The sequence below is a fragment of the Lynx rufus genome, unplaced genomic scaffold, assembly GCF_022079265.1.
Source record: "Lynx rufus isolate CCGP_SWC_20201006 ecotype Redwood Valley unplaced genomic scaffold, mLynRuf1.p SCAF_33, whole genome shotgun sequence".
Classification (NCBI taxonomy): domain Eukaryota; kingdom Metazoa; phylum Chordata; class Mammalia; order Carnivora; family Felidae; genus Lynx; species Lynx rufus.
The window spans coordinates 3,595,695-3,877,465 of NW_025814849.1; the positions used below are offsets into that span (position 1 = coordinate 3,595,695).

Consider the following 281,771-nt stretch of genomic DNA (forward strand, 5'->3'; position numbering starts at 1 on the left):
GAGCACGGGGGCAGGAGGACCCCCCCCTCCCCCGTTACTCAAGGAGATTCTGTCTGGTGGACATGACCACCGAAGCCACTGACTCTGAAATGTAACCCAAGTTCCCTGAATCAGCGTTTGCCATCAACAGCAAGGACCCGGATGGGCTCCTGCATAAGACACCAGGCACCGAGCCTCGTAATCGCAACGAAGACGCCCAACATCGTTAAGTCACATTATTATACACAATAACGGCCACAGGAAAGAGTGATTTTCTTAGTAGAACAATTTATTAATGGATATGCAATAAAACATCTCCCCCCAAAATCTTTCCAGAAATGACGAGACAGAAAGTCAGTTTGGTTTTGGTTCTCTGGCAGTTTTTTCTCTATGTAAACATAAAATATTTGAAGGAATGATAAAAAGTAACAAGGGAACCCGTAAGCATAGCTTTTGTAATCTGATCTCAAACGGGTGCTTGGGGTCCATGCGTACAGCAGCGCTACCCGATGACTGACTTCGATGTTCTCCTAAACAGAAATCAAAAGGCTTTTCCTGAACTCCAACTACAGAAGCACAAGTTTGGTGAATCTCGGAAGAATGACCTGAACAAGGACAGTCGGAACCGTTGCCGGAGGCGAGGCTCACGAGCCAGAGCTGGAGAACGCGCCCAGCCGCACACAGGCCGCCACCAGCAGAGAGCGCTGCTCTGCACGCGGACGCGATGACACAAACGAGTGCACAAGAGTTGTGCTAATACAGGCAAGATCGCGAAATATTTAAATGTCCTTCAAGGCGCGTCTCCGACTTGTGCACACATAGCGAGCGGACCCCGTTGACGGGCCACGTAAAGACTTTTTAAAAACACGCGTTGCAGCCAGAGTGCTCCTCTCCTAACTCTGAGCACTCAGCGGTGATCACGCAAATGAAGGGCGTCCATTCCGATCCGAGTCTAAGCTAAGCCATTGCGTGCATAAATGAGGAACGAGTGGAAGTCATAATCGTATTACATAAAGAGCACAGTTTCCGGACTGCTCGACTCACTCACGCTTACCGTGTGGAAGCAAGCGTGGCTCTATCAGTTTTCAAGCCACTGTCAGGATGCAGGCACGCGCTTACACGGTCGATCGCATCCGCAAGTAATGAGAGCTTGGCGACATTTTGAACATCCTTCACACGTTCACCCACAGTCCTGACCAGCTGCCGTCTCACAGAGGTCCGCTCCCTAGTAAGAGCCCACGCGTGATACACGTCAAAAAATAAACCGTATTATACTAAGAAACATCACCGCGCGATACAGATGTTTAATTATCATGGATTCCTACGAACTTTGGGAATCTACTTTTGCAGTTCAGCAGAACAGTAAGCACTTACCAAGAGCATTTACAAGTAATCTGTACAGCAGTTTACATTTAGAGGAATTAATGTCTGGGAGTAAGTTCCTTGAGTTTAGAAAGTACTCAATCTCGGTCTTCTCACCGTCTTAAGTTCAGACCTTATTGACGTAGACAGGGACACACAAACCTTATTTCTAACGAACAAAGAAGAGGCGGTGGTCTCTCACGGGCAGTAACTAATTTATTATCTCAGGCAGCGGAACAGGTAGGAGTGGGCCCAGTGCAATAATGGAGACTTTCCCGGAGGCCGTCAGGTGCATTTTTTAACCTTGTGAATCAGCATTAACAGAAGGCACTTGAAAGGCTTTTCGGGGGCTTTGCCGCCGATGTGTGCTGTGCCAATGGCAAACTTGGTAAACAACTGTGCAAAGAAGGCTCTAGTCATATCATGACGCTTCCTATTTACTTCAAAAGGCAATATTCGATATATAAAAACGGAGTAAATTAAGATGTTAATATATTAAACAATTTATAAACATTTAAAATTATCGATATCTTACAAAACAGTTCTGTGACGATACAAATTTTTGTTACGAACAAAACACGAATGAAACGGAGTACAAAGACGACTCTTAGTTAGCGTGTTAGCTGGGGGGCGGGGAGGGAGGAAGGCTCAGACCTGAAATCTCATAGCTTCATGACATAAAATATTCCTAATTAAACTTCACATGTACTTTTAACACTGAAATACAAAAAAAAAAAAAAATGAAATTTTCAATCATTCCTTATTTTAAGGCCACTGAAACAAGTTTCACATTGTTAGTTTTCGGTGATGTGCTCTTCAGAGTCCAAGGACGTCTGGGTTAGCTCGTCACACCCATCCCGCTCACGGACTTTCGCTAGACGGTGCATCCTGTGGCGCCTCCCCCTGGCCCTCAGCAACGAGACCGGCGCCCAGCACCACACGTCACGGTGTCTGGGGCTCAGCCACGGGACGGGAGGGCGCGGGCTCGCCGGCTCGCTGCGCCTGCGGTCTGACTCCAAGGACGGTGGCTCTCGGGATACGGTCGCTACGACAAGGTTGTTGCTAGGACAATTCCAAGGATCACAAGCAAAACAATTACACAAATGATAATGCACATCATTTTCTGCAAGATAAAGAAAAAAACATTAATTAATTCACATAATTTGCCAGGTATCAAAGGAAAGAAATCGCTAATGTCATTTCTTCACAGAATTCTCCTGGAATTTGAGTTTAAAATGCCCAGGCCCCAGGTCACAGGACAGGGAGGGGCGGGGAAGCCAAGTTCCAGAGGCAAAGCACCGGGTGCACATACCGAGTTAACGGAACTTAATAAATCACAGCAGGTGTTGCTGGACAACAACTGTGGGCCCCTGGGGGGAAGGCAGCGTCTACCTGGCACCACGTGGGGTCCTCAGCGGACACTTTCTACCGATCACACGAACACTGCGAGCCGCTATTCCTCGGACGCGCCGCATGTCTTTCTAGAACTTTAAACGAATCTACTTCCCGTTTGCCGAAGACGGTGTCGCTTACACGCGTCTTTGCGCTGAGGCCCGATGCGCGGACGCACGAAGGCAGCAAGCTCACTCAGCCCTCCGCTGCGCCTGTGGCCCAAAGCGGGCGGCACGGCACTTCTGTGGTTCCTCTGTCACGAACACGTGTCCTGCACACCTAGAAGCTACGCTACCTTCGGCTTGAGAGCCGGTCTCCTCCGGGGGACCGTCCGCGGGAGAAGGGAAGGAAGGCACAGAGATGACAGGCGGGCCCTCTGGGCGACCCTGCCTGAGCGCACGGCTCCAAGCTGGCGCACCAGCACCTCCATCAGCCACCGCGCGCTCTGACGGTCTGCGTGGCAGGCCCCTCGGGAAACTTCCGCTCGGTTACCCAGGGACCGGGGAGCTGCCGTCGGGACACCCCCTCTCCGTCAGACCCGCACACGCGCCCGGCGTGAGGACCGCGGCCCGCCACGCGCTCCCACGGACCGCGCTCGGCACCTTGATCTGAGACGGCCTCTTCCTCGGGCTTCCCAGCAGCGGCCACCCCTCAGCTCCGGAACCTGCTCACCGCACCCGGGTACCCCGTGGAAATGCCACCCTGGACGCGAGCTCTGACTTCCGGGGCCCGGGGTGCTGGCCCTGAGGGCGTCTGGGCCCCCTCGCGGGTGCACGTCCTCCCCACCGGCCCCCGGTGCCGCTCCCCGGAAGCCCACGCCGGCCGAGCTCCTGCACCCAGATCTCCAGCTTTAACAACCATTCTGTCCAGCGCCCTGCTGCCAGCTGCACCCACACGCGTGCCCCTCTCCTCGGCGGGCGGGGCGCCCTGGGGCGCAGTCCTGTCCGAGTGCAGGTCGCAGCGCCACCACCTCCACCTCGTAGACAAACGCAGTAGGGTGCGGGCTCCGCCTGCCTCCTTGGGTGGGAACGGAGAGCCCCGCCCACGCCGCTGGGCGGTGGGCATTCAGTTACCCACCAAGTGCCTCCGGCCCAGGGCCTGGCCCACCGGGAGGCCCCCCTGCACCACCTGCTGAAAGAATAAATTACGTTTTCTAACGTGTAATCATGGACAGCAACCACTCGTGTATAAAAGAAATAACCGTTGGTGTAAGCTTTGGCGCGTCTTACCGAGGATTGTTTTGCGTTCGTATTTAAAGACACTAGGGTAAAAACCAGCCATCCGGGCCCACGGCCCAGAAGCCCACTGCCCCCTGAGGGGTCACCCTGAAAAGGGGCGCCCGGGGAGGCTCAGTCGGCTGAACGACTGACTCGTGATTTCGGCTCAGGTCATGATCCCACAGTTTCGCAGACGTGAGCCCTGCGTCAGGCTCTGTGCTGACAGCATGAAGCCTGCTTGAGATTCTCTCTCTCCCCGCCTCTCTCTCTGCACCTCCCCGGCTTGCGCTCTCTCTCTCTCGAGATAAATAAATAAACTTTAAAACCTGTGTTCATTTAACAGCATTACCTAACAACATCGCTGGGTTCAACCTAAGAACGAATTTTAATCTTTAGTGTAACCAACATATTATGACCACTAGGAAAAATTAAGAAACCACGTATTTTTAAAATTATATAAAAATAGCTCTTAAGTGCTATTACCCTGACAAAGAAAATCATACACATCATTTTTCCCAGCACCAGGAAAGCCACACAAACGGGCTGTCCCAGGCCGAAAAGCAGTGGCGGGACCTGGCCGCACGCGGGGTCCCTGTCTCCCGTGCTATCTCCCTTTGCAGAAATAAAGGGCCGGCCTGGTGCCGCAGTCGCTTTCGAGAGGAGACAAGGAATTCCTCAAGGACTGCCTGTCACCGTCCTGGCACCCGGCACTGCAAAACGACAGTCGAATGACCACGGCAAGACACCCTTCTCAAGGGACACGCGTGGGACAGCGTTCCTCGGTCACGCGAGGAGGGCGCTCCCACATGGGGAGAAAACCAGAGGAAAACACAAATGTACCGGAGTCTGGAGAAAGGGGACAGTCACACAGTGAACAAAATAAAGTCGCTTTTGTCAACGACAGAGACCTTCTCTCCCCAGAACGTTGTAAACTGACCGGCAGGCTGACAGCACAGGCTCGCACGACAGTCAGGAGGTACCGGAAAACGGACGGGACGCCGGCTCGTGGAACCCAGGGAGATGGGAGGATTTTCACCCCCGGGCTTTTCCAGAAAACTCCGGTTCCCTTCCCTCCAAGCCAGTCACACCACAAGTGGGGAGGTCTCACAAAGCAACTGTTGCAAAAGCGAAAACGTCAAAGGTGCGTTAACCCGCGAAGTGCCGGCCAACGGAGAAGGCACCACCATACTGTGGCCGCTACACGCAGGGTGACCAGCGGGCCGGGGGCGCGCCTGCCACGCCAGGCGGTGCGAGCGCCCCGGAAGCTGCATCGGGCCGCAGGAGGAGAAGGGCCCGTGTAAAGATGCCCCCCACCCGCCCGTTCACCCTCCGTGCGTGCAGCGGCGGGACCGGGCCCCGCTCCACTGGCGGCTGGTATTACTTTTAGGTCAATGAGGACTGGGCAAGCATCACTGTTAGCTAATTGGCAAAGTTAATAAGTACATTAGTTGATTAGTTACTTACTGCCTCGCTGGCAGGGGGGCACGCACACTCACGTCGTCCACACCATCATTTGCCAACCGATAAGCCAATAATTAGAGCAATTACGGCAACCACAGCCACTGACACAGCCACAATTATCCACTTTTTCTGTCAAAGGAAAGCAAGCTGATTACATCACGCTAATTTCATATCGCCACATCAGAAGACCTCATTCAGTGAAAACAAAACGATCCACGGGAATCTCTTAACGTGCAAGTTACAGGACAGCTAATTAATCATTCAGCAGCTCGTAGTTCTTAAAAAGGGTGGTTTTTCCTTGAATAAGGTCAGACTGTTTGGAGACGGTTCTAGAAGCCTTAGGACCAGCAGGGAGCGAGCCGCAGGGTCATGGCGTGCGGGTAAGTTCCGAGGGGCTGAGACGCACGCGTGCTGTTCTCTCACCTCCCACGCGCACAGCCACGGGCCCAGCTCAGGAAGGAAGGTAAGAAGGCAGCGGCCCACGTGATCAGCCCCCGCCCTCCTTGGTCCCGTTTGCTCGAGGTGGCGGTGGACTCCTCCACGGCTCCCGCCAGGCCCCAGAAGATAGGTGGCCCGCCCAGGGAAGGGGACGGTCACCGTGTGAGTGGCCGCGGCCGCGGGGCGTCTGAGAGCAGGGTGACAAGTTCAAACAGGCAGTGTGGGTTCACAGGTCAGGTGTTCACGGACAGAGGGGTAAGTTCGTTTCTGAGCGGCTGACACTCGCCAAGGACGGTGAGGCCTCGCCAGCAGTCAGGGTGGAGACGGGTCACGGCACCGGCTGTTCACAGCGGTCATCTCTTCACTCAAGTTCTCGCTGGCCGGCCCGCTGGTTGGGTCACGGAGAAGCGGAGAGAACCGCCCTCTGCCAACGACTCTGTCACCGAGTCCCCCGCGCCCGGAAGGAGACTGAGAACTTGCCGCGTGCGCCTCATCACCTCACGTCCTCTGGGAGCGTTTGGAAAAGCGGGAACACGGTGACGTCGGCAGCCCTGCCTCCCATCTCAGAGGGAATGACCACGTGCAGAGGTGCCCCAGGAGAAGCAGGGCCCGGGCTTGGCCGGCTGAGCCGAGCCCACGCGTGCCTCCCGTCCTGTGTCCGCGTTCAGCCCGCACGCTGACTCCTCGCACAAACTGTCGCCCTTCCTCTCTCCCCAGCACCCCGGAACCGCCTCTTGGTAGGGCCTTTGTGGGCGACGGGCAGCGGGCAAGCAGGCTCCCAGGAAGGCAGGTGAGCCCGCACGGCCGGCCCGCAGGACGGGGCAGCACGGCGGGGGGCTTTGTGTCCAACTTCTACACTTGGGGGGGTGGGGGGTGGAGGAAACCCAGGAACTGCGGGGAGAGTTGTCTTGTCCTGGAGTCAGGACTTAACTTCGTCTCTCTGTTGTGTCCTCACAAGAGCTCTGCCCACGCACAGCACACTCAGGATTCACACACTCCGACTCCCAGGGCCGAGCGGGGCCGCTACAGGAGCCTCAGGCCCGGTCTCGGGAACTCTCTGTCTCCGGACCAGACACGTAGACAGCAACCCAAGGAAAGAATCGAGTGGTCGCTGCACAAAGTGCGCACCCGACGGCTTTGAGAGCCTCCAGTCCCGTTAGCTCTGCGTTACCCGCCAGCTGATGGCCCACGACACAGAGGACTCGAGAATGGGAGGCGGCCAGGCTGTGGGTCTCGTGGCTCAGAACACAGTCACGGCACGTTCACCGGAACAAACTCTAAAACCTCTTAGCAAAAGAAGCGCTTCAGTTGTAAAATGAAGTAAGAATTTAAGCAATCGTTTACTTCTTGGAATAGCTATTAAGTCGGGCTACATCAATTAAGAGAAATGAAGAGAAAAATGCACTTTAAGTCTTAAAAACCAAACTCACCCTTCTAGCTTTGCTGTGATATTTAATCGCCTTTTTCGTTTCTTCTTTAGCGTGTTCTACATAGTCTGTGGCGTTCATAACGTTTTTTTCTATGTTGTTGATCATTTCGCCCTAGAAACAAAAAGTTTCAAGCTTAGAGGACATTCTCCCACGACTTGAGCACGTACCCCCAAGGCCGCCACAGCACCAACGACATCTTCACGTGAACGCAACGTGCACATGACGGACACCGAATGTTTTTCACGTTTACGAGAACATGAGAACATTACAAATGTGCCGACGTGATGATCAAAATGTAACTTACACTCTAAAAAGCGTGAACAGGGATGAGAGGGATGGGCCACAACGGAGCACATTCTGAGACATGCTTTTCCACGTGCGCTCCTTGTGACGGCGGGCGCAGCCAAGGAGAGGCAGCTAACTCGAGGCGAGACCAATCTCTTACTGTCACCACACACACACAAGGGACAATGACGTCCTTTCTAGCGCACAGGAACTTGTGGTGATTTCTTTAAAACATCGGTCTGTTTGACACTAAGTTCGCCAAGTGAAGGGAACCGTGGCGCGAGGTGGGCGCAGGGAGGTGGCGGGGAGGGGAGACCGTACCTGGCTCTCTGTCCACAGCAGACACAATCTGCAGCAGTGACGGCGCAGCGTTAGGAGAACGACGCATAATTAAGTCACGTGCTCACCAGCTCAAGCTTACTAGCGTTTTGACTACACACAGAGTTTGAATTAGGCGAGTCAATATAACGCATCCCTAACCGACTTCTAAAAGCAAACAACGAAACAGAGCTGAGAATATGGCCATTTTTCTACCGGAGCTTCACGCGACATACTTGGTGTGGAGCCATAATAATTAACGCCTGCAGCACACTAAAATCTTCCACGATTACAAAAGCAACGCGGTGCCCTTACGGCCTAGCCGCTCCCTTCGGAACACTTCCGGAGAAGCAGCTGGCAGAAATGACACACTGCTTGTGTGGCCTCGGCGAGGGCTCCCCACCGACCAGAAAGGGGGGGCCTGCCCGTGGTTGCTCATTTCCCCCGGCAATCGCACGGTATCTGAGGTTTTCACGTACTTGATGATAAACGTCTTCCAAAACAGTGGTCTTCGAAAGGTCGGTGACCCACGTGGAGAGTGAGTCCCGCACGCGGATGGGTTTCCTGTCGTCCTCGTACAACCCAGAAAACAAGCCGGCCAGGGCTTAAGCTTCTCCCGGAACACTCCTGCCAGAGTGCACCCGAAACCAGCCTGCCGGCGAGTGAGGACAGATCTAGCTAAGAGGTCCGACGTGGACGCTCCCAGGGCACAGGCGTCAGCTGAACCTGACCCCTGAATCCGCAAGTGGCCGCGTGCAGGCCTCACTCGCTAGTGCGACTGCCACGGAAGGCCTGATGGAGACTCACGGGAGCCAGAACAAACGTATCCACACACCTAACGGGAACACGTCGGCTCGTGGTTTACACCAGATTTCAGGTTTGTTAAGAACTGCCTACACTGCTTCCATTGTCTTGCGGGGGAACCGCCCTCCCGGCCTGCGAACGGGACAAAGAACACCACGCAGAGAGTGCAGGCTTCTATCTGTGGCATGGACTAGGCCCCTCGGGGCCTACTCCTCTAAAGACTTCTTTTGGGGCGCCTGGGTGGCGCAGTCGGTTGAGCGTCCGACTTCAGCCAGGTCACGATCTCGCGGTCCGTGAGTTCGAGCCCCGCGTCGGGCTCTGGGCTGATGGCTCAGAGCCTGGAGCCTGTTTCCGATTCTGTGTCTCCCTGTCTCTCTGCCCCTCCCGCGTTCATGCTCTGTCTCTCTCTGTCCCAAAAATAAATAAACGTTGAAAAAAAAAAATTAAAAAAAAAAAGACTTCTAAAACCTCTCTCCCAATTATTGTTCTAATACACGTTCCTCGTAAAAACGTGAAAGTACACGTGTTTTAGAGAAGAAAACTAAAATCCCCACAGGTGCACTGTTATTGTCCGAGTTGGTACATCTCTTTCCTTCTGTGCACACTGTCCTATGGAGCCGAGTTCATGCACGTACACACGCGTGCGTGTGTTACACACGACCGTATCTATACAGATGTGTATAAACACACATAAGATTGTATAGCTCCCTCTTCACTCAAAACTCCAGCACGATACCTGCACATCTCACTAAAAATCTCCCTGACGAAAGTCTGCCGCCCGTGGCCACCTGGTAGGTAGGCTGTCGTGTGGACACACATAATGCGAGTGAGTGAGCCACGGCCTCAGACAGATGTTTCCAGCATCTGTCTCACGAGAACACCGCACTCAGTTTCCAAATGTGGAGAGCGGATCCGGAACAATGGCTTTCTCGGGTACCTGGACCCGACACTTCACCAACACCAGGCGTCCGTCCCAGACAAGGGAAAACGTGTGCGTTACCTGGGTCTCAACGAACATGGCCATGTCCGTGAACATCTCGTGTAGCTCCCGGATGCTGGTCTCCAGCTTCATGATGTCTTTGTGACGAGACTCAATTTCATTGAGAGCTTGTCTAGTGATCTGTGAATCTGATATAATCTTGGGGAAACAAAGGCAAGAGAGAAATACCGATGAACTCAGGGCGGCTCGGAAGAGAAAGCACAGGCACGGGAATGCGGCCGCAGCCCCCCAGGCACTCACGTCTGCGGTGAAGACCGAAGGGCTCCCGCTTTCCAGCATTTCTTCCAGCTCCTCGTCGGTCGTGGTTCTTCCAGCTGTGAGATGAACACAGGCCCCACTCAGAACGAGCCGACACTTACAGTGACCGTTCGGGGGTGCCTGGGTGCCCCAGTCAGTTAGGCACTCGACTTGGGCTCAGGTCATGATCTCACGGCTGGTGAGTTCGAGCCCCACATCGGGCTCTGTGCTGACAGCTGGGAGCCTGGAGCCTGCTTCCGATTCTGTGTCTCCCTCTCTCTCTGCCCCTCCCCTGCTCATGCTCTGTCTCTCTCTCTCTCAAAGATAGACATTAAAAAAAATTCAAAATGACTTTTTCAACCAGAAGTTAGCAACTAAACCTGAGTTAACCTTTTTTTAAGTTTATTTATTTGAGGGGGGAGGGGCAGAGAGAGAGAGAGAGAGAGAGAGAGAGAGAGAGAGAGAAAATCCCAAGCAGGCTCCAAGCTGCTAGCATAGAGTTGGACGCGGGGCTTGATCCCACAAACTGTGAGATCATGACCTGAGCCAAAATTAAGAGTGGGGACGCTTAACCGACTGAGCCACCCAAGTGCCCCAGTTAACATTTTCAAGCAACATTGTTCTAACCTTTCAAATATGCTTTCTTGGGTGAGTGTTAATGATGAGAGAAATTAACATAAGACTAACAAGCAGGAAAAACTGGAAAACTCTCATAAAAAAACCTTATAATTGGAATGAATACAAAAATCTAATTTTAGTAGGAACGAGAACTCTAAAAAGGGCGTTGACACGTAATTTTTTGGCACGCTGGCTTTTGTAAAAGTCTAATTCTGGCTTATGGAAAGAGAATACCAACGTATGTTATCAGCATTTATTAGAAGATCGTAAATAAAGACTGAACATTAGAATCAGACGCTTTAATACTTGCTATGTTTTGGTTGTTATGTATGTTTCCTTGAGTTGAACGTATTCGTATTCTCTATGAAATACAGTCACAGGTTTTTGGAAAAACTCAGTTGACAATCGTTACGTTTTACAATTTGTGTCACACATAAAAAAAGTTAAATGAGGAAACGTCATGATTACAGTGTTCACGGCAGCATTATTCACACGGCCACCGCCTGAGCCACAGACACACGGGGTCTATGCACACAGCACAACACAAGTCATCCGGGAAAGAGGGGGCATGCCAGCCGCGTCAGTATGGCCGAACCCTGAAAAATCTACGTTAGGTGAGGGAGGCCGGTCCCAAAAGCCCCGTATATTGTACGATTCCGTTTACACGAAGCGTACGGAATGGGCAGATCTGTGGAGGCTGGTGGCGCTCGAGGGCTCCGGGGAAGAGGCACGGGGAGGACTGATGACAGGGGCAGTTTCTTCCAGGGAACGAAGATGTTCCCAACTGGACTGTGTGGACGTGACGACCACGGACCTGCCCACTCTGGAAATCGCTCGTGCGGCACGTTAACTGGATCTCAAGAAGGCTGTGGAGATGCCATTTAATGAGGTTCAAGTTCACAGCTGGTCTGGGCTCCCCGACCCCGGGGGACACTGCACCCGTCGTGAGGCCGTGTCGCGGCCGAGGAGCCCCGGTCTTCTCCAACAGGGAGCGGACAGCGAGCACACCGGACTGACCTTCCTGCGGTCAGCAAACTGCCTTCTGCCCGGCGGCAGCCAAGCTCCATCGTCCAAGGGGGACGGCCGCACAGACGTCCTTGAAAGACCGTCTGGAGCAAAGGGCAGTCAGTGTGAGGCCCACAGAGAACTGTCTCCCAAGGTGGGGCAGGGGGGCTGGGGGCAACGGAGAGACACCTGAGCAATTGATGGCGGGACGTTTCCCAAGTCTGATTAATACCCTAGGAGCAATGCCAGTTAGAACGCAGTGCGAGGCCGCCCGGGGGGCTCCGTTTTTAAGCATCCGACTCTCGATTTCGGCTCAAGTCATGATCTCACGGTTCGTGAGTTCGAGCCCCGCGTCGGGCTCTGTGCTCACAGCGCGGAGTCTGCTTGGGATCCTCTCCCTCCCTCTCCGGCCCCTCCCTCTCCCTTGCCCGCATGTGCACACACGCTCTCTCTCAAAAATAAAATAAACAAACATTTTTAAAACCAGAAAGTAATTTAAAGTCCACTCACCAAGGATTTTCTGAGGGACGTAAAGAAAACGTTTCGGTGACTCAATGAACAGGAAGCTCTGGAAAAGCTTTAGGCTTTGCAATATTGGCAAAAACAGAGATGAACTACTGATTTGGAGCCACAGAACTTTCACGTCAGACCTTAAGAAGAGGACCTTTTGTATCAAAACAGCATTTTCGTTCACTCACTGATCTCCAGCTGGCGCTGTATGCGTCCTTTGCTCCGCTCCCGAAACAGAGTCTGGGCCTCGTTGTACTCCGTCATGACCTCCACAAACTTCCGAGACAGTACTGAATGCTATTAACACGGAAACACGAAATTAATACACGACATTCACTTCTTCCGTAGCAAGTGAGGCACAGAAACCACAACGGTCACACCTGCCCTTCAACTGGACCCGAACGGGTGGCAGCCAGCTCTAGACGGAGTCCATCCCGGGACGTCACGCGCGTCACCCGGCTTGACTCTCACAACAGCCCCCGGCTCACAGACGGGACACCTCCCGCTGAGCGGACGTGGCCTGGCACCCACACGGTCAGGCAGAAGCGAGCAGCCTGGACCCCGGTGCGGGCACCACAGACCCCTCACCCCCCAAGCCCGCAGGGTTCGGGGAATTCGGACAACGCGGGCCCGCAGCGTGGAATCTTTTCTTCATGATACGGAGGTCACCCAAAGATACCACGACCTTTTACACAGAGATGCTGTACGGATTCATGTGACGTAAAGACAAACTATTCTGAATCTGAAAGGGAGACAAGAGGCCTGTGCTCACTAGGCCGACGACCAAACCTGAGTTCGTCGTATCCGGAGATCCACTGAGGTGCGGTCCCCACTCTCATCCTGATCAAAACTCTGCTCGATAGCTGGAAATGAACAGGAAAAGAGTCACCTTTTAAACTAAACAATGGATGTTTCTCAAGCCAAACCTCAAACTACTTTTCTTTCTTATCTTTTCGATTCCTCATAAATGTATGCATCTTGGCAACAAGCATCCATTGTTGATAATTTCACAAAACAAAACCAGGTGTTATATCTTAACATTTCAAAGAAAAACAAAAGACAAAACAAAACGCCCGACTCTCACTGGGTTTGGAGAAGTCAACTATCAACCGACAGGAAAGAGAGAGGAACCTGGGTGACATCGGCTTTAAAACCCTGAAGCGTAGCAAATTCTGATGCACAAATGCCCTGGTTTCTCCAACCAAAAGAAAACTTCCAGGGGAAGATGCAAAGACAATCTGAGTTTTAAAAACTTGGGGCGCCTTGAGTGTCTGACTTCAGCTCAGGTCATGATCTCGTGGCTCGTGGGTTTGGGTCCCGTGTCGGGCCTTGTGCTGACAGCTCAGAGCCTGGAGCCTGCTTCGCATCGTGTCTCCCTCTCTCTCTGTCCCTCCCTTGCTTGTCTCTGTCTCTCTCTCTGTCTCTCAAAAATGAATAAATGTAAAAAAAAAAATTTTTAAACTTGAAGTGACACGTCACCAATCACAGGGTAGGGTCCTTATTGAGAACCCAATTCAAACACACTGTGAAAAGAAATTCAAAGATCACTGGGGACGCGTGCATTCCCATGGGGTATTTCGTGACCAATAACCACAATGATCTGACCTAGATATAATCACGGCACTGTGGTTGTACTTTTGGGCCAAAATCCTTCTGTTTTCGAGTACCCTGGAATCCACACTGATGAAACCACCGTCTGGACGGGCTTTGAGCCACCTGGTAGGTGGGAGCCCCTGAGCCCCTGCATGGCGCACAGATGAAGGGTGTGAACGGTGGCAGCTGGCGGTCACCCCCCCCCCCCCAGCTCCCACCTGTCTGAAATGTCCCCAAAACAGTTCTTTCCCATCTGCAGAGATTTCCTGGATGTGAACGCTCTTTTGTAACAATTAAATACAATGTGTCTTTCCAGCAGGCCCCTCCCAAAAACCACCTGTTAGAGCTGAACCTCCAGCTCCACAGAGGCTAAACCCCGCGCACTTAGCGTTCAACAGAACCTACACGTAAAGGATTGAAGAAGAACCCGTGATTCGTGATTCGTGGGAAGGACTGTTCGCCTTCTCACGTGTCTGCAATTTGGCCACAAGCGTCCTACAGACACGCCTCTTTAAGAGGTCAACCCTTTATCGGCAAGTGCTTGACCTTGTTGAATATTCGTGCTTCGGTCCTCAATATGCCAATTAACAACCATTAGCTTGAGCCCCTGGTCCTCGGTCCTCCCAGCCTCCTCCCAGCCGGCAGTAAAAGAATTCTCGACTCATGAATCATTTACAGACTTGCTGTTCCAAATACACACAAATAATTTAAAGTGCCCATCGTGTGGACATTTAGAAATGTGGAAGAACAGAAAGTGATAAAGGAAATAAAGACGAGCCACGTGCCGCCATGAAGGATCAAACGCAGCCAAAGCCTTAAACTCACACTTCAACTTGGCTCGGATTTTACTGGCAGTTTTCTTGATTTCTTTGTTCAGATCCTCAAGGTCTTCCTTTGTTTCTTAAAAAAAAAAAAAAAAAAAAAAGGTATCTGAGCTATAACATCCAACAGCAATAACGCCCAATAAACTTACAAATGGAACAACATCCTTGGCAAATACTCAAGTGTTTTTATTTCTTAAGAAAAAGTATCGATCCTGCCAGTGGTTCACCAAGACCAAGGGACCTCAGTGGCAGGGGGAGCTTGGTAGAAATGCTCATTCCTGGGCCCCGCCCCAGACCTCTGGGTGCCACTCTGCCACCAGCAATGGGACCTGACAAGCCCCCAGGTGACTGTGATGTGCACCTATACTTGGCTGGTTTGCAGCCATTAATTTGGTGGAATAGGTCACCGGATCCGTCGCTAACACCTAGACCTAAGAAAGAAAAGCAGAAATTAACCAAATCCTGGAAAAAAAATTCTCCCGTGCGTCTGATTTCTCTTGTGCTCTCCTCTACCCAAGCAAGGCGAGCCCCTCAGGGGAGTGCTGGTGGCCACACTGTGTCCGGGCTGGCAGAGCGAGGGCCCAAGTCTACAGGCAAACGCACACGGGGCAGGATGTATGCAGGGGTGTGGCCCCGCTGAGGACGGGGCACAGCTATGAGCTGGGGGGGGGGGGGACGGAGCTGCGGTGGATCAGTGCAGACAGAGCCCCGCTGGCACTCCCCGGGAGCCCTCCCCTCGCTGGATAAGAAAGCCCCTGGGCTGTTCCAGGAGGGGGAGACCCCGGGCTCCCTGCTCACAGGCAGGCGGGGGCCCAGGCGTAAGTGAGAGACGAGAAAGGGGCACTGCCAGCCACAGCAGTGGGCCGCGAGGCTGTCCTTGGCAAAGGTGCCATTTCAAACCACTGAGAAATGACGTGGTGCTCTCAACACTCCTGCTGGGAACTGTCCGGAAAGCTGGACGAAACGTGCGTTTAATCTGCTTAAAGACACCATAAAGCTACACGGGCAGGGAAGAAGACGCAGGAGAAGGACACCCAGGGAGGAAGCCAGCTGCTCCCCCAGCCCCTGCCACCTGTCAGCAACGTTTACAAATCATCTTTTAAAAAAGAAAATACTGAGGCGCCTGGGTGGCTCAGTCGGTTGAGTGTCCGATCTTGGTTTCAGCTCAGGTCATGATCTCACGGCTTCCTTGTGGGTTCGAGCCCCACCTTGGGCTCTGTGCTGACAGCATGGAGCCTGCTTGGGATTCTGTCTCTCCCTCTCTCTTTGCCCCTCCCCCACTTGCTCTGTCCCTGTCTCTCTCGCAATAAGTAAATAGACTTGTTTTTGTTTTGTTTTTAAAGATGAAGGGTGGTAATTTTTTTAATGTTTAATTTTGAAAGAGAGAGAGAGAGAGAGACAGAGCACCAGCAGGGGAGGGGAAGAGAGAGAAGGAGACACAGAATCCAAAGCAGTCTCCAGGCTCCGAGCTGTCAGCAAAGAGCCCAACACGGGACTGGAACTGATGAACCGCGAGATCATGACCCAAGCCCGAGTCAGACATCTAACTGACTGAGCCACCCAGGTGCCCCAGTAAATGAACCTTAAAAAATGAGAAGAAAATACTCTCCTAGGATTGGAATTACTGCTACTAGCTTTTACGTACAAAGCCCAGGACTCCACCAAAAATAACCAGGCCAACAAAGAACAGCAGACGAGCTGCACAGACCCACAGGGCGCCTGTTAGTGGATCACCAGACACAGACTTTTGACATCATTATCCTCGAAGGGGTAAAACACAAAATTAAGAACTTTGTCAGAAAACCGGACGGTGCACAAAGGAACCAGGTGACGTTGCGGGACCAAAACTTCTCTCACCCAGAAATAACTCAACGGGCAAAGAGAGGTCCGCAGATGACTCAGAAACACAACTTCCAAGTAAAACGAGGAGACGGTGTCTCTGGGAAACAGAGAGCGGAGGGCAGGAGACGCTGCGAGTACAGTGAAAAGGTTTAACTACACAGACTTCAAGTCTCCCAAAGAGAGAGGACAGGAAATCGGGCAGAGACGGTTCGCGGAGAGAAAGTGGCTGAAGTGGTCAGAGGCGTGGGCTGAAAGATCCAAGAGGCCTTGGGGAAAGCAGGCAAACAGAAAGAAAACCACATCCAGAAACGTCAGCACAAAATTGCTAAAGCAAAGACCAAAACCCAAGTATCTTAAAAGCTACAATTCGACAGGTGACTTTGAAAAACACAAAAACAAAAAACAAAAAACAAACAAAAAGGCACTGGAAAGATAACTTCAAGATCTTCAAGATGGCCAAAGAAAATTACTTCCCAACAGACTCCTACACTCAGCGAAAACATCCTCCAAGAACAAGATTACAGATGGAAAATTTCAGACAAATACCTATTCCCAACTAAAAGCAATGATAGTGTTTTGATTTTTTTTTTTTTTAATTTGAGAGAGAGAGAAGGAGAGAGGGAGAGAGGGAGAGAGGGAGAGAGGGAGTGCACAAGCAGGGAAGAGGAGCGGGGTGGGTGGGAGTGGGGAGAGGGGAGAGGGAATCTCAAGCAGGCTCCACACTCAGTGCAAAGCCCGAAGCAGGACTCGGTCCCAAAACCCTGGGATCACGACCTGAGCCAAAATCAAAAGTCAGACGCGTAACACACTGGGCCACCCAGGCACCCCAACAGTGTTTCATAGAAAGAAACAGTCTCAGATGGAAGGTGTGAGGCCCAGGGATAAAGAAGGAGCAGCGGTGTGGGTGGATCAAAACCCAAACCGTAGGTTAGTTGTACAAAACAAGGTAAGATACAAATAGTTATATTACTTGTATCTATTATATACACACGTCAATATGTGCATCTAAGGAAAGATGGGGTTAAAGTTTCCTAAGGCCCATGTGTTACCGGAAGAAACAAAAGTACAGATTTACATTAGATCTTAAATCAAGAATATACACTGTGGGGGCACCCGGGTGGCTCAGTCGGTTAAGCGTCCGACCTAATTTCGGCTCAGGTCGTGATCTCAGGGTCCCTGAGACTGAGCCCCGCATCGGGCTCTGTGCTGACAGTTTGGAGCCTGATTGCATTCTCTGACTCTCTGTGTCTCTCTCTCTGTCCCTACCCCAGTCAGACATGCTCTCTGACTCTCAAAATAAATAAACGGTAAAAAAAAAAAAAAAAAAAGAATACACACTGTCATCTAGGGGACGACCACAAAGTGACAGGACGTAGTTCATATAAACAGGCTCACGGTGGAGGGGATAAAATTCTTAAAAACCAATCCAAGAGAAAGCATGAAAAGAGAGAAAAGGTACCAAAGAAGCAAGAATGTCCGCCCCAATGTCACATCACGAATTCTGGCAAACAGACTAAAAGCACTTAGAGACAAAAAACGATCAAACTGGAAAAAAGGCAAAGCCCGGCCACGTTTTATTTTACGGATAAGAGCCCAGAGAGAGCTGTCGGCTACTAGGGCGTAGGAGACCGACGGGAAAGCGGTGTGATAGGTCCACCACGCACACCGATCAGGGACACCCGGCGGGGGGATGCTATGAGCTCAGGCAGGGTGGACGGGAGCGCAGAGCCTGTCCGTGGGGACGAAGGCCCAACGCGCCTCAACGCTTCGCAGTTCTGACGGCACCCGTGCCCGTGTCCTCTGCGCGTGAGTCTGGACTGGGCCCTGGAAGGAGGGGACAGGGGGCTATAAAGGGTGTCCCCGGACAGTCCCTGAGATGGGAAGCAGGGACTGCACGTCGGATCCCGGTGCGTTATCAACGTCGACTTTTCTGCCTTAGATGGTTACGGTGTCGGCGCACAGAGCATATCCCGCGGAGACACACACACAGGAGCACAGCTCTGACACGAGTCGGCAGAACTGACGACAACACACACACCACACGTGTCACACGTGTCGGTAAACACCGCGTGTGCTCATCCAGGCACGGAAAGCACACGCATGGCCACATGCCCGGAGATGCGGACGACGGGCGAACCTAGGCGAAGGGATTGGGGGTGTTCTCTGTACTGTCCTGGCAACTTTCCCACGGACTTGAAGATCTTCTCGCTAAAAAACCCAAAAAGCATGTTGAACAGCACCCGTCCTCCATCCAGCAGCTGCAGGCCCAGGAACCGGGCGCCCGTCTGCAGTGTGGCGCCACCTGGTGGTCACCGTGCCCAGGCACCGCTCGGCCCAGAGGCTGGGGGGCTGGGCCGCAGCGGCTCTGGGGGGCCCCCCCCCGGCCCCCCCCCGGGCCCCCCCCGGCCCCCCCCCCCCCCCCCCCGCCCAGGACAAAGGGCTGGGAGGCCGGCAGCCCCCTGCCACCTGCCTCACCCTGGGCTCCTCACCGCAGGGCCCTGTCGTTCAGGAGAAGGGTGACTACGTTTCTCTGTTCAAAGTTCGACCACGAAAGCACTGGCACGTGGTTTCCCACGTCTCGGTTCACACGTTGTCACGAAACGTACAAAAGAAAGAAGCAATCGTTTTACTTAGGGCCCAAAAGGGACTACTTTGAGCACTGAGAGTTCCGCATTTACTGCAGCGGCAGCTTGATCTGCTACTTCTTGGCAGCAAAAGTTTTTCAGAGGTAAATCACTCAAGAGGAAAAAAATATGCGAACATTTATCCAAATTCAGTTCTCCCAAAAATTAAACAAGAGGTTAACAGGCGTCACATAAAAATTTCTGTGGGCCTCACGCCGGTCAGAGTGGCTAAAATGAACAACTCAGGAAACAACAGATGCTGGTGAGGATGTGGAGAAACGGGAAACTTCTTGCACTGCTGGTGGGAATGCAAACTGGTGCAGCCGCTCTGGAAAACAGTGTGGAGGTTCCTCAAAAAATTAAAAATAGACCGACCCTATGACCCACGATAGCACTGCTAGAAATTTACCCAAGGGATACGGGAGTACTGATGCATGGGGGCACTTGTACCCCAATGTTTATAGCAGCACTTTCAACAGTAGCCAAACTATAGAAAGAGCCTAAATGTCCATCAACTGAGGAATGGGTAAAGAAGTTGTGGTTTATATACACAACGGAATACTACACGGCAATAAGAATGAAATACGGGGGCGCCTGGGTGGCGCAGTTGGTTAAGCGTCCGACTTCAGCCAGGTCACGATCTCGCGGTCTGTGAGTTCGAGCCCCGCATCAGGCTCTGGGCTGATGGCTCGGAGCCTGGAGCCTGTTTCCGATTCTGTGTCTCCCTCTCTCTCTGCCCCTCCCCCGTTCATGCTCTGTCTCTCTCTGTCCCAAAAATAAATAAAAACATTGAAAAAAAAAAAATTAAAAAAAAAAAAAAAAGAATGAAATACGGTCTTTTGTAGCGACGTGGATGGAACTGGAGGGTATTATGCTGAGTGAAATAAGTCAGCCAGAGAAAGACAGATGCCATATGTTTTCACGCATGTGTGGATCTTGAGAAACTGAACAGAAGACCATGGGGGAGGGGAAGGGGAAAAAAAACAGACACAGAGAGGAAAGGAGGCAAACCATAAGAGACTCTTGGATGCTGAGAACAAACTGAGAGTGGATGGGGGGATGGGGGAGAGGGGAAAGCGGGTGATGGGCACTGAGGAGAGCACCTGTTGGGATGAGCACTGGGTGTTGTATGTAAGTCAATTTGACAATAAATTATATTCATTCAACAAAAGAATAAAATACAGTAATTACACAAAAAATTGCTGTGGGCAAACAGACTAAGCAAAGCTGACACAGGTTTCCTTATTGCAGGACTGCTCAGGGCCTTTATTGCTCGGAGTACACTGTAACTTCTCTAGAGGGATTATGGCACAATGAGGCTCCCAAAGCACTTAGTGACATAGGCCAGCCGATGAGATTCGTGCCCCACAACACACTTTGGGAAACATTCTTCTAAATCGTAAGATAAGGCATCTACAGAGGGTCAGAGCATCGTTTTATAAGACATGCAAAATCTTAAAATTAAAAACGTGGGTTTTTTTTTTTCAATTTAAGATTTTTACTTTTTCAACGTAAGGCTACATCAAGTAATCTAACAAAAAGCTGCTCTCAACTCTCCTCTTTACTTGAGAGTAAGAGCGCCCCCTTACCACTTACACTCAAGCCCACACCGGAGGTCACCGAAAGAAGTCAACAATAGGAAGCACAAGGGGGGGGGAACATGTCATTATTCACAGAGGACACGACTGGGTGCGGAGACAGTCCAACGCAATCTACACGGAAATTAACAGCATTAGTAAGTAATCGGGCAGGACAATGGGTACCAGGTCAACGCGTGGAAACGAACAGAAAATAAAATTTGCAGCAGACGCTACTTACGTGAACACCGATATCCAAAGCACCTGGTAATAAACACAGTGCAGGATGCGCGAGGCGTCTGCAGCAAGCCCTGCAGACCACGACCCAGAGAAACTGAGGAAGATCTAAATGGTGGAGGGACCGACCGTTTTCATGGCTTGAAGGGTTCCTACTGTAAAGACACCATTTCTGAAATCCCCACGTGACGGGTAGACTCCAATCTGCAGTCTCTGGCTTGTCCAGAGCCATCTCACCCCTAAAGTTTCCAAAACTTATCTCTCCAGGTCGAGGCAACACTCCCTTACGACTACCAAGGCCCCGACTTTGGGCTAATCTAAAACCGTTTCTCACATGCTGTCCTCAGCAGACACCCAGGACGGCATATGGCGTGCAAAAGCCTTTCCTCTTCAAGCCACCTGTAAACCTGCCCTAACAAATGTTGTTTTCCTAATCAATCTCTTTTTTTTTTTTTAAATGTTTTATTTAGTTTTGAGACAGAGACAGACAGAGCATGAGCAGGGGAGGGGCACAGAGAGAAGGAGACACAGAATCCGAAGCAGGCTCCAGGCTCCGAGCTGTCAGCACAGAGCCCGACGCGGGGCTCGAACTCACGAACTGCGAGATCGTGACCTGAGCCGAAGTCGGACGCTGAACCGACTGAGCCACCCAGGAGCCCCCTAATCAATCTCTTGTTAACTTTCGTCTCAACACAAAATCCCGTCGCTCCTGTTTAACTAGGGATGCAGAAAGTCCGCATCTGAGGTCCCATCACTGATACGGCCCCGCAGCTCGGCAAAGCCCCCCCTGCGTATTCTTCTGGACGGGACACGGCGGTGGTCGTACGAAGCCACCACTGCGTCAGGACGGGGCGTGGCCTGCTCGGTTCCAGGGTGTTTATGAGCCCCCGGCCTGACCTCCGGCAGGTGCCGCCAGGGCCCAGGCCCGTTTCGAAGGCAGCAAGAAAGAGGCACAGACACACAACAGATGCACTTCTTTTCAAAGCCAGCAACTTACTTCCTTCTGGGTTTGGTGCAGAAAGAATGATGCTGTGGTTTTTCTTTACCTCTTCAACATATTGAGCTATTTTAGCTATGCTGGTCCTGATCTCCTCAACCTAGGACAGACAGAAAGTCATCATTATTGCGCACATCCGAATCTGCTGCCACCTGCCGTTCCCGAAAAGGGAAGGACAAAGGAGGGAAGTGAATGAGTAATCACCACATAAAGAAATGACAGCCTTTTACCATTCTCACACCGGGAATTACTCACTTTGAAGACAAAGAAACACGTACCGTGTGAAGGTCCATACCGCCGTGCCTAAGGCGGTGTCAATCAACCCTCAGCAACAAAACCCATCAGGTTGTACAAACCTTTACCGTCAAGACCCACGTGTTGCCGCAGATGACGTCACCGGGAAGCACGCGGCCACCTGCAGCTCTCTGTGCAGTCAGCCGGGAACAGGGCAGGGCGCCTGGGGGCTCAGGCGGTTCAGAGACCGACTTCAGCTCAGGTCACGGTCTCGCGGTTCATGAGTTTCAGCCCCGCGTCGGGCTCTGTGCTGAGGGCTCAGAGCCTGGAGCCTGCTTCGGAGTCTGTGTCTCCCTCTGTCTCTGCCCCTCCCCTGCTCACGCTCTCTCTCTCAAAAATAAACATTAAAAATCTTCAAAAAAAAAAAAAAAAGGGTATGCCAGCAGTCATACCCACGTGGGGAGGTGTTTACCGTAGACGAGGCCAAGCCTTCGTAGTCATTGTTTTTACCCAATGATCTACACTATTGAACACTTGTTTCAAACTGTAATGTACTCGTCAGCAAGGTTCATCCAAACAGATCCCTGTATCTGAATTACCAGACTGGGCACACAGCTTAAGTGCTGACTGACCCTTCCTAAAACAGTCATTACAAAATCCTTCCACGTCGTGGTAGATGTCCACATCCTAGTCCGGTGAGTGCTCCCGTATAGGGCAAGAGGACTTCGCAGATGGGGCTGAGTCCTGACATGGGAAAACTACCCTGGTTACCTGAGTTGCTCTGAAGTAATCACAAGTGTCCTTACAGAAAGGGGACGAGAGGGTTAGATTTAGAAGCCGGGGGTGAGAAAACAGAAGCAGAGGCCAGAGCCACGTGCCTTCAGCGCCAGTCGCTGGAAAGGCCAGGGAATGGCTGCTTCCGTGGCGCGTCCACAAGGAGCCAGCCGTGCCAGCACGCGGGTGTGAGCGCTGCACACTCACTTCAGACTCCTGACGTCTGGACCGGGAGAGAGCGCAAGCGTGTCGGTCAAGCCGCTGGGGCGGTGGCGATTTGTGAGAGCGGCGGTCGGAGACTAACTCCACGCACGTACTCGCGAGGGGAGGAGGGGAAAAGACAAATATCTTAGGATCACCATGAACATGGTCTTGACCGCCTGGACTCCTTGAAAGGGTCTTGGCCCCCGGGACCCCGGTCCGAACTCTGAAGCACACTTTGAAAATGCACGTGCCAGGGGCGCCTGGGTGGCGCAGTCGGTTAAGCGTCCGACTTCAGCCAGGTCACGATCTCGCGGTCCGTGAGTTCGAGCCCCACGTCGGGCTCTGGGCTGATGGCTCGGAGCCTGGAGCCCATTTCCGATTCTGTGTCTCCCTCTCTCTCTGCCCCTCGCCCGTTCATGCTCTGTCTCTCTCTGTCCCAAAAATAAATAAAAAACGTTGAAAAAAAAAATTTAAAAAAAAAAAAAGAAAATGCACGTGCCAGAGGGGCGTGGAACACAGAATCCCGCCTTCCCCGAAGGGCGAAGTGCTACTCCGTCGGGCCGGGGGCCACCCCCACCGACGTAAGTCCTGTAGGACTGTGTATACTTCTCACGCTCACAGCTTAAGTTCACTGACCGTGTGAAAATGACACACCAACTAAAAACCGATTCCTTTACACGTTTGCTATTTCAACACCAGCAGGGACACTCTGGCCTCGGTGCACGGGCTCCTGTCTCAGCCGAAGCCAACGCACCAGGGCACAACCGTCACCCAAGGCCAAGGCACCGCCTGCAGACCCGCGGAGTCTGCGTTCACACCCCTGGTGCCGCGTGGCCTCGGGGCCGACGCGACGCGGGGACTGTCACCCCCACACGGTGCAGGTGCCGGCGGGCAGGGTGGTGCTGACAGCTGCCACTGACACCACACGGGGTCTCTTTCTGTCCCTTACAAGTCATCTTTGCCAGGGGGGCCTTTCCTGGCCACCCGAAGAGCACTCTCCAAAGTCCTTTACTAAACACTGGCCACGTGCAAAATTCTATCTTTTACAGCATTCTACGTGATATTTAAGATACAAAGGCCATTTTCAAAAAACCAGTTTGTATTAACAACATCACCTGTTGTCTAACCAAGAAATCCTCCACGAGACTTAACTATAAATACGACGACTCTCTAACCAGTGAAAACTTGAACTTCGGTTGAACCCCAATGCTGCCAAGCCTCCCAGCGGGAGTCCCGTTCCCACGCCTCTGGGGCACCTACAGCCGACACGGACCCGTGTAGTGACCAGAAACATGGGGAGTGGCATTCAATGACCTGCTGTACACAATTCTTCCACCGGAGGTGACAACATCATTTAATGCCAGGTGGGTCTTTACAATAAATACATTTTTACAAAGAATGGAATTCTGGAAGAGTTAAGCATCCAAAGAGGGTAAAAATAGAAAAATAATTTCACAAAGTGGGTAGGTAAGCTCCAGACAATTAAAAACAGTCTCATTTCCAAAGTGAAACAAGGAAATTCAGTATCTTAACTTCTTTGGGCCTTAAAGTAAGTCCCTGTATCAAATAACTTAATTTCATGGTTTTCCACTAGATAAAATTAGGAACTAACATAATAAATACGTAAACCCAGTGACTAGGCTGATACTAGATATTCAGTGAATTCTGAAAACTGATAACTTTTAATACGTTTTCATTAACATACTACTTTTTTTTCAAATCTGCACACTGAATAGGCCAGTTTAGACTGTCCCTGGATTTAAGAGTCCATTGAAACCTGGGGCGCCCGGGTGGCTCCGTCGGTTGACCATCTGACTTCGGCTTTGGTCATGATCTCACAGTTCGTGAGTTCGAGCCCCCCGTCGGGCTCTGTACTGACACCTCAGAGCCTGGGTCCTGCTTCGGATTCTGTGTCTCCCTCTCTCTCTGCCCCTCCGCTGCTCACGCCCTCTGTCTCTCAAAAATAAACATAAACAATTTTAAGAGTCCACTGAAACTATCAGACTAGATTCAGTGTAACCAAAATAAACCCTGCAAATGAAGTTTTCATCACTCAAAAAAGATAACGCACACGTTTCTTCGTGTTTAACGAAGTCAAATTATTTGTTCTGTGACTCAGTTTCAAAAATTTGAATTCACGCAAAATTTGGTCAACTATCACTTAGGTTTAAGCCTTTACGCACGGGATACCCCAACAGCAGCCCTGGGGTGCTAAGAGGGAGGGGGAAGGCCTTGCGGCCAGCCCGGGACAGGGGACGCGGTACAAGGTCAGATCCAAGGGACGCGGCTCCAGGGTGGGCACCTCAGGGAAACGCCAGGCTGATGGGTGACAGAGTGGATTTCCCACAGTGATCTACCTGCTTACGTCTAAGACTTTCCAGCAGGGGAATTTAAGATTCGTTCAGTGGTTTTAGAAAAGACACAGTATGAGCTCTTTGATGCCCGAGGTCACCGTGTGGGGACCCTGTGGAGGAAAAGGACGAGGAGTGTCGTCGCGTGCGTGCTGGGCACTCCTGACCCGGCGCCATCGGCAGAGGGCACCACCGCCACCACGACTCCCTCTGGAAAGGATCGGGTGGCCCTTCGCTTGGAGACCACTGCTCCCAGGGTGAGAACCTGAGGGTGGCAGGGTCTGGGAGGAGCCTGTCCCGGGAGGGGCGCTCTCTACCCATCACATCAGCATCACGTCAGGAGAGGAAGCCCCGGCCAGGCGCCACCCAGCCCTGGGACGCCAAGCTCCTCCTGGGAGGGGACCGGGGTCAAACCAGCACTGCCCCGTCCCCTCCCCAAGTGCACTTCCCGGAACAATGGCTCCACGCCACCAAGTATTTTAAGGGCACCAAAAATTCTAGAGAACTTGAATGTAATTCACACGGCAACTCTTCGTAATATTACTTTTAGTATTATTCCAAATAGCACAAACACTCGGGTATGTTAACTGTGTTTGGAGACAGTCCGGCTGGGCTTCCTTCCGTGGCTCTTACCTGATGGAAGAAATCATCCATGAAATGGTCCTTTTCAACGACAACACTTGTGTCCCCATCATCGTTCTTTCTGCACTAAAACGGAAGACATAAAAAGGAGAATTCAGATCTCAGACACGTCCACGTGGGCACAAACGGTGAACTGAGAGAGAGGAGCATGAACCGTAACAGGCCGGCACTGTCCGCGACAACCGTCCACGACGACGTCGCTTGTCCACGGAAGAGACCGCGGCAGGGGGAGGGGCGGGGGCCCCGGAGGTGGCGCGGCTGCTTCCTGGAAACAATGGCCGGACTTCTCAGAACTCAGCAACGCGGACCCGTTCGTTGGCCCACGTAAGCCAACATGACACAGCAAGTTTTATCTCCGAGCAGCAAAGCCCTTACGCTGCATATTTTCTACGAAGATTAAGAACACGGACACTGCCGGTTAACTTTTCTAAAGCACGTACCTTTCAAGCACCTCGCACTCGTCTTAGCTGGCGTCCCCCGTGTTCCTCTGAGCCACTCCCAGTGGCGCCCACGAATAATAATCGCTTTTAATGAGGAAACCCTTAGCACAGAAGACCCGGGAAGTGACACGGAGGAGAGAGGCGGCTGTCCCAACCGCGGGGAGGAGCCACAGCGGTGCTGTACCGGCAGTCAGGTTCTGGACGTTTAAATCCCATCAAAGAACATTCCAGGGCACTTCTCACACTCGAGTTGCATCAGAATCTCCAGAAGCCTGGGTCTCTGACTCAGGTCAGAGTGGGGCATTCTAGAACATGCTAGAACACTCCAGAACGCTGAACGCTGTTACGTTCTGACACATTCCAGTGCGTGAAGAACCATTTTCCAGGGAGGGAGGCAAGACACGTGGTGCCAGTAGGAGCCCGAGCCACAGCAGGACTGTGGGAAGCATTGGGGGGGGGTGGGGAGGGCGCTCACCGGGCGGCGCCCTGCAGACAGGCGTGGGCTCACTCAACCCTGACTCCCAGCTGGGGCCCCCAGCCGTGTCCCGCGTGGGACACAGCCACCACCCTGCTCTCACACGACACCAGTTGTTGAGAAAGACGCCCGGGGTGACCGCGCTGAGAGTGTTGTGTTTGTGCCGCGTTAACAGGACAAGAACTACGGATTGAACTGTGTCCCCAGAAGCACAGGCGTTGAAGGCCCGGCCCCAGGGCCTCAGCACGTGGACCATATTGGGAACAGGGGTCCGCGTGGGGTAATTGGTTGCCACGAGGTCATGCTGCAACAGGGGGGGCCCTTCACCCCACGTGACTCGTGTCCGTGTGAGGAAAAACGACAGCCACCCGGGGGAGACGGCCGTGTGACGAGGGTGTGCCCGAGGACGAGCAGCCCCACCAGCAGCTGCGAGGGCAAGGGGGAGCCCCCGGGTGCCCGGGGAGCACGGCCGCCACGCCTCCACCTACCTCCTGTGGCCCCCAGAGCTGGGACCAGCCAGCTCTAACCAACCGTGCTCAGCGATCAACTCGACTCCCCGTTACTGTCAGCAGGACTATTCCGGCCTGCTCACCGGCAGGCCCTGAGCCTGTGACCCGTGTGACCCGAGGGCCTTGGTGTCACAGGGGCGCGTGAACCCACAAAGGCTTCAGAATCCCAGCCGGTCTCGGTTGTGAGCAAAGCTGCACTTCCGGCGGCCATCAGCCGGCAAGCCGCCGAAAGAACGTTCGGGGAGCCACCGACAGCTCTCACTCCTCCGGGCCCCTCCCCTCCTGAGGGAGAGGCAGGCTGCCAGCGGGACGGAGGGCAGGTGCACCGGGGGCTGCGGGAGGCACCCACGGCCCACGTCAGCACGTCACGTCACACACCGGAGCACAGACCGCGTGGCTCAGGGACTCGGGCCCGAGTCCTCAGAAGCCACAGGGCCGCTCTGCGGATCCGGGTCTGTCTGACTCCACAGAGCTGGCCACCGACAATCCCACCGTGCTGACCCTTTACCTCCAGCTTGCAGCACCCGGGCAAACGGGCCCGTCCCGCCAGGAAGGGGTCAAGGCACTGAGGGCAGAGGGACTGCCCCGTCGATTTGATTCCAGACACCCTTGCTCTTAGAAATTCACCATCCAGGGGGCCTGGGGGGCTCGTTCGGTTCAGCGTCTGACTCTGGGTCTCAGCTCAGGTCACGATCTCACGGTTCGTGGGATGCAGCCCACGTCGGGCTCTGCACCGAGTGTGGAGCCTGCTTGGGGTTCTCTCTCTCTCCCTCTGCCCCTCCCCCGCTCTCAAAATAAAATGAGTAAGTTAAAAACCAATCTCACCATCCACCCCTCAGAGGAGGGGGGCTTCCCTCCCGGCCGCCACGCCAGACAAAGCCCGGCCACCAGGCTCTCTTCCCGACTCCCTGCGACAGCCTCACCCCTTGCCTTTGAGAAAGTGTATTCCATACCCCACTCTTCTGGACTTGGCCCTGTGTCTCTCTACTCCCTGGTGACTATTTGTCTCATTGTCTTGCCTTCTCAGCTGTGGGGTCTCAAAAGGGCTGTCTTGTCCGGCTGTCTTGTCCGGCTCGAGGCCAGGAACATCAGCGCGAAATAGCATCACCTAAGTAGCTGGCCTGCGAGGACCGTCACGAACTCGATTTAGGAGTTGCAGCTGGCTGTTCCACCTGTGGCGCCAAGTACAGGGGGATGCGAAACACCTCTACCTGCCCCCACGTCACTCTCACAGGGCCGCTCACATCTCACTGCTCTGAGAGTAATTCTAGACGCACAGATGCCCGGATTCTGCTTTGCTTTTTGTTATGGAAAACCGCAAACACACACAAAAGCAGAAGGAAACCTACCGTGAGCCCTCGATGTACCCGTCACACGGTTCGGCGGCCATCCACCCGCAGCCCGTCTTGCTTCACCTGTGCGCCTCCCCCCTCCCCACCCGAGGTACTTGGTCATCCTGAGGCGAATCCCTCGCAGAAGATGCCGCCGTGTGTTCCATTCTGCAGAAAACTCGAGGGAACTTTCACCTCCCACGGGGGAGAGACACCGCTATGCACCTCGGCGCTCAGGGAGAGGCTTCCAGCCTGACGCCCGAGGAACGCGCATCTCACTGCCGCCTGTCCAGGCTGAGAGCTGAGCACACCCCACGCGGCAGTGCGCGGGCCACCGTGAGGCACCCCGCGCACCTGCGTGCTCTTCATTCCCGGCCACCCCTGTGGGCGGGGGACCCCTGTCTCCACCTGCAGCCCTCGAGGGAGCCAGAGGACCAGGAACGCGTTCTCCGTCCTCTTCCTTTAGCCTCGTTTTTAACCCTTTACTTCTATTTCTAACTTCTAACCAGAGTTCTCAAAACGCGCGGTAAGAGTTAACAGGCTCCCTAATGCCGTCTTAGCGTTTCCATTCGTAAAAAAGAACAAAGAAAGTGACAACCGAAACACTGCTGTTTCATTTAAGCAGCATCACGGCCCCGTCTGCACGCGCCCGTGTTCATCCCTCCAGGTGGGTGGTGAACGGACCGCGTACGAGCCGCCGTGTGACGGTCGCTACAATTTGTGGCAAAGCCTTTACCGGAGGCAGTAGGAGTCTTCTCCGATATGACGGGCTCGACTTCCAAAGTGTCAAATTGCAAGACAAACATTCAAATACCAACATTTCCGTTCCCGTTACATTTCAAAAGAAGTCTCCTTAAATGCAGGGTTACATTAAAAATAAAATTCTCCCTCTGTGACAACTATCGTCAGGAGCAGAGAGCAAGGAGCTTCCACGTTTAATAGCCGTTTAACAGCCGTGAATAACTCGTCACGGGAACGCTCACTGTTGAGACTTCGACGGAAGCTGGGTTATCACAAATCGGGAGAATCCAAACTGATGAAACGCTGGCTTCTTTCTCCACACACACAGATCGAAAGTGAGGGCAGACAAATTACATTTTCTTGAAATATCTACAGCACTTGTCCCTTGGCTGCTAGAATACATTAACTTCTTTCTCAAACTTAAATCCCTTGAGTCAAAGAAAAGAACCTGTGATTACGGGTAAAAGCCGTCTGTTGGCCGGTTTGTAATTCTGGAGCTGAGCGTAACAGGCCTTTCTCACACTCATACTATCAGACTTCAACGCCCTGTGGTAGGACATCACATTGCTTCATGGTTTTCCCTTTTTGCTACATACTTGTCTCCACTATTAACATCATACAAATACCTCTGACAGGTACTTAGACTTCACATAGACAGAACTGTACCGTGCAGATGCTTCTGCTATCTGACCCTTTTCCTCGCGTGCCATGTTCAAGGGTCTCCCCTTATCTGGGACGCTGCCTCACCACCAACCAAACCAGCCCCCCATCCGCCCTTCGCACCAGCCCTTCCCCACCCGGGAGGTCGCCCGCCCGTGCGACCCCACTGGTGGCTCCGGCTCATTCCAGTCTCAGCTCACACACCCTCCCCTGGTCGCCCATCCTCAGGGGCCCACCCACGGGCCTCTCACCCTGCTTGATTTCCTTCAGAGCAGGGGTGTCCTCGGCTGACCCCTGTCCACCCTCCACCTGAGTTTCCGGGGCACGAGGACACTGTCTGTCCGCTCAGGGCTCGCACGCCAGGCTGTGACAATGGGGTCAGCTGAGCAACTGAAGAGAAGGGGCAGGAGCCCGAGGGGGAGGGCGGAGGGAGCACACACGGAAGGACAGAGAGGACACCAGAAGCACAAGGGCACATGACAAAGCAGGCGTGACCCGGGTGCAGCCGTGAGCTGCCTGCCGATCCCTGGCTCCGCTCCTCAGGGGGTCCCGAGGCACATTCTGCCCTCTGGTTCTGAGGCACCGCCCTTCTTTATAATAACCGTCCCTCTCTCCGGGCGCCTGAGTGGCTCAGTCTGTTACATTCCGACTTCGGCTCAGGTCATGATCTCCCGGGTCGTGGGTTCGAGCCCTGCCTCGGGCTCTGTGCTGACAGCTCGGAGCCCGGAGCCTGCTTCAGAGTCTGAGTCTCCCTCTCTCTCTGCCCCTCCCCTGCTCACTCCATCTCTCTCTCAAAATAAACATTTAAAAAAATAGATAGCTGTCCTTCTCTTCTCTGCTGTAGCTAATGGATTTGTGTCCCCGGCAACAGAAAGAGCCTCAGGACCACAGGTTCCACGGTCACCTACATATTCCTCACCCTGGGATCTTCCCAACACCCAGCAGGTGCCCGGAGGGAACTACTGAGGCACCAGAGTGCACAAGCCCTGCCCCGGAAAGGGTGACGCCCGCGAGGAAACAGGACCCACCGGTGCTCAGAGACGGAAGACGGCCACCTCTGGGGACACAAGAGGGGAGAGGACAGGAAGACTTCCCAGGGGTGATGCCTGCACTGAGACCAAATGAAGGTGTGAGGCAGGCCAAGAAGGGGGATCCGGGCGGGCAGCAGGTGCAAAGGCCACCATGGGAACCACAGGCGGCCCCTGATGACGGGACTAAGGCGGCCTGTGGGATGTGCACACTGAAGAGGAAACCCATTTTTATGTACTGGTTTTTCAGGAACTGGTTCTCTTAGGTTTTCTCTTCCCTAAATTCACAACAGACTGGAAGTTACAAACAAGAAGTATTAATCTGGGGGGCACCTGTGTGGCTCAGTGGGTTAAGTGTTCCACTTTGGCTCAGGTCACGATCTCATGGTTCCTGGGTTCGAACCCATGTCAGGCTCTGTGCTGACAGCTCAGAGCCTGCTTGGGGTTCTCTGTCTCTCTCTCTCTGCCCCTCCCAGTTCACGTGACCTCTCTCTTTCTCAAAAATAAACATTTTTTTTTTTTAAAAACTGACAGGATTGGGAACGCTGGGTGGCTCGGTTGAGCATCCAACTCTTGATCTTGGCTCAAGTCACAATCTCGTGAACCGTGAAATCGAGCCCCCGTGGGACCCTATGCCGGTGGCATGGAGCCTGCTTGGAACTCTCTCCCCCTCACTCTGTCCCTCCCCCACTCTCATGCGTGCTCTCTCGCTCTCTCTCAAAATAAACATTTGAAAAAAAGGCAGCAAGACTGAAAAAAACATAAAAGTTTAAACTATAAACATACACATCTAGGAAATTATGCCATAAAATTCTTATCATTTTAAGTGAAGTATTTAGGGAAAAAAATGCCTTATATTATAAATGGGAATTTGAACCTTTACTATACAATGCTTTGGACATGTGCAGTCTGAGCTGTCACAAAATAACTTTTAGGGGCGCCCAGGGGGCTCCGTCGGTTGAGCATCTGACTTCAGCTCAGGTCATGATCTCGCAGTTTGTGAGTTTGAGCCTCGTGTCGGGCTCCGTGCTGACAGCTCAGAGCCTGGGGCCTGCTTGGGATTCTGTGTCTCCTGTCTCTGCCCTCTCCTGCTCATGCTTTGTCAATCTCTCTCTCTCAAAAATAAACAAACATTAAAAATAAATAAAGGACTTTTAAAATATCTAGGTTGTTTTTCCTGCCTTTTAAAAACCTGTATTTGCCTCTCTCTCCCTCTGTCTCCAAAAAATAAAATAAAATAAAATAAAATAAAATAAAATAAAATAAAATAAAATAAAATAAAATAAAATAAAATAAAATAAAATAAAAAATTAAATTAAATTAAATTAAATTTAAGAAAGGAGCACCTGGGTGGCTCAGTTGGTTGGGCACCTGACTCCTGATCTCAGCTCAGGTCATGATCCCAGGGTCACAGGATCAAGCCCCACAGTGGGCTCCACACTGGAGCCTACTTAAGACTCTCTCTCTCTCTCTCTCTCTCTCTGCCCCTCTCCCACTCACATGTGCACTTGCTCTCAAAGTAAAAATAAAGTAAAAATTGCACCTGCAGTTCATCTCTCTGAATCCAGGGATTAAAAATACTAATTTTCTCATCTCTCAGGTCTACTAATGAATGCACACAACTGCCATGTGTTTATTTTCCTTTAAACAATGCCCACAGTTGAAATCGTAGTTTCTCTATTCTTAACTATAATACACCCATTTGCATACACAAACTTTTTTTTTAATTTTTTTTTTAACATTTATTTATTTTTGAGACAGAGAGAGACAGAGCATGAACAGGGGAGGGGCAGAGAGAAGGAGACACAGAATCTGAAGCAGGATCCAGGCTCTGAGCCATCAGCCCAGAGCCCGATGCGGGGCTCGAACTCACAGACCGCGAGATCGTGACCTGAGCTGAAGTCGGACGCCAAACCGACTCAGGCGCCCCACACACAAACTTTTTTTTTTTTTTTTTTCAACGTTTATTTATTTTTGGGACAGAGAGAGACAGAGCATGAACGGGGGAGGGGCAGAGAGAGAGGGAGACACAGAATCGGAAACAGGCTCCAGGCTCTGAGCCATCAGCCCAGAGCCCGACGCGGGGCTCGAACTCACGGACCGCGAGATCGTGACCTGGCTGAAGTCGGACGCTTAACCGACTGCGCCACCCAGGCGCCCCCAAACTTTTTTTAAAAAGGCAATCAAAACGCATTTGGAGTTACCGTCCCCTAGAACAGAAACTCCATTTTCATTTACTTACATCCTAAAATGTGTTTCACCCTGCTCCCTCCCCTCCCCCCCCTCCCCTCCCCTCCCCTCCCCCTGGCTATTTGCTCCACACAGGCACCCAAGTCATTTTTGTGCCTCTAATGCATGTAGCACACCTCCTCCTCGGGACCTCGCAGGGGCGTGTCTGTTGGATTGGTGGTTCTGCTTTTGGTAAATCAGCAACTCTTTCCGGATTTAGAGTCCAGGAGGTCTTGGGTAAGTCACTTCAACTTCCTGCACCCAAATGAACTGGCTGCTCAAAAAGCGAATCACTAGCGAGAAGGAGCTACATCTGTATTTGGCGAATTGAACTGGACACACTCCTGTTTAGGTCTCTTCCAAATGGTTACCAGTGGTAACCTTCTTCTTGGGAAGAAGCACCAACAGCTAAAAAGGGAAACTTTTTGGAGGTATAACAACTATTTTGCCAGGTTGGACACTGTTGATGAGATATTTTAACTACCCAATTAAAGCTCACCTAGGAAAAGAACACCAGCTGGTTAGAAACATGCTTATGAACATTCAACTACTCCAAGAACCACTTGGAAAGCATACATTTCCTTAAGGAAAGAAAAAGTTTAACTTTTATTTCTGACAATTTCCAGCGGAGTTTTTTAAATATTAAAAGTTACACGCGTGTCAAATTCAGTTTCAAATTAATATTTTTTACTCCACATAGTAGTTTGTTTTTTATAACTATCTGAAAACATTTAAAAAAACTAATAAGGGCGTCTGGGTGGCGCAGTCGGTTAAGCGTCCGACTTCAGCCAGGTCACGATCTCGCGGTCCGTGAGTTTGAGCCCCGCGTCGGGCTCTGGGCTGATGGCTCGGAGCCTGGAGCCTGTTTCCGATTCTGCGTCTCCCTCTCTCTCTGCCCCTCCCCCGTTCATGCTCTGTCTCTCTCTGTCCCAAAAATAAATAAAAAAAAAAAGTTGAAAAAAAAAACTAATAAATATGAACAGCACTCACAATTACATGGCAGTCGTCCCACCTTCTGCCAGTGTCACACACGGGAGATAATTTTATGTTTCACAACCATGTCTATGAGTAAGCAAGAGAGAGATTATCATCCCCATCTTAAGAATGAGAAAATTGAGGTTTTGAGAGTTTCAAAAATAATTTGCCCAAGATCAGACAACTCCAGAAGTAGAAACTTCCAGTAATGTGTTCTACAATTGCTCAGTGTCTTTATCTAGAGCAGGACGGTGTTGGACTAGAGAAGGCCACTTCTAGCTCTGAAATTCTAGATCCGGACAGGTCACGTGCTGCAGGAGAAGGCCCTGCAGGATACATAAGGCTAGAGTGGTAAATAACCGCCTGATTTATTTTTTGCTAATCAGGCCCAGAAAAGCTACATATATATTCTAGGGACAGACCTTTCTTAGCTACCCCCCAGTATTAGATACAATTGGAGACCTTCCGCCAACAGTTACAGTTCTCCTGTCGGATACACTCAACAATTCTTTACAAATACCTGAGCTCCTCCTGGCACAGAAAGGCATTCTGCAGGGCGAGAGAGCGGGAACTTGCTACGTTTAACAGCTGTTCATCTGCAAACTGCAGAGGTCAAAACATCTGACCGTTAAGAAGAAAAAAATCACTACGAAGAACCATTCTTGCAAGGAGAGTAAAACATAAGGTGATGGTTCCAAGGGAGGGTAATTCATTGCCTTTTTGAACCCGGCTTCCCCATGTGATCCACGGAACACAGATAACCATTTCCGTGACGATTCCTTCCATTTTCCTAAGCATGCCATAGAACCAGCTGCATTCTAGGAGCAAAGAAGCTAATTCACTACATGCAATGGAGGCCTTAGGACAGAGGACCCAGCACCTTGTTCTGAGGCTGCCCAGCTGCAGAGGGCAGAGGCTTTATCTGTGTCCTGGAAACACTCGGCACTAATTAACAGTCCTGTTTTTAAAGGGAAAAAAAGTAGTAATTACCTGTTGGCCTAAAATGTCTCAACTCCGCCACATTCTATAAACATCCACTCGACTGTCACCGCAGCCATGTCATTCATGGTGCTGTCCTCTCCCGCACTCGGCACCGCGCATCAAAGATCCGTCCCATGCCTAAGGGGACGCCCCTCCCTCCCTCAAGTGAAGGGTCATTTGCTGGGTTCCTCCCCGAGCACCACACACTCCACCGGCCAGGTGTGCTGGGTGGGAAGGAAGGCAAACACAGGCACGGCTCAGCGCAAGCACCCGGGGCTGTGAGGCGCCCACAGGCAGGGGGCACCGTGTGCATCTCCCCCACCACGTGCGGGGTCCCGAGCAAGACCCCAGCGACCGGACAGCGGGCAAGGCGACAGGCCCCTGCTCTCCGGGAGCTGACATCCACACCCTAGGGCCGGACCGACCAGAGCCGAGTAGTTTCTGGTTGTCGTAAGTGCTGTGCAAAGGATCAGGATCAGACAGGGCGATGTGACGGGGCGACTTCAGCCCGGGGAAGCAGCAGAGAGGGGCTCAGAAAAGGGGGTTCAAGGCCCGGCCACTGCCCCGTGCCCCCCCACCCCACCCCCGGGCAAACTGTACTCTCAAAAACTCCGCTTCCCTGCCTGTCAGCGACGGCAACAAGCGTTCCTGTCTCTCGGCCGTGGGGGCGTCGTGGACACGGCGGAGACAGCGACCCACGAGGCGGCGGCGGGGTGGGCCAGCGCCGCGACCCCGGGCGCCCCCCTGCCCTGCTCTTCCCCCTCACCTCCGCCCATCCCGAACAGCCCCATCCTTCCCCGCGAGTCCTGCCCAGCCCGGCGCCCCCCGCCCGCTACTCTCCCCTCCGTCCCCACCTCCGGCCGCCCCGAGCCCCCCGCGCCCCGCCCCGCCCCGCCCCGCCGCGCCCAGCCCGAACCGCTATCTGCCGCCCGCCCGCCGCTCACCGCCGTCAGGTCCGGCAGCCGGTCCCGCATCCCCACGGGCCCGGGCGCCGCGCCCCGCCGCTCAGGCCTGCCCGGCGCCGCCTCCGGCCGCCGCGGGCTCTCGGTGGACGCGCCGCCGCCTCAGCCTGCCGGTCGCCGGCTCCGCACCGCGCCCTCCCGCCGCCCTCCCCTCGGGCCGGCGCTGCCACGGCAACCGCGCCCGTGCGCTCTGCGCATGCCCGGCCGCGCCGCGCCCGGGCCCACGCAGCCTGCGGGAGCCTTCCTGCGGGAATGCCGCGGCCGGAGGGGAGGGGCGGGGCCGGGCGGGGCCTGGTGGGGCGGGGAACCGACGAGGCCGGGCGGGGAGAAGGCGGGGCCTGGGGGGAGAGAAGGCGGGGCCTGGGGGAAGGGCGGGGCCTGCGGGGCGGGGGACACACGGCGCCGGAAGAGGGAGAGGGCGGGGCCTGTGGGGGGCGGGGCCTGGTGGGGCGGGAACAGACCTAGCCGGAAGGGAAGGGGGCGGGCCCTGTGGAGGGGCGGGGCCTGTGGGGCGGGAGATAGAAGGGGTGGGGGAGGGACGGTGGGGCGGGGCCTGAGTGAGGAAGCCGAGGGATCTGGGGTGGAGGGGGGCCAGGGGTCGGGGTTGGCCAAGTTGTGCTCTGGGTTCGTCTTGCCTGTTCAAGCAGATGTGCCATTCGTCCCTTCTTGCTAATGTTTTTCTGCTTTTGTGCTTTCATACTCATTTATGTTTTTAAAATTTTTTTTAATGTTTATTTTTGAGAGTCTGACAGAGCTCCAGCGGGGGAGGGGCAGAGACGGAAAGAGAGACACACAGAATCCGAAGCGGGCTCCAGGCTCGGAGCCGTCAGCACAGAGCCCGACGCGGGGCTCGAACCCATGAACCAACCCTGAGATCATGACCTGAGCCGAAGTCGGAGACCCAATTGAGCCACCCAGGCGCTCCTCCTTTTATGTATTTTTTTTTCAACGTTTATTTATTTTTGGGACAGAGAGAGACAGAGCATGAACGAGGGAGGGGCAGAGAGAGAGGGAGACACAGAATCGGAAACAGGCTCCAGGCTCTGAGCCTTCAGCCCAGAGCCCGACGCGGGGCTCGAACTCAAGGACCGCGAGATCGTGACCTGGCTGAAGTCGGACGCTTAACCGACTGCGCCACCCAGGCGCCCCTCCTTTTATGTATTTTTAAAAATCGTGAACATTTTGGTGAGTAGTTCAGCCCGGCCGCAGAGAGGAACTGGGTGGAGCTTTAGGTACTGACACCTTGGACAGGCTTTCTCCCGAAACCGCACCACCTGCACCGCCTTGGTGGAAGATCCCGCACCGGCTAACCATTCCTCGTACCTCCAGAGTCTCATTTTCCAGGACCCTTTCCTCCACTCACTCCCAGCCTCATTCTACCTCAGGGCCTTTGCACTGGTTGTGCCTGTCTCAACACTCTATCCCCAGACAACTAGGTAGCTTGGTCTCTTGCTTCCTTCAGGATTTTGATCCAGGGGCACCTGGGTGGCTCAGTCGGTTGAGCGTCCGACTTCGGCTCAAGTCATGATCTCACGGTCTGTGAGTTTGAGCCCCGCATCAGGGTCTGTGCTGACATCTCAGAGCCTGGAGACTGCTTCAGATTCTGTGTCTCCCTCTCTCTCTGCCCCTCCCCTGCTCATGCTCTGTGTCTCTCTGTCTCAAAAATAAATAAAAACATTAAAAAATATATTTTTAATAAAAAAATAAAATAAGATAAAAAGATTTTGATCCAATGACGCCTTTTCTGTGAGGCCTGTCCTGCCCCACCCTGTTAAAAATTGCACTCCTTGGACACCTGGGTGGCTTATTGGTTAGGCGTCCGACTTTGGCTCTGGTCAAGATCTCATGGCTCATGGGTTTAAGCCCCGCATCCGGATCTGTGCTGACGGCTCAGAGTCTCGAGCCTGCTTCGGATTCTCTCTCTCTTTCTCTCTCTCAAAAATAAATAAATATTTAAACTAAAAAAAAAAATTGCACTCCCTCCTTCATACTCCAAACCCCTTATTCTGCCCTTTTCCCCTCATAGTGCCTACAGCCCTCTGATGACCCACATCATATACACATGTATTTTGTTTGCTGTTTATTATTTGTCCTTTTCCTCTGGAATACTCACTCCATTGAAGGCAGGGATTTGTGTCCGCTACTCCCTAATTATCCTCAACACTGAGAAGGGGGCCTAGCACATATGAAGTGTTAAATAAATATTTGTTAAGTAAATGAAAAAGTTATGCCATAAAACTTGCTTTTGTACGTGTACCCATTCCGAAGTAGATTTCATTACTGTGGTGGGCGAGTTATGGCAAGGTACAGGATACTGAACTTGGGGCCAGAGTCTGGATTTGAACCCAGCAAGGTCCCTGCCTATTTTAAAATTCAGTGAATCTAAATTAACTTATTTTTATTGGACTTAAAGAAACAGTAAGGGAAATTTTATTTATTTATTTTTTTACCTTTTTAATGTTTATTTCTTGGAAAGAGAGAGACAGAGTGTGAGTGGGGGAGGGGCAGAGAGAGAGAAAGACACAGAATCCAAAGCAGTCTCCAGGCTCAGCTGTCAGCACAGAGCCTGACACAGGGCTTGAACCCATGAACTGCGAGATCATGACCTGAGCCAAAGTTGGATGCTTAGCTAACTGAGCCACCCAGGCGCCCATTAAAAATCCATTCAAGGGGCGCCTGGGTGGCTCGGTTGGTTGAGTGACTGGAGGCAGGCCTGGAGCCTGCTTCGGATTCTGTGTCTCCTGCCTCTCTCTGCCCCTCCCCTGCTCGTGCTCTGTCTCTCTCTCTCTCTCTCAATAATAAATAAAAACATTAAAAAAAAATCCATTCAAAGTCAGAATCCTGAAGAAGGATTGTCAGTTGACCGTAGTGTTTGTTCTGATCATAACTGGAAGAATTCCCCGGGCCCTGATCCTAAATGTGAATGAGGATAAGCTTTCCAAGGAATTTGGAAATGCAGTTGCCTTGTTTAACTTACCGTAATGCTAAGCTTAGAACAGACTACCTTTTTAAAGATGGGGCTGTAAATATATTTATTTACTCTGGAAAGAACTTTATGATGGTCCCTGTTGGGGAAGGCTACACAGTCAGGGGCTCCTGGGACCGGAGCACGGACATCTCCGGAGGGCAGTATTCTGCCCACTACACATACGCGTGGCTTATTTTTCAGAGAATTATCTTATGTATCCCTGGATGTAAACGGGAAGGACACAGGATTAAAAACATCACAGACCGTGACTCGTGGCTTTTGTTTGAGACCAATAAAGATACATGAAGTGCTATGATCGGTCATTCCCGAGGAGCCACCCTCTGGCCTGTGGGCTGACGTGGGAGCCCAAGGGGATGAAAAGATACACATATCCCTGATAATCAGGAAATGCTGAGTAAAACTGCAGAGGGACGAGGCTACGCGGGCTCGGTTGGAGGAGTGTGCGACTCTTGATCTCAGGGTTGTGAGTTTGAGCCCCACATGGGGTGTAGAGATCGCTTACAAGTAAAATCTTAAAAAGCAACAACACAGTAAAACTACAGTGTGGCACTATTTTCCCAATTTCTAGGGCAAAAAAGAAATAGAGACACACATCCCTTTGACCTGCCAATTCCTGTTGAGAAATCTAAAGTGTCGTAGCTATAAAAGCCCCAGGTTACACATCTGTACGTTTAAGGACACTAACCGCCGCATTGTTTTACTGGGAAAAAGGCTAAAACACACCCCAATATCTGTTGATGGTGGAAAGCTTGATTAACATCTGACTTATCACGTAAGTCAGACGGTAACATCAAACGACACACAGCGCTGCCGTTTCCCCAGCCTCCAGGCAGGCGAGCGGATGTTACATGCGGGCAGTTCTGAGACACCTTCCAAGGAAGGAAACACTCATCGCACCACCCGAAGCTGGTGCCCCGGTTCTGAGCTGTTCTGCCAAAGGTCACTCTGATTTTATACAATTTTTGATAAGCCCTGTGTTATGGTTGAATTGTGTCCCCCAGAAAGATATGCTGAAGTCCTAACCGCCCCCCATACCTGTGTGTGTGACCTCATTTGGAAATAGGGTGAGCGAGTTAAGAGGTGTGGCCGTTAGGGTGGGCCCTGATCCCTTACACCCGGTGCCCTCATCAGAAGAGATTAGGACACAGACACACAGAGGGAAGACCACACGACGTGGCAGGAAGGCTGCTCCCGGATAACCCAGGAGATGGCAGGGCACCATCGATGAGCCAGGGATGGCCAGGGATGGCACTTTCAGAAGCTAAGAGAAAAGCCTGGGACGGACTCTCCCTGGAGCCTTCCGAGAGAGCATGGCCCTCCCAGCACCTTGATTTCAGACTTCCAGGAGAGTGTGGGAAAAAGTTTCCGTTATTTTAAGGCATCTAGTTTGCGGTATTTTTTACGGCACCCGGGGAAACGAAGACACCCTGTAATTATCTTCTAAATAGCACAGTCATGCTGCATCAGTGATCACCCTGTCTTATAAGAACTAGTTTGTTAAAAGTAGGCATTTAAGATGTACCACACTTTGTGAAACCCTGAAAAAAAACACGTACTGAAAATTTAAATCCATAGACATTTAAAGATACACTAGAAAAATACATACGCTGGAAGTTTTCATAGAAGTTGTGCATCTATGTGTCCACATATAAACATCTATATATCCTTCCATATATGGGTGCTGTAAGTGCATACATACAGATGCTGTACGGATACTATGCTGTGTGCTGTACAGACACTAGGTCTATGTCTCTCTATCCAAAGGTGAATATAACCATCTGGGTAGTAGCTGGACTATCTAAATACACAGATACATAGGTATCTAGATCCGTCTGAAGTGCCCCCAGCCTGTCACAACCCCTGACTAGAACTGTTTTGTTCCAGGGACGCCTGGGTGGTTCAGTCAGTTAAATGTCCGACTTCAGCTCAGGTCATGACTTTATGGTTCGCGGGTTCGAGCCCCACGTCAGGCTCTGTGCGGACAGCTCAGAGCCTGGAGCCTGCTTTGGATTCTGTGTCTCCCCCTGTCTCTCTGGCCCTCCCCTGCTTATGAGCACACACTCTCTCTCTCTCTCTCTCTCTCTCTCTCTCTCTCTCTCTCTGTCTCTCTCTCAAAAATAAATAGACATTAAAAAAATTTTTTTAAACAATAGGTGTAAATAACCTTATTTTTTTAGGAAAAAAACCTGTTTTGGGGGTGCCTGGGTGGCTTAGTAGGTTAAGCGTCCGACTTGGGCTCAGGTCATGATCTCACGGTTCAGGGGTTCGAGCCCCGCATCGGGCTCTGTGCTGACAGCTCGGAGCCTGGAGCCTGCTTCAGATTCTGTGTCTCCCTCTCTCTCTGCCCCTCCCATGCTCATGCTCTGTCTCTCTCTCTCTCAATAATAAATAAACGTTAAAAAAAAAAAAAAACAAGGGGCGTCTGGGTGGCTCAGTCGGTTAAGTGTCCGACTTCAGCTCAGGTCATGATCTCGCGGTCTGTGAGTTCGAGCCCCATGTCGGGCTCTGTGCTGACAGCTCAGAGACTGGAGGCTGTTTCCGATTCTGTGTCTCCCTCTCTCTCTGACCCTCCCCCGTTCATGCTCTGTCTCTCTCTGTCTCAAAAATAAAAAATAAATGTTAAAAAAAAATTACAAAAACAAACAAACAAACCTGTTTTGTTCTATTACATACCTGTGTTCTCTTATGGCATTTTCTATCCTCTTTCTTGGACCAGACTCCCCTAAAGTCACACAGGACACAGAGTGAAAACTTCTTTCACAGAGAGCATTCTGTCCCACTGTGGACTGCCAGTAGTCAGCTTTGAAGGTTCCTCTTGGTATAAAGAAACAACCATTGTTCTTAATACAAGAGGCTCCTTGCACTCATTCTAAGACACTGAGTTTACACAGAAACATGCTCTGAACGGGGGTCCCTCATAACATCTGCTGATCTGCTCCAGCCACATGCCTCCTCGCTGTCCCTGACAACTCCAGGCAGGGTTCTACCTCAGGGCCTTTGCACGTGCCATACCCCGTCTCTGGAATTATCCTTCCTCAGATATCTATGTGTTGTGTTTTGTTTTTTTTTTTCCCCTCACCTTCTACAGGCCTTTGCTCAAATGTCTCTACCTAGGTCTCTCTCCCCTTCCTCTGACATTCCATACCTTCTGTACCTGCTTTATTTTCACTTAGCAATCATCACTATCCTATATATTTGACTCCCTTAACCAAGTCTACTTCCTGTTTCTTCCTTCTAGGATGAAAGCTCCCGGAGGCCAACACCTTTTGGATCTGTTTTGTTCCCTGCCCTAGACCTTGGGGAATGCCTGGTACATAGTAGGTGCTAACTAGATATTAGCTGAGTGAATGAACGAATCTGTGTCTTTTTTCATCTGTCTTAGACTCACTAAACTAGAGGTTGTGAACCCCGGCCCTTCAGGACTCAGGCAGGTAAGTGAGTAGAGCAGGCTCGGTGTCAGAGGACGAGGCCTCCTGTCTGAGACATAAATAGGGAGTGGCAGACCTGAGGCAAAGGGGGCGCGCAGGGGGTATTGACCTCCAGATGCTTGCGGCCACGCAGGAAAGCAGGCCCAGGGGCTCCCAACCTTGACTTTCAAAAGAAACCAGCTATCTGGATTTTTATGCAAACTATCTTTCCTTTTTGTGTCCTAGACCCATCATCCCTCGAGGGGCAAATTGCATCAGAAGTTACCGTTGGAAACAACAATAAACAATAAATCTCACATGGCTTCCCAGAGTCAGGATTTCAGGAGTGGCTTCACTGGGTGGTTGTGACTCCGCCTCGTGAAACTGCAGGAAAGATGCGGGCCGGAAGGTCACGTTCAAGACGCCCTCACCACGTGCGGGCAAGGCCCCGCGGGGTCTTTGCAGGGGCTCAACTCTTCCTCACCAACCTGTCCACAGGGCTGTGCTTGTCCCCACAGTGTCCTCCTTGGAGTGAGTGACCCAAGAGAGCAAGGCCGAAGTCACAGAGCCTCTATGACTTAAGTCTCAAACGTCACTCACGGTCCCTTCAGCCATCCTCCCTTTGCTAGGGGTCGCTAAGTCCCGCCCACACTCAGGGAGAGGAGAATTAGGCTCAGCCTTTTGGAGAGAGAAGCACCAAAGAATTTGTGGACTCACGTTAAAAACCATCACATGTTGCTGGCAACTAGTTTAGATACACGGCATGTCGTGAGCCGCCCCGAGATAGCACAAACCGCACCTGAAGGCTGGATTTCGTTCCTGGGCCACCAACACGTACCCTCTGCCCTGCCCTGGTTGTTGGATAGAAGAAGCTGGATGGATGTTTGGCATGAGTATACGACCGGTCTCTCCAGTTTGGCTTCAGGGGAACGTGACGGCTGTGCAAATGCCAAGAAGTAGCATCAATGTGCTCCCTCCGTAAAAAAAATTTTTGTGTCCAGTGAAGAAATGATCTCGTTTGACAAATTATCGCTACTATCGATGAATGAGTTAGAAAATGGAGTCTTTCAGAATACCTTCCTTACTGGTTCGCCAAGTCAAGGGAGGTGATGGAAACTGCACAGATAGAAAAGGGTGGCCCTGTATTTGGTAAATGTTTGTTACTTGCTTAATTAGTCTTCGATGTGAAGTAGCATGTTAGAACTCTAATAAGCTTATATGTAAACTGCCTTTATTTTATTATCATATCATGCTGCTGCTTCTGCTTACTCCTTCTGTATTCCGATGGGCTCAAGAGTGATTCACCCACCAACTCAACAGATATTTACTGAGCACCCATTACATGCCAGGCCCTGTGCTAGATATGTTGAACATCATGCCAGGCAAGGTGCTTTGTTTATTCTAGGGAGGGAAAGAAAGGTAAAAAAAAAAAGTGAGCATGTGAATCATTAAGCAAGCTATTTCCAGCTAGTGGTTAGTGCTTTGGAGAAAATCTAGTCGGGGTTGACATGGGAAATGTCTGCTGTGGTGACGCCATTTTAGAAACGGTGGTCAGGGTGGGCTTTCCTTAGGAAGTGACATTTGATCTGTGACCTGAAGGGTGAGAGGGAGCCAGTCAGGCAATGATATGAAGAGCATTTGAGGCAGAGGGAGCACCAAGGCAGTAGCAAACTTGGCTGAGGTAAGATTCAGGAAGGGTTGTGTGGCTGCCGCAGGGTTACAGGGAACGGAGCCGGAGATGGGGTGGCAAAGTAGGGCCTGGGCGGCCACAGATGCCATGTATCAGTGTGATCCAGAAAACCACCACAGTGTCAAAGAGAAGGATGGTCTGAAATGTTCTACAAGGATCACTCTGCGCCTCCTGAAAAGATGCACTGAGAAGGACATAACGTCATTTCTGAGGGGTCCCAACCCAAACTGCATAACCTGAGTCCAATCCAGAGGAAATGCCAGAAAATCCAATCGGAGGGCATCCTACAAAAGACTTGGCCTACAAAATAGTCTGCAGAAGTGTCAAGGTCACAAAACACGAAGACGGAGTTAATGCTTTGGATGCAAAGAAACAGAACAGACCTCACAGCTAAAGGTAACGCCTAATCCCGAACGGATCCCCCACCAGATATAGGATAGAAGTGAGACGAGTAAGTGGCCATTCAGGTCTGCAGAGGAGATAACAGGATTGCAGCAGAGTTAATTTCCTGATTTGGGTAATTCGGCAGTGGTGATGTAGCAGAATGTCCTTGGTTTTAAGAAATGCACACTGAGGGGCATCCTGTGTGCTGTTTGCTCTCAAACATCCCAGAGAACAAAAATCCTACACGTATTTTAAAAATCATATGTATGGTGAGACAAGTACTGAGAGAAGGAAGGAGAGAATGACCAGGGCAAAGAACTCATGTTAACATTTGGGGAACTAAGAGGTAATACTCCGGTAAAATTCCTTGTACTCTTTCTGCATTTTTTTTTTTTTTTTTTTTTTTTTTTGTAATTCTGCTACTTCTTTGTGCATTTGCCTGCAATATTGGAAACTACAGGTTAAGCAGGTGTGTGCAATCCCTGTCGGGTGGCAGACATGAGGAAGTACGTCTGTAAACTGCAAAGCCACAGCGATTGTTAGAGCTGGGGGGTTCGACATATTTCCCCTTGGCGCTCTTTATGGGAAGAAATTTTTTCAAAAATGCCAAAAGGTAGAAACATGGGTGCTCTCACCACCTAGAGTTACACAACGGTTAATATGTTGTCATATTTGCCTCAATTACCTTCTTTTAACAAAAGAAATTGAACCCTGTAAGTAGTCTTCTTTGACTGCCCACCTCCATCACACCCTAGCTGTCTGTCTACTCTCTTTCGAAACAGCAGCATCAGATTTCAGGCTACACACCCTTGCAGTCAATTTTTAGAAATTTACCTACACACGTCCAAGAATATGGTTTTGTGTCTATGAAAGTTTACGTAAGGGGCGCCTGGGTGGCGCAGTCGGTTAAGCGTCCGACTTCAGCCAGGTCACGATCTCGCGGTCCGCGAGTTCGAGCCCCGCGTCGGGCTCTGGGCTGATGGCTCAGAGCCTGGAGCCTGTTTCCGATTCTGTGTCTCCCTCTCTCTCTGCCCCTCCCCCGTTCATGCTCTGTCTCTCTCTGTCCCAAAAATAAATAAACGTTGAAAAAAAAAATTTAAAAAAAAAAAAAAAAAGGGGGGGGGCGCCTGGGTGGCGCAGTGGGTTAAGCGTCCGACTTCAGCCAGGTCACGATCTCGCGGTCCGTGAGTTCGAGCCCCGCGTCGGGCTCTGGGCTGATGGCTCAGAGCCTGGAGCCTGTTTCCGATTCTGTGTCTCCCTCTCTCTCTGCCCCTCCCCCGTTCATGCTCTGTCTCTCTCTGTCCCAAAAATAAATAAACGTTGAAGAAAAAAAAAAGTTTATCTAAATGGTGTTCTATACGATCCCTATATACAACTATAGACTGTATGAAGGTATGATCACATCTTTCTTGAACTTGCTTCTCTTCTCATTATCCTTTGAGATCTAACCCTTTTGATACAGATGAACTGGCTTCCTTTTAGATGCTGTACAGTAGTCCAGTTAAATATTTGTATGTTTCCCTATCAATGGATATGTATGGAAGTTCTGTTTTTGTCATTACTGTGTTACAGTAAGTGCGGTGATACTGTCTCTCTGTGCATATGGGTGAGCTTAGCTCCAGGGAACCTCTCCAGAAATGAAAGTAGAGGGTCACCAGCTTTCAGCATTGATGTTTTACCAGTGCCACCAGTAGCGTGGAGGGTCTGCTAGTTTTCCTGAGGGTCCTTGGGGGCACTGGGACTCGAGTGCCCAGCAGGCAGATTCTCAGAAGTGTTGTGCCCAATTCACGTCACTTGTGCTCCCAACAGGCTCGCTTGCGAAGTGTACTCAGGACTGGGCGGCTAACTCCTCAGTCACTTGGGTTCTCTTCGCTCCGGGAAGAGTCCCCGCGGTGGAACCCTCTCTGAGCAACTTGACAATTCTGACGGGGCCATCGGCTGCCTGCTCTTGCTGCGGGTGTGGATGCTTGGCTTCCAGAGAGGACCAAGGAGAGGTGGGTTGAGGAGAATCTGTGGCTGTCTACACAAACGCCAAACACCGGCCTTTGATTTAGGATAAGGGGTCGGAGGACTCCCTCCGGCCCACACCCTTGCTAAACGCCAACGGATGGGAATAACCGTCAACACTAGTTGGGCCCGTGGCTCATCTCATTTTCTACCTATATTGACCCTCTGAGGTGGGTGTCCCCCCGCAGCATGTGAGTGCTGATTGCACAGATGGAACCCGTCTGCACTCTTTGACAGCTTAATCCCCTCCAGAGTCGGGAACCTAAACACTCCTCGATTGGATCCACGTTTGTAACTAGGATAAGAGCTGCCAAAGTTGAAATTTCATCATCCTGTTTGCAGGATACTGTCACCAAAGCCGCTGGCCGATTACAAGCTTTAAGGAAAGGGTGGCTGGCTTTTCGAGGAGGGAAAATGCAAGTCTTTGCGCCCTTTACCCCCAAGGAGGTCCTGGTTGAGGCCAGGGACACGGAGGTGGGGGTGGGGGGGAACTGGAAACACCGGGGAGGGACAGGGGGTCGAGGGGAGAAAAAGGGAGTGAATGAAAGGGGCGGGGGATGGGGAAGGGGGTGTGTGGGAGTAAGGGGCCGAGAGGCGTGGGAGGGAAGGGCTGGGGTGGGACACGATAGAAAAGGGGCTGGGGGACACAGAGAAGGCGCCGTGGGTCTAGGGGACGAAGCGCAGGGGCGTAGGCGTGGCGCGCACCCCAATGTGCGGACCGCTGTGCCGCGTGGGCAGGGCGAGCCCCCCGGCTGGGGAGCCCTGGGGGCTTTGTGTGGGCCGCTCCCCGCGAGTTTCCCGCCCAAGGGGCCTGCCCTCCGCTCCCGGTTCCTTAGCGCGGCCGCAGCAGGGCGCGCCGCGACGCCGTCGGCGCATGCGCGCGCGCGGGAACCCGCCCTCCGGGCCGGCGCATGTGGCCCCCGCGGGCGGGCGGGCGTGCGCGCGCCCGCCCTGCGTCCCGCGCCCGCCCGCGCCCGCCCTGCGTCCCGCGCCCGCCCGCGCCCGCCGCCCCGCGTGTCTTTCCCTCCGCGCCAGGCCGACGGGTGTGGCCGCCCGAGCCCGCGGCGTGCGTGCGCGCGCGCGCCGGGCCACGTGGGAGCGGCGCGGCGCCGTTGCCCCGCCCTCCCTCGGCGCGCGCCGGCGTCGGCTGCGTCTCCGGGCATTTGAATTGCGCTTCCGCCATCTTTCCAGCCCTCAGTCAGACGGGCCGGAGACGCTTCTGGAAGGTAGTGCGCTGGGGCCGGGCGGGGGGCCGCAGGGCCGCAGGGTCGAAAGCAAGGGCCTCGCGGGGGCCTGGGAGGGCGGCGGCCTGGGCCGGGGCGCCGGCGGCCGCGTGGGGCCAGGGCCAGGGCGGCGGCGGCGAAGGGGCTCTCCCCTTCCCCCCGCGGTGGAGGCCGCAGGCCGGCGCTGGGACGCGACCGCGGTGGGGCCTGGGCGGCGGGTCGGGGGACGGGCGGCGGGCCCGGGAGCGGCGGGCGGCCCAGGCGGCGGCAGAGGGCCGGGCGGCGGGCCGAGCGCGCGATCGGGCGGGCACTGTGCGGTCCCGGCCTCCGCCCGCCTGGCCTCCCGGCCTCCCGCCCCGCGCGGCCTCCCCCGCGGGCTCGGCGCCAGGCCCCGCGGACGGCCGGCCGGGCGGGAGGAGCGCAGCCCGCCGCCGCCGCCTGGAGCGCGCGCGGCCCCCGCCCCGGCCGGGGTGTGCGCGCGTGGGGCCCGGCCGCCGGCGCCCCTTTGTGGGCCCGGGCACGTGGGGCGGGCCGGGCCATGTGGCTCCCCGGCCGCGCCGCCGCGCCGCCCGCCCCATTTCTTTCTCTTTGCTCCGCAGCACCAGCGCGATGGCTGCCCAGGGAGAGCCCCAAGTCCAGTTCAAAGTAGGTCGTCCTCGGGGGTGGGTGCTGCCCGCGGGGACACGCGGGGTCCGCGGGCGGGGCGGCCCCGAACGCCTGCTGGCCGCCTCCGTGCCGCTGCGGCCGTTCGTCCTGGGCCCCGGCGGCGGGTGGGGGTGCGGGCTCCCCGGAACGCGCGGGGACGCTGCGGTGCCCAAGTTTGATTTGTCCGAGTCATCATCGCTCGGCCGGCGCGGCCGCCGTGGTGGGGGGGGGGGAGGCCTTTGTTTTCGGAGCGCCCCCGGGACCCGCAAAGTTAGCGTGTCCGCAGAGGGCTTGCCGGCCCCGGGGTTCCGGGGTCCCGAGCCGAGACGTCGTCGGGGTTATTTCAAGAATCTGCCTGCCCGCAGCTCGTGTTGGTTGGCGATGGGGGTACCGGGAAGACTACGTTCGTGAAACGTCATCTGACCGGTGAATTTGAGAAGAAGTATGTAGGTACGTGGGGGCGACGCGGGTGCGGGATGCGCGTGGGGCGGCGTTCGTGGGCTAACGTGACGTGTTGTGTTGCAGCCACCTTGGGTGTGGAGGTCCATCCCCTCGTGTTCCACACAAACAGAGGGCCCATCAAGTTCAACGTGTGGGACACGGCCGGGCAGGAGAAGTTCGGGGGGCTCAGAGACGGCTATTACATCCAAGGTAGGGCCTCGCTGCGCGGGGGCTGTTGTCCAGGCGACTTCGGGGCGTTGGGGGGGGGAGGGTCTGATCAGCCCGACCACCCTGGGCTTTGACTCAGGGAGGGGAGGACCTCGAAAGTTCTGCCCCAGTCCTGTGCTGCGTCATGACGGGCACCGTTCAGGACAGGCTGTTTTCTACGGAGTTTCATAAAACAACAGCTTCGGACGAGCTGTTGCCGTAGTTTCAGGAATAGCTGGTTGTTCTTTCAATTGTACTAAGTTTTGCGAGGTGGTTTTTTTTTTTTTTTTTCCTTAAAATGTTTGACTGCAGTTACGTTGTTGTATCAAACAAAGATGGATACAGAAACTGCCTCCTGAAATCTCACTCCTGTGATGAAAAATTTGTTGGGAATCCTTTCATACCTTTAGCCTGTTTTGAATATGTACAAATACGTGGATTTTTTTTGCCGCCCTCCCCCCCCTCCCCCATCTTGAGCTAAAAAGCTACTAGACTACATACTTGTGGCTGTTGTCTTACTGTGAATTTCCTTTTAGGTCAACATGGAGATTTGAGGGTTTTGGTGGGTCCCCCCCCCCCCCCCCAATTTTTTAAATGTTTATTTTTGAGAGACAGAGTACAAGCAGGGGAGGGGCAGAGAGAGAGGGAGACATAGAATCCAAAGCAGCTCCGGGCTCTGAGCTGTCAGCACAGAGCCCGATGCGGGGCTCGAACCCACAAACCGTGAGATCATGACCTGAGCAAAGTCAGAGTGAACCGACTGATTTCACCCAGGTGCCCTGAGACTTGAGTGTTTTTAACCAAAGGAATAACCTGTTTTGCTATGTTTAGTCATTTCAGGACCTTTAAAAAGTGGGTTCTTAGACCTTTCGAATAAAGGAGATGAGTTGTCTGGAATGCTGACTTACTGTTAATCTACTTCAGATTTGGGGACGAGGTGGAATTAATGAAGTATTACAGGGACAGATTGGATATGGCAAGCTGGTCGTTCACACTTGAGTAGGAAGTGGGATTTTAACTCTTGTGTGTTACAGTGATACGAGAGTTTTAGACTTGGAAGAGGCCTTGAGAACGAATGGAGCAGTGTAGATGACCTGGTTTGGGCCTGAAGTGAAGCCCGTGGTCCTTAGCAGTGTCATCTGTGTGGGGACGTTCTACGCGGGTAACAGTCACTGTCAATCTTTCTTTCAGCCCAGTGTGCCATTATAATGTTTGATGTCACATCACGGGTTACTTACAAGAATGTGCCTAACTGGCATCGAGATCTGGTACGAGTGTGTGAAAACATCCCCATTGTGCTGTGTGGCAACAAAGTGGACATTAAGGATAGAAAAGTTAAGGCAAAATCTATTGTCTTCCACCGAAAGAAGAACCTTCAGGTATGTTTCTTGAAACTTCTCCTTTACTGCATTATGACTTAGTCTAAGATAAAATTCAAAGTAATAGGGTGCGTTAAAGTGATGCGTAAACACGTGTTGTATGGATCAAAGGAATTTTATTTAGTTCGGAGCATACCCTAGGATGATCCCTGAGGAGTAGATATTTTGTAACTAGTTTTTGCTTTTTTTTTAACTTATTTTTTTATTTATTTTTGAGAGAGAACACTAGTGGGGGAGGGGCAGAGAGAGAGGGGGAGACACAATCCGAAGCAGGCTCCGGGCTCCGAGCTGTCAGCACAGAGCCCGATGTGGGGCTCGAACCCACGAACCGCGAGATTATGACCTGAGCCAAAGTCTGATGCTTAACCGACTGAGCCACCCAGGCGCCCCTAACTTTGCTTCCTTCTTAAACAGTACTATGACATTTCTGCCAAAAGTAACTACAACTTTGAAAAGCCCTTCCTGTGGCTTGCGAGAAAACTAATCGGAGACCCGAACTTGGAGTTTGTCGCCATGCCCGCTCTCGCCCCGCCAGAGGTGGTCATGGACCCGGCGTTGGCAGCGCAGTACGAGCACGATCTGGAGGTGAGACGCCTGTGCGCCCGGCGCGGCTCTTGTCGTGCCTCGGTGGACGCCTGGTGGCTCGAGCCTCACTGCGTGTGTCTGTCCCTAGGTTGCTCAGACGACTGCTCTCCCGGACGAGGACGACGACCTGTGAGAGCGGCTGGAGCCGGCGTCAGAAGTCTAGTTTTATAGGCAGCTGTCTGTGATGGCAGTGGTGCGGCGTGTTTGCCACTTTATTACATAGCTGAGCAGAACGTGTGCTTCGTCTTGGGGATGCTGAATGAAGGAGACGGATGGGCTTTGGAGTGAATGTGGCAGTTGAAAAAGTACCTTCATTTTTTGGACCTGCGTATTTAGCTGTTTCGGAGCGCAGTTGTTTCCTTCCTGAGTTTCAAATATAAGACTGCTATGGTCACAGTATCCAGTGGTGAAATTCATTGTCACTGTCCTTCCCATTCCTTTTCGTTTAGAATCAGAATAAAGTTGTATTTCAAATATCTAAGCAAGTGAGCGCATCCCTTGATTGGTAAGCATTTTGAAAACCACTAACGGGGAAAATTGTGCCATGTTACTGTGTAAATTGCTATGTTGTTAGTGTCACTTAGTTTGAAGTTTTCCAGGTTCCATTCTTCTGTTTTTTTCGTACGTTTGAATCATTTCACACAAATGATAGGACAGATGTCCCTAGTGTTCTGTTTGGTAAGTTGTCATGGGGTGTGAATACTGTTAGTGCGGTTAAGCTACAGTAATGTTCATCCCCCCTGCCTCGTGACTAAGTAGCGTCACTTAGGGAAGAGCTTGAGACGTACGTGATCTCTCAGTAAAAGTGGTCCGTGTTTTATTAAAGGACGTTTCGAATAGGTATTTTAAGAATTACAGTTGCTGTTACTTTGTGGCACAAGTAACCACGTTCTAATGTAGAGCTTCTCAAAGTCCACTGAAACCGTACAAATGATGGCAGGAACTTGAGAGGTCTCGTTTGTTAAAAATGAGTATAAGCTGTGCATTTATTTGCTTTTTGTCTCGATGTTCCATGTTTGATGTAAAGTTGGTCTCTAGGAAGGTGGTCTGTGTTTACCCGCTGCTTTCAAGTATTCCCAAGCTTTAACGATGCCCAAGATGAAGGATTCCCGTTGGACACCCCACAGCCTTCCCGGTTTTTCCAAAAGGATTTCTGTGGCCGGTTCAGGGGCACAAATACAGCAGGAAAGTAGATCTTAGAATGGCTTCTCAGTGACCGTGAAAGCATTGCAGAATTCTATTGGCTTAAGCCATTTATTTTTGTAGGATTTCCACATTTAGAAACGAGTGTTATCTTGTTTGAGTTTGGCCCCATCCTCACCTATACTGTAGCAATTAAGTCTTGAGTAAGCCCTTTTGCTCACGTGAGGACTGCCGTAGTTCAGTTTACCAAAGTTGTCTAGGTGTCCGCTTACCCTTAGACAATTACTTTCCTACCTGAAAAGATAGGGATCACTTAAATACATGGAAAGACGAGATCCAAAGGGTAGAATCGAAGACAAGTCAATATTGAGTAAATGTTATCAATAGATTGAATTGCTGTATGTGCTACACTACTTAGTTCAAAACCAGGTTTTAAGTCTGAAATGTGATCAGATTCTTCATCATCGGGTTGAAACTTCATTCAGATCCTTAACACAAGGCACATGTGTTTGTGACCCACGTGGAATGCCAGCGTGATGTGAATATTCAGAATCTGAACTGTAACCGTTAAATTTGGAAGCTGCTTCACTTACCTGTTTAATATGGGGTGGGAGAGAATTTACAAGTCTTAAAGAAAAATTTGCTGCAAAATACATTGCTTCTTTTTGTCTGGATTTGCTGAATTATCTATAGTGTTCTCTGTGGGAAGGACCGAGCAGTTAGCACGATCGCCGTCGTGTGAGGGGTACGTTTCTCCCTCCATTGAAATCTGCGGCCTAACGGGGGAGCCTTGCATTGAAAGCCTCCTGTGCCCTTATTGAGTTAATGCAGACCCGGGATGGTCTATCGGGAAAATCCGTGAGGCAGAGTTTGGGTTCACACAGTGTGGAGCGTTGGTGCCTTTGGGTAGCGTTTGTCCTTTCTGGTGACCTGTCACGAGCAGAATAAGTAACGGAGCACGGGTAGGGTGTAGGAAAGGCAAGATGTGTGAAAAGCAGTTTGAGGATGTGCTGTGTCCTATCAGCACGTCCGGGAAAGGCAGAGGGTTGCAAAAATCTATTAAACCTCTAAAGGAAACCCCTCGGCTGAGAAGTGTGTGTGTACCTGAAGCAAGTCACCTGAGGATTTCTGGCGTTTTCTGTGAGAGCGTCACTATCTTGGGAAGTTCAGGGTTGAGCACCTGCTTCAGATCGGTTGGACTTGCTAGCCGTGCACGTGGGACACACTTAACCTGCTGTGAGGACCCCCCCCCCCCAAGTTGGGCTGCAGGTTCCTGCTGGACTACGGAATCAGGCAGGCGCTGGCCTGAGGTTCACTGCCACCCTTCCTGCACCCTTGACCCTTGAATAGAAGCCTGAAGCCCTGTTGGGGACTGGAAGGTGGGCCTCCCCGCCGCACCCCGCGCTCTGAGTCCCGCTCAGGAACGGGTGCCCCGTCTGCAGCTGCACGGCCCCCGGGACGCCCCTCTCTGCCGAAGCCGCCCGTGGGTGCCGCGCTCTAGCTGCCCTGGTCTCCCGCAGCCGCCTGCAGATGGCCAGCTGTCCCCTCCACCCTGGGTGAAGGGGTAAGTGGTGTCCCTCCCTGGTCTCGCTGCTCTCGTTGCTGGGAGGGCAAGGGTCACCTTCTCCCTCCTCTGTCCCTGTCGACTGGCTTTCTGAGGGACCCCTGAGGAGGAGCACTTGGGGGTTGGGGATGGGGTGGGACCACGGGGGGTGGGGATCTCCCTCCCGGAGTTGGCAGTTTGCAGCCTCTCCCACCCACTTATTCTAGAGGAGGCAGAGTGTCATGGGAACCTTGCCAGGCGGGTCTAGGGAGTTAGAACCACAGCTGAGCCATGGAAAGGGGACGGAAGCTCAGATTGCGTTGGTTTTCAGTCCCTGCCTTTAACGAGCAAAGGAGAAACCACTCCGGGTGAGGGATCCTTCTGCGACGTGGACAGAGGCTTTCCTGCGCCCTGAGCTACGCGCTCTGCCTGTGCTTGAGCGGGCACGGGGGCCGCAGGACGCTGATCTGGAAACCACGGCTCAGAAAGCGGGGACTGAGCCCACTTGGGAAGGAACTGGAGGAGAGAAGGCTTTGGGGTACAGGGGGTGGGGCCCCGAGGCGAGCCGGGCTGGGGGCCTTGGGGGGGGGGTGGGCATTAGCCCCCTACCTGGGACGCAATGTTCAGAGCACTACGGGAAGGCCCCTGAAGGGTCGAAGCAGCATTTCGGAGACCGTTGTGGCAGGTGTGGGGGCAGGTGCCCCGCCGAGGTCCCCTCCGCGCCACAGCGTTCCCAGAAAGGGGCCGTGACCAAACCCTTACCTGTCCAACACCCGTGTGGCAGACACGTGAACGGACGCACAGTGTGGGCCCCAGGTGCCAGCTTTTCGTCAAGTACGCCTTTCCCTCCCATCTGAGGTGTAATTGGCAACTAGACTTGTACACGTCTACGGCGTGTCTGGCGTGCGGTGTGGTATTTGATGTAGGTGAGGCGGTCGCCACGACCCAGCTGTTCGACGTGTCCGCCACCACCGTTGTTTGTGTGTGGCGACGGCATTTGTGACCTGTGCCGCGGTCTCCATGCCGTGCCTCCTTGTGCGGAAGGGCTCTGTGCCCACCACCACCTCCTCCCCGGCCCCGACCCCAGGCCGTGTCCATCCGCCCTCAGCCGGGCTGCTTTAGGTGGCCCTCCCGACTCTGCCTGGCGTATTTCGCCCAGCAGGTGTCCCCAGGGTTCACGCACGTGGACGGCAGGGTTTCCATTCTTAAGGCTGAATGGTGCCCCGTTGTCCGCATGCGCCCCATTCCCCCGACGGGGTGCCGCGGCTGACGCCGCATCTCGTCCACTGTAACGAAGGTTGCCTCTGGGGCGGAGGGGGAAGGAACCAAGCTCCCCCCAGGCCGACACTCGAGTGTAGTGCGCGCACAGCTAGTGATACGCTCGGTGAGAAGAGCTCACGCGGCACGTATCCAGAAGTTCGGGGATTCGGACGGTTGAAACGTGCAGCCGCCACCCTTCCCTACCCCGCAGAGGTGACTGTCGCGGATACTTGGTCGCGTGGCTTTTCAGACGTTTGTTTTCCCGAAGGGCAGGTTGTGCTAAGATACCGTTTCGTGACCGTTTTTTACTTTTTTTATGGGCATTTCTGTGCCAGGTGGTTTTACACCACTTCGGACGTTTGCTAGGGACCTGTAGGGTGTGGGCATGGGCCACCTTGGCGGATCGTGTCTCCGTGTCCTCCTCTCGCGTCTTTCAGAGTGGGTTGAGCGCTAAAAGCGGAGTTTACTGCCACTGCTTAGAACTGCCGTGCACTACTCAAACAGCCGTGTCTAATTGTAACCTTCGAAGACGTGCTCTGCCCTACCAAATCCCGGCAGTTGGAAAACCAAAATTGGTCTTTATTTTTCTTTAAAAAAATTTTTTTTTTAAATGTCTATTTATTTTTGAGAGAGAGGGAGAGACAGAGCGTGAGCAGGGGAGGGGCAGAGAGACAGGGAGACGCAGAATCCGAAGCAGGCTCCAGGCTCCGAGCCGTCAGCACAGAGTCCGATGCGGGGCTCGAACTCACGAACCGCGAGATCCTGACCTGAGCCAAAATCAAGAGTCGGATGCTCAACCGACTGAGCCACCCGGGTGCCCCCAAAATTATTTTTTAGAAAGTTCTATCGGGGTGTCCGGTCAGTCAGTTGAGCATCCGACTCGATTTTGTCTCAGGTCGTGATCTCGCGGTTCATGAGTTTGAGCCCCGTGCCGGGCTCTTCCACAGTCAGTGAGGAGCCTGCCTGGGGTTCTCTGTCTCTCCCTCGGTCTCTGCCCCTCCCCAGCTTGTGCACATGCACGTCCCCGGCCTCTGACACGGTGCAAGACGCGCAGACGCCGGTGTGTGCTGAATCAATCCTTTTATCAAATGCCTCCCTTGCTGCCACTGACCGTGAGCTCCTGTTTTGTGTTTTGAGAGGTCTACTAAGCGAGGGGCACACTCTCGCCCCATCTTCAAGTATTCGCCTCGTGCTGTGCTCCCGTTTGGAGCCTTGGAGACGCGTACTGGTGACGTTGGGGTTGGATTTGAAGGGAGAAGATCTGGGTGGAAAGTAGGGCTACCCACAGAGCTGGCAGGGAAACACAGAAATCGAGAGCTTAAGTTGCAAAATCACCCCCCACGTAACGGCCCAGATCCCTCGAAACACCGCACCGAGTCGGAGGCGCGACGGGTCCTTTGGTCAGCATGGTTACCACGTGCGTGTGCTTACCCTGCGCTCTGTTAGCAGCTGCTGGCCGGTCACCGTGTGAGGAGCCGAGGCCACCCGCTGCCCGGTGCTGTCCCAGCAGCACAGACCGAGGGCAGGGCAGCAGTGGGCCTGGGGGGCTTTGTAACCCAAGTGCCGTGAGCCGCGTCCCCGGAAGGAGCCTTTGTCATAACAGACAGTGAGCGGTGATTACCTGAAACTGGTCCCCAGCCATTGCTCTCCCTCCACTTGGGGCTCGTGTTCCCCTAGACCCTCTTCCGCGGGGGCCTCGATGCCAGAGGCTGCGTCCTGTCCCCACGCTTGCCGGGGTCAGGAATGCTGTCCCTTCTGGTAACTCCTGCCTCAAGACCTGGGGTGGCTGGCTGGGAAGCAGTCTCCGGTCCACCTCCCCATTGGCAGGCAGAGGCGGGAGTCTGGGAGTCCGGGTGGGGAGCCCAGAGGCGGAGTCCCAGCCAAGCCCCCCATGTGGCTGTCAGAAGGCGGAGCCCAGAGGCGGAGTTCCAGCCAAGCCCCCCATGTGACAGTCAGAAGGCGGAGCCCAGAGGCGGAGTCTCAGCACCCCCCCCCCCCATGTGGCTGTCAGAAGGCAGAGTCTAGAGGTGGAGTCTCAGCCAAGCCCCCCATGTGACAGAAGGCAGAGTCCAGAGGCAGAGGCTCAACGCCCCCTCCCCCATGTGGCAGTCAGAAGGGGGAGTCCAGAGGCAGAGGCTCTGCCCCCTCCCCCATGTGGCAGTCAGAAGGCGGAGTCCAGAGGCAGAGGCTCTGCCCCCTCCCCCATGTGGCAGTCAGAAGGCGGAGTCCAGAGGCAGAGGCTCAACGCCCCCTCCCCCATGTGGCAGTCAGAAGGGGGAGTCCAGAGGTGGTCTCGGCCAAGCCCCCCCGTGTGACAGTCAGAAGGGGGAGCCCAGATGCAGAGTCTCAGTCCCCCTTGATGTGGCAGTCAGAAGCGGGAGCCCAGAGGCAGTCTCAGCGCCCCCCACGGATGTGCATGTGGCAGTCCGAAGCGGGAGCCGCAGACCTCAGGACACACAGCTGCCTGTACAGATCGGGGCCTCCACCCACAGGGCAGCAGGGAGGAGGCGGTGAGCACCGAGCTGTCACATTGTAATGAAAATGGTTATGTATTCTTCAAATAATTGTTAATAACCAGCTGAACTGTTTACACTATTTTTGCAGAAATGAACATTTTTGTGTGTATGGCTTGAACAGTGTTTCCTTTCCAAGAAGTTGGAACGGAATTATTTGGTCAGAGTTTATTAAAGTCTCTGAGTTTTAAAAGGCCTCGTCCCACTGCTCTTCTGGGACCTGATTTATTTTTTTAATACCTTGGATTATGTTAATAATTTCTTCTGGCTCATCTTGAAACATTAAGGCTACTGTTGTAATCATTTCAAGAGGACGCATCTCTCTGGCCTGTGTTCACTTCTGTCCCCTCACCCTCCCTCCCGGATGTCCCCTCCATGCATCCTAACACCTTGGTGCTGTTTTGGGGAACTCCGACTCCCTGAACTTCCAGAAAGGGGGCGAGGGGTGGATTCGGGCAGCCTCGCTTTTCTGTAGCATTCCTCATCTTTTTGTTTTAGAAGATTTGTTTTTATTTTATTTATTTATTTATATTTTATTTTTTAAAATTTACATCCAAATTAGTTAGCATATAGTGTGACAATGATTTCAGGAGTAGATTCCTTAATGCTCCGTATCCATTTAGCCCATCCCCCCTCCCACCACCCCTCCCGTAACCCTCAGTTTGTTCTCCATATTTAAGAGTCTCTTCTGTTTTGTCCCCCTCCCTGTTTTCATATTATTTTTGCTTTCCTTCCCTTATGTTCATCTGTTTTGTCTCTTAAAGTTCTCATATGAGTGAAATCGTATGGTTTTTGTCTTTCTCTAATTTCACTTAGCATAATACTCTTCATTTCCATCCACGTAGTTGCAAATGGCAAGATTTCATTCTTTTTGATTGCCGAGTACTACTCCATTGTATATATATACCACATCGTCTTTATCCATTCATCCCTCAATGGACATTTGGGCTCTTTCCATACTTTGGCTATTGTCGATTGTGCTGCTATAAACATTGGGGGGCACGTGTCCCTTCAAAACAGCACCCCTGTATCCTGTGGATAAATGCCTAGTAGTGTAATTGCTGGGTCGTAGGGTAGTTCTACTTTTAATTTTTTGAGGAACCCCTGTACTGTTTCCCAGAGTGGCTGCACCAGCTGGCATCCCACCAACGATGCAAAAGAGATCCTCTCTCTGTGCATCCTCGCCAACATCTGTTGCTGCCTGAGTTGTTGATGTGAGCCATTCTGACAGGTGTCAGGTGGTGTCTCATTGTGATTTTGGTTTGTATTTCCCTGATGATGAGTGATGTTGAGCATTTTTTCATGTGTCGGCCATCTGGATGTCTTCCTTGGAGAAGTGTCTGTTCACGTCTTTTGCCCATTTCTTCACTGGATTATTTGTTTTTTGGGTGTTGAGTTTGATAAGTTCTTTATAGATTTTGGATACTAGCCCCCCCCCTTTTTTAAATCTTTTTTAATGTTTATTCTTGAGAGAGAGACAGATCGTGAGTGGGGGAGGGGCAGAGAGAGAGGGAGACACAGAATCCAAAGCGGACTCCAGGCTCCGAGCTGTCAGCACAGAGCCGGTTGCGGGGCTTGAACCCACGGACCGCAAGATCATGACCTGAGCCAAAGTTGGACACCCAACTGACTGAGCCACTCAGGTGCCCCTGGATGCTAACCCTTTATCTGATATGTCGTTTGCAAATATCTTCTCCCATTCTGTCGGTTGCCTTTTAGTTTTGCTGATTATTTCCTTTGCTGTGCAGATGCTTTTTATTTTGATGAGGTCCCAGTAGTTCATTTTTGCTTTTGTTTCCCTTGCCTCCGGAGAGGTGTTGAGTAAAAAGTTGCTGCGGCCAAGATCAAAGAGGTTTTTGCCTGCTTTCTCCTTGAAGATCTTGATGGCTTCCTGTCTTACATTGAGGTCTTTCATCCATTTTGAGTTTATTTTTGTGTCTGGTGTAAGAAAGTGGTCTAGGTTCATTCTTCCAGATGTCGCTGTCCAGTTTTCCCAGCACCACTTGCTGAAGAGACTGTCTTTATTCCATTGGATATTCTTTCCTGCTTTGTCAGATTCGTTGGCCCTACATTTGTGGGTTAGCATTCCTCATCTTTAAGAAACATCTCCAGGGGCGTAGTACAAGGAACCAGTACAAGGTCAGGGTTCCGCAGGGATTGGATTCTGCTGAGGCTCTGTCTCAGACCATCAGTAGTCCTACCCCGTTAGAGCTCCGCCCCCATGACTTCCGTGCATCCCGGCCCCCAGTTCCCAAACCAGCCACCCTGGGGGTTAGGGCTTCGGAATGGGATTTGGAGGCGTACAGACATCCGTCCCTATGGCTTGTCAGTTTTGAGAGTTCATGAGGTGCAGATGGTCCTTTAGCCCTGCTGACAACTGCTTCCTGATGTGCGGAGGGCAACCCGCCCTCAGTGCTGCCCTCGACCGGCCAGCCCTCCGCTCCCCAGGGCAGAGCTCGGCTGCCCTGCGGCATTCAGTCCCCCGTCCTGTTGCCTCTCCCCCGCTTCCCCCTGCAGAGATGCCAGTACCTTGGTGGGGGGGGGGGGGCTCCTGGTATCAGGATTTATCCCTGCGGTTGCTTTGCTTTGGTTTGAAGAGATGGATTGGTTTCGCTGCCCCAGCCAAGTGAAAATATGCCCCCACCGCCAACCCCACCCTCCAAAGTCCCGCCTGTGAAATATTACTGCCCAACAATTGAACCTGAATTGGATGCGGCTCATCACCACCAAGTTATAGAAATATGGTAAATTACGCTGCGCAGCTGAGTCCACAATATGGGAAACTCAACAGAAGAATCAACTTCCCCCTCAAGGGGGGAAGTTGTGGCTTACAAGGAGCCCTGAAATGAACATGAATGGAAGCAATCTGCGTGCCTTGTCTGATCTCGATTTTGCTGAAGTCTAAACACAACTGCTGGATGGTTCAAGAAACTCCGTGTGGCTCCCATGAGTGATAACACTGTCGGTGTGATACATGTTCTTCAAGCTGGCTTTTGTCCGTGTAGGACATTTCTGTGGTGAGAGACAGACAGTCCGGTCGGTCCTTGATCCCTAGCCTCAGCGCTCACACCAGTGCCGGCGCCATCGTCCCGCGAGGGACTGCAGGGTGGCAGTTTCCTAACCCGTCACCCCTCCTGTGACTCTTTTAAGAAGAGTGACTGTTTTTCATCACCCGTTTGGTTGCCCTAAGCAGCGGTCTATAGGGACGGGCAGAATAAATACTTGATTCTTGTCCTTTATCGGTCTTCTGGATAGCGATTTGATGTCCTAGCAACCTCCAGAGCTGACCCCCAAGATTGTTTTGTGTGTGGGATCATTATGCACTCGTATGGTTCCGTGTGTTTTGTGTCCTTCAAGACTGCAGTGATTAGTTTCCAATTTGGTGGTCAGTTGTGCTCTCTCTGGCCAGTGGGGAACTCCTCAGGAGAATTCCATATCACTTGGATAGGACCCTTTTCTCTTTTAATAACATTTTTGCTTGCAGGCATGACAACGTCCTGGGGTCAGCCTGACCCTTCTTGCTTTAGACCCAGCAGCAAGGATTTCCCCAGGAAGCCCTGGAGGAATGCTGTTTGGAGACCAGGATCTGGGTGTCTGGGCACCTGTCCTTACTAATTGGTCCTTGTGTCTGGCCTTGTGGTTGGTAAAGACAGGAAATACATATTTTCTGAAAGGAAAAAATGAAATCAGTTCATAATGTTATATTCAATTAAAATTAAGATTATGCTTTTTACTTCTTTGACTTTATGTTTACATATTTTTAAACTGTAAAAAGATTACTGCTGTAATCTTGGTTTTTAATAATGTCAATATAATTACATAATTGCTTTATCCTACAGCACATCATAGATCTAGGATAACGATACCAATACTCCCACTTAAGAGAATAACATGATGTAGTTTAAGATTTCTCTCTTTCTCTGTGTTTTCTTTCTGACTAACCACATGCAGTCAAAATGTGGGGTTTTAAAATCACTTGAGGGGCGCCTGGGTGGCTCAGTCGGTTAAGGGTTTGACTTCAGCTCAGGTCATGATCTCATCTGTGAGTTCGAGCCTCTCGTCAGGCTCTGTGCTGACAGCTCGGAGCCTGGAGCCTGTTTCAGATTCTGTGTCTCCCTCCCTCTCTGTTCCTTTCCCGCTCGCTCTCTTTCTCAAAAATAAATAAACATTAAAAAAAAAAAAAAGAAAATCACTTGAAATAATTCCATCAACTTGATACAGAGTTAGGTTCATTTATTTTGGCTTTTCTAAAGGTTTTTTTCTAAGTTACTTTTTGTTTAAAGGGGAAGAAATATTTATGGTTCTAACGCCAAAACCAGAGAAGGAATTAGAGAGGTCAAGATTTTATTTCCAGTGTTTCCCCTTCCTCATGGGAAACTGGCTTATTAGTTTTTGCTTGTCCTTCCACTGTGTCTTTTGGAAAACAAAAATGCACATTTTTATTTTATTTAATTTTTTTAATGTTTATTTTTTTTTGAGAGAGAGAGAGAGAGAGAGACAGAGTGCAAGCGAGGGAGGGACAGAGAGACAGAGACACAGAATCCAAAGCACGCTCCAGGCTCCGAGCTGTCAGCACAGGGCCCGACGTGGGGCTCGAACTCATGACCCCGAGATCAAGAGTCACACGCTCTTCCCACTGAGCCTGGTGCCCCAGGTATATTGTGTTATGTAACACTCTGGATAGACAGTCTTCTGAAAGAACCCTTCTGAAAGGGTAAAGGTCCAAGGGTCGGTTTTGCTAGATATTGCCAAATTCCTTTCCAAAGGGTCACAGACGTTTTTGTTTCCACCAGCAGCGTGTCCTGTTTGGGCCACAGTAATTTTTGTCTGACAGTTCCACATCTTAAAACACATCACATAAAACTTAGATTTCCATTTTCTCCTGGGAAATGGGAAGATCTGGGGACACGCCAGTCCTTACAGGGATGGGACGGGTTCTCCAGGTTGTCACGACTTTGGCTTCTGAGAAACTTGAGACTGTTTGCTGATATGTGGCCCACGCCTTGGTGTGTAAGCATTTGGATCTGTGAATTCTTTTTTTTTTTTTAAGTTTATTTATTTATTTTGAGAGAGAGAGAAAGAGAGAGGGAGAGAGACAGCATGAGCAGAGGAGGTGCAGAGAGAGGGAGAAAGAGAATCCCAAGCAGGTTCAAGCTGTCCGCACAGAGCCCAACTCAGGCTCAACTCACGAAACTGCGAGATGGTGACCTGAGCCGAAACCAAGCCCCTGGATGTGTGAATTCTTGTTACCCGTTGTACCTTCATGGTTTACATTTTCGTTACCCATGAATGAGCCAGAAAATGTAAATCCACTTGGGAATGTGTGTGCGTGCGTGCACACACGCAGAGAAGGCTTAGCACGGTTGACACGGTTTTTATGTATTGTAGGAATCAACCTTTTGTTACATCTGTGCATCTTTCTCTGGGGTTTTCACTGTATTTCTGTACCCTTGAACAGGGTTTGAAATAGTGGAACTATCACTTTTGTTTTAGGACTTTTACCTTAATTTTAGTAAGAAGCCAGCACCGAGGAAAAGGTATTTGCGTGGATTAAAGCAGGTGTGTGTGGGGCCTGGGCCTGACCTTGAAATCCAAATTAAGAGCAAGGATTTTATGTCGAACACCTGAGAATCGCCCCAGGCATCTGGAGGGCAGGCTTCGAGTAGTGTTTTTGGTAGAAATAGTGTCACTGAGAGGCTGAGAGAGATATAGATTTTGCTGGTGAGCCATTCTTTTAAAATGAAATCACCAAATATTTAGCAGTATTCAGTCCTTAACAATACTCTAGATTAGTAAAGCTCTTTAATATGCCTCCTTGGTATCCGAGCATAATTGGTATTAAAAGTAGTCACTTGAAATAAATCCATTTAAAACAAGCATCAGAATTTCAGAGTGAAGAATGAAAAATGATTGGGACTTTGTTTTGAAAAATGAAACTAAAAATTATGACAAGTTTAGTATTTATTGCCATTGAGCTTGTCATTGTTATTATACGCCGATTCCTGGAACAGAACAGAAACGATTTGTGTGACTTTAAGAAGAACACGGTTCTTACAGAAGAAATATGGTATATTCTTGAGCGCAACTTGATTTTCACAGCATAATCATATATATATATATATATGTATGTATACACACACACAGACACACACACACACACACACATATATATCTATTTTATCTAAAAATGTCTGAGGCCTCTGTTAGTGTTTTAGCATTCAGATTATTCCCTCTGGAGCGCTGACCAGCCTTCTGATTTCTCTGCTTCAGTTTTAGCCAGGCTGCTCCTGCCACTCTTATTTCTTGGTGACTTTGCATGAACTTTTGTACGGTTTACCAAATCTTGCTTGCGTCCTTTGTAGTACTTAGAATCTCTTGACTGATTTTTGCTGCCCTTCCGTTCATCACGGACCCCGACGCCGGTGTGGCTCACCGACTGGGGCAGTGGCAGACGCAGGGGGTCTTACATGTGGTCTTCAGGGAATAATCCTGCGTTTGGGCGATTTTTGCCTCTAATCGCAAACTCAGGAGTGTTGGATGCTGGGCGCCTGGGTGGCTTAGTTGGTTGAGCCTCTAACTCTTGGTTTTGGCTCAGGTGGTGGTCCCGCGGTTTGTGAGTTCAAGCCCCACGTCGGGCTCTGTGCCGCCTGTGGTCCCCAGAGCGGTCCCGAGAGCCAGCCGAGGCCTCGAAGGTTTGCACTGTGGGGCACCGAGGGCCTTCGTCACGCCCCTGGGCCCCACCTTGGGACAGGTACTCTGGAAAGACCAGTATGTTGGATTACCAACTACGTTAACAAATGCACAGCTTTAAAAAGTCTTAAATGTGAGGGGCGCCTGGGTGGCGGTCAGTTAAGCATCTGACTTCAGCTCAGGTCATGATCTCACCGTTTGGTGCGAGTCCTGCATCAGCCTCTGTGCTGACAGCTGGGAGTCCGGAGCCTGCTTCAGATCCTGTCTCCCTCCCTCCCTCCCTCCCTCTCTCTCTCTCTCTCTCTGCCCCTCCCCCACCCATGCTCACTCGCTCTCTCTCAAAAATAAAACATTTAAAACTTTCAAACTTTGTATTGAGGAAAATGATAAGGGACTAGTAAAGTTAGTCTGATGGTTACTATAGTTAAGAGGATGTAGAAAGAACCCCGTCTAGCGCCATCTAGCGTCCTCAAGTAACAAATATGCTTATAAACGCTCACAGTACACACTGTTTGAGATCATATAATTATCCAAATAATGCTTCATAAGCCCTGAAACTGTATCTCTGGAATTTCCTTATCTCTCTAAAACAGGAGGGTTCTATTTCTCTCTCCTTGAGGATCAAGAGGTTTTTAAGAGAGTAAAAAAAGTATGGGATAAGTAAAAGATACAACGGAATTGAAACTTGTTATTTCCACCTAAAAACATATTAAACTGTTTTCAATAAGAAAAAAAAATTGCTTTTAAAAAGAGGGTACCCATGTTTCTGATTTCCTGATCTATTTTTTCCAATGAAGGGGTTGTTTTCTTTTTAAATGTAAAATCTGTTTGGTTTCTCCTCTTGAGAAATAAATGGTATTTTTGACTTAGAGTTTTCTTAAAAATGAAAATAACCATGTTCTGATTACACAGTAGTAGATATTAGTTTTTTTTTTAATTTTTTTAACGTTTATTTATTTTTGAGACAGAGAGAGACAGAGCATGAACAGGGGAGGGGCAGAGAGAGAGGGAGACACAGAATCTGAAACAGGCTCCAGGCTCTGAGCTGTCAGCACAGAGCCCGACACGGGGCTCGAACTCGCAGACCATGAGATCATGACCTGAGCCCAAGTCGGACGCTTAACCGACCGAGCCACCCAGGCGCCCCAGTAGTAGATATTAGTTTAAAAAAAAATCCATACAGGGACGCCTGGGTGGCTCGGTCGGTTAAGCATCCGACTTCGGCTCAGGTCATGATCTCGTGGTTCACGGGTTCAAGCCCCATGTAGGGCTCTGTGCTGACAGCTCAGAGCCTGGAGCCTGCTTTGTGGGTTCTGTCTGCTGCTTTCTCTGCCTCTCCCCTGCTCGTACTCTGTCTCTCTCTCAAAAATAAATTTAAAAAATTTTAAAAAATTAAAAAAAATCCATCCAATGTATATAAATATGAAGGCCAAGTACAATCAGTCACATGTTGTGAGAGAAGCGCCTTGCGTGGCCTCGCGGCTCCTGCCCTCTTCTGTGTCCTTTTTCTCGGGCACTTTTATTTTTTTAAATTAATTAATTAATTAATTTTAAAAATTTTTTTTTAATGTTTATTTATTTTTGAGACAGAGAGAGACAGAGCATGAACGGGGGAGGGTCAGAGAGAGGGAGACACAGAACCCGAAACAGGCTCCAGGCTCTGAGCCGTCAGCCCAGAGCCCGACGCGGGGCTCGAGCTCACAGACTGCGAGATCATGACCTGAGCCGAAGCCGGATGCCCAACCGACTGAGCCACCCAGGCGCCCCGAGATTTCTCTTTAAAATAAGCACATAGCATCGTGGCTGCAGGGTGCGTTGGAGGTTATGTAAACCAGTCCCCTATCGGGGATCTTTGGGTTGTTTACAGTCTTTTACTATTACAGACACGGCTTCAGATATAGCCTTGCACATCTGTCATTTTGTGGACGTGCGGGTATATCTGCGGGTGTTCCTAGCCTGGAGAGTTGGGTCACAGACCTGCTGCTGGCTGTAGAGCTGGTGCTCCCGCTGGCGGGGCGTGAGGGTTCCTGTTGTCCCATGGCGTCAATAACAACATGTGCTATTAAACTCGTAATTCTGCCATCACGATAAGTGAAAAGAGGTGATTCAGTGTGGTTTTAATTCGCGTTTTTCTTACTACCGGTGAGAGCGGACCACTTCTCGTGGTTTCATGTGACGCTCAACCGACTGAGCCACCCAGGTGCCCCATTTTCTCATATTTTTGGATCAGCGGAACCGCTAACCAATTTGAATAACAGTGGCAGTTATAGGCATCAATGTCTTGTTCCTGATTTCGTTTATTTATTATTAATTTATTTATTGTTCCTGATTTTAATGGAAAAAGTATTAGTATTTACTTTTTTTTAAAGTTTATTTATTTTGAGAGACAGAGAGAGCACAGGCGCAAGCAGGGGAGAGGCAGGGAGAGAATCCCAAGCAGTCTTCACATTGTCAGCACAGAGCCCGATGCAGGGTTCGAACTCACGAACCATGAGATCATGACCTGAGCCGAAATCAAGAGTCAGACGCTTAACCGACTGAGCCACCCAGGCACCCTGAGTGTTTACTGTTTTAAGTGATTTTTCCTTCTTGGTCTTTGCCAAGTAATCTTGAGCATAATTAAGATTTTTATTTATGGAGATTTTTATTAGAAATGCTTATTGATTCCGACAATGCCATTTCAGCCTGTACTCAATAATTTGGTTTTATTTACAAACTTTTTATTTACATTTACAAACCGTGAGATCATGACCTGAGCCCAAATCGAGAGTCGAACGCCTGACTGAGCCACCCTGCACCCCGATGTAGCTTTTTAATGCCGATGGATTTCCTAATGCCAACCATTGTTGAATTTCTGGAATAAACCCTGCTTGGCCATCGAGCTTATTTGATGTATTTCTGCATTCTCTGTGAATTTTTGTGTCTGTGTTCCTAAGGGAGGTTGATAGGTCTGTGTTACCGTCACTCAGCGGCGGGGCCAGGCTGGAACTGTGTGTGTCCCCTGCACTGACTGCTGGGTGCCCGACCACTCGTCCTCTTTCTGTCCGCCGCCTCCCCCGTGAAACGAGGTTCCGGGTGACCCTCCCCTCACCCGCCTGTCTGAGGATGGCAGGAGGTGAGGCCAGAGAGGCACGCAGCCCGGCTGACCTATGGTACACTTTTAAATGTCAGAAGAGGTTGTGTTGTCTTAAAATGAACCACAGTTCTCTCTAGATTTTCTGCAGTCCAGAAATTCGAGAAGGGCTCTGTCTGCTGGCTTCAGCCTCGTACTGGAGGCGTGGAGGGTTTTTATCAGGGTCTTGAGGTGATGAGGGATCTGAGGTGGGAAGGAATCATCCGAACTGCCTGTGTTTTTATTTGTTTCTTTTTTTTAAATTAAAAACACTTTTAAATGTTTATTTATTTTTAAGAGAGAGACAGTGTGAGAGAGGGAAGGGCAGAGAGAGAGGGAGACACAGAATCCGAAGCAGGCTCCAGGCTCTGAGCCGTCAGCCCAGGGCCCGACGCGGGACTCGAACTCACGGCCCCGAGATCAAGACCTGAGCTGAGGTTAAGAGTCGGGTGCTTGGCCGACTGAGCCACCCAGGCGCCCCACTGAAAGGTCTTTGAGCGTCTGGCTCTTCTTAATGTCGGGTCTCTGCACAGATGCCCCTTCCTGGCCACCCCCTCTGTGGTCTTGCCACAGGCTCTGCGAGCGGTCTTCTCTCTCCCTAATGGTGTCGGGACCGTGGGTCGGTGAAAACACCAACGTGCAGGTGGCTAGCCCGTACCCACCAGTGTTCTGGGTTCTTCACCGTGGCCGCAGACTGTTTTGCAGCGGGCCAGTCAGCTCATTGCAAAACGTGGGAAAAAGTATTTTGTCAAATTGTATGAAATTACTGATATTTTACACTTTGACCCACAAAGTGGCAATTTCGTATGATTGCTCCAAATCGTTATGATTTGGCATCTTCCTGGCTTTTTATTTAAGTATTTTCCACAAATATTCTTCCGCAGAACACACGTCTGCCTTCTTCCCATCCAGCTTCCTCGGCTTCTTCCCCAGGTTCCTAATTTTTTCTTTCCTTCCCCCAACCACTATTTCCGTTTTTAGTCCTGCCCATCTCAGCTACTGGGGTGGAAAGCCGTCAGAAACCATCTGTATCAACTTGAGACGAGTTGGTGGCTCTTTGCTCCTACTTGAGTACTGGCACTCTAAAAAGATTCCGGGTGACGCACGCACATCTTCAGCTGACATAGCGTAAGACGCTTTGACAAAGTGAAATGAAACGATCCGCGGTGGATGGTTGTATTTGTCAGGGTGGTTTTTTTCTTATTTCACACGACAGAAAGCCTACATCACGATGGGGTAAATAAAGTGTATTTATTTATGTGTAGTGAGAAGCCAAGACTTCTAGCCAAGAGGGAGTGATGGATGCCGGATTCCTGCCTTCCACCCTCCACACGCACAGCTGAAACAGGTGGAGAAAAAAAAAAAAGGCTGGGAAAAATAGATAAAACAATGGTTTTTAGGACGTTGAATTTCAGGCAGTAACAAACAGGATCTCTGACGTGGCCAAGAAATGAGGTGAGCCCCTCAAAGCCTCCAGCTCACTGCCTGGAGAGAGTGTGCATGTTGCGGCCTGGGAGCGTGACCCACGTGTAGCCCAGCAGTCCCCCTGGATTCGAGGGATGGACTTGGGGGTCGGAGGCGCAGAGGCAACTAGAATGTGCAGGCAGGGTGCTGGGAGGGAGTTGCAGAGAGAGAACCTCACCGATCAGCAGGGCGTCCTTCTTTGTGTGTCCTCATCCGAGTACCCGTGTGGGGCATGGCGGGAACTACCCAAGGGATTAGAGAGAACACATCTCAATGCACACACGGGGCTGGTTATAGCTCCTCTTCTCTCCAACCGGAATCAAAACTTAATAATTTACGGGCATTTTATGTAAATGCTTTTGCCTCAGAAAGGGTGCAGAATGGGGCTGAGACCTAAAAGTTGCTCAAATCTTACCTAAAAACTTAAAATCAAGACCTGAGGGGATTAAGTTGTTTCCAAAGAGCTGAACTACATCCTAGAACGAAGTTCAAGAATATGTGAAAATGTCCAGCAATCAACAGTGTATAATTGACAATGCTCGGCAACGCATGAGAAATTACGAGGCATGCAGAGAAGCTGAAAAATATCACCCATAATGAAAGGAAGTATCAGCCAAAACCGACCCAGAAAATGGCACAGATCATAGGATTATTAGGAAAAGACATTCACACACTTACTGTAGCCATATCCATACGTTCAGGAAGCTAGAGGAAAGATTGAATGGGGGTATGGAACACTGATCTCTAGAGATGAAAACAATTTTATTAAAAAAAGTACGTTGGATGGGGTTAAGGGCGAAGGAGACACAACAGAAGATTAGCGAACTGGAAGATGCACAAGTAGAAAATATCCTAAGTGGAACAGTGAAAAAAAAAACCTGAATAAAATCAGCAGAGCATCAGTGACGTGTGGGATAACTCCAGTGTCCTGAGATGGGTACACTTGGAGTCTCTGAAGCAAAGAAAGCAGAAAGACAAAATAATTGAGGAAGGACAGGCTGAAAAGCTCCCACATTTGAAGAAAGCTACACACCCACAAACCCAAAAATCTCAGTGAACTCCAAACACAAGAGACATGAAGAAAACCGCAGGAAGGGAGACTATCATCACATTTCTTAAAAACTAGAAAGTCTTAAAAGCAGCAGGTGATGTTTTCTGTGCTGAGAAGTGCACGTAAGAAGGGCAGCAGATTTTGCATCCGAAACGGTGCAAATAAAAAGACAATAGAGCGACATCTTTCAACAGCTGGACAGAAAACAAAGCCCCCAACTGACTCTTTGGAATTCTATCTAGTTAGAAAAAATAGCTTTCAAAAACAGAGGTGAAATAAAGACATTTTTGGACGTGCAAATGCTAGAAGAATTCATTACCTGGAGACTCTACTGTGAAAAATGCCGACCAGTGACACCAGATGAAATCTGGACCTATTCGGGGAACAAAGAGCCCCGGACAAGGTGACTATGTGGGTACATATGTTTCCTACCGTTTAATCTCTTTGGAACATAACTGGTTGTTTGATTTTTTTTTTTAACGTTTATTTTTTGAGAGACAGAGAGCGAGCAGGGGAGGGGCAGAGAGAGAGAGGGAGAGAGAGAGAATCCCAAGCAGGCTCTGTGCCGCCAGTGCAGAGCCCGATGTGGGGCTCGATCCCACGAACCGTGAGATCGTGACCTGAGCTGAGACCAAGAGTTGGACACTCAGCCGCCGAAGCCACCCAGGCACCCTCTTTTAGCAGCTTTCGAATGTACAGTACCGTGTTGTTAATGACAGTCACCACCCCACACATTACATCCTTGGGGTGGGAAACCCACTTTAAATATAGAGTCACAAATCATACCATGCTAACACTAATCAAAGGGAAGCTGGGTCGACTGTATTTCTCTCAGTGGAAAAGCTTCTTAGTAAAGAAAAATGTTTCTCAGCAAAGAACCCACGAAGAAGTGGATCATTTTATAGTCACAAAGGGAATCAATTTATCAAGACGTCTCAACAAGCATAACCAGCATCTTCACATGCCCAGTAAAAGACCATCAAACCACGTGAGGCAAATTTGACAGATGTACAAGGAGGAGTAGAAAAGGCCACCGTCACGGTCAGATTAAGTCACCTTCTCAGTAACAGGCACAACAAGGGAAGATCCACGGCACGTTATCACGCAAGCTGAGCCGGCCGAGCCTTCTAGAACACTCTACCCGACAAGAGGAGAGCGCACAGTCTTTCCAAGTGCACACAAGCGTTTGCCCGGAAAAACCGCATTCTGGCCACAAAACAAGTCTTAGTAAATTTACAAGGACTTCATACAAAATGTGTTCTTTAACCACAGGGGGTGAAAAATTGGAAACCAATCAGAGACAAACCTCAGCCAAATGCCCAAGTATTTGGAGACTAAATAACACACTTCTACCCATGGGTCAAAAAAAAAAAAAAAAAAAATCGAAACAGAAATTAGTGTTTTGAACTGAATGAGAATAGAAACAGTATATCAGAACTTGTGAGATGCCCTTACGGCAGGTCTTTGAGGGAATCTGTGGCATTTTGTTTACCGAGAGGGACAGTTAAAGCACGAAACACCGAGATTTGAGTAGACAAAAGGCTCTGTTCCATGACCTCAGTTTTCACCTTACGAATTCTTTTTTTTTAATATATATATATTTTTTAATGTTTACTTATTTTTGAGACAGAGAGAGACAGAGGATGAACGGGGGAGGGTCAGAGAGAGAGAGGGAGACACAGAACCAGAAACAGGCTCCAGGCTCCGAGCTGTCAGCACAGAGCCCGATGCGGGGCTTGAACTCACAAACCACGAGATCATGACCTGAGCCGAAGTCGGACGCTCAACCGACTGAGCCACCCAGGCGCCCCTCACCTTACGAATTCTTAACAAGGGAGTCAGTGAAGTTCACTGTGAGCAGGAGAAAGAAAATGGTTAAATGTCAGACTGGATTTGACAAGACAGGTAGTAGGAAAAAGCCAAGCCAAGCAAAAGCCGGTTCTTTGAGAGGATCAATAAAATTGATAAACCTCTAATCAGGGTTAAAAACAAGGCACGGTGTTCGGAATGGTAGGTAAATTAAGATATTGCAGGGATAATGACATCAAAATGTCATGCCGTTAAATCCAAAAACGTAGAGGACAGACCCCGGAACACAAGCATTACTTCAGCAGCCCATAGGACAGAGAGAGAGAGAGAGAGAGAGAGAGAGAGAGAGAGACAGAGAGACAGAGAGAAAGGGAGAGAGGCAGCATGAGCAGGGGAGGGGCAGAGAGAGGGAGACACAGAATTCCAAGCAGACTCCACACTGACCGCATGGGGCTCGATCCCACGAACCTCGAGATCCTGACTTGAGCCGAAATCAAGAGTCGGATGCTTAACGGACCAAGCCACCCAGGCGCCCCTCCCCGCATCTGTTAAAGACACGTCGCTATACGCTAAAGATATTGAAAACGTGTTAAAGATCCTCACCAAGAAAACTGTAGGCTCAGACGCTTCTGTGGCGGATTCTAACAAAGATCTGAATAAGGACCAGTGCAGTTTCTACACCAATGTCCGGACACTGAGGAGGAGGGACGACTTCCCGAGGCAGCTGAGGCCGGCATGACGTTGGTACCAAAAGCAGACACAGACGCTGCTTGAAGCAAGGAAAACAGCGATCACCGTCACTCAGAGACATTTATGCAAAGATTCTTAAAGTTTCAGCAAATCCAGTCCAATAATACATAGAGGACTCTTCACGACCAAGGAACCATTACAAATTAAATTAATTAAATTAAATTAATTAATTAAAGATTAATCAGTGTAGTTCCACATCTCACACACCACGCCACGCTATCATTCCAATAGGATTCCAGTGAGCATTTGGCAAAACCCAGCACCCGTGCCCGGTGCAAACTGCCGGCAAAGTAGCCGTAGGAAGAAGCGTCTTTGGGTTTGTCTCTCGCAGCCTTTGTTGTCCTTCCTCTGGCTTCTGTTGAGAACTTGGGTCATGAAAGCAGGTTGAATTTTGTCAAACGCTTTTCCTGAATCTACTGAGACGATCCTATGATTTTTATCCTTCATTTGCGGATATGGTGTGTCCCACCCCCTGGAATAAATTCCACTTTATCATGCTTTTTTTTTTTTTATGTTTATTTATTTTCGAGACAGAGAGAGACAGAGCATGAACGGGGGAGGGTCAGAGAGAGCGAGAGACACAGAATCCGAAGCAGGCTCCAGGTTCAGAGCTGTCAGCAAAGAGCCCGATGCGGGGCTCGAACTCAGGGACCGCGAGATCATGACCTGAGCCGAAGTCGGACGCTCAACCGACTGAGCCACCCAGGCGCCCCCATCCACTTTATTGTGCTTTTAATGCGCACCATTGAAATGTTCGCTGGCCTTTTGTGGAGGATTTTTGCATCCACGTTCATCAGGGGTATTGGCCTTGGATTTTTATTTTCTTGTAATGTCCTTGTCTGGCTTTGAAATCAAGGTAACGCTGGCTTTGTGAAAGGAACTTGGAAGGTGTTCCCTCCTCTATTTTTTTGGAAGAGTTTGAGAAGGGTCAGTGTTAATTCCTCTTTTTGCGTTTGATAGAATTCACCCGTGAAACCAGCCGGTTTGGGCTTTTCTGGGAGGCTTTGGATGACGCTTCAGTTAGTAACCCTTCTTGTGACGGGTCCGCTCAGATTTTCAATTTTGAGTCATGCAGGGTGTCTGCTGGATGTAAACATTCCCAGGCTCTACCCGCTACTTAGAAGCCAGCGTCTTCAGGGAATCGGGCTGGGAATCTGCAATTTTTTAAACAGTGCCTCTGAATTACCTTCCCATTGGTCAAGTTTGGAAAATCACCAAGAGGAATGTTTTTTCACCCATATCAGAGGATTCGCCTCGTGGCCTGGCGGCTGTGTCCTGGCCGGGGCCCTGGGTAACGAAAGCACGGGGGGCCATGGCTCTGCCTGTCTGGTGAGCAAGTTCGGCTCCACTGGGTTTCCCTGCGCTCACACGGAATTCTGTTAAACGGAACGAACACCTCGTGGGCCATCTTTTAAAAAATTTAAGCTACTTACATAACCGCAATACTTGAAGCCTTCTAGAATAAAATCCGGGCTTCTGGAGGTCACAGGGTCTGTGCCTCCCTCTCCAGCTCCCCTTCAGGCCGGCCAGCCCCCTGCAGACCCCAGGGTCTTTGTTCTTCCTGTTCTGTGCCTCCTCCCTGCAGTCTCTTTCCCATTTGTTTGTTTTCCTCTCCCTCTTTTTTTCAAGTGGCCTCAAACAAGTTTATTCTCTTAAGAGTTCTGGGCGTCCGAAATGCAAGAGTGTCTGCAGGCTATGCCTTCTGGGGGCTTCGGGGGATAATCCTTCCCTGCATCTTCCAGCTGCTAGAGGCACCCCTTCCCTGGCTCGGCTCGGCTCATGCCCCCCGCCGCCCCCCGAAGCCCTTGCCCTCTGCTTCTGTCAGGCAGCCTCCTCCCTCTTACGGGTCCCAAGGAGGCACTGGGCTCACCTGATGGGCCAACATCCGCACCCCACCTCAAGCTGCTTTAACTTTGTCACACCTGCAAAGCCCCTGTGGTCCGGGAGGTAGTGGGGACCGGGACAGGGGCATCTGTGGGGCCGTCCCTCGCTGCACGGCCGCCTCGCTGACCGTCCCTGGGCTGGCAGGGGCTGAGGAGCAGGCCCTGTTCTCACCCGGCGGGAGGGGGGAGGGTAGAGGGGCCAGCTTCCAGCCTCCGTGACTCTGTCCTCACCCCGGTCACACTCCGCCATTGCCGTGGCTTCACTACCCTTTCTTATCTGTTTTCACGTATCCGTTTACTACCTGTGTCGGGCCCCGTTCCCCACGCTCGGTGATCACGGGGGAGCCAAGCAGAAGGTTCCTGTCCTGGGGGATTGGCTGTCCGCGTACCTTGCCCGTTATTAACACAAGCACCCGCTGCCCCGCAGAACGTAGGCTCCCAGGGTGTGGGACCCACTCTCCAAGCCCCAGGAATTAGACCGCTGTGGGGCAGGGGCACCTGGGTGGCTCAGTCGGTTGAGCAACCAACTTCGGCTCAGGTCATGATCTCACAGTCTGTTGAGTTTGAGCCCCACGTCGGGCTCTGTGCTGACAGCTGGGAGCCTGGAGCCTGCTTGGGATTCTGTGTCTCCCTCTCTCTCTGCCCTTCCCCTATTCACGCTCTGTGTCTCTCAAAAATGAATAAACGTAAAAAAAATTTCAAAAGAACACTGGGGGGCAGCTCGGAGCCGCCCATTTACTGGCGAGCCACCCTACCGCCACAGGGGGGCGCCCACGCTCCACGCTTGTGGCCACATTTCTTGGGCGGGAATCTGTACACAACAGTCCCCGGTTATCACCCCTCCCTCCTCGGACAGGGGGCGCAGGGCCCTTTTTATCAGTGACCGCGACAGGGCGGGAAGTTCTTGGGGAAGAGGCGCCACAGCAGGTGCGTGTCCGTGGGAGCCAGCCAGCCGCTCGGGCCGCCGGGGGCCGTGCCCCGGGGCCAGGGTTCCGCTGTCTCGGTTCTCGGGTCCGGGCAGGGGGCTTGCTTGTTCCGTGAGGCCCGTGGAGGTCGCCCGCCACGCCGTCGCAGGTGCCCGGCCTCTGACCGCTTGCGCTGCCTGCGCGCGTTTGGGGCGGCGGTGTTCAAGGAGATTGTTCCGCGTCCTGCCCACCGCAGAACGTTCTGAGCCGAAAAGAGACCGGGTCTCTGGCCGAGCAGGGATTGGACGCACGAACCAAAACGCAGCAAAGCGAGCCAGGCCTCGTGGAGGCTCCCTAGGCCAGGGTGCCCCGCCGGGTCACCGGCGGGTTGGGCAGCTGCGCTCCCTGCGGCAGCCCCCCACTCCCCCCACCCCCCGCGCCGGGTCACCGGGTCACCGTGTCACCGTGGGCGGGAGCCATTGGCGCTCCTAGGACTGCGGGGCTCGGTCACCCGCTGCCCTGCAAGGAGTCCTAAGCTTCTAGAAGTTATCAGCTCTGGAAGCTGGGAGGGAGGGAAGGCAGCAGGATGTTAGCAAAGGAGGCTGAGACCCAAGCAGCGGGTGGCCCTGGTTTCCTGCGCTTCTCCAGCTGTGCCACCGAGGCACCCCCCGCCCCCCCCTGCCCCGGGGAGCGGGCCAGGCTGCAGGGGGACCCCCAGGCCCGTGTCCCTCACCGGTTGTGCTGCAGGGCCTGGGGCCGCCCTTGAGAAGTGTGCTACAGCGGGGAACCTCACGGCCTCGTCCCCAGCCGCACCCGGGGCCTGCCTGCTCTCCAGCGCCCAGCGCCCGCCGCGTGGCAGGTCGCCCAGCTGGCACCGGTGGCTGGACGGAAATCCTGAGTCAAATGGAGCTTGGTCCCTGTCCCGCTGAGGCTACTGTTGGATTTCGGGAGACGCGGACGGGTCAGTGCTAACGTTTCACGAGCAACGTGGCGCAGCCGAGGCCGGGCCCGAAGGCACAGGCCAGGACGTGAGCCCGGCTCAGGTCAGGAGGGAACGTGGAGCAGGGGATCGCAGGGTGCACAGGGGCTGGCGGGCAGAGGACGTGCTGGCGGGGAGGGCGGCCGGCCGGGCCGCCCCTGGGGCAGGAGGTGTCCCCCTGGCTGCGACAACCGTGAGATTGTGGCGGGAGACACGGGACCCGGCAGGATGCGGCAGGGCGCCGGGTGGCGTGGGGACCGCGGGCGCTAAGGGGAAGGGCGAGCTGGAGGGTCCCCTCCCCTTACGGGAAGTTCCGCATTTCTGTGGACAAACCCGTCTCTGCAAAGAGCGCGCACAAATCCTACGCCTGACCTTGGGCCTAGGAGACCGAGATGCGGCCTGGACTCCCCACCAGAGGGCGGCCTGAACCACGCGGCAGGTGCCCGCATAGGCTTCTCCTGTGAAAGTCTCGGACACGTGGTCCCCGCGTCCCCAGAAGCCGGAAGCCCTCGCAGACAGCCGGCTCGCCGCACGTCCCCCTTCCCCGCTCAGCCCGGTTGGTCTCCAGGGGGAAGGAGGTACTGAGCTCTCTCCCTGATCTGTGGCAGGCGTCATAAGCTCAGGCGTGACGTCCCCCAGAGCCACAGGGGGGTATTATTCCCATCATGATGCGATCCCGACTCCAGAGGCGCAGAGATGTGCCAGATGGTGCGAGTGAGCCCCGGGGGCACGTACTGCGTGTGCTGTGTGTCCCCATCTTAGAGGCACAGGGGTGGCCTTGGCTCTGTGGCCCCCCCCGCCCCCATCCCGTCTACACTCGGAGAAAGGAGCTGGTGGAGAGCAGGCCTCCCAGGGGAGGCGGGAGGCGCCGTCAAGTGCAGGGCGTGAAGGGCGCTGTGGGAACAGGGTGCTGGCGTAGCCGTCCTGCTTCTTCGATTTCCTGGAAATAACGGGAGACCAGGAGCCCCGTGACCTCAGAGCGCGGAAGGAAGGTCAGCCGGTTTCCGGGAGGCGGCCGTATGTTCAGCGTGGGCACTGCCACGCTGACTCCCTGACGCTCATCATCTTGAACAAATGCTCTTGTGGCTCTCCACGCTGAACGGGGGGGCGGCCAGTTGGGGCCACACGTCTCGTCTCGTCCTGGACTGAGCGCCCGGGAGTGGACGGGCCGCCACTGAGACCCCAGTCCCATCAGGCGCCTGTTCAGGAGGTGCCTGGAGCAGCTTCTTGCTGGGCTCGGGCTGATTCCAGCCTCGGTCTCCAGGCGGCGGGGCGGGGGGGGGGGGGTTGCTCTCGGCCACCACCTTCCTTTCTCCCTGGGAACGAAGTGTGACGTCCCCGCCCCAGCAGGGAGTCAGGCGTGGCCGAGGGAATACGGGGAGAGCTGGTGTCCCGATTCACAAGCCTTCCACTCGCCAGACGTCCCCTGGCCTTGCAGTGGCTCTGTGTACGGCAGAGGGTCCCTGACCTCCACACGAGGGAGCTGCACACGGGGGTGTCTGCAGACGAGGACGAAACCTGTGTCCTGTGTGAGCGTCCTACGCGTTTGGATTTCCTTGTTTGGGCAGCGGGCATGGTCTTACCTAATACAGACTTAGGTTTCTTCCGGATCTGGGGAGAGAGCGCTGTGAGAACCATACAGGGGTGCTGTCCCCACGGCCTGGTGGCCTCTGGCGTTGGGGCCACAGCGGGCCTGACTCGATGCAAGAAGACTGTGTCCCTCAGGGTCCCTGAGAGTCTCATCCCCTGAGATGTCCTGTTCAGCATGCAGACACGTGCACTGCTCCGAATCTCCCAAGGAAGCCTTGCTCGGGCCCTTGTCCTCCAAGAATCAGGTTCTGTGTCTGCTGTCCGAATGGGAGGTGGCTCTTGGGGGTTCGGCAGCGCCTTCACGGGCCCGTCTCGGCCAGTGCACACTTTATGGCCAAATGATGACCAGACCTGGCTGTTTGGACTGTCGTAAATTCACAAGACAAGTTCGTGGACACCTTGCCAAGGGCGTGCCCGTTGGCTGCTGCGGCCCATGTAGTTGTGGGGAGGAGGGGGTGGCCGGCTTGGCCGAGCACAAAGTATGTGTAAACATTTCCCCCCGCTGATATCAAGTATATTAGTCAGGTCCTTGGTCGCAAGCCGTGGGCTGACGCTGGCTCTCTTGTGCCAAAAGGAACATTTGGAAAGGATGTTGAGAGCTCACAGAATCATCGGGCCTGAGGCTCAGGCTTGGGAAAGAGAATCGACCGAGGTACCAAGGTGGCTCGGGACGGCCAGGCCCGAGGAATCCCGGCCGAGGCCGGGGTGTGAGAGCAGACTGCCTGTTTGTCATCTGGGATGTGAGGGCCCCTCCCGGGGCTCCTGGGGCTGGGTGTGCCCCTGGAGGGGTCCTGGGAATATGGACCTTTCTTATGCTGTGAGGCGACAGGGGAGGACGCTACTCTCGGCCGAGCGGCCGCCCTGCGTCAGGCACTTTGTAAGTGGATCTCTCCCAGGCCCGAGCACGGCCCTTTGGAATACACACACTCCTTTCCCTTTTGCGGGGGAGTCAACAGGGTTCCCAGGCTGCGGGGGGGGGGGGGGGGGGATTCGGCCAGCAGGTGGCAGAGGTTCACACCTGGGCCTCGTCCGTGTCCCGTTCCGTCTACCACCCAATGTGGGGATCGCTGGGCACCAGCCGTGACTTGAAATACGCTCTGCTTTTCACCGGGAGGATTTGGAATGAGACTCTGCAATTCGGATCAAGATAACACACAGCCAGTAAGAGTAAGCTGCAGGGGACAGAGGTTACATTTCCCCACGGGGAGGCAATTTTGGGAAATCTGGAAGGGTTGGAGGGGCCGGCGAGGGCGGGGCAGGGAAAGGGGATAACCTGGCCCCAAAGTGAGCTGCTATCATCATCAAATATTTCCCTAATTGCGAAAAAATGAAGGCACTGAGGGATGCCAGGAAAATAAAGTCCAAGTGTACTAGGCGTTGGCTTTTTTGGCAAAGCAAATTTCTCTGTAACAATTTTTAAGAAGATATAAAAGGCATTGCCTCACACAATGATCTCTGAAGCCTGGCTTTCATCTGCCTCTTTAGAAACATTGCATTTCGAAGGGAGCCGTTAGCTGAGGTGGTGAACGTGTCTGCTAATTGCTTTCTGTTATAAATCTAAGCAACACTGAACTCCACGAGGGAATGCAAACTTATCAGGGAAGCTAAAAGCAGAAATCGCCTTTGGCTGAGTTACAAGTGCTGTTTTCCTCATCGAGCCTGAATGTCTTCACGTGTTTCTAGAACATTCTTATGTATCACTTGGGAAGATCACAGGGGGGTTGGGGAGTGGGCAAGGGACCCTGTGCAGGTTCACGCACCGTGTAAGAAACGCTGGAACAGATCGGCTGACCGACTCAGCAAGGTGTTGCCCGGGGAGACTCAGGTCTGTGGACAAGTGTTTAATCCCGAGCGTGGAAGGGACAGAGGACGGGGCGATGGGGCCACGCGGCTCGCTGCCTTAGGCATTTAAACACCCGCGAGGATCCCTGACCCAGTGGTTTTATGTCCTTGTCAAACGCCGTTGGCAAATCGGTCGACACCACTCTGCATGGAGACTCCTGTCACCACTCGTCTTCTAGAAGAACCCAAAGTAGTTGGCAGTGTTGAAGCACACACAGGCTTTACCAAAAATTTGGAATTCCCAGCTTCTCCAAAAAACCCCACAAAACTCGGAAGGTCTCGCAAAATGGAGCCCTCGCTTCTGCCTCGTGCGAAGGACCGTCCTCCCAAGACAGGCGTGTGGCTTCCGGGGGCCCGGCGCCTTCCTCCTTCGCTGCGGCGGACACGGCCGGTCTCACCTTCCCAGCAGCGTGTGTGAGCCCAGACCCTTCCCTGTCCTTGCCAACGTTCGGGCTAGTCCGCCTTTGTGGTTTTAGCCCTTGTGGGGTGTGCGTAGTGGGAAGTCGCTGTGGTTTTAATTTGTGTTTCCTAATGAGTAATGTGTTGCTCAATTGTTCGTGTGATCAGTGGCCCTTTGTACCTCCCCTGTTGGGAAGCGTCATTGCCCCAGACGTGGCTCTCTCCCCCGAGTTTTCGAGCTTCTTCCCGCCCGCCCAGAATCAGCTCCTCACGCCCCTCCCCGGACACCAGCCCTAGCTGGGCAGCCCCTGAGGCGCAGAGGGCTGACTCCCCGCTCCTTGGGGACCCCACCGACGCCAGAGGACAAAAGATCCCTTGCTGACACGGTCTCAGCAGTTCGGCCTCCTTGGACACAGAGTGCGAGGAAAACACATCTGAGACTTTTTTGGTTCCCCGTCGGGTGACTCAAGCCTTTGTTTCTGGCCCGGAGGCAGAGAGTTGGGGATCTCCCGGCACAGGTGAACAGGTGCACGGGGGAGAGATGGGGGACAGCGGGAACAAGACACATAAATACTGAAAACGCTATCCTTCCCAGTGTGGGGCTCATCTCCCAGGCGAAGTCCTCTGCAGAAGTCTAGTCCATGCGGCGGAGAAGAACCCCCACAGCCCGGCCCTCTGCCTCTGCATCGTGTCCCCCCCCAGGTAACCGAGAGCGGGGACAGACGCCCTTTGGCCGAGTGCCGTCCGCCCACGGCGGCTCACCACGCGCTGCCTGTGTGGCGCTCTCGCGGTGGGCGGGCACAGTCCTCACGTGGCCAGGTGGCGGGTCCTCGGGGTGCGCGTCCTGCCTCGCGCTCACCCGTGTTCCTCCCCGCTCTCCGCCAGGGGTGACGCGCCGCCCTAGAAGCTCTTGCCGCGCTGGCGGCCGATTCCCGCAGGGGCCACCTGGGCCGTACCCGGGAGGGGCTCGTGGTTTTCCAAACACGGACGCGTTTCTGCCTAAAGAAGGCAGGCGCGGAACGGGGCGGCTGACGTCTCCGCAAACAAGCGGTTATTCATCTGAAGAGCCTCGTGCTAAATATAGACGCGAGGGGAGGTCAGGAGCTTCCCGAACATACGCGTGCTTTCGTCTGCTGGTTTAAGGGCTCCGAGTTGGTAGAGAATAGTCTTTGTTTCTGGCCGTAGGCAAAAGCAAGGGGCCTGGGGGGCCTTTCATCTCACATTCGGCAGCGGCAGGCAGACGGGTGGATTACGTGCGTTTGGAAAAAGTGCATTTGGAAAAACACGAGGGAAGAACTCAGCATACGAGGAGGAAGGGCGAAGAGGCCGGTTTCTTGAAATGCCGTGTCCCCGTCGGCGCCGTGCTTCTCGGAAGGAGGTGAAACGTCACCTACCAGGGCCTCCGACTTTCTGCCCTTCCTCCGTTTCCAGAGGCGTGTTCTCTCCTCTACCTCTCCTTCCAGAACATTCCTGTGACTCTACATACGCTTATGTAGAGACAGAGCACGCGTCTGTCTGCGTGTTTTACGCCGCCGTACCGATGGCCCCGTAACTTGTGTTTTGTTTCTTCGCGCAGCTTTTCTTGGAGCCTCTCCTCGTCGGTACCTGTGGACCCCACCCCTTCTCTTGGCTGCTACACTGTCTTGCAAAATATGAATGCTTATCCAGCCAGTTCTGAAGCATTTGGGGGAATTCTGAAGCCTCTATAATTTACGCAATTTGACAACTGGCTTTCGTTAGGGATCAATAATCTTGGATTTCCTTGTGTTTCCTAAAATCCCTGTCATTGTGAGGATGCCCCCCCCCCCCCGCAAATATCTGCAGCAAGTCAGGGTTCCTTTCTGGCAGCATTCTCCCCTGCGAGGTGCCCTCTTTCTCCTATATATTCATTCGCCTCGATTAGGCACTTTCTCCAGTTCCTTGATGACTGAGATTTAAGTACTCACGATTTCTCTATGATGTTTATCAGCAACTAGTGTGGAGACATGATCACGATGAGTCAGAGAGGGAGCCCACGCCTGGAGCTGCTAAGGACTTCCCGCATCTCTCCAGCACGAGGAGAGGGGCCGAGGGTAAGGCTGACGTAGGGAGGGCAAGGTTGCGGGACAGGACCTCATGCCAATGCGCCTGAGCTCCTGGATGCAGCTGTGCCTGCAGCCAGAGGCACCACCGGCCTTCACCCCCACTGGACCAGTAATACGTTTCCCTTTTGCCTCCATCAGATGGGTTGGTGACGGATCCGGCCCTCCCCCAGACAGAGCTCCGATGTCCGATTCCGTCACTATCTTGGTATGTTTTGTTTTTTTTTTCTGGTTTCGGCATCCTCCGCGAAGTTGTTTTTCTCTTTGATACCAATGTTGGTTGGTCTTCAGTATGTATTTCCACCTTGCAGAAGACCAAAGTGCCAACTGCGTATACAGCTCGAGTGTAATGGTTACTGTGTGTCCTCGTGTATTATTTCATGTTTGGCCTCGGGAAAAAAAAAATCCAGCAAGAATTCTCTTCTGTGCACGGATGGTATAACCTATCTGGGAACACATTTTATGGCGATCTTAACTCAAGTGTGCTGGGAAAATAACAGGGAGAGGTTTTGCCGGCTGCTCGTTACATTTGTGTTTTCTTGTATTCGTCACTCTTGAGTCCCTGCCAAGAGTTTACATCTAATTGCCTCTACATCATACTTCCCCCCTCAAAGAGAAAAAACAGCGCCCTGTAAATTGGTATAAACACTTTGGCTGCACGGTAATTTTGTTTTCTTGTTCCACATGGACTCGCAAACTTGAAATTCTTTAAGGCGCCTCAGACTTAATCTCAGGCAGAGCAAAGTGTGAGGGGTACTATTTCTCCCTTAATCAGAGTGTGCCGGGCACATTGGCCCACAATTCCCATGCTTTATTACTGTGGCGAACCAGAAGGGGCTGTGGGTAAAGGCTCAGGCGGGGAGAGAACACGAAGGGCTTTTTATGTTAAAGGAAGAAGCATTCTCTTGCAAGGAAGATGCCGCGAGACTGGGAAGGTTTCCAAAGCCTTTCAACCGTCGCACACAAGATCCCCGTGAAAACTTAAAAATAGCCCCTTCGGTGGTGCGTGTAAACGTGAGCCTGCGTGTCTGAGATGCGCGTGTGAGAAAGGGGAGAGAGAGAGGTGATCGCTACCTGTTGGTGCGCTAGCAGAAGAGAATGGCAAGGTAAGGTGGCCTTTAAAAGTATATGCTTCTTTTTGCAAACGATTTTTCTTTTGGACACAGAGTGGCCGTACAGAGCAGTGGTTGGGAACGTGGGTGTTGGAGTATGATTTCCTCGTGTGAATCTTTACTCCCCTCCTCATAAATTGTGTGACCTTAGGAACTTATGTCACCTCGCTGGGCTTCGTTTTTCTGCAGAGCAGTGATTAAAAGTCACATGTACCGGGGCACCTGGGTGGCTCAGCCGGTTGAACGTCTAACTCTTGATTTCAGCTCCATGATCTCGTGATCATGAGATTGAGCCCCACGTCAGGTTCTGCACTGAGTGTGGAGCCTGCTTGAGATTCCCGCTCCCTCTTTCTCTGCACCCCCCTCCTCTTGCGCTCTCTCTCTCAAAAAAAAATCACATGTACTCCAATAGGGTTGTTGTAGGGATTTAATAAATTACTGTACGTAGGCACTTTGAACAAGGTCTGCATATGGTTGCTGTGTTGTAAGTGTTTGCTATGAGGATGAAGATGAAGATGATGGTAATGAAGATGGTGATGAAGATGATGATGAAGGTGACGTCTGTGATGATGATGCAGATGTCTTGGATGGTGGTGGTGATGATGATGATGGTGATGATGGTGGTGATGGTGGTGATGATGATGATGATGATGATGGTGGTGATGAGGATGAGGATGATGATGATGATGGTGATGATGGTGGTGATGATGATGGTGATGGTGGTGGTGATGATGGTGGTGATGATGGTGATGATGGTGATGATGGTGATGATGGTGGTGATGATGGTGATGGTGATGACGATGATGACGATGATGGCGATGATGGTGCTGGTGATGATGATGGTGCTGGTGATGATGATGATGGTGGTGATGATGATGGTGATGAGAATGAGGATGATGATGATGGTGGTGATGATGATGGTGATGGTGATGACGATGATGGCGATGATGGTGCTGGTGATGAGGATGGTGCTGGTGATGATGATGATGGTGGTGATGATGATGGTGATGGTGGTGGTGATGAGGATGAGGATGATGATGATGGTGGTGATGATGGTGATGGTGATGACGATGATGACGATGATGGTGATAATGATGATGATGGTGGTGATGGTGATGACGATGATGACGATGATGGTGCTGGTGGTGCTGGTGGTGCTGGTGGTGAATATATGAAGGAGTGCAGAATCCAAGACCTTAGAGCACCGTGGAAGAGGCAGCAGAGCCATGGGGCCTTCCTATTCTGGAAGACGAAGATATGCATCTGAAGCCATAACTTTTTTGAGATTTTTAAGACAAACATATTCTTAGTTTGATCTTAGACGTTTTGTCTCTGAACTCGTAATGAGGAGCTCCCCACTCAGGCTGTACCAGGTAGCGCGAAGTCCCGGTGGGAGGAGGTAAAGTTGTTACCCTTTCTTCACGTCAGTGTTGATCACCATCATCTTCATCACCATAGACATCACCTGCATCATCACCACCATCACCATGTTCACCACCGTCACCACCATGACCACCATCATCATCATCACAGACGTCACCTTCATCATCGTCTTCATCACCATCTTCATCATCATCCTCATAGCAAACACTTCATACGTTCAGCTCAGCAGCTGCACAGACTCAAGGTGACCTTCCTACCGGAAGGAAAACAAGACTGGTTGTAGACGCAGCAATACTCGTGGGTGGGGCTACAAGCCAGGGTTTTCCCTGCCATCTGTGTCCTGAGGTTCCTGTAGGTCTGAGTAACGTGTTGCACAGTCTGTTCAGTAAACGTCGGTCCCCTCTGCTGGTTTATAATCGGTGGTTTATTCCTTCCTCACACAACACCCTTCTGAGTGCTTTGCACTCCTTTAGAGAAATATTTTATTCTGATCTCATGAATGATTTGGAAAGATTTGCCTGAAATTGTGAGGGTATACATTGGGCAAGTTTTGCCCGAGGACACGCCCTAGTTCTCAAGTGGACTTTGGCCAACCCACCATCCCCCACTACAGGATATGGTTTGGAACCTAAAGGAAACGATTTCAGAAGAATATACCTTTCAGTAGCTTTAACATCATTAGTTTATAGATTAGAGATGGTATTATTTCCTATGTTTATAATTATCACTGGGCATACTCTTTGTCTGATAATCTCTGAGTACATGTATGAGGGAAATAACAATATTGTGGTTCCCGCTGTTGTAGGAATAACTTGATAAAGGCTCAGAAAAGGCACATAAATGATACCCGTATGACCTGCATATTAACATTGATAATAGTAATTAACTAGTTAAAATAACCTCTGAGAGATTATGTTCAGGTTTCAGGAAATCTGATCTGTTAAAAAAATTTTTTTTAAACATTTATTTTATTTAATTAATTAATTAATTAATTTATTTATTTATTTTTAATGTTTATTTATTTTTGAGACAGAGAGAGACAGAACATGAATGGGGGAGGGTCAGAGTGAGAGAGGGAGACACAGAATCTGAAACAGGCTCCAGGCTCTGAGCGGTCAGCACAGAGCCCAACGTAGGGCTTGAACTCACAAACCACAAGATCATGACCTGAGCCGAAGTCGGACACTTAACCGACTGAGCCACCCAGGCGCCCTTAAACATTTTTTTTAAATTTTCTTTTTTTTTCAACGTTTTTTATTTATTTTTGGGACAGAGAGAGACAGAGCATGAATGGGGGAGGGGCAGAGAGAGAGGGAGACACAGAATCGGAAACAGGCTCCAGGCTCTGAGCCATCAGCCCAGAGCCTGACGCGGGGCTCGAACTCACGGACCGCGAGATCGTGACCTGGCTGAAGTCGGACGCTTAACCGACTGCGCCACCCAGGCGCCCCAACATTTGTTTTAAAAGTAAATTTATTTCCTGGGGGACCCGGGTGGCTCAGTCGGTTAAGTGTCTGACTCTTGATTTCGGCTCAGGTCACGATCTCACGGTTCATGATTTCGAGTCCCACGTCGGGCTCTGCGCTGACAGCCCAGAACTTCCTTGGGATTCATTCTCTCCCTCTCTTTCCCCTTCTCCCTCTCTTCCTCTCTCCCTCTCCCCCTCCCTCTCTCTCCCTCTCTCTTTCCCTCTCTCTCTCCTTCTCTCTCCCTCCCTCTTTCTCTCTCTCCCTCTTTCTTTCTTTCTCTCTCTCTCCCTCTCTCTCCTTCTCTCTCTCTCCCCCCTCTCTCTCCCTCTCTCTCTCTCCATCTCTCTCTCCTTCTCTCTCTCTCTCCTTCTCTCTCTCTCTCTCTGCCCTCAGAGCAGGGGAGGGCAGAGAGAGAGATTCCAAGCAGCCTGTCAGTGCAGAACCCAACATGGGACTCAAACTCACGAACCGTGAGATCGTGACCTGAGCCGAAATCAAGAGTCAGACACTTAACCGACTGAGCCACCCGGGTCCCCCAGGAAATATGATTTTTAGTCGTTGCATAAATGGTGTGTTTTTATTTAGTGATATAAACAACTTACAGTTGTGAAGTGTGAGACAAATAGATGAGTTCAGGACATAAAAACTCTGTTTCCAAAAATTCTTCACATTCTGGGTTAGGCAATTTCTTAAGTGTGGTTTATAGACATCCAAAATTCAGGGATAAGGAAGTGAAATAATTTGCACTAGAACACATTAACTATTTATGTGTCTTTGTTCCATGACACAGAGGTTCGTCTCTGTGGCAAATGTGGACACTCGAGGTAATTAGCATTAGCCGTCCGTGGACGCGGCCGTTCCCCTCACCCCGCCGGGGCGCTGGGCGCTATTTCTGCGTCCTTAGGCTGCCCCCGCTTTCTGTACCCACGTCTGCACGCGGGAGGCTGTGCGCCTCTGTACCATACCCCCAACACCGAACAAAATCGGCAAAATCGTTCCCCAGAACATCTGACTCTCCTGTTAAATAGGCCGTGGCACCGTCGCTTTATTTTAGAAACTGCAATATGAGAAAACCCATCTTCTCTGGAATCCTCCGTGGGCCGGAGGCTCTCTGGGAACCGAGGCCAGGCTGCAGCGAAACCCAACAGCTGGGGGTTCCTTAAACTCTTCTCCCCTAGGTTTTACTGCAACATTTTAGGAGCCTGAAGGCACAGGGATCTCCTACCTGTATGACCAGCGACATTCCAAGTAAAATAGCCTCTTTTTTTGGGGGCAGAAGGGGGGGGGGATGTAACCACAGATTGTCTTCTTGCGAGGTCAAGTGAGAGGTAAAACGGCCAGCCTGGTGAGACTTCCGTCAGCTGGAAGGGGACAGTTCTGATGAGTTCGCCCCTCCCCCCTTGTCCTGTCCACGCGCCAGAATAACATCTAATTAATGAATTCCACGTGATTTGTTGAAAGAGCAGGACTTGGCGGGGATGTGAGCGCGCTGCGGTGGGTTGGGGCTCTCAGGTCTCAGAAGAAGAGGGAACAGGAGAGTATCTTTCGTTCTGGAAAGATCGGTGATAGCTGAGCAGGGCAGAGGAAGGGAGAGGCTCTGACTTCCTCCTGGCTTTTTAAAAAGTGACTTTGAAGGAACTGACTGTCGTGTAGCTGCCTCTTTCCCTGTTCTGTTCCAGCTCAGCTGGCAGGGGAGGTGCATTCCACGGACTCTTAGCAAAACAGCGCGTTGGAAACAAATAAATATGGGAGAGCCCCGCAGGAGGGTGCTGGGGGCGGCCGCGGGGACCCAGGCAAGGACGCGGCGCGGCCGCCCGGCTCGCGGGGAGACGGACACACTTGAGAAAGCGAGCCGAGAAGTGGGTGCTTCCATCCCCTTCAAGTTACAAACCAGAAAGTCAACAAGGACCGTGTTAGTTATGCAAGCGCTTTCTAAAGTGGTTCTTGTGGGCGACGTGTGAATTCTGCAGAACTTCACCAGCCCCCGGCGTGGAAGTCTGTGCTTCAACCCGGAGACGCGAGGCCTCCAGGAGCCCGCTGGGGTCCCCGTGTCCCTTCCTCTGCCTCAGAGCAGTGAGGCTGGCACGCCCCGGTGGCGAACCCGGTCCCAGAAGCACTTCTTCCCCTTTTCCCGTCTTCCCACCATACCCCGTGAGTCTCCCCAGCCACCCGGCCGCTCCTGAAGGGCCCCCAACGTGGTGGCAGGGTGACGACGGGTCCCCATCTGCCCTCGGGCCCTGGCAGTCACCCCCTCCGACCCGCGTGGGCCCCCTCTGGGCCCTGGCAGAGCGGGGGGCTGGTTATCTATTGAATTCTGGGCTTCTCGGGGGTTCGGCACCTGACCTTCCCCTGGATGCCAGTCTCCGGCTGCCTGTCCTGTCCGGGTTCGTTCTTCTGAAATCGCACGACCGTCTGCCTCGTTGCTTGAACCACACACCCAGGAGCCGGCGTTGGCTTCCCATAGCCCCTCCTTGGCCTCCGGCTCACTATTACGTCCCCACCACTCTGTTTCCAGAAGCACATCCTGAGTTATCCCAGATCTCTGCCTCCCATCCCCCCAACCCCCCCCCCCCCCCCGGCCCGGGCCGACATTACCTCTCGGTTGGATGTCTCCAGAAGCTTCCAAATGACATTTTCTGCTTCCAGGGATGCCCTGCCTTCCGGCAGTCTACCATCCGTACGGCAGCCAGAGCAATCTTGTAAACACGTACATTGACTCAAGTGCCGGCCTCTCGAAACCTTCCAGTGGCTTCCCATTCCCCGTTGGGTCCAGTTCCGCCCCTGTCACGGCCTCCGGGGCCGGTCGTGGGCTAGCCCGCCTGTTCCAGCCTCCTCTTGGCCCTGCCTCCTTTGCTCACCGTGTTCCGGCCACGTCAGTGTTTCTAGTCTCATCCATACCGGGCTCATTTTAGGGACCCTGCGTGTTCCCTCATCCGGCTCCTCCCTCAGAGTTTCGCGTGCCCGGATCCCTCCGATCATTCAGGGCTCAGCTCACACGCCAGCTGCTCAGCAAGAATGTTCGTCCCAGACCCTCAGCTACAGCGATACGTGCTCGCCCTCCCCCCCGGTCGGGAACTCCAAATGGCACCTTACTTTAACGCGCTCACCGCAACATTCAACGTCCTCCCTTTTTGTGTACTTGTGTGTTCTCCCCCCTCGCCCGCGAAGAGAAGTTCCTGGAGGGCACACACCTGTTTCCAGCACCATCCCCGGTGCTCGAAAGAGTGTCTGGTGTGCAGTCGATGCTCCATAAAGCTTTGTAATGAACGAAGTCTGTGAGAGATGGTGGGAGATGGGGCGCACTGCACCCGGTCCCCTACGTTGACGGGCTTCTGGGCACGTGTGTTGGCGACCGGCAGATTGCTGCTGCTGGGCTGGAGCTGAAGCTTCTGCATTAAAAAAAAAAAATTCCAGGGGCGCCTGGGTGGCTCAGTGGGTTGGGCGTCCGACTTCGGCTCAGGTCATGATCTCGTGGTTCCTGAGTTCAAGCCCCGCGTCGGGCTCTGAGCTGTCAGCACAGAGCCCGCTTCAGATTCTGTGTCTCCCTCTCTCTGCCCCTCCCCCACTGGCACTCAGTCTCTCTCTGTGTCTCAAAAATGAATAAATGTTAAAAATTTTTTTAAAAAAGAGAAAAAAGGCAGGCGTTGAGTCGTATCTCATGACTTCTCGGCATCCACAATCACATGAGCTAATTCTCTGTCTCTCTGGAGAGCCCTAATCGATACACCTTCCCTCCCTCCCCTCACCCCACAATTATGTACTAAGTCTGAATTTGATTCCATGGGAATTTGATACGATGTGGCCTTTGAGCTCTGAGAGCTAACAGTCGAATCAGAAAGTTAAAATAAAGACACAACACTCAAAATTCAAGGCAGAACTTAATGGAGCCACGATGCCCTGGGTGCTGAGAAAGGGAGGCCGATCGTGAAGGGGTTGTGGTTAAGGGCATTGATTCAGGAGCCAGGCTGTCTGGGTTCAATCACCTGCTCCCCTTTTTATGACTTGTGTGATCTTTGGCAAGTTATCGGATGGTCGGTGACTCCGTTTCCTCACGTGTGAAATGTAGAAACTATTAGTACCTACATCATAGGATTATGAGAAACACTAGACAACGCAGTGTATTTATGACACTTAAAACAGCGTCTTAGATCAGCGTTCCGCACGCGGGACTGAGGACAGAGAGGTGGGGCAGCGTTTGGATTTAGGATGAAGCGGGGCAGGGGGGTCCCTGGGGCGTCGTGTGCGCAGAGGGAACAGGAGGGCAAGGGGGCTGGCCGGCCGCAGCTGAGATGTTTAGCTGGGAAAACGGGAAGGCGAGGTGATGGGAACGTTGGGAAGCTACGTGCGGCCACGGTGGGGAGGGACGCTTAGTAAGCATCCTCTCCGGTGGGTAATTGTCACTGAACACTTTGAAGTGGAGAAATTGCTGAGATGCCTTTATTTCTGCAAGAACTTACCTGCTTAGAAATTTTTGGCAACATCCAATGACTTGGAGAGACTCACTCCTTTCCTTTTGCTTGATTTGGGTTGATATTTTGCCTTTTCTTTTCTAGTTCCTTAACGTGGAAGGATTGATTTGGGACTGGGCCTTCCTTTAGTGTAAGCATTCAGGGCCCTGAGTCCCCCCCTCCCCCCCGACCTCTGATAGATCGTATTTTCATTTTCACCCGGTTGAAAACATTTTCTAGCTTCCCTTGAGCATTAGTTACTCTTGTACCTGTGGATTAGTTGGGAGCATGTTGTTTAATTTCTGAGTAGACGGAAATTTACCTGCTATTCTGTGATTGATTTCTGGTTCAATTTCATGACGCCCCAGGCATACCTGGTCTGACTTCACTTATCTACCTTAATTAAGATTTATTTTATGGCCTGGGATATGGTCTTTCTCGGCGAATGTTTTATGTGTGTTCTGCTGTTGTTGGGTGGAGTGTTCCATAAATGCCAATTAGATCCAGATGGCCCACCGCCTCGCTCATTTCTTCTAACCCCCTTGCCGATTTCCTGTCTCCCCGTCCTGTCTGTGGCTGGGAAAGCACTGCTCACGTCTCCAACCACAATCCTACATCTGTCTATTTCTCCTTCCTGTTCTGCCAGGTTTTCCTTCCCGTGTTTCAAAGCTCTGTGGACAGGTGCACACCCATGTGGTATTCTTAGGTCTTCTTGGTGAATTGACTCTTTTATGTCTGTGTTATTCCTCTTTGGTGTATTTCATGTATGTATTATTCCACCGTCTTTGCTGACGTTCTCTGTCCTGATGTCTGTTTTGTCTGATATTAATAGAACCAATCCAGCTTTTTAATTTTTTTTTTTGGATTAGTGTTTGCATGGTATATCTATTTCCATTCTCTTTTCACTTACCTGAGTCGTTATGTTTGAAGTGAGTTTCTTGTAGACCGCATGTACTTAGGTCATCATGTAGAACCTAGTCTGAAAGTTTCTGTCTTATAATCGGCATGTTGTTGGTTCGCTTCATAATTGGTAAGTTTGGATTTACGTCTACCATTTTGCACATTTTTTTTCTGTTTGCTTCTTTTTTGTTCCTCTTCTTTCCTCTTTCCTGACTTCTTTCACTTTATCGGAGTATATTTTAGCATTTCATTTTATGTATTCTTTTGGTTCTGACTCTACCTCTTTGCATAATTTTTTTTTTTAATGGTTGCTGTAGGGATTACTGAGTCTATCCTCAACTCTTCACACTTTCATTAGAATCAGTATTTTACAACTTCAATTTGAATATAGGAATCTTGGGGCACCTGGGTGGCTCAGTCGGTTGAGCATCCGACTTCGGCTCAGGTCGTGATCTCGCGGTCTGTGGGTTCAAGCTCCATGTCAGGCTCTGTGCTGACCGCTCAGAGCCTGGAGCCTGCTTCAGATTCTGTGTCTCCCTCTCTCTCTCTGCCACTCTTCCACTCGTGCTCTGTCTCCCTCTCTCAAAAATAAATAAACACTAAAAATTTGTTTTAATTTTAAGGGGCTCCTGGGTGGCTCAGTTGGTTAAGCATCTGACTTCGGCTCAGGTCATGATCTCCCGGCTCTTGAGTTCAAGCCCCACGTCGGGCTCTGTGCTGACAGCTTGGAACCTGGAGCCTGCTTCGGATTCTGTGTCTCCCTCTCTCTCTGCCCCTCCCCCGCTCATGCTCTGTCTCTCTGTCTCTGTCCAAAATAAATAAACATTAAAAAAAAAAAAAGAAAAAAAAAAAAAAGAAATTCAGTATTTGGTATCTGTCGGGAGAGGCTCTCCCGGGAACGAACCTCTTGAAATGCAGCACCATTTTTGAAGGTTTCTATGGAGCTTGACATTGTTATTCACCAAGACAGTGAGTAAAGAATTAATTGCTAGTTTTGCTGCAGTGGTTCAGCATGATTTCCTAAAAGGTGCAAGATAATTGATTGTCTTTTTCTCTGCAGCTGATTTCACCCCTTAATGGCGAACTATATCGTTTGCTGGATGATATGCTAATTGCTCATGTGATGACGGTGGTGGCAATGACAGATGATGATTACTTAACGCTTCACTGTCACTTAAGATCCCATCTGTTAATGAAATGGACTTGCGGGCAGGTACCCCATGACTGTTTAAGCAGCTGAGTCCAGAGACAAAGCAGAAAACTCACTGGGGACTGAGGAATTATCTTAGGTGAATGGTCAAGATGAGGTCCACATCGGCACGTCAACTGTATGTATCGGTTAGAGACTATTTTCAAGTGCACGTGACTGAAAAGTACACTCCGATGGCTCAGCCGAACAGACAGAGAGGATGGCAGTCCCATGACATCACCAAGGACCCAAGCTCCTTCTAACCTTAGGCTCTTCTCAGCCTACAGGATTTTCAGACAAGTTTATTTAGATGTGATTCACACATAGAAAAGAAATCACCTGTTTCAGAGTACAGGTCTATGAATTTTGGCAAACACGTAGAGTCACGTAACCACCATGGCGACAAGATAGAGAAGGTTCAACACCCCCCAGATTCCCCTCGTGCCCTTTCATAGTTAACATCTCTTTCCACGCCCACCACCGCTAATGCCCACTGACCCGTGTTCTGCGTCTGTTTGTCTTTCCGAGAACGCCGTGTAAATGAACTCCTACGGCTTGCAGACTTCTGGTTGGCTTGTTTTCACCGGGGATAATAAATTTGAGTTTGATGCTGTTGTGGGTATCAGTATGTTTCCCTTTTTAGAAAAGCTGTATAGTACTCTAATTTCTGGATATGCCATAGTCTACTGATCCATTCATTCACAGGGGAAGGACATCTGGGTTGCTTCTGTCGTTCAGAGATGATGAGGAAAGCTTCCGTGAACATGTGCATACGGGCTTTTGCGTGAACCTGTGCATTTCATGTCTCAGGGAAGCACCTGCGAGTGTGATTGCTGGGTCGTATGGAGGGATAGATTTAGGTTTGTGAAACTGCAAAACCGTATTGCAAGGGGCTGAGCCATTCCTGACAGTAATGTAGCAAAGGGCCAGATGTTTTACCTCTGTTTCACCACCAGCACTTGGTCTTGGGGCTTTCCGCTCGTCTAATAGGGGCACGGCAGTATCTCCTGCTGGTTTTATTATTTTTTTTTATTTAAAAAAAAAATTTTTTTTTAAACGTTTATTTTTTTTTGAGACAGAGAGAGACAGAGCATGAATGGGGGAGGGTCACAGAGAGAGGGAGACACAGAATCTGAAACAGGCTCCAGGCTCTGAGCTGTCAGCACAGAGCCCGACGCGGGGCTCGAACTCACGGACCGCAAGATCATGACCTGAGCCGAAGTCGGATGCTTAACCGACCAAGCCACCCAGGCACCCCTCTCCTGCTGGTTTTAATTCACATTTCCATCCCAGGCTAAAGCTGTGGAGCACCTTGTCATGTGCTAATTTCCATCAACACATCTTTTTTGGTGAATCGTCTCCTCAAGATCCTTTACCCGATTTTTGTCGGGTTTTTGTCTTATTGAGGTTTGAGTGACTTTCATCAAGAGACACGTCTCGCAGATATTTTCTTTCAGTCTTTTGTTCATTTTCTTACCGCTGTCTCTTGAAGTGCTTAGGTTTTAAATCTGAGGAATGTCTCATTTTTTTCTCGTATGGTTTGTACTTTCTGTGTCTTTTCTAAGTAAGTCTTCGCCTCACTCGAGGCCACAGAGATTTCTCCCTGTGTTTTCCTCTAGAAGTTTTACACTTTTAGATTCTATGTTTGGGACTATGATTTTGTCATGGTGCGGGGGATGGGTCGAGTGTCTTTTTTTTAATTTTATTTTTAATTTTTTAAGATTTACATCCAAATTAGTTAGCATATAGTACAACAATGGTTTCAGGAGTAGATTCCTTCGTGCCCCTTGCCGATTTAGCCCATCCCCCCCAACCCCTCCAGCAACCCTCAGTTTGTTCTCCATATTTATGAGTCTCTTCTGTTTTGTCCCCCTCCCTGTTTTTATATTGTTTTTGTTTCCCTTCCCTTATGTTCAGAGTGTCTTTTTTTCTTGCATGTGGACATCCAGTTGCTCTGATCCACGTGTTGAAAAGACTACCCTTTCTCTATCATGATCCCTTGCACTTCTGTTGGAGCTCAACGGGCAGGGTAGGTGTGGGTCTATTTCTGCGTTCTCTCTTCTGTTTCGCCTGTACAGTCTTTTTGTTGGTTTCACACTCTGTCGATGACCGGCAGCTTTATAGAAAGTCTTGACATCAGTACAGAAGTGTTCAACTTTGTACGTATTTTTCAAAATAGTTTGTTAGCTATTCCGGTTTCTTTGCCTCTCCGTGTACATTTTAGAATTAGTGTGTCGATTTCTATCAGAGATCCTCGTGGGATTTGAGTGGGATTATTTGGGGGAGGATTGACGTTTTACACGTACTCTGTCATCCAACCTGAGAATGCAGTACATCTTTCCAATTATGTAGGTGCTCTTTGCACCTATTTTGTTAGATTTATACCTATTTCATTTGGGTGCTATTACAAATTACATTTTTCATATTTTAATTTCCAATCATTCATTCTCGCCTATCAAATTCAATAGATTTTTTATGTTGGAAGTATTTCTTGTGTGACCTTGGTAAACTCACTGTTCTTTCAGGTAGTTTATATACTATAAAGTATGCCCATTTAAATTGTACAATTCAGTGTTTTTTAATTAACAGAGTCACGTAATTACCACTATAATCTAATTGTAGGACATTTCATCACCTTAAACCCAGATTTCTTTCTTTCATTTGGATTTCTGTTTAATTCTATTATGATTAGAGAACATACTTTATATGCTTTGATCATTCATATTTTTTGAGGTTCTTTTATGGATCAGAATATCGTTTATTTTGGCGAATGTTTTATGTGCGCTCGAAAAGGATTTCATTTCTCTGTTGTTGAGTGTTTTATAAACGTCATTAAGCCAATTAGGTTAAAAATGTTGGTCAGGTCTTCTGTATCCTTAGTGATTTTCCATCTACTTATTTTATTGATTACTGAGAAGAGTCTCTGAAAGCAGCTGTGGGCTGGTCTGTTTCTCCTTTCGATTATAGCTGGTTTTCTACTGTGTATTTTGCTGATTCTTCTGTTAGATATATATGTGCTGTCGCTGAATTCATCCCATGGTCCTTCTATAATGATTGTCTTCACCCTGAAAATGAATAGCCCTTGTTCTGCAGTCTACTCTGATAACACGGCTATTCCAGTTTCCTTTTATTCGGCATTTGCAAGATAGAGTTTTCCTGTCTCCTTTTACTTTTTAACCTAGCTAGGTGTTTATATTTAAAATGTGTTTCTTGGGGCGCCTGGGGGGCTCAGTCTGTTGAGTGTCCGACTCAGGTCATGACCCCAGGGTTGTGGGACTGAGCCCCACGTTGAGCTCTGCGCTGAGTGTGGAGCCTGTTTGGGATTCCCTTTCTCCCTCTGCCCTTGTCCCCTGCTCATGCTCTCTCTCTCTCTCTCTCTTTCTCTCTAAAATAAAAAAAAAAATGTGTTTCTTAAAATGTGTTTCTTGTGGACAGTATATATTTGGGTCTTTATCCAGTCTGGGAATCTCTATTATTTGGGGTGTTCAGATCATCTAAATTCCACGCAATGACTGATGTGATTGGTATTAAATCTGCCATTCCTGCCAACTATTTTCTATTTGTTTTATCCGTTCTTTGTTCTTCTTTTATCCTTTTGTTGCTGCCTTCAACTTAATTCAGAATTTGTTAGGATTCCATTTATGCCTTATTACTAGCTTATTACTTGTACCTCTATAACCTTTTTTTCCATTGGTTGCCCTAAGGGTTGTTAAGTGGCTTTTCGGTGGCTATCATAATATATATGTATTTGAAGCATCACACACTAGGGGCGCCTGGGTGGCTGCGTGGCTCAGTCGGTTGAGTGTCCGACTTCAGCCAGGTCACGATCTCGCGGTCCGTGAGTTCGAGCCCCGCGTCAGGCTCTGGGCTGATGGCTCAGAGCCTGGAGCCTGCTTCAGATTCTGTGTCTCCCTCTCTCTCTGCCCCTCCCCGCTCATGCTCTGTCTCTCTCTGTCTCAAAAAAAAAATAAAAACATTAAAAAAAATCATCACATACTACACTCCATAATAGTATACCGCTTCTGGTGTGGTATACATACCTCACAGCTGTATACTCCCACCTCCTCCCTCCCATCCTTTGTGATTTTTTCCTCCACGTTACTTTTACGTATGCTATCAGCCCACAGCACATTCTACTCTTTTCCCATTAGATGATTTTCTTTTTGCAGCAATCAAAAATAAGTAAAAATATCTTTCCTAGTCACATCAGCTGTAACCATTTCTGGATATCTTCGTTTCTTCAGGCAGATCCCTGTTTGTCTAAGGTCATGATATTCTGCCCAAAGAATTCTTTTATGTTTCTTGTATTACTGGCCTGCTGGCAATGGAGTCTCCCAGTTTGTGGTCAGCTGAAAAATGTTTATTTCTTTCATGTTTTTATTGAGATATAACTGACGAACCATAAACTTCACTTTTTTTAAATGTAAAATTCAATGATTTTTATTGTTTATTTATTTTTGAGAGAGAGAGAGAGAGACAGAGAGAGAAAGCGGGGGAGGGGCACAGAGAAAGAGAGGGAGACACAGAATCCAAAGCAGGCTCCAGACTCCAAGCTGTCAGCACAGAGCCCGACGCGGGGCTTGAACTCATGAACCGTGAGATCATAACCTGAGCCCAGTCCAACGCTTAACTGACTGAGCCACCAGATACCCCAGATCGTCACTTTTCTTGAACCCCACTAGTGAGCAGGGACTTGGGGAAGTTGCCCAGCTCAAAATCATGTCCCCCCCGAAGAAGGGACATGAGCGTTGGCTTGCAGGTGGCAGGGTGCAGGAGGAAAACGGAGCCCCCGTGGGTGTGAAGAATGCAGCGGAAGACTGGTGACGGGCTTGGAGAGGTCGGGCGCAGGCTGGCATGAGGGCCGGAGCCCGGGCAGCTGTGCACGGAGGGGAACACGCACCCCCTCTCAGGCCCTTCTCTGGGACCCAGCAGGCACCGGGGGAAAGACGGGAGGCGCCTCTCAGAGGGGCACACGTGCACATGTGAGCGGCCGCCTCCGTGCCCGGGCAGGACGCCTGCCTCCACCTTCTGCCCAGGAGACAAAGTCCCGACGTCTCTGGGGGAAGGACAGCCAATGCTGCACCCCTGGGGCATGGCGGGGAGGGGGAAGTCTCTGCAGCTGGAGAAGGACAGATCCCAGGAGCCCCCAGACATGGAAGCACGGGGCCCGGAAAACAGAACTGCTGCACCCCCCACCCCGATACCAGGCTAGCAAGCAGCAGCACCCTGGTTGTGGCAGAGGCCAGGGCTCGAGGAGACACGGTCTGATGTCCCGGCACACGAGGAAGGCCTGGAGCTGAGTTGGAGCGGGAACACGGAGACCCCCTCTGCCAAACTGAGGCCCAGCCCAGAGCAAGGCTGTGCCGCGGGGACCTGGCCAGTCGTGCACCGACGGTGACACGGCCCAGAGCCCAAACCCAGCTCCGCTCCGGACTAGATGGACCTAACACATGCACACGTATGCATACACACCTACACGTGTGTGCACATGCACGCACATACGCACACGTGCACACACATCCATGTGCACACACCTATGCACGTATATACGAACTGTGACGTGCACAGTCATACGTGCACACAGTTGTGCGCACGTGCATACCTATTGTGCAATGCGCTCTTGCATGTGTGCGTGCAAACACGTGCACACCCACCCACAAATACACATGCATATACATGCATGTGGTGTGCACATAGATGCGTGCGTGCCTACGTACACAAATGTGCACACACACGTGCGTGCATGACCACACACGCACTAGGGGCTCAGCAGAAAATGCTACCGGCGTGAATACCAAGTGCCTCAGTCTCCACGGTCTCACGCGTGACGCCCGGCATTCGTTCTAAAACAAGGACGCACACGACAAGAAGGGAAAGCCGCCCCCCCCACCCCCCCATCAGGAGACAAAGCAACCACAACAGGAGACAGAGGATTTGATCTGCCTGCACCCACCACGCCCAGTGCTCCAGGGGAAAAGGAGGACAACCCTCAGGGGCGAATGAGAAACTTCTGCAGAGAGGTGGCAGTTGTGGCAAGGGATACATAGTTCAAGCAGAAATGGTGTCGCTGAAAACAGGATGGGTCACGGAGCAAGTACCCTCCGAGCTCGTCAGGAGACGACGAGCAGGGGAAGGGCCGGTGAACATACCGTAGGCCCCTTACACTTACCCAGGCTGGCGCACGAAGTGAAAACTAAGAGAATAATTAAAAAAACAGGGCATGAGGAGCAACGTCACAATATCAAATAATCTAACACTTGTCTAACTGAAACTCCACAAGTAGAGCGTGACAAGGAGACAAAAAAATGTTCGAAGGGAAAGTGGCCAAGAATGTTCAGAAATAATTAAACACATTGTTACAGACCCAAGAAGTTCAGATAATCCCAAACAAGATGAATCCTTCACACCCCCCTGCCAAGGCACATGATCATCAAACTCCTAAAAATCAGATATAAAAGCAAAATCTTGGGGCGTTTGTGTGGCTCAGTGGGTTGAGCGTCCGACTTCGGCTCAGGTCATGATCTCGCGGTTCGTGAGTTCGAGCCCCAGGTCGGGTTCTGTGCTGACAGCTCAGAGCCTGGAGCCTGCTTGGGATTCTGTGTCTCCCTCTCTCTCTGCCCCTCCCCTGCTTGTGCTCTGTCTCTCTCAAAAATAAAAAAGCATTAAACATTTTTTAAAAAGGTGACCATGTTGTAGATTCGGGGCCTGCTCTTGTGGAGGGGGATGCTCTTTCCAGCCTTCTACGTCCTAGGACAAAAAGCATGTGGTCTCCGTTCCTGTGACAGCCCGAGAGCCACTGCCCTCCTACTTAGCACTTCCGCGCTCCAGCCAGAAAGAGGGGTCAAGGTCAAGAGCCTTCAGGAAGAGCAAAGATCCAAAGGGACTGGCCTTTCAAAGCGTTTCCTCAGAAGCCCGTGCCAGATGCTTCCATCCGTGTCTTGTCGTGTGTGGTCACATGGCCACCCTGGCTGGGAGGAAGCCATCCTTTTTCCTTCCAACCTCCAAATCTCTCTTTATTTATTTATTAAAAATTTTTAAAGTTTTTATTTTCATTCCAGTGTAGTTAACATACCGCGTTCTATTAGTTTCAGACGTATAGCATAGTGATTCTACGGTTCCATACATCACCCGGTGCTCATCCCAAGTGCACGCCTCAATCCCCATCACCTTTCCCCCCCACTTCATCCCCTCCCCCGCCTGTGGTCCCCCCCATCCCCTCCCCACCGACTCTGGTGACCGTCAGTGTGTTCTCTGTGGTTAAGAGTTTGGTTCTTGGTTTGTCTCTCTCTCTCTCTCTCTCTCTTTTTTTTTGTTTAACTTTTTAAATGTTCGTTCATTTTTTGAGAGAGAGAGCGAGAGAGTGAGCGGGGGAGGGGGCAGAGAGAGAGACACACACAGAATCAGGAGCAGGCTCCAGGCCCCGAGCTGTCAGCGCAGAGCCCGGCACGGAGCTCGAACCCACGAACCACGAGATCATGGCCTGAGCCCAAGCTGGACGCTTAACAGGCTGAGCCACCCAGGCGCCCCACCCTGTCTCTCTCTTTTTGCCCTGTGCTCCTTTGTTGTTTGTCTTAAATTCCACATATGACTGAAATCCTATGGTATTTGTGTTTCTCTGACTTTTTTTGCTTAGCATTATACCCCCGAGCTGCACCCATGTCATTGTGAACGGCAAAATGTTGTTCTTTTTATGGCTGAGTAATATTCCAGTGTGTGTGTGTGTGTGTGTGTGTGTGTGTGTGTGTGTAATTTCTTCTTTAGCAATTGGTCAGTCCATGGACACTTAGTCGTTTCCATAATCTGGCTGTTGTAAATAATGCTGCAGTAAACACAGGGATGCTTGTATCCCTTTGGATTAGTATTTTTGTGTTCTTCGGGGAAATATCTAGCGGTGGAATTGCTGCGTCTCAGGTTAGCTCTATTTTTAACTTTCTGAGGAGCCCTCATGCTGTTCCCCAAGGGTCCGCACCAGTTTGCGTTCCCAACAGTGCCCGAGGGCCTCACCTCACCAGCAGCTGTTGTTTCTTGGGTTGTTGATTTTAGCCGTCCGGACAGGAGTGGGGGACGGCGCGGGGTTTTGATCCGCACCTTCTGGCGGTGGGTGATGGTGAGCGTCTCCCCTGAGAGCGTTGCCGTCTGTGGGAGGCGGTCCTTTTTGGTGGAGTCTCCTCTACCAAGTACCCTGGGGGTTCTGCATAGACAGGAAGGAGGAGAAGGAGAGCAGTTCGCAGTATCTGCCGCACAGCCACCTGCTGGAACCAGTCTCACCAACTAAGCAGTTTCTTTAACCCCACGAGTTCACACCTGTGCGTCCAGGCAGAGCCCTGTGCGAAGGTTCATGGCTGTCATGACTCCAGATGCCCATGACCCATGGGACCGATGTTCCTGCCGGGCGGTCTCATCCCTGGTTCTCTGCAAGCAAAGATGTCAGCGTGGTGGGGGGGGGGGGCGGATAAGCAGGCAGGAGGGGAGGTCACAGGGGCGTCACAGGGGGGAGTAAGCAGACAGGAGGGGAGGTGATGGGGTGGTCACAGGGGGGAGTAAGCAGGCAGGAGGGGGGTCACAGGGGGGTCACGGGGTGGGTAAGCAGACAGGAGGGGAGGTCATGGGGTGGTCACAGGGGGGAGTAAGCAGGCAGGAGGGGAGGTCACAGGGGGGTTACAGGGGGGAGTAAGCAGGCAGGAGGGGAGGTGGGGGGGAGTAAGCAGGCAGGAGGGGAGGTCACAGGGGGGTCACAGGGTGGGTAAGCAGACAGGAGGGGAGGTCATGGGGTGGTCACAGGGGGAAGTAAGCAGGCAGGAGGGGAGGTCGGGGGAGTGGGGGGAGTAAGCAAGCAGGAGGGGACGTCATGGGGGGGGGTCATGGGATGGGTAAGCAGACATGAGGGGGGCTCCTGAGGGGGGAGTAAGCAGGCAGGAGGGGAGGTCACAGGGGGGTTACGGGGGGGAGTAAGCAGGCAGGAGGGGAGGTAAGAGGGGGGAGTGAGCAGGCAGGAGGGGACATTATGGGGGGGTCGTGGGGTGGGTAAGCAGGCATGAGGGGCGGTCCCGGGGGGGAGTAAGCAGGCAGGAGGGGAGGTCATGGGGGGAGTCAGCAGACAGGAGAGGAGGTCATGGGGTGGTCACAGGGGAGAGTAAGCAGGCAGGAGGGGAGGTCATGGGGGGCTCACAGGGGGGAGTAAGCAAGCAGGAGGGGGAGTCCGGGGCGGGGGGAGTAAGCAGGCTGGATGGGAGGTCACAGGGGGGTCACGGGGTGGGTAAGCAGACAGGAGGGGAGGTGATGGGGTGGTCACAGGAGGGAGTAAGCAGGGAGGAGGGGAGGTTAGGGGGGGAGTAAGCAAGCAGGAGGGGGAGTCGGGGGGGAGTAAGCAGGCGGGAGGGGAAGTCATGGGGGGGTCACAGGGGAGAGTAAACAGGCAGGAGGGGCAGTCCAGGGAGGGGAGTAAGCAGGGGGGAGGGGAGGTCAGTTCAAGGTTCTTGAGCTGCCAGAGGGAAGGGGAGGGGCTGTTCACCCGCAGGCCCCGACTCTCTGGTCAGCGGTGCTCACTAAGCACCCCCAGTTCTGCCTGCCGATGCCTGTGGCCCGTGGGCCCCCCTAGATGTCCATCGGCTGAGTGGGAGGCGCCACGCCGGCCCCCGGAGAATGGCTGCCGGAAGGGAGGCGGTGTGGCCGGGGGAGGTGTCGTTCGGGGAGATGGGCATGGGCGTTAGGGCCTGTGGTCTCGGGGGGCCTGTGGTCTCGGGGGGCCTGGGGGCTCGGTCGGTTGGGCGTCCGACTTCGGCTCAGGTCACGATCTCGCGGTCCGTGGATTCGAGCCCCGCGTCGGGCTCTGTGCTGACGGCTCGGAGCCTGGAGCCTGCTTCGGATTCTGCGTCTCGCTCTCTCCCTGCCCCCGCCCCCCACCTCAAAAATAAACATTAAAAAAAAAAAAAGAACCTGTGGCCCCAACAACCGCCGGACGTCCCGAGTCTGGGCGGCTCCCCGTGCTCCTCACGAGGTCCCAAGCTGTCCCCTGTGGGGCACAAGGACAGTGTCCACTTGGAACCTGCCACCCATGTGCAAGTCACCCGGTGACGTCGCCCCGTTCAGCTGGCTTCGCGCTTTACTTCATCCCTGGAAACGCTTAGTGAATTTAGAGCCAAATGAGGATTTAGGGTCACTTTCTTTTTTTTTCCTTTTCAGCTTTGTTGAGGTATAATCAATAAATAAGATTGTTATATTTAAAGTACGCGCGGTGTGATCATTTGATACATGCTATATAGATAATAGATAGACGCCAATAGATGGAGGGGTTCCCACAAGGGAGTTAGTTAACACATCCCTCACCTCACACCTGGCTTCTTTGTTTATTTCCTTATGTATGTGTTTTTTGGGTTTTACGAGTTTTTTGAGTTTTATTCTCTCAGCCAATTTCAGTTCTACCACCCGGTGTTCTCAACGGTAGTCACCGCGTTACACATTAGGTCTTCAGACCTTGCTCATCTTGTTTTTTTTTTTTTAAGTTTATTTATTATTTATTTTGAGGCAGAGAGAGAGAGAGAGAGAGAGAGACAGAGAGAGAGAGAATCCCAAGCAGGCGTGGTGCTGTTAGCACAGAACCTAGCGTGGGGCTTGAACCCATGAACCGTGAGATCGTGACCTGAGCCCAAACCAAGAGTCGGACGCTGAATCGACTGAGCCCCCCAGGCGCCCCAGACCTCACTCGTATTGTGACTGCACCCCCCCAGCCCCCGCCAAGCCCATTCTACCATGTTCTACTAGTACAGCTGTTTAGATTCTGAATATAGTGATACTACAGTCCCGTTTAAAACGCTTAAGTAACACCTACCTCAATACAAGCCTGGTGCACACTTCCCAAAGCACGACAGAGCTTTTCTCCTTTAAGCGAAACACACGTGCACGCATTCAGAAGATCCTGAATTTTGAGCACCTATCAAGTCCTAATATATCTCGACGGCCGAGACTCGGAGCCAACCGGCGTCCGTCAGGGGTGACTGGATACGGGAGATGTGGCGTTTCTGCGCAACGCAGGGTGGCTCAGCCGTGAGGAGGACGGTCCTGCCGTCTGCGACCACATGGGTGAAGCTGGGGGGCGCTGTGCTGAGTGAAATAAGTCAGAAAAGAGGCAGATGCCGTATGATCTCACCCGTGGACTCAGAACAGAACAGAACAAAGCACCAGACTCACAGAAGCGGAGATCAGGTGTGAGGTCACCCGAGGCAGAGGGTGTGGAGTGGAAGAAGGTGCCGAGAAGGTCCGGACGTGTCGCCATGAGGTAAGGGCCGGAGACCCACGCTCAGCGCGCTGACCGCCGCCCTGTGCTTACGGGAACATCGTGGGGAGTGGATCCCAAGGGTTCTCAGGACAAGGAAGAAAACATTGATTCTCTTTCTTTTCTTTATTTTGAGAGAGAGAGAGAGAGAGAGAGAGAGAGCGCGCAAGCGGGGATGGGGCAGAGACAGAGGGAGAGAGAAAGTCTTAAGCAGTCTCCACGCTGAGGGCGGAGCCCGACGCAGGGCTCGATCTCACAACCCTAGGATCATGACCTGAGCCGAAATCAAGAGCCGGGCGCTCGACCGACTGAGTCCCCCAGGCCCCTCTTTTCCTTTTTCCTGCGCGTCTCTGTGAGACGGATGGTGACTGAATTGTGGTCATCGTTTCACGGTGTATGTGAGTCAAAGCGGCACGCTGTGCGCCCGGAGCTCACACCACGTGGCACGTCAGTGATGACGGCTCCGTAGAACCAGGGGACGGTACTGAGCCTTGTTCTCGGGCTGAGGATATGGACCCAACAAGACAGAAGAACGTCCCCGCTCCCGGGGGGCTTGTGTCTCGGTGGGGAGAGATGGGGCAATGCGGTGGGGACAGAAGACAGAAGGTGGAGGCAGGGAGGGTTTTGGGGAGGGAGCCTCGGGGCCAGGCTGCTGTCTGGGGACGGCCTGAGGGAGGTGAGCACAGGCACTCACAGTGATGCGCCCCTGCCCAAATCTGCACACCCCGGAAACGCCGCCCTCATTGAGAGCAGGCTCGTCTCCACACGGGAAGGACGCGTGGGAGGGGCAGGCGATGTGAGTTAGCACAAGCTGTGCTCTGGGGTTCAGATCAAAAGCCAGTCCGCGGGTGACTGTAGATGCCTGGGGGGGGGTGTGTGGCGGGCCGCTTAATTTGCTTCCTGTCCAGTTTTCATTCCCACGGTCGCGGTGGGTGCCTCCGTGATCCGATGCCACGTCCACGGTTAAAACAGGAAGGTGCTGGCTTTGTTCGGCCGGGGAGACGGGAGAGGTCGCCCAGAAAGGAGAACCCTTGGGAAGACTTTAGGAAGTGCTGGGAATCAGGACGTTATTCCATTTGTAGTCAGGGCTCGGGGCACAGTACAATTTTCTGACATTTGCTGGGTGTTCTTGCCTACTTTATAATAATAATCACAGCCGGCGGTTATCGAGTGACACTTTTTCCTTGCAAAACATGGTGAGCATTTATGGAGTGCTACGTGTTTCCTTCACACGGCGTCAGGAGCCTTGCACGCATCGCCTCCTGTCTCATTACAACCCTGGCGGGGGAGGGGCCGCCGCCTCCATCGCAGAGACAGGGACTCTGCAACACAGAGAGGTTCAGTGACTTGCCTAAGAACACACAGCCAGCAGGCGCCGAGACGGCCCACGGCGGGAAGCACTGGTCAAGTCACCAGCAAATTACAGCGGAGACTAATCGTCTGCGTGTGAGCGCGGATTTGGGGTAGATTGGGTAAACTTCTGGTCTTGAGCAGGTCGAGGCGCAGGACGGGTGAGGGTCTGCCTCTGGTGCCGCACGGAGAACACGATCCGTGGGGGACGGCGTAGGTCCGCCGCGTGCCCTGTAAACGACCCCGTGCCTTTCCCGCGCCTCTAAAAGGGTTAAAGAGAGAACCGTGGTCGCGCTTATCTGGGGGCACGCGGGTGTGGTTGATTTCCTCTTTCCATCCTCGTATCGCCTCCTTCCTTCGGGCAGACAAGGCTCAGCTCGACGCAGGGCTTACGGCTCGCGGTCCGTTTTCTGTTTATGAACGTTTGCTCTGCTTTTGAGGGCGCTGGCAGGCAGCACCCGGTCGCCGCGGACACGCGTGCCTGTCCGGTCGGCCGGCTGTTCTCGACGGACTGGTGTTAGGACCCAGGAAGGACGCAGCAGCCAGGGGTATAAATAGAGAAGCAGAACGAAGTTTGAGGAGAGAGCCTGACATCATTCCCTCTCCACCCAGAGCTGGGGCCGGACGGGGCGTCAGCCTGAGTCAGAGCGGGAGCTGGGCAGCGGGGCGGGCGGGAGCTCGGGGACGACCTTCGGAGCCGTCCAGCTCCGCCCGCGTCAAGGTGAGAGACGAGGGTCCGAGGGTCCGACTGCCAGCCTGGCTGCAGACAAAGACTCCGGAAAGGAAAGCAAACACGGACGGCCCCGCGGGGCTCTGTGAGCTGCGGCCAGTTGGGGACCGTCCTGGAAGGGCGCCGATCGCTGAGAACGCTCAGGTTTGGGGACGAGGAGGAAAACCCGCTGGCTCTCCAGGACGGCTGCGTTTCACACGCTAAAGAGAACCAGATTTCTTGCTTTCCGGACCCTGTGAAAATGTCCCTTTCCCAGGGAAGTGAAAGTTAGGGAGCACACGTTGTCACGGACGCTCAGGAATTGCACTCGGATCGCCTTTCAGCCTCCGAGAAGCCATGAGGAAGCTGCTGTGTCTGTGCTGGGGGCACCCCTGGCTGCTGCTGTTTTATTGCGATTTTCAGGTAACGTCTCTGGGCGGCTCTCTGGGCGCCTGGACGAGCCCCCTCTGCCAGAGGCTGTCCCGAACGTCTCACGGTGTGATCTTTGTGTGCAGGTGCGGGGAGTCTACTCCAGGTCAGTGGCCCATCCAGGTAAGGGGACGCTCTCCCTCCCTGCTCACCGCCGTCCGCTGGCCCCCGGGCGCCGAGGTCCCCACGCACTCCGGCTGCGCGTCTCCGTGGCCAGCGGAGGGCGGCCCTTCCGCGGGCCCCCCGTCCCCGGCCGGCTGCCCTGCCCTCCGTCTCCTGGCGCCCTGCTCATCCTGGCACCAGACCTCGCTGTCGCCGGCCGCGGCGGCCGCCCAGAGGCCTCTGGCCCGTGGCCGTTGCCATCTTATGATGGAGTCTTGGCTGCCGCCCTAACTTGTGCCGTGTATCTTCATGCACACTCCCCGGGGCCGGCAGGGCTCTGTCCTTTCTGTCACCGTCCCAGCTGGGGCTCACTGTGCTTGGGCCGCGGTGCGTCCTCGGTCTGCAAGCTGACCGAGGTGTGGTCCCCGGGTGGTGCGGTCGCGTGGCGCGGTCGCGTGGCAGGTGCAGGCCTGTGCAAGGCGGGGGCCTGTTGAGCGGCAGGAACCCCGGCGGCCGCCTGCGCGTGGTCGAGGGGAGCCCGTCGAGGTCCCCGAGACCTTGCTCGAGAGCCGTGTGAACAACGCCTGACCCACTGGTGAGCCCGCCTCCGACTCGGAGCTGAGGGGGGGCCGCCTGGCTCCTACCAGCCACTGTCACCAGCAGCGCGGCCCCTACGGGCACCGCTGGCATCCCCGCGTGGCTGCAGCGTCTCCCTCGCGGGTGATGCAGCCAGGCCGGTGTCCCCCTGGACCTCCCGTGTCCGCGGACGGGGTGCCGCCATTTCTCTTGCACCCAAACGTCCAAGTTCACTCTTCCGTTGGAAAAGGTGTGAAGGCCGTGAATTTCCCCGTGCTCCCCTTCCCCCACCAGAACGCTCGCGGAAGGAAAACGGGGCTCTGTGGCTGGGGCATCTCAGTGGAGGGCGCGCGTGTCCGCCCCGAGGCTCTCCCCTCGCCCCCTTCCCACTGGGGTTCCTGCTGGTTCTCCGGACGTGACGGGAGGTGCGGCGGTGGGAGAGGAAGCTGGGGGGAAGTTTCCAGATTGAGTCTTGGCCACGTCACGTCCATGTATGGATCCACGCGTGTGCACGTGTCCAGGCCCATCCACATGCGTCCACACCTGTGCACACCCCCCCCCACCTGCCCACACCCGTGCCTGTGCACACACATGCACACGCGTGCACCTGGACCCTTGACCCTCCCCTGCAAGGAGGGTTTGAATCAGTCTCTGCTCCACATGGAGACAGGGTCCCTCTCATGCCCTAACGCCAGGCGGAACCGACCTGGTTCTCCAGCTAGTGCCGCAGAGAGATGACGGGTGTGCAGACGAGGGGACGCTGCAGAGCAGGGCGGTGACCACGCAAGCCCGCGTGCGGAGCCAAGGTGCTCGGCCATCTCACTGACGTCCACGCCCACGGCTTTCCTTCTTGTCTCACCTCCCGCGTCTCGGGGTCTCTCCTGCTCTGCTCGCCCCTTCTTTGCAAGAATCACACGGGGGTTTGCTTGTGGACGAAACCCTGCTTCTTGTGCTGTCTTCCTCCGCCTTGTCCCCCCTTCTTCCTGTGTCTGTCTGCCTCCGTCTGTCTGTCTGCCTGTGTCTCTCTGTCTCTGTCTGTCCTTCCCTGTCTCTGTCTCTATCTCTCTGTGTCTCTGTCTCTTTGTATGTCTCTCACTCTCTTGGTCTCTCTCCACGTATCTGTGTCTCTGTTCCTCTTTCTGTGTGTCTGTCTCTATCTCTCTGGCTCTGTTTCTGTGTCTGTCTCTCTTTTTCCGTGTCTGTGTCTATCTCTCTCCGTCTCTCGGTGTCTCTGTCTCTCTCCCTACATCCCGCGCTCGGCTCAACCCCGTTTTCCCGCAGAAAAGCCTGGCCCCCAGCTGACTGTGCGGCGCCTTCGCCGGGAGGCCTCCCCCCCCCCCCCTCGCTCCTGCTTCTGGGCCCAGGCCTGCAGGGTCCTGGGAGCAGCCCCAGAGGGAAAGCCCGTCCCCTGCACCTCTCAAGGGCGTCCACTCACTCAGGACACAGAACACAGGCCCGAGCCTATTCCCAGAGGGCAAACCTTTGCAAACAACCTAAATCTCCACCCCTACGGGAACAGCTGTGTCAATTGTAGCATTTTCTTCTCCGGAAGTCTGAGCAGGAATGTAAAAATCTTGGATGTGAACATTGTGCGGTGCTCAGAAGGGTCCTCTGAGGCGGCCTCTCTGCCCTCCTGCGGACGGACACCCAGAGAGAGCGAGTGGTGTGGCCGAGGTCTGCAGGGCTAAGAAGGCAGTGGTGACCTCAGGAACTCACTGCGGGGCCGGACATGTAAGGAGACTATCTGGGGACAACAGGAGCGTGGTGGGTGCAGGGCGGGAGGTGTGCACAGGACTTTAGGTGAGTCTCCGGGAGGGTCCCCAGCCTGGCCGGAGCCTGGTCTTCTGAGGCCCGGCCTGTTTGCACCACAGACCACACCAGACTTTTCTTTTTCTTTTATTTATTTATTCAAAACTTTTTTTTGATGTTTATTTATTTTTGAGAGCGAGAGAGAGAGAGAGAGAGAGACAGACAGACAGAGCATGAGCAGGGGAGGGGCAGAGAGGGAGGGAGACACAAAATCTGAAACAGGCTCCAGGCTCCGAGCCATCAGCACAGAGCCTGATGCAGGGCTTGAACTCACAAACCACGAGATCATGACCCCAGCTGAAGTGGGATGCTCAACCGACTGAACCACCCAGGCGCCCCCAGACTTTTCCTTTTACAGTCTAAGCAGGACTAGTGAGCCCTCCCTGTCTTGTGGGGACCTAGCACACTGCCTCGCGTGCAGTAGGCACCCTCTGTGCTGTCTGTCGGTCATGAGAGAGCCGAGTCAGCGAAGACAGCTGGCGCCAGGTTTCAGTTCCCAGGTGCGCGGTCATCTGCCCCGTGTGCCCGCACCCGCCCAGGCAGCTCCCTATCTCTACCGTGTCCATAGGTGTTCGGTTGTGTAAATAACCGAAAGGCAACTTGCAGTCATTTTGAGCCTTCGTATTATCTGTGTCTATCTGTGGCCGCGGACTGTCATTTTGGAGAAATGACAGCGTGCTGTCATTGAACGGAACCCGGAGGCTGTCGGGCCCACGTCCCCATTTACAGTTGGTGACGGTGAGGCCCAGAGAGGGGAAACCGGGCCCCCCGCCTCTGAAATTTTTCCTCTGGCCACCGAGTCCTCGCTGGCTCGAGAGTCCTTCCTGGCCGAGGACAGTGCTAAGAAGCGTGATGGTTGATGAATCTAAATCCATCAATGGCACCAGCCAAGAAATGGCAGGGCAGTTATGCAACATTTACCAGCGTGCCTTTTACAGATAACTTTTGTAATGAGGAAAAGGGACCTTAAAAATCTCCCGTATCCCGAATTTCCTGGCCCTGGGGACACAGAGCGGCTGGTTCCCGCCCAGCTCTGGAGGCCGGTACCTTACCTCACCGGCCCTATTTAGAGGTCTGGGAAGCCAGAGCAGATAATTATAGTGATTATAATTCCCTGGAGTTACGTACTAGGTTTTATTTTTTTTTCTGTGCAAATCAATAGTTTGTTCCCTTTATATATTTTTTATTGAGCTATCATTGACATATAATATTATCTTAGTTTAGCCATACAACATAATGACCCGATACTTGTATATATTTTAAAAGAGTCCCTGCAATATGTTGAGTTAATGTGTGTCACCATCACGGTGTCATGTGGCTGCAAGGGACGGTCAAAATTGCTAGGTCACAGCAGAAACTATCATTCATCTTCCTGGTGCAGAAAAGGTGTTTATGATGGAATTAAAAAAATAATGTTTGTAACCTATTGAGTAAATGGAAATTTGACAAATAGAGATGGGGGGTATATATATTTTCGTAATTACACACATATATATATACATATTCTTTCTATGTTTATCCATTCGTTTATTCATTATTGCATTTCATCATCCATTCTGCCTTAAAAAGTTATTTGCTAAGATTACAATTTTGGGGAGGATCCAAATGCAAAAATCTGGATTACACAGACACACAGGCACACACACCCTGTTTTAGCCGTGAGAATGTGGTACACGTAGAACACGGTGTCTGCACGTGAGACTCAGACACAGGAGACAGACAAACAAAAATACTCGAGTAATAGTAAGTTCCATAGGCAAAGCAATAAGGAGTTGGAGGGCGGCCGTCGGGGGCCCCAGTGGGACTCTGGGCGGGTACTTGCCCGCACAGCTTTGAGGGACTGGGGCTTCTGCTCACCGACGCCAAGAACAAGTCCTGGGGCAGGGCTAGGCGTTCGGCACCTGGGAGAGAAACTGAAGAGGAAGAACGAAAGGTTCTCTCTCTCTCTCTCTCTCTGTCTCTCTCTTATTTAGGGCCGGGGCGTGTCAGAAGTCCCATAATGAGCCACCATATCCCTGGACTTGCTGTCGTGTCTAACCGGACACACAGTTTTAATGAGGTTCATCTGGTGGAAAGCAGGTGCTCGTGTAACTCGGAGATTTCAGCCCCAGAGTGTCTTAGTCCCAAAAGAATGAGATTTTCTTGTTTTGATGACACTTTAAGGGCTGTGGGTTGTTTACGCCCTAGGGTGTGAAGGGGAGCCTTCCTGTTGAATTCAGTTCTTGAGTTCGTCTTATCAGCACCGTGCAATGTTTTAATTAAGATAACCACTTTTTAAAAAAATTTAATTTTCTTTTTTTCTTTAAAGTTTATTAATTTGAGAGGGAGAGAGAGAGTGGGGAGGGAGAGAGAATCCCAAGCAGGCTCCACACTGTCAACTGTCAGCTCCAACCCACGAACTGTGAGATCACAACCAGAGCTGAAATCAAGAGTTGGACGCCCCCGACTGAACCCCCCCAGGCTCCCCAAAATAACCACCTTAATTGCTAGTATTAAAATTTGGGGAGATTTCCAAAAAAAAATCTGCGAAATCTGGGTTTCTAACCTCCCCCTAAGAGTTCGCAGACCTCCCGCCCCGGAGTGGCTCTCGTCCTCGGGACACACGGTTCCCAGTGGGCCACAGCCCTCCCTCCCTCCCGAGACCCGCAGCCGACACCTGTTTCCGGCACCTGTTGCGGAATTAGGCAGCCCGCCGGGTGGGTGACCCTCGGGCCCCCTCGCACATGACAGCTCGCAAACCCTCCAGCTTGGACTTCCAGTCTGCTGGTTATAAGACGCCAGGGGCGACGACGCAGTGGGGCTTTGCCCTCGTCTGAAGCACGGCGACGGAGGACAGCAGGCCCTCTGCGGACCCCAAGCCCCCTTCTCCCACGGCCTCTTGCTAGCTTAGGGGGTCTTTCTGTGTGAACAAGACCACCGTCGCTTCACTCCGCCAGCCCCTCTGCCCAGAGCGGATGGTGGCCGTTTGTACACGGGGATGCCGGGGAAGGGTCTGTCATCCACGGGGTTTATGTTCCGAAGACGTGGGTTGTGAAGAATCCGTCGCACCTGCCCTTTGCGCTACGGCCGTGGTTTCCTTTTCTGGTCCTCCCCCGCCCCCGCCCCACCCCAGATGAATTGACTAACAAACCAACGATGTTTCCCTTCTCCAAAATGAATATCCTACGTTTTGGGGTGGGGGGAGCTTGGCAGAAACAGAAATGGGCAGTTTTGACTTTTGTATTTCTGAGCCTCCATATTGCATTGTTAGAGTCGAGTCGTTGCCAGGGGACATGGGCGGAAGCCACAGGTCTCCGAGTTTTGGAAGTTTTTGAAGGAATACACGTCCCAACATTTGACTAGAACAGAAATAAAAAGGAGCAGAAATCTCCCTCTTACGTCTCACATCCAGTGTTCCTCATTTTCCTCGCCCCTAAAATACTGCTATCAGTTTCTAAGGGTACCCATAGTATCCATGCAAAATCTCTCTCTCTGTCTCTCCTTCCCTCCCTCCTTGCTGGTGGGACAGCTGGGTTTTCCACAAATAGTTGATAGTATCACATTTTTCTCTCATGTTGATTTTTTTTTTTTTTTTTTTTTTTTTTTTTTTTTTTTTTTTTTTTAGCAGTATAGCTTGAGGAACATTTCCCATCGACACATGTGTCCCAGCCTGGTCACTTCTCCTAGTGACACCCTTGTCTATCACGTAGATGTTCCATACAGATTACAGCCCTTCTGCTGATGAGCATGAAGCCTCTTCCCACGCTTTTGAGATATATATATATATATCTGCAAGAAATGTCCTCGTACATAGCTCTTTGATCCCATGTGTGAATCTGTCTCTAGAGTAAACTCCTAGGAGCAGAATTACTAGATCAAAGTGCACTTAAAATTTGTATAGCTATTGCCGTATTGCTCTCCGGAAAGGCTGTAACTTCCACCAAAAGCACAGTGAACTTGCTGACTTAGTACATCTAATGGTCTGTTTGTCAGTCAGCCGGGTGGGCTGGGACAGGGTGGCTCACTGTCGTTTTAACATGCCTCTAAAAATTATGAGCGACATCTTTTCATATATTTAAAATAATTTGCATTTCCTTTCCTTTGAACTGCCTGTTTATGTCCATTGTCCCAGTGTTCTGTTGGCTTAAATTTTCTTAATAGTAAGCATTTTAATGAATGCAATGCATTTCATACAGTTCTTTAAAAAGACATCGGTACATTTTTGTCCTATGTATTACATAAACATCATTCTCCTGCTCAATTTAGCTTGATTTATTTTTACATATGGAAATTAAAAAAAATTTAATGTTTGTTATTTTTGAGAGAGAGAGCATGAGCAGGGGAGGGGCAGAGAGGGGGGAGACACAGAATCCGAAGCAGGCTCCAGGCTCTGAGCTGTCAGCACAGAGTCCGACGTGGGGCTCGAACTCACAAACTGTGAGATCATGACCTGAGCCCAAGTCGGACGTCCAATCGACTGAACCACCCAGGCGCCCCTTACATAGGGAAATTTTAAAAATTCACATAATCAAATTCATTACCTGGTTTTCTCAGAAGTTTTCATTTTTATTTTTTTTAATAATTACATTTATAGTTTGATCCTTCTGGAAGTTGAGATGGTAAGGAGTGAGTTAGGGATCTTGAGTTTTTTTGTACGTGGCTAACTGGCTGTAAAACCTTCTGTTGAGTATTCCTCTTCTGGTTTAAAATAGCACTTTTATCATAAACTAAGTTTTCACGTGTGCTTGGGGATATTTATGGGTCTTTTCCATGGAACTTTCTATTCATGTGCGGTTGCCAAATTCTCTTTAGAACTGTGTCTTTACAATAGGTCCTAACTGTGTGCGAGCGCTGGCCGCCCACCGTCCTTCGCTGCCCCGCTCCTGGCAGGTTTTGTTGGTTATTTTTGCTTGTTTAGTTTTCTAGATAAGCCCCATAATGAGATTTCTCTCACACAAAATCTCTCAGCATGTTTACAACAGATTTCCTCATATTTACGTATTAATTAGAGGGTTGGTTGATAGTTTTATGATTTTGAGTTTTCTTTTCCACAAATAGGTTAAATTCTTTGTTTATTCAAGGGTTCTTGTACATCCCTTGGTATTATTTTATTGTTTTCTTTGTGAGAACTTGGCACAATTCTTACTCTTTTGGACCTCAACGTCTTCTTTCTGTCGGCTGCATTTACAAATGAGAACTTTTCTCCCGCCCGGTGTTAGCGTTAGCGTTGGAACACAGGGACGCTATTTATCGACTCTCTTCGCCTGTCACGTCCGTATAAACCTCCCTACTCAGATCTTTCCTTATGTGTAAGACTGTTTCACTTACCAAATTCTCTTCTTATTCGTAACGGCGTTTCGTTTTCTCGTGAACAGTCACACCTCATTTGAAAATAAGGATCGTGTTATCTCCTCTTTAAAAATAGTTTTACGATGAATAACGCAAAGACTCCTTTATTCATTTTTCTTGTCTATGGTCTGCCAGACACTTGGAGCAGATGACTGTTATTTGGTCCTCTGGACCATCCTTTCCCCTTCTGGGAACTAACCACAGAGAGCTGGTCCAGGAGCAGACTGGAGCCAGGTGAGGGGCTGGGTGCCTGGGGGTGCGCCCCGCCTCCGCAGGGACTGTTACCCAGACCCCACCAGGCAGCCGGGACAGAAGCAAATAAATGAAGTCGTTCACGTGGCATTAAGTGGGATGAGCAGGGCAGGCAGGCACAATCCGTCTGCACAAAATCGTGTCCACTCAAAGTACAAGGGTCACAAAGGAAACTCTGAAGTGGTTAATTGTTACTATGCGGGAAGCAGGATGAGAAGAGAAAGACTGGGATCCGTCTCAGGGAGACTGGGAGGGAGCATCGCACGCCAAACCAGCCGGCCGGGCGACTTCTGCGGAAGCACCGACCCCTCGTCTCCGCAAATAGGCTAATGATACAATTACCTTGCCTTCGTTGTTACAATGAACTGAGGAGGTGTTTGTCGAGAGCCTTACATGATGTCGACAATATTGCTGTTGGTGTCCTCCTCTTTTTTTTTTTTTTTTCAACGTTTATTTATTTTTGGGACAGAGAGAGACAGAGCATGAACGGGGGAGGGGCAGAGAGAGAGGGAGACACAGAATCGGAAACAGGCTCCAGGCCCTGAGCCATCAGCCCAGAGCCCGACTCGAGACTCGAACTCCCGGACCGCGAGATCGTGACCTGGCTGAAGTCGGACGCTTAACCGACTGCGCCACCCAGGTGCCCCTGTCCTCCTCTTTTTAAATCATTTTAACCTGATTGCTTTCTCTCGCCTGGTTGCATCAGCTAGGTATCACAAAACGATATAAAACAATAGTGGGATAACGGCCATTCTTGTCTTTCTCCTGACTGCCTAATGGACACGCTCTTTGTGGGGCCCCACTAAGCCTGGTGGCTCTTACTCCCTTCGGTTCAGAGGTGTCTGCTCATTTGTATTTATCACGCTTTCCCATGTCGAGGAAATGTTCACCAATTTCTGTATATATATATTTAATGTTGATTTATTTTTGAGAGAGAGAGAGAGAGAGCGAGAGACAGCGTGAGCAGGGGAGGGGAAGAGAGAGAGGGAGACACAGAATCTGAAGCAAGCTCCAGGCTCTGAGCTGTCAGCACAGAGCCCGACCCGGGGCTCGAACCCACAAACTGTGAGATCATGACCTGAACTGAAGTCGGACGCTTAACCGACTGAGCCACCCAGGAGCCGATTTCTGTATTTTAAGAGTTCTTTTATTTTTTTTATTGTTTATTTTTTTTTTTTTACATTTATTTATTTTTGAGAGACAGAGTGAGACAAAGTGAGAGTGGGGGAAGGGCAGAGAGAGAGGGAGACACAGAATCCGAAGCAGTCTCCAGGCTCTGAGCTGTCAGCACAGAGCCCGATGCAGGGCTCGAACCCACGAACCGTGAGACCATGACCTGAGCCGAGGTCGGACGCTCAACCGACTGAGCCACCCAGGCGCCCCTTAAGACTTCTTTTTAAAACCAGGAGTGTGTTGAATGTATGCAAATGCCTTTTTAATGAATCCCATAGTCCCTGTGATACAGTTCCTCTTCCCTCCATTCATGACATAGAAGGAAAGCATTTCTTGCCTCCTAATGATGATTTAACATCTTTATTCTTTTCTTCCCCCAAGGGTTTGAGGTCTTGGCTTCTGCTTCCCATTACTGGCCGCTGGAAACTGTGGACGGGATCCACGAACTTCAAGACACGACTGGAGGTAGACGCGGGTGGTGAGGGTACCTGAGGCCGCAGGGACGGTGGGGGGGTGCTCCAGGTAGGGCCATCGGGGGAGGCAGACAAGGACAGCTTCCGCTGGGAGGGCAGGCCAGTGGCGATGAACACACGCTGTGGAGATCCCCCCAATCATCGTTAACCCAAAGTATTTTACTAGAACTTTTATATATTTTTGTCATTGAAGGACAGAGCTTAAGGTTCAAACTCTTATTAACGTGTGTGTGTTTTCCCCAGTAACCATAAAACAAAAGCCGTGGTTGGAAGTTCAAAGCTGCAGATGGTGCATCAATCACACGTAGGGGTCTAGATGTGTGTTTTCTAGACAAAATTGGCCTCATCTGCATGCCTGCCAAAACAGGGGTCCATTTGAGCTGAGTGCTGGGACTAACACGTGTGTTCGTGGGGTCACCGTTTCACTCACAAAGGTACCCCCACCTACCAATCAGCTTCCGCACATGTCACCAGCAGCTCCCTCGAGCAGATCAAACATCACTTAAGATGCTCCCGTGGTCTCTGAGTCCACGGAAAATGAAGTCTCTACCTGACTCAATTCAGACATTTGCCGTAAGGAGAAACCCCAGATGTGTCCGAGCTCTTTATTCCGTTCCAGCAAGAAACTTCTTCCCAGTAGAAGTTTTGAGTGGCTTGGATTTTTACATTAAAATTTTTATTTCCTTATTGTTCTTGATTATGTCAAACGGCTGATGTGTACGGCAAGGGGTTTACTGGGCAACCAGTCTAGCACATGCCCGCACATTGCTGATTATTGCACTTTCCAGACCCGCACACTGGCATTTTCCTGATCCCCTGACTTAACGTGCTGCCATAAATTGCCACCAAAGATTCCAAAATGTTTCCCTTACTTTTGCAAATTGAAAGGCGTTCTAGCTGGAGCCTCGGCGGGTCCTCCGGGGGTGGAAGGACCCACCTGTGCAAGACTGCCTCTGGGCACCCAGCTGAGAACGCACCGCTGCTCTGCGTTCTCTCCAAACAGTCTGCGCTGCAGGGATAAGTCCCTGGGAAGTCATTATATGAGCAGCTCAGGTTAAGATAAACTGCACTCCACCCCCACCCCATCATTATCTCATTTTATTTCTCAGGCCCTTTATTTCAAAGCCTGTGAAAAGTGGAAATTCACTGTTGACATAATTCATCGTCCAGGTCACAGAGACCAACATTTTAGCAGTTATTTCAAATGATAACTATATCTCTCCCCTAATGTCTCAACACACCTCATTGTTGTGACCAAATCAGTAACTTTGGGCATCTTGAACTCCTTCACCGGCGAGGAATTCTCACCAAGCAGTGCGATCATGGAGACACAATTACGCTGGGGCCAGGGTGTTAATTTCCCTGAGATTCTGTGTGTTCCTGTTTGCCCCAAACAGCCGGATGGTGACATCTTGCCGATGCTTCCCCAGACCGTTCTTCACGTCACGATGCTCTGCGGTCTCGTTTCAACGTGATCACAGGCTTCTTAAGAAACAGGGGGAAACAGGATCCGTCAGCACATTTTGCTGCCGGGGACGACCGAGTGGCTTTGGAAGCCGTCTGGTGGTCACGCTGCTCGTATCTGTCGCTGAACCCTCTGTTGTTCGGTCCATTTGTCGTAATATCGTGCCATTGTCTTCATGCTGTGTTTCTACCTCACCAGTTGTGACGTCACCACCATGATCCTTGTGTTAAGGCTGTTTTATTGCCGGGCTCAGTTTCATATCTCTCAACTAGGTGTCTCAGGGGGTTGCACACAGCACATTGGAGCCCACGTCTGTGGCGGAAGCCAGCAGCAGTCATGCCCTGGCAGGCCAGGGCGCTGGCCATGACGCTGCCCAGTACATGGGGAGTGGGGGCAGGGGGCGGGAGGGAGGTGTGAGGCCCGGAGACAAAATCCAAGGTGCTTGCTGGGCGAAGGACCGATTCTCGGTGCACGTCAAGTTGAGAGGTACGCCGGTTCCATTTGTCATTCGTGTCACTCATCTGTTGTGCTTTTTTCTTGTTGTCCTACCTAGTGTTGCGAACCCACAACCTCACTGTGCTTCCTTCCCATAATTCTACCTTTGTTCGTACCAATGACTCTGCCTACTCAAATTTCTCTGCAACTGTAGGTGAGCACTTGTAACTTCTGTTCCCTGTTTTGTTTGGTTTGCATCTGCAATGAGTTTAGACGTCAATTTGATTTGGTTCTATATGAATTCATTTTGTCTTGGCCAGCAGACAAGCATATACCCAAGAACATATAGCCAAGAACACATAGCCAAGAACACATACCCAAGAACGTACACACAAGAACACATAGCCAAGAATGTATACCCAAGAACATGTAGCCAAGAATACATACCCGAGAACACATAACCAAGAACACATAGCCAAGAACACATAGCCAAGAACACATATCCAAGAATATATACCCAAGAACACATATCCAAGGACATATAGCCAAGAGCACATACCCAAGAACATATACTCAACAACACATAGCCAAGAAAATATACCCAAGAACATATAGCCAAGAACACATAGCCAAGAACACATAGCCAAGAACATATACATAAGAACGTGTAGCCAAGAACGTATACCCAAGAACATATAGCCAAGAACACATAACCAAGAACACATACTCAAGAACACATAGCCAAGAACATATACCCAAGAACACATAGCCAAGAACATATAGCCAAGAACACATATCCAAGAACATATAGCCAAGCGCACATACCCAAGAACATATACTCAAGAACACATAGCCAAGAACATATACCCAAGAACACATATCCAAGAACATATAGCCAAGCGCACATACCCAAGAACATATACTCAAGAACACATAGCCAAGAACATATACCCAAGAACATATACCCAAGAACACATAGCCAAGAACACATACCCAAGAACACATACTCAAGAACACATAGCCAAGAACATATACCCAAGAACATATAGCCAAGAACACATAGCCAAGAACACATAGCCAAGAGCACATACCCAAGAACGTATACTCAAGAACACATAGCCAAGAACATATACCCAAGACAACATAGCCAAGAACACATAGCTCAGAACATATAGCCAAGAACATATACATAAGAACGTGTAGCCAAGAACGTATACCCAAGAACATACAGCCAAGAACACATAACCAAGAACACATACCCAAAAACATATACTCAAGAACACATAGCCAAGAACATACACCCAAGAACACATAGCCAAGAACATATGCCCAAGAACACATATCCAAGAACATATAGCCAAGCGCACATACCCAAGAACATATACTCAAGAACACATAGCCAAGAACACATACCCGAGAACACATAGCCAAGAACATATACCCAAGAACACATAGCCAAGAATACCAAACACCCAGTGTATTAGGAATAACTTCTCCCAGCTAGGTCTAGAGGAAGTGCCACCATACATTAGAAGGGGCTTGTAAGCTTTCACGTGACCAGAGTCTTCAAACCAGCTGCCTGTTTTCAGAACGAGACAGACACAAGATGAGCTACAAAGATGGAAGTTGGGATTTTTAAATGGTGTATATTCTTTTGGGGAGGAACAGCATAGCCTTTGAATGGAAAAACTGAAGTTGATTTTAAAAGATCTCACCCCAAAATTTGATCTCTTATAAACATTAAAATCAGCATTTCTTCTGTAGGTGTTTTTTTTTTTTTTTTAATTATTAGAAGCTGTTTCATAAACGCCCACTAGAGTCAGGGTTCAATTATTATCTTACTTAACAACCTCAGAGCCCCTATGTTTCGTGTTTTCTTATGCAGCTCAAAGCTCCAGGGAGAGTAGCGTCTGTGGCATGTACCCAAGCAGGACAGAAAGTTCAGATAACTCAGGCATCGGCCTTTCTTCTGTTCTCAGCACAGCACATAACCCGATTGCTCTCTCAGCTGTGACCTGTTTGGCTCCCAAAATTAATTTTTCCAGTCAAACAGTCTTGTTTAGGGGTTTATACAGCCTAACTCAATGATGCAACTGCTAATTTAATTTTGCAATAAATGTAATTTTGTAAGATATAGATTCCACACACCCCCACCCCCAGCCATAAATGCGATAAGCAAAAAAATGAGTGTAAGACAGAAGAACACTGAGGCCCTTTTGAGTGGGCTATCCACTTGACAGTGGTTGTTGGAAAACTGGACTGGGGGTAGCCGTCAGGCCCACAGACGTCGGTCCCTCTGCTGTTCATCTCCTGTCGCTTGATAGCTCAAGGGCAGTGGGCATGTGCCCGTATGCAGAGGAGGTATCTTTGGGCGACTTTGACCCCAATGAACAATAAATGCCTAGTCATGCTGGGCTTTTATAGTCCTCACTTATCGATTCTGTAAACCATTTACTTCACACACACCATCGGTTACATTTGCCATGGGGATGAGGCCCAACGGGAGGACAGAGCAGTGAGCACCGGCCGGGGCTCATGGCCACTCAGCCTGGTGCTGGCGGGGGTGTGACTCTGGGCTTTTCTCCTAGAGTGACCATGGATTCTTTCAAAATTGTGGGTTCCCACGTCTAGGATTAGGGGCTTCCGATGAGGAAGTAGGCTGTGGTTTTATGTTCAAACATGTGCCTAAGTGTTCCCCTTAGAAGATGGCCAGGAAGGGCTCCGGACGTTCGGGACAGTGTCACTCCTGGGAACCCAACTCCTGGCAAATGTAACACTTAGGGTGTCCTTACCGTATAGAGCCCATCGTATGTGAGTGTAGTAGAAGCATCGATATGAATATTCACGCTACCTATCCCTTTACTGCTAGATGGTAGATAGCGAGCGTTAATATTAATGAGTGTGATATGTAGTATTATTATAAGCGTAAATAACGCAGTACATTCATCTCTAAGTTCTGTGTAAGACTCTTAACCCCTGGCGGTTGCTGACTTGGCATTGCCATTCTTGTCGCGCAGACATCATGGAAGGAAAAGTCAGCAAGGGTGTTTACCTCAGAGAGGAGAAGGGAGTGACCCTTCTCTACTACGGCCAGTACAACACATCCTGCATCAGCAACCCGGCAAAGTGCGACCCCGACGGTGAGTGACGCGCCCTCGCCGTGGCGGCAGAGCGCGTGGACGCGTGGCGGGCGGGGGGGGGGGGAGGGCCAGGGGTGCAGGCGCCTGGTTTTCTAACAAGAGACGTGTCCCGGAGACGGAGAGCTCGAACACGGTCTCACAGAGACGGGAGAGCAAACTGTTTCGTCTCGTAAAGAGAAAAGAGCCACCAGAGGAGCAGATGCGGTGATGTCACATCGGCGACTTGGACGGGGCCGTGGTACTTGTGGGAAGTAAATTGGTGGTGTGGCTCGTACCACGTTATTTCTGACTCCGGGGTGTGGACGGCGAGCCTGGGCGGGGCGGGCTCTGTGAGCCTCGTTCCCTGGGTTTCTTTCTTTTGCCCCCGAGCCCCGGGGGGGCGGAGGGGGGCTGCAGGTGGTGCAGGCCCGTGGCGGGAACAGCGCCACGGACGAAACGCAGGTGGGCAGCAGAGAAGTGGAAATTGTGTGCCGTTTCCCCTTTGTCCTGTGAGAAGCGAGGCTCTGCAGTATCTGAGGTTCTGACAAAGAACGGGTGTCCGGGCCACACCGTGAACCCGGCTGGAAAGTTGTCGTCTGGCGTCCCAGCGTGCTTCACCCCTTCACGTCCCGATACCCCGGGCAGGGCGAGAGTTTTCGTTCTGGGGGAGGAAGTAAGGAGTTTAAAGCAAGCCGTTCCGAAAGCGAAGGCCCTTTGGACATCCCACGGTCTTCTCAAAAACAACCTTGTGAGGAATTCGTCGTACACAATTTTGGGACAGAAGGACTGCAGTCCAAGAAAAACAAACAAAAGCTTAACAAGGCAAAAACATGTTGAGGGTGGGGGGGATACGTTTTGGATTTTACAGAACCCAGAATTCGAGAAATGCCTTTGAGGCCCTAAACCACGGCCAGGTTTACAAACCCAGCGTTTGAGCCGTTCCAGAGTTCAGACAGCCCTATAAACACACCAGGCTTCTTTGTTTCTGTAAATGAACACCAGCGTGGGCTCAGCGGCCGCCACCTGGAGGGCCAGCGGGCAGGAGGGCTGGGAGGCTGGGGGGCCGGGGGGCCAGGAGACAAGGGGGCTGGGGGCGTGGGGGCCTGGGGGGGCCGGGGGGCAGGGGGCTGGGAGACTAGGGGGCTGGGGCCTGTAGGGAGCATCTCCAGGTCACCAGCTTCTCGGCTTCCCCGGCTCCTGGCGGGGACTTAGGTCATCCGGGATGGGGCCAAGGGGGGGGGTCAGAGCTCTGAGGAAGTTTTACCTGAACTTAGAGACCCCGGACTTGAGGCTCTGGGCTGATCTAGTCTGTGGCTGTTTGGCTTGGCAGGTGTGGAGCTAAAAAATATTTAGCTTGCTGCCAATGTGGAAAAACAAAAATTTCACATAAATATATGGATTTCTAGTTTCTCTTAAGAAATCCCTCCAATGACTCTGGCTGGGCCACTGCACAGTGTGCCCCTTTGTCATGGACACTGTCCCCGGGGCCATCATGGGGAGAGCACAGGCTCTGGTCCCAGTTCTCTAAGTGTCTGCGGTGACCTCGGGCAACCACCTCCCCTGAGCCCTTGTCTGTGCGACGGGTCAGTGACGGTCCCTCCTGAGGTTGCCGTGATGCCTAAAGGTGCCACTGCGTTCCTTGCTGCTGTGGCCCAGCTGTGAGAGGCCCCTGGCGGCAGCCCCGCTGTGGGCATTTGCAGACCCAGCTCCTCCCGCCTACCTGCCTGGAGAGTGGACCCTGTAGAGGGGCTCACCCACAGTAACCACCCACCGGGGCTGACTGCACGTCACAGCCACCAGACCTATGTCATTACACGTGTGAGCACAGTTCCTCCTCAAAAACAGGTGAGGCAGACGGGTGCGGGTTGGCAGGGGTGAGGCAGACGGGCGTGGGACGGCAGGGGTGAGGCAGACGGGCGCAGGACAGCAGGGGTGAGGCAGATAAGTGCGGGGCGGCAGGCAGAGATGGGAGCTTTGGCTTCATGTCCGGCTCTAAGGGCTCCTTGTGTTGTGTAGTCAAACCATCTCGGGGCCACTCTGTTGACCGTTTGGCCAGATATAAAACGAAGCCAGGACGCTTGACATCACCCTTGGCTCCTTGGGACGATGCTGGCGCCAGGCTTGGTGCAGATGCAGACGGAGGCTGGGCCCCCCTCGTCCTGCCTCCCTCTGTCCACATGCAGCTTTGTGGCGACCGAGCGCACGCGTGACATCGGAGGACCGCTGTGCGAGCTCCGCTGCGTTATTTGCCTGGTGTTTGCTCGGGCCGGGTTCTCCGAGGCCTCTGGGAGCCTGTATTTCTCGGTTCCAGAAAAACCAGATGTGAGCAGGGAAGGTCCACTCGGCGTTTTCCAAGTAAAAGTCCCTGCGGCACACGAAGTCTGTAGAATGATTTCGGGTGTCGCTGGGCAACTTAAAAAATGAAGGGTTATGGTTTTTATCTGAACTTCCTAGATGTTGTGTAGGATGAGTGAGGCTTCAGCAAGCAGGAAAAATGGGTTGACTTTTAGAACCGTGATCAGCGATGATAATGACGGAGGAGGTGGTCAGATGTGAACCTCGTGAGTGACGAAGATGTGGGCACAGGAGATGCGGGGCCTCTCAGGACACCTCTGTCTCGGCCTCCTCCACGTGCTCGCTCTGTTTCTCTGTTTTTTGGTGGTGCTAGTGGGCTCAGACTTAAAACCCATTCCATTTATAGTGAAAACTAACGTCAAAATAAACAGAGACATTCCCCACTCCCCATCCACCAGGTCAACTGTTTTCATATTTCTTACTTCCAAATTCTCTTGGGGCCCCTATTCATGGTTTTGACTTTTTGAAAAACAGAAAGAAAGAAAGAAAGAAAGAAAGAAAGAAAGAGGACATTTTAGGAGCAGAGTTGAAGTCTGAGCTTTCCAAAAAAGAGTAAACGTCCCAGTGGCTTAGCCACCGGCCCCTGTGTGCCCTCTGCCAGGCCACCCCCACCCCTTCCTGTGCCCACTCCTGCTCCTGCTGGAACCCACCTCCATCCGCTTTTCGGCCTTCCTGCACTTCTGTCAGCTCCCCATGGGTCTCGCTTCTTGGCAGATGGTGCCTCCTGGGGAAGTTTTTCACAGGCACTGGGTGCAAACAGGGGAAGCTTTTGAGAGAAGAGGGCTATCTGGATGCCTGACCATTCTTGAATGTTAACCGAAGGAACGTCTGTGTTCCTTGAGGGCGAGGTGTCTGACTTTCAACCCCCGCAGCCAGCAGGTGCACAAGTGGGAAACTCAGCGGAGGGAGGGATCTTCCCGGAATGTTCCAGCACCTTGTTTTATCTGCCCGTAGACCTTGAGGGCTCAGCTCAGGTGTTACTTCCGTGGAGACGAGCTCACACAGGTGAGTCCCTCTACCTGCGCTCCTGTGGCGCCCCGGACCTCTCCGGCACTGGCATGGCCGGTAACGGCCTGTTCATCGTCTGCCTCCCTGCTCGGCCACCAGCTCTATGAGGGCAGGGCCGTGTCTGTCTTGGTCACTGCTGCATTTTTGGGGACGAAAACCAGCATGGCAGATGCTTACTGTGTGTCACTGAGCAGATGTGTGCAGTTGGTCTTTCCGATGCTTTATTTCTTTGAACGCTTCTCATCAAGTGTTTGACTGGCTGCCACCTGAATATTGCCATGAAGGGCCCCTTACTGCTCCCAGGGGAGCCTGTTCTGGTTTTGTACTCCTCTGACTTCTAGAAGTTGTTTCTGATCTTGGACTACATGCCACCTTGAGCAACGTCCACCTGTTACCTCTGATGCCAGTTCAACTCTGAATCAGCTCGGCTGCTCTCGGGAAAGACCGTCTTCCCGTTTCACTCATCAGCTTTCCCTCCTCCCTGTAAACATGCCCCGTGCTTCCCTCCCGAGCATGAGAACGTTCTCTGCTTGTAAACACCGGGAAGGCCGTGGGAGCCTCGGAGCAGCAGCTGGAAACCCTCAGCACTCACACTTCCTCCTTCCCAGCCTTGAGGTGACTTCTCCCCCCATTTGCACGAGGTTACTAAATCCAAAAGGCTGCCCACAAAATGTTGAGAGACTTTCGGGATGGAGTTTCAGGAAAGAGATTTCCAGAGGGGTCTGCTGGACGCAGGCCGGGCGTGGATCCAGCCGCCGTCTTCTGCCGACGGTCTGGGGCTATGGGGACGTCGGAGTGTGTGGAGCGGCTGACCCTCAGAAGAGTATTCAGTACACTCGCTTCACAGATGGAGAAACCGAGGCCCAGAGGCAGGCAAGACTGGCCTAGAGCTGCACACTGAGCGCGGTGAATCTCGAAGTAGCATTCACAGACCATGGGCAAGTCACTTGCAAAGATGGTGAAATACGGTTTTCGGGCTCCAGTCCAGGCCCTACGGAATCCAAATCTCCATGGACAAGGCCTGGGAACCTGCATTTTTAGCTGGGACCTCCAGGTGATGCCCACGGATCCTGTCCCCAAACTGGCCAAGGCTGTGACCATCCCATAAGTGTGTTTTGTACAGTGGCATTATGTTGGTCTTCTCGGTGTGTGTGTGTGTGTATATATATATTTAAAGTTTATTTTGAGAGAGACAGAGACAGCACAAATGTTGGAGGGGCAGAGAGAGAGAGAGAGAGGGAGAGAGAGAGAATCCCAAGCCAGCTCCGAACTGTCAGTGCAGACAGAGCCTGATGGGGGACTTGAACTCCCAAACCCTGAGATCATGACCTGAGCCTAAGCCAAAAGTCAGACACTCAGGCCCCCTGGAGCCACCCAGGCGCCCCTTGGTTTTTACATTTTAATGAGCTTTCTAAGCTGTTTTTAGCCGAATATCCTAGCTCAGAAAGTTTGCAGAAACAGCCTCTGATGGTGCTTTAGATGTTCTTTTTTTTTTTTTTTAAATTAATGTCCAACTTGTATATGAGAACATTTCATTTAAAAAATCTATACTTTTGACTTAAGAAATCGGAAAATCCAACAATATTCCCTGTGCGCCTGGTGGGAGTTGGCTGGAGTCGAGGGGTGACCCCTGGGACAGGTCGCTCTCTCCTGACTTCCTAGGTCCCCATCATTCTCTGCCGTTTCCCTGAGACTGAAGGGAGTTGGCGCTCGCCACCACGGCTTGTGCCGCTGCTCTCTGACAGCGGTAGCGACTGGGAAGTGGCGGAAGACAGTCCCACAGCACCAGGGGTGTCGGGAAGACACTCGAGAGAACCTTGTTTCCGGTGCGGGGGTTGAAGTGCCTATTTGATACGTAAAAGGCTTGCTCTGGGGAAGAGTGTGCGTGCATGTTGAAAGAGGACAGTCAGGGGTGCAGTCCTCCTGGCTAGATGGGCTTTTGGGTTCATGGGCTGTGTCGTTCACGCTGGAGTCCGAGACACCATCCCTAGGTGTCTCTGCTGTGTTTCTGGCTTCATTTCATGGATCACGTGTTCTCCTACCACTTTAAACTCAAATATGCCCGAAGGTGGAAAGCCTCCTGAGTCACCCGGTGTCTGTGGTCCAGATTCTCCATCACTATGATCTTCAGCTCATTTTCGCTCCACATTCTGCTCTTTGTGATATCATCTCTCTCACCTCCTTTGGCTTTTACTTCTCGTGTTCTAATCACGGAGCTGGGAAAAAATCTGAGGTCATAGTATCAAAGCGGCAAGGCGGGATGGTGTCTACCCAGAGGACAAGTCCAGGGGAGGGCCATTTACTTTAACTGGTTTGGGTTGAATGATGCAATTATCTACGTTTCCAGGAATGCTGGAATGTTTGTCAAGACCAGTGGTTCTGAAGTTTGACTCACTTTTAAGACGTTTATAATTTTTACTCATATACAGGTACCACCTGAACTATTATCATACTTTGTGTTTTTCTTTCTTTTTTTTTTAAAGTTTATTTATTTTGAGAGAGACAGAGACAGAGGCAGCACTCGTGGGGGAAGAGAAGAGACAGAATCCCAAGCAGGCTCCACAATGTCAGCACAGAGCCCGCTGTGGGGCTCGATCTCCTGAAACCATAAGATCATGACCCGAGCTGAAATCGAGTTGGAACCTTAACTGACTGAGCTACCCAGGCACTCCTTAGTGTTTTTCTTTAAATGTCACTCACTTGGATTTAATTGAAAAAGAAACGATCTCCCTCCCATGAACTGAAAACCAGTAACAGTAATTCCCGTAAACGGGAGACACCTCATTACTGAGTCCGGCTTGGGCATCGTTGCCCGCCGAGGGCTCCACATCCGACATGTGGCGTTTCTTTGCTAAGTGGGGATTAGCAATCGTTACCTACGCTCGGATGGATTTGCTCCTTGCCGCAGGCCAGAAGAGCCAAGGACAACTGAGAAGGCAGTAGCTTCTCGTGCTGTGATTCGAGTTGGGTAAAGGCGGGTCTTTGCGCTAAAATTCTCTTGGACAAAGTGTCCAAGGCCCTCGAGTGGTGGGATTACCAACTCTTAAGAATACAGGGGTCAAAAATGTCATTTTAAGCAGCACTCTGTTGGAATGTGGGGACAAAGATGACACTTCAGTGTCTTGTGGGATCAGAGTTTGGGACCGGAGGTGGGAGCCTTGCTGGGCTTGTGTCAGGCGAGCCAGAGAGCCCAACCCGCCCCAGGGAGTCTCTCCACCCCCGGCCTGTGCCCTGGGGAAGCTCCTGGCAGGTGTCCCCCTGTCGTGGACAGGAGAGGCTGTCGGAGCCCTGCTTGCTTGTGTCCTCTCCTGAGCACAGCGGCCGCTCTGTGGGAAAATCTGCTTAGGACCCAAGTAATGCCTTACTTGGGCGGGAGATGGGTGTGTGTGTGTGTGTGGGGGGGGTCTGTCTGCACACGCACACCAGGGAGACCACTCCCCAGGAGCTCCAGCTTCCAGAATGGAGGGAGACCCTCGAGGCCCCCAGTCTGAGTGCACCGAGATGTGTCTTACCCGAGACCACGGTTTAGCCCTCAGGTGACGTTGATGGCACTGGATTTGGATGCCCTCAGTTTCCCATTCCAGAACGTTCTGCAGCCTGCCCTCTGGCTCAGGGTAATTGTTGTGCAGCTGTGCTCTTGGCTAGCTCCCAGGCTGACGGGGTATAGACAGGTCGCTCTCTGCTGGTGCCACGGTCTCACAAGGGACGTGGCCACCTCCACCTTGACCCGAGTACAGGAGTAAGCAGGACAGGATGGAGCGTCCGCTTGTCCCTCCGCACCTGCAGCGGCGGCTCCGGCATCCTCCCCAAACCTCTCCCCAGAGTGCGCGTCACAAAGGAAGGAGGGATCCAGGCTCAGCTCCTTATGGGGGCCTCTGGGGGCACCACGGGGTCAGGAAGGGAAATGTCAGCTGAAGAGTCGTAAAGCAAGAGAAACTCAACTCACAGAGGGAATCGATTTGCTCATGGAATGAACGGCTTCAGGTAAGATTGTGTTTGGTTGGCTGTTGCTGTGCAACACACACACCTGAACTTTAAAACGTAAAACACAATTTGGTGTCACTTTTCCCGGTTCTGTGGGCTGACTGGGCTCAAGGCACTGTCGTCAGACCGCGGCCAGGCTTGGAGTCACCCAAAGCTCACCTAAGACAGTTCTGTCCCTCTGGCTCTGGCGCCCCTGTGCCCGCGTGTGTGCACGCCCATGTGTGGTCTTTCCCCAGCTGCGCGGCCTGGACTCCTCACGGCTCAGACCTCCCAGAGGCACGCAGCAGAAGCTGCTGGACAATTAGGGACTGCAGCTGGGCCTCGGCCAGTGTCCCTTCTGTTGTCCCCTGTGGGTCAGGTCAGGCAGAGGGCAGGTGGGGAAATTCGCCCTGGGTGCTGGCAGAGAGTGGCGAGGTCACGGGGCACAAACGGGCGGGACGGGGGATACTGTGGGTGTCTTTGAAAATCACAGTTGGCCTCAGGCCGGGTCCAGGGGCTCAAGTCCTCTCCTCAGAAACAGGCGTCTCTCTCCGCTGACTCTCCCCAAGAAGGCACGGCAGTGTGACACAGGGTCAGCCCAGAGCGGATGCTGATGGGCGCGGCCTGGAGGGGGCCCAGGGTGTGCGGTCAGGGGGGCCAGACTGGCTCTCCCGGGGAACACAGCCGTGCTGTTCCTGGGGGAGGCGGGTGGACGCCACGCTGGCTACACGGCCCGCAGGTCACTTTGTCCCGACTCGCTGCTCAGGTCCACTTTGAACCTGGGGCATGCGGGACACCGTGCCGAGTCCCCTGGCCTGGGAAGGGCTGTTCCTCTACCTGGAAGGACCCCATACCTCCCCTCCCCCAGCCAGCTGCCCTCCCGCCCACCATCAGAGGGGACAGTGTGTTCACCGAGACTTCCTCCTTGGCCCGGGGCGTTGTTGTGCATTGTTTTCTTGGAATTCCCGGTGTCTGTTTTGTCTCCTTCAGTGAGTGCACGAGTGCTGTCTCGGGGGGAGGGCAGTGACTACAGGTGCAGCCTCCGGAGCTGTGCTGCCTGGTTCGAGTCCTGCCTGTCACTAGCTGTGCGGCCGCCCATGAGTCACTCAACCCCTCTGTGCTTTGATTTTCTTACCTATAAACTGGGGACACGAGTGACACCTACTTCATAGGGCTGTTGGGAGGGTTAACAGCTCACACGCGTACAAGTCTTGGGAGAGTCTTTGCTCCCAGGTAAATGCTGATGATACTACTTTTCTTTACAAAGTGTTTTCACATAGTAAGGAAACCGGTTTCTTGAACGTTAAATGCGTTATGTGTTATTTTCCCCCCTAGAATGCTATGTGTCTTTTGGCTTTGTTCTGGCAAATTATTTGCCTTGCAGGATTTCACATTTCTGCGCTTGGAAGTGTCAGTCTTTCCTTGTGGCACCCGGATGGTATTTTTCTTTTTTCTGTGTCTTGTCGAGAAAGACCTTTTCTCATTGTGTCCTTTTGGGTAGATGACGATATAATGCTCATAGGAAGTAAGTGTGGAAACAATGTGTCAATCATTGCACCTCTTTTCCGTTCAGATTGTCTCTTCTTCGTGTTAATGACCCAGGAGAGGGAAGCAGAGATCCTCAGGGCGCTGGGATTAGCGGCTCCTGGAAACTGATGTTTAAATATAAAGATAGAAGCAATTATCGTGCGGGTTAAACTAGCCGAAATGAGACTTGCTCACGGGCACTGCCATCTGCCTTCCATCTACCCTTACCTAACGCCAAACCGACGTCTCCTTCTTCTTTTTCTTCCGGGACAGAAAGGCATTTGGCCAAAGTGGGACTGAATAGGAGGAATTTCTAAACACAGCAGTGTTTGGAAAAAATTAACTTCTATGAATCCTCTGGGATCTCGTTTCATAACAAGAATTTCACAATGTGTGTGCTAGCGTCCTCGTGAAGCGGGTTGTGTCTGAGAGCAGAGAGGCCAGGCGGGGAGGCGAGGTCTGTGCTGGGCTTTGCTGGCCACAGCACCTGGCGGGTGCAAATGACGGGCCCCCCGCGCAGCAGCGGGTCAGACAAGGGCCCTGGGGTCGCACTCTGCCCTCCAAGCTGCCTTCCATCCAAAGCCCCAGCCTCGTGGCCCACATGGCATGGCACCTCGGGCACTTTCTGCCCTCCTTGATGGCCCTGAGAGCACAGTCCCTGTGACCTGGGGTTCTACTCGCCCTCCTCAGAGGTCAGCAAAGGTCCAGGTCCCAGCCATCATTTTGAGGTTCCTCTTATATTTAAAAATTGGGAGAAATTCCAAACAAGGGTTATAAAATTATGCCATGTTTTAACATGTTTATGACAATCGTAATAGGGCTTTGAGCCCACAAAAGTATGATGCAGTATGACTGTCACAAGACAGTTGAACAACTCGTAACGTGTCAATTCACAAGGCATTACAGTAAAGATGGCTGGTAATGGGATGCATGTTTATATTTGCTGAAAGATGTCTTCCTTTAATCCAGTGACTCTCAGGCTGTGTCCATAATCTCATTTGAAGGCCCAAAGTCTAAATTTGGTGCCATTTGTATAAAAAGGCCCAGGACAAATGGCCCTCCGGCTCTGTCCTTCCACCCCCAAGTCCTTGGGCCTGTTTTGATCAACTCTGGGCTCCGTCCTCTCCTGCCCGGGCCAGGCTGAGAGGGATGAGGCCACTGGGATTACTTCCTGCTCTCGCACACAGTCCACGCAGGTCGTCAGCTCTGCACTCACACGTGTGCACCTGTTCTCTCCCTCTCTCCATCTGTCTGTCTGTCTCTCTCTCACACACATGCACAGGTTACCCATATAACAAGGAACTCCTCACCCCCAACATCTGGACTTGTTTTCAGGTGAGACGCGGTGACCACTGAGCCAGCTCGTTCACAGTAGCATCTGAGCAAAGAGCATGTCGTCCACGCGGTACAACGTGGGGCCAGCTCGGGACTTAGGAACCCGACTACCTGTGGGCTGGGTGTCTTGAAGGAAAGTTTAGCGGCCACGGCCTCCGTGGGCCCCACTCCGTTCCTCTGTTGGAAATAACAATCGTAGATGTCAAAACCCTTAAAAGCGGGCTTCCCCTTTGACAAGAAATTCCCTCCTAGGAATTTCTCCTAAAGGCATATAATCTGAGGTGTGCCAGGTTTAGCTGGCAGTTCTGTTTGGAAAATAAAAAGCTGAAGGAGACCATGTGATACCGGTTTCGATGTAGCGCTGTGCAGAGAACGGGATGACGTGAGGCTGTATGGACACTGGAGGGATTTTGTGGAGATACAGTAAGTTATGTGGTTTATAAGCCAGTGTGCGTGAGCTGGTTCCTTTCTTTGTAAAATATGCTTGTAGGGAAGGTTTTAGGAAGACTTACCGGGAAGACGCTTCTGGACTAAAAGGAAGAATAAGAACAGATTGTGGGGGCCCCTGGGTGGCTCAGTCGGTTGAGCGTCCGACTTTGGCTGAGGTCATGATCTCATGGTCTGTGAGTCTGAGCCCGCGTCGGGCTCTGTGCTGACAGCTGGGAGCCTGGAGCCTGCTTTGGACTCTGTCTCCTCTGTCTGTCCCTCCTCACGTGTGCTCTGTTTCTCTGTCTCTCAAAAATAAATAAATGTAAAAAAAAAAAAGAAAAAGAAAAAAGAAGATTGTGCAGGCTTTTATATTTGGGGGCTCTGGGGTCACAAGGCTGGAGCTTGGATCTAACCTTAATGATGGCTGGTGACCTTGGGCAAGCTGGCCCAGTGTCTTCGTTTCATAACGGGGGTGGTAACAGGGTTTTCACAATATTTAAGGAGAGAAGTCCCTGAAGACTCTTGGAAAAGTGTCTGGTACTTAGTGAGCTTTTGCTAAATACTGCCTATTGCTGTTATCGGAATTTTCTGAATTGAACGTGCACTGTCTCTAGAATGAGGACAGAAGGGCTTTTCAAACGCAAAGGAGCTGCTTCTGAGTTCCTTCTGCTGTCATTCCTGACCCAGCGCCTCTCCTTCCCTCAGGGGTCACGTTTTCTTTTTTCTGGAAGACGCACGGAGAGCAGTCCAGACCGATCCCTTCTGCATACGGGGGACAGGTCATTTCTGAAGGATTCAAGGTCTGCTCCAGTGGCGGCAAGGGCTCCGTGGAGCTGTACACGCGGGAGAACGCCAAGACGTGGGAGGCCACCTTCAGCCCGCCAGGTAAGGGACCCCTCGGCCTCTGCTTTAAGGGTTTGCCTGGGAAGATGCTGGAGAGCGCCTGGGCCCCTCCCACCCCAGCTGGGCCCTGCCTCGGTTGCCTGATGCCCCGGTCTCAGCCTCTGCTTCCTGGGGGGAAGGTGCTGGCCTGACCTGCCTGAGGCCAAGGTCGGGGTGGGGCTGGGGGAGATGAAATGCAGTACCGTGCCTGGTGCTTAGCATCGCTCCTGCTCCATTTCCCCCTCCCTTCCCCCCTCCCCTCTTCCTCCTGCTTCTTTCTCTTTTGCTCCCCCTCCTCCTCCCTATCATCCCTCGCCTCCTCCCCCTCCTTCTTTCTAGTGGTATAGACTCGGCAATGTTTATTTAGAGTATGAGGTGAAGACTTTTTGGAAAAGTGGCTGAAGACTGGGGAGGAAGGGGGGTCTGGAAGACAGGAGTTGGAGCCGTGGTGGGGGTGCCCTGGGACACGTGGGGAGGGAGCAGCACGGTGGGCCCTGCTGACGTGGGGGAGTTTGCAGGTGGGCGTTGCGGACCAGTGTGGCTCGGTCTGGAGATTCCTGCTTTCTCTGTGCTCCGTGGGGTGATGTGGGGTCGTGCAGTGGGCACAAGTCAGGGGTGTGTGTGGGGGGAAGCTTGGGGAGCAGAGGGTCTGAAGTGGACACTGGACAAGGTAGAGGTGACCAGGGCCCCAGAAGTGTTGGGGTGACATTGAGGGGGAGCCCAGTCCAGGCTGGGGGCTAAGAGGGAACCACGGACGGGGCTGGCAGAGTGAAGGCCTCCAGGAAAATGCACCTTCTGGCCCATGGAAAGGAGGCTGTATGTCTTAGTCGCTAAAAGACCTGGAACCAAACAGGTGTGTCCGAGCCCTCTCTGTGCCGGGCTACCTCGGGGAGTGGGGGAGCCGTGCTCACTCACTCACACCCAGCCTGAACGTTGTCTGCAAAAGAGGTCTGGGAGGATCTCGCCTGCTTGCTTTCTCTGACCCCAGGTCAGGAGTCTCTGCCTCCCCTGCCCCCCCCCCCGGACGGAACCACCTGTACCTTGTTCCTGGCTCTTATCACCTTCTGCCCAAGGTCAGGTTCTTATGTAACAGCCGTATCCCCATGATCCTCGGGGCTGACACTGTATGGAGCACCTAGTAGGTTTCCTCGACATATTTTACGGTAAAGTCTACTGAACTCTGTTTTTCCACCCAGGGAAATGGGGGAGAATTGTAAACATTTCTGCCTGGCAGTACACTCTATTTGTTCATTGAAGAAAGTTGTTACTCTTGCTTTAAATTCAAGGGCAATACACTTTGGACCCATTTAGGACCCAAGGGCTCTCCAGAGACTCAAGATTATAAAGTTGCACAGTCCTGAGCAACCTGAGCAAGAAAGTCCTAAGTAACTGCTGAGTGATTGAATATATATAGTATATATATATTTTAATTATTTTATTTTTCATCATGATACATGTACTCTTTAATCCCCATCACACATCTCCCCTCTGGTGACCATCAGTTTGTTCTCTACGGTTAAAGAGTCTGTTTCCTGGACTGTTTCTCTTTTTTCCCCTTGCTTGTTTTGTTTCTTAAATTCCACATATGCATGAAATCATATGGTATCTGCCCTTCTCTGACTTACTTATCAGAATATTCAATAGCTCCATCCACGTCATTGCAAATGGCAAGATTTCATTCTTTCTTATGGCTGAATGTATATACCACTTCTTTATCCATTCATCAGTGGGTGGATGCTTGGGCTGTTTCCATACTTTGGCTGTTGTAGATAGTATTTTTGTATTCTTTGGGTAAATACCCAGTAGTACAATTGCTGGGTTGTAGGGCGGTTCAAGTTTTAACTCTCTGAGGAGTCTCCGCACTGTTTTCCACAGTGGCTACACCAGTTTGCCTTCCCGCCAACAGTGCACGAGGGTTCCTTTTCCTCCACATCCTCACCGACACCTGTTGCTTGTTTTTGATTTTAGCCATTCTGACAGGTGTGAGGTGGTATCTCATTATGGTTTTGATCTGCATTTCCCTGATGAGTGATGTCGAGCATCTTCCCGTGTATCTGTGAGCCATCTGGATGTCTTCTTTGGAAAAGTGTCTATTCATGTCTACTGCTCACTTTTAAATTGGATAATTTGTTTTTTTGGGTGTTGAGCTGTATCAGTTTATTATAGACTTTGGATAATAACCCTTTATCAGATTCGTCATTTGCAAATATCTTCTTCCATTCCACAGGTTGTCTTTTAGTTTTGTTGGCTGTTTCCCTCGCTGTGCTGAAGGGTTTATTTTGATGAAGTCCCAACGGCTTATTGCTGGATGATTTAAGATGATGCCGGGCTCAAGATGATACATGTCCTTTAACGGGCTGCCCTATTCCTTCCGGAAGGAAGCCCATGAGATAACACAACACTTGCAAAACCAAGCTGGGCCCTTCGTGGGGCAAGCCACCACCAATGTCTGATGAACATTCTTCTTACTGGGTCACTGTGGTTCTCGGGCCAGAGAGAATGAGCCCAGAGGGTGGCCCTGACTATCGTGATACCGCCATGTTTATTAGTGTTACGTGTACCATATCAGAGCAGAGGTGGATACCAACCGCCCTGGGCTGAATCAGGCCCTCAGATAGGTTTTATTGTCCAACGGGTTTTATTGACCTGCACTATGATGGCACAGGCAGGACTGAAGAAAAAGAATTGTTTTTTTGAACAAGTGACCCCCATTAGCTATTATTTCATTTTATTTTAAAATAGCAAAGGATCTAATTTAAAATAGCAAAGCGTCTCTCTGGACTGCTTCTGGAATTTTGGGGATGGGGACAATTTCTTCTCTGTGCTTCAACGTACTGAGAAAAGTTAGATCTAGATCATGAAGGCCTCACCAAGATTAACAGTGACTAATCATCTCGAAAGGGATTTAACAACTCAGAAACATGTGCTTCCCACATCAGCAGAACAGTGATCTTTGTTCTTTCCAGGTCCCTACTGGACTCACGTCTTGTTTACATGGAAATCCAAGGAGGGTCTGAAAGTCTACGTCAATGGGACCCTGAGCACCTCCGACCCAAGCGGCAAAGTGTCTCATGCCTACGGGGAGCCCAGCGTCAACCTCGTGATCGGGTCTGAGCAGGACCAGACCAAGCGTTATGAGGTCGGAGCTTTCGATGAGTTCATCATCTGGGAACGGGCCCTGACCCCGGATGAGATCGCGATGTACTTCACAGCTGCCGTTGGTCAGTGGGCACAGGGGTGGGGGGTGGGCTCGGGCCAGCTCTGCCCGTCTCTGGGAGGACAGGGCTCCTTCTGTCCGCCTCCCTCACTAGCATTTCTCGCTCCGCGCTCTCCTGAGGGGACCGTCTGCGCCGCAGGCTGAGAGGCATCCTAATGAACCTCATAAATACAGCCGTTTCTCTAGAACACCTGTTCCCCAGGATGGAGAAACTGGCACCTTAATGGAGACACACTGAGATGAATATTCTGCTGGTCGCCAGGGGGTTTTGAGGTGTATGTGATGGATGATTACAGACCCTTTGGGAACAGGCATTCCGGGTCCTTTAGTGCATCTGATCAACAAATGCTTACCAGGTGCTTCGTGCATGCCAGGCTCTGATGGGCCCTCAGGGACAGGTGGCCTGGGTTCAAACCTTCACTCAGCCACAATGAACTCTGGGACGTGGGAAGTCACTTTTTTTGGCTGAGGTAAAATTCACGTAACATAAACTTGACCATTTTAAGGCATATGATCTGGTGGTACTTCCTATGTTCACCAGCTGTGCAACCATCCCCTCTGGTTTAAAAAGTCTCATCACCCCAAAAGTAAATCCAGCACCCGCTAGCTTTCACTCCCCAAGTCCCCCTCCCAGCCCTTGGCCACCGCTTAGCCAGTGTCTCTACATATTTCCCTCTTCTGGGTCTTCCAACCACATGGAATCATGTAATATATGACTTTTTGTATCTTAATCTTCCCAAATCACCATGTTCTCCTTTGTAAATGGATGGAAACACTACTCATGTCCCAGGGGTGGGGGGCTGCGGAGCCACAGTGTCACGGGTGTAAGGCATCAGCACAATGCCTGCATGTGGCAGGTTTTCACAACATTTCTGCTGATTTATGATTAATATTTACTTCCCCCATTCTATTTTCACTGTGATAACAAGGGAATGCACTGGTCCTTGAACGTGAAATAATCTGCCAAAAAATGACAGTCACTCATAAACATTTGTTGGCTGGCCACTGCACGGACACCAGAGCAGCAGGGGCAGGTCGGGACCGGGAGGTGTAGGTGTTAATGCAAGGCTTGCCCCCTCTCAGGTTCTGACAGTGAGTCCCTCAGCTGTTAGGACCCTGTGATTATGTGACAGAAAACACAACTTGAGTGACTTACGCCAACAAGGGAAATTAAAAAAAAAACCAAAAAACTCCCACAATGGAAACAACAGGAGAAAATCCGCTTCAGGACCGGTTTGCTCTAGGTGCTCACATGAGTCACTGGGAATCTCTTTGTTTGACCCTGCTTCCTTCTGGTGGTGCCACTATGGCTGCCATTCCCTCCAGGGTTCCACCCCATGCTCGCAGATGAACTTCTCTTTTCTGTCTCCTCCTGCAGCAGGACCGGCCAGGAGTCTCATTTGACCAGATGGATCCATGTGTATCCCAGTTTCCAGGAGCTGAGAACTGCGGCTGGGGGTGTGGGATACGCTGACTGCCTTAGGCCTGGGTCACAGTCCACCCTTGACGTGGCAGTAGGATTGGCGTGTCCCAAATGCAGAGGAGAGGGGACTCCCCGCAGATGACTGGGGCTGCTGATCTCGAGAGCAGGGCATGGCCGCTGTGTGTGCAGGAAGTCTGTGTCCACGGCGGCCTTTGACACTCATTCTTCACTAAGAAAGTGGAATTCATTCCTGTCACACAAGTGACAGAAGGACAAAATATAGGTCCTTTACAAGAAAGGATATCAATCTTCTGCATTTTATAGCTTAAGATTCAGAGATTTGTCACCAAGACTAAAATGTCATCTGTATTTGTATTACTGAAAGCCTGAAACAAATCCTTCTTTCTCGATACATTACCATTTTAGTAACACTGGAAAGACGTGTCGCTCTTTCTGGTTCTTGTGTCTGTACCAGCAAACCCTTGTCCCCAGGACATCCCAGGGCTCAGAAATGGGGCGATCAGCCCCACACGTGGCACAGCCTTTCAGGTCACCTCACCCTCTGTGCCCCATGAAGGTGGTATCTGATTTTGGGGGGGGGCATTCAGGAGAGGTGTTGTATTAACACCCACATATCCCAAGGAGTGCCCACATGCACCTTTGCTGAGCCAGAACTACACCCATGAGGGCCCCGTATGGCTTGGGGACTTGCTTTTGGAGACAGGTCACATGACATAAAGCACGTATAGAGAAAATGATCTGGAAGTTCCCTAGACTGCTCCATGTGAGTCGGTCCATCAGAGCCAGGGTCATGCCAGCTGTGTGAAGACAGACATCTGGGCTGGGGTCCAGCCTGCTCTCAGGCCAGGCCAGGGCCCTGCTGTGTCTGGTCTGTAGGAGGAGGCAAACCTGGTCTTTGCATAAAGCCCCGTCTGCACACCAAGGGTGAGCCCAAAGCAGGCATTTCTCTGCATGACCGGCCCAGAGGGGGTGTCCCCTTCTAATCCATTAGCCAGAGCAGGCCAGATGCGGTGACTTTTCCTAATTCATACAAAGGCAGAGGGTTGATCATCCATCACCTGGTCAGCTTTGTTCCCAGTGCTACAATGGATGGCCACCCCTTCCACAGAAAATCAGGGGAGGGGCACCTGGGTGGCTCAGTCGGTTAAGCATCCGACTTCAGCTCAGGTCATGATCTCACGGTCCGTGAGTTCGAGCCCCGCGTCCAGCTCTGTGCTGACAGCTCAGAGCCTGGAGCCTGTTTCCGATTCTGTGTCTCCCTCTCTCTCAGACCCTCCCCCGTTCATGCTCTGTCTCTCTCTGTCTCAAAAATAAATAAACGTTAAAAAAAAAAAATTTTGAAAAAAAAAAAAAAAAGAAAATCAGGGGAAGTAGAAGGCTGCGTTCAGAGTCGTGTGATTTCCAAGTTATGTATTTTTGAACACTGAAAACACACCCACACAATCCGATGCCCACAAAACAAGAGCCCCTTGGGACCTGGGACTCACAGAGGACACGAAAGATTCTCATTTCTTCCCGTAGCCTTCCAGGGTCATCGACGGTGACGATGGGCAGGGTTGCCGGCTTAGTCCTTACCGTCCTGCGCTTTACTTTGTGGACTCACACAAGTTACATGTGAATTGGGTGGGACTCCTCTGTAACTACTTGGCATTTGAGGAATGAATGTCACTCTGACTTGGAGAACCTAGCGTTTGGGTCTCTAGTCCTCTGGGCAGAGTCTCCCCTTCGGCGCCTTGTCCCCCAGCTACCGGGCCCCACATAACCCGAGGGGCTGGTTACTACTGGAGCTAACTAGGGGTGGTGAGGTCATTTCCTTAGATCACTTCAAGCAACCTGGAGGGATTTTTCCGAAAATGAGGTAGAGCATCTAGTTAGTCTGTGTTCTTACCAGGAAATGCTAAGATTCGAAATAGCTGGTGGAGAAGAGGAAGAGAAGAGCGAATATGGCTTATGTTTGGTGTTAGATGTCTTCGTTATTTGTAATTAACCAAATGGAAAAGAATAACCAGAATCCTCAGGGTTGAAAGGACTCAGGAGGACAGTGTGCCCCACCACTTTGTGTCTTGCTTCTTCTGTCTGGGAGGGATGGTCTGTCTCCGCCCAGAGATTAGCAGCACTCTGTATTCTATCTCCAACTAGTCCAGGTGTAATTGAAGGCCGTTTTTTTGGTTCTTTATTTATCTGAGATCGGTAAAAGCTTACATAAAATCATCTTTTTATGTGACGACTTGCGTGAGGGTGTTCAAAAGTGATTTGAAATATAGATAGAAAAGTAATGTGACCTGGGAAAATCCATACCATCTACCCATTAAGCTAATTTATTAGCCCTGTATCTGTGCAACAGCATTCCTGCTCAGCATTCTCAGGCTGTCTTAGACGGGTCTGAAGCTGGAGAGTTTTGAATAAAGGCAGGCCTTTCTTAGGCTGGAAGAGTGACCACAGTTTAGTCCTTAATTCAGTGTTATTGTTTTTTTCCCCCCCAGGAAAGCATGCTTTGTTGTCTTCGACGCCACCGAGCTTCTTCATGACACCCCCAGCCAACACTGTGGTGAGCATGCACATCGATCTCGGTCCCCTCTTGCTGAGAGCCTTTCGGCTTAGACTGTATGCCAGGGCTGAATTCCGTCAGACAGTCTGGCTCTCTCGTTGGCAGTGTAGTGTCTGGGGAGGAATCATCCCTGGAGGAGAAGCTAACTTTGGCACTAACTCTGGATGCTCAGCTGACCGAAGGGAAAGTCCTCTGCTTCTTGTGGCCTGTGGCCAGAGGGCTCGAAAGGAAGTAAACCAGACGTCCGGGGACACAAACACAGAGACCGTCTCCTGGGCAGGCGGCACAGCGAGCGGAGAGCAGGGGGCTGTGCGTGGATGCATGCCTTCTGTTTGTGCCCCTTGTCCCGTCGTCTGAGGAGAGATCGGTCCACTCAGAAATGTCCCCCTCTGGAAGCAGTATTTGTAATCACGCTACTTACCTTACTCGGGAGCTTTAAGGGGACAGCGAGGGCGCAGACTCTTGCACCATTTGTGTGGGTGCAAATTCCAGTTGTTTCCCATGTGTTTCTGGGTCAGCCTCTCTGTGCTTAGTTTCAACTCTCAAACAGGTGCGTCTTTCTTGAGGTGGTCAGTACGTGTCAGAGAGTCACGGAAGTGCCTCATATGCGATAAGAGCGAGTGTCATCGTCACGGGGCTTCACGAGGCACGCGGCCTGGAGCACACGCTGAACTTCTTGGACTTGCATCCCCAGCCCGAACTCACACCTCTCATTCCTTTTAGCTGCCCACCAACGCCTACCATCCTATCATAACCAACTTGACGGAGAAGAGAAAAAGCCTCCAGAGTCCAGGAACGGTACTGAGTTACCTGCGAAACGTGTCCCTCAACTTACCCAGTAAGCCCCTCTCCCAGGAAACAGCGCTGAACCTCACCAAGGTAAAGCTATTTCTTTTCTGCGCCTGGCAGATCAGAGCAGGCAAACTGCCAGATCCAGGAGCACAGGCGTGTTTTGTTTGACCTGCACAGAGTCGTAGAAAAGTCGTGAGCTTTTACGTAAAAGTCTGGGTTACAGACTTCTCGTGAACAGCCGGATGGGGTGGCCCCTCCAGCCAGCTCTGCCCAGCACGCCGGGGCCTCCCTCAGCTCAGACTCAGCTCTTCACCTCCTGTTCCCAGGTCCGCATCCACCTGGCGGCTGACCATCTGGGTGTGCTACCCGGCCGCCTCCCTTGGCAACAGGTGAAGGGTGGGGTTGGGTCTCGGGCAGACGTGACCTGGTGTGCACACAGCGTGACCCCCAGTGCTGCGATGTGCACGTCGGTGGGAATTGCCAAAGTTACCTAAAGTTAGGTGCCATTTATGGGATGGAATCAAGGTGCTTTTCACTCTGCAGGTCAAGGTAGGGGCCGATCCCTGGCTCTTGTGGCCTTAACTTGATCTCAGCACCAGGGCTCTCGGCCGAGTGGGTTTCCCTGGGGAGAGTGCAGTGTAAGGGTCCCGAGCAGGGTGCAGAGGGCTGACAGCAGGGTTGAATTTCCCTCCACGGCTGCTTGCCCAGTGCCCTTGGTCACGCTGCTCATTTATGATATGGGGGCGACAACAGGATACTCGGCTCGGGGGACCCAGGTGGGCTCGTGCGAGCGGACAACAGAGTCTGGCACAGGTGAGCGCTCAGTTAGGGTTCTTCGTCCTCCCTGACCCGCTGGCTGCAGACGGACGTGCAGGAGCTCGGGACACCCGGGCGTCCTTAAGGGGGGGAGGGGCGAGTGCTGACATCTTTGGCGTGCTGGGTTCCGGGGTCCTGGCCCCTGCCCCGTGTCCCCGGCCAGGCACCCACCTTCTGCCAGGCTCGGCGTCTCTGCCAGCACGGAGAGACCATTCCGCTTCATCCGCCTCCTTGCGGGAGTGGTTCTGGCCGCCGGGGACTAGCAGCAGCACGAAGGGCTTACTTCCACACAGGGGCGAAGGAGTGCTCCACCTGGGCTCCAGTGCTTCGGTCTTCCCGCACACCAGGGCTCTGGGCGACAGCGTAGTTCTCCACACACTCCGCCGTGTTTTCCACCGGCTGCCGGGGTAGCGCCACACCCCACGTGTGGCCGACCGCCTCCGGGAGGGAGCCGGAAATGCTTTCCCAGGGTTCCCCGTTCGGATCTCCCTTCACAGCTCATTGGGCAGAACTCGGTCACATGACCACCACCTGGCCAGTCGCTGGCCAAGGGGAGCAGGCGGGGCGTGATGGCTCAGCCAATCATAAGGAGATGGAGGCGGGAGCAAGGAGCTGTACTTGCGCACTTCCAGGCCCCCCCCCCCCCCCCCCCGCACACCTGCTCCAGGCAGGAGCCCTGGGGTGGAAGGAAGGATTCCCAGGGGGCGCGGGTACGTGGTGGGTGGGCGGTAGCCTCCAGGGTATGTTTGTGTTGGAATGTGGAATCCAATGCAGGTTTCCACAGGTCATTTTGAAGCTTGGTGATTTCCTCTTTCCCTGCGCCTCCCTCTCTGGGCCTCCAGACAGGGTGGGAGATTGCAAACGGCCCTGGTCGACCGAGGGAGGAGTAGAGGCAGCGGTTCACCTGCAGGGGGTGGCCGCAGCCTCGGATCCACCGGAGTTTCATCTGTAGGGCAGCCTCTTATTTTGCAAGGGAAGCCGCATGCCTGGATCCTTCAAGTGGAAAATAATCCAATTTTTAAGAAGTGGACAGCTAACGGACATTGAAAGCAGTTATTTGCGGATTTGTGAGGCGGGTTCAGCCTGTGGGCTCTCGGTTGGGGACCTCTGGTGTGGGCCCCGGCGGAGAGACCCGCCTGGGCGTCCTGCAGACGAATCCTGCAGATTTACTCCAAACCCCACCCATCTCTGATTGGGTGAGAAGTAAAAACCCTTGGCGTCCATTATCCAGTTTTCCATGATGTCCTGGCTTCTCACTGGCTAGCACTGGGAGGGGGAAAATGAGGAAAAATCATTTCCTGTGCTGGGTGATAAGGACACCGTTAGCCTTATCTGGCTGTGGAGTACTTGAGCTGTGGCTAATTCAAATTGAGATGTGCCCTAAATGTAAAATATGGCCTGGATTTCTAAAACTTAGGACAAAGAAAAGAGTGTGAAATATTAAATTGATAATTTTTATGTTGAGCACGTGTTGAAGTGCTATGTTAGGTATATAGGTATAGGACTGAGTAAAATATATTCTGAAAATTAATTTTGCCTGTTGCCTTTTAACTTTTTAAAATATGGCTACTAGGGGCGCCTGGGTGGCGCAGTCGGTTGGGCGTCCGACTTCAGCCAGGTCACGGTCTCGCGGTCCGTGAGTTCGGGCCCCGCGTCGGGCTCTGGGCAGATGGCTCGGAGCCTGGAGCCTGTTTCCGATTCTGTGTCTCCCTCTCTCTCTGCCCCTCCCCAATTCATGCTCTGTCTCTCTCTGTCCCAAAAATAAATAAAAACGTTGAAAAAAAAATTTAAAAAAAAAAATAAAATATGGCTACTAGAAAACTTAAAGTTTGAAATGTGGCTTGCATTATATGTTTATTCCACCAAACTGCGCTGGAGTAGGAGTCGGCAAATTGTAGCCCTTGGGCCAAATATGCTCTGTTGCTTGTTTTGCTAATCAAGTTTTATTGGAACGTGCTCGTTCAGTTCTGTGTTGTCCGTGGCCGCATTTGCACTACAAGGGCAGGGTTGAGTGTTTGTGACAAAATTGTACTCAAAGCCTAACCGCTTTACTAGGTGGGCTTTAAAAAAAATAAAAGTGCCAACTCCTGTTCTAGATTATAAATTCTAAGATACGTGCTAAGCAGTGTCATTTTGTCTGCCTTTAGGCTTTCTTAAAAACCATGGGAGAGGTTCTTCAACTGCCCAGTTGGATTGATGTGTCAGAGGTAAGACAAAAAACATTTGAGCTTCAAAACGTACATGCTTTGGGAACTGCCGTGTCTTCCTAGAAGTGGTATGATTGTGGCCCAATTCACATCTCTAAGAGAAATGATGCATCCCTCCGTCCCGCAATCTGGGACGTTAGAGCTCAGACCAGATATACAACTGATTTGAAGTGCCTTGTCTTCTGTATGGCTTAAGGCTTGTGTGTCAATAACATGCCACTGTCCTCCACACCGAGCAGGGAGGGGGTTGCAGTTCTCCATGAGGACTGCATACTTGGTTGACGTTTATCATTTTTCATGATAAATTTTTTACCATCACTTTCTTCTCGAATGGTAATAAAAACATGTTTTACGCTTAAAGATCACTAGCTTATGTGAAAAAAGGGGACCACGTGGCAATATGTACTTCGTGATAAGTGTAAGAACCAAAAACTTCTCTTTTTCTCTGAACAGCAGATAGAGAATGGAATACTTTTTTTCTTTTTAAGAGTAATGTCATTGACTTTACTGCTTGATAAAACAAGTTAATAAGCTGTAGAGAAGGTAGAAACTGCAGCTGGTAAGAAATATATAAAAGAACAGTCACCTGAAGTCTTATGGCACACCGTGACCCTGAGCACTCTTGCATACGTCCCTTTCCATCTAGTTTACATTTTGCTCACGTGTATATATTCCACAAATACTCTGTGTGCGTGATTTAACCTGGCTGTCCTTAACTACGTCCAGGACAGTTTCCAGCAACAGTAGCTATATCAGTCAGGCTAGGCGAGGCTGTGCTGCAGTAACAAAGAGGCCCCTGCATCTCGGTGGCAGAGCACAGGTGAAACTTTTCACTGATACAGAGTGTGAAGTGGATCTCAGGAGCCCTTTCTCAGTCCAGTGACCTGGGGTCCTGGCTCTGTCCATTTTCTTATGTTGTGGTCTTGACATGGGACCTACAAGGTTGCCTGGCGGGGTGGGGGACGCATAACTGCTTAGCAGGGCCATACCCACACCGGTCTAATATTAAAGTGCTTATTCTCCTGAACCCCTATAATGTTAAAAAAATATTTGCTGGTTGGTGGCAGAAATGTTATTAATGAGATTGCTACAGGATTTACATTTGATGAACTTTTTATTTGAACAGTTTCAAACAGAATGAGATTGGATTTAACCCTGGCAAAGGGAGGGGGGAAAAAGGATCCTGCATTTAAGATTGGGATAATCTTACCTAGAAACCCTTTCTAAAAGGCACAGCCGTCTAGAGTTCATGCCCTCCGGGGGTGGCTCTGTACAGGGCTGCAGCCTGGGAAAGCCTGGGAACATGGCCAGCGGAGGACCTGAGTAGGCCTATTTTCTCAGCATCATTTTAAAGTGACTTTTTTTTTTTTTTAATTTTTTTTTCAACGTTTATTTATTTTTGGGACAGAGAGAGACAGAGCATGAATGGGGGAGGGGCAGAGAGAGAGGGAGACACAGAATCGGAAACAGGCTCCAGGCTCTGAGCCATCAGCCCAGAGCCCGACGCGGGGCTCGAACTCACGGACCGCGAGATCGTGACCTGGCTGAAGTCGGACGCTTAACCGACTGCGCCACCCAGGGGCCCCTAAAGTGACTTTTTTTGAATGCTCCGCCACAGAACAGAAATGATCATGAAACCATTCAGGCTTAGGCAGGCTCGACTGTTCATTAGAGAGAAGGTACGAATCAGCCACTGCCCAACAGAACTGCCGGCCAGAAACACAGATCTCCATGTGCTCCACCGGGCTTAGCTGATTGAAACCAGGCCACAGGCCTGAAAGAAAATGTCTAAAATTGGCCTCCCTGTTCTATTTCCACCTCATTAGATTCCCATGGAGCGTGTGTTTGTGAGAGAATGCTAAGGACGCTTAGCTGACAGATGGTTTTCAGAAAGGCGGGAAGGAGAGAGGGGCGTGATGGCAGACGGGAACAGCCACTGCGTGCCTGGGTGGCTGAGAGGCCCTGTCCCTGGTAGATGAGTGTCTCACGATGAGGGACAGTCAGCCCAAGGTGGGCTGTCTGCAGAGATACGGGGTGACCAGGAGGGACCCCTGCCTTCTTGGGGGCAGCGACCACTGGGATCCTCTCTGCTTGGGGGATGCAGAGTAAGTGGAGAGGGCCCTTGGAGGGAAGGGGTGCACCAGGAAGGTCATGCAGAGAGGATCTGGGGAGCTGGCGTCCGTCCCCTGCATGTAGAATAGGGTGAAGCCGCTGGTGTCCTTGTCCTGGAGGGGACTTGGGGCCAGTTAGCCCCTTCCGCGGGAAACAGAAGGGGGCGTGGCAGGGCCGGTCAGAGATTGGCTGAAGTTCCTGGTGACTTCAGGGTGCAGCTGGGACTGGGTCTCTGTCACCTGGGGCTAAGCCTTGGAGCCGATGGCTTGGGTGGCCCGGGGGACTGTGTTCCGCGGGCTCGGTGGGGCGTTTGCCTGTGAGAGGGGTAGTGGCACGGCTCCTTCCCATCTGGTCATGGAGAGGTCAGGCCTGGCCCACCAAGGCCTCCGCAGACGCGGGGCGCTCTACCTTTGGAGGGGGAGGGGGCACCGGCGGCGCCGGTGCAGAGCCGGACCCCGCGAGCTCGGCGAGTGCGTCTGGGGAGGGCAGTTGTGCCCGTTCCATTTGCTCAGTTCCTTCACGTTGTGTCGTTTGCAGGACAACGCCGTCGTGCTGGGCTTGATAGAGACCGTCGACACCGTCATGGGCCACATCTCTTCCAACGTGCAAGCCAGCGACCCCCAGGTCACCATCGTCGGCTCTTCCTCCATGGCAGGTAGTCGTCCGCCCAGGGCGGGACGCGGCCGTTGGTGCGGGCGGAGGCGCGGGAGGCGCGGGAGGGACGCTGGCCCCTGGAGTTCGCGCTGACGGCCCTGCGTCCACCTGCGCGCGCCCACGCGTGCGCAGACACATCCGCACAGGTGCGCACCCACACGCGCACAGGCGCGCACACAGCGCACACACATAAGCGCACAGGTGCGCACACACGCGCGCAAATGCGCGCGCAGCGTGTAAACACGCGGGCACAGGCGCACGCACAGCGTATGCACGCGCGGGGATGAGTGCACAGGCAGCGTTTACACACGCGTGCAGGTGGGCACACACACGCGCACAGACGGAGCACCGCGCCCATCAGCCCAGACAGACCTCGCTGCTTTTCTGAACTGGGTCGCCCTTACACAGAATTACACTTTGGGGGGAGAGTGAGATCGGGGCACACGTGCTCAGCCACGATGCGGACGCAAAGCTACGTAAGCATTTGATGGCGACTGGGGGACCAGCCTGATCTCGTGCTCGGTCGTCTGTGCTCGGAACGGAGTCGAAAAGCCGCGGCTCCTCCGAGTGCCTGTGAAATAAAAGGTGCAGAATCGGGTTTCCGAGGGCCAGCTGGAGGCTTGGCCTAAATCTGCCTCTCCGGGGCGGTCGGAGCAGCGTCCCACACGTGCTGACTTCGCAGCGCTTCCCTCCTGCAAGTCTCTACCTGGGGAGCATTGCTGAGCTCCAGCGCAGCAGCCGGGCTCTGGATCAGAAGCCTAGTTGAGCCACGGAGGATAGTTGTAGCGGGAGTTAGTCGGCCGCGATGGCTCCCTCCGTGCAATGACACGTTTGCCTGATGGCCGGGAGGTGTGTGTCTCGGGTGCCTTCCTCCTGCTGTGTCTCACGGGGTCCCCCAGAGTGTGGTGAGGAGCGGCTCCCCTTCCGCATGGGGGGGGGGGTCATCGCATAACTGAGAGCCATGGTGACAGAGGCCCGGAGGGAAGGAGGGGTCACCTCGGGCCACGGGGCCCCCACAGCGTGTGGCCGGATGGACACGTTAGCCACGCTCGAAATTACTTTCCCCGGACTCTTATTTTTTCAGGTCGTCATTTTCTAGAGGTAATTACACTACCCGGGGGAGCATGTTCTTTTAAAAACAGCAGAGGCAGATGGGGTTTTACGGCCCAATTTCCTGCGCCGCGGAGCTGACTGACTGTGGCTTCCTGTCTCTGGCTTGTTCTCAGAGTTCTCTGTGGCCAAACTCCTACCCGAGGCCATAAATTCCTCCCACTACCGCTTCCCGGCTCAGGGGCAGAGCTACATCGAGGTTCCCCACGAGGCTTTCCGCAGCCAAGGTGAGTGCAGCTGCAGGGCCCGCCCGGGAGCTCGGGCGGGGGGCGCCACCAGTCCTCAGCCCTTCCAGATGTGTTGCCAGCTGTTACCTGGCGAGCCACCGCCCTCAGACCTGCTCGCCTCTTCCTGCGCTCCGGGCCGGCACTGCTCAGGGTGTGGCGGGAAGCTCCCGAGACGCTCACTCAGAATGCTGATTCCCAGTGCCCTCCAGCCTTGTGAACTGGGACTTGGGACAGGGGCGGGGAATCTGCATTTTGGGGAGGATCTTGAGGCGATTCTGATCCACCGTGAAAGACGCCTTGTGTCCTCCCAAATCTGCACTGAGACATGTCAGCCGCATATGACTAGATGTGGCCATCTCCCCTCCCCTGTCCCTGGCCTCGGGCTAGGTTTGGGGTTGGTCTGCCCAGGGGGCCTGGGTTCTGCTTCTGTCTCAGGGGCTCAGGCAACTCTGGCCATTTCCACTGCAGTCACAGTCCCTCCAGACTCCTTGAAAAGTGACTCGTCCCTCGGGGTGTCAGGGGAGTCGTGGATTTGACTCAGCTCCTGACGCTCTGGCCAGAGGACATGGGATTCCCAGGGTTCTGCCTTAGAGACTGGGGACCAAGACCAGTGTGGGTGGCGTAGGATCACGGTGTCCCCTCCCCAGCAAGGAGTCCCCACTCACCAGCCCTTGGGAGCCCACCTCCGCTCCCTCCACCATCTTGCTTGCCTGTGTGAAGGGTGCCCGGGGATGTTAGATGACAGCTCCCTACACTTGGGGTGAACTCCAGAAAGGTCTGGAGATGATGCTCTGATCCGCCAGGGGCACACGTGACCTTTGCTTATCTCACACACCTGGCTGCACGAGCTAGAAACCCTCAGTGTTGCCGAGCGAGCTGGGCCACAGCCTCAAGCTGTCCCCTGTGAAGGCTCCTCCCACCGGCAGCAGGACTTACTGGTCACGAGCGCTGACCGGTGGCTGGAATTCCCGGGAATTCCGGGTTCAGCCACTTACAGGTTGTGCGGCCTTATGCAAGTTACCGAACCTGCCTGTGTCGCGGCCTCCTCATCTGTGAAACGGGGCCGGTATTCGTACTGGGCTCGTAATATTGTTTGGAGAGCTGAATGAGCAAAGCCCCTCTACGTGGCACATGCTGAGACTTAGAGGATGTTAAAGACATTCCTGAAATGTTAACAGAGTCGACAAATATCCCCGACGATCCCGGGAAGACAGCTAACCGCTTATGCTCCAAGCGCTCTCCGTGAAGCGGGTGGAGGGAAATAACAGAAAAAATGATTCCTGCTTCAGAGCTATCATACGGCAGAGAGGTGGGACCCAGCCTAAAGGCATGAGGGGCATGTATGTGGTCACTGCCGCTTGTAAACCCTGCGTCTGCCGGCTCGTTCAAGCATGCGTGTTACTACAGATGCCTCATACACCAGCAGCGAACAGGACGTGCTCACCCGGAGGATGCAAAGCTGGAGGCTGGCGCTGGGCCGCCCCTCGAGCGGGGCCCTGTGCCTTCGTGAACTCTAGCGTTTCTGGCGAGTCTGGCTCCCCCCCGGGAGCTGTTGTATCTGTCTGTCTGGAGTTGACTCGGGGGAGGAGCAGGGAGTCATTGTCACGGTTGAATCCATAGCTGAAGGGTCACAAAGTTTCTACTCAGACTCATGGAAAACTCTACCCTGAGAGTCCCTCACTTTTTCCCTCCCCACTCCCCAGGAGCTGCCCCTGGGGTTTTGGGTGTGAGGGCCTGCACTGTGCATTGCTGGGCAAGTGGGTTTGGCTGGGGTATTTGTCACCAGGAAGATTGACGGGTGTCTGTGACCCTCTGCTTTTCCCCAGCCTGGACCACCATCGTGGGCCTTCTCTACCACACGATGCACAATTACCTGGACAACATCTGGCCAGCCAAGACCAAGTGAGTCCCTCAGGGTCACATGGTACGGAGAGGGCAGTGGGTGTGTGTGTGCTTGTTTGCTGGGTGGCTGTGACACCCCCACCTCCCTGCCATCACAGGCATACACAATATAGCCTTGGAGGACACTGGGGGTTCGGCGGGCCCTGGGTGGGCAGCCTGAGAGTGCAGCAGTCAGGTGACCATATCTGCCCTGCCTGGAAGGACCTGCGTGACTGCGGGCGAGTGACCCAACTGCCTGAGCCTCAGCCGCCACTTCTGTAGAGTGGGAGGACAGCGGCACATGTCTCCAGCAGTCAGGGTGTATTAGATACGTTGGCTTAGGTGGAAGGTGGGGAGACTGGGGGCTCATGAGACTAAGGAGGCTTCAGGCACAGTTAGATCCAGGGACCCAGGGGATGCCTTGCGATCTGATCTCTCCGTGTCCCGTCTGTGCTCACTTTTGTGTTGGCTCACATCCAGGGAGGCCTCTACATAGAAGCATGGCGGGCTCCGGTAGCTCAGGGACTGCCCCCCCACCTCTGGGTCTTGAGGTCTCCGAAGGAGCAGAGCCTTTCCAGAATGTGCTGGTGGAAACTCAGGGAGGGCTGTGATGGGTCCATTTGGGTCATGTGCCCCTCTTGGCCGCCCCCTTCATGGTGGCCAGAGCATCCTGCTCTCTCATTGGTTAGGTCTGTTCACATGACCCTGTGGAAACATAGGGAGAGCAGTGATTGGCCCGTTTGGGTCCTGCCCCCTTTTGGCCCTTCCACTCATAGGGGGGTCAGAGCATCCTGCTGTCTAGCTGGTGGTGTTTGCTCACGTGGGGGTGGGTCAGCCCTCTCAGACCACAGGGAGAGGCTGATTCCTCCGAGAGGGGAGGGGAGGGTCGGGTCCGTGCCTCCCCTTTCATAGGGTTGCCCTCACCTCGGCTTGGTGAGGCTCCACTTGGCTCTCTTGCCCCCCAGCTTCCCCCCCTGCCCGGGAAGCTGCGGGCCCCCTCTGCTGCCCTGCCCTGCGGGGTGGGCTGCGGATGCTGGCACTGGAGCCGGCTGTGTGGACCCCTCGGTAATGGGGCTGTGTGGATGCCGGCTGTGTGGACCCCTCGGTAATGGGGAGCAGGCTATTTGAACTGCGTCCGGATAAAGGGTGGGGATGAAGACCTTGTGGGAACACGGGTGGCTGAGCCCCGGCGTCCCGTCTCCCAGTACTGCTCCTTCCCACCGCCTGGAGGGACGCAGCCTTTGGGGAGAGGGTGGCCTAGGGAAGGAGACAGCCACGATTCTGCTCTGGACCTGGGACCCATCGCCCTGGGAAGGCCTGCGCTTGGACAAGTTTCCTTATAACTAAGGAAAGGGGCCCTGCCACTCTTTGTGTGTGATTTCCAGAATTCTTCAGGAGAGCCGTCAGAGGAAAATGCCACCGCTTTTTCTCAAAAAGATGCCCTCCCACCTCTTTGGGGGGACACTTCTCCAATCCCAAGATTATGAATGAAAAACGGGCCCTTCCCTGGCCGCCCTATCTGCAGCTCTCGTAGCTGAACGTTCAGGCTGAAGCGGGTTTGTCGTCGCAAAACAGGAGCTGTGTGTTCCTGAGGCGGAGCCATGGGGGCCAAGGGTAAGGGCGTGCAGGGAGAGCGGCATCTGGACCCCCATCCACATCTTCCTCCTGCCTCAGACTAGCAGAGGAAAGAAAAGGTGGAACTGCTTTTTACGGACACCAGCGTGTACACGCATTTCAGGGGACAATTGGCCGTGACCGAGTCGAATCATGACCCAGCCAGGTGCCAGCAGACTTTTTCATAAAGGGCCAGATAGTAAATATTTTTGTCTTTACGGGCCATACTGTCTCCCTCACAACTACTCGTGTGCGCTGGAAGTGTGAAAGCAGCCTCAGACGACGCGGAAAGCAGTGGAAGCGGCTGTGTGCCAATAAAGCTTTATTTATAGGAGCAGGCAGCCGCCCAGGCCTGTGTTTGCACACCCCTGCTAGACGGTTCTGTCAGTGCTGGCAGCAGCAGATGGGGGAAGAAGCTGTGTTTGTCCTGCCCCGCGTTGGGGTGGGGGGTGGGCCAAGGCTCTGCTCGAAGCCTGCAGGTGGGACATTCGGGGCCTTCAGCCTTTAGCGCCCTGCTGCCCTCACTGCCCCGGCTGCCCCCAGGGAGGACTCTCGGACGCCTCAGAACCCACGCTGGCGTGATCTGGACCCCCGCGGTCAGTTCCTCTTGTCTCTGAAAGTCGTGGGCTCTGAGACTCGCACACCGGGCGGTTCCCCTCCCCCCACGGCCCCCTGCCCCTTAGCAGTAACGCGCGCCGACTGCCGGAAACTGTCGGCCCCAAAAGTACACTCCTCTCCCAAAGTCCAAACGTCTTGCAGTGATGAGAACGTGTTTTTCGTGTGTGGGATCTTCAACCCGGGTGAAGGTGCAAAAGTGTCCTCTTGTTGGCGACGTTAACCTGGGAAACAAAGTCGCTGAAATAGCTGCTCAAGTACAGCCCCCATACGTGCGGTCTGTCCTGCGGCATCAGGGCGGGACGGAAGTCACCGGCAGCGTCGTGGATGGCAGCACAGAGTCGGTGCTGGGCTCCCGGCTCTCTTCTCCCGGCAGGGCCCTTACCGGCTGCGTGAACTGGGCAGATGCCTGGCCGTCTCCGTGTCGTCCTCTCTAGAGTAGGGGTGGGGACAGTACTGACGTGTGAGGCTGCCTTGAGCGCTAAGTGAGTTAATTGTTTAAACAAAGTGCACTGCTCCTAACGACATCTGTAAGTGCTTGCTTAACGAGATCTGTAATCACTCGATAAGAGGATTGGACGTCCTCGCCACAGTCACTGGAAGAGAATTCTGAAATTCCTCGCCCGGTTAGGGTTAGACCAGTAGAGCCAGCTGCCTGCTTGCCTCCACAGCCGGGCCCCTTCCCCTAGCGTTCTGCATGGGGCCTCCGTACACGGAAGGTTTCCGTAAGAAGGGAAGGGGCGGTGGGGTCGTGACGTTCTCTCAGTCGCCCTTGGGGGCAGGGTGGGGCCAGCACGTGAGTCTAGGGCATGAAGCTGGGGGTCAGGCTGGCACGGGGTCACCATATCCACGGCCACGCCCTGGGCGGGCTGCTGCAGGGGCCCCGGCAGCCACTGGCAGGGGCGGCGTCTCACTGTGCACGGGTCCTGGGGGCACGTGGCCAGCCCCTGCTGGGCCCCCTGGACACGGAGGGTCCTTGGAGCGTCACGTGCCCCCTCGTGATGAGGACCGCTCTGCTCTTCCCAAGGGCCGTGCTGTGCCGGGCAAGCACCTGGGACGGCCGTGTCCCTCAGAGCGGGGCTGGGGATCCGCGCTGGGCACGGCGTCTCCGCTCCCCCTCCGCAGGTGGAGACCCGGGCCCTCTCCGGGATGTTAAGGCTGCCGGGGGCAGAGGCAGGGCTGTGACTCGGGTCTCTAGGTCTCCGCGTCTTGTTGACAGAGTCACGTGTGCTGCAGGAGAAGCTCCCGGGGGCTGCGGCTTACTTGTAGAGTAACGCCATCCGGTCAACGCGGGAGGAATGACAGAATCGGAAGGACGCCGCCCTGCATGTAGTCGCTGATGGGGGCAACGTCGTCAGTGGGTGTTAATACCACCGGGTGAGGGGATTCGTGGAACGGGGTCGTACCCTGTCGCCCCAAGGGGACTCGTTAGTTCACCAAGTGAGCAGGGTGCCTGAGGCTGGAGACGGCTGTCAGGTGCCACTTCAGCCAGCTGGTCACTCTCAATATGGTCAGCACTGGGGCGTGATATCCTGTGTCCCCCCGGTGCGACGCCATGGAGGGAGTTAACGTGGCCCGTGGAGTGATCCTGCCCCGGGTGCGTGGCCTGAAGCCCCACGCGAGGAAACCGTCCACAGATCTAAAGTAAGGGCCGTTTTGCAAACGGCGGTTTGCACTGCTGGACGTCCACGAAAGAGGAAGAACCGTGGGGACCGTCCCAGAGTTCAGGGGCCCGCGGAGCGGCGCTCCCTGGCGAACGCACAGGCCTCGTTGGGACGAAACAGCCGAGAGGCACAGGCGGGGACCAGGCGTCGCATCGTGTTAGCGAATCAGTGTCTGGCTTCCGAGTGTGGTGACTGGGCCTCGCTACGGAGGAGGCTGACTCCGCGCTTAGAAGGGGCTTGCTAGAGCGTTTAGGGGGAGGAGAGTCATGGCGTGCTTCCTCGCGGTTCAGCAAGAAGAAAGTTGTACGTGCGTGTGGAGGGCTTGAGCCCGTCAGGTGATGTGACTGTGACGCTGGCAGGGGACCAGGGGCTGGGGGCCTAGGAGTAGAGCGAGTGTCCACTGCACGCTTTCTAGCAAAGCTTCTGCAGGCTTGACGGGGAGAGGGGTTTGAGCTCAGTCGAGGGAGGAAGAAGACTGTACGCCCAGCGCGTTGGCCGTCAGGATGACGGCTCCATGGGCGTAGACACGGGAAGGTAGCAGAGTCCCCCGCCAGACTTTGGAGAGCAGGTGGCAGGCAGGCAAGGTCCCAACCGGGCAAGAAAGCAGCAGGTGACCGGGTGGCCCGTGCGGGATCCCAGGGACCCCACGTCTCCGGCGCTCCGGGGTGGCTTTCCAGAGTTGAAGTCCACGCAGCAGACGTTTGCCGCTCACTGACTGTGTGCAGGCGGGCTGGGACCGCGGTGAGGCAGGCAGGCGCCCGGGGCGCAGACCTCAGGGAGGCGCTGACTCGTGGGGTCGTACAGGGGCCGCGCGTGCCAGGCCCTGAGTGTGGGCTCCTCCTTAAAACCTGTGTCCCAGGCTCCTTGCCTCGCCCCCATCTTGGCCCTGAGTGTCACTTTGACCTCATAACTCCGTGAGGCAAGTATCATATACATCAGGTAGGGGTCTTTCGATCGGGGTGTAAGGAACAGAGAAGCTGGCTTGAACTGTCTTAAGTAGGAGGGTAGTTCATTGGATCGTGTCAGCTGAAAGGCGCATGGGCATTTTGGCTTCAGGAGCAGCTCGATCCGGTGTCCAGTTGATGTCACTCTGCTCGATCTCACTTCTGCCCTGGTGGGGGGCTCCTCTCCCACTTCATCTCTTCCCTCCTGATTGAACCACTTCCAGGGCACCTCCTTCAGGGCCGATGTGTAGCCGAGAGAACCGAGGGTCTCTGACCCAGCATTTTCCATCTGAATCTTGTCATATCTCTTTGGACTTTCCCGTGGGTCATGTGCCCACCTCTGCACAGTCACCATGGCCTGAGGGAGGCAGTGCCCTGGGTGGTTCAGGCCTGGGCAGCAGGGCTCACTCCTGAGCCGATGGAGTCAGCAGCAGGGCACATTGGCTGCGAGGGGGGCAGGGGGTGGTCACCTGGAGGAAACGGAGGGCCCTTAACGAACGCACGCCGGGCGGCAAGACCACAGGTGCCCGCCACGCTACCATCGATCCCATCTTTTTATAAACTGGGAGGTTAAAGTTCAGACAGGTAAGTCACTTGCCCAGGGTCACACAGCTGAGTGAGTGGGATTGCCAAGATGCAAACCCAGAGCTTTGTCCTTTCCATCCGTCACGCTCCCTGGGCCACATCTTCTTCCAGCAGACTCTCTGTGAGGTCGCCCGGGGTGCCGGCCTCCAGCCTCGCAGAGCAGGTCCTGGATGACGGGACTCTCCCTGCAACATGGTAGTGCCCGCTTGTAGGTCTCCTCTGCGGGTCCTGGTGGGTACCGAGCGAGATCAGTCAAAGCTCCCCCCAAGAACGATTTCAGTCTCCAAAGTTTCGGCCCTAACGTTGAATTCTGAGCCAGGTTCTAGCTGCGTCCCCTCCCCCTTTTCTGTTCTGTAATGATTTTCCATTTCCTTCCAAGGATTGCTGAGGCAGCAAATTACAAAACCCACCCGCTGTCTGCAGCCAGCTACCTGATTTCCCTGGAGGTGTCCCCACCGCCGACGCTGTCCCAGAACTTGTCAGGATCTCCTCTCGTCACGGTCCAGCTCAGGCACAGACTGGTGAGTGAAAGTGAATCCGCTCTCCCTTCCGGTCTTTGATCTTGCACTGAGGAGACTGGGTTGTCTGTGGGGCCACAGAGAGACTCTCAGGTGGCCCTGGTGCTGGCCCACGCTGGCGTTTTCCTCTCCCGAGAGCTCCTTTCCTGAGACTATTTCTGGGAAGTCCCTCAGTGGTCACACGGTGTAGACCCTGGGGAAAAAGGCCTTTGGGACCAGACGTAGCTTTCGTAGATGTGTGTGGATGGATGTTTCTGATTTACGGTAAACGTTCTTCTAGGGGCACCTGGGGGGGGGCTCAGTCGTTTGAACATCTGACTTCAGCTCAGGTCACGAGCTCACAGTTGGTGAGATCAAGCCCGACATTGGGCTCTGTGCTGTTAGCGTGGAGCCTGCTTGGGATCTTCTGTCCTCACCGTGCACCTTCCCCGCGTATGCACGTGTGCTCATGCACGCTCTCTCTCTCTCTGTCTCTCTCTCTTAAAAATTAACATTAAAAACAAAGTCGTTCTTGGAGGAGGGGGATGTGTGTCTTGATGGTGCCATCAGTGTGTTCTCCGTGGGAACCACGCTTTGGAGCTGAGGGCGGGGGGGCCGTTTCTGCGTGGTTTTGAGTGATGAGTTCTTGGTCCCGCTGTGTCGTAACTGGGACTCCGTCGCATTCTCTTCCCTGCTGTCAGTGGGTACGAATGGCAGGTGCGATGGGACACACATGTGCTCTGTCCTTTAAACAGCACGAGCTTGTCTCGTGCCGGGATGTGTCCCGAGATTCGGTGTTGATTCAACACCCAGGCGGCGTGTTTTTTAAGGAATTTATTTCAGAACTCACCATATGTTCAGTCGTTTGCACTCGCGCTGAAGACATTTCCTTCCAGCATTTTCTACACCATCCTGTCCCATCCTGTTCCACCAACCTTAACTGAGGACTTACTGTGTGCCGGCCGCTGTGTCCCAGGCCTCTCCTGTCCGTCCCCTCCCTCTGCACCCACAGTCCTGACCTCGGAATGCCCCGGCACCCAGCCTCTCTCTCTTTTTCAAACAATCACGAACCATTAAGAGAATTTTAAACTGTGGTAAAATAGACATAATCTAAAACTTGCCGTCTTACCCATTTCTAACTTACACAGTCTATGGCATTAGCACGTGGACGCTGTTGTGCCACCCCCATCCGTCCCCAGACGCTGCCACCTTCCCAAAATGACACTCTGCCCTCACGGACGCTACCCCCCTCCCCCAGCCCCCAGCGCCCACCACCTGCTCTCTGTCACCATGAATTGACTCCTCTAGGGACCTCACGTAAGTAGAGTCCTGCACTGTCTGTCCTTTTGGGACTGGTTTATTCCATCTGGTGTCGTGTCCTCAAGGTCCATCTATGTGGAAGCACGTGTCAGAAGTTCCTCCTTTAAGGCTGAAGCGCACTCCCGTTTTCCTGTACGTAAAACATGCATTTTCTGCGACCCCACATTTTGTTTACCCGGCCACCCACCGATGGACACTTGGGGTGCTCCCCCTCCTGTCGGCAAGATGCCGAGCATGTGGGTGTGCAGGTACCTCCTCCAGACCCTGCTGTGGTCCTGGGTGTGCGCCCAGCAAGTGTCCTAGAGCGACGCCGTGCCTCTGCGCGCTCTGTCCTGAAGCCTCTCTTCCAGCTGTGCAAACTTCTCCAGGTGTCCAGAGGTCTCTGGCTCACGGAGCGCAGGGCCCTTTCCAGCGTCCACTGTCTCCGATGTGTGGACAGTGTTGGGTCCCGTCGATGCTCGTGGCCCCTCGACCCCCTCATTGGCTTCCAGGACGTGTCCTCTTGGGGGGCCGCCCCCGTGCCCCTGGCCCGTCCCCGCTGCATCACCTCCTCTAACTCCTTGCACAGGTGTCCCTGTCACACGACCACGTAAGTGTTTACCTGTCCGAATCCACAGAAACGCTGACGTGTCAGTGTCGCCACATACAGAGGTCACTGAAGACCCAAACATACGTGGCCCCCGTGGCCTCAGCACAAAGCGTCTGTTCCGGTGGGTTTCCCAACTGTGGGTGCCCAGCAGGGCGTTTCCTCTGGGCCTGCCACTCCTCTGTACTCCTGGCTTCTGCCCGGTGCCACCCTTCCCTCCGTCTGCGCCTGAACCTTGGTGCCAGCCTGGGTTGCTGTCTCTGGTCCCCACCCAGGACCCATCATCCCCTTATTCCCTTGGCTCAGAGCCCTTGTTCCTCCTTAGTTCTGCTGGGCCAGGGGCTTCCCCACTGCCCCCGTTGCCGCCTCCCCCCGCATGCCCAGACTGACCTTCCAGAAGCCCAGACCACGTGAGCCCACCCACCTGGCTGGCATCTTCTGTGACTCAGGTTTCTCTGAGGAAGAATCTAAACTCTGGGCCTCGGGGACAGATCTCTGGCCGAGCGTCCCAGTCCGGCTTTCTGCGTGAAGCCTTCCCTCCAGCGAAACGGGAGAACGGTGGCTCCCAGCTTTGCTCAGGGCGGCGGCTCGGTGCGCGCTGAACATCACCACCCCCCCCCCCCCCCCCACCGCGTGAGCGGCTCTGTCCCCCAGCTGTCCTGTCGTCAGCACACGTTCGCACGACTCCTTCCAAGGAGAGGATACTGGTCCCTGGGACGGAGGTCCCCCCGCTGCCACCGCGGGAATTCCGCCACCATGCAGAGGGAAGAGCTCCGAGGCTCAGCGGCCTTGGAGGTTTGGTCCGCACGAGGGGGGCGCGTCTTTAGTGTTCCCGCGGTGAGGGTGTCACAGTGTGGCCCGGAGACAGCGCCGGCCTGCAATTGAGAGCGTGCAAATGTAGAGAAGGCTTCTTTCTCAGGACTCTGGGGCCGTCGTGGGGTTGAGGTTGAGGCTGCCCTGTGGAGGCGGAGGCCGGGAGTCACGGCGGGCGTGACTGGGCCTGGGGCTGAGGGACCCCGGGCTGAAGCCAGGGCAGCAGACCCAGCAGGAGGGCCAGGGACCTGCCTGTGGCGGGGGGGGGGGGGGGGCGACGGGGAAGACACGGGGCTCGAGTGCTGGGCTCTGTGGGGTCCAGACACCCAGTGAGTTCACACGGGCACACACAGCACACGCATGGATGTACATAGAGCCAGAAAACACACACACCCACACCCATGCCTAGTACACACACAGACACACATATCCATATCAAGTACACACACACATGCACATCCATACTTAGCACACATGGACACAGTACACGCCCCATACCCAGCACGTGCACACACACACACACACACACACACACCCCTCTATTGTGTGGTCAGGCAGGCGTGAGCCCCGGAACTGGCAAGGGGGGGAGGTGAATCTGTTCCACTTATCAGGGCTCCTTCCTCCTCACAGGCCCTCTCTGAGCAGGGCCACCCCGGGGTCCGCCACCCTCGGGACCCCGCAGCTCTGCCTGCTCTCCCACCCACACAGCCCCAGCCCTCCTGCCTTCCCCTCTTTCAGAACGGGGCCGCCCCATGTCGACCCCACACGACCTTCCTCACAGCGCCACGGGCTGCGGGCGGTAAACCGAGTTACTGCACATTGTTAGATTGTGGTGCTTACTGTTGGCGTTTTCCCGAGGGGGGGGCACCATCTATGGGACCCTGGCTCCCTCACCTCTGGCCTCACCCCTTCCGGGGAGCACCCTCCCCTGCGATGCCGCCTGGTGCAAACTGTGCTTTTGGAGGGTGGCTCGTTCCAGGGTTTTCCCAAGGAGACTTTCCAGCCAACGAGACAAAACCTGAAACTTTTCCAGGGGTCCGCTGGCCCCGCGAGTGGGTATTTCTACCCCACCAGTTCTTCTGCACTGTTCTGCCTTCTGCTTATTTCCTGATGCGTGGACGCCTGCGTTAAAAGGGATAATCTCGTTGTTTCCTTAGGAAACCAACTTGGGTCAGTTCCTGCTCTGAAACAGAGCCCAAACAGAGCCTGCTGGTATTGAGGAGTTTTGCTTTGAGACCCCCACGCGTGTTCCGGTCCCGGGTGGGCCTGCGGGCGGGACCGGGTCGGATGGATGAGGCAGCCGGGGTGGCCGGGCTCTGTGTCCTGTTCAGCATCGTGTGGCCGGCCGAGCCTTGAGCACGTGTGCGCGTCGGGAGTCCGGCATCCAGGTGCCGTTGCGGCGTTTGCTTCTTTCCGGTAGTCCAGAGTCCCGCCCCTGTGCTTTGGCCCAAGCCGCTGTGCCTATCCACGGCCGCTGCGCCACTTCTACTGTGCCCGTCCCCGCTACGCGGATTCTCGGCCGCTGCGCCAGTCCTGGCCGTGCCGATCACAGCCACTGGCGGCCTCTGCCGATGCGGTGTCCCGTCTGACTCCGGGGAGCCTGCTGAGCGAACACAGCTCGGGACGCTCGGCCGGGCAGCCGGTTAGAGGCTGTTGAGGGGGACGCGAGCGCAAGCAGATGCACCCGCCCTGAGATGTCCCCGAGGGCCCCGGCCCGAAGGGAGCGCTGCGGTCTTCTGACTAAACGTGGGTCAGAGATGTCGGCCTTCCCGCCAGTTAAAATCGCTCACGGCATCTGACGTGGATTGTAATTTGCAGCTCAGGATTGAACCCTCACCTTTCCCTGGTCAATGAAGGCGAACCTTTGCTGTCCCCGGAAGGTGGCCAGGCCAGCGAGACGTAGATTCTCCGGGCGCTGTGAAAATTAGAAAACCCGGATGAGCGTTTCAAAGAGCTAGGTGTCGTCAGCTTTGAGTGCTGTTGTCTGAAATTCACTCATCAAACGGGCTTTCACTTTGACTGTGCGTCCCCAGGACAGGCCGTGGGTCAGGATTGTCCTGACGCTTGGAGGGGATCGAGTCTGATGACGAGATCCATGAGGTTCCAGCAGCAGGACTCTGAGAACAGGTGCAAAGGGAGGGTCTGCCCCTCTGTGCATTCTGACCTCACCCCCGGCTGAGCCTTGGGCACGGAGGGAGCACACACTGGCCCCAGCTCCCCACGGCAGCTGGCGAGGAAGCCCAGGCAGGACGGCGGGGGCTCAGAGGTCTGGTCAGCGCCTGCCGTCCCGGTGTGTGGCCATCAGAAGGCCCCTGCAAAGTTGGCTCGGCGTGGCGGTCCAGGTGGCCGTGAAAGGTGTCCATCAGGAAGCCACTGCAGGTAATCACGAGGGCGTGTTAGTTCTCCAAGACGCTCGTGTGCTCACACGTTCGCTTGTTCGCTTGTTCCGCAGACACTGGCTCCGTGATGTGGACCAAGCGACTCACCTCTCTGTGCCTCTGTTTTGTCGTGTGTAGTAATACACGCGGGGGTGATAAGACATCCACGGGGTCAGTTAGCTCTTCTGCTCCGTCTGGGTCTTCTGTGCAGAAACGGAGGCCAGCCGTGGCTAACTTTAGCAAGCAGAGTTTTCCAGAAGGACACCTGCTAGCACACAGGACTTGGGGGGAGGGGTCTCAGCCCAGGGGCCCTGCCCTGCTTTTGTCACCTCAGCGCTGTGAGGTGAGTGGGCGCTGCCCTGTGCTCTGCGCCTGTGGCCCCGACCCAAATGCAGAGCCCCAGGAGGGAGAGCGAGAGGCTGTCAGTGGTCCTGGGGGTCGCGTGCCTGCCCCGGGGCAGAAGGTGGCAGGGAAGCAGGCGTCGCTCCCCCAGGAGCACACGTGTGGTGCCGTCGGCCCAGTGGTGGTGGGCAGGCGGGCGGGAGGAGCACACGCCAGCGCCGACGCCCCCGTGCACTTGACCCCTGCCCCATCTGGGTGTCAGACGCAGCTCCGCAGGCTGAGGACCACGCGTCCAGAAGCGTGACCGGTGCCAGTGCCGAATGAACAGACTCTCCGAGTTGCCTTAAAAAACAAGGAGGAGAGTTTTATTGGCGCTCAGGTGAGGCACGCCGCCCGGGCCCCACAACCTGCAGAGAGGAGAGCGCTCCGGGGCCGGGCCGGGCCGCGGGGCCGCGTGTACTTCCTGCTGCATCAGGAGTGCCGAGTCGTGGCCGAGGACGTTCCCGAAAATCACGTTTGTCTTGTGCGTTGGCTCGTGCGAGGCTGCAGGCTTCAGAGGTGCCGGAAGGTAGGGAGGTCTCTCCTCTCCGGTGTCAAGTGTCTCCCGTAGGTTATTTGCTCCCGCAGCAGACGTGCAGGGCGTGTTCGGGCCAGAGGCTGAGCCCGGGCCCTGGAGCCTGACGTCTGCCCGTGGTCAAGGCGGAGCTTCTCTGGGCGCCCGGTCCCCAGCGTGCAGCGTCTGGGGGCCTTCACCCCGGCGTCCAGACCCATCGGAGCCCCAGAGACGCCCGGGGCCGGTGGACGGAGCTGGTCTCCCAGGCGCTGGGCCCGGCGGCCTCAGGAGTTGGTGCCCCCAGGGGCTGCGGCTGTGACCGTGGGAACGTGGCGCTGGGGCCGTTGCCTTGGTCCTGTGGTTCCATGGGGCATCGCCACAACTTGTGGTTTTGTGAAAAGAAGCCACGAATCTGGATTTTAAATTATATCTCTGCGTTTGTACCGTTGGCACTTAATTCGGATTTGCTTTTCACGTTGTTGACTGAAATATACCTGTGGGTTCAAGTTCAGCTAGTAGGTCACCACTTTACAAGCTCTATTTTTTTTTTTTTTTTTTTTAGCTTTTGATTTGAAGTGATTTTAAACTTCCAGAAAAACTGCAAAACAGTAGCGTTTCCAGGTACCACTCACCCACGCCCCCTCCCGCTGCTGTTTTAAGTACGATCTCTGAAGCCTGGAAGGGAGCGCTGATGGTGCGTCGCTGCAGACAGGCGGTGGTTCTGTCCGTTCACCTGCTGGGGCTCGTTTCCGCGGCGGGTCCGGCTCTCGGCAGCTCCTCCAGCCCGTGGCGGACGTGCGGCTTCTTTGTCTCCGTGACCTTTTTGCTTCGCACGGTTAGTTTGCGGGGCGTCCCTCACTTTGGGGACGGTCCGATGTTTTCTCGGGATGCAAACCTGAGGGTCATGCAGACCTTTGGGGTTATGCGCCTTTGAGGAGAAAACCACAAAAGCGAGATCAAGCTTTTCTTCCTGTGTCTCGTCAGCCTCTGTTAGTTTCCTGTGGCGGCTGGAACAGCAGAGGCGTATTCTCTCCCGGTTCTGGAGGCTCAGAATCCAGGTCCGGGTGTGGTGGGGGGTCCACGTCCACGTGTGTGGGGGGGTCCCGGTCCAGGTGTGTGGGGGTCCAGGTGCAGTGTGGTGGGGCCGGCCCCTCCCCAGGCCTCCCCTCGGCCCACAGATGCCGCCTTCCCACCGTGCCCTCAGAGGTCGTGCCCTGTGTGTGTGTGGGTGGCCTGCTCTCTGCGTCTTACAAGGACAGCAGTCGGAGGGGACGGGGCCTCCCTGCACCTCGTCACCTCTGTGGGGCGCTGCCTCCCCACAGAGCCCCATCCTGCGGTGCCGGGGGCCAGGAGTCCCTTCCGCGGGTTTGGGGACACGCAGGCAGCGAAGGGTGTCACCTGCTGTTCCTGGTGACGTCCCCTGCGACTGCCTGGTCCGGGTGGCGTCTGCCAGGTTTATCCCCCGTCAGCTCACCGTTGTTCCATTTGCGAATTTTGAGTGTCCTGTGGAGGAGAGCACAAAACCCCACAGCTGCGCTTTGTCTCCTCGTATCTCACCGTGAATTTTATCTCCCGTTGGCGGCTACTGCCTGTAAAAAGTAGTGCTGTACCGTTTGCCTAAAGGCGATTTCCCGTTTCTGTCATTGCTTCTACGTTTGTTAAGTAGAGTTCTGTTATGAGAGCAGCTTGCTATTTATGGGCCCAATCACTTATTTATATCGATATGACTCACAGATGTTTATTTTATTCTGTAGGTTATAATCCAGTGATGATCCCAGCCCTGACCATCCGGAGCTTTCTTCAGTTGGCTCCTGGGTCCCTTTGATATGCCATCCTGGATCTCGAGTCTTTCCTTACCGTTAGAGGTGTTCTAGGCTCGCGGAAGCAGCCTGTTCTCCAGGGAGCCCTGCTTTATCTTACTGGGGACTGGTGTTTAAACACCAGGGTCTGGGTGCCGGGGGCGCTCACGTCTGCCGGGGTGCCACTGCTGCTCGAGGCCCTGAGCGGACAGAGCCGGGAAGTGTGCGAACGCACGCACAAGCAGACTCGCGCCCGGCGTACGCATCTACATGCACGCGTCTGTACGTGTGGTGTTGAGACACGAGTTCCTCCTGACAGCTGTTTCCAACCTGACACCCAGGGGTCGTTCGGGCTTTTCTACATCCGGGTCCTCCTTTTCCCGAGTTAGAAACCTGGCTGTCGTGATTCTCGGTGTCTTCTCGTATTTGTTCAAGCCGGGTGCATAATTCTGGAATTGCTCAGCCCTTCCCCTGTGGGAAGCAGTCGTACTAACTGGAGGACGGTCTTTGTCCTCTTTGTCGTTAGCCATGTGCCGTGCGGTTCTCGTTGTTTGTCAGAGCGAGCCGGGCTGGTTTTCTTCCCTTCAGAGTGGCTTCGTGATTCCTTTGTGACACACTTAGATCCGCCTCTGCTTGTTTGCCTTGCGCCATGGGTGTGCCCCTCTTGCGGCGATCTTAGGGGCTGACTTATTTGGAGCGTGTGGACGTGGCCCCGCAGGGTCCTGAGGTGAGATGCGTACAGGCAGGTGCCCGGGGGCTCCACTGTGGGGCTTTATTCAGCCATCCGGGGCTTGTCGGGCTCCTCTGCTGTGCGTGGGCGTTTGCGCTGTCACCCACCTTTGTCGTTACAAACGATCTGTTGCAGTGAGTGACCTTGTTCTGCACCTTCCTCTGGGGAGTTCGTGTCTACGTGGAAGCGGTCTCTCCCAGGCCTGCCTCTGCCCTCCCTCGTGCTGGCCCTCCGCCGGTGTCCGGGGGCCGTGGAGTGACAGACTGTGGAGAGAGGGAGACGCTTGGGCCCTGCCAGTGCGCTGAGTCTGAGAATGAGCGCTCCGGCCCGATTCTGTCCTTTACCTCTCTTGAGATCTCTCTTGAGATCTTGGGTGTTTAATTCATCTTTGAAGATGCGACGCTGTGAGCCGTGAGCCACAGCTAATGAGGAGTGGATTTGACAGATTAGGTACCTCACTGTGGTTTGGGGAGTGGCAAAGCCAGATGAGAGTGAATCCCTGCCCATGGTGGTGAGGGGGGAGGGGGAGGCAGGAAAGCAACAGGTGTAGGAAGCTCTGCGGGGCCGTCTGAGTCCAGACTCCGTGTGATCCGGGTCCCTGTGGACAGCGGTGGGAGGCGTGACCCAGGTCCCGGTGAGGGCGCCGGGAAGTGTGACCCGGGTCCCCGTGGACGGCGCCGGGAGGTGTGACCCGGGTCCCCGTGGACGGCGCTGGGAGGTGGTTTTGAGGGAAGTTGGAAGTCACCAGGGCTTCAGATGGAAGGTACTGTTGACGTGCTTTTTTGGGAACACATTCTGTTTTCCGTGAAGGACATCCTTTCGGCTTCTAGATGCAAGAAGCTAAGGACAGAGTGTTTGGAGAGGCATCTCTTTGTCGTAGAAGGCGTTGCTGTCTTTCAGTGGCCCTTGATGTCTTCTTGCTACACACAGTAGCATCCTGCTGGGCCCAGAAGACAGTGAGAGCGTGGGGTGTGTGGTTGGGGGGGGCACAGACACTTCCAGAGTCTCTGAAGCAGCTTGCGTTCCGGGTCTGCTGGTCTTGATCTGGCGCCCAGTGCAGTAGTGCTGGATGGTGGCTGGAAGTCTGCGTTCGTGTCTTCTGTGAAGTCGGAAGGTGCCAGTTTCAAAACCAGAGAAAAAGAAAGGGTAGATTAAAATGCAGTCCCTGTTTTAATGGTTGGTTACTGCAGTTATTTTTAAAAGAGAAAGGTTTTGAGCAAAGACTCTCGTCTTGAGGAGAGGCGGAGAGGAATTTTTATCATACCCAGAGAGGGTGGTAATTGAGGCTTGTCTTCGCCAGGCATTCTCTAGGGTTTTGGGGCTTTTTCTTTTGAAGGTTGCTTTTGCATTTCTGAGGATGTTTTTGGAGGCAGGCTTTTCTGAATTAAAGCGATACGTCTGATGGGAAGCATTTCTCGAGGAGGCCTTCACCGGCGCGCCGTGTGGGGCGAGCTCAGAAGAAACACAGGGTGCAGGTGGTCTCCCCGACTCTGCCGGGGGAAGCGTGGGGTTTGGCCGGCAGCTATTCTGTTGCGGCAACGGGGCCAAGGCCTGGGGCCCAGGGTTGAGGCGCAGAGTGGAGTGTGGGCTCGGAGGGGTCTCCAAGGGATGGTGGAGGCAGGCCGGGCCTAGAGCTGTCCTGGGGGCCCCTTAGCGGACACCTCCTTCCCCCTCTCCCCCCGCTGCCCCCACCGCGGCATTGAGTCTGTTACCCTGGGCGCTGGTCGCCATCGGTTTCTCTGCTCGTGAACCCAGTCGGTGTTCAGACCCCGGGCTCTGGAATGTGCACAGTGAGAACGTGTGTCGCGGGCATGCCTGGGGCCGGGGCTGCCTTGTCTCGGGGCTCCATCACGGCCTTGGGCCTGTTCAGTTCCCCCCGGGGCACTGACTGGTTTTCTTAAGGTTCCCTCCTGAGCCTGGCAGAAGTCTCCTCTCCCCAAAGTGCCTGCCTTACTGCCCGGGGGGCACGTTGGTCACTGAGAGCCAGCACACCTGTATCTCGTCGACAAGGGCTGATCAGCGCCAGGCCCCAGGCGATCGGGCCCCCAAGTGACGCCAAGCCCCCCGGCACTCACGTCTCCACGGGCACAGTGAGGCGCAGACACACGGGGGCACAGAGCTTCGGCCCCTGCTGTTCGCTGGTCTTTCAGGCAGGAATCTCCCGACTCCCGCGGCATCCGCCACTTTCGCTCCCCATCACACTGAGGAGCTGCTTCTTGTCAGGGCGTCCCCGCCGCGGTGCTGTTGTTGCGGGCCGTCCTGTGCGTTCGGGGTGCTGGGCGGCATCCCGGGCCTCTACCCTTGCGATGCCCGGAGCGCCCCAGTCCTGCTCACTGCTGCGTCACTGCCTGCTGTATGAACGCGTGTAGCACTCTGTGCATGGTTTGGCTCTCCTGGTTTAGGCTGTGGAAGAGTCACTTCTCTGTGATTCTTAAACTATGACCATCAGAACCAGATGTAAGAGAAGCGCAGGCAAGTGGGCTTGATTCCGGTCTGAGGCGTGAACCCTCCCGGTGGGTTGTAGTGTGCAGCTGTGACTTCTCTCGGATTCGTTGTGAGTGAGAAAGGCGCTCCCTTGTCTTCTTATGGTCACTTTTTGGTGCACTAGGGACCTAGAATATTCCTGCCTTGCAGACTATAGTGAAAACCACGGTGCCCACATATGGCTGTTTGAAAGCACAGCACGCACACATGTATGAACGTACACACACACCTGCGCACACGTATGTGAACACAAACACATAGGCACGCACACGGGCACACCCATGCACACACGCATGCAGGCACATGTATGTGCACACACATGCACGCAAGGCACATACACGTAGGCGCACACATGCACATATGTTCATGCAGGCACACACGGCACACATACACACGAGCGTGCACACACGCACACATACATGTGCACGCAAGCAGGCACACACATACGTACATGTGCACACATGCGTGCACACACGTGTGCAAGGTACACAGGAGCACACATGCACACAGGCACACACGCATGTGCACACACGCATATGTGTGCACACAGGCACATGCACACACACATGCACACACGTGGACACATGGGCACACACATACATGGACACAGCCACGTGCATGCACACATACATGCACACATGTGGACACGCATGGGCACCCGCGTGCATATGTAGTGCAGCATGGTTGAAATCCCACCAGCCGCAATAACCGATGTTCACATTTTGATGCTCTCCCCTCAGGAGCTTCTGCAGCTAAATTTGTGGGCTGTACACACAGTTTCTTGTAAGTGGGGTACGCTCTCCCTGTTTTCATTTACCATGCTTGTTTCCGTGCCGATAACGAAACAGCATAAGTCATTTTCGTGGCTGCGTTACCATGTGTCTCTTTGTCATCGTTCTGTGGCTACACGTTGTTTCGTGTTTTAATTATCGTGGACAACACCCTAATGGGCCTTCGGTGTTCCTGCTCAGTTACCGCTTCAGGAGAGCGTCGTAGGGTTGCTCCGTTAATGTCTGCACGTTGTTCTTCCACTTTATACTTCATTGTGGACGTTTAAGGCAGATCTGCATTTCCTCAGCGCAGGGGCCAGTGGAGTCCTAGAACCACATGTTGGAGCTGGAGTTCACACTCTCCAGACCCGGCTTCTCAGTCCTCACAGTTTTGAAATGTTGTGTGTCAGGGAAGTACAGCAAGCTTATGGGAATGCACACGCGTGAGTGCAGAGCACGGCAACTCTTCACAAAGCGAACACCCACTTTGTGTGTGAGATCACCCACACCCCATCAAGGACCCCTCCCAGGTGGCTCCATTGGTCAGATGTGGGTGGGATGACAGTGCTGCTTGGGCACAGGCATGCCGTGTGGGAACCGTGCACACCCACAACCCACGGTTTGGGTGCTAACCCAGGAACGGAACTGCCAGGTCCTAGGGCATGCATGTATTCAGCCTGGGTTGGTAATGCCAACTGGTTCCCAGAGTGGATGCTGATTTACCCACCACCATCAGCATGTGACAGTCCCAGCTGCCAGCATTCGAGGTGTCTGTTGTTCCCACCTTAGCTGTCCTGGTGGCTCACGGTGGCTCATTTCTGTTTTTGCTTTTTCCTGATGACTAGTGAAGTTTGTCACTTTTTTGCATGTTTATTGAACGTTCTGATATCCTTTTTTGTCTGTCCTATTCAAGTCTTTTGCCCATTTCCCTGTGGGTGGTCTGCTTTTTTTCTGTTACTGATTTTTTTTAGGACTTCTTTATACACGTTGGGTGGGACTCATTTGTTGGCTACGTAAATGGCAAATGCCTTTTTCACCTGGGTCTTGCCTTCTTATTCTTGGGGTATCTCTTGATGAGCTGCAGCTCTAACCTCTAATGCGGTGTGACGCGCCAAGCTTCTCTTCATACCGCGCGCTCCGTGTGCCCTCTCCCCGAACCTTGCCCCACCCAGCGTCGCGAAGGAACTCTTGTGTTTTCCCTCCTAGGCGTTCTCTGATTGTCCCTGTGTGTGCTGCGAAGCACAGTCAGGGTCTCCATTTTCCGGGAGGGTCAGCATCCCCTCCAAGGCAGCGTCACCTTGTTGTATATCAAGTGACTGTGTCTGTGTGGCCCTGTCTCTGGACTCTGTTCCTGCTGCCACTACCTGCTGACCTAACCGTCTTAAGGCTCTAAGACCTACATGGGGCCCTGGCTTTGTTTTTCTGGGCTGCCTTGGCCATTTTGGGTGAGATACCCATTTTTACATTTGATACCCATAACACACTGCCCTTCAGAGGGTTGAGCAATTTGTGCTGTACACAGAGGGGCTTGCCAGCACCGATCTCCCCGCATGGTTGCAAACTCCAGCGAGCACAAAGTCGCATCGTGCTGGTGTCATTCTTATTTGAAGTTTTATTTTTTTTTAATTCTTTAATGTTTATTTCTTAAGAGAGAAAAGACCAAGCGTGAGCAGGGGAGGGGCAGAGAGAGAGGGAGACACAGAATCCGAAGCGGGCTCCAGGCTCCGAGCCGTCAGCACAGAGCCTGACGCGGGGCCCGAACCCACGGACCGTGAGATCATGACCCGAGCCGAAGTCGGACGCTTAACCGACGGAGCCCCCCAGGCGCCCTGCGGTTTTATTTTTTATACCATTTGTGTCCTTACTGACTTCCAAGTCCTGTCTGCCTGTGACATCATCTACTAGCCTCGTTTGTTATTTTGACTGTTTTGGCCATGTGCCAGTCCAAACGTGTCTTTCGTCAGGTGTGTCCACTGCTTCTCCAGAAGAGGGGTGTGCTGGTTTCCTATTGCTGCTGCAACAAATTACCACCAGGCCAGGGTTTGAAACAACACGGCCTTACTGTCCTGCAGTCGGGAGGTCAGACTCCCGAGCTCGGTCTCATGGGGCTAACCCAGTGTCAGCAGGTCTGCGCTCCTTCTGGAGGCTCCAGAGGACGATCTGTTTCTTGCCTTTTGCTGCTTCTAGAGGCACTGCTAAGCGTCTCTTCCTGACCCGACTTCCGTAGGCGTGCCTGCCTCTCTGACGGGACCCTCCTGCCTCCCTCCTGAAGGGGCCCCGCTGGAGCCTCCAGGATAACCTTCCCATCGCGAGACCTTTAGCTTAAGTCCATCTGCAAAGTCCCTCCTGCCGTGTAAAGAGCATCCTCGGGTGCTGGGTATCTCTGGGGGATTCGGATGCTGCACATCAGCAGGAAGCCCCTTCCAGCTCCGCGGCGTCCAGATCCCTGGAGAAGATGCTCGGACGCCTCGGCGTGCACAGCCACCACTGCGGGGTGGCACCGTCCCTCCTGGGAGCCGCTGCCTCCAGCCCTCCTCGCTCTGGCTGATTTGGCCGGACGTGGAGACAGACAGATGCTTGCTGCTCGTTGTCCCTCGGCCGCTGAGGCCGTGCTGATGTGGACACTGTCCAGCTGTGCATCGGGGCTGGGGCGCAAGGTGTCCTTCTACGTCACAAGGAACAAGTAGCCTGCTTGCTTCTGTGGGACGGCAAGGCGTCTCCCCTGGCTGGCGTGGCCACGGGTGGCTGCTGGACGGTTTGCCGCGCGACACCTGTGGCGTGTCGCCGTGAGGCTGCGAAGGAACAGAACCCGTCCCTTAGACGAGCGGGAGTTCGCTGAACACAGGGGGTCTGTTGCCGCAAGTGAAGCCGGTGATCGTGTGGTTCAGGGACCGGCGCGGCCCCGGGCCCCTGGCGTCTTGTGTGGCGTCCTAACTGCTGCCGTCCTCCCATGAGGCACCGCAGGTGGCACGGGGACGCAGGAGACGCGCTCGGTCCCCGCGCTGCTCCGTCCGCACCCGGGGATGAGCGCAGGGCAGGGCCTCGTCCCTGCCTGCAGCGCCGCGTGCGGTTGGTATGCTGTGCCTCGGGCAGCTGGGCTGGCCTGGGTCACGGCGTTCCCTTCAAGAAAATGGCTAAGGTTCATGCTGCCTTTGCTCCTTTCTAGCTCATCCTCTGGCCCCGCTGCCTCGTGCCACAGCGTCGCTGTGTCCAGGTCTCTGACGGCAGGGCCAGTGAGAGCTCGAGACTGTCGTTCCCATTGGGCCCGGCCTGTTTTCTTCCAGGGTCTGAGCCCGGGGCCCTGGCGGGTGTTCAGGGGTCGGTGGAGACTGTGAGCAGCGCTGTTTTGACTTGTCCTTGAGATGCCCCGCCCCACAACTTGCACATAAATAGCTACATCACACACATGTTCTGCTCAGTTATCACCCCCCAGCGCCTCCGTGGTCCCACCTCTCGCCTCCCCCACACCCAGCGCCTCCGTGGTCCCACCTCTCACCCTCCCACCCCCAGCACCTCCGTGGTCCCACCTCTCACCTCCCCCCACCCCCCAGCGCCTCTGTGGTCCCACCTCTCACCATCCCCCCAACCCTGTCCCGCGGGACCCACAGTGCAAACGGCATCCGCTTGTCTCTCCAGGGCGGGGAAGTGGGGAGAAGGTCCAGCTCGGCCTGAGCCGAGCGTCTCCATGAAAACAGGCCACGTCTCAGCTAGTCGTCAGCGGGAAGTACTGTGATGAAAGCTGTCCGGAGGCCGCACTCACCGTGTCGGGGCAGAGAGAATCCCAAACAGGGAAACCATCGTCCTCGTCCCCAGCAGATGTTCCAGTGCAGGGGTGGCTAAGGACGTCCAGCCCTGGTGGGCTCCTGCTTTGTGCCGGCTGAGTGTGCTCCTACTGAGAACAGGGATGCACAAGCCGGCCCACCCATCCAACGGGGGCAGCTTGGCCCGGGAGAGAACATTCGTTTGGAGAAGGCTGCCTTTCCCCTGGGGCCCAGAGAGGTTTGCCTGCTTCCAAATCATGAAATCGTTGCAAACGTTTTAAAATTGGGAGATTCCACCTAAAAACTAGGACTTCTCTCTGTTTTCCCCCTGGGGTGACGGGGGATCTGGGAAGGGCTCCGGACTTCACATCTGAGCTGCCATCCACTGGGCTCTGAGGCCCTGGGGTGTTCAGGTCGCCTTCTGGGCCTGCGGGAACCCAAGTGTGACACCCGTGATGTGACTCTGCCTCCAGGGGAGGCTCTGTTGTGGCTCCGCTGGCTTCCCAGGGTAGGGGGACTCATCTGAGGGGGATCCGCAGGTGGTGGCTGATGGGACAGCCAGTAAGGAGGAGGGCAGCGTCACCACCGGCTCCCCTTTTCTCTCCCCCTCCTCCTTGCTCCTCCTCCTCCTGAACTGATACCACTCCTTGATAAGGGTCAAGTGTAAGCACTCGTGTCCTTAGACCCTGAGTTTTCAAGTATACGTGAGAACAAACGCGTCACCATTAAATAGAAGATGCTCACGTTTGTCTCAGTTGTGTGGACCCAACATTTTGCAGTACCCGGGGTGGGCAGCTGGCCCATGGGAAACAGTGTGCGAACCAGCAGGGTTTTGGAGGCGGGCAGCTCTGGAACAGCCCCAGGTGTAGCCCTGGACAGACTCTGTGATCTGGGGTGAGGCGCCCGCCCTCTGAGACTTGTCTGTGATAGGGGCTCGTGATGGTGGCGAGCATCCCAGCCCCAGGGGCAGCGGGAGGGACCGAGCACAGGGAACAGCACCGTGAAGCTGCGATGTCTCGTTCCCTCTGGAGCTGAGCTTGCAAAGCGGTGGCCCTTTGTGCCACGTCCAGCCCAAAGATGACCTGGAGTGTGTTTCAGACGGTTTGGAAGCAGTTGCCAATATTCAGTCAGGAGACTTTGACCTGAACATCTGACTTTCTGGTTTCTCTCCAGAAACCCGAGTTTCTGGTAGTGCCATCCTGCTGGAAGGCAGGATGGTTGGAGAGGAGAGGTGACTGTGCCCTGGGCCACCTGGAAGGGGCCATCATCCCAGCTGGCCGCCCCTGGGGGTGACACGTGTCAGTGGTGCGACCGTTTCTCGGGAATGCCCTTGCATCGCTGGGGAGCAGGGCCTTCACAGAGCAGAGAAGATCAGGGGTGCTGGGCCCTGGGGGGATGAGGTTCAGGCTCAGGCCTTGGGAGGTGCCCAGAGGGAGCCATTCAGGACCCCGCGATCGCAAACAGCTTCGTCCTGCCGGGTCAGGGCCGGGCATTGGTCTGTAGCTGCAGCCCCTCCGGACAGAAGTCAGTCAGTGACAGCAGGAGGGGCCTTCCCATCTGGTCTGCACACCCTGGGGCACGGTATGAGGCCATAAATGGCTCCCTTGGTGCTTTGTGGAAGGCCAGGGATCAGTGGGGGCAGGTTTGATGTCGTGTAAACCAGTGTCCCTATCGACAGGGAACAGTGGTCTTGGCAGCGGCTGCTTTCCTTGGGACGTGACAACCCCCCCCCAGGCTTCCAGGGTGGGGCCCCAGGGACCGAGCCTCTTCCAGAACCTGGCCCCCTCCTCCAAGCCCAGGATGGCTCTGTACTTGTCACCTCGTGGCACTCATCGGGGTTGGGGCTGCAGGGCCTCCGTCAGCTCCCCTGGAAAAGGCTCCTGGGGCCTCTACGAGGTGTCTCCACTGACGTCCCAGTGGGCAGACCCTTTCACTCTGGACAACGGAGAACAGGTGTCCACCTGTCACGGACCTCTGTCCTGCTCCCACCTGGGCACATAGGGCTAGGCTGAAGGGGGGCAGCAGGGGCAGGAGACATCCAGGCCTGCAGCCTTTCTGGAGCATGAATGGGGTGTGGACGGTGTGTGGTTGGGGGCCTGGGTCATCTCTGAGTTCCCCTTCCCGGGGAGAGCGTTGCCTTTCAGCCCAGCCTGCAGCGGGCTGGCCGCGCTGGCGTCGCGAGCATGGGAACCCGGACCGTCCCCGGGGCTCGGCGGGGAGCCGCAGTGCGCCTTCCTGCGTGCTCAGCAGCTGCAGCTGTGCTGGGGCCCAGATGTGCCGAGGGGTGTGCCCGCCCTTCCTGGTTTGCACCCTCAGCTTCCGGGAGGAGCTGGGACCGGGTGGGGGCCCTTGGCGCATGGCCCGAGAGGGAGTTTCTGTGACCTGCGCTCCTTGGATTTGCAGGGTGGAGGGCTGAACCGGGCGCCGTCCCAGCTGACGCTCAGATCGGCAATTTATTCCACGATGATAATAGGTTGTTGATCCAGTAACTTTTTATAGTTCACATAAAAGGCTTTTGTTCTCTGAGAAACCATTCCTCATTTCTGGGCAGGACGGGATCTTTTTTAGATGTTGGCGTGGTCCTCCTGTGCACTGTGGGACAAACCCGCACTCGGGGCCGGGAGTGTGCCCTGGGCCCGTCCCGCCGGCGCGGGGCAGCGAGGCCTGCTGTCTGTGCTCCCCAGGCCGCCGGAGGGCCAGGCTTCTCCTCCTGAGCACTTCCTGGCGCTCAGAGGCGCGGGGGATGCCGGCTGCCTTGTCAGACCCCAGGTCCTCGCTGAGGTCAGGCCAGGCCACGGCTTTCCCACGCGCAGAAAAGCAGCGAAGCAGAGGGAGGGGGCCCCGGGGTGGACGCAGGAGGAAACAAAGAGCGGGAGCACAGAGAAGCAGACACCACCTCGAACCAGCCCCCTCCACCTTGTGTTAGCTGTGTGGCCCCGGGCTGGGCCCTTGGGGTCTCTGGTCTCGGCCTCCTCCTGTGTGCAGCGGACCGCCCTGCTGCTGGCAGGTCCACGTGAGGGCCGGCGGCTGACGGTGTGGGGCAGGTGCTGGGCGTGGCAGCTGGCGCTCGGCAGGGAGAGGCTCGCGGGCGCGGTGCCACCAGGCACGGCCCCGACTGCCCTGGGCCTCGCCCATCTGGTTCCTCCCTCGTCCGTACCCCACGCGCTTCCTCTGCATGACAACGATGAACTTCTTTTCAACCTGCACACCCACTTTTCTAAGTAGCTGTGGGCAGAGATTCTGGGCGTGGGACGGTCGCCCCAGCATCTTCCAGCTGGCAGAGTGTGGCCTGAGTACCACCCGAAGTGGCCTCCTGCACTGGAGGTGCTCAGAGGAGCTGTCTCCTGGAGAATGCCGGCCCTGGGACTAGCTGAGCCACACGACATCCTCGTGAGCCACTACATGTGTGCCGCGTGGGGGCTGGAATACGGGGGCACCCGTGTGGTCTGTAGGGAGGGAGAGGGCGAGCCTGGTGCCTGCTCTGGGGGACACGTTTCGCTGGGTGGGACTGGCCTTGCGTCTCCTGGGGGCTGGTGGCGAGACGGAGAGCCCACCGGACCGGAGGGGGTAGTGGGGCAGTGGGAGGGACAGCGGGAGCCCGTCGGAACTGACCCCCTGAAGCCTGGAGAAGCGGGGTGGTTGCTTGGGGCTTGCAGCTGTCACCCTGGGTGGTCAGGAAGTCATCTTCGGACTTGTCTCTGTGGTCTGGTCCTTATGAAACCGGGCAAAAAGGCTTCTTTTGCAAGCGTTTGGAGCGTGTGTTACATGACGCGGTTCCAGGCGTTTGTGCAGGAGGCCGGGGACTCCGCGTGTCCCAGCTGGGCGTCATCTGCCCGCCGGTGGCCCACGACACAGCTGCGTCCCGTCCTTGAATGAGAACCAACAGCACCGCCAATGTGGCGGTCAGGCGGGACACGCTGGCGGCCTGTGTGGCTGGGAAGTGCTTTCGTCGGGTGGCCAGGTGTCCTGGCGCCGCTCACGCTGAAACGTGACCGGCGGCTTCCGGCCCAAATTTCCAGAGTCGCGAACCGCGCCTGTTTCCACGTTCACCCCCGGGGTTCAGCGGGAGGGACGGAGGCGGCCCGTCCCCCTGGGCCCTCACACCTGCCTGGGGTGAAGGGTTACACGGATCCACCCCAGGAAACAAGAACTCCGCGTTCCTCTGATGGTGGATACTGGCAACCGGCCGTACCACCGCATGCTGCCTTGCGTTTTCTGCTGTTTATTTGAAACAGAACTGGGGTGTTTGTGTTTACGTGGTAAATTTCCATCGAGAGTCCTCTCCGTAAACAATTAGGAATTCCAGTCATGACGTGATTTTCTGGAGTGTTCGATATTTCTGACAGTGGCAGACATCTCTTCAGCCTTTCCTGACCCGCAGGTGCCCATTCAAAGGCGGAGAGGGTGCCCTCCTGTCCGGGGCTGGACCCTGGATTGAAGCCCGGTGGGGAGGGGCTCAAGCCCCAGCCGGAGGGTGGTCCCACCTCTTCTGTCTTCGCCTCCTTAACATACGCGGTTTGTGTGGATGTTTCCTCCTCCAGCGACAGAAATCACAGCTTTTGTGGCCCCAGGAGCTCTGAGCAAAGGCCTCCAGACTCATCTGGGTCTGTCTATACGGCAGACCCCTTGATCAGATCAGGAAGGACACGCTGTCAGGAGAGAAGGGCCCTCAGGAGCAGAGCTGAGGGGTTGCTGCCCACACCACCAGCTGGAAAGGCTTTGCCCACAGGGTCACCAGAGCCCCAGGCCAGGAGCTCGCTCTCCGGGTCTGATGGCATCGAGCCCATGCCGCGGCCACTGGCTCAGGGGTCTGATGGAGGAGGAGGCCAGCGGGGCCATAGCAGCCTGAGGGTCCATTACTGGGCAGGGTCTGGTCCAGGGCAGGGTCCGGTTCTGGGCCAAGTCGCCCGAGCTCCTGCCACCTGCCCCGAGAGGTCAGGGGCCACGGAGCAGCCATGGGTCACGCCACATTCCCGTCTCTGTGTCTTCTCGTGTCTCGAGATCGGCCCCGAGGCGAGCTCTTCCGTAGCCGGCACACCGTCCGGTGGGAGCTGGAGTGCTGTGTCCTGAGGGCAGAATCATTGCCCTTGGCCACCACCGTCACTGGCACTGCCTCCCCCCGGAGTCAGGGGGTGGCTGCCCGGGCTTCGGGTGAGGATGGCGAGGAGGCGGCCGTGTCGCCCAGCCTGGTTCCCTCCGGCGGCGGGATCGGGCTTCTCTTTTCAAGGAGTGGCCGGGGGAGAAAAACACTGACTAGCTAGGACCTCATGGTGAGGGGCGTCTGCGGAAAGAAGGGGAGAGAGCCAGGAGCCAAGGTCTCACTGAGCCAAGCGCGAGCGGTCCCCAGCCGCCGGAGCGACAGAGCGCTAGGACACGCGCTTCCTCGGCGGCTCCGTGGGCTGCACTGGAGAACACGGTGGTGCTGGCCACCGCGAGCAGGGCAGGGGCCACAGGGACTCTGAAGCCGCCAGGGACCCCACCAGCCGCAGCGTGAGCCTCAGTGGCCGGACCTGCCGGTGGCCCAGCTGCGCCCACAGGATGGAGCGTGGCCCTCGTTCACGGCTCCTGACGCACGGGGGCTCTCCCGGCCCCGCCGTGCCGCGCTCAGGGCCAGCGGTCCCGGGGTCCACACGCAGCTGGGCGGGCTGGTCCCTCGGACCTGGGTCCCGGGCCTCTGCGCTGGTTTTCCAGGCCTCTCTCTGGGCCGTGGTGTCACTGCCTCCTCGGAGGACCTCTCACCGGGTCGCGCCTGCCCCAGGGTGGGGCGGGGTGTCACGGGCCGTGCGCCCCTCCGCCCTTCACTGCCCTGGGCCACGGCTGCCTCTTCCTCTTCTCGGTATTTATGCCCCTGCGTGTTATAAAGCTTTTATTCATTTTGTTGCGACACCCTTCGTTGTTCGAGGCTGCTTAATTCTGCCAGTGTGCTCTGCCCCGGTGGGAAAGCGTGTCTTTAAATAAGAGCTTTTCCCTAGAAGCAGGCACAGTGGTTTGGAAAGGCTCTGACATGCTTTCGGTGCCCCGAGAATGACAGGCTTTCATTTCAGAAGTTACTGCCGCGTTCATACCCCAGGACCTTTGGCTTTTGGACAAACCAACCATTCCCTGTCTGCCTCGGTCAGGAGACCTCCTGCTTCCTTGTACCTGCTTGCGTCACTGTTTGTGTTCAGGTCAGTTTGGCCACTGAAACCTTGTCTTCCAGGATGGACGGTCAGCCGGATGATTATTTCCCTGTGGACATCCATCAGTTTTGAGTTTTGTATCCGTTAAGCAAATTTGTTCTGACGTTCCTGGTGGCCTCCTATGTGCATGATTCTTTGACTCTTCCTTGGAGGTGGTAGTAACACAGTTCATGCCTCCTTCATCAGCGAGTTAGACAATATCTTTAATACGTGTTCATTTTGATCTCTCTGAGAGTCATGATTTCACCTTTGTGGAAAATTGTCTTTTAATGAGCGGGAAGATAATTTAAGGGAAAGACTGTAATTCCTCTGTTAGAAAAGGAGGTTTTTTCATGCGTGTTGAACGTCCAGGAAAATTTGGATTAAACTGTTTTACTTATGAACTTGTAAAATAGAGCGGCAAACGGGAAAATCTAGCGTCTCTGGTCTCCACGGTTCTAGAACGCACATTGTGAGTTCGACATTCTTCCCTTCTTCTCTAAGTTAAATTGCTCACCTTTCAGGGAAAATAGCATCACTTTTAATGTGGTTTATGGATGAGTTCAAGATTGAAAACACGATTTGTTATTATTAGCAGCCACGGAACCAGGCTGTAAAATAGATCAGAATTATATCACCTTTCCAGCCCACACCATTATCTACACAGAAATAAAAATATTACTCTCCTTGGTGTGGCCCCTCGGGGCATACCTATAATTGCAGTTTCCTGATTATCTGCAAATCCTGCAGCTAAAGGTTTATATTGAGATTTCTGCTTCGTAGCTTGTGTTATGAAAACAATACATTCCCCCCCCCCCCAGTTGAGGACAGCTGATAGACACGGAAACGGCATTTACTGTTTTGATTGTCAGCCCTTATTTTCACACATACGTTAGAGGGCAAACTATAGTTTATAATCCAGGAAGATTTTCTTGCTGTAGAAAAAAAAACCAGACATGTGCCATTGGAAAGAAGAACCAGTGACGATGATGAATTTAGGGACCACGGTCCTTCTACACTTACAAAGAACGCGTTCACGAAACTTGGGCCAGCCACATGGGAGTCCTGGGTCTGCTGGCCGCACAATTCAGGGGCAGGAGGGAAAGGCGGAGATCCATATGGGAGCGACCAGCAGATCATTACTGAAGCCGTGTTTTAAGTTCTGAGTCTTTCTTTTCTTCCATCACAGCACGGATGACAGTAAAATTAAGTTTGCAGAACATTTTTGAAAAATTCAAACCAGGTGTCTAGGGAGAAATAACTTATAACCCAAATATTCCATGAGCAAGAGGCGTCTGGGAAGAAAAATAACACAGAAAGAGGTCTAGAAGCAAAAGCTGACCGCTTTGATGTGGGTGGAGGGTGGAATCTGACACCGGGGGCGGGGGGCTGTGGCCGGACCCTCCCCGGATGATGGATAATCGCTTCCCTTGTTTTGGCCCAGACCACACAGGAGACACTGTGCTTCACAGTGAGAACACAGCGTACCCCTCGGGATGCAAACGTGGGTGTTCACCGAGCCACCGGGGCCCCAGGAGGCGGGAGGAAGCCCCACGAAGGAGCGGGGTCCTGGGTCTGTTGTGTATCTGGGTGTGCTGCATTGTCTGTGTGGGACTCTCCGTTGGTGACAGATAGTGGAGACTCGAGGTGCTGGGGAGGCAGGGGAGGGTGATCCCCAACGAGAGTAGCATTGTCCACAATGATGGGAACAACACTCGGTGACCCGCGGTCCCCTTCGCTGGCCGACCGAGGAACCCCCACGTTCCTGTGCAGAATGCGGCTCATCAACACGGGGCCTAAATACAGAAAGCCCTGCTTAGTGGGTCGGTACCTTCACCTCCCGCAAGCCTGTGTTTCCTCCGGCTGGCAAAGTGATGCGGTGGAACCCTTTTAAAACCTTTTATTTCGGGATGAGGACAGATTCACAGGAAGTTGCAGAGGTAGAAGAAAGAGGTCAGTGGAGCCCGCGCCTGGTCTCCGCCGTGGTTACTTACGGACGACGGAACTGATTGTGCAGCTGCAGAGCCGGGGTGGACGTCGGCACGCGCTGTGGGTGTAGACGGTTGTTTTAAGTCAGGTGTGGGCTCCCGGAACCCCCACGGTCACCAGGATGCCCACCTGTTTTACCCCCGCCCCAGCTCCTGGCAGCCGGGGGTCTGTCCTTCGTCTTTATAATCCCGTCCTTCTGAGAGAGGAAGAATGAGAATTGCACCGTGGGGCACCTTTTGAGCTTGGTGGCTTCTCTCTCTCAGCCGAACGGGAGGCCTGTCCTGGTCACTGCTGCTTTGGGCTCCTGCCTTCTCGAGGCGGGTGGTCGCGCGGTGTGGCGGGCCCCAGTGCGCCCGGCGCTCACCCGGTACAGGATGTTCTGGTTGTTCCCGGGTGCTGGCTCTCAGAAGAAGGCCACTGTAAACAATCGTGCACAGGCTTTTCTGAGGAAACGGCTTGTATTTCTGTGGGATAAATGCCCAGGCGTTTTGTGGGGTCACAGGGGAAGCATTCTTCATATTTTTCAACACTTCCGGACGATGTCCCGGAGCGGCCGTCCCCATCCACGCTCCCAGCCGCTAGGTGTGAGCAGCTCAGCGTCCGCGCCCTCGTCAGCATCTGACACGGTCACCACCTTCTCTCTCCGTTGCCCTCATGGTGGGTCTTCATTGCCTGGCGGTAGTGTTGCTGACGTCTCCTCTGGGGCCTGCTGCCCGTACGTGCTCGTCAGTGCAGCGTCTCCTTGTGCCCCGCGTTTGCTTTCTAACTGGATTCTGCGGAGTTTGTGTAGCTGAGTTGTGAGAGTTCTTTATATGTTCTAGACCGCACGCCTGAGTCACACGTGTGGATCGTGAACGTTTCCTGCTAGCTTGTGTTGCTGTCCTCTTCAAGGGCTATTTCACAGAGCTGAGGTTGTTAATTTTTAGGAAGTCCAATTTACTGATTTTTTTATATTCAGTTTTTTTAATGTTTGTTCATTTTTGAGAGAGAGAAAGACAGAGCATGAGTGGGGGAGGGACAGACAGAGAGGGAGACACAGAACCCGAAGCAGGCGCCAGGCTCCGAGCGGTCAGCACAGAGCCCGACGTGGGGCTTGAACTCGTGAACTGTGAGATCATGACCTGAGCCGAAGTCAGACATTTAACCCACTGAGCCACCCAGGCGCCCCAGGACATGTTTTTATAACTCCTTTTCTTTCTACAATTAACCCCGTGTGTTTGGGCAGTCATGTTATTTATTTCATGCTCCTGAGCACGTGCAGAATGTATTTTTAGAAGCGCTGCCACGGGAGTAGATGGCACCTGATGTTAATAAGGAGCCTATTTTCTAATGGGAGGAAATGATGCAAGAAAATTGAGGAAAACTGACGATCCCGCACAGAAAAGAGATTTTTGCAACTTAGGTGAATTTGTCTTAATTCAGATGAATCCCAGTGTGTTTTCCACCCTCCTCTCTTGGACTAGAAGGGAGAGGGCCGTGAGGGCTGGAGCCAGGGGGGGCCTGGCGGCCGCCCTGCCTGAGCGTTCTGGGACCCCTGACATCTCTGTGTCTGTGGTTAGCCAGAGGGCGGGGCAAGTTGAACCCTGAAGCCCGGGCCGGGAAGGTGCCTCGATTCTGTGTGAAGCAGACCGGAAGCAAGTGTGCGTGGCAGCTTCAGACTCGTGAAACAGCAGTAAGCACACGTGGCGTCTGGGCCCGACGGCCCTAAGCTTGTGGCTCAACACGAGATCTTCCTTTATAAAGACAAGCATCTTTGCAGCTCATGCATGTGAGACGGGTGGAGGCTTCCGGAAACGCCCCCAAAGCCCACTGCCGACAAAAATGGACTCACAGCCGCCCTCCCTCCTCGCTCCTGCCTCCTCGCGGCTCCTCTGGTTTGCTCCGCCGGCTGGCCGTGTTGGCGCCTTTTCTGCTGAGAACGTCAGGACTAGGTGTCACCTGGGCGCGGGGGTGACTTGAGAACATGTTGGGCTGTTTTGAGGAGACTGTTCTAATTGCAGACCCCGTGTGACTTCCCAGATTTTTCCTCTGTTTTGGCCCCGAACATCCCAGCAATTCCCGTGCCTGTTTCCCTCCGCTGCCGAGCCGGCTGACGGGCGGACTGTGAGCTGGAACCCGACGGTCCCGGGTCCTCAGGCTGTTCCTCTGGAGTCGGGGGGTTAATGGGACAGGGTGTGGGAAGCCACGGAGGATCGCGGTTGAGAATTCAGACCCCCCTGGAGGGTCCCAGAGTCCCAGGGGGCAGTGGAAAGACCGAGAAACTTGTGTTCCGGGGTTGTGCGAGCCCCACGTGCCTGTGGCCCCTGGTCCCCAGGGCTCAGTGGGCATCTCTGACCCCATTCCCCAGTGGCCGTGGTGCTGACCTCCCAGCCGCACTCAGCTGCAGGTGGACAGAAGAGGCAGGTGGGGACGCTGGGCTGTCACCTGCAGGTAAAACGAGCTCATGCCAGCACCACACGGGCATCTGCGTCGTGCGGTTGGGACGGGTCCTTCCACAGGACAGACCCGACTTGGCCACCTCCGACTCAAAGGGGCCTGGAAGGGTCGCAGGACAAGGAGGTTTGGGCAGCATTTGGGCAGGGGAGGAGGGCGGGTGCCTGTGTCAGGGCCTTGGGGGTGACCTTGGATGACCTGATTGTCACCTCGAATAGGGTGCCTGTGGTCCACACGCGCCTGGGGCGAAGAGGACGTTGTTGTGCATGTGAGTGCAGCACGCAGGCACGTCCTCAGTGCCCCCCACCGCCTACCTCTCCCAGGAGCCAGGAGGGACAGCCCTGTCCACAGACGGCGAGCCCCTGCTCCGCTGGGTCGCAGGCCTCTCCACCCCGACCTCTTGTCCTCCGACCTGTTTCTGGAGGTGTTTCCTCAGTCATCTCCTCCATGGGGCCCCTGCTACCGGTGCCGGGGTCCGTGTGGGTGTCTGCCAGGAGGGGCTGCGTCCGCCCTGCTCCCCTGCCTACAATTCTCGAAGACAAGGAACATCGGCCAACACCAGGATTTTGAGGCTGATTAAGGGGTTTCTTCATCACCTCTCCCCTCCAAAATTAACTTCGTTTTTCTTGCTTTTGTCAAAGATGGGACACCCCAGCCGTCTGGAGCCCTGGACCCTGGCTTGTCGGGAGACGAGCTGGGTTGGGGACGAGGGTGGCCGGCTGAGAGGACTGCTCCCCACCATCCGCCGAGGTCCCTGTGCACTGTTCCCTGAGCTGGGAGTGTGGCCTTTGACTCCTTCTGTGGCTTTCCTGAGGGTCAGAATTAAGGACCGTGGTGCCTTCTGTGTATTTGCTGGGAGTAGCGACAGGCAGGTGTCTCTCCCCCTGCTGTGTAGGAAAACTATATACTTGGACGCGAAGCAAACAGATTTCCAAGCAAGGGACGTTCATGAGTTGTTATCTCGTAGATTTGTCTGCGCCTGAGATGCGTCTTCCGGAAGCAGACACCCTTCTGCACTGTGATTATGGTCGGTAGGCAGTGGATACTCGATTAATCCCATTTTCTTCTCCCCAAATGGTTGAGTTTTCCGAGAAAGTCTCAGGCCCCACAGGAGACGCTCCTAGGGCCCATGTGACACCTACGTGAGTTTGGGGACATCAGGTGGCGTAAAGCAGGGCCAGCTTCCTGCTGGAAGGCCCGCTCTCTGCAGAACGCAGCCCCTCGGCGTCGGGGCACAAGAGGCGTGCAGATGAGGGTGCTGCCCCTCGCCCCGGTGAGCACACCCCGTTTCCTGGTCCCGTCACTCGCGAGGCTGCGGGGCGTCGGCGCCTCCCACGTTTCTCCAGGAAATGGGGCCGTGACACAGATGATTCACCTTCCTGTCTCTGGCAGCGCTGCTCCCCATGTGTTCACCAATCACGCTCCTGGGAACATTCTAGGCCTCCGTTCTTGGAGACGTGCTGAGGGCCTCCGTTCCAGCGGTTGCAGACTCCAGACACGAGGAGGCGGTCTGCTGTTCTTGGCGCAGGATGGCGCGGGGAGGAGCCTCGGATGCCAGGGCGGGAGTTTCCCGACTTGGGGTGTGACCTGGACCCCAGGCCCCGGGGAGCACCGTCTGCGCCTCCGCTCTTCTGACCACACGCGCGCTGGGCTTGCCGCGGTCGGGGCTGATTTTTAAATCCCCTCGAATTCGGATCTGGAGTCAGAGCGTCGGGACTGGGAGAGGCCCCTTTGGCCAGAAGTGAGAGCGAGCCAGCTCCACGCTGCAGGCGGTGGGGGAGGGCGTCGCGTCTCCCTCGGGCCTCAGCGCCCCCCGACGCGTGCGCCTGGCCGCGGGCTGCCTGCAGCCCTCGCTGGCGCCCGCCCGCCTTTGCGGCACACGAGAACACATACACGCACCTGCCCGTGCACAGTGACGCCTCTGCCCGGGGCCAAGGGCACCCCAGCGATTCTAGGTGGGGCCGCCACCCGGTCCTGATTGGACTTTGCACTTCGTGGGTTTGTGTGTCGCAGTTCCCCTGCTCACAACCTTCCGTGTCCCCAAGCGGCTGCAGGATGAGACTTTGCACGTCTGAACACGATGTTCACAGTGGCTGGGACACTGAGGCGGTGGGGGGAGGGGACAAGTGGCTCTCTAATGGGCGTCACCCCAAGGTCTTGTGAAAACCCCACCCCCTGTTTCCGACTGCCGGGGGGGGGGGGGGGCGCTGGGATGGGCCATGCCAGGCTCCTGGGTGATGCCTTTGAAGAGCGCCCTCTGCGGTGAGTGTGGGAAGGGGCACCGGCAGGTGGCCCAGGTGGCGCGAGGTCAGGGGTCTTGGGTGGAATGTGGAAACAGAGTAAGAATAAATGGAGGTTTGGCCTTTTTAGCTCTTCCCTGGACTCCCTTGGCTCTGCCGTTGCGTGGCTTGGCCCCTCCGCTTTCTCTTAGGGTTTGGTCAGCTCAACTCATTTCCCTGGTACCGGCCCCTCTGCCCTGACGCGGCAGGTGCTCGGAGAGAGGATGGCCTGTTGGTTTCCGATGCAGCCCAGCGCAGTGGACCGGGCTGTGGCTGGACACCCCCTCGGGCACTCCTGCCCGTGTGGCAGTGCCGACCCCGGGGGGCAGCAGGCATCCCTGCCCTGGGGGGCCTCCCTGTCGTGGAGGAACACAGGTGACGCACAGGCAGTAACCAGGCACGTTTCCGGTGGTGTTGAATGCCGTGTAAAAGGTGAACTGGGAAAGGGACGGTGGTGGGGGCGTCTCTAAGCGGTGAAGGTGTGAGCAGTTGGAGGAACCGGCCACGGTCCTGGGCAGGAGGGGTCTACGGAATTTCCAGGCACAGACAACAAGGCGTTAAGATAATGCTAGTACTAGAGGGAAACAAAAGGAGTGAAGATTCCGTTTTGCCAAGATATCAGTAATAAACGGCAACACGTAACTGTGTTGTGCGCTCGGGGACCATCAGCCATGGTTCTGGCACGCAGCCGATGACAGATGACCCTTTGGTTTTTGCGGTGGGTCCAGAGGGCACCCGTCAGGGCTGCTGCAGGCACATCTTGGCACCAGGAAAGAGGAACTTAGGTCCCGTCTGGAGCCGGATGGCGAGGGAGCCGCCCTGTCGCTCGCCTCTCCCGCAGCAGGCTGGCTCCCGCGCTGGTTCCCACGCTGGCCCACGCTGACCCACACTGGCTCCCACGCTGGCCCACGCTGGTTCCCACGCTGGCTCCCACACCGGCCCACACGGCCCCTCGACCAGGCGGGGTCTCGTGAGCAGCGCTGGTGGATGAGACGATGGGGTGAGTGGCGGGCGACCACGTGAGAGGTACCGACTGGGACTCTGTGAGACACCGCGAGTCCGGAGCGGCCCTGGCTTCGTGCCGCGCTCCCGCTTCCGGAGCTTCCCGGTGACGGTTCTGGGCGGACCCCCCGCGATCCGTTTTGGGCAGAGCCGCTGCGGCCAAGTGCCCCAGCTGGCATCCAGGAAAGGTCCAGGGCTGGAATTTTCTCTCTTGGGGGAGAACAAGAGCCCCAGGTTGATCTGGTCTGCTCATTCCTCTGTCTTCATTCAACCAGCCCGTGGTAAGAGCCAGCTGGCCAGCAGGGCACAGGACAGACTTCCTGGTGGGGAAGACAGCACGCAAACAAATGAGTGAATATGTAATCTGCTGAGGAAGGGGTGGACAGCACAGGGGTTGGTACCGTTTCGACTGGGCAGGGAAGTCCCTCTGGGGTGACCAGGTGGCACAGACCTGCGGGAGACCATGTATCTTCGGGGGGGGGGGGGAAGAGCACTCTCAAGGGAGGACACGGCAAGTACAAAGGCCCTGGGGCGGGGTCCTGGCTTCTGGGCTGGTGTGGGTGAAGGAGAGGACGGGGTGTGAGGTGGCCGATGCCATGGCCTCTGTGACCACGACGGGGTTGAGCTGGAGGGTGGGTGGCCTCTTGTGGCACCAACCCAAGGTCTCCCGTGGGCTGGGGCGCAGTGCTCAGCTCAGTGCTAGGAGCCTGGCTTGTCCAGCGGCCTCATGAAGATATCCATCTTTTCGTTTCAGTCCCGCCGGCAGCGCAGCGAGGCCACCAACAGCAGCAACCAGGTCTTCCTGTATTGTGCCTTCCTGGACTTCAGGTACTGCCTGCTTGGGGCCACAGCAAGGACTGGAGGGGGGTACGGGGGGGGGGGAGCGGGAAGGGAGGGGGAGGGTGTAGGAGAGAGCAGGGAGGGGAGCACCGGGTGGGCAGGGGGGAGGAACGTGGTGTTGGGAGAGCAGGGGTGGGGGGAGCACAGGGGAGGGGAGGGGGAGGGGAGGGGTGTGAGATTGGCGGGAGAGTGGAAGAGGAGAGCGGGGGGGGGGGGGGACCGCCGGGGGAGGGGAGCAGGTGCGGGTGGGCGCACCGCGTCCAGGTTATGGTCCGGGTCACCCTTCTGGAGGCAACACGGTAGCGTTGTCCGTAAATGCTGGAAACGCCTCGGGACGCAGGGCAAGACAAGAAGGAGGCACTGGTGCAGGTGTTCTCGGGGACCACGCGGGACTTAGCAGGGCTCCGCCCCTGAAAGCCCGGGCAGCCAGTGCAGCCAGGGCGCCACCGCGGCCTGAGAAGGGTCCGTCGCCCTCGGCTGTGCCGCCCTGGCCGGTGGGGGGGGGGGGGGAGGCTGGGCGGGGGGCGCTGGGCAAGCAGCTCTTCCCCGGCTGGCGTGCAGGCCTCCCAGGCCTTCACGGCCCGCACCGGGGTGCACTGTCGCACCTCAGCCCTGCTGGAGCTCGGTGAGCTGGAGCGCAGGCCAGGGGCGCCCTTCTCTGTGCCTGCGTGGGTGTCCCGGGATCCACCGTCACGGACGATGTCGAAGAACGCCTGTCCCCTCCTGCTCTGCCCTCGATCCCCACACCGCCGGCGTGGTGTGGGCGTCCGCCGTCCCCGTCCCCGCGTGTTCTTTGTCAGCCGGAAGTGCACGTGCAGAAACGGCCACACCTCTGTCACACGGCTCTTGAGTTTTCACAGACGAGTGACTGTGGGGGTCAGGATGCAGAACGGGCCCAGCCCCTGCCCCATCCGTGTGCCCCCTTGTCACTCGTCCCCGGACTCCAGCTCCTGCAGCCGCCGATTTGTCTTCCACCAACACGGTTCTGCGTCCGCGAGAATGCCGCGGGGACGGAACCGCTGTGTGCGTAGCCCGTGGAGTCCGGCTTCCTTCCGTTAGCATGAGGACACCCGCGTCGTCGTGTGTGTGAACAGCCCCCTGTGGTCATTTCCTGCCGGGCGGCCCCTCCCCGGCTCCCTCCTGTCCGCGGGCCGCTTCTGGGCAGCGTGAGTGAAGCTGCACGCTGGCCTGCTTCGCGTCCCGGGGAGGAAGCCCGCTTGCCCGGGTGCCTTGTTCATTCACAGGTCGTCGAGTGTCATCTGCTAGCCGTGTCAAGGACTTCTGTGTCCGTGTTCGTGGGGGAAATTGGTCCGTAGTCTCCTTTTCTCGTCAAGCCTTTGGGTTTGGTAGCAGGGTGACCGTACCATTGTAAAGGGTTCGTTCCGGACAGTGTAGGTCGAACTGGTCTTGTTCCTTCTGCAGCATTTGATCGAATTCACCACCGGGCCGTCTGTCTGAGCCTTAGTTCTTGTTGTTGGCAGGCTTCGAAGCACGCGTCACGCGTCTCTAGTTGGCACAGAACCATTCGGGCCACGTGTCCTCTGTGTTTTGGCAGCTACTTTTTTGAAGAACGTGTCCGGACCATGTTTAAAGTGCGTGCACGGAGTAGTTCGCGGTGTCCCCTCGCAGCCTGAGTGCACGTCAGGCGGTCTGTGTCCTTGTCCCCTCGCCACTTCCTCAGCTGGTGCCTGCCATCTGCAGCTCCCCACGCCTTCTCGGCCGCTCGCACGAGACGTTTATCGGTCCTACGGATCATTCTCAAAGGCACCGCCGTTGGTTTGCAGTGTTCTCCCCTCTTGCATTTTTATTCTCGATTTTGTTGACGTGGTCTCTTCTCATCCTCTTGCCGTGGGATTCGTTTGCCCTTTACTGTCTAACTTCCGGGAGTGTGGGCTTCGGTCATTGGTTGAGGCCTCGACTCTTCCCTGACGCAAATGTTTCGTGCTGTGAATTTTCCTGTGAGCGCGGAGTTGGCTGTGTCCATGGTGTTGGCACGTTGCTCTTTTTCATTAGGCGAAACATGTTTTCTAACCTTTCTTGTGACTTCTTCTTCAGGCCACATGTTGCTTTGAAGTGTGTTGTTTGGTCCAGCTGCTTGGGGATTTTCCAGAGATCTTTCTCCTGTTGATTTCTAATTGATTTTTTTTTTTTTTTTTATGATCTGAAAACATTCTTTTTTTTTTTTTTTTTAACTTCAGTCCTTTTAAATTTGTAGAACTTGCTTCATGACCCAGCATGTGGTCAGTGTTGGCGGATGCCCCTTGTTTCCTTTACAAGCGTCTGTTCCTGACGGGTGCTGTTCTTGTCACACACTCTCCACTGCAGACACGTCAGATTAGTGACCTTCTGGAGCCACTGGAAATAAGAACACAACAATTACATGTTTTCCTTCACGCCTGTCTGTTTTCACGCTATTCTGACTCTGTGCGCGGATGGAAGTTTCTGTCTGGCGTCATATCCCTCTAACTCCTTACGTAGCGCGAGTCTGCTGCCACTTCCTGTTCGTCTCCGAATGTGTTTGTTCCATTTTACCTATGAAAGATGTTCACCCTGCGCTGAGAATGCTGGTCACTTCTTTCTAGACGTTAGGAAGTGATATAGGCATGATATCAGCACGTTATTCCAAGCAGGCTTCCCTGGGGACCTTCTTACCTTCCTGACCCCTCCTGCTCCCTCACGGCAGCCGCGATGCTGAGACTCAGGAGTGTGTTTTCTCCGTGACTGGTGCATGAGTTAAACGTATGCTCAAAGGAAATCCGTGGTCTCGTTCCAATCCATGTTCCGTGTCCTGTCCCACCACAGTTTGGGCTGTGGTCTGCCCACATCGCTCTTAACTGCCGTGTGGGATCTTGTTACATTTGTCCCACGTTTTAGCCATGCGTGCCAGTGAGTGGGCGTTTTGTGCGTAGACCCCGGCGTCCCAGGTCACAGGGTCGTGCAGGTTCTTGGTGTCGCCGGGCCTGGCGCCCGAGGCAGGTCTTTCGTGCGTGGCTGGGGAGCCTGCCTTTCTGTGGGTGTCACTCGAGGGAGGAGGTGCTGCGTAGGGCTCGGCCGCCCTGGCCGATGCAGGTGTCCTCACGCCTTTGTGGCTCCATCTGGGAGGATGTGACTCCCGTGGTTTTTAGATCCCAGTGCTGTTCTGTGTACAGAGAGGCGCACCGTCCATCCCTGTGACCCTGCTCGTGTGGCCCAGCGTCTGCTGGTTCCAGGCCAGCCTCTCAGGGGAGCGTGGCATCTGCGTGCTTCGTAGAGGGACAGAGGAGCCACATGGAGCCCAGCTGCCGGCCTGGCTGGCTGTCCTCGAGGTCCCGGGAGCATCAGGCTACGGGGCAGGGCCTTAGGGCCTCCGACTGACAGTGCTCTCTGGCCTCTGCTGGGCGCCCCACCTCCGTGTGGAGAGTGGACTGTGCATCCCAGAAAGTGCCTCTGAAGCCGCTGTCCCCGCCCGGAGATGCCCCCGTGACCCTTTCCTGCCCCACCCTCGGCTTCTGTGGCAGAGCCTGACCCGGACTACGTTTGTGTGGGGTGGCAGTGAAAATGCCACCAGGGCGTGCTTCCCCAAGGGACGTGGGCCCCCCCGGGGTGGCCTCGTTTCTCATCTGCTCCATCCACGGCTGACAGTGCCACTAAAACTGAATGTAAAACAAAGAGAAACTCCCACCTGCTGCTTTGTTCATCTTTAGGAAAGCTTTCCCCAAGGACCCCACCTTTGGCTGAAGCAAAGATCTGTCTTTGCCCATGAGTCAAAGTTGTCATTTTGGGAGGAACCATGGAAACATCATCTTGAGAGTTAAAAAGTACAAAGAGATGTACCGAAGAAAATCGTCATCACTGATATCGTCACCATAAGAAGGAATAACCACGGTTTGCTTGCAGTCACTTTAAGAAGGGTTACAAGTCCCAGGTCAATACATTCATCTCTAAAAAAGTAAAACGTTGTGAAAAAACCAACATCCCTTGGCTGCTGTGTCTCATCCTCTCTCGGGAGGTCACCAGTCTGGGATGTTCTCAATAATTCACGTGTGAGTTAGGCCCACGTTCACGGAGAACATACGATCTCTTCTGCTTCACGCTCCGCGTGCCCCGACTGCACCTCGTGCACACGATGCGTTAGGGCTCGTGTTTTACCCACGTTGATACACGTCCCTGACCGACGTGCTGCATTTTGTCACTCTGTGTGAGCCACACACTTTGCTCACCCAGCGCCCCATGGCGGCCACGGGGCTGCTTTAATGTTCTGTGGCGTCACTCGGCGAGGACCCCTGGGTGTGTCCTCTGGGCTCACGTGTGTCCCCTCGGAGCTCTCTGCAGGTGGGACTGCCAGGTCCGGGACGAGCACATCTTGTTTTTCTGGGCCGTGGGCCAGGGGCCTCGGGAGTGTGTCGGCCGGGAGGTTCCTTGCCCTCCTGTCCCTCGTTCCTGTGCCGCCCGGCCAGCACCGGCACGTCCACTCCCTCAGCAGGCTGCCCCTCTCTCCTGTGTCCCCAGCTCCGGAGAAGGGGTCTGGTCCAACCAGGGCTGCGTGCTCGCGGAAGGGAACCTCAGCTACTCCGTCTGCCGCTGCACTCACCTCACCAACTTCGCCATCCTGATGCAGGTGGTCCCGCTGGAGGTAAGAGCCAGGCGCCCGGGTGCCCGGACCCGAGCAAGCGCCCTTCCTACCCCAGGCCGCGGGCGGCTGGGGCGAGTTACCTGCCAGAGTCTCGGGCGGGGGGTTTCCGCCACAGCGGGGTGGACGGCAGCCTCCACTCGTCAGGGAGACCCTGTGATGAGGGACATTTGGGAAGCTCTACTTCTCTGGCAAACAGAACAAAAGAAGGAAACAAAGCTTTGCTGCAAGCTTCCTAAGGCAGCACCTGTGCAGACCCCAGGTCCTTCTGGAAGACCTGTGTGCAGGTGGGAGGACAGGTGTGCCAGCATTCTCTGCCTTCGGTCACCGGGCTGAGAAGCCTGTGCTGTGGGAGAGTCGGGGTGTGTCCAGCGCAGCACGGGGACGTCCTCGGCTGTAACCAGGGCGCACGAGCGTCCAGAGAAGGTGTCAGGTGGTGACACACAGGTGCACATATGCACTGTGTCCTCTGAGCGTTTCTGCCCTGGGATAAGAGGGGGGCTGCGGGCGGAGCTCTGGACTGTTTCCAGACCTGACTTCCAGCTCCAGGGTTAGCAGGTGCTGTGGTGGGGAAGGGGACATCCAGAACCTTCTGCTGTCCTCCTCTCTCACTGGAGACATGACCTTCCCTGGAGACTCAGGTCAAGGGTGGAGGAAGGCCCTCCTGGTTGGGTTTCTCTGCTTCAGAATATTTAATCTTTATCTCCTGCCAGACCGCACAGTCGGCCCTAGGAGCTAGACTTTCATGTTATTGGTTTAAGGCATGCAACGTTTAGAAGACAAAAAAAGTGCTCTTTAAAAATGCAGCTGCCTCAGGATAGGCTCTTCTGAACTATTATCAGTCCCTGACTCCTGTGTGTGAATGACTTCATTGGCTTCCAGACCCCAAAGGAGACTGAATTTCTGTGTGCGGGCAGGAGGATGGGGAGGAGACAGGGATCGGTCCTCAGGCCCTTGGAAAACCAGGCACCTGTACAGACACGTTTTGTTTATCCCAGACTGTGTTTTGGAAATTGAAAACTCTGACTTACAGCTTTGACTTTCTGGCTCCTCTTGAAGAGTCAGCGGGTTCGGTGATGCTGGGCCGAGCAGAGGCTCCCTCCTCCCGCACAGCCGTGCACCGTCCCTGCTCGGCACGCGGCACCCCCCCCCCCCCCCCCGCTCATCGGGGCAGGTGCCCGGAGCCCCCAGGCCCCTGTGCCGTGCCTGGAGAGTGAACTGGGGCCTGGAGGGCCCACTCCGCTATCAGGGCCCGCTGCGCCCAGTGCCACTACCGGCACATCCGGTCCACGGGGCACTGGTGGGAACCTGATGCGCGCAGGACTGTGGAAGTCTCCTTTGGCCTGGCGTGACTCCTCGCAACCCCGGGTCGCCACCTAAAGACTGGCTCCTCGTCCGTGACCACTGCACGTGCACCTGCCCTGGGGGTTTGGCTGTAAACTAGAGAAACGGTGTGAGTTCGCTCTTGAGGGGTTTGTGTGCTAGTGAGAAAGACAGGTAAGGAAGTGACGTGGATGACACGCGTGGGGGTGGGAAGGCCTTTTGATCGTGTGGTCAGGAGGGGCCGGGGGAGAAGAATGCCCCAGGCCGTGGCACAGCGAGTGCAGACGCAGCAGGCGGGAGGGGGCTCGGGGTGCAGGAGGGGGCTCGGGGGGCTCTGGGCGGAGGTGACGAGCACGGGAAGGGCTCCTGCCTTTGCAGGACGTGCCATGGATTTTGTGTCCGGACTGTGAGTTGCTTATAGAGGCTCCAGAGGGGAGTCCCTCAGGCACACGTGGAAGGGGACTGGCGACTGCTTTCAGGTGTCCTTCAGAACATTCAGAGCTTTGCTGGGCGATGCTGTCACGGGCTTGTGTGTGCCTGGTGCCCCGCGCGGTATATCTGCGTTCAGGCAGGTGTGACCCCCAGGCCGTCCCAGTGGGAGTGACGTGTGGGCAGCAGCCGCCCCTCAGGTGCTGGGCACCCCCTTCCCTTCTGGTCCCTGTCCCCCGGGCCCTCTGTCACCCCCTGGCCCCTGGGGCTCTCTCTCACCCGCTTTCTCTCCCATCCCCCAATCTCTGCCCTGTGCTGCCTGAGTCAGGGCATGGACTCTGGCTCTGCCCCATCAGCAGCCGGGAGGTAAGGGAGGTGGGCCGGGGCCAGTGAGGTGGGGCCAGTGAGGTGGGGTGGAATGGAAAGTTCCAGAACTCCCTGAAGTGCAGAGGGGGCCTCAGCTCCCTGGGCTGCAGGAGGCACCCTGGGACACTCCACCCTTCCCGGTGTCCTGTGCCCACAAACACCCCTCACCAGGGGGCAGGCTGCGGGAGCCGTGCCTGCATTTCTCCCTGGGGGACGTGCCCTTCTCCTCTCCTGTCTTACCAGGGCCTCAGCCTGCGTGGCTCCGCCGTGTCCCTGTGGGTCCCACGTGGAAGTCAGCGACCCGCCTTAGCTGTTCCGGAGGGGGGAGGCCCCAGGCTGCCACCCGCAGAACGTTTGTGTCTGTAGGGCGGGGAAGGTCCCAGGGTGCTGTGGCCAGGTCCCCTCATTTATAAGTGGAGACAGTGAGGCCCAGGCAGGGGGCTGGGCTGAGCTCACTCATTCATCCAACAAGAAATTACTGGATTCGAGGTGACGACCCCAGGCTTTCAAGGCATAGCTCTGGGCCTGGGGAACACAGCCCTGGGACTGTCACGGTGCTTGCGATCTTGAGTGGGGACGCAGACGCTCCACACTTGAAAGCGCGCTCTGTCCTGTGGTGACGAGGACGACGTGGAAACCACGTGGGGTTGGGGAGGGTGCTGTTTGGAAGAGGGCAGCCCGCAGGGCCTCCCTGAGAAGCTGGCGCGGGTGGGCGGCCTCAGGGAGGAGGGCACGGCCGCAGGAGCCTGCGGGGACGGAGCAGGTACGAGGCTTGTGCACAGAGGCAGGGCTGGGTGGCTCTCGGGACAGGTGCCAGGCTCAAAGCCAGAGCTGCAGACTCAAGTGTTGGGGGCAGAGAGGTAGCCGAAGTCAGGGAAGATGGGAGTGGGGAGCAGGCCGTGAGCGAGCGCTGGTGTGGACGGGACAGGTGCCCGGCGGGCACCCCGGCCGCAGCCTGCTCTCTGTCTCCAGGGGAGCTGCCGTCCTCCCGTCACAGGTGAGGGCCTCGGGGACTTGCCCAAGGTGACTGGGGCACGATCCTGAAGCCGGGGCCCTGCCCCCTGGAAAGGCCGCTGGCGGACAGGCGGGCGCAGGCAGGAAGCCGGCTCTGGGATGTTGGTGGGACAGGAAGTCAGCCAGTCCAGTCAGCTAGAAAAGCCAGTCACAGAGCATTCGTGATACAAATCTGTCACCGCTCAATGTAGGTGACACCAGATTTGGACAGTCTGTGGGTGTCTTCGTGGAAGCAAATCGTATCTACTCATTGCCGGGAAAGGTTGATTTGAAAATGATTCATAATTATCCGTGCTAAAAATGAACATTCTCAGGAACGTTAAAACGTAAAGGCAGTTATCACACTAGATGCCAAATCTGTGGCAGCTAATTTAGTAAGAACAGCGGGACTGGCTTTCTTCCGTCTTCCTGAGCCCCTCCCGGGCTGGGTCTTGGTCCAGGGTCTCTCCTGGGAGCTCACCACCTTCCCTCTGCGTGTCTCCCTGGGCCGCACCCCTCCCGTGAACCCCCCTCCACGTGGCGCCTGGGGCAGCGGGGCCGGGACCCCGAGGGATGTTCCAGGCCTCGCTCTGCTCGCTCTTCTCCGTGGGGCCCCCACCTGTTCGTCAGCAGGACCCCGGTGGGGGCACCACGGCGAGCGGGAAGCAGGCCCGGATGCCCTCCCACTGATTGCTGATCGTGCAGAGTCAACGTCCTAGACACCCCGGCACGGTCCCCGGGTGGCTGGTTTGCGGGGATCCTTCTGGCCCAGAGCACTGGTCACCCTGGCTGTGGCTGGCTTTGGTGGCTGTCACTCCGTTGGACCTTACGTTCTTCTATTAGGAATCATTTAGTTAACATGATAGCCGATACACGTGTGTGTTCTCGACGATCAGGCGGCAAAAAGGAAGGCAGTGTCACCCCATCTGTCTCCTGGTCTCCTGATGCTGCTCCTGCAAAGCCACACCTGTTCCAGCGTCTCCCGTCCTCCCGGAAATGTTCCCCTCTCCCCCCGCGTGTGTGCACCCCACACGGGCTCAGGGCCGTCTCTCCCGCGGGCAGTGTGTCCCCACGTGCGCCCACACGTCCGCTTCGTCCTTGCCGCACCTGCTGCACGTCAGGAACCCCGGGCTCGGAGGGCACTCGGCCGGTCACCTGCTGATGGGCTCCAAGCTGGCTTCCCGTCCTTGGTTCTTCCCTGCAGCCCAGCAGTGCACCGTCCGTACACTCTTCTCTAGGATGACTTCCCGGCAGGGGGACCTGGGGGCACTTACGCTGCTCTCGGGGGATCCTGTACCAGTTTATACCTCCTCCGACGGCGGACAAGAATGGGTGACTTTGTTGTAAACGTGAATCCCAAAAACTCAGCCCCAGCACTTCCCGAGCTAAGTACACTTCGGACGGGGCTGGGGAATAGCCCCACCTGTAGATCTGGGGCCACGCTCATCATGAGTCGTGACGCCAGGCACCTCCCAAAAGTCACTTTCGCCGAGAATCCCAAGAAATTAGATTTCTTTTTTTTATTTTACTATTGGATAAAATTATCTTCAGGTTAATTTTGGAACAGTAGTTTCCGCGAATAGCCAAGAAAATTAAGGACAAGAACAGGAGAGACTTTGCACGGCACAGTGGACCCCTGTGAAGCCTAGTGGCCAAAATAACTTGGTGTCGACATAAGCCCACGAAAGCAGATACGCGGAACAGACCCCAGAACAGACCGAGAATCTCAGTACACCTGTGAGAATCAATGTCGTAGAATTCAAAGAATGAGGAAGTAAGATAACACGTAAAGTCAGAGCATTCACAGCCTCGTCTGTAGTGGAGAGAACAGAATAACAGAAGTGTTGACCTAATGCCAAGGAGCGCACAGGTCCCGATACCTCTACGCCAAGGAGGACGGCCCACCTCCGCTCCTCTGTCAGCAGGACAAGGACTCCACCGAGGACGGACGTGCGGCTGTGAGAGTGAGTTGGAGGGACCGGCTGGCCTGGAGGGACTTCCACGGCATCGTCATGTGCAAAGGGCAGGGTGCAGAGTAGCGCCCAAATGTCTCCTCTTTATAAAGTCGTGTGAGGTCCCCGTGCACGCGCTCAGCGACGTGAAGTGATGTCTCGCTGTGTGATCGGAAGAAAGGTACAGAAGTGCCTTCTGGGCTGTCAGGGTTGGGAGACGCTGGACCGCAGTCCCGGCCCGTGTGCTAAGCCCCCGTGCGTGCATCTGTGAGGAATTAGGGAACGTGATTGAATAAGAAAATCAGCAGCCGGAAGAGGCCGTAGGCAAGGCCCGCTCGTGGGTGCGGGGCTTCCCTCCTCCTGACACCCAGTGGCTTGGTTGGAGCCTGGCGTGGGGCAGAGGCCGCGTGGTGTGAGCGGCATGTGGAAGAATGGGTCCGTTCCGCGGGAGAGGAGCTTAGGGAGACCGGGAAGCCGTGTCCCCCGACGCCAAGTGTGGCCGCATCAATAGTAAGCCTGACTCGTGCTGCCATAACGGCTTGGGCACACGGACCTGTTCGCCGTGTTCAAGGGCAGGTAGACGGGCGCCGGACTGGTCACCTTTCGGGACCGGCCAGCAGAGGCACCGGGGACGGGGGGAGCCGGGCCCTGCCGTGGTGGGTGCCGCGTGGCTGGCCCAGCCAGGACCCGGGAAGGGGTGGGGCCGCAGTAGCCGGCTCAGAGATGAATCCCTAGGAAGGGGAATCGGAACTGGCAGGATTTGGCGGAGGAGGAGGGGCTGACGTGGGGACCAGCCAGTCCCTCCTGTTTCCAGGCCCCCCACCCGAGGTGCACGTTCCGGGGGGACAGTCTGGTTGTCTGCACGGTGATGGGCGGCCCCACCGAGGCTGCCCCCCGTGGCAGGGTAGTGGTGGGCACAGTCCCTGAGCTGGCGGATGCCCAGAGGCCCCCTTGCCCACCCCTTGGCTCCTCCAGTGGGTCAGCTGTCCCGGAGCTGCGGATGGGGGGTCGTCGCAGTGAAGGAGCAGATCTGTGAGGCGGAGCCGCAAACCCCAGCCCCGGTCTGGCGGCCGGCCGGTGGGCCTGCCTCCTTTAGCCCGTTGTCAGTATTTCGAGAGTCCGAGAAATTATCTGAAATTTTTGATTTTGGTTTTCTTCAAAAAGCAAAAAGTCTGTGCGCCCGGAGCTTCCTGACGAGCCGCTGCTGCTGCCCCTCCCGGCTCCGCTTCGCCGCCCTCCCCGTGCCTGGGGCTCAACCTCTCTGCTCCTCCTCGCGGTTCGCGCGGCTCTTCTGCTTCCCGAAAGACAGCAAAGCCTCTCTCACGCTTTCCTGGGAGAGGAAGTGACATATGCACTAAACGGGGTTTTGGAAAAAAGCGGAAGGTAAAGGTATTTCTTTTTGGAAGGACAGTTGCACTTGGTTACGATGTACGCAAGCTCCCAGGTGGCCTCGCGAATTTGCGCGAAAAGCCTCTCGGGAGCCGTCGGGGTCTGTGGTCTGTGACTCAGAGGAACCCGTGTCCCGAAGCAAACTCCAGGCTTTTCTGGGCATTTCTAAATCTGGCCGCAGGGTGGGGAAGGAAGGGCACCGCTGGGGCACACCACGCCGCCTGAGACGGGAGCTGCAGGGCGTGTGTGCGTGCGCACGGGTGAGGGTGTGTACATGTGCGTGCGTGTGGGCTGGTGCATGTGTGTGTGTGCACGTGTGCGGGCGGGCGAGTGTGTGTGTGCGTGTGTGGGTGTGCAGGGGTCTCATCTCCCCAGCACTGCGTCCCTCAGGCTCTCCGCACTCGGGCCCCACGGTTACAGGACCCGTGCTTGGCGGCCACCCGCCAGATGCAGCTGCCTGAAGCCACTCGAGGGCTCTGGCCTGGCCGCCAGGGAGGACGCGGGTGGCTGTAGCGTGAGGACCTAACGACACGGCCGCACCGGGGCTAATACGCATGCTCTCGGAGCTGTACTCGTGGTCCCGGTGGGTGCTCAGACGTGTGGGCGGAGGTGGGCACGGTTCACCATCGGGAAGCCGGCCCCTTCGTCGGGCGGTCCCCGTGTGCGCATGTCACTTACCCGTGGGAGCACTTCCTGTTGTGTGGCTCTGCCCCCCTCGCCGGGGTGCGGTCAGCAGGGGCCCCGCTCTGGCTCCCGGTCAGCCAGCTCGGCCCCCCCGTCTGTGACGTGGGTTCCTCTCTCCGTGGAGCTGTGCTGGGGATCGTGCCCAGCCCTGAGCACTGAGTTCTGAGCACCCGGCCCCGAGAACTGAGCCCCAAGCATCAGCCTAACTGAGGTGACAGTGACTTCCAAGGGAGTGTGAGGGTGCCCCGGGGTGACCAGGTGGCTGAGGAGCCTGGAGGCGTCCTGGGGGAGCAGGAGTGGGCTGTGTGCGGCTGCGTCAGCACGGAGCCTCCCCGTTCTTCACTCTTTTGAGGGATGGCCCTGGGGGACCCTGGGGGATGCTGGGGGACCTGTCTCCCTATTGATGGCCCTCCCCGCACCCCCCAGGCCCCTGGCTCTCTCTCCCCTGCCCCTCCCCTGCCCCTCCCACCCCTTCCCACCCTCCCCTGCCCCCTCCCACCCCTTCCCACCCTCCCCTGCTCCCTCCCACCCCTTCCCACCCTCCCCTGCCCCTCCCACCCCTTCCCACCCTCCCCTGCTCCCTCCCACCCCTTCCCACCCTCCCCTGCCCCCTCCCACCCCTTCCCACCCTCCCCTGCCCCCTCCCACCCCTTCCCACCCTCCCCTGCCCCTCCCACCCCTTCCCACCCTCCCCTGCCCCTCCCACCCCTTCCCACCCTCCCCTGCTCCCTCCCACCCCTTCCCACCCTCCCCTGCCCCTCCCACCCCTTCCCACCCTCCCCTGCCCCTCCCACCCCTTCCCACCCTCCCCTGCCCCTCCCACCCCTTCCCACCCTCCCCTGCCCCCTCCCACCCCTTCCCACCCTCCCCTGCCCCCTCCCACCCCTTCCCACCCTCCCCTGCCCCCTCCCACCCCTTCCCACCCTCCCCTGCCCCCTCCCACCCCTTCCCACCCTCCCCTGCTCCCTCCCACCCCTTCCCACCCTCCCCTGCCCCTCCCCTGCTCCCTCCCACCCTCCCCTGCTCCCTCCCACCCCTTCCCACCCTCCCCTGCTCCCTCCCACCCCTTCCCACCCTCCCCTGCCCCTCCCACCCTCCCCTGCTCCCTCCCACCCTCCCCTGCTCCCTCCCACCCCTTCCCACCCTCCCCTGCCCCCTCCCACCCTCCCCTGCTCCCTCCCACCCCTTCCCACCCTCCCCTGCCCCTCCCACCCCTTCCCACCCTCCCCTGCCCCTCCCACCCCTTCCCACCCTCCCCTGCTCCCTCCCACCCCTTCCCACCCTCCCCTGCCCCTCCCACCCCTTCCCACCCTCCCCTTCCCCTCCCACCCCTTCCCACCCTCCCCTGCTCCCTCCCACCCCTTCCCACCCTCCCCTGCCCCTCCCACCCTCCCCTGCTCCCTCCCACCCTCCCCTTCCCCTCCCACCCCTTCCCACCCTCCCCTGCTCCCTCCCACCCCTTCCCACCCTCCCCTGCTCCCTCCCACCCCTTCCCACCCTCCCCTGCTCCCTCCCACCCCTTCCCACCCTCCCCTGCCCCTCCCACCCCTTCCCACCCTCCCCTGCCCCTCCCACCCCTTCCCACCCTCCCCTGCCCCTCCCACCCCTTCCCACCGTCCCCTGCTCCCTCCCACCCCTTCCCACCCTCCCCTGCTCCCTCCCACCCCTTCCCACCCTCCCCTGCTCCCTCCCACCCCTTCCCACCCTCCCCTGCTCCCTTCCGTCTCCTGCCTGCCAGTCTCCCTCCTCAGCTCCCCACTCTGGTGGCCTTGCTGCCTCTCTGGGGCCAGCATGTTGCCTGCAGCCCCATCCCTCCCCCCAGGACCCCTGTCACGCAAGGAGGCCCCCACGCTCACCCGGGATGTGTGGAAGCAGGCCCCAGAGGCGGGAAGGAACCGAGGGAGAACGACCATGCTGTGGAGGTGGCAGCTGGCTGGGTGCTGCCGGGAGCCGGCCCTTGTGCCAGCCAGGCCTGCAGTCCTGGCCATGGGCCTCACTGGAGTCAGGCCCCTCCTGCCACATTTCATTCTCCTCCCTCCTCCCGCCAGACCCAGGTTGCTACCGTTAGAGGAAGGAATCGCTTCCTTTACCGGAGACGCCTCTGGAAGAGGCCTCTGCTCGGGTGCCGCGTGGGGGCTGGAGCTGCCCCACAGAGGGAGGCCGACAGTGGCCTCGGGACCCTTGTGCTCCTCAGGCTAAGGCCGAGGGCGGTGGCCGGGAGCGGGGACGCAGGGTGACGAGCCAGGGGGAGCAGCGGCGCCCCTGTCCAGGAGGGTCTGACGTGAGGGACCCGGAGGCCAAGGGCTCGGTGCGGTCTGGCGGTCGGCTCCGGGCCGCCAGGCTGAGCGGAGGGCCGGAGCTGTCCTGCTGTGGTGGGGGAGCCCGGGCACGTCCACCGCTTCTCGTCAGAGGCGTCCTGACTCTGCACCGTGGGGGGAGCCGAGGCGGAGAGGGGCCGCCCGGGAGCCAGGGGCCCTGCAGGAGCTTGAGGCCTCTTCCTAGGCCTGTGACGGAGAGCCGGGACAGGAGAGCTCGGATGCTTCGTGTCGTAAAGGTGAAACACGGGCCGGGAGGATGCCACGGTGCAGAGAGCAGAGGGTGAGCACGAGGCTGGCTCTTCTCCCCGCGGGAGGCACGAGCGTGTGGCCCTCTGTTCTTGCCGCGGAGGGGAGCTCGCTCTGCACACCTTGGAGGCTGTGCCTCGGTGTGCCGACCCGCCTCACGGGTCTTGACCGTGGCAGGATTGCCCCCGGTCTCCCCCGGCCTCCGTGGGTAGACGTTCAGGCGTCCACAGCCCTTGGCCTCTGCCGACGTTACTGACTGTTCGCGGGTGCGTCCCTACAGTGGGTCCCCGAATCCAGCTGTGTGCAGATGTATATCGGCACAGGTGCTCGAAGCTACCGTTGGTGGGGCCCGCTCCAGCCCACCTCCTGCAGGGAGGGTCTGGTGGCTGCTGGGCTGGGTCCCCGTCTCCCCGGGCACACGCCTCCCCCGACAGAATGTACAGGCTTTGCAGCAATGTTGAAGGCCCCCCCCGTCCCCCCCCCGCCACGTATAAAACTGGTGATCACACAGTTTCTGTCAGCGTCTTGGGGGCCGGCAGCCTCCCAGCCCGACTGTCAGCCTCAGGGGCAGGGGTCCTTTAATGAGGGAGGTAGCTTGAGGAAGGCAAGTCACGAGTGTTTTTAAAGACACAGGAGCCCCCTCTCTGTGCACGGGGGTGGGGGTGTGTGTGGGGAGATGCCACCGGGTTCGCGCCCGAGGAATCCCCGATCCGGCCCCCGGCACTGCCCCTCAGCCAGCCAAGGAGCTCACTTCTGCTGTCCTCAGGGCTGCGGGCTTGAACCCGCAGCCTGGACTCTGCAGGGGATGCCGGCTGGCGCGCAGCCGGCACAGGTACAGCTGGCGAAGCCCCGGGACCGTCACCAAACACGGCCGCCCCTGGAGCCACGTGCTCCTACTGGGCCCGGGCTGAACGAAGGTGTGTGGCTCAGCGGGGGGCCGGAGGCTCCTGGGAGCTGGATTCTGGCAGCCGGGAGACAGGACGTTGGGGCAGAGCTGGGGCGGGCCGTGGAGGCGGAGGAAACCGCGCGGGTCAGGAGCCGTGAGGGGCCCCGGGGAGGGGCTGCCGGTTCCCCATTTGTCCTCGGCCCCGCTCGGCCTCGGTTCCCTTGACAACTGGCTTCCCCCCGGGTGCAGCCGAAGGGAGACGGGCACGCTGCGGTCCGCCAGGTGCGCCCGGCCTCGCTGGGCCCCTTCCGCGGGCAGGTCTGCTATGGCGTCCGCCGGGCTCTGCTCCTGTCCCCTCCTCCCCTTGACCTTCCTGCCCCCCGGCGTCGGGGCTGTGGCTGTCCTCCGGGGTGCCTCGCCGTCATTGCTCTGCTTTTCTGGGGTTCCCCACCCCCTTGGGACCCACTTCCCACGCCGAAGCCCGTCTGCCAAATCCCGGGAGGGCCCTGCTGCTCTCCTGTCTGGACCCTCCCGATGGAGCAACCAGGTGGTGAGCCGGAGATGCAGGCGAGGGAGGGAATGTGGGTCTCATCTGGGGCAGCGGCCGGGGCGGCGTCCTGCCCGGGGGACACCTGACCGAGGGGGCCTGGATGCAGTGGGGGGCGGGGAGGAGCTGGAGGGAGGAGAAGGTGGAGGCTCTGGAAACTGACAGAGGACGGGCTCGGCTCGGGTCAGCAGGGGAACCAGCAGCACTGGGCGATGGGCGGGCTCTGAGGGCGGGGGAGGGGCCCCAGGGACCCTCAGATCGGAGGGGGGCGGGGGGGTGAGAGCTGCCACCCCTCACTGCGCTCTCCAGGCGCCTGCCCGTGGCCCCGGTTGGTTTCCATCGGGCCTCATCCAAGCTCGGAACGACCGACCTTAGTCATTCACTCGTGCCTTTGTCTGCTTCCCCGCTGCGCGTGAGCTCCGTGCTGGGCACACGGTGGTGCTTAACGCGTGCCTGTTGCACCCGGAGGCACAGGCCCACCGCCTCTCACTAGCCGTGCCCTTTCCCCTGCTGCCCTCCCGCTGGGCTGCCATCAGGACTCCCCGTGCGCACCCAGCAGGCGCCCAGTGAGGGCTGGCGGCGGGTTGGGCAGGTGTGGGTGTGGGGCCAGGGCTGGACTCTGTTTATCAGAAGCTCCAGGCTGAGCGGCCGGCAGAAAACAGGCGGGTTTCGGTGCGTGTGGCCGACGGGCCGCGGCACGCACACCGGAAGCTTCTGCGCTGCGCCGCGAACCGGCCCACACTAGAGCCCCGGAGCCCCCCCAGTCGGCAAGTGGAGGGGCACGTTCCTGCTGTGTCCACAAGATGCGTATGCAGGCTGACGTAGGTTAAGGAAGTCTTTCGTGGGGGGCCGGTGAGGGGGGTGAGGCTTGAGACTTTCTCCCACCCCCAGCCTTCAGCAGACGCCTCTGGACGCCAGTGTTCTCAGAGCTCTGGGTCGTGACACAGCAAGAGATCCATTAACGGGAGCTCACCAGCTCTCTGGCAGAAAGATCTAGGTGGCAGTGGGGCGGGGAAGAGCTGGGGCCCCGCGGTGTGGAGATTCGTGCGGACTTGGCTCGGGGCCAGAAGGGGGAGAGGGCGTCACAGAGCCAGGCACTGTGGTCACCCTTCATTTGCTCATATTTCCGTGGTTGTTTAAATTCATTTCCGTGTGGCAGGTGCCACAGAGGTGGCCCTTAGTTCCTGCGAGGAGCTGAGAGTCCGGGATGTCCGTAAACTCGGGAATCTGATGCTCGTCCACGTCTCCAGGCAGAGCTAGTTGTGACGGTGACAGTGACACTTTCTTTTCTTTTTTTTTTTTTGGAAGTTTATTTATTTTGAGAGAGACAGAGAAGAGGAGGGGCAGAGAGAGGGAGAGAGGAGAGAGAGAGAGAGAGAGAGAGAGAGAGAGAGAGAGAGAGAATCCCAAGCAGGCTCCACGCTGTCAGCACAGACCCTGATGCAGGACTTGAACTCACGAACCGTGAGATCGTGACCTGAGCCGAGACGGAGTCAGACGCTTAACCGACTGAGCCACCCAGGTGCCCCTAATGGTGACAGTGAGACTTCAATTGCCTGTGACAGCAAGAAAGGGGACCTTCCCTGTTCAGTATTAGTGTTACGTATTCGGTTTTATTCCCAGCTTCTGGAAATTAGCGCCTTTTCCTCTGTAAGAGCACGTCCAGAACCATCTCTGCAGGTGTCGGGAGTCGCCCCCCTCCCTGAGAGTTGGAGAAGTGACGAGTTAAACGTAGCTAAATATTTTGGGTGGACCCGCAGGATTTCTCAGAAGACTTGCACTGCTCATATCCACCTGAAGTCGTTGTGGGGACAGAGAATGCGGTTTCCCTAACCGTGTCTGACACCGGAGACGTCACTCCACAGGGGATTTGCTAACCACATGTTGCGGGAACGAGAGTCTGAGGCCGTGTGGCACGGGCAGTTGGCTCTGTTCGCCTCCCTAGGGTGTCTGATGGATCGGAACACCTCCCGCCTGCCCATCTGCTGGGAGCGGGGGGAGAAGTTTGGGGTCCAGATCCCGGGATGTGGCTGAGAATGTAGCTGCGGGAACACACTGGTCCCCACACGTTCTGCCCGCTTAGGGAACCCACGTGGGTAAACAGGAGGTGACTAATGAGGGCTCGCCCCCTCCTGCATCTGGGGCTGCGGGTCCAGGCTTCTTCCCCACCTCCATTCCATCACGGCTCTAAAGTGTTTCGTAGCCCCTGGGGAGTCAGTTGACCAGCAGTGAGTCACAGATCTGGAAGAAGTAAAACCCATTAAGTTGTCCGTCTTCAGGCGCAGTCCCGCTGGCTCCCAAATTGCTCTGCACGATCCACTTACGGTCCCCGGAATTGGGGCCTCCTGGGCCTGCAGCCCTCCCGGCAGCCCTCTTACATCCTAGGACTTGCCTCCTTTTATTCCCGATTAGGTCCTGACGAGCGGAGGCCGAGGCCCCGCGGTGTCGAGGCTGAGGCTGGAGGGACCTTGATGTCTGGTGTCCAGCGTGGATGGACATCGGCGAGGGGGAGGGGGCTTCAGCTGGGTCTGTGATACAGACAGAGCCAAACCCACCACAGGAAGCACAGCAGGACCCGCTGCAGGGACAGGCACTGGGAAGCTGGTCTCCCAGGAGCGACTGAGGGAGCACAGAGCGTTTTGGAGCCCAGGGGCAAGTGAGCCTGACCCGAGGCTCCGGCTCCTTGGGCCGAGGGAACCACCATTTGGGGTCGTGTTGCTAGGTGTGCCGTGGCCTGTGTCACCCTCCTCCGTGGCCCGTGGCACCATCCTCTGTGGCTTTGCATCCGATTTGTTTACCGTTCATTTACCAAGTTCGTTACGCACTACTTGATATCAGGGGTAATAGCCACCCCCACACAGACTCGCAGAGGGCATGTCTCGTCTCCCTGGCGCTGCTCTAAGCTCCATAGCTGCATAAGTCCGTGGGGTCCTCAGCAAGCAGTCACACCCCACCTGGGTCATCCGCTGGGACTCTGTGGGCATTATGGCTCTGAGGTCAGGGGCTTCATCAGCCCTGGATGCTGCAGTGTAGACCAGGAGGCATGGGGTACAGCTCGGCAGTGGGGGCGGGACGGGTTGGGAGGGCAGGGGTTAGGCCTTTGCAGGGCAGAGGCCGGATGGGCAGAGGAATTGGAGGCATTGGTGGGGTGATTTGGGTGGAGTATTTCCAGAGAGACCCAAGGGCCGATGCCATGGGACTGGACGGACCTGTGTTGGTGGTGTTAACAGGGCATCTGGGGGAGACGCAGGACCTGGTGGTCACCAGCACGTGCGCGCTGGGACCAGCCCCTGGGGCCCTTTCCAGTGGGAGCCCTGTCGCCGCAAGACCCGCGCTGACCCCTCTGCTCTGCCTCCCACGCAGCTCACGCAAGGACAGCAGGTGGCGCTCTCGTCCATCTCTTACATCGGCTGCTCTCTGTCCGTGGTCTGCCTGGTGCTCACGCTGGTCACCTTCGCCATGCTCTCGTGAGTCATCCTCTGCTCTGCCCCCTCCGTGTCCAGGGAGGTCTGCCGCCATCGTGTAAATGTCAGCGCCGCCTGCCCCACTTTGATTTCCCTCTGGCATTTGTGGTCATGAGGTGGCAAATGTCTGGTCATCGTGCATTACAGTTGGACGGCTGTTCCAGAGTTACTTTTCATTTTGAGATCCAGGGTGCAGGGAGGGCTTGGGGGTGCTAGAGAGGAGGGAGGAGGGAGGCAAGAGGGGCTACGGGATTGGAGGGCACCCTGCTCTCAGTGAAGCTCGAAAGTTCTGGGAGGGTCTCCAGCCCACAGACTTTCTGGCCCTTGGACTCCTGAGAGCCAGAACTGAGGACCTCCTCCCCCAAGGTAGCAAAGCCACGGCTCCATCGGGGGCCCTGGTGTCAGCCGCTGGGGAGGCAGGAAGGCGCTTTCCCAGGAGGTCCCCACCCCTCCCAGCTGAAGCTGCCAGGGCAGAGCTCAGGGCGTCTGTGCAGCCCCCAAGGAGAGGGTGGCAGCTGAGTCCCTCAGTGGCCCTTTATGAACTGGGACGGCAAGCTGAAATGAGCCCCGTTCGTGGGCGGACAATGGTGATGACACCCTGGCCGCTGCTCAGGGCCGTTGGCCTCACACACGAGGGGGGGGGGCCTCCTCCCTCTGGGGCTGCTTGGGAGCCTGTCTCCCCCACCTGCTCTGCAGGCGGGTGATGCTGCAGGGGTTCCTCGGGGAGCCCGGTGTCCCTCCTCGCCTGCCCTGGCTCCCTAAGGACACCTGCCCCTGGCCCGACTGTGACCACGGCGTCCCCGGGCCGGCAGCTGCAGCATCAACATCATCAGCGGGGAGAGGCGCTCAGCTTCCCAGAGCGCTGGGAACACGGGGAGGCCGGGGCAGTGGCATCCAAGGCCGGCAGGCGGAGCCGGGGCCCGTGTTGGGCTGGGACATTCGTTCTTTGGTTCCGTCATCCCTCGGCTTTGCTCAAGAAGCCCGGTGCCCAGGAGCAGGAGCACACACTCCCCGGCCAAGGGAGATGAGGTGGAGCTACTTTCCTGGCAGGAAGTCCTCCCCAGGGGCAGACCTGGCAGGCGTGGCTGGTGCACATCTGAGCCTGGAGAGGGCTGGGTGTTTGGGAGCCGGAAGAGGGCACTGTGAGCGGGAGTAGGAGCAAGGAATGAACTGGGTCAGAGCAGGGGCCAGAAGGGGGGGCAGGGGCCAGGCTGTGCAGCCCCGAGGCCCGTGGAAGGAGCTGGCTGGTTTCTAAGAGCAATAGGGAGCCACCGAGGTGTCACAGTGGGGAGTGACCACATCTAGGTGGGCTTCCTAAAGGCCTGTTTGGCAGCCCTCGGGGGAGTGATAGGGAGCAGCTGGGGCTGGGCCGGGCCGGGGCCTCACCCCTACGTCTCTGCCCTCAGCTCGGTCAGCACCATCCGGAACCAGCGCTACCATATCCATGCCAACCTGTCCTTTGCTGTCCTCGTGGCCCAGATCCTTCTGCTCATCAGCTTCAGCTTCAAGCCTGGCACAGTGAGTAGGCCCCCTCGGTCCCTCCCTCATCCTTCTGATGTCACCCAGGCTGGCACCTTCTGCTGGTTTCTTCAACTCAGAACTCAGACTGCATCCCCCAGATAGAGCAGGGGCTTGTCCAGGAGAAGCGGAGAAGGCAGGCCTGGGCTGGGCTCTCTGCTCCCCACGGGCTCAGTAGGGAAGATGAGCTTCTCCTCCCGCTAGGGCCCTGGCGGCGTGGGGGGCATGATGTGGAGAGCTGACGCAGACCAGCCCTCTAATCCTCGAGATAGGCCCAGGCTGTGCAGTCCTAACCTCCTGCTTAGAGATGTGGGAGCCGGTTACAGCAATTTGCCCATAATGACAGGTGGCAGGAGCTTCGCGGCAGACATAGAGTGACCGTGGGTGTCGGTCCCAGAGCGGCTGGTGGGCGGATGGTGCTCCCCTTGGGACGCAGAGACGCGAGCTGCGCATGCCTGATACTTGCCTCTGATGCGCATGTGGGGGCAGATTAGGGACCTCCAGCCGCGCCCCTGGAAACCAGGTGCCGAGCACACGATGCTGTCCTGAGAATGAGCTGATTGGGGAGCACTGTGAAAGCAGAGCTTGGAGCGCCCGACGTAATCATGCCGTTTCTGTCTTAAATTCTTTTACTTTTTTCTCCTTATTTTTATTATTTGAAGGTAGTATGTAAATTTATATCCCCCCCTCCCATCATTCCGCCCCCTTCCCGGCCTCTGTGGACACTGGCATGCGATCGGGGCGCCCCCGCTGCGGCCTAAGCCGGTCGGGGTTGCTGGTCCAGCTCGGGTACCCGCTCACAGCCGCCGGCCCACGTGGCTGACAAGCCCCAGGCTCGAGCGCTGGCTCCCGGATGGCTCCGCCCATTCCCCAGAGCCCACCCCATTGGCCGGTCTGCTCACGTGTCCGCCTCCAGCCAATCGTGCTGCGCACTCGTGTTTATGCTGATTGGCCGCGCCTGATCGCCCGCCCTCTCCTGAACCAATCGCTGTGCGGGAGTCACCCGCCCCAACCCTAAAGCGGGCGGGGGGGGGGGGGTGCCTAGAAAGGGAGCCAGGACCCCGCCCCACTCTGCTCCGCCGGGAAATGAGGGCACGTGAGCAACATGTGTTCCGGAATTGGACGCAGGAACCGCCAGAGCGATGTCCGCTTGTGTGTCTTCGCTCCCAGGTCCCCTGCCAGGTGCTGGCCGTGCTCCTGCACTACTTCTTCCTGAGTGCCTTTGCCTGGATGCTGGTGGAAGGGTTGCATCTCTACAGCATGGTGATCAAGGTCTTTGGCTCAGAGGACAGCAAGCATCTCTACTACTATGGGATAGGATGGGGTAGGTGGGGATGGAATGGGGCAGGTGGGGATAGGGGGCAGGTGTGTGGAGTACAGGGGGACGGGATGGGGAGGCGGGGATAGGAGGGGTAGGTGGGGATATGGGGCAGGTGGGGGAGGCGGGGATAAGAGGGGGAGGCGGGAGTAGGTTGGATATGATTTCATCTTCACATGACACACCTCTAAGAAGCCAGGTGCTCTTAGACTTGAGCTTCCCCATGCTCTGTTCAAAAAAAAAAAAATCTGTTCCCACAGAGCGTGCTTGGAGTTCTCTGTGCTAATGGCCTGTATCCCGTGCACCTGGGAAGAGTTCCCGCGGCTCTGGAGCTAGGGCAGGGACCGTGTCTCATTCCTCTTGGACTGGCACCCCAGCATTAGAGCGGGGCCCTGGGAGGGGGGACAGCCTCTGATGCCGGCCTGCCTCTCGTAGCATAGAGCCTCTGCCCTGCGAGTGCCCTGAGGGGAGGGCAGTCAGGGCCCGGTGTCCTTAGCCAGGCCCAGCAGGGACATGCACACCGGACATGGCGGCTGGATGGAGAAAGGGAGGTCTGGTTGCTGCTGCTCTTACCTGGAGTAGAGTTTCTGCAGGAGACACGCAGGCGGCCCACCCCTGTGACACAGTGTAGCTCTCGATGGGCCCGGGGACAGGGAGCAAGTCGTCTTCTTACCAAGACTTAGTAGGTTTTCTTGAAGAAGGTTTTCCCAGTTTGTTGTATGCTCTTAGGAAAACGCACAGAGTCGTTTGGTGGTTGTGGGATTTTTAGGCTACTTTTCACCAGTTAGGATTGTCTCCCCGAAGGGCAGGTCTGTGGAGCAGCTCGTGGCTTCATTCCGGAAGCCCCCTCCCCACTGACTGGACTCCGTGAACTTCCTCGTTGCCCACCCCATCCCGAGGAGTCCCTGCTTCCTGCCGGAGTCTGCGTAGAGCGGGCTGTGTCACTGACACCTGGCATTCTTGCATTTGCTAGAAACGTTCACCGACTGTTAGGGACCTACTTGCTACTTGTCCTGGTTTTCTTCCCATGCATTTAGTTTTCACGGTCCCCATTGTGCAAGGAGAAGATAAACATGTTTATTTTGTGCTGGGAGGTGCTCGATGGGACGTGTTTGGGGGGTGGTGGACGAACACTCTATACCCTCACGGCTTCCGCAGCCGCCTCCCAGCTGCTGGGGCCACGCAGGGAGCTGGGCCGGGATGTCCCACGCCCCCTCTGTGAGCGCCCCCAGAGCCTGTGCCCACCCTGGGCTCTTACTCGGGCTGCAGGATTAGAGGAAAAAATAAATTATTTTTACCCATATTTAAAAATTGAGAGAGTTCATATAAATCATAGAGATCTTTAGAAAAGTGAGGTAATCTGGGAATCCCGAGTCTATAATCCTGTGTGATGGCGTTGTCTGGGCCTGTGTCATTTCTCATACTGATGTAGTCCCTGCGGGTCCTTGAGCGAGCGGCCCCTGATGGAAGCTGTCTGCAGAGAGAGCCCTGGGCAGGGATCCCGCAGCCTGCGGCCTCTGTCTCCCATCAGCTTTTCCCTCGCTGATTTCCTCAGGGCTTGCGAGCTGCAACTCTGGTTCTGATTGGGGTGGAGTTCGCTTTGGGCTGCGGTAAAGACAGTCTGCGGGCAGCGGGGCTCCTTCTGCCTTCGGTTCCTAATTAAGGAGGAGCCGGAGGCTGACCCGGGGCACGGGGACACCTTGCTGCAGGAGCGCCCCTCTGACAGAGGCTTCTTCCCGGGGCGTCCGCCCTGGTCTTGAATCCCTGGGGACTGTGTTTCAAAGCCAAGTGGGGGGTGGCGCTGTTGAATCAAGAGCATACCTTGAGGTTCTGTTAGATGTCAGGCCCTTACAAGTTAGGACTTGTAAGGTGAGTGAACTGTAATCTGTCCCCCAAGCATCCCTGTGGGAGCAGGAGGAGATTATGATAACCGTGTGCAAGTTTACTTATCTGTGCAGCAGACGTACCTCTGAGTACACAGAAGTGACAGACGTGCAGCTTGCTTTCTTTTTCTCTGTTACAACTTAATGTCTTTGGTGAGTTCCTGCTCATCTGGGGCACACACTTAATCGTAGTTAATTCTGGGCCCCACTTGCCCTTGGTTGATCTGGAGCTCCAGGAGCTGGCGCGGTGCTGAGGTGCAGGTACACGGCCAGGGCAGGACAGGTGCAGGACCGCAGGTGCATGGGCCGGGTCGCCGAGCAGCGCCCAGCTCTCCTTGCCAGAAAGCCGCATGCCTTTACCTCCCGTTTCCGCTCCGTATCCCTAGCGGCCACGACAGTGGGAGGGGCAGTGCCCGTGGCAGTCCCGGGGGGTGGAGGGGTCGCTGCCTAGAGCTGGTGCTGGTTGCTGGGAGAGAAAAGCGGACGTGGAGGGGCATCACACCGAAAATTAACTTCTCGGTCCAGAGAGGCGCCTGTCACTTCTATCCACAACCCGTGGCCCAGAATGAACCTGGTGGCCCCAACGGCCTTGGGGCGACGTGTGCGAAACCTCCACACGCCCAGAGAAGCATCCAGAAGTCCGTGGCAGATGGCACTGGGGACCCCGGCAGAAAGGCAGACCACTTGTCTCCTGGCTTCCCCTGCCTTTCTTTGTGAGACCTTCTCCCTCAGCTCTTTGCTTGTCCTGGCTGGTAGCTCCCTCCACCCCTCCCTGGGGAATCAGGGGGCCCGCTGAAGGTCACCTCTGAAGGTCGCCACGTTCCAAAGAGGGTGCGTGTCTACAACTCCGTGAGGTAAACATCCATGCGGCAGGGCCGGAGGAACCCCGGATTGTCCGCAGAAGCCCGTCATGACCCTGCACGGTTACCGGGATTCGAGTTTCTGGCGATGGCAACAGCAGAAGGGGAGTCAGAGTGGCTTACTAACAGCGCACGGATTATAGGGATTGGCCTTACATGTGGCCGCATCACATGGGGTCCTCACAACAGCCTGGCGACCGGGTGCTCTCACGTGCATTTCCACAATGAGACCGTGGAGGCTCCGCGAGGGTCAGGCACTTCCTTGAGGCCACACAGCGGGTCTGGGGTGACCCTGGGAACAGAGCCAGGCATCCCGTGGCCCCAGAGCCCAAGAGTTGCCTGCTGGCTGTCTCCTCAGCCTCGTTCTCCCGCCTCTGAACACACACACTCAGCCAGGTGCTGGGCTCCTGCCGCGTGCCTCAGAGACCGCAGAGAGTGGGGGACCCTCTTCTCGGACAGCCCTCTGTCACTGCCCCAGGGGGTGGCCCCTGCCAGACGGAGGGGGACGTGGGAAGAAACGGCGGGGGAGCCGCCAGCATCGCCTTTGGGATCAGAGGAATCGTGTATGCAGAAAATGCACCTGTCACTCCTCCGTTTCACTTCAGGCAGCAGAGGGATGCCAACCACTGCCGTGGGCCGGGACCGGGGGCGGGAGGGTGCGGGCCGCGGCTCAGAGTGAAGGCCTTGGCCACCCGCTTTGAAAATACCTCTCCAGGAGCACCTGCGGTCCTTGCCGCACCTTCCGGAACCCGCCGGGATGGGGCCCTGTGCCCGCGTGCTGTCCTGTGGACCCAGAGAAAAGACGCCGGCACCCGCCCTTCCTCAGCAAGGTGGGGCGCCGGGTGGCTGGTGGTGCCTCGGGTCGATGCCTCCTCGCCATCTCGGGTGCCACATGATCTTCCCACACCAGATGAGCCGGGCGGCGAGGATGCCCTGTGTCGTGTGTGGACACCGAGGCCCCAGGGAAAACAGCCCCTGGTGCGCCATCTCCTGTCACGTGGTCCTGGGGCCGCCCAGGCGGGAGCCGCGACCCACGGCACCAGGGCCCAGCTCGCCCGTGGAGCACGCAGGTGTGACGGAGGGCCACAGTGAGGGCTCCTCTGTGGGCCGGGTGGCTCTCCCGGACGTTGTGGAACACATTTGAACTGCTTAGACGTCAGAACAGGGGCTCAGAGCTAGGACAGACCTGCAGGAACTCCTATTCCGGGACGCTGTTCAAGACTGAAATCAGAAGGGCAGGGAAGCCGCCGCTGTGAGCGCCCGGCAGAGCTGGGGCACACTTCCCTCTCCTTCCTCTGGGGCCCCGGAGGCTCAGCGCAGGCAGGTGGGTCCCCGTGTGTGGTCACCACCGCCAGCCTCCATTCTGGGAACAAGCAAGATGCAGCCCTCCTTGTCAGCAGCCCCCCCTGTCTGGCGCCCTGGGAATGCCGGCCAGCGGGTGGGTGGATCCTTCGCCGCCCTTGCCCTTGGCCCACCCTTCGGGGCAGGGGTGGGGCTGCTGTGCGGGTGTCTGTGGACAGAGGCCCCGGGACGCGCCGCTCTTCCGCCAGCCACCGCCGGTCCTTTTCAGAAACAGGCTTGGATTCGTAAGGGATGTGATTCAGAGTTCATGTGTACGTGTGTGTGCACCTGAGTGTGGGTTAGCCCTTGGCTTAGGCTGAGGCTCCCGGAGGCCAGGGCAGCGCCGTTTCTGAGCACGTAGCTCTCGCTCCTTACGTGCACAGGGCGTAGACGAATGAGGGACTGGCTGAATGAAGGAGGCCGAAACATTTCCTGCGCTCGTTTTCCACAGGTTTTCCTCTCGTCATTTGCATCATTTCCATATCGTTTGCCATGAACAGTTATGGAACAAATAACAAGTAAGTGACAGGGTGGGGGGGGTGGCTCCTGGCGTGTGGCAGGGCTTTCACAGGAAAGGCCCCTGTGTGAGGCCCCAGGCCGTGGCTCTGTTCGGGGCTGGCCTCCCCAGGCCCTGAAGTAAGGGCGACCCCAGCTGCGCCCCCCGCATTGTCCTCCCCCCCCCCACCCCCCAGCAGAGGCTTGATGGCGGGGCGGGGCTCACCGGCTTTCCTGAGAGGACAGGGACGCATAAAGCTCTGCAAGGACATGTGGGGAGGTGCTCTGTTTGCAGTCGCCCCTGTCCCGTCCCGGGCCGGCCATGCACCTTGCAGGGGGCCGCTCAGGCTTGCTGTGCATTTCGCGGAAATGCTGCCTCCGCACAGGAGGTGTGAACGAGCACTCACAGGGGCTGTGTCCTGTCTCAGGGAACTCCTGTGTCCTGGAACGGGGGCAGAGGCTCCTGGGAGTGGGCGTGGGTCACCTGACCCCTCTGGGCCTCAGTTTTCTCATCTGGGTGTGGGAGTCATCGTGGCCCCTCCTGTGAGGGTGTCAGGGGATGCACACCTGGGGTTTGGTGTGCTGGGGGCCCCCCGTGCCACTCAATGAGTGGGATGGAGGGAGTGAACGAGGCCGCCTTGCGGGGACATCCACACCGGGTGGGGTGAGGACCGTGCTGTGCACGTGCCTGACCCTGGCCAGTGGGCAGGGCCCCCAGGGCTGTCCCCAGATCTGGGAGTGGCCTCTCCCGGGGAACCCCAGGCTCTTGGCCATCCCGATGCTCCGGAAAGAAACGAAGTTACGGGGAGGCTATTACTTGCCTGAGTTCCTGGAGTCCCACCTCGGAAGCCTGGAGGGATCCCCCATCCTGGAACTGGACGCTGCATCCCACATGAAGCTTCTCTAGAAATGCGAGCACTTGCTGGGATCCCCGGGGACCTTTTCTCTCAGGGGCGCTGCAGGGAGGTGTGACCTACCCTTAGCTAGGAGCAGAGGGGAATGGTCAGGACCGTGTCACCTCATGACTCCTCAACGCTCTGATCCCTTGCAGAAGGCACAAATTAGGTCAGTATTTGAAATGCTCTCAGCCCTTGCTGAAGGTCAGTTTGTTTATTTTTCGTAGCAAAGTTAAAACTTACTTTGGTTTTTGGCCGGACTCTGCCGAGGTGGTGATTTTTCCTACTGAGAGGCCCGTAAAAGCCGCCTTTTCCCTGAGGTGGTCTGCACACCTGGAACGTTCACCCCGAGAACGAGAGGCACGAGGTCATCGTGGGTAGCACGCGGAGACATCAGCTGGGGTTAACTGTTACCCTGGCCGCTCAGATTGACCCCTGAGCGGAAGAACGTCCTGCCTTAGCAGCTGCCCCCGGGGAGGGGCCCGGCGCCCCGGGGCACAGAACAGTGGTGTGGGGGTAACGCTCTGCTTCCGTCCACAGCTGCTGGCTCTCCATCACGAGCGGCGCCGTCTGGGCCTTCGTGGCCCCTGCCCTGTCCATCATTGTGGTAAGTCCCGCCGCTGGGTGTGAGGGCCCCCGTCTGCAACCTGTCGCAGCCCCCGGGCGTGCAGCCCGGGACCCCTGTCCCCAGATGGCTGGCCGGGAGGCGCAGGTGCGCGCAGCCTGCCAGGGTCGGTGTGCACCGCGGGGTCTTTCCCTGAGGGTTCTCGCCCACGCCCTGTCCTCGCGGCCCCAGCAGGGACCTTGGCGCGCGCCTCGGGAGCGCGGGATCATGGGGGACAGAGAACGCGACCCGAGGGGCCGGTGATGTCGCAGGCAGGCGCGCTGGCCGCTCTGCCTGGCCCGGGCTCAAGGGAGGCTGCCGCACGCACGGGTGCTCTCACCTCCGGCCAGGTGGCTCCGTCCTCAGGCGGGATGCCCTGAGGTCCTGGGACTTCACGGAATTACAAAAACGGGTTTTGTGTTTCTTGCTATCGTTCTTCCTACATTTCCCACAAAAGTCTCTGGCGCTTCTGATGCACCTGGCTCGGAATGTTGCAGGTCGTGGGCCCCTCGCTGTGCCTGGGGAGGGAGTTCTCTAACTGGCCAGTCCCCACAGGGGCTAGAAGACAGAGTGTTCTGATTGGCCAGTCCCCACTGGGGCTAGAGGAGTAGAGTGTGCTCTGATTGGCAGGCCTGGGTCACCTCTCTAACCCTGGGGGTGGAGCTGGGTTTCAACCTTCCCCGGAAGCACGCAGACTCCGGGTGGGGGAGGAAGTGCCCCGAGAAAGTCCGGTGCGGTTCCCAGAGGAGGGGCAGCGCACACGTGGGACGGGACCGTTGCAGTGTCACGGGGTTCCCTTCGGTGTGGGGATGTCCCGGGTGCCCCTGCACCCCGCAGGTGTGCGGCCCCATCTGGTCGGGGCCCCGCTTCTTCCCGACTGGGGGATGTCAGGGGTGGCATTGGCCAGTCTTGGCTAAGTCCCCGTGGTTCCTCAAAGGAGGGTTCCGGAGTGCCCTCGCACGTGGTTTCCCACAAAGTTAGGGTTAGTAGTAGGGGTGCAGGCGGACGGAGCGTCTTTCCCTTCAGGTGTCACCAGGCTTTTACGTCACGTCTCTCTTGCCCCTGAAGTAGCTGTCTGACAGATGCCACTTCCTGCTTTGTGCAGGGCAAGCCAGGGTACTGGCGTGGGTGGGGTGAGCGGCGTGACAAGTCCTGGCCCCAGAGGGCATCGGTGTTGGTGGGTGTCGTCATCATCATCGTCCTCCTCCCTCTTCCCCTTGGTCCTCCCCTCCTCCCTCCTCTCCTTGGTCCTCCCCCTCTCTTCCCTCTGCCCTCCCCTCCTCCCCTTGTTTCTTCTGTCTTTCCCCATGGTCCACCCCTCCTCCCTCCTCCTACCTTGTTCCTCCCCTCCTCCCTCCTCCCCTTGGGTCTCCCCTCCTCCCTCCTACCTTGTTCCTCCCCTCCTCCATCCTCCCCTTGGTCCTCCCCCTCTCCTCCCTCTGCCCTCCCCTCCTCCCCTTGTTTCTTCTCTCTCTCTTCTCCCCATGGTCCTCCCCTCGCCCTCTTTCTCCTCCTCCTCTTTTTCCTGCCCTCCCCCTTCTCCCCAGAGACACAAAGCAGGTTGAACCCCCGTAAGTAGAAAAGGCTCAGCCATGGGCAGTGCAGGGGGTCAGGTGCCCAGTGACGTCAGCCGGAGTCTGCTGCTCGCTCCGGGGTCCGTTGCCTTGGCGCTGGCTGCACCTGAGGCAGGCTTTCCCTGGCGGAGACAGGCAGAGTCGGCTCCTCGCGCGTCCCGCAGGTCTGTGATGGGGCGGAGGGGGAGAAGCTGTTCCCAGTAGTCCCAGGAAGTCCCGGGACACGCTCTGATTGGCTGCTAGGGGTCACGTGTCTGTCCCAGAGCCAGTCACTGAGGAGGCGGATGATCGGCCAGGCCAGCGTCACGTGACCGCTCGGGGGGCCAGAGCTGGGGGTTCCCCAGAAAGCCAGGGGGGCTGTGCTCTGGCACCTGGCCACTACCTGGGTGTGTATCTGGTGCGAGGCCTGCTTGGGGGCCGGCGTCTCCGTCTCTGCCGCCCCATCTGGGTGTCGGCCCACGCGGGGAGGGCGCTGATGTCAGGAAGGGGTGGTCCGCGGGGGCCTCCCCACATCCTTGCTGCCCACCCCGCGCTAACCCAGTGTGTCACCTCCAGGCCCCACGTGGGACCCCAGATGCACACTCCACACGCCCCCCGGGCCAAGAACCTGGGACACGTTTTCCCCGTGCACCTTCGCCCCGGGGCCCCAGGCTGTGTGCTGACTCACACTTGTACTCTCCCCACTGGGACCCTAGGACACTCTGCAGAGCACCCCCACCCAGGACCCCAGGACGTGCTCTCTGTGTGCACCCCCCACAGGGACCCCAGGACACGCTCTCCACAGGCACCCCTTCTGCTGGGCCCCCAGGATGTGTTCTCCACACACCCCAGGGTGGTCACGAGGCCGTGGTGCTGCCTGTGAGCTGCTGCCTTTGAAGGGTGTGGAGTCCTGCCTTGGTTGGGGGGGGATGCCTCCCGGACTCCTGTCCCTCATTGTCCTCGTTCATTGCTTCCCCATCTGTCATCCCAGCCGACCGTCTGAGGACAGGTCACCCCTGCGGGCAGTCAGCGGGGCCTGCTCCCCCATCCACCCCTGCACGGGGCAGGGGTCCCCTGAATCCCCCGCCCCTCTCCCCAGCGGCTCCTCTTAAAGCTCGGTTGGCCTCGTCCCGGGCTCCTGGGCACCAACGAGGCCGTGGGCCCCGGTGGGTGATTGGACGTGAACGTGAGGGAAGAGGCCGGAGAACGTTCTGCAGACGCCGCTCGGAAGCGGGGCCGCGCCTTCTCGGAGGAGACTTTCCAGAGGGACGAGATGAGGGATGCCATTGTGGCGTCACTGACGTCCGGGGTGAGAGGGACAGCGGGTGGTGCTGGCCCCACACACGAGCCGTGTCCTTGCGCAGGATCAATTTGGCTGTGTCTCCTGCCAGGTGACACGTGCTTGGGGTCAGCCCGGCGATGGGGGTGATTTCCTTCCCTTGTGCAGCCCTTAGAGTCTCCGAGGTCCTCCCTGGCCACGGGGCCTGAGCCTCTGCTAGAGGAGAGGCAGCGGAGGCCCCGGCTGTGGCCTGCGCGCTGAGCTGTGTGGGCCCAGCAGGGCTCTCGGGGAGGGCTGGGTGACAGGGCGGTGGGGGCCCCTCCCGGGGTGATGCCCCTGCGGCCCTGGCCGCGCCCCGGGGGCTGGCCTGGACCCGGCTCCTGCTCTCTGGCCGTGGGCACATTTGGCCTGTGGGGGCAGGGGCTCGGAGGGCGGGAGGGGAGTGAGGCCAGGTGTTTACCCGCAGGCTCCTTTTTTAAAAACGTTTGTTTATTTTTAAGAGAGAGAACAAGTGTGAGCAGGGGAGGGGCAGAGAGAGGGGGACAGAGGATCCGAAGCAGGCTGTGCGCTCACAGCAGAGTCACACGCGGGGCTCAAACTCGTGCACCGTGAAATCACGACCTGACCTGAAGTTGGACACTCGACCGACGGAGCCCACCGGGCACCCTGCCCTCAGGCTCCCTGTGCAGGACTGTGGGCGGCCAGGGCTGCCCCATCCTCCATAGGCCATGTCCTGGCCACGGCCCCTGGCCACGGCCTCGTCCACAGCCCCGGCGCTCCCCGGGTCACTGCGCAAGTGCAGAGACCCAACGGTCTCTGCTCCTTGGGTGCTGACCCACATGTGAACGCCCATCCCCATCCCCTCGGCCCTTCTGTGTCCAGGAGGGGTGGTCCTCCCCGGGGGTGCCTGTCCCCGCCACTGCCCTGCAGCTCCGCCCACCAGCCCACAGATCTGTCCCGTGGAAGTTGTCGGAACGGAGGTACCAGGCACGTGCTGGCTGCCGTCTCGCCAGAATCCTCCAGGCACACGCCTAGGCTGGCCTTTCCCCAGGGGAGCGACAAGGGTGTGGGGGGCGCAGGGTCAGGGAGACCACGTGGGAAGATGTTGCTGAGACCCCAGCATGTAGGGGTGAAGACCGTGCCTCAGGCGGGGCCTGGGAAGAAGAGAGGGATAGGTTTGAGGCCCATTCTGGGGAGTCTGGGACGACAAGGAGGCGGACAGATTGTTCCGGTGCCAAGCGTGGGGCTGACGGAGACCACGAAGGCTCGTGTTCTTCACGGGGCTTGCGGGGACAGGCTCTGAGGGGCGAGCGTGCCCACAGAAACGCCCTGTGTGGCCCACCCCTTGAGTTGGCCTGACGGTTTCGTTGTTGTCGTATTTAAATTTGAATTCAGGGTTCCCATCAAATGGCTGGGTCCGTGGTGAGGCCAGAGTAACCCAGTAACATCGCCCCCGACCGGTGTTCTGGGGCCGACAGCGAACCCGCTGGTGGGCAGGGCGAGTGGGACCCTGGTGCAGCTCCCCCCACTGCCGACTCAGAGCCCCGTCCCGGTGATCCCTGGCCCCCACGGCCCGGCCGCCGCCCTGGGAGGCTGAGCCACCGTCTGGGGACGGACCGTGGGCAGAAGAGCTTCCTCGGGGGAGAGGAGCTCAGAGGAGCCCAACCCGGCACAGAACCCAGCAGGGCGGGGCGTGCACGTCCAGGGCAGATCTCACACCTGCTCTGTACAGGAAGTCTCCTTCCAGGAGGGGCCGAGAGGTCAGGAAGGGGACGGGGTTGGGGATCGGAGCGCCCCTCCTTTCATTAACAGGGAGCTCAGAGGTGGCCCATGTTCCTCTGTTAACTGATTTTACTTTAGCTGCAGGAGGTGATGTGTCCATGTGTGATGGAGCCTTCAAATCCAGGGGCTGTCCCCTGTTTCCGATGCTATCCCTTGTCCCAGGGGCTGTCCCCTAACCCTAGGGTTGTCCCCGGGGGCTGTCCCTTGTCCCCAGGGCTGTGTGAGGCTCGGCTGCGGTCACTTTACCAGAGTAAATCACTTTAGGGGATTACAGGGGCTTCAGTTGGATCCTGTGTTCTCTCTCTCGCTCTCTGGGGTCTGGGAGGACAATTCGCCTGCTCAGCGCAAAGGTAGAAACAGGCTCAAAACAGACTCCAGGCCCCTTGGTAACTGAGCCCCCCTGGTCAGAGCATGGACATGGTGGGGAGGGGGGTGGTTTGAAGGAACGTTAATGACAAGGGTGAAGAAGGAAGTAGCTGAACGTGTGAGCACCACGTGCCCTGTTCTGTGTCCGCACTGACCTCCACCCTGCAGACCTGAAGGCCCAGGCGGGAGTGGCCCCCCCCTCCCAGATGTTTCCGGCTGATCTGAGTTTTAACGTGACTTTGGTCAGTGACAGCTGGGGACCCGGAGGAGCGCCCACCACGGCATGGGGTCCAGTACCGGGTGCCAGCATCCCAGGTCCCCAGGCTGGCTGGAGCCACCGTTACCATTCCTGAGGGGGCGTTAGCTCCTGGCCCCGTCCAGTCCCCCCTCTGGATGTCAGCCATAAACCCTCGGGGGCAGCAGTCCTCAAACTTGTCACATGATGGAATTATTGGTTCCCACCTGAGCCCTACCTTTTGGCTTTACCGGACCTGGCCCTTTCCCAGCTCGCAGGCGATCCCACTGGGGAGGCGGCCTGAGGACCGTGGTGCTCCGGGGGGACATAGGAGAACCCTGGGGCCAGGCGGGAGGAGGCGCGAGCTGAGAAGGGGTTCGGTGATTTCATAGCCAAGCGCAGGGGTCCACTGACCGTGGCCAGTGTGGCCCACTGTCCACTCTTACGGACTGTTTTGTGGGTACGCAGCCACTGCCGGGTACTTACAAGCGTCTGTGGTGGTTTTTGTGCTACAGCAGCCGAGTTGTGTACAGGGACCGTCTGGCCCACAAAGCTGAACATCCTGTTTGGCCCGTCACAGAAAAAGCACGTGGACGGACTTAGGGCCAGGGGCTGCAGCGGGGGGTCCTGCCCACTCTGTCGGGCCTCACACTGGCCTGGCTCTTGGGGGTGCCTCTTATCCCCTCAGAGGACCCCTGCTTGTGTGCCGGGAGTCATGTCCCCATTTTCTCAGATGCCGTCCGCCTCACTTCCCGACCCTGCCCGTGTGGGGCGTGCAGTGCTCTCTGGGTGCACACTCACGTGAGTACATGCTCGGGAAAGAGGTCTGGCTGGGGCCGGGCGCCGGTCTGGGGAGGATGGTCCGTGCCGTTCTGGTGATGTTGGCCCCAGCGGGACTTTGGGGGACAGTGAAGGGTCACCGGGGCCTGCCGGGCCTCGAGCTGGGGAGGAAAGGGCAGAAGTGAGCCCCTTGCGGTAACAGCCCGCCAGGTCACTGCACAAACGTCCTGATGAGGAAGCGACGTGGATGCCACTCCCTGAATGACTCCAGTTAGGTTCTGCGCAGGCTCACAGGGTCAGCAGGCTTTGCAGAAGCTGTCGACCCCCAACGGCAGGGACCCCGGGGGTGACAGGGTCACCTTTGCCTGCATCCCCCCGGGGCTTCTCCAGTGCAGGCTCCATGGGGCAAGGGCCTCCGGTTTTGGGGAGAATCTCGGGAGTTCTGGGACCTCCTCCTCTGAGAAGCCAGGGTGGTCCTGTCTACGTAGAGGCACAGATATAGAGGGCGACAGCGACAGTCACAGATGCCCAGACGCAGAGGTCCACAGGGACAAAGGTCGATGCACACAGTGGTGTCTTCTGTATGTTTACATGTGATGGTTTCCCCGTGAGTCGTGGTGTATGTCCCGACAGCGTCTCACAAGGCCAAGGAACAGGACGCGGCGCGGACCCCAGAGCCCTGTCCTGGGCTTCCCCCCACCCCTGCCATCAGTGGTCACATGACCTGCAGTGCACATCCCGCCCCCATCTAGTTTGCTAAGACGCAGCCCATGAATTATTCCTTCGGCGTCTGTCGGCTGTTGTCACCCAGAGGCGCTTGGCTGATGAAACACCCGCTCTCGTGGTGCACGTGCCTCACCCCAGGGCCTCTCCCGACGGCGACCAGGCACCAACCAGGATGAGTGGCCGGGGCCAGGGGGAGGCCCACTTCTGTTTGGGATGTTCCCGAAACACGAGGTGTTTTTGTCTCAAACCCGCAGCCTCCCCCTGAATGAACGGGGGTCGCGGGGTTGGGGGTCGGCGCCTCCCGACTGTCCCGGCAGATGGGACTGTCCTATGGAGGCCAGGAGAGTGCTTGCCAGATGAAAGCACGCAGACCCAGGCAGGGAGAGAGCCCGGGAGGGGGGGAAACAAACCCCAGAGAAATCTCTGGAGGGACGGACGTGATGACAAATCGTAGCCGGGAATGCCGGTGGCCTAACCGTGGCTGCCGCGCTTCTTTGTGGGTCTTCATACGGAGCCAGCAGGTGACAGAGGGCTGGAAATCCCATCGGTCACCAGCTGTGTGCCCCCCCTTCCCACAGTGGTGGGGGGGAGTCACGTGAGCTCGTCCAGTGGCGGGGGCGGGGTGAGGCTCCCGCTCCCGCGGTGCCGGTTGACGAGAAGTCGTTTGACTTGGGCATTTTACCACAAGTGCTGAGGAAGCTGAATGTGTCCGGACCGTCTGCCCCCATCTCCCTCCGCTCCTCCAGCAGACACGCCCGCCGACCGCTTGTGCCTCCTCGGGGCCTTCCGCGGATGCCGGCGAACGTGAACGTGTGCTCGCCGTCCGGGCCCGTTCCTCACCGTGTCTGTTGGCCTCTGCCTTTAGCGGCGTGGCGGGGGGGGGGGGGGGGGCAGCGGCTGCAGAACCGGCGGGCTGTGACCCCCAGACCCGCGGCCTGCTCCGGACAGGCAGGTGGTTCCCAGCCTCTTGTTGTTCCAGACCAGGCCTCGGCTTGGCCCAGGGGTCGAGGAACCCAGGACGTGAGTTCGCAGCGTGGATGGGGCCGGGCTCGCAGGGCGTCAGACGGGACCAGGGTGGGCCTCCCCTCAAAACGCACGCAGAGCCCTGCCGGAACCGGACGCGTAAGAGCACAGACGGTTCAGAATTCAGAACTCTAGGTTCTACCGAAGGCACGAAGCTGAAAAGCAATCATTCAAGAGAACCGAGTGCCGCGGTTTAACGCGGGCTCCTGGCCTCCCTGCCCTCGCGCCGCTGGGAGAGGCAGGGGCGCTGCCCGCTGATGTCAGAGCGGAAACTGCTGAAGCGTCACTGCATCTCTGTGGCCCTTTCTCCACGTGGCTGAGTGGAGGGGTGGAGGGCTCTGCCACTGGTGAACTCACATCGTTGACCTCTTCCGTCCTCCCTGACCCTGGGCGACTCTGTTAGGGTCCTCGTTGCGCAGGCGACAGATGAGGGCAAGGGACGTGCGTCTGGAGCCGGGAGCCGGGCCGCCCGGGGTTGAGGTGTCGGCGAAGACACAGCCAGGCTGCGTGTGGCACTCAAGCCTTCTTGGCGGGGTGTAGTGGTACAGGCCGGGGCCCCTCCCGGCCGCCAGCACGGAGCCCTGGAGGCCGGGCGGCCGGGCCGGGAGGAGGCTGACAGCGGAGAAGGAGTGGGGAAGCAATGAACTCTGGGGGAGGGGCTGCGAGGCCCCGGGCGTAAGGTGGTGTCAGCAGTGGAGCCCGAGGAAGGCCTGAGGCCGGAGCCCCCGTTAGGAGGCCTCGGAGGCAGGTGCCAGGGCTGGGAACGCAGACCTGCCCGTGGGGATGGCCGCCAGGGTGGGAGGCCTGAGCCCCTGCCTGCAGTTCTGCGCACCAGGCCGGAGGGGGAGGGCCGCCTCGCCTGTGAGGTCGGCCGGTGAGGCCTTGTCCTCGCCCGTGGTCAGGCCCGACCGTGCGCACGGGGTCTGGGCCTGGAGCGGGACTCCCGGGCGAACTTGTCGTTGACCTCCGGCTTTTGCAGAGGGAGGAGAGAGGCCCCGGCCACAGCACGGGCCTGGGTCCTGCAGTAGCAGAAGGAAATCCTGGCTCTCGCTCCCCCTTGCAGCCTCCCGCCCTGCCAGGTTCGCTCAGCGCCCTGCAGAGCTGCTCGGGAGGGGACAGGTTGTGCCTGAGGCTCCGCAGAGACCTCCTCAGCACCCCTGCCCGACAGACCCCAAGGGGAGCCTCCCAGCAGGTGCCTAGCCAGGAGGCAGATGCGCTGCGGCCTCCAAGGACCACATGGCCGCTGGCCTGGGTGGGGCCAGGAAGTGAAAGTGGCAGGTGCCTTTATGGGTGCGAGTTCGTGTCTCTTCAATGATCGGTTTGCGCTGTGGGCGTTGCCACTGCTTCTCATCAGATGGGGAAACTGAGGTTCCAAGGGCATGAGCACATCACGTGGGGTCCCACACAGTGAGCAATGCTGAAATGAGGTTTGAACCCCAGGCCTTCCCTTGCCGTGTGCCTGGGGGCAGAATGGGCTGGGTGGCTGCCCTTTCTCGGCACAGACGTGGGCTCCCAGAAGGTGCTCGTCCGTGTGCCCAGTGGAGGTAAACGCTCAGGGACCCATTTGGGTTACATTTCTGCAGTGACGCCACCTGCTCACTCAGAGCGAGGGGGGTGGGGTGGGATCAGGACCCTCACCTTGGCTTCCGTTGCTCCCCTTGTGCAGGTGAACGTCGGCATCCTCGTGGCCGTGACCAGGGTCATTTCACAGATCAGCGCTGACAACTACAAGATCCATGGGGACCCTAGTGCCTTCAAGTAAGCTGGACTCTGGGCCATCGCTGGTGGTCTCGGCCACACGCAGCTGCCCGCAGGTAGCGGGCGGAGGGCACCGGGGAGCCCTGGGCTCACATCCTTGCTTGCCTGTTACGTAGCTCCTCTGACCAGGCCCAGCCTCACTGCCCCATATGTGAAAGATGGGGGCTACTGGATGCTATCTGGGGACAGCTCCACCCCAGGGGCGAGAGGCCACCTGCGGGGGCGAAGGGGGAAGATCGCAGGTTCCGTCCTGCCTCGGCCCTGCCAGCAGCCCCCGGCTCTCCCGTCTGTAAAGGGCTGTCGCACGGAGGAAACTCCTCTGGGTGCAGCTGCCCGAGGTGCTCCCGGGCTGGTCCGTCTGCAGGAGGAGCAGGTGTCTCTGGGGAGGGACTCCACCCCCCCCCCTCCTTCCACACGTGACGAGAGGACCCCGACAGCCCCGGCCCAGTTAACAAGAGGCCTCAGGGAGCTTCAACTGGATGTATTCTCCCCAAGATCTTCTGTTTTGATGTTTCAATTTTTAAGAAAAAGCCAGCACGTTTTGAGACCCATTTCTCACAGCCACTCCTCTCACATACGGGTTTTCCAGGATCTGAAGATGAAGCTTAAGTGGTCCGTGATGGTTTGTTCCCAGATTCGAGGGTTTTAACTGCAGTGACTTTAAGAAAACTTGTGGCTGCGGCTTCCCCGGCAGCTGACCTGTGTGAACCGTCCTTGGCTTTCGGGGTTTGTGGCCGGGAGCTGCCAGGGCGGGGATCTCGGGCATCCGACCGGGAGGCTCAGTGTGGCCGTGTCGCACCTCCTCCCGGAGCTGCCGGACGCGTGTGAGGCACCTGTGCCTGCTCGTGCGTTTGTCCGTCACTCACTCACTCGTTCAGTCAGGGGTCACGTCCCGAGAGCCCACCGGGCCCTGGTGCGGTGCCGCGCTCTGGGGTCGCGGGGACGAGGCCCCAGCCCAGCCGTGGGGGAGCTCGCGGTCTAGTGAGGAAGCGGACGTGTGGTCACCGTGCCCAGTTAGGAGCGGCAGGCAGCCGCTGAACTGAGCGCACAGCTCACGTCTGTCTCCGGGCTGCCCGCTGAGGCCCTGGGACAGAGGCCCTGGTGTGCAAAGCTGGCTGTTTCAGAGGTCGGGGAGACAGTGCGCTATGTCAGGACACCTCGGGGTCAGACGTTGGTCTGGCCGGCGCTCGGTGGGCGCTGACTCCGTGCAAGCTCCGCCCCGGGCTTGCAGACGCGGGAGGGACCACGTGCCTTCATCACGGAGCCCACATTCCGAGAAGGAGCCTGCGAGGCTGATGCGGGGCGTGCCTCCCACCCCGCTGGGTCCGCCCGGCCGGGGCCCGGCGCTGCTCTCCGCCGTGGGTGCCTGGGATCGGCGTTCCCATCGGATCGGGGTGGTCAGCGAGGGTGCCCAGAGGGTGCGCCGCCTGCCGGGTGCGGAGCGCCGGCGGCAGGGGAGCCGTAGGGGAGCTGCCGGCTGGGTGGGGGCCCCGTCTCGGGTCCCGAGCGGTCAGCTCCACACCCAGCAGGGCCGTGTCCGCTCCCGCTCAAAGGCCTCCGGTCGAGAGGCCGGTCCCTTAGACCCACCGTCACCTACCCACCCCCACTAGAGTGGCCGCGTCCATCTACTTCTCTCTTAGGTTGACGGCGAAAGCTGTGGCCGTGCTGCTGCCCATCCTGGGAACCTCGTGGGTCTTCGGCGTGCTCGCTGTCAACAGCCAGGCCGTGGTCTTCCAGTACATGTTTGCCGTTCTCAACTCCCTGCAGGTGAGAGCCTGCGGACTCCCGGGGGAGGCCGGCCGCCGCGTGAGCGGATGTGCGTGGCAGGCTGCCACCGGGGCGGGAGGGAGACCCCCTCTCTGTTCTTGCCACACCCCCTGGGGGCCCACGGCGTGAGCCTGCCCCACGGCCGGGCGCAGAGGCGTCGATGGGGCACACGCCGGGCGCCCAGCACACGGGGCCTGTGGGGTCGCCACCCAGTTCATCCCGCTGGTGGCTGGGACTGGCGAGAGGCACACTCAAGCCTGAGGGGGAAGACGGCAGCCTGCGGGCAGCTCTGGAAAGGGGGCCGGGCGTGGGGAGGCGGCGACGGCGTGTATCTCGGGTCTGGGTTCACACGTGTCCCCCGCGTGGACGGGCAGGGAAGGGTCAGCAGCCTGGAAACCTGAGGCTTAGGGTGCTCAGACCTGCGTCCCCAGACACACAGCCCCCCTCCCCCCCAGAGGAAGGGTGGAAATGGGTCCCCACCGCCACCCACAGCCCACACGGCCGAGCCGAAGGCCGGATCCTGGCAGCCGCGAGCACGGCCCACCGGCCCCCGCTGTGCAGTCACACCGCGTCCGGGTCTTCCTGACCGGGGACCGCATCTCACGGACGAGCGTCAGGCTTCTGATTTGTAACAAGCTTCCACCCATCGTCTCCCTGTGGTTGTTCACAGAAGAACGTGACCGGTTTGGCTGGCTGTAGCCCTTACACGCCCTGGGTCCTGGGCTGCCTCCCCCATTCAACGAGAACGGGCCCCAGTAATGGGGCTGCTTCAGCGCTGAATGAGATGACTCGTGTGAGGGGTCGCCTAGCGCTGGACACGTAGCAGCTGTCTCCAGGGCTTGGGGGACATCCTCATTCTCGTGCCTGTTTTGTTGTTATCATCGTGCTGAGATGAGGACACCACGGCTCAGTTTAAGGAATCGTCTGATGTCCATGCTGTTGTCCTTTCCCAGCATTTCTGCTCTTTCCCGGGTCCACCCTGTCTGGGAATCCACCTCTGTAGACGCCTTCGCCCAAACAGCGTGGCCGTCACGCTGGTGCCCGCCTCTAGGTTAGATTTCAGGGTGGGACCCGGGACGCCCCTCCATCCTTGGGGGCTCCAAACCGTAGCATCGGGATTGGCACACAGCTCACCTACAGGCTTCCTGGCACTGAGCCGTGCCAGGACCTCTCCAGAGCCCATGTGGCCTTGGGAGGAAGCCCTGGAAAGTGCCGCGATAAAACGCAAGGGCCCTAATCCTGTGTTCTCCCCTTCCTCCCCAGGGGTTTTTCATCTTCCTTTTCCATTGTCTCCTGAATTCAGAGGTATGTCTACTCTACTTCCTGATGTTACGAAGCAGGCTATTCATTTCTGAAAGGGCACGGGGCGCAGGAACCGTCTTGCCCCGTCAGGCCGGTGTCTGGGAACGTAACCCCGGACAGGCTTTGGTAGGGGCGACAAGTTGTGTGCAGTGGGGCTGCTTTCCGTCAGCCCTTCTCTCGAGTTCTGGCTGCTGAGCAACACTCAGTGTCCCCCTCCTGGCGTCAGGAGGGCCCTGCCGGCTCTGCGGAGGGCAGGGGGGATGGGGACAGTGGAGGCAGCCGAACCGTACGCCCTGGACCTGCTCGCTGCTGCCTGGCACGTCAGGGACAGTAAGATGCAGGTGGCCTCCCAGCAGTCCTCCCCGAACGCATCTGGGGTGTAAGAAGGAGGCCTCGAGACCACGGGGTTTGGGGGGACTGTGTCACAGGCCCTCCGCAGGCCCTGGGGCAGCTGGGGTGGGCTCGCTCTCAGTACGGCGTGGGCGTTGCACCTGCCGTGCGCTTGGCCTCGGGGAGGGGAGAGGCTCCAGGCCTTGTCCCTCGGGATCCGTACTTGTACCAGGCAGAGGTCCCACCCCACCCGGGTGCTCTGCAGAGGGTCCGTTTGTACAGGGCTGGGTCGGGCAGCGAGGGAGGGGAGCTGGGGGAGGGGCGGGGGGGTCGCTGAGGATGATGGTGACCGGTGGGGGAGGGCTCACATGATTGCCAAGACCAGGGAGCAGCCCGGCAGAGCCCGAAACTGTGGCCCACCACGTGGGAAGGCCACGCGCGGCCTTCCCTGCGTCTGTTGGCTTTTCGTCTCCATTGTTTCTGCTGCCGTCACACTCTGCCCCCTCCACCACTCCTTGTTGAGTGTGTCCCGTGCCCCGTGCAGCACCGTGACGAGGCCGGCAGGGGCCGGGCCGGATCCAGCTCTCTCCCTGTGCGGCCCTGGCACGGCGATGGGGACGAGGTCCGCGCCTGCCACATGAGGCAGAGTCTGGACCTGATGCTTCCGGACCCTGCCCGTGCCCTGCAGCTGGTGTCCCGGGGCTCTCTTCCGGCACGAGCTGCTAGGGACCTCTGAGAAAGATCTCTTACTGCTGCTGTTCCCACCACCGAAATTGCTCCTAACCAGTCCGCCGTCTGCCTTCGAAGGTGAGGGCCGCCTTCAAGCACAAAACCAAGGTCTGGACCCTGACGAGTAGCTCCAACCGCAACACTAACGCGAAGCCCTTCAGCTCTGACATCGTAAGTGCCACGCGGCGTCCCGTCTGCGCCCCCGCTTCTCGCTTCGATCCTGTCCCGAGCGCCTGCACCCCTACCGCGTGGACCCGCAGGCGCTCGTCTGCTGCGCTGTCCCCGTTACCTGGAGGGCCGAGGCGGCTTCCGGCTGCGCTGAGCTCACCAGGCCCCTGCCCTCGCGGGCCTCCGAGACCCAGAGCCCCCGGCGCGCCTCTCGTCCCTTCCCCGAGCCTGTTCTCGGCAGGGCCACGTCGTGCAGGTGGCTGCCCGTGCGGGTCGTGGCGGCGAGGCCCGGGCACCGGCGGTTCTTGCTCAGCATGCTCACGCCTGACGTGGCCTGCAGGCTGCGTGGGCTCTGGGTGACGTGATGCCCACAGCGGGGTCCTCCGTCCTGGTGGTGTCACGCGACCTCCTCTCCTGCCCGTTTCCCCGGGGGCAGTGCTTCTGTGTTGCGTCAGGAGGACGGAAGGATCAGCTGACCGGGAGGCGGTGTCCCAGGGAGGCAGGACGGTCACCAGGCACAGCCCAGCCATCAGGGGTCTCCTTCCTCTGCAGACGCCCAAGGACCGGGGTCTTGGCTCTCGGGGCTCTCGACAAGCCTGTCCTCTCAACACCGGGCTCCTTCGCCTCCCGCGGAGATGCAGGCAGGGCCACCGGGCGCCTGGGGCACATGTCGGGCGTTCTCATGGCGCCACCGCCTCCGAGCTGAGCTCAGGGGTCCCGTCCTCGGGAAGAGCCTCCCGGGTGGCGCGGAGTAATGGCACCCCCGGTGCGGTGTTGCGCTGCCTCCGTCTGCACCGTTTTGCTTATTTGTGCGAGCGTGACGTTGTCTGCCTCCCACGGGGTGCACACCCCCGGGAACAAGGACTGGTTGGCTCTGCTCGCTGCCGTGACCCCGCAGCCTCCGGCAGCAACGAGGTGTGCTCGGTAAACGCACGTGGAGAGCGCAGGGCCGGGCGGGCGCGCGGCAGAGGGCGCACGCCAGCCCCCAGACGCAGGGCCGAGGAGCCCGGGCGGAAGGCGGAGAGCAGTGTGGCCTCGGAGTTCAGGGTCCTCTTCCTCGGGGAGCACGGGGGCCCGGCGGGTTCGAGGGGAGCCTCACGCGGCTTTCCGGCCCGGCGGTTCCGCGCCCGCCGGGACTGGTTTCCCATCGTGGGGCAGGGTCTTCTCAGCTCACTCCTTTGTGGTTTGCAGATGAACGGGACCCGGCCGGGCACAGTGTCCACCAGGCTCAGCCCCTGGGACAAGAGCAGCCAATCTGCCCACCGTGTGGACCTGTCTACCGTGTGAGCAGGGAGGCTGCAGCCGCCGTCCTGCTGCTCAGAACACACCCGCAGACGAACCACGAGAAGCCCTCTGCCTTCACCACGAGACCCTCTCCTCGCTGCTGTCTGGATGTGGGGGTCGTGGCCCCCGGGACAGGCTTCCTTGCCTCCCACCCGCCCCGTGTGACAGAGCCCACCGCCGGTCCCGCAGCCCTCCCGGCTCTGGTCCTCCTGTGGCCGAGCGACTGTCCCCCGGGGCACCTGCCGTGGGCGCACAGGCCCCAGGGCCTGCCGCACCAGGAGGGCGGGTTAGCCTGGGAGCCACGATGGGGCCTCGGGACCAAAGGGGAGGGTCCCGCGGGGAGGCGGAAGCCCCCAGAGGGTCAGGCAGAGGCGGACGGGCCGTGTGGGCAGCGTGAGAAATGTCCTCGGCCTGCTGAATCAGCCGCAACAAGCTCCGGGGAGCCAGCGCCAGCTGAGGGGGGCCCCTCACGCTCCGGCCATGCGACCCCTGCCAGGCCTCTGCGGGGCCGGGGCTTTGGGCTGGGGTCTCTGGCCGCTCAGGCCCGGCCGCGGGCGAAGAGCGAGGTGGGCCGCTGCTGGGAGTGCTCCGGTCCCTCTCAAGGTCGGCCTTGACGTGGGCCGCGCCGTGAGCACCCGAGCCTTCCCCGCGCCCGCGGCCCCCGGGAGCTGGCTGCCGGCCTGCGGTTGGCTTCCCGCGGCCCGGCTTCCCGGAGCTGCTTCCTGGTCACTCACAGACCCCTGTCTGTGTTTAGCGGGCAGACGCGGTGGCGGGTGGTGCGGCGGGTTCCGCGTTGCTGCGACGGCAACCACACCTCGCCGCCCGCACGGCCACCCGAGCCAGGACCCGGGGACGGTGGCCTGACGGTGGCCGGGTCTTCCTGTTGATGTTGCCTTGCAGACTGGGACTCGGCCCCGTAGGAGATGGGAGCGACCCTTACCCCTCCACGCGCGGGCAGGGTCCTTGACCCTAGATGTGAACCCAGACGCCACCGAATATTCGGAAGCAGGCTGTGACCACTGGCTGTGACCGTGGCGTCAGCACTAAGGGTCTGTGAGATGCGTGGGTGAGAAGTTCAAACCCGTAGCTGATACTGGAAAATCTTCCTGTAAAACTGTGACCGTGGTAGCATTAAGCCCTTCCCGCCCCGTGCGCCCACTGGGTCTCGGAGTGAATTTTCTCCATGGTTCTGTGGACCTTCTCCATCTTGGTCGGGTGCCTTCCTAATGTAACGCGCGCCCCCGTCACGGTGGGCGCAGCAGTCACCCACAGGCGTCTCCTGCGTGGGGAGGGGCTGGACACAGAGCCACGTGTCGACCGCAGGGAATCTTTGTTCTTCCGTCCCAGTGAGGCCCCGGGCGCAGCAGCGACTCGGCAAAGGGTGACGATGTCCGTTACCTTCTGTGCAGCCCCTGGGGACGGGCTGGGGTGTCGACCGCCACAGAGACCCCGTGTGTAGTGAGAAGTCCGAGCGTGCCCAGCCCCTGCCCAGGCTTCTCCTCATGACTCCAGAAACCAGATCGCTTGTAACTCGCGGGCATCCTTGTCAGGCCCGTGAGCACCTAGAAGTGAGAACACTGTATCCTAAGGTCTACACTTGGATTTTTGTTTCTTTTGTTTCTGGTGAAGCAAATCAAGTAAGGAACCGTCTTCGCTTTAGATGGATTTCTTTTGTTTTAAACTCAGCATATTCTCTCTACATAGCTAATCTATCAAGGGAAGTAATGAACAAATTTTTATTTCTAATGAAGGAAAGCAGTGCACTTTATTTATAGGCTATAGATTTCGGCTTTTGCGGTGCTTTATTATCTACACGTAATTTGGCCAAAGATAAGAAATTGGAAAGGACAGTGTGTTTAGAGTAGTTTATGGCACAGGAAAGACAATGGATGCCACTGAGGAGTGAAAATATGTTGTAATTTTTATGAAATAAAATCTTAATGTCCTTAAGATGAAGTGTGGTCCTAAGGTCTTTTGCTTGTGGGAGATGAGCGGGACTGAGTCTCATGACAGAAATCTGTAGAGAGACACGTGGGTGAAATCTTGCCCTGGGATTCACTCACCGGTTACTTATTCAGTGCCTACTGTGTACTGTGTGCCCGGCACGTCCTAGCTCTGGGGACACTGTGGTGGATGACATCCCGGGGCTCTTGGGAGCCTCCCTCCCGAGGGCGGGGAAGGGGGTGGGGGGGGCAGTGGGGAGAGGGTCCGTGCAGCCCCGTGTAGACGTGTGCTGGGTGTGGGAGCTCCGGCCACCGCCGGCCGCCAGGCCCCGCGCATTCGCTTTCCCACGGTGTTTGCAGGGATGACAGACGTACCCCGCTCGGCCCTACGTCGTATCTGCTGCGCAGCCATCCGCTTTTGAACTTCTCAACCACCTTCCGTATCGCTGCGTCGCGTTCATGATTACAGTTGTAATGGGTATGCGTAAAACATCCAGTTACATGCAGCGTTTTACCAGATCCTTGAATTGTCTTGGGATTTCCACGCTTCGGTGTTCTATACGGTTTGTATGCGTGTGACGTTACTGTTTTGATAGACTTTCTGTCTTCGTGCGTAGGTAGGTGCGTCAGTAGATGGAAACTGATGTCTTTGATGTTGTGCTTATGGCCTTTTTTTCTTATCTTGACTGTTTTCCAGGTTAAAATTTCACAGTGGGGTTTCAGCGTCAAAACGGAAATAACTCCGTGGCTCTTGAAACGTTTTTCCAGATTGTTACCAAGATAGGTACCGGGGTCAGCGCTCAACACCAGTGAGAAGTTATTGATGACTCTTGTTTTTTTTGTTTTCAACTATTTTACCAGCAAGGTGTGTTTGTCGTCAGTATTTTTGTTGCCAGTTTAATACGTGTGAACGTGTCCTAATCTGCATCTCTCTGGTCCCTGCTGAGAGCTTTTCACGAGCCTTTACTTCCTTTCCCTCCTCCCGGAAGGGAGCTGATAATTGGGAACACACAGGGCGAGTAAAACCACGTATTTGCCGTGTAACTGTCTCACTTGGGTGCTGGGCGTCCCTGTCCCAGCCTCCTGTGGGGGGTGTGCCCTGTGATGGACACGGCCCCGGGCACCACAGAGGCCTCCTGCTCTCGGGCTGAGCTCAGCCCGCGACCATCCTGAAAATGCCTCGCTGCTTCTTGGGGTACCGCATCCACACGGTGGGCACGCTTCCTGCTCGCTCCACCCGCCCTGATAGGGAGGCAGGTGTGGTGGGTGGGCCGAGGGCCCCCCCGGGGCGGCTCCAAGGAGGGTCTCGAGGCCCCCTGGTCACACGTCCTCCCGCGGGAGCCCCAGAGGCGTCACGCAGCGGCCTCCTCTACTCACGCGGCTCCCGTGGAGTCCGCCCCCGCAGGTCTGTATCTGGCTGGGCGCAGATCGGCCTTGACAGCATCTCCCGCCACGTTTAGGCGGTTCGGCCGTGAGGGCTGAGGTCGAGGGATGGGGGGGTGCTCCGTTCACAGCGTGGGACCGTTCCCTACTTTTAGAAAACGGTTTTGGGGCGCCTGGGTGGCGCAGTCGGTTAAGCGTCCGACTTCAGCCAGGTCACGATCTCACGGTCTGTGAGTTCGAGCCCCGCGTCGGGCTCTGGGCTGAGGGCTCGGAGCCTGGAGCCTGTTTCCGATTCTGTGTCTCCCTCTCTCTCTGCCCCTCCCCCGTTCATGCTCTGTCTCTGTCTGTCCCAAAAAAATAAATAATAAAAAAATAAAAAAATAAATAAAAAAAAAAAAAAAGAAAACGGTTTTGTGCGTTTTTGTCGGGGGATGGTTGACGTACAGCACCCTGTCGGCTGCAGGTGCCGATCACGAAGTTTGATGCTCGTGCACGGTGTGAAGCGGTCCCCACAACGAGCCTGCGCTGACGTCACCAGACACGGTTGCAGATGCTGCGACGAGGTGTCAATAGCCATGCGTGAAAACACCCGCCACGCGGTCTGTTCCGCCCGGGACCGCTCCGTTTTGCGAGTGCGGGTTTGTACCCCCCGACCCCCTCACCCACTGCACTGCCCCCCGCTCCTGCCCCCGGCAGCCAGCAGTCCACTCCGCTTCTGCGCGTCGGCCTTCTCCTATTCTCCACGCAAGGGAGGTCGTGCAGCCTCTGTCTTCCTCCGCCCGACTTCCCGGCGCACGACTCCCTCCCGGCTCTCCGGGTCGTCCCAGATGGCCAGCACCCCAGTGTGTGCACCACCTTTTCTCTCTCTACTCTTCGTTGACGAGGGTTTCGTATCCTGCAGCCTTACCAGATTCCTTATTAGTCCTGTTCGGCGACTTTCCCGCGTACAGGGTTTTCTGTGCATGACATCACGTCATCTACACACGGAGGTGATGTCACCTCCCCTGTAGGATTTGGGTGCCTTTTACCCTCTTTTCCTGCCTGACCGAATGGCCAGGGCCCTGAGCTCCGTGCTGACGGGAGGTGGGGACAGGCTCCCTTTCTCGCCCCTGATACGCAAGGCAAAGTTTTCACCTGCGGGCTCGTCACGTGAGGACTTTATTATGCTGAGAGTTTTCTTGATCGTGAGAGGACATTGACTTCTGTGCACGCTGTTCCCGCAACTGTCCACAGGGCATCGGATTGTCTTCGTTCGTCCTGTTGGTGCGGCGTGGCACGTTTTTTGGTGCGCATGTGTCGAACCATCCAGGGTGGTTTTAGTGAGTCGCTCGCTGGTGTTCTGAGAATTTCCGCATCCACGTCCGTCAGGGGTATCGGCCTGCGGTTTTCCTGGAGTGTCCTTGTCTGGCTTGGTTATCAGGGTGACGCTGGCCTGGTAACCGAAGGCCGGGGGTGTTCCCTGCTTTTCAGTTTGCTAGAAGAGCTTGAGAAGGGTTGGTGCTAATTTTTTTATATGCTTGCTATGCCTTCGCTCGATCCCGCAAAGCACCGGCCAAGCGCCGAGAGCCTCCCTTCTGCTCTCCCGGGGCAGCGTCACTTGCTCGGAAGCGTGTGGTTTCTCCGGGGAGCGCACGGGGAACCGGCCACGGGTGCTTGTGTGCGTGGTGAGCTGCGCGGTGTTGGGGGCTCCTGGGGCGAGTCTGGGGACCACGGTCCAGCTTCCTCACAGAGTCTGCAGCGCGCTCAGTGGCGACTCTGCCCTTCGGATGTGCTCCGAGAGCCCCGGCTGCGTCGTCCCGGCTGCCGCCTGCCGTCCAGTCCCACAGCCACCTCGTACTCCGGGCGGGATGGGGAGTGCGCGTCTGGCAGTGTCCGTGCGGCCGGGGAAGCCGGCCCGCACTCACACACCCTCGTCCCCGGGAGGAATCACAGGCCAGAAGGTCCCGGGCGGCAAGCCGGGCCAGGCCAGCCGGGCCACTCTGGGGAAGGGGGTGTGAGCGGCGAGAAGCTGCTTCTCCACCCTCTGCCGTGCACTTGCCGAGTGTCTGGACTCCTCCACAAGCGCTGTCCTCCGTGGGCGACTGTCTACAGTGGTGTCCCTTGGGCAGAGGGTGGTAGAAAACTCGGTCCGCCGTGAGGACGGTGTGTCGCCCCCACCTCCCCTCCCCCCCGCCCCGAGCAAATCGATGGATCAGTTTTATCTTTTGTCGGTTGTACTTCTGGCATCGGGCCGAAGAAATCTTCAACAAATCCCAGATTGAAAAGATTCCCCTAAACCTAAAAGATTCTTCTAAATACGTAATGGTTTGCCTTTAAATTTAAACATAGGGTCCTTTTAAAATTGAGTTTTGTATACTGTCGGAGGTTTGCATCGAGACTCGTTCTTGTCCGTGGAGACCCTCGTGGCCGCCAGTGGCCCCAGCCCCATCTGTCTGGGGGGCTGTCCATTGACCGTGGGGCGGTCTTCGCTCCGTCGTCCAAGGTCAGTTGACCGCTGTGTTTGTGAGGTTCTAGTTCCGGGATCTCGACTCCGTCCCTTCCTTCATCTGTTGGTCTGTCTTTTCCTTCCGACACCGTGCTGTCTTGACGACTGTGGTTTTGTGGTTTTGTGGTGAAGTCTAGAAATCAGGAAGTGAGTCCCCCAACGGGGGTTTTCTCTCTCACTGTTGTGGCCGTTCCAGATATTTTGCCTTTCTGTATAAGTTGTAGAGTCAGTCTGTCAAGATCCACAAAATAGCTCGCTGGGATACTGATTGGGCGTGTGGTCAATCTATAGATCGATCCTGAACAATTGACATGTTCGTGATATTAGGTCTTTCAACACATAACTCTGGAGTATCTCTCCATTTACACCTTTAGAATTGCTACGATTGCATCTTTAAACGTTTGGTAGAATGCAGGCTTTCAACTTCCCATAGATATTTTAACTGATTTCTAAAGTAATTTTTCAAGCACACCGATCCTCTCCTGGGCTGCGGCTAACCTGCTGGTGAGCCCATGACAGGCACCCTTTGTTTCCCTCAAAGGGTGTTTGATTTCCAGCATTTTATGTTGGTTCTTTCTTGGAGTTCCCATCTCTCTGCTTCCATTGCCTGTCTGCTTTGGTACACTGTCTACTCTTTCCGTTACAGCTCTTAACATCGGTCACAGTTATTTAAAATTCCCCGCCTGATGATTTCATCGCCACCTGTGCAGTGCGTGAATCTGGTTCTGGTGCTTTTTTCTTCCGTGACTTTTTGGCCCGCCCTGCCGTGTTGCTGTCATTCAAAGCTGTCCGTGTCTACGTTGGGTGTTAGGAACCAAGGTAGGCGGGACATCAGCGGGAGGGTTTGTGCCGTCCGGCCGGGAATGGGGCCGTGTTGAAAATTTGCCACGGCCGCAGATGCCCAAGGCGTTAAGTTCCTCCGTGGTCCTTGTTTTGGTCTCTGCTCCAGGCCATGGACCTTCCCTGTGTGCTCCTCGGAGAGCAGCTCTCTCAGCTGTGAGCCTCGGGCACCCTCTGGACCTCTAGCCACGGTGGTACCACGTGGGGCGGGGGAACCGCTCTGTAATTTTATGACACAGATTCATCTTTTACCGGGTCTGTGTCTACGATGGTAGCCCTCAGCAGTGTTCCTCCGGTGGGCAGGCACTTCCCCCTCTCTGGGGACACAGGCAGACCAGGGGGTCCGGAGAGGGGGCGAGGTGCCCGCCCCCGGAAAGGATAGAGCTCTGATACGGTCCTTGCCCCGCGGGGTAGGAACGTGATGATGACGGGGTGGGTATGAGCCGTGGCCCCTGGCACCCAGCAAGGCGTGCTTCGGCTGCGAGGAGAAGGATTTCTCTCCTCCGGCCCCGGACCTCACGGCCTCTCTGGAGACGCACGGGCCTGAGGAGGGGGCACCAGCAGGCAGGCTCTCAGCGGCGGTGCCCGGGTATCTGGTCCTCCCTCCTGGGGACTTTGGTGCCACATGAACTCCCTGGAACTTGGACTTAGCTCTGGAAAGAAGGTGGAAATGAAGGCACGTGATCCCCGAGTCACCGAGTTGTCACCTGGCAGGATGGAATCTGAAACAAAGGCTCAGTTTCTCCATGTCTGTGTGTGGATGAGTCCTGGGTCCCCGACCCTTTGGTTGAATTTTATCCTGTAGAACAAGGGAGCAGTGGCGGGGACTTGAACTTTTTCTCCACACGTCAGCGCGCGGCACGGGGTCTCGGCCAGCACCGACCCTGCGCCTTCCTTCCTGGGATGGCCTTGAGTTTTGTGGATGTCCCTCTCCCATGTGACTCAGGGAAGGGTGACCCCGGCCCCAGCTCAGGAATGAAACCCGATCGCCATAAAATGGGCTTTGTGGTCCATTCTCCTTTCCAGGGACTGGTTTACACAAAGGCATGAGAGGTACCTCAGCCGGTGACAAGTGAAGGGACACGGGCCCCTGCCCAGGAAGGCTGGAACCACGGGGTGACACAGGGAGCTGGCCAGACCCCAGCCCCCCAGTGACGGCGGTAGGAGGACACAGGTTGCTGGGGTCCCTGATGGCAAATGGAGCTGCTTCTGGACCCGTCTTGAAGCCGCTGCTGGGAGAGAAGTTTCCTCCTCCCTCGGGCCAGAGAGTTTTCTGTTGTTCGCACCGGAGGGCCCCTGGCATCCCTGGTTGGCGGGAGGGGCCCCATGTGCCTCTGCCTCGTGTTTGGGGCCGAAGGGCTGTGAGGGCCAGCCCTGGGGGGCGCCGCCTGCTGCCCTCCTGTCCCCCGGCTGACGCGTGGCTCTCCCTCCCCAGCAGGCGTCCTCACGGGAGGGTTAATGAAGGAGGTTAACGGGCCTAATGGAGTCTGTCCAGATAAACGAGAGAGGGGCCTGACCCCTGCAAGCTGTGGGGCCTGTTCCCGTCACTGGAGGTCCTGGGGCCCCCTCCGCTTCTATTAGGTGAACAAGCTGTGTTTGTCCGTTTGCAAACCACTCTGTCCCTCTGTTCTCCAGGTTTTCCAGATCTCCGGGTTTCCAGAGATTTCTCCTCAGTGAGTCGACTTTCTTCTCTCCCTGAGGGGTCCTCCAGATGACCCCGGGCAGGCTCTCTCCCCATGTGGGGGCGGGGAGCACCGGGCCCCCAGGACGCTCACGCCTGGCCCTGCCCGGAGAACCACGGTGCCTTCCCAGCGCCCATCCTGGGACGCGGGCCGTGGCTGCCGTGGCTCTGCGTGAAGCTGCTCCCCAAGCCCGGAGGTGGCCGGGGAAGGTCGGGAGGGCGGGGTCAGATGAGGACGGCGGCCTGCCCGGCCCAGGCAGCTGGAACGTGGATGTGGGCGCTGGAGCTCACGCGGCCTGCTTCAACATAAGGAGGAACCAGATGTTGAGAAATTCCTAGAAACAAGACAGACGAGTGTTCTTTCGCGAGTGAGAAGTCACTTCTGTCTTGCCTAGGCTCCCGTGGACTGTGGTTTCCCGCGGCTCAGGGCTGACGCGCCCCCCTGGCGGGTGCAGCCCCACCAGGACGTGTCCTGCCCCTCCCCCTCGCTGTGCTGACTGCAGACTGCACCCGCCCTGGCCTTGGCTCAGCCCCGGGCCCCTCAGGGCAGGGTGGGCTGGGGCTTGCCTCCCCGAAGATGCTAGGCCGGGGCCCAGGGTCTGCCTTTCCGACGACGGGCTCCCAGGGCGTGCCGGGCCGCACCGGGGGCAGCAGGGGCTTGGAACTCACCTGCCTGCTGGGGTCCCAGCCCAGGTGTTCTCACCTCCTGTCTGTGCCCCCCGCTGCCCCCTGCCTGCGAGAACAGCCCCCAGAGAAAAGCAGTCGGCAGAGAGGGTTCTGATGTGGACGGGCCCGGCTCACGGGGAGGGCGGGCTCGGCCGTCGTCGTGGGTCCTGGAGGCCCCTCGTTACTCTTCGGTCTCGAGTGACAGAGATGTTTTACCTCCCGCTCCCGGCCGCTCCGGCCAGCTTCCTGTCGCGGCGCCGCCTCGCACCTGTAAGACAGGACGCTGGGCGTCAGCGGGCGATGCCTGGAAGCGGCCCAGGACGGGCCCAGGGGATGCATTACCGGCCGGGCCGGTGGGTTTCCGGGCTGCTGGGTTAAGATCGGCTTCATTTGTCTTTTCTGATGCTCGGCTGGCGACGGGAGGCTGCGGGCAGGGGGCGGACGGCCCGCACTCCCGCCCCGCCTGGAACACTGGGATTGCGGAGTGGAGGCGTCGTGAGTCCCTCCTGAGCAGAGCGTGTGACTTCCTCGGGGAGACCTCCAGAGCCCTCTGCCCTCTGGCGTGGTGGCAGCAGCCTGGGTCCTGGAGCTAAACCGAGGTCCTGGGGAAAGTGGTCAGGGAGTGAGGAGCAGGGCCAGGGTGGGAACCGGGTGGGCAGAGAGAAGTTACAGGAGACACGGGGGGCCGGGCCGGCGGGGCCAGGTCACGGCAGAGCTGGGGGACCCAAACTTAGAGACGTGGGATGGGGCAGTGAGCCGCAGAGACAAGGCACGAATGAGCCTACACAAAGGGCTCTGCTGCAGACACGTGGATTCTGCCAAAGAACATTCCAAAATTGGGGAAAAGCCAGTGAATTCTTGTCGCCATACTCTCTGAACTCTTCCTCGGGGAGCCCCAGGGCAAAGGGCTGCGACTGTTTCCAGAATTTTGATCTCCCCAAACTCCAGATGCCCTCGGGGGGTCTTGTCAGGTCGGCCTAGGAGGTGGGAGAACCCTGTCTTCTTGTCTGTCAGTGGCGGATTATTCAACGAGCGCCGCTCATTTCTGGTAGGGTGTCCTCACGCTGTCCCATCTAATTCCATTGGATGTCTCGCTTTCAGCCCCATGTGACTTTATCAGAGGTTCCTCGTAGGAATCAACTCTTTATGCCTGGTCGCCACCTGATGAGCCCATGCCAGAATCTTCTGTGCTTTGTGAGGTGGTGGGCGTGCACTTCTAAACAGAAACCAGCTTTTACAGCTTTACGTCTGTGCCTCCCCGAGAGTCGTCAGAGCTTTTCCGGCTGGAGCCCTAACCGCTCTCTTCAGAGGTGCACACGGCAGGAAGCAGGCGCTCGGTGTAGACATGGGGGGGCTGAGGACCAGCACGGGACAGCAGGATGGTGGGAGGGGGGCTGGCTAGCAGGTGGGGCCACGCAGGAGGCAGGACAGTCTCGCAGCGGGGTGCAAAGTGAGTGGGGGACATTGGATCTGATCTTGGGAATGTGGGTCCTGCGGGGGACGCACTGGGCTGTGTGTCAGACCCAGCACTTCCCAGGCGGAGACCGTAAACTTGAAGAACACCGGCTGGGCAGGACTTAGAGGTGTCAGCACTTAAGCAGCTTGGCTGGGCGGCCAGTGCTTAGCGAGGGAAGAGATTCACATGCGGTTCGGTTCCTGGACGTTCTTGCTCGGTCGGGGCTGGCCGAGCCCGTCCCACGTGGCGGCTGTGCTGGCTGGCGCTGGGCAGACAGACACCCCTTCACCAGGTGCGCTGCCCCCCGTCCATTGTGTCTCCAAACCACCTGTCTGAGGGTGTCCCAAGAGGTCAACTTTGCATCCATTGGAAATTGAAGACTGCTCTTGACCTTGAGAAGGTTTGAGCCCCAGGTCGGAGGAGGGTGACGGACAGAGGAGCAGTTCAGCAAATCACAGCATCCCGTCGGGGAAACGGGGTAGGAGAACCCCGAGCCAAGGCTGTGGAGGTGTGTCTGGCAGAAGGATGTCCCCGAAGGTGTCCACACTCGATCCTCAGGACCTGTGACCGTGTCCTTTTACAGGGGACAAGGCACTCTGTCCACGGATGAAGTTACCCATCTTGAGATGGGGACGGTGTTCTGGATCCCCCGTGTGGGGCCTGGAACGGGGGACCTTTCCCGGCTGGCGGGGGACCAGACAGAAGGAGGAGGACAGGCTTGCAACGTCAGAGGGGCTCTGAAGGGGGAGCGAGGGGCCCCTCTCGGAGGAAAGGCCCTCGGCTGACAGCCCAAAGGACACGGGGTCAGCCCTACGACCCCAGGAGCCACCAACAACCCCGCGTGAACGAGCAAGCGGGTCCTGCTCCACAGCCCCAGAAAGAAGTGCAGCCAGACGGTCCCCTGACTGTAGCCCAGGGAGCCCACATCAGACCTGTCACCTGCACAACTGGGACGGAAGAAATTCGCGTCGTCCGAGCCACCGACTGTAGTAACTCGTTAGGTCAGCGGCAGGAGACCAAGAAGAAGGTTCAGCTGGCACTGACCGGAAGGTGCCCCACCTGACGCCAGGTGTGTGCGCAGGTGCTGGGGTGGACGTGTCGTGGGGTCGGGACACAGGAGGGCGAGGTGAGCAGGGCGGGTGTGCTGTCCGAGAGGCCATCGGCACTGTCAAGAGTCGCCCGCGGACGCGATCGGGTCACAACCCAGGATCAGAGCGGCCCCAGGCCCGGACCCGCGAGCAGCATCTGGGCGGGACGTGACGAGCGGCCCTGAGAGGTGACGTCCGACGGCTGATACAGGACGTGCCGGGCGACGTGTGGGTACAACGGACGCGTCAGACGTGCGGCTCCAGGATGTGAGTGCGCCCTGCGCCGCTGACCGATGACGTCACACGTGGGGATCCGGGACGTGACGTGCGCCGCGCGACTCCGACAGACGACGTGGGACCGTGAGATACGGGAAGTGACGGGGGCTGCGTGGATACAGCAGATGACGTCAGACCTGCGGCTCTAGAACAGGACTTGGGACGTGCGGCTCTGGCAGGTGACATCGACGGGCTGATACGGGAGGAGATGTGCGCCCTGCGCCTGGGACAGATGACGTCACACGTGGGGATCTGAGACCTGACGTGCCAGACGTGCTGATATCACAGATGGGGACACCCGTGGGGACCCCGGACGTGACGTGCGCCCCGCGGCTCTGATGACCACGACGTCGGAGAGCCGCACCCCGAGCCGCGTCCCCGCAGGATGCCCATCCAGCCCGAGCGGCCGGGAGGTCCCCGCGCGGAGCCCCCTTCCCCTCCCGGGCCGAACTCCTCCTTAGCGGCCGGTCCGCAGAGTCCCCTCCGCGCCAGCGCCGCCCGGGGCAGGTGTTCCCCGCCACCCCCCACCTCCCCCTCTCAGAGCGGGTCTCCGGGCGGCAGGTCCAGACCCGGCTCGGCCGGCGGGCCCGTGTCGGACGGACCGGGGGACGGGACGGCGGCCCCGGGGGAGGCGGTGCCCGCACCCTTCCTCTGCGTGAGCACACGTCCTCCGACGGAGCCCGAGGGCCATCGCCAGGCCCCAGAGGAGGGGCCCCGACGTGCCCGGGGCGACGTGGTCCCCGCCGGTGTCATCTGCCAGCCGCCGCCGCGGGGAGGCCCGCGTGTGCCAGGGAGGCGGATGGTTCTCTCCTCTGCCTAACGTGCCTCCTGGCAGCTGGGCCAGCTCAGGGGCAGGAGCAGCAGGTGTTTTCCTGCCCTGCGCGTCAGCAGGGAGCAAGTCCCGCCCCCGCCCCGCCCCCGCCCCGCCCCCCGGGGAGGTGCCGCCTCCTGCCCTCCCTCCCCCCAGCTGGACCGCCCAGCGCGGGCCGCCTGGGCCTGAGCCGGAGCCACAGAGCAGAGGTCCAGTGGCTGGGAGAGAAGGGCTGGCTTCCTCCACCCCGAGGACCGGCCCCGTGTCCCAGGAGGGAGCGGCGGTGCCCGCGGCCCCTGACCCAGGCACCGAGCCCGACGGAAGGGAGGTGAGATGGGGTCAGCGGTCGAAGCGAGAGGCCTGCCCGAGTCTCGGACGCCTGTCCCTGCATCTCAGGCCGCAGCCCCGAGGGTTCGGGCCCCTTCCCCAGTCGGGGCCTCTGACAGCCCCCTTGAGGCCCCCCCCAGGTGAGGCCCCCTAAGTGTGGACCGCCCCCCCTAGTTATGGACCCCCGGGTGAGGATCCCTCCGTGTGGACCCCCCTAGATACGGACCCCAGGTAAGGTTCCCCCAGATGTGGGCTCCCAGGTGGGGCCCCTTGAGAAGCCCCTACAGGTGAGGGCCCAGAGAACTGCCTTCGGGGGTCTGAGCTCATGGACTTGACGGACACCAGGCCTGGCCACGCACGGGGTCTTCTGGGAGGGAGACCCACACGTCCCCTGCGCTCACCCTCAGGCCGGTCTCTGGGAACGGGGCTGCGCGTCTCTAGACAGGGGGGTTGGCACCAGCAGTCGGGACGCCTGGGTCCCCACGGTTCCCTGGCCTCTGTGCCCCCTGGGGAAGTCAGGGCGGGGTCCGTGCATCGCCCACACCTGCCTGAGTCCCCAGGTGAGTGGCTTTGCAGCAAATGCCCGAGCGTGGGTGGGAGGGAGCCCTGCCAGGGGCGGCCCAGCGCCCTGCTGGGTGTCACCTGCAGCTCAGCCCGGGGATGAAGGGCAGGTGTGTTTGCTGTGCTCCGTGGCCTTAACTGCAGGCGTGAGCAGGAGGAGGAGGGTGTGTGTCAGGAAGGAGTAAGGAGCTCCTCTGTAGGGAGAGGCTCCGGTTTCCAGACTGTGGAGCCGGCGTCCTGCCTCAGGGCCCAGCCCGCGACTGGATCACAAGGGGACCTGCGTCCTAGACCTCAGGCCGTGGGGCCGCGTTCGGGGGCAGCAGAGCCCGGCTCCGGGGCGAGGACGTCGGCCTTGCGTGATGAACGTGGGTGCAGGTTAGAAGCCGCGCCCGGGCAGAAAGCAAGCGGGACGTGCGGCAGGACCCCCCGAGCCCCCACGGTTCCCTCTGAGCCGTCAGATGGAGCCCCGGCTGGTGCCTGTGTGGGCGCTGGGGGGTTTGCTGTGCCCCCGAGGCTGCAGGAGGGAAGGGTCTGTGGGGAGCAGGGGTCCTGGGCACCTGCCTGCTCTGGGACCTGAGGGGCTGTGGGGGCGGCTGGGGGCAGGGGCCCCGCCGGAGAAGACCCGACTCAGGAGAGCAGGAAGTGGGGGTGCAGGATGGAGCGGTGCTGTCTGCAGGGCTGGGCCAGCAGGGAGGGGTTTCCCACCGTCCCGTGGGAGGCTGCCCGACGGGTGGTGAGCTCCCCGTCACCGGGAGGATTCGAGCACACATGGGTGACTGGGGCTCTCCTGGCCCCGGGCTCTGAGACAGGAGCCCTGGGGGGGGGGTGGGTGGCTGGAACGTCCCGTCTGTGGAGAGGAGCCCTGGTCGGGGATGACCCGGCCTGGAAGGCACTGGCAGGAGGCAGGACTGGGAGAAGTCTGGCCCCTAGCCCGCGGCGGGGTCCCTCGGGAGGGGTCTTCCTGTGGGACAGCTCAGGATGTGCTGACTGAGTCACCCCCTCCCTGAGCAGTTGTGTTCGGTGAACTGATAGGGAGGCTCGTTTCTGATTCAGGACCTGGTCCCCCCCCAGCCCCCCTGTCCCTCTGTCCCAGGTGGGGGAAGGGGAAGGAGGAAGCCAGGGAGCCCTGTCCCCGTGGCAGCCCCCCTTGGCATCGCCCCTGTGTTAGGCCAGGGTCCTGGTGTCTGGGAGGGCAGGTGGCCAGGGCAGGGTGTGGTCTCAGGCATGGCAGGGGATGCCACGCAGGGCGGCGGGCAGCAGGCGGGGTGCTCAGGATGCTGACGGCTCCCCGTGCTAGGCAGGTGGACAGATGCAGAGATGGCAGGACACAGTGCAGCCCCAGGAAGGGCCCCCAGTCCGGCCTGCAGGCCCTGCCTGGAGCGGAACCTGTTCCCTCTGGGACAGTCCCTGCACCTGGGGCCACGGCAGGGAGGGACCCCCAGATTCCCACGGGAAGTGATCCCAGCGCCAGGTGCTCGTGGTGTCGCCAGCGGGGCACGGTGGTCGGGACGGCCCGTGGGCTCTGTTGACCCCGCCAGGGTTTGTCCTGCTTGTTCGAGTCCCCGCAGGGGTGGGAGGGGGGGCCTGGGCAGGGTCAGCAGGTGAGGTTCGAACACCCCTGGGTACCTGACTGAGCCCCGGGCAGGCGGTGCCTGCAGCCCTCAGGGTCACCTGGGCTTCGTGCCCCGGGAGCTGACTCTCCCAGGGGGTGGGAGCGTCTCTCCCCACCTGCCTCCTGCCCAGGGCTGCCCTGACAGCCTCCGCCCAGCTGAGGGGGCCGGCAGTGGGGGGGTGGGGGGGGCTGCACCTGTGTTTGCACAGAACACCTCGGGTGTCTGCTCTGACCCCCTTAGAAACCCAGGATTCGGCCACAGACAGCTCGTCCGATACTTTACTAGAGCTCCCGGGTGCTCCAGGCACACAACCCGCAGAAACCCCCCGACCTCCCGGGGCCGGGACACCTGCACTTCCCTGGGACCCTTCAGTTGGGGAGGAAACATTTGTCGTTCTGCTGTCAGATTTGGTGATTTATGTCAGAGCTTTGCTGAGTCATTCAGAAGCTGCTAAAAAATGCGATTTGCTTAGAGTTTACTAAACATTCAGCAGAATGTTAAATTCTTATATTTTGCATAAAAGTTTAATATTAATAAAAAAGGTTGCTAGTTAATAAAAAAGGTTGCTAGGATTGTTAAGAATATTTCCTAACAGTTCACTAAAGTTAAATAATTCAGCAGAAAGCGTGAAAATCAAGCTGGACATATTTCTGCTTAAGGACAATGCATTTAAAGACTTATGGATTATTCCCTTAATTTCTCCTGAAATGCAACCGTAAATCCTTATTATTAGATTTTTAACGAATGTTAACTTCTCAAATGAAAGTCAAGGTTCTGCTCTTCTCGGAGAGGCCGAGGGAGGGGGCAGAGCGCATCTGTCAGGCTCCGGACGCCCCGAATCCGAGGACAGGTCCTGGTACCCGGAGCCCCCGGGGCAGGCCCACCAGCCGCGTGGGTCTGGGGTCTTTACAGGAAGGAGCAGCGCCTCCCCTGCCCCTGAGGAGGAGAGGGAGGCAGGACTGAGGCGAGGGGACAGAGATGTGGCAGAGATGTCCCCACCCATCACGGTTCCATGGAGCAGGTCCGCTCAAGCGGAAGTTTCGGGTCTGAGCCTTAGGGGCCCGTCCGGGCCTCAGGGTGCGGCTCGCTGGGTGCAGGTCCCCCAGATCAGGCGTGAGCCCGGCCCGCTGGAGGGCCGGTGGGGCCCGAGCGGGTGCGTTGCGGGGTCAGGGGCTCCGGGGGAGCTCGGTGGGCGGCCAGCTCCGTCCTCCAGCAGCTGGCTCAGAACTGCAGTGGTCCTCGTGAGTCCCAGCCGGTACTCCCGGGCCCTCGACACTTAGCTCCGGGCAGCGCCTGTCCCACAGTCCGGCTGGGCTGTTCACCCTGGAGAGCCGTGGGCCGTGTCCTGCAGTCTCGTCCTGTAATTATCAGCCACTCAGGGACGAGGACCGGGCAGTAGCCGCGTGCCTCCCTCCTGAGGGGGGTCTCCTGTCCCACGGCATCCTCAGCAAGGCCTGATTGGTTCCCCGGGAGAGGCCACCCTGGGGGTGCTGACTGAGCCTCCCTTGGCCTCCAGGACATGGGTCTGAGGCTCTGGGTGGCTCCGGTGGGGGCTTGGGGCTGCCCAGGGAGCTGGGCGGGTGGTCCCCGTGCAGGGGGAGCCTGGTCCCCTAGCCGGGCAGGCAGCCCCAGGTCACCAGCGAGGCCGCTGGGGCACAGGTCGGGGCCCTGGGCTCTGGCCAGGCTGCCTGGGCTTGACCCCGGGGCCGCCACCCCCTGGAGGTGAGGTTGAGGCATCCTTGATCGAGCCTGTCTGCACCTGCGGGTTCCCGCCCACAAATGGGGGTGATGATAAACGCGTCCCCAAATGAGACAAGGAAGTGCTCTGAGCGTGGCCTGGTGCAAGGTGAGCTCATTCAAACCCAGGGTCAAAGCCCAAAGGAGGCTCAGGCCCCGGATCCCACATCCCGTGTGCTCAGCAGGCAGTGGAGTTTCTGACTGTAGTTAACCCCCCCCCCCCCCCCCCCCCCCCGCCATGGGAAGTCAGGCTCCGCCCACCCTGACCAGGAGCTTGTGGGGTGGAGGCCTTCCCTGTGTGGGCACTTGAGGCTGATCAAGGAAAAGACCAGGTAGGTGTTGTGGACAGGTGCCTGCAGGGGCGTCCCCTCCAGCCAGCAGAGGGGGGAGCCCAGGCGGGGCCGCAGAGGGGCTCTGGTGTCTGTGAAGACCTTCACGGAGGAGCCTGGGTCGCAGGACCGCAGGGGCCAGAGGGGCTCTTTCCTGCCCCAGGGTGTGTGTGGTCTGCCACAGAGGCTGGCTGTAGTTTCACTGCCTTTGCAAAGCAGGCGAGCCCTAAAAGGCTGAAAGTGGCTCCTTTGTCTCCATTTAAAGCAATTAGACGTGTCAGCCTTGGCATCTGTCTGGCAGGGGTGGGCTGGAGGGCAGTGCATGCTGTGAAGTCAGCGTGTGGGCTCAGTGTGCGGGGCCAGGGGGAGCCCTGGGCCAACTCCCAGTCAGTCTCTCACAGCCGGCCTCAAGCGCGTCCTCCTCCAGGGGGCAGAGGCACAGGGGTGTGTGTGCAGGACGCCTGCTGGGGTGGTGGCGGTTCCCTGGAACCAGGCACCGCTCGGCCTGGAGGGGCCTGTGCTGCACAGTTCTGAGTTTCGGAGCTGGGAGGGACCGCCACGTGATGCAGCCGGGGAGAGCAGGGACCTTCCCTGTCCCAGGACAGTCCTAGGACGTCTCTCATATTCCCTGGCACTTCTGCTCTGACTGGGATGCCTAATTCCTGGGGTACATCCACAGTGACCCGACCTGTCTCCATAATCAGGCATACCTCCTCTGGTCTGTGATGTCCTGTGATACCCAAGGTGTGTCTAACGTGACCTTGGATGTCTCCCTTATTCCCAGGTGTGTCTGAACTGGCCTGGGAGCTCCCCAATTCACCACATGTGTCTACACTGGTAGTTCTTATTCCCCAGGTGTATCTACTCTGACCTGGGATGACTAGTCTGTTGTGTTTACTCTTACACTGGTTACGCCCGAATTCACGAGTGTACGTACAATGACCTCTGATGTCATCCCGTTGTGCAGGCTTTTTGGCTTTGACCTAGGGTGTCCTAATTCCCTAGAGGTGTCTACCCTGAACTTGGATGACTTTCTAACTCTCCAGTGTGTCGTCTACTACATAGAATGTCTCCCTCATACCACAGGTGTCTCTACCCTGACCTGGCAGACATGGAAGCACGTTTCCTAGACTAGTCTACACTGCTGTGAATGTCTCCCAGCTTCCCCAGGTGCGCCATCACTAGCCTGCGATTCTCCATAATCTCTAAAGTGTGTCCAGCATGAACTTGGATGTCTCCCTAATTATACTCACCTTTGGTATTTCCCACACAATTGTCCAAGTGTGTCTACACTGACTTGGGACGTCTCTCTAAATGTGTCTACACTGTGTTCGAGGTGCACACAGTGATGTGTCTACACTGTGTTGGGGCATCTCCCTTAATCCCCAAGTGTCTATACTCTGATATGTGCTGTGTCCCTAAATTCCCAGGCTGCATTGACTTGAGTGGTCTCCCTGATTTTGCAAGAGTTTCTCTAGTGACTTTGAAATCCCAGTAATGCCCCCAAGAGTGTCTTTACTCACTGGATGTCACTTGAATTCCCTGGTTGTGTCGTACCCTGACCAGGATGTCTTCCTAGTTTCCCCAGGGTGGAGAATGTGGTCTAGGATGTCTCATTATTGCCACTGTGTGTCTCCACTGACCTGGGAACTTCCCCCGAGTCCCCAGGAATCACCCTAAGAAACCTTCCCAAGACCTGGGAATCTTCTTGGAGAAGCTAGATGTGTATACAGTGACCTGGGGGGTCCCCCTGCTTCACCAGTGTGTGCATCCTGACCTGGGGGGGTCCCCCTGCTTCATCAGGTGTGTTTAGACTTACCAGGCGTGTTGTTCATAGTGCCCAGGTGGGTCTAAATTGTATCGGGATGTGTATTTCCCAAGTTGTGTCTTTTTAACCTGTGATGTCTTTGTAAGTCTCGGTTCTATATACCGCAATCTCAGATCTCTCCCGAATTCCAGGCGTGTGTATACACTGATCTGTGAAGTCTCCCTCCTTCTGGGATTTATCTGTGTCTCCCCAGATGTGTCTCACCTTACCCGGCATTGCCCTATAACTGCCTGGGTGTGTCTACCATGAACATGGATATCTTCCTATTCCAGATGTATCCACACTGACCTGGGATGTATCTACTTAGGAGTGGCTACTATAAGCTGTTTCATATCCCTCATTCCTTGTGTGTATCTACGTTGACCTGGAAAGCCACCTTAATAACAGTGTGTTTACGCTGAATTAGAAAAAAAAAATCTCTCTAGCTCTCCATGTGTGTTTACTTTAACTTGATGGTCTCCCAAACCCCAGGTATATATACGTCGTCCTGGGATGTCTACAGAATTCCTGAGGTGTCTCTAACTTAACCTAGTGTTTCTGCCACATAACCCAAGTGTGGGTACTTTGATTTGGGATGGGTCCCCGATTCCCCCGGTTTGTCTACACAGACGCGGGATGTTTCCCTAATTGTGTAGACACCTGGTTATCTATACCTTGAGCTGGGACATCTAATAACCCATGTGTGTCTCTGTTGACCTAGAAATTCTAATTTCCCAGCTGTTTCCATACTGACCTAATAGGTCTCCCTAATAACCAGGCATGTTTTTGACCTGGATGTCTCCCTCCTCGTGTTGTGCCTACTCTGATCTGGAATGTGCCACTAATTCCTCAGCTGTGTCTACACTGACCTGGGACGTATTGTTCATTTTCCAGATGTGTCTTCAATAACCTTTGATATCCTCTTAATTCACCAGCTACGTCTGCGCTGACCTGGGATCTCTCTCTAATACCCTAGATATTTCTACCCTGACCTGGAATGTTTTCTTCATTCACCAAGTATGTCTGCCCTAAACTTAAATACTCCTGAAAATTCCTAGGCATGTTTTCTCTGATACCCCCTTGTAGCCCACTTGTGTCCACACTAACACGAACAAATTCCTAATTCCCAGATGTTTCTACTAGGACTTGGGATGTCACCCTCCTTCCCCAAGTATGTCTGCTCTGACCTGGCACATGTCACTAATTCCTAAGGTGTGTGTCCACTGACCTGGGATATGTCATTAAAACAGGGGCTTATCTGTACTGCTATGGAGTCTGTTTCTCTGTTGTCCCTACAGTGGAAGTGTCTCCTAACTGCACAGGTGTTGGCTGTCTTGAACCTCAGTGTCTTCCTAATTCCTGAGACGCATCTAGACTGACTTGGACCGTTTCACTAATTCCTCAGGTATATCTACCAAAAATGGTATCTTTTCCTAATTTATCAGGGTGTCTACACTGACCTGGGATAGTTTCTTAATTCCCTAGGTGTTTCAACACTGAGCTACTATAACTCCATAGGTTTCCAGGTATGTACACCTCAACATTAGATGTTTTGGGTTTTTTAAAATTTTTATTGGGATATAATGGACTTAATATAACATTAAGTTTTAGCACATTGATTTGATACGTTTTTGTGGTGCAATATGATTACCACTGTAGCATTAGTTGATATTTATCCCACCACAGATTATTTCTTTTTTGCAATGAGAACAGTTGAGATCTAGTCAGCAGCCCTGACGTTTGTAACACAGTCCTGTTGGCTATAAACACTAGCTGTACATTCGATTCCCGAGCTGCTTTATCTCCTGGTTACAAGTTTCCACCCTGACATCTCCCCGGTTCTCCCACCCCCCAGCCACCGCAGCCACAGTTTGCCCCGGTTTTGCAAGTTTGACTTCTTGTTTTACATATGAGGGTATACAGTATTTGTCTTTCTCTGATTCATTTCACTTACTGTAATGTTCTCAAGGTCCATCCTGTGGTACAAATGTCAGGATTTCCTGCTTTCTCGTGTCCCAGTATTCCGTGGTGTGTCCACACCACACCTTTAAAGCTGTTTGAGAGAGACACAGCATGAGCAGGGCAGGGGCAGCGAGAGAAGGAGACACACAATGCAAAGCAGGTCCAGGCTCTGCACTGTCAGCACAGAGCCCGATGCGGGGCTCGAACTCACAAACTGGGATCATGACCTGAGCTGCAGTCAGATGCTTCATCAACTGAGCCACCCAGGCGCCCCACACACCATCCTTCTTATCCACTCACTCATCGGTGAACATTTCAGGTGTTTCCATATCTTGGCTGTTGTGAATAATAATTACTATAATGGGGCGCAGATATCTTTTCGATATTGTATCTTCGTTTCCTTCAGGTGTATACCCAGAAATGGGTCTCGTGGGTCATATGGTTGTTCTGCGTTTTTAAAGTAGCCTCCATATTTTCCATAGGGGCTGAACGCTCCCACCACGGCGCACATGGTTCCCGTGTCTGCGCGTCCTCACCAACACTTCTCCCTTGTCGTCTTGGTGACAGCTGTTCCAGCAGGTGCCAGGTGGTAGCTCATTATGATCTTGATCTGTATTTGCCTGATTATTAGGGTTGTGGAATATCTTTTCATGTATGTACCTGCTGACCATTTGAATGTCTTCTTTGGAAAAATGTTAGTTCCTCTGTTTTTTAAAAGACTGTTTGGTGTTATTACTGAGTAGTATGTTCTTTATATAGTTTCAATTTTTACCCTTTCCTCAATGGTTTGCAAATATTTTTCTCATTCCACAGACTGCCTTGTTGTTTTTTTTCTTTTTTTTTGCTGTTCCTTTGCAGTGCAGAGGCTGGTTACTTTGACACCGTCCCGCTGGCTTTTTGCTTTTGTTGTACTTTTGCTGTCGTATCCCCAAAACCATTTCCAAGACCAACCTCAGGGAGCTTCTTCCGGCGTTTTCTGCTGGGAGTTCTGTGGCATCAGCCTTTATGTTTAAGTCCTTAATGTATTTAGAGTTAATTTTGGAGAGCTGAGTGGTGTAGGATAGGGGTCCAATTTCATTTCTTCAGCAAACAGCTGTCTAGTTTTCCCAACACCATTTGCCAAAGAGACCCTCCTCTCCCTATGAGGTATTTTTGGCCCCCTTGGCAAAGAGTAGTGGATCATAAATGTGTGGGTTTATTTCAGGGTTCTCTGTCCTGTTTTATTGGTCTTTGTTTTTATGCCAGTACCATATTGTTTTAATTGCATGGTTTTGTAGTACAGTTTGAAACCAGGCAGTGTGATGTCTCTGGATTTCCTTTTTTTTTCTCAGGAGCGTTATATTTGGGGGTGCCTGGGTGGCTCAGTTGGTTAAGCACTGGACTATTGTTTTTGGCTTAGGTCATGATCTCACGGTTTGTGAGTTCAACCCCCTCACCGGGCTCTGTGCTGACAGTGTGGAGCCTGCTTGGGATTCTCTCCCTGTCTCTGTCCCTCCTCCACTCACTCTGTTTCTCTCTCAAAAATAAATAAACTTAAAAAAAAAAAAAGATTGTTCTATTTGGGTCATTCTTTGGGGAGCGTTCCATATAACTTTTAGGATTTTTTCTGTTTCTGTGAAAAATGCCATTGGAATTCTGACGGGTTATGTTAAATCTGCATACGGCTTTGGGTAGTATGGCTATTTTAACAATGTTAATTCTTTGCTTCCGTGAACATGGGGCATCTTTCCTTTTGTTTCTTCTTCAATTTCTTTCATCAAGCTCTTGTAGTTTTCATTGTGCACATTTTTCACCTGCTTGGTTAAATTTATTCCTATTTTTATTGTTAAAAAGTTGCTCTTGTGAATATGATAGTTTTCTTTTTCAGATGTTCCACTGTTAGTGTATACAGACACAGATTTCTGTGTGATTTTGTATCCTGAAATTTTACTAAATTCATTGATTAGGTCTAATAGCTTTTTTAGTGGAGTCTTTAGGTTTTCTATGTATAACATCGTATCACGTACAAAGAATGACAATTTTACTTCTTCCTTTCTGATTTGGATGCATTTTCTTTCTTTGTTGCTTGATTTCTCTGGCTGGAATTTCCATTGCTGTGGGTTGAATAGGAATAGTGAACTCTTTTCTTGTTCCCGATCTTGATGGTGAAAGACTCAAAGCATTTCTTCTGGGTATGAGGTTCGCTGTGGGCTCGTTGTTAACCAGCTTAATTATGTTGAAGTGTGTTCCTTCTGCACATGACTTGTTAACAGGTTTTATCATCAAAGGTATAGTCTGTTGAGTGCTTATTCTGCATTAACTGAGATGATAGGAATTTTTTTCTTTTACTCTCACATGTATCACTTAGTGTATGTTGAACCACCCCCGCATCTCACGGATAAGTCTGTTGCTTGTGGTATTATATAACTGGTCTTAGGTGTTACTAATATTTTGTCAACCTACTATCGGGGTAATGCTTGCCTTGTAAAATAAGTTTGGAAGTGTCCCCTCCTCTTCAGTTTTTGGGACTGTGTTGGGGGAGGAACAACATTAATTCTTCTGTAAACGTTTGGTAGATTTCAGCAGTGAAGCCACCTGGTCCCGGGGTTTTCTGTGTTGAGAGGTTTTTGGTTGTTGATTCAATCTCCTGACTATTCAAATTTTCTATTTGGCCTATTCAAATTTTCTATTTCTTCCTGATCCAGGCTTGGTAGTAGTCTCTTATGATCCTTTGCATTTCTGTCGTATCAGTTGCAATATCTTCTCTTTCATTTCTGATTTTGAGTCTTCTTTTCTTAGTCTAGCTAAAGGTTTGTCAAGTTTATCTTTCCAGAAACCCAGCTCTTAGTGTCATTGATCTTGTCTGTTGCTTTTCTTTTTTTTTTTTTTTTTAATTTTAAGGAATAGACTTTGCTTAAGGTTTTATTTTATTTTTTTAATTTTTTTTCCCACGTTTTTATTTATTTTTGGGACAGAGAGAGACAGAGCATGAACAGGGGAGGGGCAGAGAGAGAGGGAAACACAGAATCGGAAACAGGCTCCAGGCTCCGAGCCATCAGCCCAGAGCCCGACGCGGGGCTCGAACTCACGGACCGCGAGATCGTGACCTGGCTGAAGTCGGACGCTTAACCGACTGCACCACCCAGGCACCCCTGTCTGTTGCTTTTCTGGTCTCCATTTCCTTTGTTTCAGCTCTGATCTTGGAGAATCTACTTCCTTCCCTATGCAGACTTTGGGTTTAGTTCTTACCTTTCTAGTTCCTTGAAGCATAAAGTTACATTGTTTATTTAAGGTGCTTTTATTTTAACATTTGCACTAGTTACTATAAACCTCCCTCTCAGAGCTTGTTTTGGAGCACCCCATGGGTTTGGGTGCATTATGTTTCTGTTGTCATTTGTTTGCAGGTATTTTGTTTAATTTCCTATTGATTTCTTCTTTGACCCATTCATTGTTCAGGAATGCGATGTTTACTTTACACATTTGTAGATTTCCCAGCTTTACTCTTTGTGTTGATTTCCAGTTTTGTACCATTTCAGTGAGAAGAGATACTTGATATAATTTGTCTTCTTAAATTTGCTAGGACTCGTTTTGCAGCCCGTCATATGACTGCCCTGGAGAGTGTTCTGTGTGTATTAGGGAACAATGTGCATTCTGCTGCTGTAGCTAGAATGTTCCATAAACGTCTATTAGGTCCATTTGGGCTAATGTGTGGTTCAAGTCCAATGTCTCCTTGTTGATTTTCTGTCTGGATGATCTATGCCCATGGCCGAAAGAGGGCTATTAGAGTCTATTACTGTCGTGTCGTCTTTTTCCCCCTTCAGATCTGTTAGCATTTGCTTAATACATGTAGGTGTTTTAACGTGTGTATGTTTGACTGTCATATTCTTGGTAAACTCCCTTTATCATTATGTAATGACCTCTTTTGTTACTGTTTTTGGCTTAAAATCTATTTTCTCTGATATAAATACCCTTGCTTTCTTTTGGATTACCCCCTCATGAAATATCATTTTCTGTCCCTTGACTTTGAGCCTATGTGTGTCCTTAAACCTGAAGCAAGTCTCTTAGAGCCAGCATGCAGTTGGCTCTTTTCAGAAATCCATTCAGCCACTGTGTGTGTGTCGATTGGAGAATTCAGTCCATTTGTATTTAGTGTGATTACTGGTAACAGAGTGGCTATAGGAAGCCCTTATTACCTGTTTCCTAGTTGTTTCGCACTTCAATTTTCCCTGTGCTGTTTCTGCCCATTTTTGTATCTCGATTTTCTGTGGTGGTCTGCTCTCTTTTCCCTTTGCTCTTTTGTGCCTCTACTTCAGAATTTTGCTCTGTGGTTACCAGGAGGCTGACATGATCTATCTCAGATAAAACAGCCCATTTGAAGTTGACAGTGACTCCACATACAGAATCCTCACTCTTTACCACTTGTATATTGTTGATGTCACAGTTTTTCTCTTTTGTATTGTGTATTAATCAATCATAGTAGCTGTAATTTTTATATTCTTTCCCCTGGACCTTTATGTTCCAGCAAAGTGGCTAATCTACCGTCGCAATCTGACTCGTGTGTCGTTTCACTGATTAATGTCCCTTCACCTCAGCTGGAATAACTTCTCAGCATTTCTTGTAAGGAGGGTCTAGTGTGATGAACTCAGCTTTTGTTGGAAAAGTGTCTATTTCTTCATTTCTGAAGGATAACTTTACCAGATATTCTTGGCAGGCAGTTTTTTTCCTAGAGCACTTTGAATTATTATCCACTCTCTCCTGGCCTATAGGCTTTCTGCTGAGAAATGCACTGACCACCCAGTGAGGGTTCCTTTGTAGATTACAATATTCTCTGCATGCTTTTCGGATTCTCTGTCTTGGATTTTTGACAGTTTTGTCATGGTGAGTGTGTTTTGGGGAAGGCCTGTTGGCACCGGGATAGGAGGGTGGTCTATCGGCTTCCTGAACTTGGCTGCCCAAGTGTCTCCCCAGGTCTGGGACGTTTCAGCCATTATTTCTTAAATAAACTCCCTGCTCCTTTTCTCTTTCCAGAATGCAATTTTTCTGATACTTGTACTTTTGATGGAGTCGCATGGATCTTCTAGGCTTTTGTAATGCTTTTTAATTCTTTGTAATCCCTATTGGGTTATTTCAAAGTTCCTATCCTGTAGCTCACTGATTCCGTCTTTCATTTTATACACTCTGCTGTGAGTGCCCTCTATTGCATTTTTCATCCCATTCATTGAATTCTTTAGTCCCAGTTTTTTGTGATTTCTCATTGTTAAATTTCTCATTTTGTTCATGTACATACAGCTTTTCTGATTTTTGTTAAATTGTCTTTTGTGTGTTTTCTTTGGGCCCCTTATCAGCTGGGTCACAAACTTCAGCCTTTGTGTTTGGTTGTTGGAGGGTTATTGTTGCCTTATGGTGACGATGCGTTCCTTGATTCTTCACTCACGTTCGTTGTACTTTTGCGGTGCTGCTCTGGTGTAGGAGTGGCGGACATCGCCTCAGTCTTTGTGATCCCTTTCAGGTGGGAGATGCTGTTAGTCGAGCCTGTCGGGTCTGGGCTTTTTCTGTCCTTGTGTGGACATCCCTGTCCTTGCTTCCTGCCCTGTCCTGTAGCAGAATTCTTGAGCTTGTAGGCCTTCTCTGGTCTGGAGAACTCACCTCATTTCCCGGAAGGTGGCCCTACAGACACTTGTGTGGTGCGTCCTCCGCCCACGGGGGCAGACTGGGCAGGTGTGGGCTCAGTACTCTAGGTGTGGTGGATCCTCAGGTTGGGTTCTTCCAGAAGCTCACATTTGGACTTCAGTGCTAATATTCTCATCTGTCTGTTTGCTGATCCTCTCTCCCCTGGAGTCATGGACGTCCCTCAGTACTCTGGGTGCTGCTGGAGAGAAATGGGGTTCTCCTGCAGCCCCCACACAGCTGGGGAAGCCGGCACTCCCGGTGCTCCCTCCCACCGTGGGAGAGGCTGCTGCTGCTCATTGAGCCCCACGTGGCGTCACCTTTGGGGAGGGGTGGCACCGGCAAAGATCCTCTATTTCCAGTGCATCGAGACTCCGGGGATGTGCTGGAGCCGCCCCTGGGGCAGCTTGGACCACACCCCCCACCCCGGCCTTCCTTGTCTGTGCATTTCTGTCCAAGTCAGCATGCTCGAGGCTTCCCCGCTAGCGGCAAGAGGGCTCCCGCTGGTTTGCAGCCCCTCAGAGGTCTGTCTACCTATTTCCAGGTACACGGTTGGGTGACGCTCCTCCCAGATCCTTTGGCGTATGGGGCTGGATCCCAGAGGCACTTGTGTCCACAGATGGATGCCTGACGAGTTATTCAAAAAGGGAGACACAAAGCAGGGATGTCTTACATTGCCATGATGCTCTGAATGCTTTTCTGATACTCCAGTTACGTCTACACTAGCCCGGGATGTTCCCCTCATCCCCCCTGGTGTCCACACTTGACCTGCTGTGTCTACCTAATACCCCACGTGTTACGCTGACATGGTTTACCTCCCTGTTCCCCAGGAGCACCCACCTTAATCTCAGCTGTCTAACTTCTGAGGTGTGGCTGTTTATAGCTGGGATATCTAATTATGCAGACGAGTCTACACCGAACAAGGACCACTTTCTAAATCCTCAGGGTATGCCTATCCTGACCTGGGGTGTGTTCCTCATTTTCCAGGTGTATCTACACTGACCTGTGATGTCTAGTCCCCTGTCTAACCAGACCTGGACGTTTCCCCAGTTCCCCAGGCATGTCCACGCTTATCTGGCGGGACGTCCACCCTGACGTCTCCCTTGTCACTCTGGCTGTCTATCAGAGTGCCTCTTTACACCACACAAAGTCTAACGGGACGGTAGTGAGTGCTTCCTCGGGTAGTTCAACTCTGACGTGGGGTGTCCCCCAATTCTAACGTAATGCTCTCGTTCCCCAGGGGGAGCTACCATGATCGAGGACGTCACCTTGATTCCTCAAGTATTTCTGCATGGACCCGGGAAGTGTCCCTGACCCCCCAGTTCTGTCTACCCTGATCAGGGAGACAGGTTCAGGCCGTAAGCACTGAGGCCTCCCTAGTAAGTCAGGTATGTGTGCACGTGCCTGGAGGGGCATCTGTCCCGACCTGGGTTGTCACTCCAATTCTCCAGGCTTGTGACGTCTCCGTGACCCAGGATGGTGTCTGGCCTGAGCGAGGACTCCCCCCACACTCCAGTGTTGCTGGTCCTAGCGGGGAGGTGGACTCTGTTCTGCTGGGGTGTCTACCTTTACAAGTTAGGTCTCCAGAATTCTCCAGATGTATCTCACTGGAACTCCACAGAAGTGACTTTCTCTATCGCAGAATATCTACAGTTACAGTAAGTGTTTGTGCAGTAGTTAGCTCGTTCCCTCCCTTAGCAGTACCAGTCTTATTCAGAGAGTAAAGAGTCTAATACAGGTTTTGCTTGTATAAACAACGTGCAAAAAATTGAAACCCGTCATGAAAGGTGCAGATTGGCTTATAAAAATAAAAACTGAATTTAACCAACTAAAAAGATCAAATGAGTACACTGGCATTTGATGAATTCAGGAGACATGGTCAGGGTCTATGCACGAGTGGGCAACAGAAAACGTCGCAGGTCAGAGTAAACAGCTGGAGAACCCATGTCCCAGAGCTGCTCTGACATGCCTGTTACAGAGACCTTCCAGGTCCGTGTGGACACAGTGGGATATCAGGCAGACATACCAGGTTATGGTGGGCACTTAAGCTATTAAAGCACTGCTGGTCAGTGTAGACCCAAGTGCAGATAAAGGGAGGTATCCCAGCATGGTGTAGACACACTTCAAGACTAGGGAGACATCCCAGGTCAGGAGATCAACACCAGTGACAGGCAGACGTCCCATCAGGACACACACACCTAGTAGATACGACCTACCAAGTCAGGGCAGACGCGGCCGGGGATTTCGGGAGACGCCACAGGTCATGTAGACTCACCTGTGCAACCAGGCAGATACCCAAGATGAGGCAGCCAGCCCTGGGAAACAAGGAACCTTCCACTAAGACAGACCGACCTGGGGAATGAGGTGCACATCTCGGGCAACACTAGACACAACAGTCACACCCAGAGACGCTCCCGCTTAGTACGGACACACCCGGGGCACGAGGGAGGCGTCCCTGGTCGTGGAGACACACACGGGCTTGGAGAAAACATACGAGGTGAAGGTAGCCACAGCTGGGGAGAGCTGAACACCTGCCAGGTGAGGGCAGCCAGGTAATGGTAAACATGGGTCACCGAAACATCCTCTGTCAGGTCAGTATAGACGTACATGAACTATGAGCAGATCCACCGGGTCAGGTGAGAAACAGTCGGGAGAGAGGGAGCTATCACGGTTCACAGTAGAAACACCAGAGTTCTGAGAGACGTTCCAGGTTCTAACACACACCTTGGAAACATGGGAGACATCCTAGGACAGGGCAGACAAACCTGGGGAATAAGTGACACTTCCCTGGTCGGCATGGTGACACAAGGCGTATCTGGTAGACGTAGCAGGCCAGTGTAGACACACCTCTCTCCCCACCCGCAGCTCTGGGGGCCCCCGCGGGTGTGGCCTGACCACAAGGCAGGAGGTGGGGGCCCCAGCCACACGGCCTGCAGGTCAAGGGGCGGGGAGGGAGTGGGGTGAACACGGGGGACAGTGGATCCGGGGCGACAGAGGGTGTGCCGCACGAGAGCCACCTGGACACACCCGAGCTCTCACCTGAGGGTGCCACACCTGGACGCTCCTGAACGGTCGTGGGCTCGTCAACGCTGGACTCCGTCCACCGGGCAACCACCAGGGTCCCCTCGGGGGGGATGGGGGGGCGCAAGCTCTGGTCCCCACCGCCCCGCCTGGCTGCCCCGTCCTGTGTCCCGACGGCCCCCTGCCACCCGAGGCTCCGCATGGCTGCGCGATGTGGAAGAACCACACGGCACGGGGGTGGGGAATCTGACTCTTCCCTCAAACTGCCCTGGTTCCACTGAGACCAGCAGGAAAGAGGAAGCGCAATAATAAACCTGCCCGCGGAAAACCAATAAGAAGCGGGGCCTCGTGCCTTTGGCAAGAGGAGCCCAGAAACGCAGTAACTTTTTGCCTTAACTTCCCCTCCACAGGCTCTCGTGAAGCATTATCTGCTCAGATCCCAAGATGAGCCATTACGAGAGTCTGCTGCTTGAGCGGAACGCCTCTGGTCTGCAGAGAAACGTAGTTTTGCAAAGCGCCAGATCTCAAGACCTGGGGCTGGGCCGCTCGCCAGGGGCGGGAGGCCGGCCCCCCAGGGAGAGACGGGGTCCGGGAAGGGACCCCGCCGCAGAGCTGACCGCACAAGCAGGCGCAGGTGGCCGTGGTGTCCCCCGGGCGGGCCGATGCTGGGGAGGCCACACGGGGGTCACTCGTCCCTCGCGGCCGCCGTGCTCACGAACCACGAGTACCTCGTAAACCCCTAGGAGTGGGATCGCTGGGCCACATGGGTCTTTCCGAGACTCCCCTGTGTTTCCGTGGGGGATGCTCGTCTCCCGCGCCCACCGGCAACGCGCTCGGCCTTCGGCGTCACATCCCGGGCGTCACGTCCTGGCCGACGCTCGCTGTGCTGCGCTTCTGATGGTTGCGGGACCTCGCAATTGTCCTGTGTCCCCTGGTGAAGAGTGAGGGGAGTTCCAGTCGGGCGCTGACGGGCCATCTGTGCGTCGTCTCTGGAGACAGACTTGGCCCATTTTTTAATGGGATCGTTCCTTTGTCGCTGAGCAGTTTTTATAGATCCTGGGTATCAGCCCCCCATCAGGTGAGGGAGACATTTTCTCCCATTCTGTGGGCTGTCTTTAACTCCCCTGATGGAGCCCTCTGATGCCCCAAAGTGCTTCCTTTTGTGAAAGTCCAATTTATCTGCTTTTCTAGTTGCCTGTGCTTTGGGTGCTAGAGCCAATAAATCACCACAAATGCAACATCCTGAATCTTCTCTCCTGTGTGTTCTTCTAAGAGTCTTACGGTCTTAGCTCTTACGCTTGGGTATTTGACCCCATTTCTGCTGATTTGGGCATATGGTGTCACATAAGGGTCCAGCCTCTTTCTCTCGCGCACGTGTGGATGTCCAGTTTTCCCAACACCATTTGTTAAAGAAAAACCTGTCTTTTCCCCCGTTGAATAGTTTTGGCACTCTTGCTGGAAATCAGTTGACCAAGTGTATGCGGCCTTCTTTCTGGGTTTTCTCCTCCAATCCGCTCGTCTCTACTTGTGTTTTATGCCAGAACAACACTGTTTCTATTGCTGTAATTTTGCAGTGAATTTTGAAATCAAGAAGCGTGAGTCCTCCAACTTTTTCCTTGTCAAAATTATTTCGGGTATTCCGGGTCCCTTGAAATGCCATATGAAATTTGGAATGTATTTTTCTGTATCTACAAAAAAAGTGTCCAGGGCTTCGGGGGTGATGGCAGTGAACCTGCGGAGGAACCAGCATTTCGGGAACACTGTCGTCCTAGCGGCGTCCCGTCACCCGGCCGTGAACACAGGACATCTGTCCACGTATTAACGCCTTCCGTGGTCGTTCAGTAACACGGTGTGGTTCCCCTGAACAAGTCTCCTGTCTCGTTGGCCTAACTTGTTTCTAAATGTCTTACTCTTTTTGACGCCATTTTAAAAGGAATCGTTTCCTTAATCCGAAACGCGAGTGACGTCTGCCTGTTGATTTGTGTCCTGCCGCCTTCCTGAGTCTGTCAGCGCTGACGGTGGTTTCCCGTCGGAGACTTCAGGGTTTCCTACACGTGAGACCGCGCTGCTGTGAACACGGGACCTTGGGTCTCCCTTCCCAGGCCACCTCCTCCACCCACACGGCTGTCCCCCCGCGGCCCCCCGGTGGCCCCCTGCCCGCCCACAGTCCCGGCTGCCAGTTTCTGCTTCTCGGGGCCACGGAGTCCGATCTGCTCAGAGGAACTAAGTAGATGCGCTCACTCGGCTCAACTCACCTGCTCGACGGGCCGCGTCCGGCTGGGGTCTTCTTTCCAGGCTCCGATCACGCGGTGTCCGAGTTCCCCACCGCCGTCGGACCCCGGGCTTGTCCTGCGGCCCAAAGAGGCCTGGGACCACCCCACTGCAGAGACGCAAGGCCACGCGGCATTCGGAATCCGGGGACGTGGCGCTCTGTTCCGCCCGAGACCGCGTGCAGATGGCCCTGGAGCCGCTCTTCTGCTTCCAGCACCACACGGGCCTTCACGCGAGGCTGCTCCCCCCCGCCCCCGACCGCCGGAGCCTCGGCGAGGGGCTGTGGGGACGGAGGCGAAGGACCCCAAGCCGGGCAGGAGCACGTGCCACAGAAACCACCCAGAATCCAGGGGGAGAGCAGGCGCATGTGCAGCGTCTGCTCAGTCTGACAGAGGGGCTCGCGGCTGGCTGCTCCCGGTGCCCGTGCAAGTGCCCATGCGGGGACGCTGAGCCCCCCCTCCTTGGGTTCTAACCGGTTTTTCTGGAACGGACTCCCCTGGAACAAGGGCGGACGTGAAGCGATGTAGACACGGCCCGAGTCACCGGCAACGAGGGCCCGTGGGAAGAGTCCCGGCGCACCTGTCGCTGGAGCCCACCCGGCCCAGGCCCGGCCCCTTCTCCTGCAGAAGCGCCGCCCCGCTCGTTCGAAGGCCCTGGGACGTTTCCAGCCCACTGCTTCCGGCTACCGTTGCCAGACACACGGGGCAGGTGTTTCTGCGGGGCCTCCGCACCTGCCGATGCCAGAGGAAAGGCCGCGGGGTCCTGTCCGCGGGCGGCCTCGTTTCTGACCCGAGCGCGGGTCACACCCGGTGCTCACTGTGAAAATCTGCTGCGTCGTGCGCTTGGGATTTGTGACGTAAACTTCAGTAGAAGGAAGACAGACGGGTCATCCCGGAGACGATCGGGGACGCTCTCTTTTAGGAAAGGGACTGGGACGGGTCCCGCTGTTTTTATCGGCATCTCCTCCTTGGGACAGGGTTACGGGTCCCAACCCTGTCGGACTCAGGTGCGCCTCAGCGACCCTGCTGTGGCCAAGTAAGTGTGGGAGGGAGTTATGTGTGTCACTTCTTCCTTTCAGAGGCTGCTCCTGCCACTCTCTCCTTCCTCCTCCCTCCTCCTCCTTCCTCCTCCTCCCTCCCTCCTCTTACTGGTCCACTGGTCGGTGGTGTCTTACCTGCGCCAGTGGATGGCTTCGCATGGGCAAGGGGCAGAGGGGGAAAGCCAGCAACAATGGTGTGTGTTAAAGATGGCCTGGAGTCACAGCAGGGAGAGGGAGGAGGAGGAGGAAGGGGGGTGAGGATGAAGAGGAGAGGAGGAGGGGAGGACTGCCTACCTAACTTGGAGATGCACTGAAACACTCCAGTACTCACACAGTGTGGCGTTGGGGAGAACACACACACATCAGTAGGACAGAAGAGGACCCAGCAGTCGACCTACATGAACACCGCCAGCCCGCCTCTGACACAGGAAGGAAAGCAAGCAGTTCTGGCAACAAATGTGCTGGAACACCCGGACGTCCTCCTAGGAAAATGAACGAGCCTGATGCAGACCTCACACGTCTCATGAAGACTGACTCAAAAAGGATCATAGGCCTGAAGTGCAAAACTCTATAAAGTTTCTAGAAGAAACTCAGGAGAAAACGCAGGTGACCTTGGGCAAGGTGAGGACTTTTCAGCAGTGAAGGAAATAACTGATAAGCTGGAATTAAGTTTTCAAACTTTTGTTCCATGAAGAACACTGTCACATGGGGAAGGAAAACCACCCCGGACACGGGATTTTGTCACCAAGATACATATACAAAGACTTCTTGAAACTCAACGGTCACAAACAACCCAATGAAAAAATGGGTCACTGACTAGAAGAGACGCCTCACCAAAGGAGACAGACTGATGGCAAATAAGCATTTAAAAAAATGCCCCACATCATCCGTCAGAGAAAAGCAAATAAACACATATCACTAGGCACCTGCAGAACAGCCCAAGTCCAGAAAGCCCAGATCACAGACAACACCAATTTCTGGAGAGAACATGGCGAAGCCAGAACCCTTGCTTGTGGCTGGCAGGGATGCGAAATGGCGCAACCACTCTGGAAGACAGTTTGGTGGTTTCTTAAAAAACTAAGCAGAGTCTTGGCCTAAGTCCAGCAAGCTCCCTGGTATCTACCCACTGGAGTTGAAAATTTATGTCCACACAAAACCTGCACACAATTATAGCATCTTTAGTCATAACTGCCTCGCCTTAGAAGCAACAAAGAAGTTCTTCAGCAAGTGAACAGGTAAACTGTGGAACATACAGAAAATGGAATATTGTTTGGTGATAAAAAGAAATGAATTTGAAGGTATGTCACCATGGTGGCCTAAGACAGCCCTTGTTTTTGTCCCCCCCGACAATGAAAATTAACGAAGATAAACAAAATTGACAAATATTTAGTGATGCTAAGACTCAAAATCAGAAATGGAGAGACATTACGATAGATACCTCGATAATAAAAAGGATCCTAAGAGACTGCTACGAATAATTGGAAACCACCAAACTGATAACCTAGAAGTATGGACAAATTCCTAGATACACACAACCTACCAAGATTGAATCAAAATGAATTAAAAAACGGGAACAGACCAATAAGAAGAGATTTAATCAGTGACCGAAAACCTATCAACACAGAAAAGCCCGGGACCAGATGACTTTCCTGGTGAATTCTACCAAACATTTGAAGAGAAATCAACACCAGTCTTCCTCAAATTCTTGCAAAAACTTCAAGAGGAGAAAACACTCCCAAACTCATTTTACAAGGCCAGCATTACCTGGCTAAAGGCAAGTAAGGATAATATAAGGAAAGAAAACTACAGACCAATATTCCTGATAAACACAGATGCAAAAAGTCTCAACAAAATATTAGCAAACTGAATCCATCAGCACAACTAAAAAGATCAGACATTATGATATACTATGATTCATCCCTGGGATGCCAGGATGGGTTCAACATACACAAACCAATAAACCTGAAGCTGCACGTTAAAAGAATGAAGATAAAAATCATACAATCATATCAACAGATGCAGAAAACACATTTGGCACAATACAATATCCTTTCATGATAAAATCCCTCAACAAACTGGGTACAGAACATACCTCAACATAATACAGGTGACCTACGACAAGCCCACGGTGAACATCATACTCAATAGTGAAGGTTAAAGCTTTTCCTCTACCGTCAGGACAGGATGCCCACTCTCACACTCCTGTTCAACACAGCACTGGAACTCTCAACCAGAGAAGTCTGGCAAGAAAAAGAAATAAAAGGCATCCAAATTGAAAAAGAAGTAAAATTGTCTTTATAGACGATATGCTCTGAAACACAGAAGATCTGAAGGACTCCAACAAAAAAAAATTAGAACTAACCAGTGAATTAAGTTTCCAGATACAAAATCAACCCACAGAAATCAGCTGTGTTTCTAGACACTACCAATGAAATATCCAAAAAGCAAATAAAGAGAAGTATCCCATTCACAATGGCACCAAAACCAAGAAAATATTTAGGAATAAATTTAGCCAAGGAGGTGAAAGTTCTGCACAATGAAAACTGTAAGACCCAGGAGGAAACTGAAAAAGACACAAATGGAAAGATGTTCTGTGTTTGTGGATCAGAAAAATTACTGTTGTTAAAATGGCCATACCACACAAATCCATCTATAAGGCCATCCCTATCAAAATTTGAATGTCATTTTTCACATATAGAAAAAAAAAAATCCATAAACGTATGGAAGCACAGAAGACCCTTAAGAGTCAAGACAATCCTGAGAAAAGAACAGACCTGAAGGCATCACACTTCCTGATTTCAAGTTAAAATACAAAGCTGTAGTGATTAAAACAACATGGCACTGATCTAAAATTCAACACACCGACCAGTAATGGAATGGAACAGAGCACCGAAACACACCCTTGCATATACAGTCAACTCCTATCTGACAGAAGAACCAAGATTACTCAATGGGAAAAGGCTGGTCTCTTCAATCAACCGTGTTGGGAAAGCTGTCTAGCCTCGCGAACAAGAACAAAACTGGACCCCTAGCTTACACCATCCACCAAATAACGTGAAGCTGATTAGTGATGCAGAACACCTGAAACCACGGAAACCTTCCGGAAGGGTGTGGGGAACAGGCTTAGGGATCGCCTGAGCTTGCACCAATGGGTCAATAAGGCATAAAGAAGTAGAAAGCCACAGGATGTATGCGTCCAAGATTAGGTAAACAGGGCAAAGGCTGCCAGTATAGGACAAAGGTATAGGAATAAGAAATCTCAGGATGAAAACCTCCGAGATGAGGTAAACAAGATTAGGTATGCAGGGTGGAAATGCTTCCCAACTTAGTACAACAGCAGAAAGCTGCTTTCACAGGAAGGAAGGACCAAAATAGGTAAACAGGTAAAGAGGACTTTAGACCTCTACGGTATGAAGTTGCCCAGAGAGGAGCTAATTAGCGACAGAAAGGCGCCTTGTTGACCCTGAGGTAGCATCTCCCTCTCATCCCCCAAGCTAGCTAAGATAAACAGATGTGGTGCCTCATGCCTGCTGCAAACAACCATCTGCCCAGCACCAGACTTTGTTTTTATTGACCCAAACCCCTAAGACCGCATACCTTCAAAACCCTCTTTCCCTCATATCTATGAGTTACCATTCATGGTTTCATTGTCTCTCTGTGCACGTCCATTATGCTTGTAAGCCTTCTGAACCTAATAAAAATGGAGCAAGGACCTTTACTCAAGTCTCTTGTCTCCTCCCGGACATTAGCCTCTCTCACATTTCAATCCTGCATCCACTCTCTTGCTGGACAAGAGAGAACTCCAGACCCAGAGTCTACGACAGAAGGGAACACAATGAAGCAGCACCCTGACATTGGTCTTGGTAATGATGCTTTGTCTAGGACACCAAAATCACAAGCAACAAAAGTGAAAATTAATAAGTGGGATTACAACAAACTGAAAAGCTGTGTGCAGCAAATGAAAATCCACAAAATCAAAGACAACCTACAGAATGAAAAAAAAAATTCATGAATCAGATATCTGATAAGGGGAGGTTAATATATATAAAGAACTCCTACAACTCAAACTCAAAACAGTCAATTTAAAAATGGGCAAAAGAAGTGAGTAAATGTTTTCTCCAAAGAAAACATCCAGATGGCCAGCAGGTACGTGAAAAGATGCTCAGCATCACTCCGCATCAGGGAAACGCAAGTCAAACCCACAACGAGACATCACCTCACACCTGTTAGGATGGTCATCGTCAAAACCAGTGGAGATAACAAAAGTCGGTGAGGATGCGGAGAGAAGGGAGGCTTGGCGCACTGCTGGTGGGAAATGGAATCGCGAGGGTTGCCATGGAAAACAGCACGGGGCCTCCTCGGAATGTTAACAACTGAACTACCCTATGGTCCAACGGTCCACTTCTGGGTGTATTTCCAAAGGGAATGAAACACGGTCTCAGAGAAGTGTCCGCACTCCCACGTTCACTGAAGCATTATTCGCAATAGTCAAGACACATTAACAGCCTAAGTGTCCACGGGCGGGTGAGTGGACAAAGATGTGTGGACAATGGAGTTCAGCCTCAAGAAAAAAAGAAAATGCTGCCATTTTCAACAACATGGATGGGCCCTGAGGGCATTAAGCTAAAAAAAAAAAAGGTCAGAGAAAAACAAATACTGTATGATCTCACTCATATGTGGAATCTTACAAACAAAAAATACCTCAGAGGCAGAGTGAACTCAGAGAAAGAATGGTGGTTATCTGGGGCTCGGGGGCTGGGGGAAGTAGGGAGAAGTTGGTCAAAGGGCCAGACTTCCAGTTAGAAGGTAAATTCTGGGGATCTGAGGTACAGCATGGCAATTATAGTTAATACTATAGAGTAAACTTGCAAGCTGGGAGAGAGTAAATCTTGACTGTTTTCACCACAAATAATGCTAATTATGTGAATGTAATGCAAAAGCTGACACTTCCATCAAAGTTCCGCATCAACACACATTCACCTTAAACTCACACAATGCCGACTATAACTCAGTAAGGCTGGGAAAGAAAAGGAAGTGAGCCGTCAAGCCCCGAAGAGACGCGGAGGAACCTTGGATGCGTACCACTAAGTGAGAGCAGCCGCCCTGGAAAGGCCACGGGCTGCATGATTCCAACCGTATGGCATCTGGACAAGGCAAAACCAAGGAGACAGCAAAGGATCAGTGTTGCCAGGGCTCGGTGAGGATGAACAGGGGATTCTTACGGGAGTGAGAAGACTGTGTGCGGCCCGTCGTGGTGGATACATTCTATTATACCCTTGTCCAACAGCAAGCCCACGGAACGTCCACCACCAGGAGCAAACCCTAGGGCAAACCGCGGCCTCCGTGATGAGCTGTCGTTGTAGGTTGAGAAGTAATGAATGGCTCAGCCGGCAGAGGAGGTTGATAACGGCAGGGGGGTGGGGGGGTGTGCACGGGGCAGGGAGACATGGGAATCCGTACCTGCCTCTCAATTTTGCTGTGGACCTAATGCTACCCTAAAAAAATTAACCTGTTTCCTTTTTTTAATGATAGTTGTTCTAAGCTAAGTTTACAGAGTTGGTTATTACACATGGATTCATAAATGCTTATTTGCACAAGTGACCTGCTGTTGCACAGACTGCTCTGAGACGGGCTTTAAGTAGGCCCCACACCAACTTGGGGCTTGAACTAACCACCCCGAGATCGAGAATGCCATGCTCCACCAACTACGCCAGCCAGGCACCCAAAACAAACTATTTTAGGGGCGCCTGGGTGGCTCAGTCGGTTAAGTGTCCGACTTCGGCTCAGGTCGTGATCTTGCGGTCTGTGATTTTGAGCCCCACGTCGGGCTGTGCTGACAGCTCGGAGCCTGGAGCCTGTTTCAGATTCTGTGTCTCCCTCTCTCTCTGGCCCTCCCCCCATTCATGCTCTGTCTCTCTCTGTCTCAAAAATAAGCGCTAAAAATTTTTTTTAAATAAATATTTTAAAATAATGACTCATTTTTAAGCTTAAATTCATGTAAATGGCCCCAAATTGCCCTCTTACTAATTGCTAACCAAATACAGCCTGTGAGGGCTGAGACTCAGCCTCCTCTCTCCTAGTTTAAAAATGATTTAAAATGCAAATGCAGCCACCACCATACCCACCACACTTGCTCCTCCTGAGCCCCTGCCCCTCCCAGGTCCCTTTCTCCAGGACCCTGGCCTGACACAGGAGCCATGGCAAGGGGGGCTGCCACGGGGACAGGGCTCCCTGGCTTCCTCCTTCCCCTTCCCCCACCTGGGACAGAGGGACTGGGGGCCTGGGGGGGACCAGGTCCTGAATCAGAAACGAGCCTCCCTATCAGTTCACCGAACACAACTGCTCAGGGAGGGGGTGACTCAGCCAGCACATCCTGAGCTGTCCCATAGGAAGACCCCTCCCGAGGGACCCCGCCGCGGGCTGGGGGCCAGACTTCTCCCAGTCCTGCCTCCTGCCAGTGCCTTCCAGGCCGGGTCATCCCCGACCAGGGCTCCTCTCCACAGATGGGACATTCCAGCCCCCCCCTCAGGGCTCCTGTCTCAGAGCCCGGGGCCAGGAGAGCCCCAGTCACCCATGTGTGCTCGAATCCTCCCGGTGACGGGGAGCTCACCACCCGTCGGGCAGCCTCCCACGGGACGGTGGGAAACCCCTCCCTGCTGGCCCAGCCCTGCAGACAGCACCGCTCCATCCTGCACCCCCACTTCCTGCTCTCCTGAGTCGGGTCTTCTCCGGCGGGGCCCCTGCCCCCAGCCGCCCCCACAGCCCCTCAGGTCCCAGAGCAGGCAGGTGCCCAGGACCCCTGCTCCCCACAGACCCTTCCCTCCTGCAGCCTCGGGGGCACAGCAAACCCCCCAGCGCCCACACAGGCACCAGCCGGGGCTCCATCTGACGGCTCAGAGGGAACCGTGGGGGCTCGGGGGGTCCTGCCGCACGTCCCGCTTGCTTTCTGCCCGGGCGCGGCTTCTAACCTGCACCCACGTTCATCACGCAAGGCCGACGTCCTCGCCCCGGAGCCGGGCTCTGCTGCCCCCGAACGCGGCCCCACGGCCTGAGGTCTAGGACGCAGGTCCCCTTGTGATCCAGTCGCGGGCTGGGCCCTGAGGCAGGACGCCGGCTCCACAGTCTGGAAACCGGAGCCTCTCCCTACAGAGGAGCTCCTTACTCCTTCCTGACACACACCCTCCTCCTCCTGCTCACGCCTGCAGTTAAGGCCACGGAGCACAGCAAACACACCTGCCCTTCATCCCCGGGCTGAGCTGCAGGTGACACCCAGCAGGGCGCTGGGCCGCCCCTGGCAGGGCTCCCTCCCACCCACGCTCGGGCATTTGCTGCAAAGCCACTCACCTGGGGACTCAGGCAGGTGTGGGCGATGCACGGACCCCGCCCTGACTTCCCCAGGGGGCACAGAGGCCAGGGAACCGTGGGGACCCAGGCGTCCCGACTGCTGGTGCCAACCCCCGTCTAGAGACGCGCAGCCCCGTTCCCAGAGACCGGCCTGAGGGTGAGTGCAGGGGACGCGTGGGCCTCCCTCCCAGAAGACCCCGTGCGTGGCCAGGCCTGGTCCCCGTCAAGTCCATGAGCTCAGACCCCCGAAGGCAGCTCTCTGGGCCCTTACCTGTAGGGGCTTCTCAAGGGGCCTCACCTGGGAGCCCACATCTGGGGGAACCTTACCTGGGGTCCGTATCTAGGGGGGTCCACACGGAGGGATCCTCACCCGGGGGTCCATAACTAGGGGGGGCGGTCCACACTTAGGGGGCCTCACCTGGGGGGGCTTCAAGGGGGCTGTCAGAGGCCCCGACTGGGGAAGGGGCCCGAACCCTCGGGGCTGTGGCCTGAGATGCAGGGACAGGCGTCTGAGACTCGGGCAGGCCTCTCGCTTCGACCGCTGACCCCACCTCACCTCCCTTCCGTCGGGCTCCGTGCCTGGGTCACGGGCCGCGGGCACCGCCGCTCCCTCCTGGGACACGGGGCCGGTCCTCGGGGTGGAGGAAGCCAGCCCTTCTCTCCCAGCCACTGGGCCTCTGCTCTGTGGCTCCGGCTCCGGCCCAGGCGGCCCGCGCTGGGCGGTCCAGCTGGGGGGAGGGCAGGAGGCGGCACCTCCCCGGGGGGCGGGGCGGGGGCGGGACTTGCTCCCTGCTGACGCGCAGGGCAGGAAAACACCTGCTGCTCCTGCCCCTGAGCTGGCCCAGCTGCCAGGAGGCACGTTAGGCAGAGGAGAGAACCATCCGCCTCCCTGGCACACGCGGGCCTCCCCGCGGCGGCGGCTGGCAGATGACACCGGCGGGGACCACGTCGCCCCGGGCACGTCGGGGCCCCTCCTCTGGGGCCTGGCGATGGCCCTCGGGCTCCGTCGGAGGACGTGTGCTCTCGCAGAGGAAGGGTGCGGGCACCGCCTCCCCCGGGGCCGCCGCCCCGTCCCCCGGTCCGTCCGACACGGGCCCGCCGGCCGAACCGGGTCTGGACCTGCCGCCCGGAGACCCGCTCTGAGGGGGGGAGGTGGGGGGTGGCGGGGAACACCTGCCCCGGGCGGCGCTGGCGCGGAGGGGACTCTGCGGACCGGCCGCTAAGGAGGAGTTCGGCCCGGGAGGGGAAGGGGGCTCCGCGCGGGGACCTCCAGGCCGCTCGGGCTGGATGGGCACGCTGCGGGGACGCGGCTCGGGGTGCGGCTCTCCGACGTCGTGGTCATCAGAGCCGCGGGGCGCACGTCACGTCCGGGGTCCCCACGGGTGTCCCCATCTGTGATATCAGCACGTCTGGCACGTCAGGTCTCAGATCCCCACGTGTGACGTCATCTGTCCCAGGCGCAGGGCGCACGTCTCCTCCCGTATCAGCCCGTCGATGTCACCTGCCAGAGCCGCACGTCCCAAGTCCTGTTCTAGAGCCGCAGGTCTGACGTCATCTGCTGTATCGTGCATTTCACGTCCCGGAGCCACACGTCTGGCGTTGCCTGCAGAGCCGCCCGGCACAGGTCATGTCCTGGATCCCCACTTGTGACGTCACCTGTCAGAGCAGCGCGGGGCATGTCACGTGCTAGAGCCGCAGGTCGCATGTCCTGTCCTGGATCCCCACCTCTGATGCCATCTGTTGTATCCACAGGTCGCGCACCTCATGGCCAGTATCAGCGTCCAATGTCCTCTGCTGGGCTGCACATCACACCTCTGTGTCACCCTGTCCGCGTGCTTTCTCAGAGCCCCGCAGCCCACCTCACGTCCCGGGCCCCCACGTTCGACGGTCCATTATATCCGCAGGTCAACGTCCCTGAGCCGCACGTCAGAGGGTCACCACCTGTTACCTTCCCAGGTTGCACATCACATCCAGAGCCGCACGTCTGTGGCTGCCATCTAGGGGAGCCGCAGGGTGCACGTCCTCCCGTCCCCGACGACGGCGTCCACAGCCCCGGCAGCTGCTCCTCCCAAGCCCCGCGTCCTCCCGAGCCCCGGGCTCCACCGGAGCTCAGACAGCGCTGGCAGGAGGCCGCACGAGCCCATGGCCGGGCCGTGCCCGCAGATGCGGGGTGCAGGGCCCCCAGGGAGTCCCCGGCCTCCCACCAGCCCACACTTGACGGCCTGGCCTTTTCCCTGCAGACCCTGGGCCCGGAGTGTCAGTCGCAGAGAGACCCGCTGGGGCCTTGTCGGGACGCGCGGTGGGGACCTCGGCCTCGCTGGACGGGACTCCCGCGGGCCCTGGGCTCGGGCAACAGCTGTGGGGATCCTGAGGCGGGGCGGGGTGGGCCCAGGCAGTGCGAGCTCCTGGACCGCAACGATGTGCACGGTGGACCACACCGAGTCCACGACGTGAGCGCCTGCTTGAGGGCGCCCCTCCCCGGGAATCCTCGTGCCCAGCGACCACCGGTGTCCGAGACCCCAGTTCGCCATGGGGCTGAGCCCTGACCTGCACGCAGTCCCTTCTGTACAGGTTTGTCCCTACGGGGGGGTCTCAGCCAGGGGTCCAGGCAGCCTGGGGGACAAGCAGCTCTGCTGTGTCCTCGTCAGGGGATCAGGCCGGGGTCTGAGCTTCTCTGTGAGCTCCTGCTTTCCCAGGACAGGAGCTCAGCCAGCCCGGAGAGAGGGTGCGAAAAGCCAGTGTCCGGTGTCCTGCCCTGCGACTGCCCAGTGCCCAGCCCTCTCTGGTAACAGTCCCTGATGGGGACCACCTCGGACCTGCTGCCTGGCCTGGCCAATCGGAGCCCGGTTCTCGGACTCTCGTGATTGGCTCAGAGTATGCTTAGGACTCACGTCCATCCAAGCAGAGCCCCGGGAGCTGCGTGGCCGGTCCCAGAGGGAGCCTCTATACTGTGGGATCTGAACCTGGGCAGGTGGCCTAGAGGTGGGGTGGCCATCTGCCTGGGTGCCCCGTTATGTAAAGTAAGACAGGGGTTGCGTTTATGTAAGTTAGTATGGTGGGGGGGGGGTGAGGGGGCTATCATTACATAAACTTATGCAGAGACTGGCGTTAGATAAACTAACAGAGGGACTGTTAGATAGACTACCGCAGGGGCTGCCTTTATAAACTGATACAGGAATTGCTGTATAAACACAGGGGCTGTCACCATATAAACTAATACACTGGGTGCCTTTACGTAAACACAGGGCCTATTCTTAACTAGCACAGCAGCCACCTTCAGGGAGCAGCTGGCATTATATAAACCAATACAAAGATGAAGCCATAAAATGGACAGGGAAAACTGTCCATGGATCTAAGTCCTGGATTCTGTTCAGTCAGATGAGTCGGTAAATCTCCTACTTTCTCTAGGCCAGTCTGCCCTGGGTTTTCTGTCTCTCACACCCGGAGGGGCCTGGCATGATACGCTCCAAAGTCCTCCAGGCACTGCCTCTACGTCTCCCTGTGTCTCTTACCCACAGCCCCCTGCCTGGGCCAGCTCACAGTCCAGAGGACAGCACGGTGGGGGGAACAGCCCGAAGACCTGTGGCTTGAGGAGCACTGCCAGGTTGACCACATGTCCTCACAGAGAGATGCCCGGCACTCAGCGGCTCTTGGAATCGGTCCTGAGCCGAGCTCAAACCATCTTGCTTAGTGTGCAAAAGGAAGAGCGGGGCCGGGCAGCTTCCCGCTAAAACGTGCTGGGGATAAATCGTTTCTCTGCAAGAGAGGCATCCTTCCTAATGCAAAAAGCATGAGTTAGAGGGAACTGGGCCCAGGGCCTTACTGTCCCGAGGTGGCGGTGGGGGAGGGGAGGGGAGCCTGGGTCACAGGCCATCCAGGTGTGGAGAAGTTTCCAGAGCAAACGGTCACTCTGGCAGAGGAGCTGCCTGGGAGGACTGGTCGAGGCTCTCCAGACACCGTGACAACACACACTCCAGACTCCATCAGAGCCATCGATACTCCTTCCCGATAACCGTAACTCCCCTGGGGAACCAGGGCCACCTGTCGTGAACTCGGCGTTTCTCCCAGCTTTTACCCTGAAACCGAACAGATGCGTCCGTCCTCTTCCGGCCCCAGCCGCGCTTCTCCGAAAGGCACGGTGCCACGTACCGCAGCTCCAGGAGCACAGCCAGGCCGAGCCTGTTTTCCGGCAGGTGGATCTGTCCACCGCGCAAACAGGTGGCTGGCGTCCAGGCCTGAGGCTGGCTCAGACCTACACACCTAGTCCGGTTAGGGATGAGTGGGGCCAGGGAACGAGGCGCCACCGTGTCCGACGCTCCTGTCGTGACGCGGCTGCCCTCCTGAAGTCCCAGTGTGGGTGGCACTTCTGTAGGAGGCGCACGTGGCTTCCCGTCGACACGGCAGCAGTCACTCACACCCTCTGTTCTTTTCCCTAACACAGTAACTGAAGAACCGCTAAGAGCTCGGTGCCCTGCTGGGCAGCGGTCTGTGCAACGGAGAGGCTCTGTGACTATGGCCCAACGTCTCCCCAGCCCTGTGACAGCAGCACGTGAGGAAGCTTTTCTCACCTAAGGAGCAGGAAGGTGATACCACCGGGACAGGGAGTATCCATCAGACTGGTTTTCCCCGTAGCATCTACATTAGATTTCGCTGTCCATCCAAGCAGCCGTTCAGTGAATGTCAGTAGCACGTACCGTGTACCAGGCCCTGGGCTAGCTGGGTACGGTCCGTGATCAGACTGTGGCCCCACAGAGAGTCATGGAAACAGACCGAATAGTCAGAACTGGTTTCAGGTGACAGGGTCACAGCAACACAATTCCGGGGGCGCCTGGGTGGCTCAGTCGGGTAAGCGTCTGCCTTTGGCTCAGGTCATGATCTCGCGGTTCGTGGGTTCGAGCCCCGCCTCGGGCTCTGGGCTGACAGCTGGGAGTCTGGACCCTGCTTCGTTTCTGTGTCTTCCTCTCTCTCTGTCCCTCCCTGCTCATACTCTCTCTCTCAAAAATAAATAAACATTAAAGAAAAAAAAAAGAAACAGAACTCCAAATGCCGGCGGTCAAGGGCATTTGTTGGTCAAGGCCCACGAGGACGGGTGCTGAGCTGGCTGTTCTCTGGGCGCCCCTCATGTTCCACTCGTCATCCTTCCTGCCCTGATCGGTCCAGGGAGGCCGGTCCCAAGTCGGCCTGGACGCAGTTCCTCACCTTCTGGATGGCTCAGCCAGCTGAGGGAGTCTGAGGAGACTGGAGGACGGGAGGAGAGGGGAGTTGGGGCATTTCTCCTGCCTCTGTCCTGCTGGCCTGTGGCGCTGGCGGAGGCTGCGCTTCTCGAAGGTCACAGATCTGCCTGCCGCCGCTCTCCCGGGGCTACGCCGCTCCCTGGCCGCCAGAAACCTTGCTCTTCCCATCACGCAGACAGGACCAGGATAAAGACTGCCGGCTCTCGCGAGGCCAGGGCTGCCCTGGCAGTACGCAGGGGTCCCCTTCACTTGCCTGCACCCCTGACAACTCTGGACCCTTCGGCTGTCCGTGTCGGGTTGCCACCCGGTCCCTCCCGGATCCCACCTGAGTCAGGTGTGCCATCACACCACGGGAGGCAGAGGGGCGTGAGCTTCGGGAGCAGCAGACACCGGACAACCGAACATCCTCCCGTCCCCTCACTCCCGGCTCCAGCTCCGTTCTCTCCCATGATGGGCCAGCCTCTCCGGGTGGTGGGAAACATGGGGGTCCACAGACCCTGAGCCTCGTGCCTTCGGGCCACGGCCACTACAGAAATACACGCCGTGCGTGTTCCCCCTTGGAAAATATCAAGGAAGCGCTCCGACTGCTTTGGTCCATCTTGAACCCCAACAGGTATGGGGTCGGGGCTTCTTGGGGGTCACTGAACGCTCGTCCATGTTGACGTGTGAGTCAGACTGACACTATTGCTTCCCCGATGTCCTCTCACGGTTCCGGAGAATGAGCCAGAGACTGCTGACCCTCTGGCTCCAATTCTTTCTTCATTAAACCCAAGAGCAATGTACCAAGCAGGCGGAATCACTTAAACGAGTAACTGGAAACACACCTGGGTGTCGAGTCTCTAGATCGTCACCCCAGATCTGGGCCCAGGTGTCTGGCTGTGTCTGGGCCCTTTCAGGGACCGCCACTCCACGAACAGGCTCAGGTGTCTGGCTGCACAAATAATGATGCTTGTTCAGGAAAATGAGACGAATGCCTGAATGCTGGGAACACGTGACTGCATTCCCGGGGCTGTATCTTTGGGACGATCCTGTCTTTATCTGACATTCAGGTGGACAAGTGTTCCTAGAACTGAAAGGCAAGTGAGAGGCGACTGTGCAGGAAAATCACTCACGGGGACAGAGGCTTGGTCCTCCCGCACAGTCGGGACTGACGTACGTGTGCAGCTCTGAGGACTGCGCGTTCACAAATGGCTCAGCCGGACGACACTGCTCGGCGAGACGGGCCGCGCGACCCAGTCCTTTCAGACAGTGACTTGCCCGCACGCGGTCTGGGTCAGGTGCGCACAGACTAGCGGCGTCTGGCTGGCAGGATCCCCGTGGGTGGGGACGGAGCATCCCGCCTGCCCCACGGCGAGAGTCACCCGGTGGGACCAGAGACCGCGAGAGGGAAAGGCTGTCTGAGGGAACAGCATGTTGGATTTACACGGCAGAGGAAGGACGGTTGACACACGGGTCCCAGGAAGTGCATCACGTGACTGTCACATGACAAATAACAAGAGCGATGACTGTTGAAGAGAGTGAAGCAGCGCTGGCGCCATTTAAGATGTCATCAGGCATCTCGCGGGCTCGTCAGCCTGCTGTGGCGCAAACGTTTTTAGAGGCGATTTCCATCTCCCTTCCAGCGGGAGCTGCTGTCTTTTTGTTTGCGGACTGAGATTTGTATCAGCCAATGACTCACCGATCTCACGGACCCAAACTCTAGCTTGTCTGAAGGCACCGGTGTGATCTCTTCCTAACATCGTGGGCGAGCACCTGCACGCGGCTGGCATCGGGGTCTCAGGTCCGCCTTGTTCATCTCGGATTATCTAGTGACACGCTGAGAGGGCCTTCGGGGCTTGGAAACATCCCCTGGTCCATCCTGTGGGCTGGAGCAACTGAGCCCCCGGGTTTAGAGGAACACTTTCTTCCAGAATGAAGACTACAATTCCCAGCCTCCCTCGCAGGAAGGTTGTGTCACAAGACAGTTTCCACCAATGGCATGAGGAAGAAGTGACTCGCGGTGCCTCTGTTTATGCCCCTGAAGCCCTTCCTTCCTTCCTCTGCCCTCCCCCGATGGTCATGGGTGAGCGTGAGCCATCTCGGGTCACGAGGAGCGGGAGGCTCGGCCAGGGCTGGGACAGCAGAGCTTGGGGACGGGCTGTGCTGGTCCAATTTCCAGACACATAATTACAAGCAGACTCAGAGAATGGAAGTCCCCCGCCCCCCACATCCAGGGTGTGTTCGGCACTGGGCAGTGGCAGCAGAGGGGGGCCAGGTGAGGCCCATGGCCAACCCTCATCTCCAGTCCTCCGACCATTCTGTGCACACCCGACCCGTCACAGAAACCGCCTCCTGCCTGATCACCAAAGTCACCATGTGAGATAGTGACTGGTGGCCGGGGTCACATGAGGTCGCGTCATCGCAGGCGAGGAGCACCCGGCCCCACTGTGACACCCTCACTCCTGGACCTGAGGCTCAAGTTTCCCGCCCCGAACAGGGGAAGGCAATCTCTGGGCTGGGGAAGAGAAATCTGAAAGAAAGAGGAGACGAGAGGAGGGTCTGAGAGGCCCTCCCCAAACACCCTCCCCCACACCAGCTCTGAAAGGCAGAACGGCAGACACCCCCTCACCCCAAAATCTGAGGCCCGAACACAGGGGACTTGGGTTGGCTTCCCACCTGGGATTCTGGGAGCAGTGGCTTCAGGGGACCGCGCACAGCCAGAGCGAAGGCAGGGGGAGAAGAGCTGGCAGATGGGGCTTCAGGGTAGACAGGACCCAGGAGAGACCCTCTGGGTTTGCACATCCCGATAAGCGGGGGGGCAGTGTGGCGCCCTGAGTCCCACAGAGGGGATGGGGCACCAGGGACACGTGCTGGGTCAGGGGACGTGAGGTCAGGCACACTGACCATGAGGACCAGACCCCGAACGGGGACGTGCGTGGTCAGCAGACGTCGGCACAGGACGTGACGACTGAGGGTCCCACCCTGACCCCATGTCAACCTGCCGCCTAGAGGCACCCGAGAGAGGACAGAGAAAGCCCTGTGTTGTCTAGAAGAGGAATCTCACACCCTGACGGATGCCATTCACCCGGAACCGAATCTTTTTCTGCCATTAGGCAGAGTGAAGACTCTGGAGGAAAACTATAGTTCTAAAGGAATCAAGTTATTTTACACACCTGAGTTGACTGCCTGGCACTCTGTGCCTCTACACTTAGAGCACACTTCTTTGGGGAAAATAGTTACTTTGAGCCTCACAAACATCAAATTTGCGCTAAGGCCCAGGAGGATCAGCATCAATTTTTCTTCTTAACCAGGAAGCAGGGTTTGCCCAGGGCCGAGGAGGCTGATGTGGGTGTGACCCCATCTGGAGTCTGGAGGGTGGGTTTAGAGGGACCTTCAGGGACTTCAGGGTGGGCAGAAGGGCTGCTCCGCCAAGGACTGGGAGTAGCAGGGTGGGGATGGGAGGCGCAGGACAGATGGAGGGAAGAGGACAGAGAGAAAAGGAGGACACACAGCCGGGCTGGCGGACGCAGCGCTGGGTTGGGGAAATCCCGGGGGCGGGGCTGACCCTTTCCTCTCCGCCCCCACCCCCCCCCCCCCGCCCTGATGTGGGAGCAGCCGCCTCCCCCCCTCTGGGAGGACAGAAGTTGGCACAGAACTTCCTCATCAGATGCCAGCTCCTTCAGTCGTTCACGGGAGTGTCACCAGTCATGTGCTGAGATCCTGGCAGTGTCCGCTCAGGGCTGATGAGTGGTGACCAGAGCTGACAAGGTCCCTCCCGCCTGGGAATCAGACCACATGCAACAAAATACATAACAAAGTGATGATTTCAGACAGCGGAAGAGGCTACGACGGACATGAAGGCCGTGAGTAAAGGGGAGAGTAACGCGGGAGGCCACCTTCACAGCGTCCGAGAAGTGCTCCGTGAGGGGACTTCTGGTGCCAAGACGGAAAGGAGGAGCATCAGAAGGAACATTCTAGGCAGAAGGAAGGCAGATGCGACGTTCCGCCAGACGCGAAAGAGACCAACCAGAAGAACCTGAGCGCGCGCGGCATGGATGGTGGGAGAGGCAGGCTCGGCCCCACCGGGTCGGGCGCAGAGGGCAGTGGGCCAGGTCAGGCGCACCTCGTGGGTCCTGGCGCACAGTCTGGACGCTCTCCTCGCAGCAGGGGAAACAGCCGGCGCACACCCACGGTCATCCAGAAGCTGTTCCACCACCTACTGGCGCGTCCCCTATCCTGCTCGCTCGTCTTTCTCTGGAAAACGCCTTCCTCTCGGAGACCAGTCGTTCCTCTTGGGGCGCCCACATGCTTTACGGAGTATTTCAAGCTCCGGGGGAGACCCGGGGGTTCGCTGGAAGTTCCCGGGATACTTGTCCAGCCCGATGGAGGATCGCCAACCAGACGGCAGCTCGGAAGGGGACACGGGCTTGCGGGGCCCTGCGGGAGCCTGTGAGGAGCTGCAGGACTCCACCTGGTCATCCGAGCCCCCGTCCCCACGGCCCAGGCCTGTGCCCACCACGCAGCGTCCAGGCCTGAACAGTGACGCCGTGGGGCTTCTGACTGGGACAAAGGGTGCCACTTCTCTGAACTCGAGGGTTACTGGTTACCGAGTGTGGGGCATCAGGGAAATGCTGAGAGGACCCCGGGGGTGGCCGGGCCTGCCGTCAGCATCAGTAACCCTTCTTCAAGGGTTCTTCTGCAGGCATATCGATCTGGGGACGTCGCGGTACAGAATGCCAACCGCCTCTCCCAGTGTGCGGGCCACTCTCCCTTCCTCTTCAGTGTGCACGGGCCATGGGATCAATGTCCATACAACAAGCTAGGAGGACAAGCACCGTGCCCTTAAAGAGAAGGGGCACGTCTGGACTCCGCTTAGGCTGTGCAATGCTGGGCTTAGTGTGCAATGTTCCCACACTAGCAACGAGAGAAGGCCAGGTCACCTACAAAGTCGTGGCTTTGAGCCCAGGAGAGAGCAGAGGATGCAGGGAGAGCAGCTGACCTGACACAAAGGAGGAAGGTGCTTCCCAGGACACACGGGGACGGACCACTGACTCGTCCGGGTCACAGTGAGAGCAACGCAGGGCTTTCACGGCACAGGTAAGAACATTTCTTCTAGACTGTTCCACGGATTTCTAAAGCTCAGTAGGGGCTGGCTGGCCTGTGAGCATAGAGTTCGAGAGGCCACAGCCACATGGTGAGTGTGCCACCGCCTGTCGCTGCCCCGCGGACCCTGCTGTGAACCCAAGAGAAAGGTCAGGAGACTGGAGGATGCCGCCCTCTGTGGTGCTGGCCCGGGAGAGGGGCACACTTGCCACTGTGGGAAAGGAATGAAGCCCTTCCAGGCCCTTCTCCCCGGCTCAACCCATGTAGCAAAACCCCGACACTTCGCGGGGAGCCCAGCCAAACCTGCCACCTGCATGACATACGTGGAGAGAGACCCTTTGTGGCCAAGGGCAGGGGTCAGAGAAGCAGAGAAACACCCTCCTGGGGAAGAGCTGTAAAAACACCCTGGGCCCCGACCACAAGAGATACCTTCTGCCGGCAGACGGCAGGAGACCCCCCACGTAAGACACATCAAAATGACAAGGCAGTGTGGGGTGCCCGGGTGGCTCAGCCAGTTGAGCGTCTGACTTCAGCTCAGGTCATGATCGTGCAGTTCGTGAGTTCGAGTCCTGCGTCGGGCTCTGTGCTGACAAACAGCTCAGAGCCTGGAGCCTGCTTCCGACTCTGTGTCTCCCTCTCTCTGCCCCTTCCCAGCTCATGCTCTGTCTCTGTCTCTCAAAAATGAATAAATGTTAAAAATTTTTTTTTCCGTGACACGGGAGCATGTGGCTGGCACTGGGGGGCCAGGATCACCGGGAAAGCCTCGGTGGAGACCTAGTGACACAGAGCCTACCTGATCCTGACACTACCCAGGACAGCAGAGAAGCCCCATCCCCCATCGAGAGGTCAGCCGGCACTGAGTACAAGTCACAGCAGAGGACCCAGGAGAGGGGCCAGTGTGCAAAGAGACCCTGCCTGAGGCACAGGCTCACAGGTATGGCCTAACGCTGAGGCTGGAGCACGGACACTGAGAGAAATCCCCAGCACCTTCATCCCCACCAGAGGCACAAGGTAGCACTAGAAGAACCTGACGGCTGTGGCACACTGATGGGAACCACGAAACAGCAACATCCAATTCAGCTCAACTCCTGCTAGATTCACTCGCCCTCCTCCAACCCCCACAGCCGCCAAGAGAGGCCCTCGCTAAACAAGAGGCGTGCACATTTCCAGGTGTGAATATTATTCTCTCCGTTTCCGTTGTCCATTCCCATGGCCAACCTTCAACTAAAAAGTACAAGACACAAGAAAAGACCAGGGGGAAAGCCCACGGTCAAGAGACAGAGCAATCGATACAACCAGACTCGGATGTGACCCAGATGTTGGAAAGCTGTCAGTGAATTTAGAACAACTCTGATCATCACATTAAAGCTTCTAGCCGAAAATATGGAGAATACGAAGGAACAAATTTCTAGAGAGACAGAGATTATAGAGCTCACGTGGGAGAAAATGCATCGTAGTAACACACGTTACTGAATCCAGACTCTGCACAGCTCTCCGCGAAGCCACGGCCCCTCCCAGGGACAGGAGCACAAGGTCGTCTCGGAGCAGAGCCCAGGGAGGCGCAGGGGGAAGGACACAGAGCACATGGCGGGGCCGAAACGTGTGAAGACGTTCCAGCGATGGGCTAGAACAGAGGACGACAGAGGAGAAGCGGCCGCTGGTGCTGACAGTGATAAACAACACCTGAGTGGGGACCCGTCTGTGTGTGTCACCCTCCTCTGAGAGAAAGAATTCCTGGATAAGACAAACGTAAAACGTCAGGATTAAAAGTGCATGTGAGGAGAGGCCACCTCCGACATTTCTCAGGAAACCTGCTTCGTGAGCCGACCCTGTCGAGAGGTCCTGGGGTTCCACCCACACCCCGTGGATGAGTGCCTGTCGCTGTCTGATCCTCTCAAATGCCATAGTTTACATGCAGTGACTACTCTCGGGCCGATTCCGTGTCCGATGGGCCCGGTACAGGGAGCCCCGAGCAAGCCTGCCAGAACACGGGGGGCAGAGCTGAACCGGTTTCGTTTCTCAACGTTTGCCACACTTGACGCGCTCGGCAGGA

General features: G+C 55.4%; 3 protein-coding genes and 1 long non-coding RNA gene across 8 annotated transcripts; 2 read left to right on the forward strand and 2 right to left on the reverse strand.

The window, feature by feature from the left end:
• Positions 1-250: 250 nt before the first annotated feature.
• STX2 (syntaxin 2) lies at positions 251-36,373 on the reverse strand. 4 transcript variants are annotated; one of them, XR_006964665.1, is made up of 12 exons: positions 36,269-36,373; positions 25,947-26,021; positions 21,751-21,850; positions 14,475-14,549; positions 12,846-12,919; positions 12,245-12,353; positions 9,927-10,000; positions 9,687-9,824; positions 7,280-7,390; positions 5,415-5,540; positions 4,888-5,065; positions 2,381-2,464 (listed from the first exon to the last, which is right to left on the reverse strand). XR_006964665.1 is itself a non-coding variant. In XM_047093224.1 (11 exons), the coding sequence occupies exons 1-10, from the start codon at positions 36,296-36,298 to the stop codon at positions 5,460-5,462; spliced, it is 867 nt and encodes a 288-aa protein (XP_046949180.1). In that variant the 5' UTR covers positions 36,299-36,373; the 3' UTR covers positions 2,279-2,464; positions 5,415-5,459. The 4 variants fall into 4 exon arrangements, 3 of the variants coding, with proteins under 3 accessions (XP_046949181.1, XP_046949180.1, XP_046949182.1); XM_047093224.1 differs by lacking the exon at positions 4,888-5,065 and having other exon boundaries at positions 2,279-2,464; XM_047093225.1 differs by lacking the exons at positions 4,888-5,065; positions 5,415-5,540 and having other exon boundaries at positions 251-2,464.
• LOC124522040 (uncharacterized) lies at positions 17,859-18,938 on the reverse strand. The gene is made up of 2 exons (XR_006964666.1): positions 18,805-18,938; positions 17,859-18,139 (listed from the first exon to the last, which is right to left on the reverse strand). It is a non-coding gene; the product is annotated as an uncharacterized LOC124522040 (long non-coding RNA).
• Positions 36,374-47,936: 11,563 nt separating the features above from the next.
• On the forward strand, positions 47,937-51,724 carry RAN (RAN, member RAS oncogene family). The gene is made up of 7 exons (XM_047093207.1): positions 47,937-47,989; positions 48,586-48,631; positions 48,997-49,081; positions 49,157-49,282; positions 50,471-50,658; positions 51,073-51,243; positions 51,332-51,724. Exons 2-7 carry the CDS (start codon positions 48,596-48,598, stop codon positions 51,374-51,376), a joined length of 651 nt encoding a protein of 216 aa, XP_046949163.1. The 5' UTR covers positions 47,937-47,989; positions 48,586-48,595; the 3' UTR covers positions 51,377-51,724.
• Positions 51,725-106,446: 54,722 nt separating this feature from the next.
• ADGRD1 (adhesion G protein-coupled receptor D1) lies at positions 106,447-229,324 on the forward strand. 2 transcript variants are annotated; one of them, XM_047093222.1, is made up of 26 exons: positions 106,447-106,512; positions 106,605-106,641; positions 116,140-116,223; positions 118,250-118,345; positions 121,149-121,271; positions 132,573-132,752; positions 135,716-135,970; positions 139,894-139,958; positions 140,682-140,837; positions 143,714-143,773; positions 146,423-146,540; positions 147,766-147,876; positions 149,703-149,778; positions 155,559-155,700; positions 185,828-185,901; positions 190,402-190,525; positions 205,019-205,122; positions 206,526-206,637; positions 207,808-207,961; positions 212,491-212,557; positions 213,971-214,037; positions 223,445-223,536; positions 225,177-225,303; positions 226,567-226,608; positions 227,743-227,835; positions 229,024-229,324. In XM_047093222.1, the coding sequence occupies exons 1-26, from the start codon at positions 106,447-106,449 to the stop codon at positions 229,117-229,119; spliced, it is 2,721 nt and encodes a 906-aa protein (XP_046949178.1). In that variant the 3' UTR covers positions 229,120-229,324. The 2 variants fall into 2 exon arrangements, with proteins under 2 accessions (XP_046949178.1, XP_046949179.1); XM_047093223.1 differs by lacking the exon at positions 118,250-118,345.
• The last annotated feature ends 52,447 nt before the right edge of the window (positions 229,325-281,771 follow it).

Bases quoted from the DNA above. Each gene is read 5' to 3' on its own strand.
- STX2 (XM_047093224.1), bottom strand. From the start codon at position 36,298: ATGCGGGACCGGCTGCCGGACCTGACGGCG. The intron at 26,022-36,268 runs GTGAGCGGCGGG...CTTCCGTTTTAG, and splicing joins GGCTGCCGGACCTGACGGCG to TGCAGAAAGAACGATGATGG. The intron at 10,001-12,244 runs GTGAGTGAACGA...TTCATCTCACAG, and splicing joins ACAGCGCCAGCTGGAGATCA to CTGGAAGAACCACGACCGAC.
- RAN (XM_047093207.1), top strand. From the start codon at position 48,596: ATGGCTGCCCAGGGAGAGCCCCAAGTCCAGTTCAAA. The intron at 49,082-49,156 runs GTACGTGGGGGC...GTTGTGTTGCAG, and splicing joins ATTTGAGAAGAAGTATGTAG to CCACCTTGGGTGTGGAGGTC. The intron at 50,659-51,072 runs GTATGTTTCTTG...CTTCTTAAACAG, and splicing joins ACCGAAAGAAGAACCTTCAG to TACTATGACATTTCTGCCAA.
- ADGRD1 (XM_047093222.1), top strand. From the start codon at position 106,447: ATGAGGAAGCTGCTGTGTCTGTGCTGGGGGCACCCCTGGCTGCTGCTG. The intron at 135,971-139,893 runs GTCAGTGGGCAC...TTTCCCCCCCAG, and splicing joins GTACTTCACAGCTGCCGTTG to GAAAGCATGCTTTGTTGTCT. The intron at 147,877-149,702 runs GTGAGTGCAGCT...GCTTTTCCCCAG, and splicing joins CGAGGCTTTCCGCAGCCAAG to CCTGGACCACCATCGTGGGC.